Source organism: Callospermophilus lateralis, chromosome 7 (genome assembly GCF_048772815.1).
Source record: "Callospermophilus lateralis isolate mCalLat2 chromosome 7, mCalLat2.hap1, whole genome shotgun sequence".
Classification (NCBI taxonomy): Eukaryota; Metazoa; Chordata; class Mammalia; order Rodentia; family Sciuridae; genus Callospermophilus; species Callospermophilus lateralis.
The window spans coordinates 141,770,230-142,002,711 of NC_135311.1; the positions used below are offsets into that span (position 1 = coordinate 141,770,230).

The window sequence follows — 232,482 nt, forward strand, 5'->3', positions numbered from 1 at the left end:
CGGTGACGGCGGCCAGGTGCTCGCAGGGGTGCCTGCTGGAGGCAGGTGCCACCGTCCTCTCCAGTTCCAGCCAGCTCTGATTTGGGCAGGAAAGACACAGTCACTGCGAGGGTGTGCAGGGGACAGAGCCATCCTCAGGTCCTGCAGAGGGGTCCCCAGCCCCACCTTGGGCACCACAGTTTGGACTCAACCTGCCGGTGACCGTGTTTCAGGGCAGTCACCCGCTGCTCATCGCTACCCAGAACAAAGACACCGAAATACTTTTTGGCAGAACATCAGCAGAGGAGTCCTTGCTTGGCTGGGAGAGGGCAGAGTCCCCAAAGAACAGACGCTGGTGTGCCTCCTGCCAGGGACAGCTGCCCAGCACCAGCCCACGCCCAACCTGGCCAGCCTGCGGGTAGGCAGCTCCAGGGTTTCCCACAGGGATTCAGGCGCGACGGGCATCTCCAGTGGCCGGAGAAGGCCAGTGATGTCCCCTTGGAAGCGGTGCACACTGGGAGGACCCTGCCTTTTCTCCGGGCACAGCCCGAAGGTCTTGCCACTGAGGCCAAGCGCGACCGTGGCAGGCGCCGGGGAGGCCGGGCCCTCAGTGGCTCTCGCTGTCCGTGAACTCCTCCTTGATGGGCTGCTTGCGGGACCTGCAGTCAGGCAGGTCGAAGCCGAAGTCCGCCCACTCGTCGGGGCCAGCCACTCCGGGGCCGCTGCGGTTGGGGATGGTGATGGTGTGGCGCACGCGGAAATGCACGGCCTCCATGACCCGCTGCCGCTGCAGCTCCCCCGAGCCACCAATGGAGATGGTGGCGGTGTTGCCGCTGGAGCGCAGCAGCTGCTGGCCACAGTCATGGCCCTGCTTCAAGTCCTGCAGCCCCCTCCAGATGGTCATGCGGTACTGGTCAGGGATCTTCAGGGCCCCGAGGTCCTGCAAGAGTGGCGCCCCCAGGGGCAGGAGAAGAGCTGCAGGATCACATGACCAGCGGGTGGCCTTCTCCTAGAGACGCCCCACCCGCAAGGAAGCCCCTGCCCAGGGGTACTGTCATCTGGAGGGGCCCAGAAGAGGGCAGCACAGGACCCCGTGTTTGGTGTTGGGCCACACCACATCTTGGAAGGGTTGCTGAGAAGTGCATGGAGGTCCTCCTGGGGCCGTGTCCAGCGGGGCCCTGGCCACAGTCAGAGTAGAGATGGGGCCAGGTGGATGACCTGCCTGCCAGCCTTGGGGCACCCTCGGTGCTATTAGCTGGCCGCTAATCCCGGATCAGGCCTGGGCTTCTGCCGCCCGCCACCCCTGCTCCCCACACAGGCTCACGGACAGTGCTGGTGAGGCTCAGTTGACCTGGGCCCTCTGAGCTGGCCAGGAGGGCCATGGGGATAGCCTGGGGAGAGTGGTAGGTGGACACAGCCAGGACCACCCTCAGCGAGTGGCCGGGCTCTCACCCCAGCTCCCTCTGACAAATCTGCCCTGGAAGGCAGTTCCCCTCCGGGACAGCCCTGCCCCCTCTCTGGGGGAGGCCCGGGCCTCACCTCGATGGTCAGGTTCTGTAGGTGATACATGTTCTGCAGCCCTTGGGAGGTGAAGTACTCGATGCAGTTTGGGCACCCCAATCCTGTTAGAAAGCTGCGGGGGGCGGGGGACGACGGCAGCATGAGCCTCAGCACCTCGTGGTGAGGCCTGGCGGGTGGGACCAGCCTCTCACAGGGAGGCTCAGCCCGGTGGCCAGGGCCTCAGACAGAGCTGTGGCTCCCTCGGGACACCCATGGACCCAACCCCTGGGGGCATCAGCCGAGAGCCCTGTTCCTGGCGCTCTCCCTTCTAAGGACCGTTTGCAGTCACGCTGTGGAGTAACACAGGAGGGGGCGGGCAGCGGCCAGCGTGCAGAGACCACCCCCTGCTGACAGGGTGACAGTCGGAGCCCCGGTCAGGCAGACACTCCGTACCTGACAAGGCTGGGGTCGGCGTGGTAGGGCGGTGGTGGGGAGCAGTGGGGTCCCGAGACCATGGACTGCGAACTGTGGCCGCCGTTCATCTCCCCGTTGGCCGGCACCGTGTGGCTGTGGCTGTTGAGCACCCCAGGGCCTGGGCAGGAGGGCAGGTGGGCCTCAGTGTCCCTGAGCGGGGAGGCTCCCGAGGCAGCATCAAGGCTGGCAGCGTGACGCTCAGTGACCACGGCCACCCGAGGCTTAAGCAAGGACTGAGCCCTGGGCCCTGGCTCCTGTCCCTAGGAGGTATGGACCTATGCACCAGCTGCTCAGCCCATGGGAGGGCAGAGGGACAGCAGCGGGCACCAGAGCACCACAGGTCTCAGGGTCTCTAATGCTGGGGTCTGGATGTCTCAGGACACCCCTTGGGGGCACCCACAGCTTCAGACACATGGCTGGCTGTGCCCACGTGAGGACCTTCCAGGACAGGTCCAAAATCCTCCCTGCTGAGCCTCCTGCAAGTGCTGGGCCCCCCTTTCATCATTTAACCCTCAAAACAAGTGAGGCTGGCACTTCTAATGCCGTTTCCCTCGTGGGGAAACTGAGGCTCTGTGAGGCCAAGAGCCCCTTCAGCTGCTGAGAGGTGGTGCAGGGCTGTGAGCCGCATGCCCCTAACCATGCCGTCTCTGCCCTCCTGGGATTGCCAGTGGACCCTGCTGCCCACCAGAGCCACTGGGGGAGGAGCGGCCTGTGCCCTCCCACCAGCTTGGCCACAGTGACTCTAGCCAGACCCAGTGTTGGGTCTCCCCAACCCACTTGGGGCCTCCAGTGCACGAGGGACTCACCCATGGGCCCCAGGTTGGGCCCAGCCGCTGAGCTGTGCGAGGGAGGCTGACCCACCAGCTGGTTGACCGAGGGCAGCTTACTGACTCCGGCGTGCACCTTGCTCATGGGGGAGAGGACGGGCCCATAGGGTGGAGGCTGCAGGGGGCTCCTGCTTGGAAAGCAACGAACCCCGTTTAAGGAGGCCAGGGCAGCTCGCCCGGCCCAGGCATGTCCATGAGTGCCACTGCACACAGGCAGAGGGGACCTGACCCCCTGAGCCTCAAGAGCGGCTGCCTCCTCACTGGCCTCCTGCCCACTGCAGCCAGGCCCAGCCCCCAGCCTCCTCCCCTGCCGTCCAGCAGGACCTCTGTCGTGGGTGGAGCTGACTCATGCCACTGATGTCACTCCCTGCCTTTCCACTCAGCAAACTTCACAAGGCCCCTTGGAGGGAGAGCAGTGTGAAGGCCATGACGTAGGGTCCCAGGGTGGCCACAGGACCACCCTGAGCTGAGCCCTGAGCCACCGGGCCCCACTGCTGGTCCCCAGTGGCCAGGAAAACCTCAGTGCTCCTGCCTTTCCCTGCTGGGCAGAGCCATCCCCTTCCCAGCCAGGTGGCCGGCACCGAGCGGGGGCAGCCGGGGGCGACCAGCTCACTCACGGCCTCTGCAGGAGCTGCTGCTGCTGCTGCCGGTAGGAGTCCACGAGCGGCTGCGGCACCAGCTCCATCAGCTCCAGGCTCTCCTTCACCTTCATCAGGATCTCGAAGTTCTCCCGGCCGCGCACCTGAGCACAGAGAGGCAGACGCTCTGCCAGGGGCACGCAGCACCCCGCCCGCCCAGGCCCCCGGGGGGCAGCGCAGCCGTAGGAGGACACCGGCTGGCAGCAGGGTCTTCTTCCTTGGGGTTCCCTGGCCTTTCCCCTTCCTCTGCAGCAGATCTGACCAGTGACCATGACCTGAGAGGCAGGCCAGGCCTCCTGTCCAGGGGAACCATGGCCACTCCTGCCTGCTCAGGGGAAGGGGGATTTCCACAAAGGCTCCCTGTGAAGAATTAAACCCCTCAGCTCCATTGTGGAGGAGGGAGACCATCGAGGCATGAGGCGCCTCAATTCATCAGCCAAGTGGCCCCACGCCAACTGTCCTAGACACACAAGCCACATAACCTGCCAGAATTGAGGATTATGGGATGCCTGCGGAATCTCCACTGGATGGGACGGGCGTGCCCGGGGTCGGCCTGGCTCCGAGCCACTGAACTGGAGGACCCGCCTCACTCGCTGTGGCCTGTCAGGTTGGCTCCCTGGGAGCCTCCTCTCTTTTGAGGCCCTGCCTTCTACAGAGGCTCATCTAAGGTGTGGGGGCCCCCCCTGGTGGCCTCTGGGATGCGCCGGCCTGGGCTGCCCAGGCGACAGAGCTAGGCAGGTCCCCCCGCGGCCCTGGGGTGCCCACTCACGTGCATGTAGTATACGTCCTCGTCCCCGTGCCGCCTCTTCTTCACGCTGCTGCCCAGGGTGGGGATGGCAGGGGGACTCTGCTTGAACGCTAGAGGGAGGCCGGGAGGGCAGGTGAGCCAGGCCACAGGTGGAGGCACAGGGCAGAGGCCCGGGTTTCGAGACACCCCACTCCCATGCATGCTGGCTCTCCCATGGACGCAGCATGTGATCGGAGCAAACCTGGACAGATGCCAGGCCAGACGAGCTGAGCCCAGGGTGCCACGTGGGCCTGGACCTATGAGGTGCCTTGGCCAAGGGCTCAGGGACCAGGGAGGCCTCCGGGCCCCAGGACCCTTCAGGGCCTGGATCTACCTAAGAGATGCTAGTGTGTCCCCCCAAGTTCCCCGCATGTCCAGCTCCATCCTTTAATGTGGCCGCCCGCCACTGCGGGGCCCACTCACCCCGCTTGCCAGCAGCCACGCTCTTGGTGGTGCTCTCGTTCAGGGCTTGCTGCTCACGGTAGTGGTCCTCATCGGCTTTGCGGTCACGGCCAGGACAGGCACAGATGCGTCCCTCAAAGGACCGGCGGCCCAGCACCTGTCCACTGTCAGGAGGGCACAGCCAGAGCCATGAGCTGCAGCAACCCAGCCCAGCCCTGCCTCTCCCCGCCCACTCTGGGCCCCGCAGGACTGGCCTCCTGGGCCGAGCACCAAGGCAGGGCGGCCAGAGTGTTCCCACAGGAAGAACCACAGCCCCGAGCTGCGGGCTGCTCTGAGGTCAGCCTGCCCCATCTCCCTCCCAAGGCCCAGCTCCTGCCCTGGAGGCAGTGGAGGTCCCTCCCTCCCAGCAGCCTGTCCTGCGGACCCTTCTCCCAGCTGGCCCCCAGGGGTTGGCCCCGCTCAGCTGGCCTTGCATCCTGGCTCCACGCCAAGCCCCTCGGTGCTGGCCTGAGCCCTGCTCCACCTCCACCACCATGTCATGGCAGACTCACTCCCGGGTCTCCAGGGTGATGATGATGAGGATGGGCCGGCGATTCATGCCCCCCACGCAGCTGCTGTTGCACATGAAGTTGTACAGGATGGTGGTGAACTCTGTCCCCACCTGTACGCGGGGAGGCAGGAGGAGGGCAGGCATCAACCACATCTGGCCCTGGCTCTGGATAGGCACAGGGTAAGGGGGCTTCTCTGTTGTTCTCATGTCATCATCCATCCATCCAATCATCCACCGTCCATCTGTCAATCTATCTATCCACTTACCCCTTCCACCCACCCACTCACCCATCCATCCACCATCCATCCATCCACCTATTTACCCATCATCTATTCATCTATCCACTTATCCACCTACCCACTCATCCATCCACCATCCATCCATTCATCCACCTATCCACCCACCATCCATCCACATATCCACCCACCCACCATCCATCCATCCATCCACCCACATATCCACCCATGCACCCACCCATCCATCCATCCACCTATCCAACCACCCACCCATCCATCCACCTATGCACCCACCCACCATCCATCCACATATCCACCCACCCATCCATCCATCCACCTATTCACCTACCCATCCATCCACCATCCACCCACCCATCTACCCCCCTTCTCATGCATCTACGCACCCACCCATTACCCATCCCTGCATCTATCCAACCATCCAGTGTACTGAGCACTGAGTGCTGTGTGCTGCTTCTGTGTTCTGAGAGGGCTCAGGCCTGGTCTCTGGTCTCTGTTCTCAGGAAGCAAGGGTCTGTGCTCCCTTTGCCTGGGCCATCAGTGGCACAGGCTGAGGTCAAGCCCTGAGGCTGTGTGAGAGTGGGTGTGTGTGTTGCATGCGGTGGACTCACTGGGGCAGGATGTGAGGCACTGTTAAGGATGAGGGGACCACAGTCATCCTGGGTAGACATCCCTGAACACCTCTATCTCTTGAGGAGTTTGGGGCAGGCCCAAGACATGAACCCAGGATTTGACGCGTGGGCATCCTGGGACCACAAAATGGGCAGTTTTCATGAACGCCTTGGGTCAGGGACCCAAAACTGTCATTGGTTTGGGAAAACTCAGGCTTTCACAGAGCTGCTGGCACATGCTAGCCAGCAGGGGGCGAGAGAGCCCACTTCCTGGGCAGGTGGAGGGGGAGAGGGAGGAGAGAGTGCTGCAGCTGGGTCACACCCCTGGGGACTGTCCCACTCACAGAAAGGGCTGCCCTCAGAGGACCACGGGTGGGGCCCTGGAGGGCTGGTCTCAGAACCAGTTACAGGGATGGGGCCTGGCAGTCACATCAGACCCAGAATGGCGTCCCCATCCCCAGGACCTTCTGCTACTTTCAGGGTAAAGGTCAGGCCCTACCTCAGCCTCTCCTCCTCCGGCCGCCTGCCCCTGATGCCCCTGTCTGGCCTTAGGGCCACGTCCAGCCCCAGCCTGGATGCCTGCACCCCACCAGTGCTTGCTGGTTTGGTTCTCTCGGCCAATCCATAGTCGGAGGTGCCTGGGAACGTCCACTGTGCTCCTCTGGTGTCCAGCCCAGGCCCAGACCAATGTTGGGACCAACAGGCAGGAAGAGGAGACTCCAGGAGGGCAGGCTGAGAGATCACCTACCCACCCATGACAGAGCGCCTGTCAGACCTGGCCTGGAGCGCCAGTGTGCACAGCAGGTGGTCAGAACCAGTGCTAGGTGCCAGGCAGAGAAGGGCCTCGTGACCCAACTGCACTCCGTGGGGGCCACTTAGCCCTGAAGCCAGCCAGAATCTCCACCTGGGGGACCCCATCTGGCCCCTGGCCTACCTGCGGGGGCTCGTAGGGCACCACGACACTCTGCCTGCCGGTGACGGGGTCGTCCACATACTGTGAGAGGCTGTTGCCCTCCACGCGGATGAGGTGGCTGGCCGGGGCAGACTGTCCTGCCGGGAGGGCACACCACTTCAGAGAGGGGTCCCGTGCCTTGTGGCCTGGCCCCCTGGGCATCCCAGGCAGGACTCAGGCCTGCTGCCAGCCCTGTGTCTGGCCCAGAAGCTCTGTCCTCAGCAATCCTGCTGAGCCCTGGGTGGCCCCGAGGCCTGGTCAGCACACTGGAGGGCACCCCATGTGGACTCCAAAAGCCACTGGACCCGCAGACCCTCCCGGACCACCTGCTCCCGCTCTGGAGCCCCAGCCAGAGCTGGGAGAAATGGGGCCCCGGGAGGAATGGCTGCATCCACACGGTCAGCCCCCACACCCTGGACTCTGCATCTTTCAGCTGGTCATCCGGCCGCTGGCCCTGGTGCTGCAGTGGTCTGGGAGCTGGCGGGGACTCACCTTCGTTGAAATCCCTCCCAAGCTCATGGTTGGGGCAGCGCTTCACGATGTCAGTCACGTGCTCTGCCTTCTTGTAAACCGGCATGGCCCTCACGGCAGTGCCCGGGGGCGGAGGCGTGGACACCTTGATCTGGATGGGACACGTCTTGGCGATTTGGCAGTAGAGCTTCTTCAACAGTGGGGAGTACTGGAGGGGGCGGGCAACGGGTTGAGGTCCGCAGCCCGGCTCCAGGAGGCCTGGCTCTGGCTGTGTCCCCTACCTGGCCTGCCCTCCTCCCCGGAGCCCCGTCCTCCTGCACTCCGGCGCAGACCACCCGCCTTTCCTTCAAAGTGTGGAGAGGGGCATGTGTGAGCCAGCAACCAGTGGGCAATCTGCACCTGGGTCTTGCTGGTTGGAGAGGCAGGCGCCCTTCCACTCATTAGTGAAGGTGGATGGTGGAGACCAGAGGGGGGAGCAGCGAGGGGGGAGCAGCGGGGCGGGGCAGGGAGGGGCTGGGAGCTGCGTCCTCCGAGCCTCACCCAGCGCCTGGCTTTTCCCAGCATGAACCTTAGGGCCTGGCTGCAGAGGCCTGAGGAGGTGGGTTTGTGGTACTGAGTCCTTCGTTCAAAACCCAGAAGACAACAGCGCTCATGGCGTTGGCAGATGGCCATGCGCCCCTGATGCTCTGGAGCCTGGACAGCGAACTCCCTGGATCGTGGCGGTCTCGCTGCCCAGTGACCCTGGCCCCTCTCTGGCTGGAGTCGTTGCTTCTGAGCTGAGCCTGGTCTCTGCCCCCATGGGGCTCCTCGAACCGCAAAGCCCCAGTTTCCCCAGCCTAGAACCTGAGGAGGCCAGATGTCCATCCAGGGCCGGCCTGGATGCTGCCCCAGGGACGACGCCCTCTACCCTTCCTGACCCAGCCGCCTGAGGAGGCCTCCAGGATCCCTGCTCTAGGGCCCAAGCTGCCCATCTGACCGGCCAGCCCTGCTGAGGCCACCTGAGGGTGTCCACTGGTTTCCAGGCTGACTGACCCCCACTCCTGGATCCTGGCACTACTCGAGACTCCACACACCCTCCTACCCCAGGGTCAGCAGAAATGGCGCCAGGCTCAGAGGCCATTTCTTCCCCATCCCATACCCTCTGCATGACTCCCAGTGACTTGGAATCTTGAGTTACACCACCCACAGTGTCCCCCAGCCCCCATCACACTCCACGTGGCACAGCTGGAGAAACTGAGCCGAAACAGGTGTTTGCTGGAGAAGCAGGCGGAGCCCACACACCCAGGGCCTCTCCTCTGCCGAGCAAGGGGGACCTCAGGCTCCTTCAGACTTGAGGTCCCCGGACAGTGGACTGGCTGGACCCGCATGTACCCTTAGCTAGGCAAGCCCAGCACAGGGAGAGTGGGGAGGGAAAGGAGGGTGTGACTGAGGTTGCTGGTGACCCCCATCTCGGCAAGGCACCGCAGGCAGAGGCCGCACCCCAGTCCTGCCTTAGGTGCCCACCCCCTGCAGGTGGGGCAAGACCAGGTCAGAAAGCCCCCGGCAGGGCAAGTGGATTCCGACTCCACTTGGGCATCAACTGGCACTCAGAGGGGCCAGCTCTGGTCATGCTGGGGAGCGCAGCCTCCCTGTTTCCCTGGGGAGGGCTTCCCCAGAGGGGACACTGACATGAGGCCCCATCACTACAAATGCCGCCCCTTCACTCCCAAAACATCCCTTTGGAGGGAAACTGGTTGCCCTGCCCCAGGACATGTGGGAACTGTCCACAGCTTGGTCCTCTGAGACTTGGACCCAGGGTGATTCAGACAGGGCTCATCCCAGCTCTGGGAGACTGTGCCAGAGCTCTGGTTTCTTGGACAAAGGTCACGCCTCAAGCTGGCACACTGTAGCACGATGTCCATCTGTGCTGGTTGGAGACCCCTCACGGTGCCAGTGCCCTGGGCAGGTAAGAGGGTCACAGGCTGACAGGTGGAGGAGAGGCTACCAGACTTCTCTGAAGCCCAAGGCAGCCTGTGGGGTGAGCTGCTCACTGCTGAGCACTTAGAGAGTGCCTGCTGTATGCACAGTGCATGTCCCCAGAATGCAGGCACTGGAAGAAGGTTGAGAGGCAGCTCTGTCCCCCTGGCCCGCACCAGCAACCTGGAATAGAAGGAGATGAGCAACCTGTACTCGATAAATGGCCTCTTTCTTCCTGTGGTCCCTCCCTGGAGAGGCGTGTGAGATGTGGAGCAATGATCACAGAGCACACAGGATCCCCCAGCCCAGCAGGGACTCTCCCCACCCTCCAGCTGCTCACAAGTGAGACTTCAGAACAAGCCCTCGATTCAGACAACTGCACAGTTTGCCTCATGCAGGGAATCCCCAGTGAGAACCCAGAGAGGCTCTGAGAGGCCAACCAAGGGGGCTTCCTGGTGGAGGAGGCCCCCAGAGAAAGGCACAAGGATCTGAGCATAGCTAGGGCCCAGCCTGGGGCTGGAGAGCCTCCCATTCAGCAAGCATCCATTCCAGGCTCCCCTTAGGAAAATGGGTTGTGGGGTCCAGGTGGCAGACACCCTGTGAGACAGGCCTGGCCTGGGGGCAGGGCTCAGGTCAAAGTCACCAGCCACAGCAAAAGGAGAACAGCCCCAAAGTCTGGCCACCTAAGCCCCCGTCTAGTGCTGGCATTTGCAGCCTGGGTTGCCTTGAATCCTGGACAGACTTCTCTGTCCTCTACTACACAACACCTGCTCTGGGTGGCCGGTGCAGCAGGTCCATGGGCCTAACACTGCTGGGTTCTTCACAGTACCAGGCTGGACCTGCGGGGGTCCCACTCCTTGTAAGCAGGCCCAGCCATCCAGAGATGGAGTTGGCTTGGGAGGGGCTGGGACCACATGGACCCGCCCAGGGGCTCTAGGCCTGGGCTCCCAGGCATTACCTCTCCAGGGCTGACCGTCCAGAGTCGCCCTCCTCCCAACCTTGACCTGAGATGGAGCATTAGGCCCACCAAGGCCCTGGGCCGGGGTAGGCTGGAGCGAGGCCGGGCGAGGTGTGACGGGGCCCTGCCGCCGCATTCCTGGGCAGCCCCGACACGCCCGGCCGTGGGGGCGCGCCGGGCTCCCGCCGTGTTCCGACAGGGACGAGCGGGCTCGCGCGGCCCCGCGGCTCCGACAGCCGTGGAGTCTGAAAAGCGCGCGCGGCTTCAAAGCCCCTGTCCTTCCCCAGGGTCCTGCCCCAGCCCCACCAGCCGTTTCCTCCGGAGCCCGGGCGCGCACTTGCCGGGCCGCAGCCCCAGCTGCGCACTTCGGGCGCGGCCAGCGGGAGCCGGAGAGGAGCGCGCGGTGAACGCCCCGCCCCGGGGAGGAGCTGGGGCGCCGGGAGCTGTCCCTGGTACTCGGGCGGCGGCGGGAGCGGGGCTCCAGCTGGAGTGCCCAGTGGCCTCCGGAGGGTAGTTCCTGACCCAATCCAGTTGTGGAGGGCAGAGAGTGAGGGGGCCGCTTCCCTCAGCCAAGGCCCTCCCTTCCTCTTCTAAGGGCCCCTGGTCAGCCTGGCCCCCCACAGAGGCGCCCCAACACAGCGCCCATGTGAACTTTGGCACCCGCACACCTGCCACTGCGCATGGCCGGCTGGACGCAGAGGTGCCCATCCTGGCCCTCCCTGGCAACCTCAGGGAGGGATGCCTGCGGCCTCCCCACTCCTGGGAGCATCAGGTGGGGAACAGGTGGCCACGGGAAGGAAGGACCCCTGGAATACCCATGTCTTGAGCCCGGAGAGGCCTGAGAACTCCCCCAGGTCCCCAGACAGAACTTGAGGGTCAGCGCTCAGGGTGGAAGTCTGAGGAAAGTGGGCAGGAGAGGCCGCTGGTGGTGGCCCTGCTCTGGGAGGTCGAGGAGATGCTTCCTCCCTGCCTCCCCTGCCCCTGCTGGCTTCTCCTTCCCTAGAACCGCTAGATGGATGTGTTTCAACAGATTCTGAGCTGATAAAATCTTATTTATCTTCGACTGTTGACACGGAGCCGCCTAGACTTGCCTGCTCGGATGCGTGTATTCTGTCTGGCTTGCAGGAAATGGTTTGCCCAAACACCAGTGCGGCCTGTCCCTCCCAGCACCCCTCCCTCCTCTCCTCTCCTCCCCCACCCCAGTCCAAGGTGGGCCCGGCCTGGCTGGGAGCCCTGGGCCTGGCAGGGCTGGTGTGGGGGTGGCGGGTGAGAGGGCAGGTGGGGGGTGGGCGGGCGCGGGGCTGTTAATTTCCTCGCACCCGCTCCCGGCAGCTGGGTGCCTGGCATGGGCAGGTTTAGGCAAGAGGACAGTGGAGAGGTGATAATAACTTGTCTGTCATTTTCCCAGGACATGTACCATCTTGCAAACCGCAAATACCGTTAACCAGCTTGGGTGAATCTGTTACAACAGATTCTGGAAGACGGGGCCTACAGTGGGGGCTTCTATTTTTTTAAATGATTTTTTTTTTACAGCCCACTTTTATCTACTTCCTTGTGTGTATGTGTGTGTGTTTACAGGCTCATCTTTCTCCTCTCTTGGACCCCTTCAAAGATCACCCTACCAAGGCCACTGGCCCTCGCTCTCTCCCTGGAACAGCTCTGGGGGCTGACCCACAGAGCATCACTTGAAGTCTGGAGGGCTCAGGCCGATCCCCTGGACCTAGAGAACCCTTTCTCCTGGGTGATCGCAGCCCCGTGGGTGCCTCTTGGGCTCCTCTGGATACACCTGCCATGGCACGTCTGCGTCCCACAGAGAGTGACCTGACCAAGAGCGTGGCAGGGGGCGCCAACACAGGTCAGGGAGCCCTGGCAGAACAGGAGAGCTAGCCCTGCCCTGGGAGCGACCAGCCTGGCGGGTACATGATCTCCACTTCTTGTTTTAGAACACCTGGGGCCAGGCTGTCGCTTCCAGGTGGGACGCAGTGAAGGTACTCACAGCTGGGGCTCCAGGGAGGGTGCAGGCCACACCCCACTGGGCAAAGTGCACAATGGAAGAGGCTGCCGAGCTGTTGGCTGGGGAGGGTGGGAAGGACACCTGGAAGCAGGCACATGCAGCCCTGATCACTGTCCAGTCGAGTCCCTGAGGCTGGGGCAAGAAACTATCCCCTGGGGAGGGGCAGGCCTGTGGCGAGCTGGATACCCCTTAGGATCTGGGCAACCTGCCTCACCTGATGACCTGGTGGCAGGTCCCAAAGAGCAAGCAGGAGCCACATGGAGGACTCTCATGGCCTGGGAGAGATTGAGGGTGCCTCCTGCAGGGATATACCTGTCATGGCACGTCTGCGTCCAACAGAGAGTGACCAGGAGGCTGCGGAGTCTTGGGTGCTGCAGAGACAGAAGACGTGGCTTCTGTCCTGAGTTAGCACCAGCAGGGAGGGAAGCAGGCGTGTGCTGAGCTAGGGCAGGCCTGGTGCTCGGTCCCCTGTCAGAGTAAAGGCCTGATGGGCACCTGGCCAGGACTTGAGGCCAATACCAGAAGCCTGGCCACAGGCAGCCCAGGAGCAGCCCAGAGGAGAGCAGAGGGTTTGTGGTTGGGAGAGCCAGGGGCAGTGCTCACAGAGGCCTGCACAGAGCCTTGGCAAGGGAGACACTGAACAGCTCTGCTGCCCCTTCACAGGGCTCCTGGGTCCACTGTACCCCTCACGGCCTCTAGATGGTTTTAGCAACCAGTTTTGCCTCTAAAAGCCGCCAGCTCAGACCAGGTGGTCAGCACCCAGGCCAGGGCTGTGTGGCCTCACAATACTATGAAATGCTTATCTGGTCTTCATCGGCTCTGAAGGGACGGGGTCTTTTCATATGATGGTGAATTGACTGATAGCTGGTGGCCACCACGTAGCTGCATGGGGGCTGGTCAAAGGAAGACCAAGGAAGGATCCTGCATTGGAACTTGAAGCCCAGCCAACCTCCCAGGAGGTGAAGGAGGGTCAGCCAATCATGCCTACGTAATGGAACTTCGTAAGACCCCAAAGGGCAGGGTTTAGACCACTTCTGGGAAGCACATGGAGGTCCAGGAGGGCAGTGCCCAGGCAGGACAGGGAAGCTCCATATCCATTCCCCACGCCTGGCCTGGGCATCTCTTCACCTGCGTCCTTCGCAGCACACCAGGATGGGCTACCATGCTTCCCTGAGTCCTGTGAGCCTTGAGCAAACACTGGACCCTGAGGCCTGGGGGTGACAGTTGTGCTTATGGCTGGCAGCTGAAGGGGTGGCAGCCCTGGGGACTGAGCCCTTGCCCTGTGGCCCCTGGTGTGACCTCCAGGTGCAGAACTGGCTGTGAGTGGAGGCTGCCCTGCCGGTGTCTGCTGCCACAGCCCTGGTGGCTTCCTGGAAGGCGGGGGAGGGGAAATCACACACCTTTTGGGGTCCCGGGAGCCCTAGAAGCTGAGTTTGGTTCTTTTCTCCATTGTAAGATCTCCAGGCTCCAGCCCCTGCCCCTGGTCACTGCCAGGCTTGACGGGTCCTGGGAACTGATGTCCGGATACCACAAGACTGGCCTCAAGCAGTCTGTGGTCTGGGGAGAGCCCCAGTGCTCACAGAGGGCCTGCCCAGAGCCTTGTGGGACTGTGACCCCCAGAACACTGACCGGCTATGCTGCCCTCGACAGGGGTGGGGTTCTGTGTCTCATAGAAGGGGACAAAGCAGGATGTGGCTCCAGGTGTGACACACGCTCTGAGCTGCCTTACATCCCTGAAGAGTGGGGACTTGGCCTGCCCTGGTCCTGCTACGGAGGGCGTCTCTCTTAACATCTGTGGGGTGGGGGGGTCCCATCAGCTGATTGGCAGGGACAGCTGGCCTCTACTTTGCTAGAGTCCTTGCCGTGGAGGGTGTCGGTAGATTTGCTGAGACCATCCCACAGGTGTGGCTGAGTACTACCACCCTAGCTCTGCCTTCACCTGGCTGTGGGGACTCCAACTGGTCCTACGCTGTGACCCAGAGTCCCATCTGGAGACCTTGGGTGGAGGGGGTAGCGGGGCAGTGTTCTGAGGACATAGACAGGGGCTATGTTCAAAATGCCACACCCACCTCTGTCTCCCAGCTGGGTCCAAACTCGGGTGTTCCTGCCCACCCACTTGGCTTCTGACTTGGCCAGCAGAGAGCCCATACCCACCTGCCCTGGGTGCCCTGGAGTTAGCAGCCCCTGGCCGGCTGACCTGTGGCCTCCAGCTTTATGGAGAAAACATACTGGCGAGAGTCCAGCGAGCAGGGCTGTGGTCCAGGCCACGGCACTACCCAGCAGAGGCTCAGCTGGGAGGTGGTCAGCAGTCTGTCCCGCTCAACACAGGGAAGACCACACTACTTAGCCCCCACCCTGACCTGGGAGGCAGGAGCTGTCCCAGTCTTCTGAGCTGGCCTGGCCCTGCCCACTGGAAGTAGAAGGGAACCCTGGGGTCAGCTGGCTTCCTTCTACTTCCAATTCCTCACAGGAAATCCAAGAGCCTCCAGCCGCCACCTTTCTGGGCAGTGGCTTGGTCTGGTATAGGGGTCATGGGTGGACAGCTCCTTCCCTTAGGGCCCTGCAGCTTCCTGGGACACTAGCTGGAGGCAGCCGGAGACCGGGGAGGGCAGGAGGCAAGCTGGGCCCATGGGAGTGCCTGTTTCTGTTTTTAACACTGTAGTTGGTTGAAATCTAAGTTTTCATTGAACCTCATACATATGGAGTGTAGCCCTTGGGGACAGAGTTCTGGCGTCTAACTCTGATGCCAAAGCCAGGTCCCAGCAGTGGAGGTGGCCTCCTTCATCCCCCTCAAGGCCCAAGAGTCTCCAGCTGGACCCATCCTGCACAGGACTGGGATACAGGCATGGCCCAGGCCATGGGCAGCACAGCTGGGCAGGTGACCAGGCATGACTCTGGGCTGTAGGCCTGAGGGGCCTCCCCAGGGGCCTCTGAGCTCGTGCTTTACCCCCAGCTCTGGCAACTTTTCCCCGGGGACTTCTCTGCCCTCAAACGCACCGTCCTGCTCTCGGCTTCCGTGGTCCATCAAACCCTGACCACCATCCTCGGCCTGCCACACCATCTGCAGTGGAGGTGACTCCCCCATGCAGACTGGCTACAGGTCCCCTGCCATTGACTCCTGGGGAAAGGGCCAGAATGCCCTCTACCAGGGCAGGGGCTGGGCCTCCAGGACCAGGGCCAGTGGACTCTGGTGTTGCCCATCCACACACTTGAACTTAGCCACCAAGTGGGACCTGAGGAAATCCCAAAGCCCTCCCTGGCCCAGAAGGGGCAGGAATGCAGCAGACTGGGAGAGAGACCCCAGCTCCTGCTCAGCACGGCCTCCACGTCCCGAGCCCCACACGGTCCAGGCCCGGGCCAGCCAGGCCCCATCCCAGCTTTAGCACCAGGTCCAGGAGAACCCTGTGGCGGGCCCTCCCCACCTGTAAAACAGGCTGGTGGAATTGGGGTGAGGTGGGCAGGGCCAGGCCCACGGGAAAGCACCAGGAGAGGTAAGGAGGGACTGTCCGCAGGCCCGCTGGCCTGTCTCCTCACCTTGGAGTCTGGTCAGCCCCAGAGCATCCCAGTGATAAAGATTCTAGAGGACCTTCCATTGGCTGATTTAAAACTTGGCTCCTTGGGCTTCGGGTAGGCTCTACCTCCACAGTAACAGGAGCTCATGGGGGCAAGGTCTGGGGGCAAGGTCTGGGCTCCCCCAGGGCCAAGCAGGCAGACCTCTGAAGGTCAGCTCCTCTGTACCCTTGGTCACAGGGGTCTGACACATCCCAGACTCACCCCCATGGAGTTGGAGCCATGGTGAGGCTGCGGGACAGGACCCTGGCTGGGGTGTGCCCAGTGAGGTGGGAAGCCCACGCAACCCATGAACAGGCTCTCAGGGTTGGGCTGCTGGGGTCAAGGTGACCTGCCCTGACCTGACCTCTGGGAGGCCGAGTTCTTCCTTTGTGAAGTGAGAGAGAAGCGCCTGCCTCCTGCAGCGGTGGGACCAGCACACAGGGGCCCTGCAGTGGTGTGGTCAGCACCATGAGTCAGAACTCGGGTCCACGCAGTGAGCACAACTTTGGAAACAAGTCTTTGAAAATGGACCATTATTCCCAACAAATAATTGGGTCCCGTTTCTCCACATCCCCGAGCCCACGGGGCAGGAGCCTGTCTTCCCAGGGCCCTACAAGAGCCCCAGTGGTGTGAGGTGGGGCCCCTCTGGCTGGGGATTGCTCTCCGCTGCCAGGACCAGCCTGCTGGTGTCCGGGCTGCAGCCAGTCCAGGGCCTCCGAGCCTGACTTTTCCAGCCTGGCTCATGGCCTTCAGACCAAGTTCTGTGACCAGGGCCAGGGATCCTCTGGCTGTCAAGAGGACAGAGAGAGAATAGATGAGCCAGGAGACCGGGCACTGACCCTGGCCAGAGCCGACTGCTGGGTGCTCCCTGGGCAGAGCCCTGCTGTACAATAGGAGCAATCACAGCGATCTCCCCTAAGTGCTCTCGTTTCCCCCAATAATCCACGTTTCATCTCCACAATAAACACTGTTAGAACTCTTCCCTTGGCTTTAAATACACATAATTGCTCCTGGTGCCAGTAAAAGTATTAATTCCACTTATGCATTCCATAAACTTTTAGGATAACGCAATTGATACCACAATCGTGTTGGGACACCTCTGCTATTCTTCTCTGGCTTGCAAACCTCCGAGGGGCTGGAAAGTTTTCTCCAAATCCATTAGTGTTGACTCAGCCTTGTCCTCCCCAGAAATCCCTCCTAGGGCTCTGCGCTTCCCGCCCGCCCTCCACAGCTCCCCCAGGGCCAGGGGCCCTCACGCCACATGGATCCGCAGGCCCCCACCCGACCACACAGACACACACTGAATCTGAGGACAGCTGGGGTTACTCAGGGCCGTGTCCAGGCCATGTCCCTCCCAGGGCTCCCACCTATGGCCTCCTTCCTGTGCATGCCCTCACCACCAGCCTCCCACAGCTGCCTCTAAGCTATATCAGTCGGCTATTCCATGAAGCCTGGCCTCCCGGTGCTCACAGATGCCTTGGGGGGCCAGGGCTTCCACCCACATGGGCCTTCTTGACTGACCACAGAGGCCATCTCTAACCCTCCCAAATACCAATCTTGTCTTCGTCCCTGGCAAGGCAGGAAGGGGCCGAGCTGGGTGGCATTCAGGGACCCTTGTGTCAGGCTTCTCTAGTGGGTAGAGGAGATCACACCTCTCCTCCTCTGCTCAGGAGACCCCGGGGCCAGCTGTCCACAACACTGCCAGCTAATAGGGGTAGTTCCTAGAACAGGAGTGTCCACAGGGCCAAGAACACTGCCCATGTCCCAGGAAGGTCACAAAATGGGCAAGAGGGACTGCTACTCTCATCCTTGGCCCAGCCCCAAGTCCAACTGTCCACTGAGCATCAGTGCCCACTGGCTCACAACTGTGGCCTTTCCCAGTGTCTCTCTCCCCAGATCCCAGATCCCAGATGGGTCCTGAAATGGAACAAGCACTGGCCAGGACGGCTAGAACAGCAGACCTTGCAGGGTGCTCCCCGACGCCAGCCCCTGTTCTGAGAAGCCCCGAGAGCCAGCCTATCTGTTCCTCCTGTGGCAGAGGACGGGGGGCAGGGAGGTGACACAGCAGTAGGTTACAAGCAGACCTGGGAGGGGACCCGGACACCAGCAGGTGTCCCAGCTCTACCCATCCCACTTACAGAGATTGCCAGCCAAGCTTCCTCCCCTGTCACTGGTCCCTGTCACTGGCCGCAGCCTTGTAGCCAAACATTAAGCCTTCTCCAGCTGCTCGACCTGCCTGCTGGTGTGGGGCAAGGGGTCGTCCGAATCCTGGACGGCAACCTGAGGCCTGCCTGTGCGTGCCATGGATGTATGCACACATGTGGGCTCCCGAGTACCTGTGTGCATCAGTGTGGCCAGCATGTAGGGTTGCCCGCGTCTGTGTGTGCACATGCATGCACATGGGCACAGACATGCAAGCCCCTGAGCTGAGGGCTCCAGACCCCTGGGTGCGGTAGCAGAGCCGAGGTCTGAGGGAAGCCGATGGGGCAGTGGACCCCAGAGCTGGGGAGGCCCATCGCAGCTCCAGCACAATAGAGGCCAAGGACGACATTAACAGCTGTGGTCACCTGGGGGCTAGCGAGGGTGTTTTTGCTGATCTGGGAGAAGAACGAGGGCAGCAGTCAACGCGGAATTGTACTTGAGAAAAATATGAATTATCTATCAGTTACCAGCCAGCAGCGTGGCAGGGGCCGAGCACCGCGTGGTGCTGAGTCCAGGGCGGCAAGTCTGGGCAGCGCCCACACAGCTGGACCTCCAAGAACTGACAGCAGTGGCTGCCTGCCCCTCCCTGGGCAAGGGAAAAAGCTCTCAGGGGTCTGCTCCCAGAGAGCCAAGGTGCCAAAAATCTCATTATCAATGTTGGTCCCACCTCCACCAGCTGCATGGGGAGGAGGAGGGCCCTGCGCAGGCAGCAGCACCCTGGTGCTGCGCGGCTCTGATGCTGGGCACCAAGTGGGGGCCAGTTTGGAGGCTGCACCTTGCCCAACCCCTGTGGCTGGTCAGCCAGGGCCGCCTCAGTGGCCATCAGACCACCCTATGGGGATACTTAGGGCAGGACAGTAGGACCAAACCGTATGTCCCTTGAGCCCTGGCAGGGGTGGCAGAGCCTCATGTAGGGGAGACAGCCAGCAGGAGGGAAGCTCCACTTCCTCCCTGAGGACCAGCTCAGACCATGGGAGGTGCTCCGAGCCCCGGGGCACTGCAAAGACCCCACCGGCATCCTCAAACAAAGGGAAGGAAGGGGCAGAGCCTCTACCCAGCCAGGACTCCAGGGGATCTGATGACAGTGTCACCGAGGAGAACGGCACCCCCACCCCCAGAAGGGAGAGAATGACCTGGGCAAGGAGGCTGGACACGAAGCAGGTGGTAGTGGGCTTCCTGGGCTAGAGGTGGGCGGGTGGGTGTCTTGGGTGTCCTCACCTGGCTTCAGGCCACCTGGCTGGACTGCCAAGCCCCGCTGAAGGGGCCTTTTGGGCCTCCCTCCCACTAGAGCAGTAGAGAACAGAGAGACCTTGGGCAGGCACAGCCTCATCCAGGGGCCCCAGGTAGGAGGGACTCTGTCACCACAGGGCTGGCTTGGTGACGGAGACCAGCGGTGGAACCTGCTCGGCTCTCGGTCCATTCCACCTCAGAGCTCACGGTCAGGTTGGAGAAATAACTTACAGATGGGGAAACAGGCATGAGGCTGGGCTCTGCAGTAACCGCCTGGACGGGGCTGGGGGGCCCTGGACAGGTGTCACAATGGCCCAGCCCATCAGAGCCCCAGGATTGGGGTGGAACCTCCACTCACTGATGGCCAGCAGCTGGGGAGCCAATGGCCAGCAACAACCAGAAGCAACTGTGGGAGGTCCTGGCTGGAGCCCAGTCCCCAGACCAGTGTCTCCAGCCACCTGCAGAGCCTGACGGGGCCACCTGGGCTCTGCCCTGCCCTCCAGCTCCAGTGGCTGGAGACACTGGCACGGGTGTCGCGGGGCTCTCACCAGGGCCTCGCTCGCTATCTGAACAGCTCCGGTGCCTTGGCTTCCTTGGCTGTAAAATGGGAATGAGAACGGATTCCATCCTGTGGTCACTGAACTCGGAGCACTCAGCGCAGGCCAGCTAGCAGCACGGTAAATGGAGGAGGCTCCTGGGGTTGGCACAAGCCAGATTCTCCCCAGGGGCACGGCCGCGGCCCCAGCCCTCAGCACCATGTTCCTGCCCCAACCTCCCCGTCCCGTGCCAGTGCTCGGAGATGACATTCCAGAGAAGACAGGGCAGAGCCCTCAGCCACAAGGGAGGTGGCCTCAGTGGACTCGGATGACCCTCGCAGCAGGGTCCCCACCTGAGCACAGGCAAGCTGGCCAGCTGGCCTTGGTGAGAACAGTCTGCCCCTGCCCCTGGCCCTCCTGGACGGGTCACATCCTACCCCTCTGGGGCCCTGGGGGAAGCTGGCTGGCTCTGGCCAGCGTCCTAGGGGTGGGCACACATGGACTGCCCAGCCCAGAGACCCGCCTCCTGCCCGATGCTCCTCCCGGCTTGGGCCAGGTGGGAACCCGTGTGGACAGCGGCTGCTCAACCCTCCTGAAGTGCCCCGACAGGGCCTTCCCATCCCCAGGCCGCTGGGCGCAGGGGCCACTCACCGTCCAGGTGGCTGACTTGGCTGTGCTTGACTGCTGGAAGGTGACCTCGAAGTGGTGGGGGCCAGGGTAGTCGGTGTTAGAGGGGATGACGGGCGCCGGGGACATGGTGTCAAAGGTGGAGCTGGGCTGCGCGTAGGGCGAGTGGGTGGGCACGCTGGCCGCGTGCTCCGGGGTGTAGGGGCTGGCTGGGGCCGGGCGGCTGCTCATCTGGTCCATGGTGCTGCTGAGCAAATTGAACTGGGCCTGGCGGGAAGGGGGAGGAGGGAGGGAGAAACTCTGTCGGCTGGGCTGCTGGGCTCGGGTGGAAGCCCCAGCCCTCCTCCTGTCCCACCAGGGAGGTGTCTTGTTACAGGAGCCTTAAAGGGCCAGCCGGCTCCAGTCATCCCAAATATTTCCTCAGGCCCCCACCCCACCCCAACAGGCCACTACTTGTGTTGGGATAAACTGACATATTCACCTTGCCCGCCCCTCTCCATCGCCTCCCTGAGTGCCAGGGATTCTGGGGATCCGCCCAGCCGCCCGGAGGAATCGGGGCTTTGCAGCCTGGAGCGGAGCTGATGGGGTGCGGGGCTCCCCCCTCCTGATGCTCCGCTGTTCTCCCCAGGGGCAGCCCTGTGAGCCAGGCCATGGCGGGCAGGACTGGAGCACCCCCTCTGGAGCAAGGGGTGCCACAAGGTTCTAGGGGACCAGATGTGGCCCCTGAATCCAGCCACCCAGGTGGGGGCTGCATGTCGGTGGCTGAGCCCAATCTTCCCTTGTGTCCCCAGAGTCCCCAACAGCCACTTTCACCGGTTTCCTCAAGTAGGTGGCCTCATCCCCATCAAAATGGCCAAGAAGCCTCCAGGCAGGGTGGACAGCCCCACCCCCAGAGCCTCCTGGCAGCCCAGCTCCTCCCAGGTCCACTCTCCCGGGAACAGGGACTGTGCCTGGTGGGGCCCTGGGACCCCAGGATGGGTCAGCTTTCCCAGCAGCTTCAGAGTCCCCAGTGTCTGGGTCCAGAGCGAGCCTCGCCTGGAGGCCCGGCCCAGGAAGGCCCTTTCCCAATCCAGAGGCTTCCCGCAGGAGGCAGGTTGGGGAGGGTGACACTGAAGGGCTCTTTCCCTGGCCCAGGGTTGTCGGTACTGTCCTCTCCACAGGCCCTGTGGGCACTGCTTTGTCCCCATTTTACAGAGCAGGAGCCTGAGGCCTGGAGGGCAGAAGTGACGGGGCATCCAGCGGCCCAGGCAGGGAGCCTGAGAACACAGGACAGGAGACAGTGAAGGGGGACCCAGCAGGCGACCCCTTACTCGGCACTCCCCTCCTAGAGCCCTTGGAACCCACCAAAGTCCTCCCTCCCACCACCCTGCCTCCTCCAAACTGGAAAACAAACAGGTTCCTGGACAATGGGGTGGGTGCGGGCCTGTCCTGTGCTCCCCTGGGAGTCCCTAGCAGGGCTGGGGAGGGTGGGGGCCTGCTCAGCTCTTCCTACACCTCAGCCCACCCTTCTCCCAAGGGGGGCTGGGCTTGATGACCCTAAGTCCCTCCAGCACAGCCTGCGCAGAGGCCACAAGTCCTGTGAGTCCAGGACCCCTGCCACTCCTGGGTTTTGTCCAGAGTCCTGAACACAGGGGCAGGCTGGGCAGCTGAGGGCAGTCTGGAGAAGGAGGGCTCAGTGGAAGATTGTCCAGGAGGATGAGAGAGGGGCTGGGAGGGCAGGGGCAGGTCATGGCTCTCAGCAACACCAAGAGCAAGGTAGGGGCTTTCCTTGGGTACTCTAGCTCCAGGATGGCCAGCTGCCATCCAACCATTGGGTCGAATCCACACCCTGTCCACCGGGGCGGCCACACAGGGCTCTCCTGGGAAAGTCGTGGTACAGGCCAAACCTGCCACCATATGGAAACAGCCTGCGGGCCTTGGGCCATAGACTTGGGGGACCCTCTATTAATGGGACAGCGTCCCCTGTGGGACAGACCCTGGCCACCTCGCCAGCACCACTGAGGCTGACTGACCCCATCCTCAGCTCAGAGGCCATGGCTCAGAGGCAACACCAGCTGGAAAGACCCTCACTTCCTGGGGTCCTCTCCCATCTCACTCTGGTTCTCTGGAAGGTGTTGCTTGAGCGTCCCCTACTGAACTGGGAGCCAAGAGGACCCATGCTGTCCAGAAGGTCCTTCTGACACAGCCTGAGGAATGGCAGGATGAGTCGTGCTGAGCTGCAGGTGCAAGCCCGCCCTGATGCCCAGGCCTGGGCCACAGAAAGCAGCGGCCTCGTCTGCCATTCCACATTCACACCCTGAACCATCCTAGTTTGGGTAAATAAATTATTAAATCGCATCCACCTTTTGAGTGTGGCTACTAGTAACTGCAGAGTTGCACCCATGGCTCATGTTTAGTGGTTATCCTTCCCATGTGGGGACGGGGCCCAGGACTCCATGGACACCAAATGCCACCTGTGCATGCTCAAGCCCCTTACCCAGGTGGCCAGTATTGCTCAGAACCTGTGCCCGCCCTCTACGCTTTCCACCATCTCTAGACAAGTGATGCTAACAGCGTAATTGCTGTGCAAATAGATATTACGCTGTACTCCTCAGGGATCAGAGACGGGGAAAGTGTGTGCACGCCCAGAACAGAGCCGCTGTCTCTACCGGATGGCGCTGGAAGATTGCACCCTCTGTCTGCACTCTCAGGTTTGCTGGTGGAGTGAAGAATGAGTGAGTGACTGGTGCTGGCTGCACACCTCCACCTGGTGGGCGAAGGTCAGCTCACCCTGGTGCAGCAGGAGCTGGCCTCTTCCACCCCAGCGTGGCGCTCTGGGAAGGGTCTTCCCTGCTGGCAGGGTGCTGGGCCAGGTGAGGGCACAGGGAGGCTTCCTCCCTCCTGCATGTGGGAGCTCCTGGAGCAAGGGGCACCCAGCCCAGCCTCCCTGCGGGTCTAGATGCGGGTGTGGGTGGGCTCCCATGCCCCGTCCCTGCTCCATCCCTGATGGCAGGACACCCCAGGCCAGCCGGGCCAGGAGCCCGTGCAGACCCATGACAACGAGGTTCATATTTTAACTTGCCCACATTCTTTCATGATCTGAGGACAGCGCCAGGGAATTAGTCATTGAACCAAGAGGAGAGGACTGATAGGATCTCCGCCTGAGCAGTTTGCAGGAGGAACCAGAGCCCTTCCAGCAGGAGGCCCGCCAGCGCGGGAGCGCTGCGAGATGTGAGGAAATGTCCTCTGGCCTTGAGCAAGCCCGGACCATCAGCATCGCCGCCCACTGCAGTCCAGACAGCCTCAGCAGAGGAACCAGAGGCTGGCTCCCTCGTCACTCCGGCCTCCTCTGACCTGCGGCCCATAGGCTCAATGACATTTCATGGTCAGAGGCCACTCCCAGGAGCACTGGGCTGGCCTGTCTTACGTCGAGTGGATCCAGTCTCCAGCATGCCTCCTCCAGTTCTAGGGACACCCTGGCACACTCATCCTGCCTGGCCACCGTGCCTACTGTGTCCCAGTGGGAGGTAGAGAGCCCACTAACTAGGAAATGTAGGTGGCTTTCTGCAGGGGCCTCCTCCTGGCCCTTCCTTCTCTGTCCCAGGTGTCCCCAGAGGCTCTTGGTGTCCCGCCTGCAGGTCCTGCTTACTCGGGGCTCTGCCTGGGACCCCTCCTGACTCCAGGCAAACTTGGAAACAGGGAAGTCTCAGCGAGGCCCACACAGAAGCCCAAGGTCCCCCAGAACCAAAGGCCCCAGAAACCCAGGTGAGACACTCTTGGCAGTGGGGAGAAACCTGGGCAAAACCAGGACTTTTTTGGTTTGTTTTGCTTTCAATAAGAACTCCCAAGATAGTGGGCTAATTAGGACATGCCCGGCCCGCGGCAGCCCACATGTGCCTACATGTGCTCACCGGGCTCCTGGGCGTGACCCAGGCAGGCCGCGAGGAGCCAGCAGGAGCAGGGAGCAGCGGGTGGCCTTCCCTCCAGCGTGCAGGCCACCATGGACGAGGCCTGGCTGGGGACCCCAGTGCCTGAGATAGGGGACAGAACTCTGTGAGGGCTTAGGGAGAGCAGGGCCCTTCCCAGATCCCCCTATCTTTTACCTGACCCCGACACCCCATCTAGAGAAGAGGGGCCATGCAGGGCCTCTTTGGCCTCTGAGGGACCGGCAGCACCCCATAGAGCTCCTCAATGCTCCTCATCTGTGTGCTCCACCAACAGGCAGTCTGAGCTCTCTGCTTCCTGGAGGAGGGGGCAGGTGGGCCCCTCAGGACACAGGCAGGGTGGGGTAGCCCTGGGAGCCGGCCTTCTGTCAAGCAGGCCAGACTTTCTCCAGCAAATCCATCAGCCCCGGCCTAGGGGTCTCCCCCTGCACTGGGATGGAGGCAGCTGTCAAAAATGGGTGAAGTTGTCTTCCCTTGGCCAATCTCAGGTCTCAACTCGGTTCCCAGACCTTACCTCCTTGGAACCCCCTGCCTCTGAGGTCCCCCTGCAGAGGAAAGCTGGGAAGCAGAGGACACACAGGACGGGGGAACTGTCTGCCAGCTCCCAGGGCACTTCTAGGAGAGCAGCCAAGGGTCCCCCTGCACCCTGGCCTGGCCTGGCCTGCCTGGGAGCAGAGGGGAGCTCTGGGGAGACCGCAACTCTGTGCTGTCCCACTGGCTGGACACAGATCCTTCCTCCATTTGTCAGTTAAACTGGGCAGCTCTGCAGAGAGGCAGGCCTGGGAGGCCTCCTCACTGGGGACAGGAGCCGTGCAGGCCACCTCGAGAACCGACCCTGGGTGGTACTGCTCAGGCAGGTGGGGGTCTCCATTCCCCAATGCAACCTGGCACGCTGGCCCCTGGTAAGAAGCTAGGTGCTCACAACACTTATGGAATTAAACAGACCCTGAGGCTCCCACACAGACCTGGGGACTCACGCAGCAGTGCCAGCTGCCTGGCCTTCAGGAGCCTTTGGTGGAAGTGGCCACAGTGGGTGCTGAAGTTGTCCCTGTGGCCATAGCCCCAAGCTTCGATAGTGCCCATGGCCAGGGCCTTCTGCAGAACACTGCAAGCCAGGGCAGGGGCATCCCCCTCAATTCCCTTTGGCCTCCCCCAGGTGTACCCATTTGGACCAGTCTCTGCTGTGGACCAAGCCTGACCCACAGTCCCAAGGTTCCAGTGCTCTGCGGTCTTCCCAGGGCTCCTGGGCCTCCTGTCCTGCTTCTCTGGGTAACACACACCCAGGCAGGGTCACCTGACCTGGGTCTTCCCTTGACCTCTCTGCCTTGGTTGCCGCGAGCTAAGATGGGACAAATCTCATCATCTAGGGCCCCTGAGCCAGTGGCATAAATCAATATAAGTAAGGGTCTGAGAGCAGCCAGGTGCCGTGGTGCACACCTGTGATCCCAGCTACTAGGAGGCGGAGGCAGAAGGATCCTGAGTTCCAGGCCAGCCTCAGCAACTTAGCAAGACTCTGTCTGTCTCCAAATAAAAAGGGCTATGGGTGTGGCTCAGTGGGACAGTGCTTGCCTAGCATGTGCAGGGACCTGGGTCCACGGCCTGGCACACGGCAGGCCTCCTTTGCCCTCCCTGCCCATCCCAGGAGGCAGAGGCCCTGGGCAGAGCAGGTGCAATTCTGGGAGGGGTTCTCGCTGCAGAAGCATTAAGGTCTCTGCAGACAGAAGGAACCAAAATCACTCCTGGATTCCAAACCTCCAGCAGAGGGCCCTGGACAGCTTGGCTGGTGCAGCCCGCATCTCACACCCTTGACTTGGGTCCTCTCCCACGATGCAGGCTGCACTCCCAGCCACATCTCGAGCCGATGGACGCTCCCAGACAGCCCACCTGGTCCCCGCCAGCCCTTCTCCATCACAAACTCTGCCAAACCCACGGGGACCACACCAGGGAACACCTAGAAGGGAGGCCTGTGCAGCGACATTGATCAGTTTTCCTCCTGTCCCCCAGGCTCCCTTGCAAGGACAACAGAGAGTCCCAAAGGCCCCTCCACCAAGCCCACCTGTGACCTCCACAGGAAGGCGGTGAGCTGCCCCAGGCTGCCCTCCCTCCCTCCTGAGAGGTCCCTGATGCAGGGTCCCAGCCTGGCTCCCCGACAACCCCAGGCTCCCCAGCTCCCTCTGCCCTCCCCGGGCTCTGCCTCCTGGCAGGTGGCTGGGAGCTGACACCAGAGGAAGAGGTGCCCGGGTCTGCCCTTCTGTCACCTCCAGCAGGCACCTTCCCTCTCCTGGGCAGCGCCCCAGGGTGGACATCATGTGTGTCCCCTTCTGTGTGGAAAACAGGGTGACCAAGGTCCACTGGGGTTTCTTCACAGGAGCAGTTAGGACCTGAGTTGGAGTGAGGAGGGGCCTGCAGTAGACCTGGACACTCTGCTGGTCCTTCAGGGACCAGCATGGGCTCCAGCGCCATGTCCTCACACAAGCCCCCAGCCCTGGCTCTGTCCAGTCCCCACTAGCATTTAGCTGGCAGTTCCCTGCCGATTCTGCCCCACACCTGGGACAGCAGCCCAGCAGGGCCGCGGTGTACGGGGCCTCATCCACCACTGTGGGCCACGGCCCGGGGCGGGGGCGCCCAGAGTGCTGGCAGAGGCAGTAGCTTGACAGGGCTTGGCCTCAGGGGTCTGCCTGGAGCCTGCCCTCCCCGGGCCTCCTCACCCCAGGCCGGATGTCCAGCTGGCTCCGCTCTGACCCCAGCACAGGAGGGACAGGGAGCCAGCGCCCTGTGCTCGGGAACACCAGGCCCGGGCTGCGGAGGAATCTTTAAGGAGTCGCACACTCCTCAGGCTCCCTGCTCTCCTCCCGTGGGCATGTCTGAACCTGGGCCCAGCCTCACCCCGGGGTTAGTGACTGACACCAGCCTGGCCCCGCAGGAGACAAGCCATCCCTCTCAGAGAGACCTCCATCCCGCCAGTGTTTCCCACAGTCTCTCCCGAGCCTGTGATTAAACGGATGGAAATGCCAACAAGACGCGACTTGTGCTGGGGGGAGGTTGCTCCCTGAGACAGGCACACGGCACCCCCTCCCCTGCCCTCCCTGCCAAGCAAGGCTGTGCCCAGCACCACGCGGGCCATGTGGAACTTTCCACACCTCGCTCCCGGATCGTGCCCCCAGAAGTCCCGCTCGGCCACGGGGTGTCTGTCTGTGGGACCCACCACGAGGCCCAGGCCACCTGCCCCTGACTCCACCCACATGGCCAGCCTGGACCCAGAGCACCACACAAAGTCCCCATGGGGCCTCCAGGCTGCCCCCCTGCTGGCTCTACAGGGCAGGTCTGTCTGGCCCCCGAGAGCCTGGGTGAAGGTGGGCTTCCAGGAAGACGGGCTGCGGGAGGCATGGCTACTGCCGGCCCTTCTCCCCTGTGTCCCCTGCTCCCTGGGTCCATGCACGCCCCCTGCCCTGCCTGCCCATCCATTCCTTTAGGCCCTGCTTGCACCAGCTGAGCCCTCCAGGTGGCCAGCCAGGCTCCCCAGGGCTCCAGAGCTCAGGTCAGTGGAGATCCAGAAGGAGCAGCCAAACAAGAAACTGAAAGGTGGCCTGTGTGAGGCAGGGCACAGCAAGGGTGGGCATCATGTGTGTGCCACCAGCGATGGCCGGCAGCCGGTCGGTGACATCTGGGCCAGGAACCCAAGATGAGGAGGAACAGGCAGCCCAGGAGCCGGGACAGGCCATGGAGGCCGAGACAAAGGCCCGAGCCAGACACGGGTCCTCCCAGCCCAGCTTGGCTCACATGCCCTGCAGTTAATGAGCTCTGGAGTAGAGGGGCTCCTACCCGCCACTGGGGCCTGAGCCACCTCCCTCCCAGGCCCTTCTTGTCACCAACCCGCCTCCCCCGAACCTTCCCACATGCAGGAAGCAGAGGCAGCTGCAGCTTCTGCCCTCCTGGGTGGAGGTAGGGAGCAAGCCGGCAGGCCAGTGGGGGGTGCAGGGGCTCCAAGCGCTGAGGGGCAGCACGTGTCTCTCATCCCAGCGACCCAGGAGCCTGGGGCAGGAGGATCATGAGAGTGAGACCAGCCTTGGCAACTTAGCAAGCCCCTGACTCAAAATAAAAAATAAGGGCTGGGGTGTAGCTCAGCAGTAAAGTGCCCCTGGGTTCAATCCATTAAAAAATAAAAAAGTGGAGAAATACCTCCAGGCAAGAGGGCAGGAGCAGGTGTCTAGCAGAGCAGGGCTCTGGGACACGGAGGCTGTGGCAGAGCCCAGCCTTCAGGGAGTAATCTGCCTCAGGAACTGGAGACCTCCCGTGGTCCCAGGCAGGAATGTCAGGTCAAGGGCCTGTGGCCAGGGGAAGGACCATGGGAAAGCACAGCTGGACTGCTGGGGCCAGAGAGGTGCTTAGGCAGAGCCTCTGGGTTCTGTGAACGGACGTGGACCAGGGTCTCAGGGGGCTCTCGGCTCTGGAGTTGAGGACAGATGGCGACGGCTATCGCCCCTCCTCTGGGTGTGTCTGAACAGTGGGCAGGCAGCATGGAGCCTGGGAATATCTGGAGGCTGCTCAAGTGGGGTACAGGGTCAGGGTTGCTCTGGGGCTGAGCAGAGCATAGGTGGAGGAGCCGGCGTCCTGCTGGCTGAGACACGGCCAGGCTCCATGCCCACCTCCCCTGTCCCTTCTGCAGCCTTTCTAGCCACCACAGCAGGTGAAATCTCGACCTTCTCCCACAGTCCTCTCCTGCCCTCCCTCAGCAAGTCCCTTCAAACAGTCCCCTGTCACTCCCTGCTCAGCCCCTGCTGGTCACTTCCCAGGCGGCACTTGGAGTTTCCCTGCTCCCTTCCTCACGTGGCTTCAGAAGCTCCGCAGGCCTCCTCCTCTCCTGCCTGTCCGCCTCGGTGGCAGTCCTGGCAGTGCCCAGGTCCCCAGGCCCCCTGCTTTACCATCTCAGGCCAAGTCCTCGGGGTCACCCACACACTCTCCAGTGGGCCAGCACATGCTGCCCAGCCCTGCCTCTGTCCCACACCTGGTCTGGGTGCCGGCATCCCCCACCTGCACCCTTCCAGCCAGGGCGCCCAGCCTCGGCCCTGCCCTCCTGTGGTCTGTTCTCGCAGTGCACCCTGTCCTTCTGGAACCCAGGTCAGCCCCGTTCCTGCTCTGCTCCACTGCCCCTTGCACACAACAGGTGCCTAGTAACTCTTTTGCTGCTCTGGTGAGCTTGCCCCACTGGGGCGTCCCTGGGCCCCGCCTGCCCACAGGCTGTGCTTTCTGCAGGAGCCCAGGGACACCTGCTCTCAGCACACACCGCAGACCCATGCTCTGCTCGTCACACGAGGGAGCCTGACACTCACACTCTCGGCTCCCTCTGCAGGAGGGAGGCAGAGGACAGCCAGGCCCCACGGCAGTTATTCTGCTGCAGACACAGAAGGTGTAGAAGAGCCTGGTGCCTTGAGTCGCCCCATCTCTCTCTCTCAGGATGCTGAAGCCCAGAGTGGAGCCAGCGATGGTGGCTGGGGACCAGGAGATCTGGGAAGAAGTGGGGAGTCCCGGGTGTTGGGGACAGAGCCTGTTATGGAGTCTCCACAAGCACAGCCCTCAGTTCTGCTCTGCACTGTGAGCGGGGCTCAGAGCCCACCCAACAAGGCAGGACCCAGCCCTGCCCCCATGCCCCTCGGGCCAGGTGAGCGAGGTCGGCAGTCAGGAGCTGCAGACCCAAGAGGAGGTACCACTTGGCCAAAGCCACAGGGACTCTCCAGTCCTCCTGCCAGACAGGAAGATGGCGAGCAAACAAAGAGCAGCAGAGACGCCTGAGGAAGGCTCTCGAACCGGGCTTTTCTGTACCTGCACCTACAGACACGTGCAGCCGACAGGGGCAACAGTCAGTGGCCGCCACGGTGACCCCAGAGCTCAGGACCAACCTAGCAGACATCAGGGTTGTGCTGTTCCACTTATGGCAAAGGAAACACTCAGCAAGGGCACCGCTCCCCAGACACCCAGCCAATGGGCTCCACAGACAGAGCTCCCAGTCGGAACCCCAGACAATGCTGGGGTGCCCCGGACAGGCCATCCAGCTGTGGCTCCAACAGCATCCTGCAAGGCAGAGCTGGCAGCAGGCTCCTGTGTGGCCATTGTACATGGACCGTGATGACAAAAGCCAACAGCGGGGTAAAGCCCCCACTCCAGTTCTGCTGGTCCACCTGGGTTTAACACATTCGGGGCAGAACTGCGTTTGCCTCTGGTACTCTCAGACAGTGGAACAAAGTCATAAATACTCTCTTTGACACAGAAGCAGGGAAACTGAGTCTCCCCCCAGATTAGGATGCCCCCACTCAGCCCCGCTCCCCCAGGGGTGGGGAGGTTAGGACCATGGTGGCCTCTGGGCTCGGTCACTCCCTGCCCTTGTCACTTGACCCAGTGCAGAAGAGGTGCGCAGCGTGATGGGCCCTGGCTACAGGAAGGGCGCACACATGGAGGACAAGCTGTCTACCTCCCACCACCTCCCAGGACAGACACCCGAGCAGCAGCCACTCAGCCTTGGTGCCGTCCTTCCCGCAGGACAATGCCTGCTCCATCAAAGAGAAAAGGTGGCACCAGAGTCCCTGTGGCCCCAGGCTTCTCAGCTGGCCAGACAGGGGGCAGGGGGAGGCCTTGGCTACACCTGCAGGTCCTGTCCTCTGGCCAGGGGTCTGCCAGGCATGACAGCCTATGCCCTGGCAGCCAGGAGCCCACTGTCTGTGGTCGGAGTGATGCCACCCTCAGGGGCTGTTTCCCCCACAAGGTGCTGGTGGTGATGCATCAAGGAACGAGCAGGTGGCAGACGGCTAGGGGACACCCCTTCCTCACTGGGTGAAGATTCAAAGCAGGGGCCAGGTGTGCAGAAACCAGGGGCCTCTAGACTCAAGTGCATGGAGCCAGTGCCCAGGTCAGGCCGTGACATTCACTCTCTGAGCCACACTGTGCCACACACACACTGCCATTCTGTGGGGGGGAGCACTCACACAGGCACAACACACAATGTACACACACCATCACAATGCACGTGTAACCCATATGTCCATAGCACACAAGCACACCTGCACACAGGTACACACACCTGGACACACCTAGAACACAGGAACACACACACCTGTGTTCTCACCTGCATATGCACCATGTCCACACGTGGTGCACACACTCACGCACAGCCACACACACTGCCACGCCACGCCACGCCTTTCATGCACACACATCTTGACGCGTGTGAGTACTGTGGCATGCACACTTACAGACACACATGGACTCGCCTCTCTCGTGCACACATCAGCCCTGGCCACACTGCCTGGAGCGGCCGCACCACGGCCCTGTCCTGGGAGGGCAGACTTGGGGACACACGCAGTCTGTCCACCCACCCACCATCTCTCTGCCTGATGCTGTCCCCCGCTTGGAGCTTGTACCCGCAGCCCTGTTCTCTAAGCTCCCCTGAGGGAAGGCCCTGCACAGAGCAGCTGCGGGGCCCTCTGCCTGCTCAATTAGCAGCCTGGAGCCTGCCTGAGCCTAGGGACTTGGCAGGTCTGGAAATGAGCCCAGGTCCCCAGGGCGCAGCCCGGGGATCAGGCCTGGGGGCCAAGCACAGGCTGCAGTCCCTTCTTTCCTGCCACCAGGCCAGTACCCCTGCCTGAGGGGGCAGGGGGAGGCCTTGGCTACACCTGCAGGTCCTGTCCTCTGAGCCCACACCCACCTCAAGAGCAGCCCACGCCCGGGAGAACACCCGCTGCTGTCAAATAAACACCTCATCCCAGGGGAGGATGCTCTTGGCCCTGGGGGGAGGCTGGGGGCAAAGGTGACCCCCAGGTGTGCTGAGCTCCTGGCAGCGGGGGCAGCAGAGAGCAGAGACACCAGCCTCCGAGCTGAGGAGGCTCACCCAGCCTTGACAGACTGGCCCAGCCTCCCGGTCTCTGCCCAGCCAGTGGCCACTGGCTCTCAGAGCTACCCCAGGATTGACAGGTTCCCAAATCTGTCCACCTCCAGCCCAAATCTGTCCACCTCCAGCCTAGGTCCCGCCTCCAGCCCCCTCAATGCCTCCCTTCCTGCTTCTGGTCACCCCAGAAGGCAGCAGGCACCCGACCAGGAAGACAAGCAAAAACAGACCCCTCTGAGCCTCCACCATGGCAAGACCCGCACACACCCACCCCCAGAAGGACGGAGCCCGGTTCCCAGATGCCCCGTGCCAGCACGTCACACCTACCGTGGCGAGGTGCCTCATGGGGTCACCGACGTACAGCATGGTAGGCACTCGGGGGTCTGCACACGCCGGGGAGCCGGTGTGCCACGGGACGAGGCATGGGTCTGGGTGGCTGGGGAGGGAAGGGGCAGAGCAGCGGCCGCTGGGCGGGGTGGCCCGAGGGGCGAGGCTCCGTGGCTAGGGAGGCAGGAGCCAGGGATGCTCCGGAACCTGTGGGCCGCTTGTTGGCATTTTCGCTTTTCCCATCTCCCTTAGTTCTGTCAACTGGCCGCATCCAACAACAAACCCACAGCCCACCCCTTTATTCCTCATGACTATGCATCAACGCCGGGGCAGGTCTCAGCTTGCCCAGTGATGTTGGACTGCACCAAGGAGGCCGCGCGGGGGGAGCGGGCAGGCTCACAGGTCAGTGGCCGGCTCCACCAGTGCACCCCACCTGCTCCTTCCGAGCCCTGCCCAGGGAAGGCTCTGGGGGCCACAGCCCTCACCCGGAAAGCAGTCTCTGTCCCCGAGCACAAGGGGCGAGTCCTGGCCCTTGAGGCCTGGTAGCCACAGCTGGGCCACCCCAAGGAGAGAGATGTTGCCTGCCGCCAGCCGTGGCGCCCCAGGCAAGCAAATCTCCCTCCCGCCCTAGGAACTGGGTGTCCATGGGCATCACCCTAAGGGCTATACAGAGCGGAGGCACACACGGGGAGATTTGTGTCTCTGGACCTCTAGGGAATCAGGGGACATAATGGCACCCTCGCATGGTAAAAGGTGACATCAGAGAACCCAGAGCCCCACCTGGAAGGTGCCATCTTGTCATTTGCCCAGCCCCAGGAAGCAGAGATATGGCCACTACCACCAAAGAAGAGCCAGAGGGCCTCTGGGGCCCCCAGCACAGCCACATGGCCCTTGGCACAGCCAGGGGCTTGCATCAGCAGCGCAAGGGCAGGGGGTGGGGGGACGGGAGCAGTGTGGCTCTCTTTCTCCAACACCAGATTTCCATTCTATTTTAACCATCTCTGGTGCAAAGTGTCCTCCACAGAGGGGCCTGGACCTGCCCAGCAGAGTGTCCACAACACAAAGCCTCAAGTGACACTGAGCCTTCCCTGGAGCACAGCAGCTTCCGGCCCACGGGAGAGAGCGCTCCACATCTGCGGGGAGACCCTTCTCTTGCCAACCACCTTCAGCCTCCGCAGAGCTGGCAACAGCTGGGCTTGGGCAGAGAGGGGCTGGGCCTGCAGCTGGGCCTGCGAGGGCCTGGAGGACTTGTCCAGCCTTCTGGTCCACTGGGCTGGAGGAAGAAGGAGGGCACCCAGGAGCAGGCCCCACCGGGAGGCTGGGGCTGAGACCCCCACTCAGTGCTCTAGGCTCCATGAAGGGCAGAGAAAGGCACGGCTCTACACCGTCAGCCCAGGCTGGCCTGGACCCTTGACTCCAGCCACCACGGCTGTGAGCTCCTGGCGGGCAGGTCTAGATCACTGGGGAAAGCAAAGCTCCCTTTGTGGGACAAGTGTTCGGGGAGGACATCTCTGGGTGACCACGCGGGACCCTCCAGGGGGGCCCAGTGGGAAGTCAGTGCAAGCAGCAGGCCCCTCCTGTGGGGTGGGGGTCGGGCTTGAGCCCCCACACTGCCCTGGGCAGGGCCTGTCCTTCAGTGAGGTTCCTGCTGGTGGCCACTGGCCCTGCTCCAGAGCAGTCCTAGGGATAGGAGTCCTTTCCACTTCCAAAGGTGGACAGCTCTGGGGAGGCAGGAGGACCCTGATTCGAATCCCACCCCCCATGGGGCACCGCAGGGTGAGGGCAGGTTCCCCAGCCTCTGCACAGGTGAGTCCTCAGAGGCTCAGAGTCCTGAGCTCCAGCCGGTCCTCCCGCCTGGCTGTTCTTACAAACTCCCCAGGGGGAGAGCAAAGGAAGCACCTGGCGGGAGGCGGGAACAGCCTTCTGGTCCACTGGGCTGGAGGAAGAAGGGCCCCAAGGGCGGGCGGTGGGCAGGAGGAGCTGCGACCCAGAGACTGCGCAGTGGGCTGGCGCCCCAAGCAAGGCTGCTGGCTCTGCCCACAGACCACTCGCTTCCCATGGCGTCCCCCAAGGCCCGGGAGGACGGAGTCAGGGGCTGGAGTCCCCATCCCTGGAAACAGGACACTTCCTAACCAGGCCCCCGGGGGGTCCCAGGGGGCTGCAGCACCTGCTTTTCTGTGTCTGACGCAGCAGACTCCATCCCACTGACACCTCCACAGCTCCCCACTGTACAGGAGGGTCCCTCCTACCCACCACCATTCCCCACAGCACCACATGCACGGGAGCGGCTGTGCTGGAGGGACGCACACACCTCCCTGCTGGACAGGTGGCTGGGCCCCTACCCCCACCCCTGGGGAGAGGCCTGGGGCTCTGTGATGCTGAGGGCTGGAGGCAGGGATTAGCTGGAGTTCATTCCCTAAGGTCCCTTGCCACTAAAGCTGGCGGAGGGCTCACAGGTGGCGGTGGTGGGCTGGGTGGGGCTTAGAGCTGACCAGGTGGGGCCCTGTCCCTTTCTCAGGCTGTAGACACTCTGGGGAGAAAGGGGGACCCTTCCCCACCCATTCCCAGGGCTGTGCACTCAGGGAACCTGCTCGCCCTTCTCTGGGGCCTGGGGAAACGTGCCCACTCCCCAAGCTGGGAAGTCCTACCCTGGGTGACCCCAGGGGTGTCCATAGGCTCTAGCTTGGGTGTCCGTCACTGTGGGCCCCGGCAGATCCCCGCCTACCGCAGCACCTCCTCCCACAGTGCCCCTCCTCCCCGGTGGCCCACCTGCCCACAGCAGCTGTCACCACAGACAGGCGCCAAGAGAGGCGGGAAGGGGCACTGTGGGGCAGGCACAGCCTCAGGGCCTGGAGGGCTCTGGTCAGCACCTGCCTCCCTCCCTTTGCGCCGGGGCCTTCAGCATCCTCCCTGGGGCTGGTTGGGCTTCGGGTTCTCAGTGCCCCCCTTCATGTGGTCCAGGGGGTGCTAGGGAACGGATTTGTTCCAAGGCCAGGCCTGGCTATGCTGAGCACCGGAGAAAATCATGATTCCTGTCCCCACAGCAGCCCTCTGCCTGCTTGGCACCCACTGGTGCTTACCGTGCGGGGCTCTGTCCTCCCAGAAAGTGTGGCCAGGGGTGACCCTCATCCTGACGGAAGCCTTCCCTCTTGCAGGGCACAAGGGGGCTGTCGGGGCAGGGCTGAGCCGGTCTTGGACACGCTCACCTGAGCCCTTGGCCCCTACTCCCGGCCTTGCCCCCTGCCCTGGGAGGCTTGTCTCTGGCAGGACACGGCTCTGTTTTAGTGAGGGCCACCACTGAGGGCAAGGAGCTCCACCGGCAGGAACCGAGGTGGACAAGGGGGTCAGAAGCTCTGGGGCCCAGGCCCTCCTCTGTAAAACTGTTCTGAGGCTCCGAGGGATCGGCTTCGCAACGCGGGCCTCCTCCCGCCATGAGCCTGGTGTTTGTCACATCCTCCTCACAGGCCACACACCACCTGCTGCCCTCAGCCCCAGAGGACTTAGAACCCCTTAGTGGCCCTGTTTACAGACAGGGACACCAAGGCCCAGAAAGGTTAGAAAGCCCCAAGAGCTGCCCAGCCTGGAATTCTGGCCTCAGAGCCCCCACAGCCGCCACAGCCCGAGACCCTGGGCTGTCTGAGTCCTGTGGCCACAGAGACCTTCTGGCCTGCCACAAGACCCATGGCCTCCTCCAAGGCCCACCGGGGGCCCAGCTGCTCCTGTCCACCCTGTTCCCTTTGATTGCCTGACCCAGCTTCCTCAGCTGGCCAGCGTGGCGGGAGGTGACCAGAGGCGGAGGTGTGGCCCTCCCCCAATGTAAAAGGCTCATGTATCCCCACGCCCTCCTGCTCTGGCCTGTGACCCATCAGCCAACCTCACAATCAAGACACGGGGGCACGTGGGGACTTGGACCCACCTGCTCAGCCACTCTCTGCCAGCCGCTAAGGGCACCCCTGGCTCCAATGGTTTGACTCCGATGGGTTGGCAGATCTCATTCAGGAAATTTTCGTCCATCAGGGAGCCAATCTGCCTGCTCCAGATCCCCCAAAGGTGGAAGGGGACACCCCAGAAAGTGGATGTCCCACATGCTCAAGGACCGTGCTGGTTTAAGCCTTACCCCCTTTGCTGCAAGATCCCCCCACTGGGTTCAGCCCAGCACCAAGGGCAGGGTACTGAGGCTCGTTCTGAGTACAGAGTCGGGGGTGCTGAGAGCCCTGGGCCCCTCAGATGCCCGAAGTGCCCACTGACCCAAGGCTGAGCCTGGTGGCGCCTCTTCTGGGTGGAGCTGGAGGTGGGACTAGGACAGAAACCCACGGCAGCACAGTCCCCAGGGTGGAGGACTGCACTCAAGAGACCCCCTCCCCAGCCTCAGCAGAGTGGGCCCATGTGCCCCAGCCCTCAGCAGCCCAGCACCCTCCCCAGTGGACTCCAAAAACGAGCCCCTGTCCTGGGGTTTTAAAATGACCCCGCCACTCCCAAGGCCAGCCAGCGACAGGACTCTTGGATTCCGACGGAGCCTGTTTGCTCTGCGTGGTTGTTTGAGTGACATCGAATCCCCACAGGAGCCAAGCATGAGCTCCCTCCACCCTGGGCAGTGAGAGTGACCCCTCAGGGTGTTTTCACACCTTCCCAGAGCCCCCTTAGAGAGCCACTGGCCTCAGCCACTGGACTTCAGCCCTACTGGACAGATCAACTCAAGAGTCCCACTGACACTTGGAGAACGTGGCCCGAGGCAGGGCCGCCCTCGGCCAGCAGTGGCTCTGGAGCTGGTGCCTGTGCCCCTCAGGCTGCACCCTGCCTGGCGCTTCCCACAGACCAGGCCGCAGCCCAGAGCACCACCTGGCAGCATCCAGGGACCTCGCGTGGCTGGAAAGCGCTCCTACAAAGACGCACTTCAGACTTCCATTAGACCCTGCTTTGCGCAGGCTGTTCCCAGTGGCCGCGGTGTTGGATGACCGCGAGTGTGCACACTCTGCTGGAGTGCCTGTCCCCGACTGCTCCCCGCAAGGTCTCTGTGTCCTTCTCCCCTCTAGCAGTGGGAGGCTGGGAAAAGTCAACCGTGGGTTTCATGAGATTTAACTCTGATCACCTCACTTCCACTGCCCAGGCTGTCCGCCCATCCAGCTTTAGTGCCCACTGCCCAGCCTCTGCCCCCCTGTGGCAGGGAAGCCGCCCTCCAGCAGCTGAGTTCTGGGTCCCTGCAGCCAGACGCCCCAGCGGGTCGGCCGCAGTCTGTGCCTCCTCTTTTGCAGTTGGGGCTGCAGGAGGGTTGGGGGAGTGGGGGGCTGTGTTGGCTGCTCTTGGGGAACAGGCAGGGAATAGGCAGCGAGCTCAGGGTGAGGCCTGCACAGTGGGGGCCCGGCCTGGCCAGCCTTGGTTCCAGGGAATCCCCACCTCCGGGAACTGAGCTGCACCCAGGAATTTCATACATGGCTTTACCAAGAGCGTGTCCCTACCTGACAGAGTGGGCCCCTTGTTTGCGGAGGTGCAGGGCCCCACCCTCGTTACCCCACGGCTGGGAGCAGCGTGCCCCAGCAGGCGAGGGCTCGTGAGCATCCAGCCCAACACGCTCAGCACCAGGCATCCGGGCCAGGGCTGGGTAGCACATCCCACCCACAGGGGCCTGGAACTGCCCCTTGACCTCCCTGAGGAGGTGGCAGTGACCAGGGGCAGGTCTGAGGGTTCTCAAAGGCCCTCTGCCTACTTGGGGGAGATCTGAGCGGCTGGGGGTCGGGGTGGAAGCTTGAAACTCCTGCGACAAACATCTTTGGAGCCTGGTGGACAGCTCCTGACTCTCCAGACTAGAGGACACCAGTGTCCAGGTGGGGCACTGGCCAGGGAGGAATTAGGACCCTGATCTCCAAGGAGCAGCCGGCAGGCAAGGGAGAGGCAGAGGTCAGAGCTTCCCTGTCACCCTGGGCAGGGGCAGCGCTACGGGGCCGAGCCCCAGGCTCCCTGCCCTGCCTCTGCCTCAGGGTCCTCACCTGTACGTGGGCACAGGTGCTGGCCAGCTGCTGGCTCCGGGGCAGTCTCCTGAGCAGGGGCAAAGGCCAGAGCCCGGCATCAGCTCCTCAGAGGAATGGAGCTGGGCTTGCCGCCTGCCCCAGGCTGGGCCGCTCAGGGGAGCCTTCCCTGCTCCCTGGGATGCCCCCTGCCTCCCACCCTGCTCCCTGGAGCAGTGGAGGTGGACTGGGCCATCGCCCCTGGGTGCTGGGCAGGGATGCCCTGTGCTGAGGAGGGCTCCAAGTTCTCGAAGGGGCTTTAGGGCAAAGGGGGCCAGGCCTGCACCCTCCTGGCCTCCAGAGTCCTCAGCTGCCCCCTCCTGCACATAGGTCCTCCGGTGCTGGGCACATAGGAGGCCAGGCCCTGCCCAGGGCTCTTGTTGTCCGGTCTCTGCCTCCAGCATGTGCCTGCTCAGCTGGGCTCCGCTTCCCTCCTCACTTGGCAGAGTTCCGCCACGAGTCCCGCAGAGACACATCCCGCGTCTGTCCTCTGGCCTTGTGGGAACCCAGCACCCCCGGGTCCAGTGGGGGAGGTGTGAGAACAATAGGCTTCAAGGGTCTCCCCAGGGCCAGGCGCCATGAATGCCCTGTGCCTCCCATCCACCTCGCAGCCCAGCTAGGGCTGGACCCACAGGGAGGAGCAGACCCAATCTGCTACCACCGTGGCCTGCCTCTTGCCCGAAAGAGCTCCTGTTGCAGAGTCCCAAGGTCCTGGGGCCACCTGCTCCCCCACTCCCTATGAGCAGGGAGGCCCCTGAGATGGCAAGTGTGGCCACTGCCCTGCCAGCCCCATCCAGCCCCTTCTATGGAAATGACCTCTTGGTCTTGCTCTGGGCCCCTCCCCCTAGGGAGCCCACCTCACCCTTCTCTGTCCTTATGTGGTCCAGAGGACAGGGATGGGGACAGGGGACCAAGCCAGTTAGAGGCACAGGGATGGCTCAGAGTCATGCAATGACATGTTTAGACAAACAAGAGGAATCCTGCTGGCCTATGGGCAGAGGACTTCCCTCCTCACAGGGACAGGAGGAGACGGGCAACCCCCACTATGGTGAGAGGCCACTGAAGGATGAAGTCCCCCGGGAGAAAGCAGGGCAAGACAGAGGGAGGCGGAGGTGGTACATCTGGACCCAGCCATGCCTGAAGCCCTTCCTACCGCTGGATCCAGCCGGCACCGAACCCATTCCTACCTCTGCACTGGCAGCTACATCAGCCAATGTATTTCCTGCTTTGTAATTTGAAGGGTCTGGACCACAGGGTTTGTCGCCTGAGGGCCTGCTTCCTGCTTCTTCCAGACCCCCTCAACAGGCCAGCCACATTTACTGCCCGACATCCAGGCCTCTGCAGAGGACGGCCCCACTCACCATGACGGAGGTGGTCATGCCCGGCAGCTGGAAGACGTCCATGCTGGGCTCGGCACCGATGGCAGCCTCGTTACTCCCCCGGCTCGATTGTGGAAGGTCAAAGTAGGTGCTGTCTGGCTCCCTGGGCCGGGGAGAGGGGGACAGGCCATCAGCGTCCTGCCCAGCAGGGCCCCCAGGTACAAGGCTAGCCCATCTCTCCTCCTGGAGATGCTCACTGTCTCCTGCCCCAGGGCCCCTGAGTCCCTAGTGTCCTCAGTGCCTTCCCGCTGGTCCCCCTCCTGCCTGCCCTCGAGGTGGTGAGTGCCCTGTCCCCTTGCAGCCAGCTGACGAGTGAGGCTGCGGCTGGCCCCAGGCCAGCGCAGGGCCCCAAGACATACTCACAGAGAGCTCCAGAGGTGCTCGAAGGTGGCTCCCTCATCAGGGGACGTGGAGGTGGACTGGGCCATGGCCCCCTATGCTGTCTTCCAAGGGCAGCTCACTCTGGAGGGAGGAAAGGACATGTGAACACTCTGGAAACGCCACCCTCCTCTGGCAACGATGTCACAAGGACCAGCCTGGCACAGTGGCCAGGTGCCCTCCTGCCCCGTGCTCGGCCTCTACCTGCCTCTTCAGTCATCCAGCCCATTGCCCCGAGCGGGAAACAGAGGCCACGGTAGGCAGCAGGGGCTGGACAGGTCTGGATCCACACCTGGCTGGGGTGCCCTGGGCAGGCAGCAGCTCCTCAGAGCCACCACCCAGGAGGTGGTGGTGCAATAGCCCCCCAGGGCTGCTGGGCACCCTCTGGGAGATGAATCTAGCCCTTGCCAGGACCTGCGGCGCAGTCAGGCTGTGCATGAGCAACAGGGGTCAGCACTATGAACGCTGCTTCAGGACCAGCCAGGGTTGGGGGTCCAGCCACACAGGCTCCCTGATGCCCAGGATCGAGACAGCTCAGACCACTCCTCTCTTGGTTAAGAGAATGTGTGGGGACACCCCTGAGGCTGGACACCCCTTCAGGTCTGTGCGTCTCGGTACCCAGGTTTCTGTGGGTCTCAGATGGCCACTCAGCTCTGAGCTGGTGTCCTGCCCTGGGACCTGGAGGCCAACACTGCACCCCACGTGGGAGCCCACCAAAGCCAGGACTGAGGCAAGCACTGTGTGGGTGGTCTCAACGGAGAAGCCCAGAAATTGGGGTGCCCTGACCACCATCCTCTGGCCTTTGTCCTCACAGTGGCCACTCCAGAAAGTGTCTGTGACCAGCTCTCCTACCCCTGCAGTGGCCCTGGCCGCCCAGGAGGAGGTGGCAGTGACCAGGCCAGGCACAGCCAGGCACACTGTCTTGCAGTGGAAAAGAAGGGACAGAGAGACCCAAGTCTACCCTGCCCACTGCCCCCCACCCAGGCCAGGGCTCCGTCCCCCCTGGGCCAGCCTCCTGGGTCCGTGGGAATCAACTTGGCCACGCCCTGCAGTGCCCACACCGACAGGCCCAGACCTGCCCATGGCTGGCAGGGCGGCAGGGCAGGGCCTGCAATCTGTCGCTTTGGTCAGTCCCCAGGCAGGCGGGTGCGGACAGAGGCCTGCGGCTTGCTTCTGGGGCTGACACGTGCCAGGCCTCCAGTGCTCAGAGGAGTGGCACGGGACAGGAGGCCACCACGGGGGACTGGCTTGGCAGTAGCCAAGGGAGGCCTGAGGGCTGAGTTAGTCAGGGAGCAGCGACGCTAAGACAGCCAGCTCGAGGACAGCTGGCCACAGACGGCCTGAGGACGCTAAGACAGCCAGCCCTCCCACAGACCTGAAGCACCTGTGTCTGTGACCAGGGACCCAGTGGGTCCCTTTGGCTCATCCTTTCTGGTGAACAGCACCTGTCAGGGAAGCCGCTTTGGGGCAGGAGGTGGCCTGCAGGCTGCACCCAGCTGTGAGTGGGGGAGGATGGCTGGGCTGCTCACACCCCAGAGGGCAGCCCAGGAGGCCTCGCCCCAGCAGCCGCCTGGTCCTGCCCCTCAGATTCGTGGACAGACCATCCGGCTTGCAGAGGTAACTCCGCTAACGTCACATGGACGTCACATGAGCAAAAGCTCACGAGCTTCCAGAGCAGCGTCGTCCACCTTGGCCAGATGGGATGGACAGCCCAAAAGCCGCCGCAGAGGAGCGATGGACCAAGGTCTCCAGCGAGGGGACGGACCTTGAGAAACAGATGCTCAGAGGAAGAGGCTGGTCACAAAGGGAGATGTGGCCAGTGCTGGAGGCTGACCGGGTGCCAGGGTGGGGAGAAGAGTTGGCAGGGAGGGAGGAACGGGCATGGGCTTTCTTCTGCGGTGACGACAGCACTCTGGGACCACAGAGGAGACGGCTGTGGATCGCGGAGAGCGTGCGGAACACGCTGAAGTGTCCGCGGGAATATCAGGTGAATTTTGTCTCAATACAAAACTCCATCTTTTTTTTTAAAGAAGCTGGGCAGCGTGTGGGAGGAGCGGCATCGCAAGCACGTTCTGAATGCACTCCCCAGGCCAGCTGGAGGAGAGGGCCACCTCCCAGAGCCCTGTCCAAGTTCTCACCACTGCTGATGGGGACAGGAACGAGGGCTGGCAGACCCCTGTCCGGGCTGTGCACCCACTTCCCCTTCACCGCCTCCCAGGGAGCTGCCTGGGGAGGTGAGCAAGAGCCTGGGAGTAGATCCGGGTCTGTGGACTTGACCTGCACCTCCACCTCCTGAGCGCCACCCCAACCCGGCTCCCCCCACGCTCACCGCTTCTCCAGTGAGCATGGGGGGCACCTGCACTGACCTTAGGCTGGCTCCCTTTCGGGGACAGACCTGCAGGGCTGGTCCTCTGGGGAAGCGTCAGGGGCCCTAACCCCACCCCTGGAGCCGCGTACCTGGAGGGGCAGCTGGAGCTGCGCTGTCCACCTGGAAGGCAGCGGTGCCCACACCCAGAAAGTAAGCCACACTGGAGTCCCCGGGGCCTGCTGAGGAGGAGGCCAAGGAGGGTCTCTCCCGGGTCACTGTGCTCCAGGCGGCTCAGGAGACCCTGTCCTGCAGATCCCACAGCCCACTCCCCAACCTACCCCCAAAGCCAAGACTCCCGACAGGCGCTGCTTCGGCAGCTCCAGCACCCCCTGACCCTCAGGACACTGGAGCACGTCCCTCCTTGACTAACCCCCACTGGGCAGCTCTCATGCTGGGCATCACACCCCAGGCTCCTCACCATGGCCACTGGGCCCACCTCCCAGGCTGGCCCTCCCTGGCTCCTGCAGCCCATCTGGAGAGTGTGCACCTCGCCACCACCAGCACCCAGGCCCGGGCACCGCCACGCCCTCGGGCCCTGGGCGCTCTCAGGTCCCTGGTCAGCACCCAGGTCTGGGCTTGGAGGCCACAACTGCCTCGGGAGGCCGTCCCCAGCACCCAGCCCGACAGCTGTCCCCCTGCCTTCCTCACCCTGCTCTGCCCAGCGTCCTCCTGCTTCCTGACGTGTCTGCCTCCCCCAGCACTGAGGCCAGAGGGACACTGCGTCAGAGCCTGTGCCTGGCTGCTGGCCCTCACACCTGCCCAGGGCCTGGGTTGTGAGGGGTGTGGCCCCTTCCTCCAGGCCCCGGGCACTGCACAGGGGACACCACCTGCCAGCGGGGGCCTGATGGGGGACGCTGTCTGCATCTTCAGATGGATCGTCTTAACTCCTCCCACCGCACTTAGGCCACACCCCTTCCCACCCTGCCCCCGTGGGCACCGGGCTCCCCTCGCTCCCCAGCACCACCAGCAGGAGGCTGGTCTCCTTCCCTTCCCTGCCAGGCCCAGATCCCACCACCGCCCTCCGGGCCTTCAGCATGGGCCTCTGCTGCCACCACCAGGAGCATCTGTAGGCACCACAGGAGCCAGACCCACCCGGGGCTGGACAGGGGCTTTCTACAGGCAGGGGACTGGACAGGGGCGTCTGGCTTCCGGAGTGTGTGACTTCAGGGGTCAGGGTGCAGGTCATGATGCACACTCTAGGACGTCCTGCCTGCTGTGGGGTCTATGGCAGGGCCCACGAACCTGCATTGAGCAAGCCACCCCCTGCCACAAAGGGCCTGCCTCTGTCCACCCTGCAGGTAGCCAGCAGCCTCCACTGGGGGAATCCACTCAGATCCTTCACTGGCACGTGAGGGTCCACAGACCTGCTCCGAATGACCCCAAGGACACTGAGGACCTGCTGCCCCTCCCGTGATGCCCTGGCCCTCCCTGGCCAGCAGGTCAGGGCCCTGGACAGAGAAGGGCAGATGTGGTGTGTGCCTGTCCGTGCGGTGTCCAGGTCACACACTGTAGACACACACAGGGAACGGGGCCCTCTGACCCTGCCCAGGCCTGCCTCAGGGTCCCTCAAGGCCACAGCGAAGTCGCCTGCTGGCGGCAAGGTGACCTGCTTGGATCCTGTGGGACTGGAACCCAGAGGAACCCTGAGGACTCTCCGAGCCACACCCAGACCTCAGCCACGGAGCCCTCTGCTGCAGGTCCCCAACCTGCGGCACCCAGGGGATCCTGGCAGCATTTGTGACTCGGGGGTCACAAGAAGAAGGGGCTGGTGACCCACAGCTGGGCCCCCAGTGCCTCTGGACACCAGTCCGGTGCAGTGCTGGAGAGAAGACCGCAGCCCCGAGGGCTGGCCCAGGCTCGAGGGCTGAGAGCAAGCCTGGCCACTTTCGTTTTGGCTCACCGTGTCCCCTGGGGTCTCATCCAGGTGGTTCTCAGCTTAGCAATCAGCCCCTGGGGGCGCTTGCCTCTTCTGGGGTGTTTCCCTGGTCACGGTGGGTAAGGGCACGTGCTCACAGCCTCTGGGTGGGAAGGGGGTGCTGCCCAACCCTACAGGCCCCGGTGGCTGCTGTAGCAGAATTTCCAGGGTCACTGTGGAGACAGGGGCTGTGGCCACAGCTTCTACAGAGCTGGCGAGAGCTCTGCTCATGGGCTCTCACTCAGCCCCGAGAGGCTGCCCAGGTCAGGGACGAGCAAGCAGCCACCAGAGAACCCCCCCAGGACTGGAGAGGCACCCAGGTCTGCCAAGGGCCTCACCCGCCCCACTGTGGCCTCTCTGCACCTGGAAGGAAGAGCTGGCTGCCCTGGTGGACCCCTGGCTCTCCACCTTCTTACCCTGCCCATCTCACCTGGTCTCCTCTCCAGAGCCTCCCCTACAGCCACCACTCCTGGACCTCCTTCCCTGTCCCTAACATCCCCTCCTCAGGCTCCTGACCTGTTCCCACACATCTCCTCCCTGTCCCTTGCCTCCGGGTACCGGGCTGTGTGGTCTCCCTGTATCTGGGTCCCCCAGGCCACGCCAGGTCAGGGCCCAGCCTCTGCAGGAAGCTCTCTTTGCTGACTGAATCTCAGTGCCCAGCCTGTCCCTCATCCATTGGCACATGGGTGCTACCTGCATGTGGCCCACACGGAAGCCTGAGTTAGACAAAATTGGGGACTTCCTGCCACCTCTCTGCCCCGGCGAAGGACAGACAGGCTCCTAAAGCACCTCTGATACACTAGACCCCATCGACCCCCAGCTGAGCCCAGCCATGGGACGTCCCCTCCAGCCCGCCAGGCTTGGCCCCAGGGCTCTGGGTGCCCACCCTCCCTCAGCAGATCCGAGGCAGGGCTGCCCACGTTCACTCCAGCACAGGAGAGGCGGAGCCCCAGTCGCACCCCTCCTGCCCCTCGAATCCCAAGTACCAGCCTTTCCAGGGTGAGGGCAGGAGGCCAAGGCCTCCTCTGTGCAGGCCCGTAAAGTAGGGAGGCTCGGGAGGGCTCTGCCCTGCTGTGCCGTCCCTCAAGTACCCCGCCTGTGGTCAGCTCTTAGTTAAGGGGTGGTCACTCTCCCAGCTCCCTTCCCACGACGAATTCCACCCTTTATCTCAGTCACCAAGACAAAGTGAGATCAGAAATGGCAGATAGGCCTGAGGCCGTCCCAGGGAGACCCCTCCCGGGCCACTTCAATTCCTCTGAGGCCTTTTCTCCAGGGGACGTACAAAGGGCCTCAGTGCCCATAAGAGCCCCGGCCTGTGCAGAGGGTCCAGGCGGCCATCATGGGGGGGGGGGGGAGGAAGCCAGGCAGCCGGCTCTCCCAGGAAATGGCGGCGCCTCCTGTGGCCACACAGCACACTGCAGCAGGGGCCAGAGCGGCTCACCGTGGTCTGTGCTGAAGCTGGCTCCCCGGCCCCTGGGGAGGGGCTGCTCTCACCTGGTGGGCCAGGGCCGGGTCCCCCTCCTGGAACGATGTCGCCTTCCTCAGGGCCTGGGCAGCGGCCACCTTTGCCTGCCCTCCTGTCCACGGTCCCAGAGCATGTGGCAGACTCCGTCCCTGTCCCCTGAGTGGGGTGGGAGGGGGCCGGCACCCTCAGCAGGGCTGCCAAACAGCCTCCCCCCTCAGGTGAGCCCGCCCCTCGCGCTGTCCACGGCGGCCGCTGTGCCCTCTCCCCTGGTCCAGGGAGCCAAGCACAGAGATGGAAGACAAATTTAGCCACCCGCCCCGCGCAGGGCGCAGTGTGTGAAACCCGAAAACAGCTGGGGCGCCCGATTAAGCTCCCTCTCTGCTCCTGGGCCACGGCCCATGGGAAGGGGGATGGGAGTGGAGGCTGAAGGGATCCCACGCCCTCACCATGGCCTCCCTCTGGTAGAGGCGGGCCTGCAGTCCACCTGAACCCAACAGTTGGGAGGCCGGGCCCTGACCACCAGGGCTTCCTGCACTTCTGGAGGGAGACTGTGGTTGACAAGCTTCCCGGACCAAACCAAGTCCTGAGGCCGCACAGGAGGGCGCTGCCTCAGACCAGCCACCATGGCAGAGGCCCAGTGACATAAAGATAAAGCATCGCTGATCCCCAGAAGGCTGGTGACCCCACGACCGTGAGTCTCCTTTTACCAAGCGTGAATGGTGCAGAGTGGCACCCAGCGGGTCCAGGGGCACAGTCGAGTCCAGGAGCTGGGCTCTCAACCCCGGTGTCTGCCCCGGCTGGCCTCACTGAGCCGTGGTGACAAGGCCGGCCTGGGCCTCGGGCCCCTCCCCACCTGCCCAGCCACCTGCGCAGCCCACCTCACACCCTGCCTGGGAAGTCCCTTCCCACTTCTCTTTTCTCACCAGCACCGGGAGGCCCTACCTGCGTCCAGACATCCTGGGACGCCCCTGCCCTCTGCTGGCCTGCCTGGGACTTCTCCCCCCCACTCCCCCCCCATATGCTGGGGTCATGCTGGGACACATGACACCTGCCCCACCCTTCCGTGCCCTGCAGCTCAGTCCTGCCTGTCCCATGAACCAGGTCCCTCTTCCCTCTGTCCACACAGCCCACCTCTGCTGCTCTCCAGCTGTGTGACCTGGGGCAGCTGCCAGGCCCATTCTGAGCCTCTACTCCTCTCCTGTGAAGTGGGGTGGTTGTGGAGCCCGTCCCGGATGCGCCTGGGGCATTCAATGCTTAGAAAAGGCAAAAGCACCAGGCAGGCTTTGGATCGAGGGCACGCCCAAGTGCAGACACACAGACTCTGCAGCTGACCAAGGCTTCCTCAGCATCAGGAGCCACAGAGGAGGGAGGAAGCCGGGTCGGCCGCAGCCACCCCCATCAGCACCTCGCTCCCGACTCTCAGAAAGCGGCCGCGAGCACCCTGTTGCGGAGCCCAGCCCTCGGTCGTCTCTGGAGGAGGAGCCCCCTCTAACAGTGGGGCCAACATCGGTCCCAACAGAGGCTGAAGCTGGTGTGAGGGAGAAGGGGTCCCCAGCCCCGTGTCTTAAGGACAGTGGGAGGTGAGCACAGAGGGTGAGTCAGAGGCAGGAGGCCCATGGTGTGGACTTCCAAGAAGGGGCCAAGTCAAGTGTGGCTTGGAGAAGTGGCCTGCCGAGCTGCACGGGCAGCCAAGCGCAGCCTCCCAGCAGCACCAGCCACCTGTCAGAGTGGCCCCGGGCAGGGCTGTGGGAGTGGAGTGCGGGCAGCGATTAGCTCAGGCCAGCCTGGCGGGCGCAGATAGAGGTGCAGGATGGTTGACTGCCACGGACAGAAGAGGGGCAGGTGAAGGGCTGGGAGGAAGAGGAACCTACAATCAGAGTGGACATTTGAGTGGACAAGGGCCCCGGCAGGACAGGGGACTGGTGAGGGCAGGCAGGTTTTCATGGCAGTGGTCACAGCCCCACCCACAGCCTTTCTCTCCTGTGCCACCCCACGCCCACAGGCTGCCAGGCCCCCAGGCCTCTCTACTTGAATCCTCCCGTCCTGGCCCCCTTTCTGCCCCAAGGGCTCCCTATGGGGCAGAAAATGGCGTTGCCAGTCGGAGGGGCCTGCACTGTCCTTTCGAACACTCCCCAGAGGCAAGCTCTCCAGTGCTTCCGCCCACCCTGGTCGGCACCCCCAAGCTGACATCCCCGCTGGCCACGCCCTCTGGTCACCCCCACATTCTTCTCTGCTGTGCCCCAGTCCTGCCCGCGTCCCTTCCTCCCTGCCTCTGGGCTCCACCCATGGCTGACGAGCACCCGCCCAGGTCGGAGTGCTCACGCCCTCTCAGGCACCTGTCGGTCTCTAGGAGCCCTGCGCAGTCTCTGGCTCCTGTTCCGAGGCTTGGCCCTGCCCCTGAACGCCACCTTCCTGCCAAGTCGCACGCTGGATGTCCCCAAGTTGCCATGAGTATTGACCATCTGTCCCCCCTCCAGCAACTCTGCTTCCCCTTGCCACTCCTGGGCCCTGGACCACCAGGACTTTCTGGACACTCAGCAGTGCCAGCCTTCACCCGGAGTGAAGGTTGTATTTGGGAATTCCTGCAACCCACACAGTAACCCAGGAGTGAGTTTCCAGGAGTACTTACATGGCACAGAGAGAGCAAGCAGTTCGCCTAGGGCCACACAGCTTGAAAGTGCCAAGGCTGGGGTGAGTTTAACTCCAGTGAGGTCCGCCTGACCCCTCCCACCAGGCAGTGGCACCCTCTGGGAGAGCCTTCTAGCGAGATACAGGGAGAAACAGCTTTGCCCCCTAGCATGCGGGGTGAAGAGGAAGGCTGGCTCAGCCTGAAAGCAGGCCAACGTCCACAGCGGGTTGCAGTTTTGAGGGTCTTATAGCTGACTGAGAGCTAGGGGCTGGGCTGGGGACCCAACAGCCCTCCAGATGGCAGAGAGGCAGGCGTGGGCTCTGTGTGGAGGTCTCGCTGGACCCTGGCTGGTTCTGAACCTGTGTCCATGCGCTTCAGGACAAGGAGGGGATTCCAGCCTCAGGAAGGGAGTGGGGTTGGTTGGGGAAGCTCACCTGTGGGCACATTGTGGGTCAGGGGCTGGTGGGCAATGAAACAGGCCCTGGTGAGAGTCAGGTGAAGGCAGGGGGGCATGGACACACAGTGACGGGGACACAGGTGGAAGCGGGGAGCCACCAGCACGTGTCCCGCCTCTGGGCCCAGGCTCTCTCTGACCTTCCTGCCCTTTCAGTCCATCCTTCCACCCAGCAGAGTCAGCTGCCTGCAGCCCCCACCACCTGTTTTCCAGTCCCCAAAATAGGCTGCCTTGCTTGCCCTCCTGGCAGGACAAATCTATGCAAAACTTCCGGCAGATTCCTGGACGAGGTGGTATGAGGGGTGCAAGGTGACTGCCGTGACAACCTGCCACCTGAGCTTTAGCTGCCTCTGGTCGGCATGGCTCTCCCCCATTCTGCCCCACCTGGAGAGTGGCCTGCTCTGGGCATTCCCTGCTTCTGCCCCCACCCCTCTTAAGGGTCTCACCCACTCCTGCCCCCCAGGCAAATTCCAGTTGACCCTGCCTGGTGGGACCTGGAGGGGGCCAAGGGCCCCTGCACTCCCCACCAGCCCCCAGGCCAAGTCCAGCAGAGTCCCTGACCAGGACCAGAAGGGGCAGCTACAGAGGCCTTGCTCCTTAGGCCCTGGACAGCCCCCTCGGTCCCCTCGGTCCCCACGGGTCCCTCAGCTCCTCGTCCTGCATGCGGAGACGCCAACGTGCGTTTCCGGATCTGATGCTAGTCCAGTGTGTGTTGCTCATTATCAGCCCAGGTCCGAGGGGTGCTTAGTGCAGTCAGACCTCAGACAGAGTGACCGGGCAGTCTGAGCGGGCAGGGGCTGCAGGTCAGGGAAGGTTAGCATGAGTCCTGGGGAAGAGCCACGTGGGGGAACCTCTCCCCTCCCGTGGGCTTCATCTGCTGAGAGTTCAAGGAGAAGGTGCTGAGGATCCAGAACGTTCCCTCGGCCCTCACTGGCCCTGCTAGCACCTGCTCTAGGGATGAGACTCTCAGAGCCTGAAGGGACAGAGCAAGTCAGAAAGGCCCCAGCCCTGGCCCCAGACCAGGTCCACCCAGCAGGCCTGCAGAGGCCAGGACTGAGCAGAGGCCCAGGAGAGGACAAGACAGAAGGGGCAGCTGGTTTCCCCACCCACCTCTCACCACCGGCACTTGGACGGGGCCCACAGCACACAGCCCTCCTCACCCCACAGGACCCCTGTCTCAGGTGGGACTGCGTGACTCCCTGGCCGGGGCGTCCATCCTGGTGCAGGACGGCAGTGCTGGGTGGACGCAGGCAGAGGGAGCAGGCTGGCCGAGCGCACACACTGGTCTGGCTGGAGGCAGTGGGTGAGCGCCTGAGAGACCAGGGCCTGGCAGTGCCCCAGGACAGGAGGGAGCTGGGGAGAGCTGGGGGACTCTGGGCTGGCCACGAGACTGAGCTGTGGTGGCCTCCAGGAGGGTCAGCGCCCGGATGTACTCATGTTGGGCAGCTGCTCAGTGCCCCCTTGGCAGGGGGTCGGAGTTTCCAGCAGGTCTCAGGGGGAAGTGTCACCAGAGCTACTCTGCTCCTGGCCCTGTCACCCAGCTCAGGGTCACATGAGAAATCCTGCCACCCGACTGCAGACCGATGGCTCTCGAAAGCACCATGCCACAGTAGCTTGTCCCCTCAGGGGAGCTACAGGCAGGTCTCCACCAGCCCTGCCTGACACCCTTGCCCACACCACACCTTGTTCTGGCCACGGGTGGGAGGCAGTGAGGAGGGGGCTCCACAACCCAGGGCACCTGTGGAGCTGCCACTGGGGCAGGAGGAGGCAGCAGAGCCCACGCCTACCTTGGCTGAGCCGGGGCCCCGGGAGAGTCGGTGGGGCCAGGCAGAGGTGGCCGGGAGGCCTTGGGCTCCTGGCTCCGCAGACGGGCAGTGGCAGCAGCGTCCGGTCGCCTAGGTGATGACATTGGATTCGCGGAAGCTGGGCAGCAGTGTGGCCAGCCTCAGCCAGGGCCAGGGGGCGGAGCATGGCTCAGAGCCCTGGGGCTGGGGACCTGCCACCAGGAGAGCACAAGGCACACTGTGATCCCCCAGCCCCTCCCTTGTCCCAGGGACCTGGGGGACAGGCTCCCGCTGCACCAGAAAGCCAGCTCAAGAGGTGGGGCATTCTGGGGGAGGGGGATAGTCTCAACCCAAGTTTCTGCTCCTTGTAGAAATGTTTAAGTTGTGTTTACTCGTGCATCATAATTGTACATAACAGTGGGATTCACGGTGCGCGGTGCGCGCACACAACACGGTCTGGTGAGTCTCAGTCCCCAGAACCTCTCTTGCCCTCCACTCCTCCCTCCCCACCCCCTCCTCTACTCTATGGGTCTCCCTTCTGTTTTCATGAGATTCCATTTTTATTCTTTTTTTTTTCCTCTATAGTTTCCACAAATGAGAGAGAAAATCTGACCCGTGGCTTCCTGAATCTGGCGTATTTCACATTTCATGACGCCTCCAGCTCCATCCCTGCAGACGTCTTCAGGCACATGCAACCACAGAGAATAGCTGAGGAGCTAGGATCCCTCTCCCCCTCAGCTCCTGCCTGTCTCCCAGATTCTCTTTTGCCCCTGGAGCATTTAAAGACAAATTCCGTATCCCCTCATTTCACCTGCAATGTGCCGGTGCGTTCTTCCAACAGCCAGGGGTCCATCTTTTTAAAAATTAGGTCAAGCCATGAAGTTGCTGATGCTCCACTGTCTGTCCCGCACACACAGCGCGTGCCACAATACAGAATTCCGAATGTCCAGGCCCACCTTTTTACCGCTAGACAGAGGACCTCCAGGGTCCCCACCCGAGCTTGGGGGAACTAATCTGTGGTGGCCCACTGTCCCACCTTCCTGCCCCACCACAGGCAACAGGACCGGAAGCTCAGTCCAGTTCTGAGTGGACTTGCCTGAGGAGGTCTTGCAGATGGCATGAAGCTAGGACTCTGAGAAGGGGAAGCTTCCGGTCACCTGGTGGCACCCAAGGAAGCACAGGCTCCCAAAGGGAGGGCAGATCACCCCACCCTGCCCAGGGTCCCACTGCCCCCACCTGACCCTGAGCAGCCGGAGTCCAGGCTGCTTGGCCGCTGGCTGCTCACACTGGTGAGGGTGCACCCTGTGGTCACAGCTGACACCACTGAAGGGCAGGGGCTGAGCCTGAGCGGCTCTGGTTCTCTGAACTCAAACACTCAGAAAGTCCGAGGTGCACTCGGGTTCTGGCCCTGCCTTTGGGAGCTGCCAGCCCTCGGGGTCCCCGGGTGTCATGGGCTGTGAGCTGTGAACACTCTAGTGTGCTCTGTAGGAATGAGCTTGACGGGGGGGGGGGGGGGGGGGGGGGGGGGGGTTTACCAGCCCCTTGCTGATACTGTCTCACTTATCTAATTTTTTTAATGTGAATTCTTTTTCCTTTCTCTTTCAAGTACTGGGGTGGAGCGCAGGGGTGTTTAACCACTGAGCTACATCCCAGTCCTTTTTATTTTTTACTTTAAGACAGGATTTCACTAAGTTGCTGAGGCTGACCTTGAACTTGAGATCCTTCTGCTTCAGGCTCTGAGTTGCTGGGATCACAGGTGTGCGCCCCCAGGCTTGGCCAAGAAATCATGAACTCTGACAAAGCCAGGGATTCAGGATGGTGGGCCTGGAGTTAGTTTGAACCATAGGATAGAGCTGGGGCCAGGGATAGAGGGCAGGGCACATCCAGTTTGCAAAACCTTATTGGTCCTTAGAGGAACCCTAGAGTCGTGCTGTGGAGCTGTGAGGAGAGGCACCAAGGGCCCTGCCCACAACTAGCTTCCCAATAAGACTACCCAGAGCTGCCCCTTAGGGGAGCTGTTCTCCCCTCACCTCATGGAAGCAAAACTCAGGCAGACCACGTGGGAGGGTGGCACTTGAACCGGCTTCTGCTGGTCCGGGAGCTGGCCACTCTCACGCAGATTGTCTCGACTCCTGACACTGGTTTTTTGTCAGTGAACTCCCAGGGAGCGGCTCAGACAAGGGCAGGGCAATTCAAAGAGAGATTACAGACGGGCTGAGTGGTTACTTAGCCTCCTACCGCACCACCAGGCCCAGGCGCCTTCTCAGAGTCACCAGCTGCCACCAGTGCCATCGAGAGTGGGTTGGACTGGAGAATAGAAACTGGAGGGGTCTTCATCACAACCAAGCAAAGAAAGATACAGTTGGCAAGTTAAGGTTCTTAAAAGAACTCAGGGGTCAGACAATCGCAATACCCAAGATTCACACGCGTCCCCGTGATCCGCACATGAGTCTTCCTGGGATCATGCATGTTTGGGGTGGTGGCTGCCATTTCACCATCCAGCACAGACCCTTCCTGTGGGTCTAGTCCTTTGAAACCCCACCAACTGACGAGGGGCAGTGTTCCTAGAATTACGTTGACCTCAATCTTCCAGTGGCCCGTCTTGCTATTTTTACCAGAGCTCATCATTTTCCCATTAATCCAATTAGCGTCCTGTTTACCCAAGCCGCCTTTCAAATTTGCAGCTTCCTTCTGGAAGCTCAGGGACACTTTCACAACCTCGTCTCTCCTCCCTCATTATTGCCAAATAATTAGTCAAGGAGCCATCCCTGATCAAAAATTAAGGACCCAGAAGCAAGCCGGAGCATGCCTTACTCAGAAGAGAGAAATGACAGGAGGCTCTTCTAATTACTAGGGTTTGTTGACAGTCATTGACAGCAGGAGGCAAAGGAGGTGTCCGCAGGAGGGAGGACCCATGTCTCAGGCGAGTGTCTTGCAGAAGGCTGAGTTGCCTGCAGTTTGCTCCTCTGGTTTCCATGACCAATAGGGCCCTCTGCAATTTGGGAGTGAGCTGGAACCTGCATTGTGCAGGGCACAAATTCCCAGGACCCCAAAGAGGCTGGTGGAGGGTTGGCTTGCTTATTGAATCATGGCTTGGGTTGGGTAGTCATGTTTAGCCAGAAGTGCCCTCTTCCAAACAAGGAATGCACCTCCTCTTCACGGCCTACACATCCAGAAGGGCGGCTGGGTTTTCTGCAGAAGTGAGACCCCTTTTTGCTGTGAGACCCTCTTAGCTGCTGCCTGAGGCCTCTCTGGATTCTACAAGCCCACCCCCCCACCATGTCACAGGTGGGCAGGACCTATAGGACCCAGGTTGCTCTCCCCGTTTTCTCACGATGGCCAGAAACCCTCACAGGCTGGCTGAGCCTGGAACACCAGGAACACCAGGAACACCAGGCCTGTGCCCTGGCAGAGCAGCCTCTGCCTCACAGGTGGGCATCACGCAGGTGAGCAGGCAGGCTGTAGTCCTCCAGGGCTTGCTGAACCCAGTGGAGGAAACACAGCCAGGAAGTCACCTCCATAGTCCCAGGAAGTGGTGCAGGGGGAGAGGGGCACTTCCCTGCCCACTGTTAAGGACCCGTGAACTGCATGCTACCCCTCTGGAGGAGCAGCCTGCTCAATTAGCAGAGCTTCCCCAGACAGCCCCAGGGCTGGCACCTCAGAGCAGCAGGTGAGCAATTATAGCCCCTGCCCCTTCCCAGGGGCACTTAGAGCCACAGGGTGCGATCTGCCAGCTGCCACTGGGCGGGGACCCTGCAGGAGCTGAGTCCTTCCTACATGCAGTGACTCTGGGAAGGTGACCGAGCCTGGGCTGTATGGGGTGCCCTGCCCAGGCCCTGCCTCCTGGCTGGCAGGAGCGGGGTGGGGATGCCCAGATGTCTGGGCTAGTCTGGTGGGGGAGGAATGGGCTGGGCCAGCCTTTCCTGGGCGCCTGGTGTCCGCTACACTGCCCTCCCTCAGGGGCTCTCAGGTGAGCCACAGCAGCTCCAAGTGCACAGCTCACGGGAGGGACACAGCTCAGGCCTCCCCAGAGATCCCGCATCATGCAGTCAGGTGGGTGGACCCACAACTCGAAGGCTATGGGTGGGGCGCAGGACACACTGCCCCAAAACATGGCACAAAGACTGCAGAAGGCAGAAGGTCACTGTCTCACTGTCACATCCACCCCTGAAGCAGACCACACAGGAACGCTGGAGCTCTCAGTACCCCATGCTGGAGGAAGGGGAGGTCCCCAGGGCCCCATAGAGCTTGATGGGAACCAACCGGCTGCGTTCCACCCTTTCCCTGCGACCCCCTGTGCCCCGTCACAATCATGCTGCTCGCTTGGGGTGTGATGGCGGGGTTCCCTGGTTCTCTGGGACTTCCTGTCCCTCACCTGGGCTGTTTTCTCTTGCCGACCTGCCTTTTGTTACTGGGGCCCCACCTGCCTCACTCTGGGTGGCCTGACACCCGCTTCTGGTCTCTGTCCCTTCACTGAGCTCCTGAACTTCTAATTCCCCACCTGTAAATGGGGGAAATGGACACCAAATACAAAAGAGGGTCCCCAACCCGCATTACTCACAGCAGGGGAAGCACCGAAAACCGACCCGTTCCCTATTGTGGCTGTGACTCACCCTTGTATTGGCACCTGCAATGCAGGTGGGGACACAGAGGCAGGTTTCTTATACACTGGAGGGTTTTTCCTCTGACAACTGCCAGCAGGGCAGGAAGCCTCCCCTCACCCAGGGGCCGCTCGAGGGCCCTCATCTCCTCCCGCAGCCCTGGGGACCTTGTCACCTAGCCCATGGACTGTCCCTCTAGTGCCCCCCACTGTCTCCTCCACAGCCCTGGTATCTATATTGGGGTTCAGGACACATCATCCCAAAATGTGCTCATAGGAGGTTGGGACACACCACCCCAATCCACCCCTCTCGGGCACAGTGGCTGGCTGGCTGGCTGTCCTGCCTGCAGAGCGGCCCTTTGCAGGAGGACAGCTCATCAGCTCATGCTCCGGGCTGTGAGCGGGAGCAGAGCTGGGGAGAGACTCCCATCAGGACCGGGACTAGGACACCCGTGGGCGGAGCAAGGCAGTTACTTGCTCTTCACTTCCCCTCGCCCTCTGCCCTCCACCACCCAGCAGCCCCAAGCCCCTGCTGCCTTCTGTAGCCAAGGCTGCCTCCAAGCTGCGTCAACACAGTCTCTGAGGGCCCCTGCGTGCAGCTCCATGTCCACCAGAGCTTCTCCTGCTCATATGTCTGCCGTTCTCCCTCTTGGTGACCACGAGAGGTCCACGGTGGCTGGGACTATCAGAGCTGCACGATCCGGGACCCCAAACAGAAAGCCCGGGAAGGTGAGAGGGAGGTTCTCATACATGGGCCCGTCCTGCCTGTGGAGTCTGGTGGAGCCCTGGGGCTGGGGTCTTCCCCTCCCAGCTGGGACCAGAGGAGGAGCCTGTGAAATAGCTCCAGACCGGCGACCTGGGCTGCTTCTCCCTCTCTGCCTTTTCTCTCCCTCTCCTTCTCCTGTGCTGGGGAGGCCTCATGCACGCCAGGCGAAGGCTGACCCCTGGGCTGTGCCCAGCCCCGTGGGCTTCGCCTGGTACCATGCTTTCTGACCCCCTTCCTTCCTCACTGAGATAGCTGTTGTCTCCTTCATCTCTGCCCTCCTGAACAGCTGGTGACCATGCCAGCCTCGCAGACTGGTGAGTTCAGGATTCCCATAGACCTGATGTCCATGCAGACGGACTTTGCTGTGGGTCCCCAGGACAGAAACCCGTGATGGATGGTGGTCTGTCTCCCTTCACCTGTGGCATGTCCTGAGCGCCTGGCTGTGACCAGCAGGGATGCTTTTTGGTCTTGGCCAGCGGGGGCACAGTCGGGCTTGCATCAGGCAGGAAGCTGGATGGGTCATCCCACAGAACTAGGTCTCCAGGGAGTCTGTCTAAACAAGAGGTCCTGGTCCATAAGGGCTCTGTCCTCCCCGGCTGCATGGTTGGGACTGGCAAAGTGCCTGTCCCGTAGCACCTGCCCAGTGCCCGTCACACATCAGCAGGTCCATGACCACCCCACATTCGCATTCCCTAGGAGATGGGGACAGCTCGCACAAACCTTGTCCCCACCCACCTGGGCCACAAGGAGGATGGTCATGGCCCCCTCTTTTGAGAACACCTCTTTAGTACGAGGTGGTCACAAAAGTCTTGTTGGTTTTGGTGTTGCGTCACCTATTGGGCACATTCAATAAGGACGAGAAGAGGAACCCAATTCAGTACCACCAGGAACATTCACTGTTTGTCTAGCAAAATGTGATAAAAGACATCCAAAGGAATTTTTTTTTAAGAGCCCAGTGATCAGAAGTTAGCTGAACAGGGGCTGGGTTGTGGCTATCATCGCATATAAATAAATAAACAACCAAATAAAAAAAAGAAAGTTCATTGACAACTAAAAATTTTTTTAAAAAGAAGTTAGTCGAACAGGAAACTGAAGATCAGAGCCCAGAAGGAGCTATTTCTGTAAGTCCTTCTCTCCCAAGTTGAAGTAAAAGTGTACACTCTGGGAGTAGGAAATCTCCCTGGAATTCCAGAGACACAGATCCAAACCAGAACTGGGACCTTCGGATTCCCATCCTAGCTCCCGGAGCTGCAGCAGCTGAGGAGGGGTCAGCCCCAAGGGCACTTCTCTGAGGAATTAAAAACAATCTCCTTGTCTTGCAAATTGAGTCCTCGAAAAAAAAAAAAAAAAAAAAAAAACGTGGGCTCCAGAAGCCCGGCGTCCTCCCAGTCCACAGCCTCCCTCCCTCGCTCAGCTCCAGGTGCTGCCCACCCAGTAAGGGATTAGGATGCTGGACACGGAGGCGGGGGTCAGGTGGGCACTGAGTAGCACTTGGAAAAAGAAGGAAAAGCTTAAACCGGAATCGTTCTGAACCCCTACACTAGGCAAAGGCGCCCCCAAACTCCTCAGGAAAACCTCCGTTCTTCCTCTGTGTCTCTGAAATGTGAACTTCCTTCCCCACCGGCCAGAGGGCCGTCCCTTTGAAATGCAAACTTCAGGGTGATGATTCTCACCCGAGTCAGAAAACTATTTAAAAACCTGCAAATGAAAGATCTCTACTCCTGTACACAAATATCAGTAGAAAGCTTTAGCCTTATTATTATTATTCCATCTTCCAGATGTCGTCATCTGGACCCACTGGTACACTGTGAGATTCGAAGCTTGGAGGGAGGCTATGCCGCATCGCCCTCCGCGTGTTTACGCAGAAGTGTGGGTGACATTTCTGTGGGGCTTCTCTTCCTCCAGATAGAACTGTAAGCATTGATTTATAGGAGAGTGCTATTTAATTGGCTTGGACAGAAAGAAGCCCTTGCATACGTTATTCCTAAAATTCTCAAAGAAAAACAGAAACCAACGCACAGGCTTTCCCAGTTCTCCTGAGCCGGGATAATGTCGGTGAAGGAAAGCTGGCTCACGATTGCTACACTGCAAAGCCGCAGCTGTATTCTCCCTGGGTTTACTGGCCTCAGAAGCATAATCTCTTCTGGGTGCCTAATCGTGCACTCAACCTGGGGACAAACTGCAGGGGAAGTGCAGGGACCAGGGACCGTGACGCCTGTCATCAGCACCACAGCAAAACTCACTGAAACGTGTGTGGCTTTCAGGGTTCTGCTTTCCTGAACCTTGCTTCACAGATAAAAAAAGACCCTGAACAGGAAAGTGACCGGTGACACCGCTGCTTTGTTTGAAAACATAACATTTTCATAAAAGTGACATTTTTGCAAGTCATCCGAACGTAATGGTTAAAAACAAGAAAATTAAATGGACGTTAGTAGGACAAAATTTCAGAAAAGAACTTTTCAACAATGATCACGCTTTGTAGTACGTCTGCTTCAAAGACAGGTTAGGTTCCCAGATCCCTTGGTAACTTGCTCCCTGAAGGTTACACCCAGCTAAACCAAGTGGTGGCTGTCCATTGCCCACCTCATTTTGAAATCAGATACAATCTAGAAACTTCGTGTCTACTTTTGGTTTCTGACTACTGGAGAACAGAGCTATTTGGGTCTGTTTGGAACTCCATCTGTGGGCACTGGAAACTGTATCGGGAGCCACTCTGCAGGAACCAAGCCGCTGCCGGTGGATCTGCCCGTGCAGACAGCCCGGTGTGCCCGACTCTCCCACTTGCCAGGAAATTCGTTAGCATTCTAATTAGCATATGCAATAAAAACAGTGGAGGTAATAAAGGAAACAAGTCTGAAAAGAGTAAGATGTGTTTGGGTAAGAAAGCCTAGGATTGGCTTTGTTTTGTTTTGTTTTTGTTCAGCAAAAAGAGTGTGACTAGTTTGGAGGTTATTTAAAGGTTGTTTCAGAAGGAAGGGAGGAAAAATGAAAATTGCCTGGATATAGAGAGTTGGGAAGAGACAGGGGAAAGGGAGAATCTTGTGTGGTCCAGGTGGCTAAAATTGGATGCACTATGAGAATTTTAAAGTGAGTCTTAACACCAAAGGTATACTGATGCGGGCTGGCTGCGGCTCAGTGGCAGGACCTGCCAGAAGAAAGGGGTGGGGGAGGGAGGGAGGAGGAAGGAGGGAGGGAGGAGGTGGTGAGAGGGAGGAGGGAGGGGAAACTGATGAAAAGCTAGAATTTGGTCTTCTCTTTTAAAACAGCCAAGTTTTCCAGAAGGATTGGTTTGCTCTTAGCCAAAGGCTATGAAGTTTTTCTTCACCTTTTAAGTCACCTGCCAAGAAAACCAAGATTTTGTTTTATCAAAATAATTTCCTGTGCTTCATGTTGTTCTTATTGGGTCTTTGATTACTCAAGAAAACTGCCTTTTCTCTATAAAAACATCCAAGGTTTTAAAGAACTATATAGCTTTCCATATTTGCCTGAAATATTTAACTGCTACTTTGGTTAAGTGATACTTAAGTATTTCATAATGTTCTGAGATCCTATTTAACCAAGTGTTTTAATGTTTTGATATTTGATAACTTTCCAAAATTTAATTCCAAATTAAGTCATTAAATTTTTTGTTTCTTTGTTGTGTTTTTGGTGCTGGATATCGAACCCAGGGCTTAACCACTGCACTACATTCCCAGGACCCCCTCCCCGCTTTTTTGAAAAAGGGTCCCACTAAGTTGCTTAAGGCCTTGTTAAGCTGTTGAGACTGGCCTCAAACTTGGGATCCTCTTGCCTCAGCCTCCAGAGCTGTTGAGATAACAGGTGGGTACTACCACATCTGGCTCCAAATTAAGTCTTTTTTGCCCTCTAATTAACTTTGGGATTTTCCAGATGGGTCCCTGGAATCTCAAAAGAATTTTGCCAGATGCAGTGGTGCACACCTATCATCCTAGCAACTCGGAAGGCTGAGGCAAAAGCAAGGCAAGTTTGAGAACAGTCTGGGCAACTTAAGGAGACCCTGTCTCAAAATTAAAAATAAAAAGGACCGGGGATGTACCTCAGGGGTAAAGCACCCCTGGGTCCAATATTCAATCAATAATTAACTGACTAATTAAAAAATAAAAAAGAATGGGGATGTAGCTCAGGGTGTGAAGCCCTGGGTTCAGTATCAAAATATATCAGTATTGGGCTGAATAAAAATTTCCAGAACTCTAATGAAGAAACTATTTATAGCTCACAGCAACACAGAAATTTGTCAAATTAGACTTTTGCAAACAGAATTGAGCCTGCCCTCCAAAACTCGGAAGCTGTGAGTGGTCTTACTTTCATGGCAACATGGTTGTTTGCACAAGGTCCTCAGAATCTTCTCCCACGTCACAGTGCGTGGTTGGCTCTGGCTGGAATTTCCTACTTGCCCTGATGTACAATAGAATCAGAAAACCCCATGCACTTTTAAGGAGCTAAGTTTGGCTTAACAGAGCCAACAAAGCCTTGGGGAGGAAGTGGAACGCCTGGTTCAGCACCCCATGTAGAGGGGTTCTATGCCTTGAGTAAGAACTGTCACTTATGGAAGGCCGGGAACCTTGAGAATATTCTGGGGACCTCCAGGAAGAGGAATTCACCCAAATATAGAGGAGCAGAAGGTGCATCCTGAGAGGAAGTCCTTGACTTCTAGCCTGTCTCTGAAGTCGAACTGAGACCTCTCTCACCCCACCCTGCTTGTTAAACCAAGGTACTTGCTAAATTGCCCAGGCTAGCCTTGAGTCTTCGACCTCCTGCCTTGGCCTCCAGAGTCTCTGGGATCACAGATGTGTGCCACTGTGCCTGGCTCTGAGATTCCTTATTACAAGTTCAGCAAAGCAGACATGAAGGAGCTATGGCCACTCACTGCCCCTGCCTGCTGCTCTCTCGCAAACAGAGCAAGTTCAATGAGGCTAGACTTTTTTTTTTTTTCCCCCAACAAATTAAACTACTGCAATTATTTTTGGTAGAAATGGGGTTGATTATAGAAAAATTAAGTATTTGTTATTAGTCTCCTGCTAATTGTCTGTGTGGTTTTGTTTTCTACCTATAGAATGGACTGGATCCTGAATTCTAGTCGCCTCTGTGCCTGGCTACCCGTCTCCACACTCACATGCCTGCCCCACCCTCTGGTTTACAGTCAGTGAGAACAGCAGCTAACAGGTCCTGGAGCTGCAGCTGGGTGAGGTGAATCAGCCAGACCACCTCAAGGTGCCATGCAGGGCAGCTCCTGAGCTCCCTGGAGACCCCATGCAGACGCTGCAAGCCCAGCATCCAGAAATCCCCTCCACTGCTGACCTCTAGAGCAGACACCAGTCTCCAGCTGCTCCAACCCTGAACTTGTGTTTTTGTCTTTTTCTTTTCTATTCTTTTTTCCTCCTTTTCCTCCCCCTCCCCCCAGTACTAGGAATCAAACCCAGGGGTGCTCTACCACTGAGCAACATTCCTAGCTGTTCTTATTTTACATTTTGGGGGACAGGTTCACACTCCGTTGCCCAGGCAGCCCTTGAACTTGTGGCCCTCCTGCCTCCCGAGTTGCTGAGCTAGTCTTATCACTTATTTGTTGTCTGGCCAGGAGTGCTGCTCCCCTGTCAATCTGTGCTCTGTCAGTCTGATTCCCAGAGCAGCTGAGAGAGAGCCTACGCTAGAAAGAGCCGCTTTCCTTCTCTTGCAGTCTGCTCTTTGGGGAAACTGACCCCAAGGTCCTCTGGTGCCTCAAGTCCTCTCTACTCCCCGAGACCTGCCCTCAGTGCCCTTGCACCACCCCAGCATGTCCCTCCTACTCCATGTCCTCTCCAGGGTCACTGCATCTATACTGCATGCCTTCTCCCCTGCCCCTCCAGCCATGGTGACCCTCACTGACCTCCCCAGCGGCCTCTCTAACACTGACAGCCAGAGTAGGCCTAGGGCACGCACGTGTGTCACCTCTCTGGGACACCTGGGACACGTGTATCCCCCTTCTGGGGCTGTTTCTTGTCCAACGTGTCTGCCTGTCTCCCCAACTCTGGGGGATGTGGGACCCCTTATCGGAAGAATGTTGCCAATGCATCAAGGAAAGTGCAGAGGATCACGAATTGTTGAACTGTAGTTATTCTAATGGAGTCAAGGGCAGTCTCTTCAAAAATATGGTCCTAGGACCTCAGAATCTGACCTCATGTCTCATTTGAATTTAGGGTCTCTGCAGACATGACAGAGTCTCAAGATGAGATCATCCTGGATTACTCAGAGAGGCCCCACACCTGGAGAGGAGAGGCCCACAGAAGACCTCATGCTGTGGAGGCAAGCAGTGCAGGGACCCCACAGCACCAGCATGGAGGAGAGGCCAGGACTGAATTCTCCCCAAACCCCATAGGAAGCCACCTTGCACCTTGGTTTCAGACTCTGGCCTGCAGAACTGTGCAACAATGACTCTCTGCTGTTTGAAGCCACCCAGTTTGTGGTTACTTGGGACAGCAGCCTGAGAAAACTAACCAGGTCACAATATGCAAAGAGCCATTTTGTGGTCTTATCTGGGATGCTCTTGCTTATCGGCATGTTCAGTGATAAGGCTCGGCAGCAGGTGTAATGATTCATGATTTAAACTTGGCTAACAAGTACAAATGAGATTTTGAGCTTTCTGCAGCAACCCTCAGGCACAACCAAAATGCCAGCGCTGCAGCTGGGAGCAGGTTGTGGGCACTGCTGCAGCCTGTGGCCTGCTGCTGCATTCTTCCTTGGAGACAAGCTGCAGTTGCTCCAGCATCCAGGTGAGTCAAGTGGCCCTTCCCCCCTCAGTTGCCTCGAATTTCTCAGTCCTAGTTTAGATGGCTTCAAAGGGCCTTCCAGTGTGAATGTTCCCCCACAGTATGCTCCGGGGACCACGTCTTGTATCCACCCAGGTCCTAGAGAGTGCCAGGCCCAGGACTATTCGCACAGCTCCCATCTGGCTTGGTTGTCACAGCTGGTGCACTTGGCAGCCCTGTGGCTTGGGCCAGTGGAATAACCCACTGAAGCCTCAGTTTCCTCATCTGTAAATGGGCTCAACCAGCTGTTTTGAGGATTGGGGCCGGGGGAGTTAATTATTTAGCAAGTCCCAGCTCCCAGCCACAGGCAGACAAGAGTCACTAGTTGTTACATGTACTTCATGTTTTCTGATATTTTTTCAAACCCCAGCACAGGTACACAGCATCGTTCCTGTGACTTTGCAGATGATAAGTCACCCTTGAACTTGGCGGTGGAAAGCAGTCTCCCACCGAGATGGATAGGAAGCTCTTCATGCACCCACAGAAGTGACTTCACTTTGGGGCACTCAGAGTCTCACGGTTTGTGGGTCCCTGGGAGCCCGCAGGGCCTCCTTCTGGTTCTGGAACCTTTGTCTCTATCTCGGTCCTTGGTCTCCCCTGTGCATCTCTATTTTTGCTGTGCTCATTTCCATGTGCTCAACCTTAGAAATCCATTCCTGGGCCTGGGTGGGACGTGCTCTATAAATAAACAGACTGAGGCACCCATGCCATAGGACATACCCCTGACAGATGCCACCAGCCTCCGCCCAGGCCCATGCAGATTCCAGCCTCCCTGCCACCCCCTGGGGAAAGGCCTGGGCTCCCGGTGAACTGGCTCTTCCTTTAAGGTTCCTGGCCCTCCCAGTCCTGAAGCAGCACCTTGGACCAAGAAACGTCACAGCTGAGGCCACTTACTGGATGTCAGGCACCATCCAAGCATTTCTGGTGTGACATCTTGTTCAGTTCTCCCAGTCCACTAAGGCGGAGACTGTTATGACCTTACTTTGCAAAGGGGTAAATTGAGCCTTCAAGAAGTTAAGTCACTTGTCTGAGGTCCAAGGGCCAGAAGAGGATGTGAACCCCACGTTCTGACTTCTACACCAGACAGACTTTTGAACAGGGCTGCTCATCAGAATTAGGAGACAGCTACCTGTCCCCCCCTAGCCTTCATGATTACCCCCTCAACAGGCTCAGCCCCACATGCCCCCTGGAGTGCAGCTCAGGCAGCCAGACTAACTGGAACAGCGCTTTTGCAGCTTTTGGTGCCTGACTTTTTAATCTTAATTTAAAATTATATATATATATATTTCACAAATTTGCATACTATATAATTTCAAACACTTCTCTTTTGTTCTCCATCGCTCCCCCACCCTCTTTTATTGAATAGATCAAAGGATGGAGGTGCTCAGATCTCAGTGCAGAAAGGGATGGTTTATTTTGTTTCTGCTTACTTGCCCTCACCCCAAAACTAACTATCAAGACAAAACAAATAAGCAGCGATGATGGTAACAAACAACAACCAACCCAAATACTGTGTTAATGAGACCCAGGTCCAAGGCATTCACTTAGTTAATGAACAGCACAAGCAGGGAGAAAGGTGGCCCCCTCAAAGTCCCCAGCACTGCTTCCCGGGCCCTGGCCAGTTGAAGACGTCTACCTCTCACCCCTCTATTTACCACGACTTGTGCGAACGTGTGAGCTCATTCCTGAAGGGCTGAGCAGCAAGGTAATAATAGCTGCCCTGCCCAGAAGGACCACGGCTGCTGGAAGAGGCCAGGAAATCAGCTCGGGGCCTTATTTCCCTGCTTGGGTTCTCTACCTGGAACAGACTCAGAAGGCAGGTCAGGACCCCTTCTTCCCAAACTCAGAAACGCCAGCCCATCTAGCAACCCATTCCATTGGGCCAGCCTACCGGTCCAGGCTCGCGCGCGTGGATCCCCCAGGTCCAGTGAAGGACCTGGGTCGCCCTCGGCCTTGCGGGGAGTCGGGGGCGCTATCGTCTCTGGATTGGTACGCACTTCGCGGGTGCCCAGGGAGTGGACGCCGGCGGGGAGGAGCTTGTCGGCTCTCGGTGTCTCCTGATTCCACCCGCAACCGACCCGAGACTTAGCGTCTTCCCGGGATCGCCTTCCGAGCCGCACCTCGCCAGCTGGTGTGCCCGAGAGGGGCAAGAACAGCAAGGCCCTCCCCAAACCCGCGGGCCAGCCCTGGCGCCCAAGGCTGCCGGCGCTGCTGGCAAAACCCCGCATCTCCTTGAAGACTCGACTCCCGCTGCCTCCCGCCCCTCAAGCCGAGTCCCCAAGCCGAAAGAACTCCGAGGGACCCTCGTGTCACAGTTCCAGCTCCTGCCCAGGCTCCCTCTCATCCCTGATTTCTAGCTTCAGAGACGCGAGCCCGGGCGCCTGCCGCCCAGGGATCCCTCCTAGAAAGCGGAGCGGGGAGGAACCGCACAGCGGACCCCTGGAGCCGGTCCCAGCGCTGCCTACCTGGTGCGGCAGGAGCCCGAGACATCCGCGTCGGAGCAGGCCTGGAGCTGGCCCGGGCTTCGCCGTGCACCCTTGGTTGGCGCAGGGCGGGCGCGAGAGACTCGCGGGCCTCTAGGCGGCTGCGAACCGGCGGCCGCGGGCCAGGAGGCAGGGCGGGCGGCCGGGCCCGGAGGCGAGTTATATGGGCGCGGGGAGGGGAGGCGCCGCGGGGAGGGGGGCGGCCGCCAGCCTTAGCGCCTTTCGCAGCCCGGCGGCGGGAAGGCAGCGCGGGCACTCAGCCGTGGCGCGAGGAGGGCCGGGCGGCGGGGCCCGGCTGGGGCCTTGATCTTCTACCCGTGCTCCGCCTCCCCAGCTGGCCGGGTCCGAGTCGGGGTCCCGGTGCGCACTCCGCCCCGCCTCTTTCCCGCCGCTGTTTGGCGCGCCGTGGTCCCTGCTGAGCCCCGCGGGGTTGCTGGAGCAGGGCTGCACACAGGTCGGCGCCGGGGCCCTAGGGCTAAGGAGACTGGACTGCGACCTTCGGCAGGTCTGAGGGCGTCAGCCAGGGCGCGCGCGAGCCGCGGTGGGGACAAGGCCATGGGGCAGACTCCACTCTTCTGCGCGCTGGATTACCTCCGACGGTCTTCTCTCTCCAAGGCCCCGACACTCCATCTCCCCACGCTGCTCCCGCTGCCGTGCGTGTGGTCTCCAAGGGGAGAGAAAAGTGCACCACGCTGGGTAGGGACGCCCCACCTTGTCTGCACTGGTTGTGGCAGACTGGGGACAGGGTTGAGGGCTGCGTGCGGCCCCAGGCCGGGGAAGAAGGGAATGCCACCTTCGGTTCGCGTATCCTAGCCACAGCGGCTGCGGCTCGACTCCGCAGGCAAACAGGATCCCACAGAGATACTTTGGATATGACCATTCTCTCCCAGAGGGAGTTGTGTCCCACCGACCACAGGGAATGACTCCACTGCACCCTGCTTGGTCCCTGGACGATCGCCACCTCCAGATCCTGGGCAAAACCCCGCATCTCCTTGAAGACTCGACTCCCGCAGAATCCTCGGATTCTGTGATTCCGAAATCGTGTAGTGGGTTTACTCGGCAACGCTGGTGCTCATGAGCTTGAAATTGCTCTGGGTTCGCACACAGCTTTGGGTTAGTGGGCGACTCCGATCTGGTCTGAGACAGCTGCCGAGTCGCAGCCGGCTTTTCCTGGGCAAATGAGAGCCTCGAAGGCCCTGATTCGGCTTCTTAGGGACTAGGCTGCAGGACCAGATAGAGGGCGAGTTTGCCTTGCACTGCCCCCGATGCTCATGGGACCCGTTTCCTAGCTCCGCACTGATGCCCCTTTCCCATGGTGACCTCCATCCCTTGGGAGGTTCCCGCAGTGTGGCCCCTGGCATTGCCAGTGAGCTGGGCTGGTGCAAACCGGTTTCTCCTGCTGCACGGGGACCCCACTTGCCCTGGCCCTGCTGACTTCCATATATAGTTATTGCTCACTTACTGTTTGCAGGGCTTGGTTTGGGAGCTCAAAAACCAATTCTACTCAGGGAGTTGGGTCTGGCTGGGGACCAAAAAGGTCAGGACGAGAGCAGGAGGCGTTTAGGCACCCCTAGGCGGTCCTTCAAGAGAAGTTGGATACAAGGGGGGGGGGCGCCAAGAGGTGCGAGCTGGACGCAGGCCGTGGCTCCTCTCTCAGAACACAGAGGATGTCAGGATTTGCACGACCCAGAAGGCTGCTGAGGCACAGCCTCTGTTGGGACCGGCGGGGACGACTAACGACTTGAGTGAAGAGTTGGGAAGGTTTTGTCCCGGAAAGAGGCTCTGGGGTTGCGAGAGGACGAGAAGACGAGACATGGCACTCGGAGCGAGCGTCGGTATAAGCGAGTGCCCGCGCAGGGCCATCTCCGTGCCAAGACAGACTGTGGACTCTGGGTGCGGGCCCCGAAGCATCCTAGTTCCCGCGCATCTAAGCCCAAGTGCGCTTGGAATGAAGGGCGCGCGATCCACACATTCGTTCGGCGGGGTAAGCCTCGAATTCGTTCTGTCCTCGATCTGAAAAGCCCCTGAGCATGAGAAGAAAGTCACGCTGCAGGTAGTCGCTCGACTTATCAAAAGAAAACGGAGAAGATACTTATTTATACGTTATCAATAAAATAATTGTGGCAGACACTGTTACACATTGAATATATGTGCTAATATATAAATATATGTTTACAGAGAGATAGCCCAGTTAACGTATTGAATTAAATTTGAATTTAGATAAGCCAGTAATTTGTCCCGCGATATTTGGGAACGTGCTTATATTACAAATGATTCGTTGTTTATCTGAAATTTGAATTTAGCCGTGCGTCTTGCATCTTGTCTGCAGCCCCAGCTGTCTGTGATACGAGGTCTCCCAGACCCGACGTCGATCTCTGGGACCGCGAAGGGAAGAGCTGCCGGCGGCGCCTTTAAGCGCCGGGCGGGGCGCGGACTCCCGGCCCCACAATGCCGCGCGGCCTCCCGCAGCGCCGATAGGCTGCAGCCTCCTTCCACCGCCCCACTTCCGGCCGCCTTCCCCGCCTTACTTCCGGCCGCGGCCGGGCGGTTGCGGGCGGCGGGCTCCCCGCGGGCTGTAGGGCGCGGGTCGGGCCCGCGGCGGACGGCGGCCATGAACTTCTCCGAGGCGTTCAAGCTCTCCAGCCTGCTCTGCAGGTTCTCCCCGGACGGCAAGTACCTGGTGAGCGGCGGCGCGCGGCCTGCGCCCGCGGCGGGAGCCCGGGCGGACGCTGCTCTGGACCCCGGCACCGCGGGCTGAGCGGGGCGGGAACCGGCAGGAGCTCAGGGTGGGTGCCCCGGATCGGAGGGGTCCTGCACAGGCGCGCAGCCCCGGGCGGGAGGGGTCCTGGGCAAGTGCTCCAGATAGGAGGGGTCCTGCACAGGCGCGCAGCCCCGGGCGGGAGGGGTCCTGGGCAGGTGCACAGCCCCGGGGCGGGAGGGGTCCTGGGCAGGTGCGCAGCCCCGGGCGGGAGGGAGACCTGGGCAGGTGCTTCGCATAGGAGGGGTCCTGCACAGGCGCGCAGCCCCGGGCGGGAGGGAGACCTGGGCAGGTGCACAGCCCCGGGGCGGGAGGGGTCCTGGGCAGGTGCACAGCCCCGGGGCGGGAGGGGTCCTGGGCAGGTGCGCAGCCCCGGGCGGGAGGGAGACCTGGGCAGGTGCTCCAGATAGGAGGGGTCCTGGGCAGGTGCACAGCCCCGGGGCGGGAGGGGTCCTGGGCAGGTGCACAGCCCCGGGGCGGGAGGGGTCCTGGGTAGGTGCTCCAGATAGGAGGGGTCCTGGGCAGGTGCGCAGCCCCGGGCGGGAGGCGTCCTGGGCAGGTGCTCCAGATAGGAGGGGTCCTGCACAGGCGCGCAGCCCCGGGCGGGAGGGGTCCTGGGCTGGTGCACAGCCCTGGGCGGGAGGGGTCCTGGGCTGGTGCTCCAGATAGGAGGGGTCCTGCACAGTCGCGCAGCCCCGGGCGGGAGGGAGACCTGGGCAGGTGCACAGCCCCGGGGCGGGAGGGGTCCTGGGCAGGTGCACAGCCCCGGGGCGGGAGGGGTCCTGGGCAGGTGCGCAGCCCCGGGCGGGAGGGAGACCTGGGCAGGGGCTTCGCATAGGAGGGGTACTCGACGGTGCACAGTCCCAGGCAGGAAGGGTCCTGAGCTGGGTGCGCAGCCCGGAGCGCGAGGGGTTCATGACGGTGCGCAGCCCTGGTCAGAGGGCCATCTGGGCAAGTGCTTCAGTCTGGAGGTGAACCTGGGCAAGTGTGCAGTTCCAGGCGCGGGGGAGGGGAGGGGAGCTGAGCAGGTGTGCTGGACCCCGGGCTGCAGCTCGGTGTGCAGGTGTGCAACTCCAGGCAGAAGGGGTCCTGGGCTGGTTCTCCAGACTAGAAAGGGATCTGGGCAGGTGACTCCATATAGCTGTTTTTGGCTGTCAAAGGCGGATTAGGGATAAAGCTGTGTCTCTTTCACTCACTTGAGAGTCCAGAAGATGTTAGCTGATTGTTACTTTGTCACAAAAGTTGCCTGTTAACTGGTAAATAATATGGATACTTTGTTGTCAACTCTCCTCCCTGTCCTCACCACATTCAAGTAATGTCTTCAAGGCTAGACTTGAACATCTCATTCCATGGGTGACAATGCTTAAATTGCAGAGCTAAAACTTCAAATTTTGAAATAAAGCAATATGACCAGTGTATATCCCAAGAAGTGGGGAGAATAATTGATATTGGGAAACGATTGAAGAAAAAACATCAGGCCTTAAAGAAAATGTGCTTCATTTTTTTGTTCATTGCCCTGTATTAACCAACTGATGCTTTCTGATTCTTTTTCAGCTTGCACCTTTGTTAACATTCCTGTTATCTTGCATCTTTATTAACATTTCTGTTGTCTTTGTCTAGACTTTTGAGAATATAACTCCCAAAATGCATGTTTACTTTCTTTATAGAGGTATTATTCTAAATCACATAAAATAGTATTCAGCTACAAAGTACAAAATTTCATTAGCTTAAAGTGGCATCCAGAAACCTTGGTATGTTTTTCAAAGTGCCCCCTCCACAAATTAGTTTTTTTTTTTTTTTAAATCCATTTATGAAAGTTTCATTGATTTATAAGAAGAATGATTATATTTGCTTTTTGGTTTGTGTGCCCTCATCAGAATATTGTGGAACACTTTGTAATAATTTGTTACTGGAATCCTGTTCTTGAAAGCCCAGTTTTAGTATCATGCTATAGATATCAAATGATATCTACTTGTGAGTGCCAAAGTTTCCATTTCTTAAGGAATTCATTGTAACTAATCAGAGCTGTGGAAGCTACAGCGTGAGAAAATAAGTTCTGGGATGCTGTCTCTTCAAATCTGCAGTCACCACCTTCCCTTTTTCTTTTTTTTTTCCCACCAATGAGGCTTTCTTTGTGGAAGTTAATAAAAGCTAATAAGTCTAGTTTGACCTTGATAAGTACAGAAATGAAGCAATTAACATTTAAAAATCCAGTCTTGATTTTTAGTCTATAATATAATGTATAGTCAGCAGGTGGTTACTCAGAAATTATTTCCATAAATATGGACATGAAGAAATATTTAAGAAACATTTAAGAAACTACATTTAAAACAGACTTTTTGATGTTCAGTGACAGGGACAAGTCACATGTGTTCACTTTTGGTTTGTTCTGGGTTGGCTAGTGGTGCCATATAAAGGGCTTTGCTGCTTCTCACCAACAGCCCCGAGCCCTGGGGTTTTAACTCTTCATAAATTTGAGGAAACTGACTAGAAGTGACAGTAGGAAAGGCTCTGGTTATTAAGTCACAGAAGAGCTTTTCCCAGTATTCTGTCCCACTTGGGCTTAGTTTTTAGTATTAACTTAAGAAAGGAGTAGAAGTGCTTTAAGTAGAGTCTTAATAGTCTCACACTTTATACTAGAGCATAGTTTATTTCTTTAAATTTATTTTAATTGCAGATTTATCAGGTGCAGTGATAATTTGACATGTGTAGCATCTAGTGATAAAGTCAGTAGTGGAGCCTAACAACTTAAAACCTTTGTGGGCTGGGATCGTGGCTCAGTGGTAGAACACTCGCCTAGCACATGTGAGGCCCTGGGTTCAATCCTCAGCACCACATAAAGATAAATAAATAAAATAAAGATATTGTGTCCAACCATAACTAAAAAATAAATATTAAAAAAAATAAAATAAAATAAATCCTACTTTGTATATTTCAGCTTCAGTCTCTGTATTACCTCCTCTTGTTTTGGGAATGAGCTCTGTGATTGCTGTGCGGCATGAAGCTGTGTAGACATGAGGCTGTGTAGCAAAGCTGTGTAGACATGAAGCTGTGTAACATAAAGCTCATGAGGCAGGGGAAGGAGATGGTGCTGAATGCAGGGCCACGCCGATGCCCCATGCCCCTCCTGTAGAGCAGAAGAGTCCAGTGCTTGCTCACTTATGTCTTTTAGGCCTCCTGTGTCCAGTACCGGTTAGTTGTCCGGGACGTGAGCACCTTGCAGATCCGTCAGCTGTACACCTGCCTGGACCAGATCCAGCACATAGAGTGGTCAGCAGACTCCCTCTTCATCCTCTGTGCCATGTACAGACGGGGGCTTGTGCAGGTGTGTGTTCTCGTGTTGGGGTCAGAGTTAGGAAACCTCCCTGGGAGTGTCGTGTCACCAGTGTTATGTCTTCCAGTTTGGAAAACAGTGGCAGTGCAGCTCAAAGTCAGTTTTCTTTTAAAATGATAATGTTCCTCTAATAGTTTAATACTTTAATTTATTTTTTATTTTTCAAATTTTATTTATTTAGTTAGTTATAATTGGACACAATACCTTTATTCCATTCATTAATTTTTTTGTGGTGCTGAGGATCGAGCCCAGGGCCCCGCGCATGCTAGGCAAGCGCTTTACTGCTGAGCCATAATCCTAGCCCCCTTAATACTTTAAAAATGAGTAAACCCTAGAATATTCTTGGTCTCTAAGCAAATATAATTCCAGAAATGGAGGTATTTGCCACTGCAATCTAATGCTGGGGTGCTGTGTGTTTCAGGCAGTGCTAGATAAGGCATTGCTTTGTCACATTCCCACAGCAGTTCAGTGAGGGCCTGGGAGGGCAACCTGGATGCATTGTTTTACAGGATAGCGAGAGAAGATCGCCCAGAAGCGAGCTTAAGTTGCCATGGGCCTAGCGCCAGTGCTTCCTGAGGGCAGACTCCAGAGCTGTCCTATCTTGATCCAGCGCAGTGGACGGTCCCTGGGAGAAGGCATGCTGGGTGTGCCAGTTGGTCCCTGATGGTGCATCTCTCTCTTTGCAAATCCAGGTCTGGTCTCTGGAGCAGCCAGAGTGGCACTGCAAGATTGACGAGGGCTCTGCAGGGCTGGTGGCCTCGTGCTGGAGCCCAGACGGGCGCCACATTCTGAACACAACAGAATTCCACGTGAGTGTCAGGCCTTGTGAGCCTTGTCAGCCAGTGGGAGCCCACATTCTGCTCCCAAGGGGCTTGGGACTGTCACTGTTGGGCTCTGGAGCAGCATGTCTATCAAAAGTCCAACCCAGAAGCACTGGGTAACCTTTTAGGCCAATTTTGAAGAAAACACCTTTTTTTTCCCCCTTTTTTTGTGACACTAGGTTTTTAACTTAAAATTTTCAAAAGGAAAAGTTATCATCTACAGAGTTTTTAAACCTTAAAGAAATGGCTTTATTGTGTATCCCACATTACACATATATTAATTCTGAAACATAATTTATACAGAATCAATTACTTGCCTAGAGTGCATTTGGATGACACTGTTCAACCTAAGACCAAGGTTGTGGCCACTTTGCAGGTGACATTAGAGTAAATGTCAAGATGAGGGGTGGAGGAACACCAGGGACCTCATGGCAGGGGGCACCCTGGGACAATACTGAAATGACCCCGATACTCAAGCAGACTTCCACTGCCCCAGTGAAGAACAACACAGGGATGCAGAGGTCCCTGGCCAGGAATTGACCCTGTGGTCACCTGTGCCTCAGTCTAGTTGACAAGGGAGGATCGAACACTCTCAGACCTGTGCCACTGGACCCTTCCAGATGCACAACCCTGTGGGAGGGTGTTGCAGAGGGTGAGAGGAGGCTCTGCCTCCTGCGTGTCAGTAAGAAGGCTGTGTGGTTCCGCAGGCCGCAGAGGACAGCAGATTGCTGTCAAGCCTGGAGTCCTACTCTCCTCTCCAGGGCCACTCCTCAGCCGGCACTTGGCATTAATCATTTCCTTGCTCTTCTGGGGGACATCATAGGTGTTGCACAGATGTTTGGTTTGCAGTGGCTGCAGCTCATTTAAATGGCCCTGTGCTTGCTTCACAGATCGCCAGCGTTGTTTTTAGATTCACCTACGCAGACAGGTGTAGCTGGTTCATTCATTCTTTGTAAGAAAAACCATGCCACAGTCTATTAGCCATTCTGTTTCTGGGCATTTTGGGTTGTCAGAGGCACAGGGCTGTCATGCTGTGGTTCATACCCCCTGTAACATATCCAGAAACCATGGGAGGGTCCTGCCTGGTCAGCACCAATGTGTTCATCTCTCCAGACGGAGCTTTGCGATCCAGCGGAACTGTGCTGGCCTTCACTCTGGTTTAATTTCATGTCCTTAATTATTGATGAGGTTGAGTCCTTTCATATCTTGTTTTACACACGTTAAATTAGACAAGTAGAGTATATAGCTGTGTGTGGTATGAGGTATGGACCCATTGTTATCTCTTCCCTGAGTTATTTACTCTAAATAATTACTTCATCCGTCTTCACCATGGTCTAAGTACTGAATTCCTTTATGCCCTCAGGTTCATTTCTGATTTTCAGACTCTTCCATTGTTGGTCCACTTAAGTGCCTGTGTCCCACTGTTACGTGGTTGAGGTTTCACATTATGTATTTATTTACTTTCATTTTTATTGTGCTGGGGATGGAACACACGGTCTCACATGTGCCAGGCCAGTGCTTTACCTCTGAGCCCCACTCCCAACCCCTCGTGCCCTTATATGTTAGTGTGGATGTAGTAAGTAGCCTGTAGTGGACTAGGAGAAAAACGAGGGCTAGAGGCGTGAGTAAGCTGCAGAGCCTTGCCTAGCAGAGCGAGGCCCTGTGAGAAGACAATGTATTTCACAGGCAGTAAAACCCACTCACTTGATGCTTGCAGTTTGGAGGTTGTTTTGCAGGTGGTCCTGGGTGAGCAGGGCTGAGGACTTTGGCCCCATAGTATGGGACCCCTCATCGATATCCCTGTCCTGCCCGTCACCTGCAGCCTCCATCTCTGCGGCTTTGCCTGGTGGAGCCGTCTGCTGCCCAGAGCTCTGGCTCCCCCTTGCACCATGCTGTCCCGTCATGGTGTCCTGTGGCCACCCTCCTGCTGCCGAGTGCTTCTGAACCCTTCTGCATGGCCCCTGTGCCATTGTGGGCTGTCTTCTGATGGAAGTGGCCGTAAAGAGGCCTGTGCCCAGGGCCAGCATGCTTCTTCAGCTGTCAGTGGAGCGGGTAGGGTTGACAGAGGTGTATTCTTTCCTTTTCTTTTTTGAGGAACCCGGTGGCTCTCTACCCTTGAGCCACATCCCAAACACTTTTTATTTTGAAACAGGGTCTTTCTAAGTTGCTGAGGCTGGCCTTGAACTATGATCCTTGAGCTTCATCCTCCCAAGTTGCCAGGGTTACAGGCCAGCACCACTGTGCCTGGCCCCCTAAGTTTTTTTCTTACTGGATTTTTTTTTCTTTTTTTTTTTTTTTTTTGTGTGTGTGTGTGTGTTTACTGGGGATAGAACCCAGGGCCTCGTGAGTGCTGCTAAGCTATATCCCCAGCCCTCCTCCTGGAGGTTTCTAAACGTCTTTGTTCCTGGTGGGGTGAAGGCAGAAGCCAGGCTAAGTGCGTTTCCTGCTGGGGCCTCCGTAAGGTGCAGGTGGCAGATGCTGTCTCTGACCCCTGCCTGTGCTCCGGGCTGTAGAAGTTTCTCGTTGAGTTGTCCAGCTCCGGGCCTGGGGCGCCTGGCCTGCCACTGGGCAGTCTGCCTTTGGTGAAGGCGGTCCCCTGCTCTCCTCATGGGAGTCCTGCTCTGCTCCACACCAGCCTCCCCAGGCCCAGCGTGGCAGAGGCTCTGGAGGGCGAGCCCTGTCCTCAGTGCTCAAGTTCACAGGAGGGCAGGCCTGCTGTCCTCCTCCACACTGTGTGCAGGTGTCCACGTGCCCGTGGCTCCCAGACACAGTGGCCTCGGTCTGGTTTCCTTTCTTATTTTTTAGGAGGGATGATGTGGAGAGATTGAGTTGTTGAGTCTTTAACCTGATGAACTGAAAGCAGGCAGCATTTTCTGGAGTCGCGCTGGCACAGAAACGGGCACACTGCAACCTCAAGTGGCACTTACCCGACTGAGTGCCCTTGGGGCCACATCCTTCCTAGGGCCACATCCTTCCTAGGGCCACATCCTTCCTAGGAGGGCTGTGGAGTGCCACCGGCTCCTTGTGCCCGGCATTTGCTGCACTTTATGCTGCGACAGCCCTCCTTATGCAGCAGAGCAGCTTGGGACCTGAGGATCAGTGGCCTGTCGCGCTGCCCAGTGGGAAGGGCGTGGAGAACCTTTACAGAATCAAGTTATTCTTGTCTGCTCCACAGGGGTGGGGTTATAGAGGTCAGCATATAATCAGGCGTGGCCAGGCACACACGTGGAATCTGATGTCACATCCCAGAAGGTCAGATTCCCATCCAGGGGCGTTCCCCTTGGTGCAGGTGTCCTCAGTCCCTTGCTGGGACCTTGTCTTCTCTTGGCCTTTTTACCAGCCTGATCACCTCCAGGGGAGGGAGAGGGGTGTTGGAAACAGCAACAGTGGTCACCTCCTGGCTACCACGTAAGGGGAGAGGAGAGGTGGAGAGCAGCGACAGCAGTGGCCTCCCAGCTACCGGGGGAGGGAGAGGAGAGGTGGGGAGTAGTGACAGTGGTGGCCCCAGAGCTCTCCTGCAGAAGGCACGGCCCTTAACGTCCTCTTGGTAACCAGGGCCCTTAGTGTCCTCCTCTTGGTAACCCCCCAATAGGCTGCAGCTGTCCCGGGGACTTAAGCCAGAGCCACCTGACTCCACACAGTGCTCTAGAGGCTGAAAGAGGCTCTTCTGGGTCAAGACTTTTCTCCATCCAGACATTTCTGTGCCTGTTGTGATATGCAAGCCGGGAGAGCTAGCATTTAGAAACACACCCACTTGACTTGGCTCACTCAGACAATATCATTCCAGAACACAATTCTAAGAACATTAGTAGGAGGACAGTAAACTTTGCATTTGGACACAGTTGTAGAGAAGAGTCCCTGGAAGGATCAGTAGCCTTGTGTCAGTAAATCTTTTCCTGGGACTGGTGATCTGGTTTATGATTCGGGACAGTCTTTCTGAAGATGCTAAGTACGTGCCAATTCCTTTCTCTCTCCCATTTCCCCAATAGCTGCGGATAACTGTCTGGTCCCTGTGTACAAAGTCCGTGTCTTACATCAAGTATCCCAAAGCCTGTCAGCAGGGTGAGTCTGCCACAGCCGCTCCAGCTTACTTGTTTGCATCTGTTTGGGGATTTGGGGACTTTCTTCCATGGAATATTTCCAACTTAGAAACTTAGCAGCTCACCAGCTCCTGGTGGACCCTCTTCCTGTCCCCACTCAGCCCTTGTACACTTGAAGTGTCTCCCAGGCATGTTCCCATCTTTCTCTGTAAAAGTCAAGGCCCTTTCGCCACCATTGGGTGACAAGAGGAACCAGGCAGACTTCAGATAAAAGTGGAATTCACAGGAGACCTGGCCTTTGAGAGAGCGGGTGGTCAGACCCTCCAGCTGGTGCCTGGCAAGGACACGGCTCAGCATCCACATGAATTCGAGTCACTGGCTCTTCTGGGGACTTCTCTGAGCTGGTCACACCCAGGGGCAGGCTAAGGCATGGGGCCCTCTCCCCATTAAGGCCTCTGGGAGGAGGTGGACTGCTGGGGCAGACGCACCCAGCATGCCAGGCAGGACTAGTGACTGCTGCATCTGTAGAGACAGAGGGAAGTAGTGTTACCCGACCAGGCGGTTTGATGGCGTTACTGGTTTTCAGTTGCCATCCTATCAGCAATCTGGGAATTGCATTGGCATGAAAGTGTAATTGTGTGATTAGTTTTGATGTGTAGAGTTTGAATGTTAGCAGCTCTGCTGAGGAGGTGCGCACTGCCCGAGTGGAAGTCATAAATTATTGGAGGTGGTTTCTTTTCTTTTTTTCTTTTTTTATTTAGTTGTAGATGGACAAAATACCTCTATTTTATTTATATTTATGTGGAGCTAAGGGTGGAGCCCAGAGCCTCACACAGGCCAGGAAAGCGCTCCACCACTCAGCCCAGCCCCGGCCCTGAAGGTGACCTTTTTATTCACAAAGCCTGAAAACTTGGCCTGGGTTTTGTGAGGCGATATAGAACTGGAAAATACAATTTTACATTTTCAACCAAAGTTTTTTTCTAAGTAGTCATCTTTTTTTTTTTTTTTTAAAGAGAGAGAGAGAATTTTAATATTTATTTTTTATCTTTGGCAGACACAACATCTTTGTTTGTATGTGGTGCTGAGGATCGAACTGGGCCGCACGCAGGCTAGGCGAGCGCGCCACCGCTTGAGCCACATCCCCAGCCCTCTAAGTAGTCCTGTTAAATTTACTTCTTCTAAACTATGAAGTTCAAAAGTAAAAAAAAGAAATGTACTAAGAACTGACTCTTGACCTGCTGAAGAGGAGCCTGGGCTTCTGTGGGCTGCCCAGCAGCTCTCAGGCCCCGAGTTCTGCCAGTGGTGCTCTCGCTGGTGGGCACCAGGTGCGGGATGTGTCCCGGAGGGCTCCCCACTGGGCACCCCCTTTGCCCTCCGCTTGCTTTTGTCGTCCTCCCTTGGAAACCACTGCTGTCCTTTCTCTTGCTTGGCTACTTCCTAATTGGGTGCTCTCCCCTTCCCGACAGGGGTCACTTTCACCAGGGACGGCCGCTACATGGCCTTGGCAGAGAGGCGGGACTGCAAGGACTACGTGAGCATCTTTGTGTGCAGCGACTGGCAGCTCCTGAGGGTACGGCGCTTCCTCGCCCTGGGGAGCAAGGCGCCCGGAGGTGGGCCCCCCAGCACTGCTGCTGGCACTTGGGCTGTGTGGAGGGATTTTAACCACAGGGACAGAATGTAGATATTTCATTCATTTGTGCGTAAGAAAATTAAATGCATGAGTGTTAAAAACATTAAGTATACAGAGAAGGCGGCTGGCCTGAAGCATGCGCTGCCTCACTTAGGAGCTCTGCATTTGCTCAGGCATTCGAGACCCGCCTGGGCAACATGATGGGGCTCCCATCTCAAGAAAATACATGAATAAAAGAAACACTTATTTTAGGAAAAGATTGGCAGATTTTCATGTTTTTCCTCTCCCCCTTGGAAGCATTTCGATACAGATACCCAGGACCTGGCAGGGATCGAGTGGGCCCCCAACGGTTGTGTGCTGGCAGTGTGGGATACCTGCTTGGAGGTACGGAGTGTGCCCAGTGACACGTCCTCTTCTAAGGGCGCCCACCTGCTCCTCGCCCGGTGCTCTCTGCAGACAGTGAGACAGTGGGCTTGGCCTCGTTGCCGTTGACTGTCGTCAGGTGTCTCCCACAGTCTCCCCTTTCCCTGTGCCACTGCGAGATGTAATCCCACTTCACAGGCGGGTGGAGGACACTTCCTCCTGTGCTGCTCCCCATGGGCTGCAGGAGTCTGCAGCGCCACTGCTGTGTGTTCCCGGGGAAGTGACGCCTGCATGTCTTCTCTGCAGTACAAGATCCTGCTGTATTCCCTGGATGGCCGCCTGCTGTCTGCCTACTGTGCCTACGAGTGGTCCCTGGGCATCAAGTCGGTGGCTTGGAGCCCCAGCAGTCAGTTCCTGGCAGTGGGGAGCTACGACGGAAAGGTGGAGACGGGTGGGGTGGGAACACGGTGAGCAGCCCTGCTTAGCCCCTCGGCTCACCTCAGTTGTGCTTCTTTCTCCAGGTGCGCCTCCTTAATCATGTGACTTGGAAAATGATCACCGAGTTTGGGCATCCTGCAGCCATCAACAACCCCAAGATAGTAAGTCCCAGTCCTGAGCTGGGGTCTGAGCAGTGTTTGGGAAGGGGGAAGGGCTGCAGTCGCATTCTGACCCTGCTAATGTTATTGTCCCCACACCTGCATCTTTCTGTGCCCTGCTGGTTCTGTCAGTGACGGCTTATATTTCGAGCTGTGCTGCCCACAGGCTCTTCCAGCTACTGCACTTGCACTTCAGGCCTCTTTCCAAGAGGACCTGAGTCTGCCCCTGCCCCTGCATAGTGGGCTGGGAGAGCTGGGCACCTCCACAGGGCCTGAGGAGGTCACCTTCCAGGCCCAGGGAGCAGGAAGCACAAAGTCCTCTGATGGAGAGGACTTTTGGTATCCATTTGTACAGCAGCAGCAACAAGTGCCCACTGCCTCCTGGCCTCTGGTCTGTGTGGGTGATGGTAGAAGATGAGATAAAAATGCTGGCCTCCCTGGTAGGGCTGCACTAGCCCTGAGGAGGAGAATACGAGTGGCATGGCCAGCAGGCACAAGGCCAGGCCAGCCAGCCAGGGACCTTCCTGGAGGTGACATCAAGGTGAATACTGGGAGGAGGCGCAGAGAGGAGCTGCAGGTGCCAGGAATGGGTGATCTCAGGTGAAGGTGCCTCTTGGAGGGAGCGGTGAGGGAGGCTCTGTGAGGGAAGGCCGAGGGAAGGCTCACCATAAGGGCCCAAAGATGTGCCTGTGGCCTCTGCATCTCTCCAGGGCCTCTCACCATGTATGCCTTAAAAACTAAACCAGGTGAACCCTGCACCAGGACCCCCTGAGTGTTGGTCAGCTTTCCCTGCTGTGACAGAATGCCTGCAGAAATAGCTTGCAGGTGGGAAGTCACGGCCTCAGGGATCAGTCCATGTCACCTAGCCCTCTTGCTTTGAGCCTGTGGCTAGGCAAAGCAGAGCTGCTTACCTCTTGGTGGCCAAGAAGCAGAGCAAGAGGGGAAGGCCTGGGTCCCAGGTCCCCTTTAAGGCCACGCCCCCAGTGACCTAACTTCCTCTTCTAGGTGCGACCTCCCCTTGTTGCCACAGGCTGGGGACCATCAGCAAATGGGCCTTTGGGGGACTTTAAGATCCAGACTGTAGGCCCCAGCCTGCCACACCCACCACCTCCTCTGGGAGGTTCCTCTGGCATGCTGCTTGCTGGCATCTGGTGGTGCCCACTCTCCTTCGCCGTCACCAGGGAAGTGGACGCCCTGCTCACTCCTGCACAGTTGGCTGCAGGAGTGACCAGGTGCTGTCTGAACACAGCTGCACACTGGCTCCTCGCTTCTCAAGGGGCACTTGCCAGCAGGCTCAGGTGGCCCTGGGGAGCCTCCCCTCCACAGGTGGTACCGTTACGCCACAGCTGCTTGCCCAGCACCCTCGGGCATCCCCATAGCAGCTCCCGGGTCTCAGCCCTGTCCCTCCTACCTGGTGGCTGGGTTGTCTTTCAGGTTGTCTATAAGGAAGCGGAGAAGGGCCCACCGCTGGGGCTGGGCCGTCTGTCCTTCCCACCACCCCTACCACTGGCGGCCCCCCTCTCAGCCTCAGAGAGCAAATGTAAGTAGCAGAGGGCTACTGTCCTCTGCATGGGACACTTTGCTTGTTTTTGTTTTTCTTTTAAAATGAAAAAGATTCCTTTTTGTCGAAATACATTTCAGGTGCTCTTTATTTTTTTAAAAGTCCATTTCCCTTCCCTGTGCTGCCTCCAGCCAGCGATGGAGTAAGTGCTGGAGTCTAGTTTGACAGCTGACTCACTGAGGGCAGGACTTGACATCAAGAGTGAGATGCCCCAGGGGGATCAGAGAGCCTGCAGGGATGCAGTGAGCGGGACTAGCTGGACCCAGCAGGGTGTGGTGACACCTCGGCCGTGCTGGTCCTGGCCATGCACTGGGGGCAAGGAGCCTGTGCTCCAGAGGACACAGGGACCTTAGGGACATGTGGGAATAGCACCTGGCCCTTTGCAGGCGTGGAGGGTAGGAGGGCAGCCTGGCCCCAGGAAGCAGCTCACCGCCACTTGTCCTGCAGCCTCCTGCTGCTGGTTTTATAAAGCTCTCTGCATCTTAAAGCCACAGAAACAACGAAGTTGAGCTTGACTGAACCAGGACGCTGACCGCTGACTGGGGGGGACACAACTGCTGAGATGTGAGAGCAGTGAGGGCAGCAAGGCTGGGCAGATCCGGAACAAGCCGGATGACATGATGCCCTGTCATGTCTTCCTTACCAGACAGTGTCCCCAACACTGTATGGGTCTGGGACATCCAGGCCTGGCAGGCAGTGGTGCTACTGTCCCTGGGGGGAGTTCCCCGGCCTCCGTGCTCCCTTCTTGCACAGCCCCTCCCGTGCTGTAGCCGACTCAGGCGAGCTCAGCATCTCTCCCTTGTGACGTTCCAGATGAGATCGCCTCTGTGCCAGTTTCCCTGCAGACCCTGAAGCCGGCCACTGACAGAGCGAACCCTAGGATGGGCGTGGGGATGCTGGCATTCAGTGCTGACAGCTACTTCCTGGCCACAAGGAATGGTCAGTATGTGCTGGTGTCCACCTGCTGTGCCCCCGCTCCAGGGGTAGAAACCGTGGGAAAGGCAAAGCAAGTGAGGGGCCGTGCGGGGTTCCGACTGCCTGGCGAGGTGCAGTGTCCTGCTGCAGAGGCCCCTCAGGAGTCCAACTCTTATTTGCGGAGGCCGCAGGCCAGTGAGTCAACAGCAGTACCTTGGCCTCTGCACACTCCTTCCTCCTTAAGAAAGAACAGGAGCCAGGTGCCGTGGCACACGCCTTTGATCCCAGCAGCTGACAAGGCTGAAACAGGATCGAGTTCAAAGCCAGCCTCAGCAATCGCTGGGGAGGCTGAGACAGGAGGAGATGAGTTCAATGCCAGCAATGGCGAGGCGCTAAGCAACTCAGTGAGACCCTGTCTCAGGATGTGCCCCCGAGTTCAATCCCTGGTATCCCATCCCCCCAAAAAACAAAAAGAAAGAATAGGGCGTAGGGCAGGCAGTCTGCCCTGTAGGCCTGGTTCTTTTTTTTTTTTTTAATTAATGACGGCAGCTCTTACAACAAAGCCAAAGAAGAACATCGGTGGAGGGTCTTTGAAGCCTGCGCTTTGCTCTGGAACCCTGGTCCACTGAAGCAGGCTCGGGAACACTGATCTCTCCAGGGCTTGCTTGCAGAGGGGCCAGGCTGCCTAGGGTCAGCAGAGCACGGATGACATGATGCCCTGTCATTTCTTCCTTCCCAGACAATGTCCCCAACACCGTTTGGGTCTGGGACATCCAGAAGCTCAGGCTCTTCGTGGTGCTGGAGCAACTGGCCCCTGTGCGCTCTTTCCTGTGGGACCCACAGCAGCCTCGGCTGGCCATCTGCACAGGAGGCAGCAAGGTGTACCTGTGGTCCCCGGCGGGCTGCGTGTCGGTGCAGGTGCCTGGGGAGGGTGAGTGCATCCGGTGGGCATGGAGCTGCAGCCTCTGGGGCAGCTGCCAGGCCCTCTGCTGCGTGGGGGAGCTCCTCCACGTCTTTCAGGAAACTTCAAGGCCTGTGCCCAGTGTGCACACCTGACAGGACCCACCACCCTAAGCTTCATAGGGTGGATGGTGGCTTTGAGCTCTACCTGGCTTCACCCATGTGGGTCACCCAGGTCCCTTCTGTTTGCCCGTGGGGTACAGGCTGCCTTCCCCAGGGATCCTCATCTCTCTGCTCTAATCCTTTGGCTACCCTTTTCTGTCTCTAGGTGACTTTCCGGTGCTTTCTCTGTGCTGGCATTCAAGTGGGGACTCCTTGGCCCTCCTCAGTAAGGATCACTTCTGTCTTTGTTTCCTGGACACCGAAGAGGGGGTCCACACAGCTTTGGAACAACGGGACAGCCATGCGTAGGCCCTGGTGGAACCCTCAGCAGGGACTCCGTGTCCCTGGTCTGGGAAGGACGAGGTTCCCCTGGGAGCTCTCCGGCTGTCATGTGCCGGCTCAGTGACTTGACTCTGATTTTCTGTAGCAAGGGGGTTTTGTAAATATGTGTGGTATAGAGCTGTAATTTTCATTATTTAAAATAAATATTTGCTAATTGATAAAACATTGATGCTTGTTTCCTTGAAGTGCCATCACAGCAGGTTTCCCAGGTTAGGCTGAGTTGCTAGTCTATCTCAGGACGTGAAGGACACTGTGCTGCAGAGCCCACCCCACTGCCATGGCTGCTCTGGGTTCTTTTCAGTCACTGGTGGTTTCAGGAGGGCATGGGTGTGCCTGCCCTCTGTGGTAGGGTGTACTCTGGAGTGAGGGGGACAAGCACCTGAGGGCAGGGCTCTCCTGGGTCCCCCTCAAGGGCATGATAGCTGGCAGGCAGCGGCTGGAGCACCAGGGGCACTGAGAGGGCTGCCCGGCTGCCCGCACTGTGTCTCTTCACGGAGGACGTGCCAGGCAGGATCCTGTTCCTGCTCCTGCAGAGTCCGCAGACAGACCTTCAAAGCTCTGAGACTTGAGACTCGCTCACTGGGGAGCTGCTCCCTGGCTGGGCACTAATTCTAATGACAATAACCTCAAAAAACAGCAACATCCATTTGGTTTTAAACATCTTTACTACAAGACTGCAAGAGCAGGCTGAAGACCTGGGTGCTTTGAGACAGCCTTCCACTGGACAGGCCACGTGTCCCGGCCGCATCCGTGCCAGCAAGCGTAAAGCCACGACAGAGCTGTAAGTGAGGAGGAGGAGACTGAGGGGCCAGCGCTCAAGTCGCGGGTGCTGCAGCCCCGCTAGGCGTGGGCTGGGAGACTGAAGGCACCTGGAACCTACGGCTGCAGGAGCCAGGGTGGCAGCGCGTCTCTGGGGATCTAACACGTCCTTGCTTTGAAGTGCATCCTTTAAAGAGCAAACTACCTATTCCCCTTTTAAACATGAACAAAATAACAAAAGCTTAGGATACGTATAGTTGTCAAAATTATGTGCAATTCCTCAACAAATTGTGTTAAATGATTCTCTGTAAACTTTTTTGGGCCTGGGGAAAAAGTATTAACAACTTGGATTAATTTTAGAAAACATACAACTGTAGGTCAACCATATTTACAAAAAACAACTGTCCGCTAGGCTCTGACAAGGCAGACTGCTGTGACCAGTCTGTAGGCTGCTTTTGTATTTTGCTTAAAAAAACGGATAAAATTTCAAAAATACAAAATTTGACATGAGTGTGAACACATGTACAAGTGCAGGCACTGGAGATGCCAGGCTCCTCCCCGTACTGAGGTCTACACAGCGAGGCGCGCAGATGCGCCCACAGACTCGAAGCATGCTGCAGGGGCTGGGCAGGAAACCACAAGAAGCTGATGGGCACTCGAGGGGACACGGACGGCTGCAGCTCGAGGTCAGCTATCTCTCTGCCCCTCTCTGTAGCTCACTAAGTAATTCACTGGACCATGCTAATAACACTCAGATCCCCAAAGGTGGCCACCCCAGTCCTCCCTCCAGTAGCAGCAGGCTGGCTTGAGGTCTCCCGCGTTCCCCGAGTTCCACTCAACAAGGCTTTCCTTGGGGACGGCTTCCACGCTGCAGCTGTCTAAAAGCCAATCTTGCCTCTGGTCATGGAATAACCCAGTTTGGCCTCGTTGTTGATGAAGGACATCAATCCCACGTAGGTCTCGATGAGCAGGGGGCGCTCCAAGACCAGCACACCATTTGCTTGTCCTGGCAGAGGACTTTCTTTTTGGGCTTTTTTGACAGCTTGGATTAACAGAGCCTTGAAGCTTTCCAACTTTAAAGAGAAAAAACAAGGAGCTTCAAGCAACAAAAGAGTAATCTGATAAATGGAAAAATTTGCATTTTGAGACATTTAACTCTCTCAAAACACACACACACAAGCATGTGTCACTTAATGGCAATGAGATGTTCTAAAAAACGTCTTTAAGTGACTTAATTTTGAGAAATCACAGTACTCATACAACCAGTACGCAGGTCACTCGGGTGCCGGTGTGGCCGGTGTGGCCCACTGCTTCACTGCACCCTCTAAATGCTGATCAGAGAAAAACAGGCACGTAAGCCAGTCCTGGGTACTGCTGCCCGGCACCACGTCCTGGACCGCGGGCGCGCAGGCGATGATGCCATGTTCGCAGCTATCTGCCCCAGTGCCCACCTCTGCTGTGTGAGCAGCCTGCTGTGGCACAACTGTGACTCTGCGGTGTGTGCCTTTTTCTTTCTTGAGCCCCTCAGGGCCCTCACTTGACAAGACACCTCTCGGCCACTTCTTGGGAGTCCCTCCACAGCCCTCAGCAAGGCTCTCTGATTGGCGTGACACCTGCCATTGTGCTCGTCGGTTTAGACATCAGCCTTTCCTCCCGACAGGACTGTGGAGGGCGGCAAGTGTTTTGCCACAGAGGCCTGCTTCATCCTAGGCAGGCTCCCAGGTGCAAGGCACCCCAACCCATCTGCTCCAAACCTGGCCTGAGGCCCAGGGAGCACCCAGACTAGGTGTCTTCACTGCTACTCCCAGTGCCGGCTGCTACTCCCTACCGTGTGTCCAGGCATTCTCCAAGAGAATCAGCAGCAGCAAGGGGCCGTGTTACAGACCAGCAGTCACACAGGGCTCCTCACACACAAATGAAAGAGTTTTTTTTCCCAGTAACGGGAAAGGAACCCAGGGCGTTCTGCCACTGAGCTCCATTCTTGGGCCTTTTCGTTTTATTTTGAGACAGAGTCCTGCTAAGTAGCCCAGGCTGGCATTAAACTTGTAATCTTCCTGCCTCAGCTTCCAGAATCACTAGGATTACAAGTGGGCACCAAAGTGCATAGCTTAACCAGAATAAAATTTTTAAAATATTTTTTTTTAGTTGCAGTTGGACACAATACCTTTATTTATTTATTTTTATGTGGTACTAAGGATCGAACCCAGTGCCACGCACGTGCTAGGTGAGCGCTCCACTGCTGAGCCCCAGCCCCAGCCCTAACCAAAAAATTTAAAAGCTACCATTATATTTCCTCATGGTCAGCAGTCATTCTTCAAGCTCTCATCCCTGGATGTGGCCACAAGACTGGGTGACACAGACCTCTCACCACTGCTGGACATGACAGCTGCAGTGGCTGCTGACCATCTGCTTACCTGGCACAGAGAAGCCGTCTTTTCATCCACACCAGCCATTGGGTGCTCTATGAAAGTGGCGTAGGGCACATTCGTGGACCAGGGGTTCCATCTGTTTATGAAAGAAGGACGACTCTGCTTGTCCCACTGGATGCGAATCCCAAAGCCTTCTCGCCTGACACATGAGAACAAACAGCCATCTTCAACACCACAGACAGGAGGCTCTCACACCCGTCAGAGACGAAAAGCAGCAGTTAATGTAGTTCTGTATCCCCAGGAAGACCCGAGACACTTCCCAACCAAAAGTGGCTTTCAGTATCACTGTTACCAGGGCTGGCCTTGAACTCATGATCCTCCCTCCTCAGACTCCCAAGTAGCTGGGGATTATAGATGTACACCACCATGCCCAGCTTTTTGGCTTAAGGACTTTTAAATATGACAAGTTAAATATATTGTCTTGTTTATCTAAACTTTATCTTTACTTATGCATTAAAGATTAATAGAAATACATCATAGATAGCCTAGCCCGTGATTAATGTGTTCATCACTTTGCTGTTTCTTTACTATATTATTAAATGCTGGTTAAAATTTTTAATCATGTTGGCTCACTGAATTCTCCATTCAAATCTCTACATCAAACTCTAAATTGTAGCTGGGTGCAAAATAAAACCTCTGAATTTTATAGTTTAGTTTTTTTCCTATTAAAGATGATAATTCTTTTTTAAAAATATTTTTTAGTTGTAGTTGACACAATATCTTTATTTTATTTATTTATTTTTATGTGGTGCTGAGGATCGAACTCAGGGTCTCACACATGCTAGGCGAGTGCTCTACCGCTGAGCCAGCACCCCTGCCCCAAGATGATCAGTTCTTGAAAGTTGAGCAATAGATATTTTTTTTCCACTCTTCTTTTTCTTTTTTGGTGGTATTGGGGACTAAACCCAGGGGTGGTCTACCACTGACCTACATCCCTGGCCCTTTTTTTGTTTTTAACTTTTTACTTTGAGATAGGGTCTCACTAAGTTGCCTAAGCTGTCCTCAAACTCACAATCCTCCTGTCTCAGCCTCCAAAGTGGCTGGGATAATAGGTGTGTGCCTCTGTGCTTGGCTACCCCCAGATATCTGCAAATATATCCACCCTTAGTAATATCTATAAATTAAATTGGCACTCTTAAAAAATCAACCAACAAAATCACTGGGCTTGAACATGTAATCTTTCCTTGGATGGAGATAAAATGCCCTGAGGAACATCCAGTTCACTTTTGACAGTGGCTCGCTGGGATGTATCTGAAACCCAGTTAAACCACTTCCACTGCAAGCCTAAAAGCTGTCTTTCATGCCAAAATCCCTCTCAGTAGCACTCAACTCCCAGAAAGTCACTTGCTTCTATTTTAAGGATCTTTCTATCCACCCTTCAGGCTGAGATCATTAGCTTACACAGAACAGCAGACACAGAACTACCACCTAGGGGTTTAAAAGAGCTGAGTTCTAAGGTCACAATGGTCCCAACAGCAAGAGAAGGGCTTCTTTGAATGCACTCACTTGTTGAGAGATTTGGGGGGAAACTGGAACTCTCCGTGGGAGATGGTGTCCACTGCACTGAGTGCCACCCTGACCACCTGCTGGCACTGAAGGCTGATGAAGTCGTACTTACAGATGAGCAACGACTGGTCAGTGACCAACACCAGACGCTCTTTTTCGTTGTTCCAGTGGTCCACCCTAGAGGCGAAGACAAGTCACCTGTTCCCACCCTCTTGAGCAAACACGGCCCTGGTCTTCTCAGGGGGGTGTTCCAGTGGTTCGCAGGGCCTGGTCCCGGGAAGTTCCCCCCCAACACCGGCGGCTCGCTTACTCGGTCAGCAGCCACACCCCCTGGATCTCGCCGTCCTCCACGGGCCGGACAACGGCGCGGATCTCTTCCACGGCCTGCTCGATGGTGCCGGGCTGGACGCGGCCAGGGCAGAGGTCACTCTGGGCGGGCGCTCTCCTCTCCTCCTGTCCCTCTGCTCCGCCCTGCCGGGCCTCCCCTGCTTCCCAGGGCCTGGTCCTCCTCCCCAGCCTCCCAGACCCTCCCGCGGTCCCAGCCTCCTCCTCTGCCCTCCCCGTCCGTGCCCGACCCTCCTCCCCAGCCCTCCCGCTGCCCTCCCCGTGCCCGACCCTCCTCCCCAGCCCTCCCGCTGCCCTCCCCGTGCCCGACCCTCCTCCCCTGCCCTCCCGCGGCCTGGCCCGGCCAGGCCCTCACCCGGAACACGAAGTACTCCTTGACGCGGGCGCGGCGCGTGGGGTCGTGGACGCTGAGCGGCCACAGCGTCTGGCGCAGTGGCGTGCCCACCCCTGCCCGGGCCCCGCCCGCGCTGCCCGGCCCCACATCCTCGCCGGCCGCCAGCAGGGCCGTGGGGCTCGTGCCCGCGGAGTCCACCGAGTCCCGCAGCTGCAGCATCGCCACTCCGGGCCGGGACCCTACCCCGAAGCCGCCGCCTTGGAGCCACCGCCCGCAGACATCAGCGCTGCCTCACCCTTTAGTCGCGATTGGCCGAGAGCCGCCGGACCCGCCCCAGTCTCCGCCCCTAAAGCGCCCGCCTCCCCCTCGGGATTGGCTCTTTCCCAGCCGTCCTCCGCGATTGGCTCCGACCCTCCGCGGTTCACATTCCCTCCCACCCCTAGCCGCACCGGAAGCAGCTGTGGCTTGCAGACCCACTTCCTGTTTACGGAACTGAAAACGGACCACACCGAGCGTGTTGCCAGGGAGACGCGGGCGTCGGGGGAGGAGGAAGGGGAGGGCCGCGGGAAGGAGGAGCCAGGAGCTCTCGGAACCGGGACCTCCTAGAGCTGGTGCTCTACGAGCGGGGAGTGCGCACTCGCCCATTTGAGTACGCCCCTTCCGCCTGGGCGGGAGTGGCTGCTGTACGTACGCGCCTGTGCGCTTGGGCCGTGTGAGTACGTTGGGCGTGTGCGTAGCCAAGTGCGTGTGAACGTTAGGTGTGTGCACGTCAGGTGTCCGCACCTGGCGGAAGGCTGCGCAGTGGTGAAGGGTTTGCCTGGATCCAGCGGTCCTCGGGGCGGGACCGCAGATCCCCTGCAGAGCTCTGCCTGGGCCTGAAACTGGAACTCCCCAGGAACAGTGGGGCCCAGCGCGGTGCTGAATTCAGGCGTCCTTCGCGTCCTCATAGGGACCTTGGGAAGCAGGCAGAAGAGGATACTTGAGGCACAGGATCAGCCACCTGCCAGTGTCACACCACCAAGGGTCAGGATGGGCATTCCTCTGACCTGCTCTTGTCCCGAGGGGCACTATACGGTTGTCTGTCCTCCCCCAGCCCAGCGATCTGCTCAGGAGTTGCACACTGCCCTGGATTCTGCTATCCCTTCGGGAGACTCAGCCCATCCCAGTGCCACCCTCCTTGGCCCTGTCTTCACAGGCTCCAAGGCTGTGTATCAGTACACCCCGCTGGTCCCTCTGACCACTGCCCTTTCATGTCCCCGTTGCCCCCCCCCCCATACACACACACACACACACACACACACACACACACACACGAGACTCCGTGTGCTCACCTCCCCGGGAGATGTTCCGCCATTCACCAGGACTTGCTTTGTATATGTTCTTGGCTCATGTAGGTCACTCGCTGTGCCCTGGGTCATCGTGCTGTGTGTGCTGCCATGTTGGGAGTCTCTGTGAGCCCATGCCTGCTGCAGACCTGAAAATAGGTCTAGGTCTGGAGAGTTTCCGGAACTGTCTGAGGTTGCACAACCAGCACAACTGTGCCAACCAGCACAACTGTGCCGACCAGCAGCGACCTTCCTGGCTTGTGTAAAATGCAAGGGCTGGTGAGACCTTCATCCCCAAGATCTCCCAGAGCAGGGGTTCGCAGGGGACCACACAGCAGTTCCTTAAGAGCTGCTCACAAGAGGTCAGCATTGATAGAAGCAGGAGATACCAGAATAATACTTTGCTTCCCGAAAAACAAGATTTTGAAGTGGGCAAAGTGAGTGTGCAAATATATGATGGCATGTTGCTAGCACCATGGGCCTGTGGAGTTGGGGCTGAAGTTCCGCTAGCTGCTACACCTTCAGTGCACCAGGGCGGTCATACCCCCACCCCTGCTGTGGGCCCTACCCTTTGGAGGAGGAAGCCCCTCTCCTCTGACAGTGGAGCCCCTGCCCAGCCCTTGTTGGGGAGCAGCCTGAGCCTTTGGGCTGGAAGAGCGGTGTCCCTTTCATCCTAGAGGTGGTGGAGCAGAGCTAGCCCTCGGTGGCAGCTGGCAGGTGGACTTGGAGCCAGAGCTTCTGGGTTTGAATCCTAGCTCCCTGGCTTCTGTCCACATGGACTTGGCCATGTGAGCTCTCTGTGCTTGGTTTCTGTGTCAAGTGGAATATCCTACGATGTTTCCGGTGGCCTGTTGAGCCCTGGCCTGGCTCAGCAGCGGTGGTCCACTGACCTCAAAGCATCTGGGGAGATTGCGAAACTGCTTCTGCTCTCTCCACCTGTGTATGGGGTTGGGGACACATTACCAAGAACACTAGTCCCAGAGGTTGTCACTGTCATATCAACAAAGGACTAAGCTAGGACTTTCCCCTGGGCCTGTGAGAACCCGAGCCTGAGCAGCAGCAGAGCCCCCACCACTTGTCTCTGTGCCAGTGGCTCCCAGGAGGGGTGGCAGGGAGGGTGTTCCTGCCTCACCTGACCCACGTGCCACCAACTTCCAGAGCCACCATCAAACATGGTGAGCAGGAGGGGCAGTCCCCTCCTTGGACAGCAGGACTGGTTATGATCCTGGTGAGGGTCTCCTGGCAGAGAATGGCAGCTGGGGCTCCTAGGAGGAGCACTGAAGGAGGGAGGTTGACAGTGAACACATTAGCCAGTCCCCAACACCAATGCAGAATGTTGTCCCTGATAATGAGGAGGCTGGCTCATACTGGGGTTGGGGGATGGGAGGATTAGACGAACTCTAGATAGGGCAGAGGGGTGGGAGGGGGCCGGGGGTAGGAAAGACAGTGGGATGAGATGGACATCATTACCCTAACTAAGTACATGTATGAAGACACGAATGGTGTGAATAAACTTTGTATACAACCAGAGACATGAAAAATTGTGCTCTATGTGTGTAATGTGAGTTGTAATGCATTCTGCTGTCATATATAACAAATTAGAATTTTTTTAAAAAGTGAACAGCAGTTACCATGGGTGCTCTGGGGGACTTGGGAAATGTTTGGATGGAGACCAAGCAGTAGAAAGAGGGGCAGCCAGTACCCGGTGGAGCCACGGTGGGAGGGGTACAGTGGAGCCTGGCAGAGCCTGTGGTCTGAACGCCACCTCATTCCACACCCATGCTGCCCTCGAACCTGTTACTTACCCTTCCTGATTCCCTGTCCTCACCGGGCAAGGTAGGCAAAGCCTGGGTGGGTGCCATTGCTGCCGTGAGGCCTGGGTCAGCAGTGTGCATGGAAGGCGCAGCCAGCTCAGAGAGCGCGGCAGCATCTGTGGAATGACAATGACAGCTTGGAGATGGAGAACGGAGATCCTGGGGTCAGGACTGGCTTAGGGTAGGAGGACAGTCTCCACCGCTGGGGACCTGCAGGTGAGCAGGCTACCTAGAATAGTGCACAGGCACTGGCAGCAGACACCAGGTGCTCAGGCCAGAGGGGAAAGATGACTCCAGGGAGAGCCAGGCGAGTGTCTCCAAGCCTGCGTCCCCACAGGGTGCACCAGTGTGCCCACACCATGTTATCCAGAGCAGGATCCCAGAGCCAGTGAGCGAGGGAGGGAGACACTGCCTCTCCCCAAAAGGCTTCCTTGGGACATGACCCTGGGAAATGGCTTGGGTTGGGCAGCAGGATGAACAGGAGACCCCCTCAGAGAAGTATTGCCCCGGGGGAGCTGAGTTCAGGGAGAGGGCAAGGGAGAGCACTGAGGGATGAAGAGCGAGCCTGGAGGGAGCTGAGCTGGGGGGCATGACAGCCCTGATGGCCGGATGGCCGGGACACAGTGGTCTGGAACTGGTTCTGCAGAGAGGGACAGTTCTGGGTGGTGGCAGATATCTAGGTTTGGACGTGGGGCTGGTGCCCCAGTGAGTGGGATACAGATCTGTGGGCAGCCTGAGCCCAGGACAGTGCAGAGGCCCGCTGCCGGCAGGAGCAGTCAAGGTGATGGGGGTGCCTAGCCTTCTGTAGCCATGGGGCGTGACCTGGACATACATCAACTTGAAAAACGCATGCAGACCATAAAGAGTAGCGTTCCACGATGTACAGTAGCCACCGACAAAGCCACAAGCCGCTTGTTTAAGACAGCAGAAATTTACTCTCTCGTAGCTCCTGAGACGGCAAGTCCCATGTTGAGGTGTGGGCAGGGCCGCTCTCCCTCTGAAGCCCCCGGGAGGCGCTTTCCTTGCTCTTCCAGCCTCTGGCATTGCTGGTGATCCTCCGTGCTCCCTGGCTTGTGGCCACCTCCCGGCCTCTGTTTTCACGGCCATCTTCTCCCAGGTGACCCTTCTTCACGTGCACCACTCATGCTAGATCAGGGCCCGCCCTAGTGACCTCATCTTAGCTGGATCATCCACAAAAACCCTGCTCCCCAGTAAGTCCACATGCGCTGCTGGCAGCAGGTGGATGGTTCCTGTGTGTGAGGAAGGTCGCTTTACCTGCACCTGTCAGAGTGGGAGGGAGATAGCTGTGACTGGCCTCCAGGTGGGGGGCCTTGAGAGGCCATTCCCATATCCACCAGGAGGTGGCAGCGCGGGCATGCTCAGCCCCAAACAGAGGCAGAGTTCCACAGCTGGGGTGGATCTGCATCCAAGACAAAGTCATTATTTATCTTACTTCCTGAAGAAGACTCAAAACCTCAGCTTGGAAGAGGAGATTCTTATCTTAATGTCCAGATGTTGTGATTCACCATTTCACAAAATCAAGGAGTCCCACTTTTTTGGTGTGTGTGTGGCGGAGGGGGACAGTGCTGGGGATTGAACCCAGGCCTCAAGACTCAAGCATGCTAGGCAAGTACCCTACCACTGAGCTATATCCCCAGCTTAGCTCCACCTTTGACACTTGTCTGAGGGACGTGGGAGCCCAGGGTGGGCCCTCAGAGCTGCTGGGATTCTGCAGGTGTTGGCAACAGCTCCTCTGGCACGGGGGTCCGAATGCAACTTAGAGAGAGTGGCATGCAGGGCCCATGGCCAGCCCCCTTCCAGTGACAACTGCACATTAAGCCAGTTCTCTAGTATCTCTCAGCCTTTCCCCACTCTGTGGAACCAGGGCTCTGACTTGGCTGTTGTTGTGAGCTCTGGTGCCACACTGCCCTTAATAGGTGCCTCTGGTGACCATGACAGGAGGAGGCTGAGGATGGGATGCACATGGCTGTGGCCCCAAGAAATGCGTGGCCTTCATGTGCAAAGTGCATTCAGCAAGAGAGCTGTGCCCAGAAGTGGCCCCAGAGAAGCCTCTGCCTGCCCCATATGTGGTGATGCTGAGACTGCCCAGCCCAGGGGCCCAGGGCAGGTGGCCCTCTGGGGCCATCTCCTGTCCAGGACAGGGCTCCCTGAGGACAGATGCTCTTTGCTTCCTCTGCAGCTTCTGCTGGTTTCCTGTGGATGACCTCAAGCTGGGGGCTGAACCCACAGACCTGGTTCTAGAGGCCGGAAGCCCCAGACCAGGGTGTGGGCAGGGCTGGTTCCTGCTGAGGGTTGTGAGGACAGCCTGCTTCTGGCCTCTCTCCAGCTCCTCCTGGCTCCTGTATCCTTCTCGACTCACCACACCAGAGCAGCTCCCACCTTCACATGGCCTCTTTGGGGTTCCCTCCCTTCTCTTGTGAGGACACTTGTCACTGGATGTAGGCCCTCTGATACAATCTAGGGTGATCTCATCCTGAGATGCAAAGACCCCTTTCCCAGACAGGTCAGACTTGCAGATCTGGAGGTAAGGCTGTGGCTGGTCTTCTGTGGGGCTCAACTCAAGCCCTACACACTGTCTTCCCAATGCCTGGCCCTGCTGCATGAATGCGCAGGTTGGCAGGCAATCCAAACACCCACTGTGCCCGGACCTCACTCCATCTGTGGTAAAGGGGTGAGGGCCAGGCCTGTGTGGTCAGGTGCCATGTAGCCACTGGACAGCAGCTGTGCTCCCTGCAAAACCCCACAGGCAAAGTGATCTCAAAACGGGGCTGGAGCCAGCTTCCAAAGTGGCTCTGTGTTCCCACTTCCCACCAAGCGTGCTGAGGCACGGAAACGGCCAGGTGGGCCCCAGCAGAGGGACCCAGATCCAGGCCCAGTGCTGCAGAGTCCCATTCCCTGCCCCCATGCTAGGGCCACGTCCCATGACCCCTGTGAGCTCAACAGGGACGCGCCCTTCCATTTTAATTTCTCTTTTGCAGCAGATCAGAGGGTCAGAAGTCTCTTGAGCCTCAGACTGTGGGCCTCCACGGAATTGCTCAGCACTGGGCACAGGACTTCAGGTGTGAAGCTTTGCTCTCTAGAGAATTTCCTCATCTGGCTTTTGACGTCACTAGTGGGGGGTCTTCGCAGCACGGGGGGATGCATGGTCACTGGTACTGGGCTGGAAGGCAGATGGTCACGTTGCATCCGAGGACCTGGAGGCCTTTGGCAGGTGCTTCTCCCTGTCAAGAGGAGCTTGGCAAGGTTCAGACAGGGCGCCAGGTTGTTTTCTTGGGTTGGCGGAGACATCAGTTCCGGCAGCTGTGGAGGATGTTTTGAGTTTCTCTGTGGGATTCTCTTTCAACTCCTGAAGGATCCTGTCAGACTCGGGATGGGGCGGCTGGCGGGTCCAGCTCTGGGAAAGTAGGGGGGCAGTTTGCTTTGGAATTTCGCTCCAAGAATCATCAGCCAAGGGGTGGTTTGATGCTTCTCCCTCCCCACAGTATTTTTCCTTGGGCCAAATGCTATTTTTATTATTTCCAACAGAAAAACACATCACCCAGAAGTGACGTTAACAGCGTCTCCAGGAAGGCTGCAGTGACACTTCTCCAGCTGATGAGACAGGGGGTTGTCCCCACCTTGTGCCTGTTGCAGTGGGTCTCCAAACCAGACCCACTCTGTGGGCAACCAGTGAGCAGCCCCAGGTATGGTGACCAGGATTGAACCCAGGTGGATGAAGAAGGGGAGGGCTGAGGCCTCTGGCCAGGGAGGTGTGTGCTGCTGAGTCCTATTCTGAGCCTGGGCATGTGTGCCATACATTTGGGATCAGATACTCCACAAACCTTCAGGATTATAAGGAGCGAATCCCACTGGTACCTTGTAAATGGAGTGAGCAAATTCTAAGGTGGAATCCAGACATTTGGCTGCAGTTTTGCTAAAGACTTTCGGGATGCGGTTTGTCTGGGAATCCAGACTTGAGCTGAGCCACCAGCCAGATCTTGAGCTGCAGGGGTGACCCTGTGGGATTCTGGGGCATGGGGACAGGTGGGTTTCAATACCCCTGCTCTCCGCAGGGGCAGTGCCCACGGTTCCGGCATTGCCCTCCCTGCTTCCTTTGATCACGCTGCCTTTCCCGAAGTGTGGGTGTGGTGCACACGTCCGTCCTTCCTAGAGTGCACAGGAAGGCAATTGCAATTCAGTCTCGAGGCAGCCGGAAAGACCTGGATAAAGAGATTCCAAAATCCATGTGGAAGTGTGACGGACAAGAATCACCAGTATAACTTGGGAAAAACCACAGCAAGGGGGCCGTTCTCACCAGGCAGTCACGTAAAGCCAGTATCCATAAGCTGTCACGAAAATCACAACAGTCTCTCACTCTGGTGACACGAGGTACACCCTTAAGACTTTGAGATTGGAATAAGGATCAGTGGGAATGCCCAGAAGTAGATTCTATTTGTGGATAGACAGGAGAGAAGATGCTGACCTGCAATGGTGCCTGGCCTGGTCAGAGTCTCTTGAGAGCTGACAGCAGGGTGAATTCCATGAGATAAACACGGGCAAAAATTCAGCAAGTAAAAAAGAATAAATATCAGTGAACTTTCTGAGTTAAGTGCCTATTTCTGAGCAACAGAGGCAACATTTGAGCACATACAGTTAGAAACTATGGTCAGACAGCACCATTAACTATGTGAAAACCGTCCCTTCAAGAGGCCAAAGCAGGAGAGTCAAAAGTTAGAGGACAGCTTAGGCAACTTAGCAAGTCCTGTCTCAAAAAAATAAAGGGGGACTGGGGATGTAGCTCAGCGGTAGAGCACTTGCCTAGCCCTTGTGGGGACCTGGGTTCCATCCCCAGAACCACACATGCACATGTGCGCGCGCGCACACACACACACACACGTGCACCAAAAAAAAAAGGAAAAAAGTCACTCCAGGCTGGGAAAGTGTTTGAAATGATCATGTGTCCCATGAACTGTCACTTTATTGTGAAGAAGAGCCAAGTCTTGAGACTGTTTTCTGCGTTTTGTTAGTTTGATTGCTATGAACTTTATTGTGAGTTAAATCTGTTTAAAAGTGTCTCATAGCCAGGTATGGTTGGGCATACCCGTAATCTCAGCAGCTCGGGAGGCTGAGACAGGAGAATCAGCAACTCACCGAGGACCTTAGCAACTTACCAAGACCCTATCTTAAAAAATGAAAAGGGCTAGGGATGTGGCTCAGTGGTTGAGAGCCCCTGGGTTCAAACCCTGGTACCCAAATATAAATAAATAATAAAAAATAAGTGTCTTAGACACCTGTGTGCAGTCTGACTTTTAAGATATGAACTCCAGGTACCTTCGTTAGTCTGTTGTCATGTCAGGCATTTGTGAGGAAAGACGCACCTGAGAATTTTGGCTGCTGGATGTTTGATGGTTGCCGATGCCCTCTGTGCCAGGCTGGGCAGAGGAGCCAGGATCTGGGTAAAGGGCATGAGACTTGGGGAAAGAACAGCACTGGGCCTTCCTTCTGCACCAGTCTTGTTTGGAGAAGTGAGCTCTAGGCTGGGGGTTCACCAGTCCACCTCTGTGCCTGAGGAGGGCTCCGCCTGGGGACAGTGGGCAGACCCCAGCCATGGGTGCCTTAGGAGCAGGTGACAGCAGGTGTCCTGAACCAGAGACTCCCAACAGGAAGCACCTGTCCTTTCTGTCCTGACGCCTGCTGGGGACTGTCCACCTGACAGCTGATGAGAGTGGACAGAGGCAGAATCACAGTGAGGTCAAGAAAGCTTCACTGCAGTAGCTCCCTCACCCTGGGAGGGGAGGGCTAGGAATTCATGCAGGGGGTGGCTGTGGCTTTGTAAAATTGACAAAATAACTTTTTTTTAATGACTCTGCTTCAAGAGAGTCTCTAAATTTTATGTTGTAAGCCCCATAAAACCTGGATCCTGCCCTGCCCAGAGATCTTCTAACCCAGAATCTGTCCACATTCTTTCCTTCTTCCTCAGATAAGCTGGAGACACGTCTAAGGCTGTGAGTCATCTCTGCCCTGAGGGCAGGGTGCAATTCAGAGAGCATCCCTGAACTTTTCCAAGGTGCTAATCTGTCCACTTACACACCCTTACTGGCCATCCCTTTGTGCCAAGCCAGCTCCAGAGAGAGGATGAGATGCAAAGTTGGGAAAAATAGCTGGGTGTGGTGGCACATGTCTGTAATCTCAGTGACTCTATGAGGCTGAGGCAAGAGAATCCTAAGTTCGAGGCCAGCCTTGGCCATTTAGCAAGACCCTTTCTTACAATGAAAAGGCCTGGGGATGCAGCTCAGTTGAAGAGTGGCCCTGGGTTCAATCCCTAGTACCCCTCCCCTCAAACAAGGTGGAAAAAAATGGATGGTCCTATTGCACTGTTCCAAAGTTAGAGAGACACCCAACTAACTTGTGTCTATACCCACAGGATGGGGCGGGGTGCTGAGGTGGGCACTGGGGAGGTTTTCCTGAAGGCAGACCCTGGTCTATGTGAGGGTAGATCGGGAGGAAACGGTTCCTGAGCTGGGGCATGGGCCAACCAGGCTTGGGACAGCTGCTACTACCAAGATCCCAGGGAGGGGTGGGTGGAGGGGTGAGATGGAGGGCAGGATGGGGTAGAATGGGTCCTGTTTGGAGGATCAGCAAGCAGAGCTGCCAACCCGTATTTGAGATCCAGAGTCCAGTGAACTGCCTGCCATCTATTCTGTGCCTTCAGTATTTTTTTTCTGACTTTCAGGCAGCAGAGCATGGGGCTGGCAAATGTCCTGGGAGCCAGACCCCCATGTTCCCAGCGTTCAGTTCCCAGACCGGCAAGGGCTCAGATTCTGTGTGTGTGAATGTCTCGGGTACTTGTGTCTCCATTGCTTCTGGACAGCTGTGATTCTCCATCTCCCAAGCCCCTCCACGGCTCTCTTCAAAGCTGGCTGTTAGGGGAGGGGGATTCTGGAGCCTTAAGGGCTCATCTTACTCAGACCACCAGGGGTGTGGGAGGAGGAAGGTCCCAGGAAGAGGGTCTGCCAGCAGGGTGCCTCAGATGCACCTGGGCCCTCACACACCTGGGTGTGACACTCACTCTTGGCTCCACCAGATCCTGTCCAGACTGGACCTCCCCAGGCTATTCAAAACCGCTGGGAGAGGCTGGCCCTCACTAACCCCAGGGCCTCCAATTTCAACCCTTGGGACAGCTGGTCCTTGCACTGGAGTCGGTCACTTCCAAACCAAAACCGGGGGGTAAAAGAAGAAAAGCAAATCATGGAAGGCTTTGTCCTAGGCAGTGCCTCCTTGCCCTAGGCTGCCTCCTCCAAGAGCACTCTGCACAGAAACACGAATAAAGATGCGTGGAAGTGGTTGACCAACAATGTAGGAGGTACCCGGGGGGCTGCAGAGGCTGCCCACCCAATCCCCAAGTTCTTCCCCAATCAGGACCAGCATGGATGAGATGCCGGGGCTGGATGGAGGGTCCACGAGGAGGACAAACTGAGCTGCTTTCCCTGGGAATCTTGAGAAGGAAGGGGAGGCTGAGGGCTGTCCCCGGAGTCCGGGGTCTGGGGCCAGGGGTCCGTAGAGACCTGTCTCTGCAGGGGTGGAGGCGTGCCTCTCTTGTTCTCTGCGGGGCGCGGGGGTTGGCTCTAGGTGGGACCAGGCCTGGGACTTTCAGCCTGAGAGAAGCAGGAAGCGCGAAGGGGCTCTGCTTGCGGGGTGGGAGTCTGGGGGACGCGGGGAAGGGCGGACTGCCGGCGGGCCAGGGGTAGGGGAGCCGGCTGGAAGTGGAGCCCTGGGCGGGGCCGAGGGCGTGTGGGGCGGGGCCTAGGTCGGGGGCGCGTCCTGGGCGGGTGGGGGCAGGGCTGTGGGCGGGGCCGGGGCTGGGGTCGGCCGGGCCCGGGGCGTGTCGCGGGCGGGGCGGGCCTCTCCCGCGCCCGACTGGGCGCAGTCTGCCCACCGCTCACAGGGAGCGAGTGGCCGGCTGGACCTGGGTGAACTGGTCTCCGCACGGCCCTTCGGGCGCGGGCGGGAAGCCGGCTCCTGGGCACCTGTGCTGCGCCCCGCGCACTCTCCCCGGCATGGCGCACGCGGAGACGGCGGCTCCGGGCCGCAGGGCTGGTCTTTGAGCCTCGGACCCGAGAGGCATCGGGGTCTTGGCCGCGCGCACGATGCCTTTCCCAGCGGAGGTGAGGGCGACCCCGAGGGCGACGGGGCGCGCGGTGGCCCCGGCGCTGCTGCTGCTGCTGCTCTCCGCGGTGCGTGCGACTGCCCCGCCGCGACCCCTGCTCCCGCTGCAGCCCAGCATGTGAGTCGCGGGAGCGGGAGAGGCTCCTTGGAGCGTCGGAAACCGGGACCGAGCTCCTGGGCTTTGTCCCGGGGCCCCAGAACAATGGGCTCTTTGCCTTAACTGGGGAGAGGTTCCAGCCCCTGTGACAGGCCTGTGCCTCCTCCCTCACGGCCTCTGTGATGTGGGTCCTGCCTGCTCAGGCAGATGCTGAGCTGGGGAGGGAGGTGAGGAATCCGGGCCCCCTGCCCGGCAGGGTCTAGCCTGGGAGCCGGCTTGGACGGCAGAGGAAGCGGCCTGCTCCCACTTCCTCCAAAGCCTGTCTCCTGGGGTCTGGGGGCCTTCGCAGGGGCGGGGTGTACCCAGACGGGGCTGCAGAGCTGGTTTGTGTGTTAAACACGTGTGCTTTGGAGCTGCAGGGAGAAGGAATTCAGTACCAGAATGGGCAGGAAGAGAGGGTCAGGGAGCCAGCCGAGATGAATTTAATTTTGAAAGATGATTCCCCAACGGGCCATTTAGCGGTCTCTCTTAAACAGCAAAGCAATCCCTGTGTTGGCCTCAAAGGAAAGTGGAGGAGGAGGAGGTGGGGAGAGCCTGTTGGCTGCCCCCCACTCCAGCACTCCCTGCAGGGTGCCTGGGCTTGGGGCCGGCCAACCTGGCAAGGCCTTTGCCAGCTGCAGAGGGGCTGGCCACGGCCCTGGGCTCAGCTCACGTTGGGGCCTCCCAGCGGCAACCCTGAAGCCTCCTTCAGGGGCCACAAAGGGGCTTCTCAGGCTCCTCCTATCCAGCATTCTGGAAGAGGGCCTGGCGCTGGGCCACTCTATGTACCTGGCTGTGGAGGATAGAGATGCGGCCCCCTGGGGATGGAGTGGACAGGGTTCCACACTCGGGGGAGGCAGGCAGATTCGTTCCCCCAGGGCCTCCACTCTGGGTCTTGCTTTATTCCAAGAAGGAAGATTTCCTGTGGTCTCTTCAACAGAGAGCCTCCTCTGTGTTGGGGACCTTTCATCCAGACACTGAAAGGCCTGCGCCTCGACTCCAGGGGACTTCTGCTGGACACTTCTGCTTCCTGTGGTCCCAGTGCCTTTGTCCAAGGGGAGCTGCAGCCCCACAAGGGGTTAGCACACAGGCTTTGGGCCACTTGACTGCCTGCTTCTCATACGGCTGCCAGAAGATGTGGGGCTCTGATCCTGGGGAGGGGGGCCAGCAGCTCAATGGTGGACGTTTCTGCTCTTGAGAGAGGCTTCTGCCCCTGCTGCACTCACGAAAACTGCTGGCTGCCTGCCTTTCTGGGTCCCCATCCAACTTGCCCAAACTTGCTGTTCTCTCCAGGAGTGGAGCGGGGGTCTTTCCTGTGTCCTACTAGCTCACCTGGCCTCTGGGAAACCTGGAGCCAGGCTGGGAAGAGCTGTTGGATTAGGTAACGGGAGAGTCTGGCTGTCGCTCCTTCCAGATCCTCCCCTCCCATTGCTTCTCCCTGCTCTTCAATCCTGTGGCTGCTACCCTGGGGGCCTTTGTCCACTGTTTCCTGGCCCTGTCTCCATAAGATAAGGCCTTTGTTCGCAAATTGCCCCTTGCAGGTGGGTCTGAGTTCCAGGTTGGCTGAGGTGGCTGTGTGTCTTCCACAGGCCTTCTGTCACCTGGCCACCTGCATGTGCCTGGAGGCACAGTAGGGCTGCAGTGGGCCCTGGCTGGCTGGGGGAGCTCCGATTAGAACAGAGGAGGTTTCTCTCTTGGCTGGGAGAGGAGCTGTTTGATCTGCTGAGCAGAAGGAAGTGAAAACCTGTAGACTGCAGGCACTTTGCTCTCTCCCTTAGAGGAGCAGGGGAGGCGCTGGGCAAGCAAGAAAGTGCTGGTCCTGTGTCCCCTGTCATCCTTCTCCTCGGAGAGCTCCTGGGAGCTGGGAGGCTCTGGCCCAGGTAGCTGTGCTCTCTGCCTGGCTTTCCTGGTCTGTCAGCTCCTCCATTTAACCAGTCCTGTGACCTGCTGCCCAGGGCTCCCAGGGTTGGTGCTACAAGTCATGGGCTGCTCCACTGACCAGCCCCAGATGCCCCTGGACATTTGTGAATCTGCTGGGGCCACGTGGATGGTTCTCTTTCTCTGGCTCCCCCTGTCCAGGTGGTCCTATTTGGAGCCATCCCAGGAGTGGGCAGAACTTACCAGTCTGCTTGTTTTTGCCTCTGAGTGAGTTTCTGTGGCCCGGGGAGAATGGCTGGCCTTTCTTTCCTGGGCCCTGGAGCGATTGCTGACTACACGAGGGGTTGGTGATGCTGCCACCGGCAGCAGGGTATCCGGTGGGGAGGCCAATGACCCACATGCTGCAGCACTGGCCAGACTTGAGGTCTGAGCTCCGTCCCAGGAAAAGCAGCTGCTCCAGGGCACAAGGCTTCCCCAGGACTAGAGTCCCCTCTGGGCAGCTTTGCTAAGATCAGCTAATGATGCTGACCCCTCTCTCTGTCCTGCAGCAGTTTTGTGCCTTCAAGCTGGAGTCCCCTCTGCATGTAGTTTTTTGGACCTGGCCCGCATTCTCCCAGGCTGGTTCCACTAGCTTGGCTCTCAGGAAGCTGTGCCCAGCCACCTGTGGGTGTCAGAAAGCTGAACTGTGCTTTGAGCGGCTGTGGTGGCCGTGTTTTTTTAAAACTATTATTATTATCTAGTTGTAGTTGGGCACAATACCTTTATTTTATTTATTTTTATGTGGGCTGAAGATTGAAGCCAGGGCCCTGCACGTGCTAGGTGAGCACTCCACGCTGAGCCGCGACCCCAGCCCTGTGGTGGCTGTTTTGAGACTCAACTGTCCCAGCAGGTGAGGGTGCTTCCGAGTCCAGGTTGAGCTCTGCAGCCTGATGCTCAGAGGTCCTGTGCCTTAGCCAGCCCCACCTCCTCTTCCTGCCCTTCCACCCTAGGGTGAGGATGGGGGGCCAGGGACATGCAGGTGAGCAGAGCCGAGGGCAGAGTGGCCAGCATCAGTTGGCGGATGATGCTTTTTCCTGCATCAGTGGCCCTCTCACATGGGGTCCCCAGTGTGCGGGGACACCAGCTAACTCCTGGGGCCAGCAGGGGTCTCCTCCATCCTGGCTCATTTCACTCCCCCCCAGTGGGCAGAGCCAGAGCTGTGAGTCCTCATTTACAGGCGGGGAAACTGGGCAGAGGCTCAGGAACCTGCACATCTTGGAGAAGGTGGGTGGGGAGCCGGGAATCCGACGGCACCTTCGGCACAGCCTGTTCTGCTGGCTCCGGTGCGAGGCCAGAGCTCACACTGGGCGAGCGACAGTCTTCCCTGGGCTCCTCACAGCACCAGCCGCTGCTGAGTCCTGGAGGAACGCCAGGCTCCATGCCCAGAGTCCCCACTTTAGTGGCTCTGGGGGAGCTGTGGGGAGGCTTGAGAGTGGGGGGGTGTGTTGCTGGGTTTGAACCCAGGCCTCACACTTGCTAGGCAAATGCTCTACCAGTGAGCCACATCCCCAGCCCTTTTTAAATTCTTATTTTGAGACAGGGTCTTGCTAAGTAGCTGAGGCTGGCCTTGAACTTGCCATCCTCCTGCCTCAGCCTGCTGAATCACTGGGATCACAGATGTGTACCATCGTGACCTTCTGAGCTGTGCATTTCTGACAAGTTCCCTGGAGGTTGGGTTCCTGCCTGGGGACCCTGCTTTGAGAACCGCTGAGTGAAGCTGCACCACTTTAGCCCAATGCCAGGGTGAATGGGTGGACCGGTTCTGTCCTCCAAAATGAGAAAGTCCTTTAAGATGTCTGACTTATAACCTTGGGTCAGTCACAGGACAGCCTGTGTTTTGTTTTTGACATCTGGGGACACAATGCCTCTATCAGAGGGAGGGAGGTGGGGAGCAGCCCCCCACGAAGGAGTCAGTGAGAGGGGCCCAGTGATGGGGGGGAGAGAAGCGTCCCAGGTGTGAGGTGGGGCCGAGGGCCAGAGGGCAGAGCTGTGGCCTGGGGTGGGGAGGCAGCCCCTGGCGGCGGCCTGCCTAGGCTGCCCTGCCCAGGGGAGGGACAGCACCCCAGCCACCTTGTGCTGGTCCTGTAAGCAGCCAGACCCACCACCAGCCAGAGGCCGTGTGCTCATGTCGGGGGTGTGCAGTTGGTGAGGTCGCCTCCTGGGGCACAGAGTAAAGCGGGGAGAGGGTGGTCCTGGTAGGCCGTGAGGTCCTCTGGCATTGGTGGGATCAGGCATGAGACTGGGGGCACTCAGGGCCCTTCCCTAACGAGGGGACCCTCCGTTCCTGACTCATTGCCCTGCCTGGCCCTCTCCCCATAAACTCAGGCTGGGATCCTTGGCCTGCCACAGCCCCTGGGAAGCTGGGGCCCGCGTCCTGTGCAGTCATCTGAGAGGCATGGAACCCCAGAGCAGGCCTGGCTCCACATCTTATTAGTGACCTGGAGCAGGTAATGCAGGGAGCCACCGTTACCTCCTTCCAGGAGTGTTGGGGACATCCGTCCCACCTGGCCCATTAGTCCTGGCTGGGGGAGCCGGGGGGTGTGGGGACTTGAGAGGCCGGAGCAGCAGGTTCCACTGGGAGCTCACAGGAGAGCCTGGATCCTGATCCTGGGCTGCCCTGTCCTGCGCTTTGAGGATCCTCACCCTGCAGTCCCCCCAGACGTGGGCTGGCTGGCCTCTGCCACGGAAGACTGCAGGAGGGGTGTGAATGGGACGTCTTGGGCAGCCTGGTCCTGCGGACTTGACTGGGGATTTGGGGTTGGCTCTGCCCTGGCCACCAGTCTTTGATGGTCAGCTGGGGGCGGAGGACCTCGGCCTTGGTGCTGTGGCCAGGCCAGGCTGGGGACCCAGCTTCATTGGTGCTCTCATCCTGGCTGCAAAGCAGAGCCGCTGTGAGACTCGCTGAGAGGCGGGCTTCCCACCCAGCGAGAGCAAGAGGAGGAGGAATAAAGTCCTCGGTTGCAAGAGCATCTGTCTGGGGGTGGCTGGCCTAGGGCCAGGTCCTGGGACAGGGCAGCCAGGGTCTTCCAGGGCTGAGCCTGGGGACCCCCAGCAGACCAGACAAACGTCGGGGCCGTATGGGAAGCAGGAACTTCTGCCCAGGTGGACGGTTTGAAAACAGAGGCCGGGGATGTGCTGTGTCCCCATGCAGAGCAGGGAGCTCAGCCAGGAGGTTGGGAGAGAAGTGGCCTCCTGCCTGCTCTGATACCCCAAAACGGTGGTGGGGCCCAGGTGCTGGATTTGCCAGGCTCACTGCAGTGTACCCCCAGGTAGCATGCAGTGTGGTCCACTCAGAGCACAGGCTCTGCCCCTCGTGTTGGGGATCAAGCCCAGAACCTGGCCCTGCTGGGCGAGCCTGGTCTCCTCTTCCTTAAGGTCACACAGAATCCTGCTGGCTTCTGACTTGGTCCGACTTAATTGTCAGCACTTAAGTCTGTCCTCTTTTACTGAAACTTGTCTTTGGAGGCCACCTGACCTGGGTGAGCCCAAGCTCTGGGCATCCACCACCTCCTGAGGGCGTGGATTATGTGCAGGGGGGGCTGGGTTTGAACCCGGGCCTCACATATGCAAGCAAATGCTCTACCACTGAGCCACCTCCTCAGCCCTTTTTATTTTTTATCTTGAGACAGGGCCTTGCTAATTTGCATGGGGTCGTCCCTCCACTGACCTTTCCCCACCCCGGAGCCTGATGGGCATGGGGGTTTGTCTTACGCTGACCGCCCCCAGCGCTGGCTTTTCCCTGGCCTGGTTGGTGCAGTCCCTGGGGTGGGGACCTGCAGAAGGGGAGTCCTGTGGGTCTTGGCAGGGGTGGGGACCTGTAGAAGGGGAGTCCTGTGGGTCTTGGCAGGGGTGGGGACCTGAAGAAGGGGAGTCCTGTGGGTCTTGGCAGGGGTGGGGACCTGCAGAAGGGGAGTCCTGTGGGTCTTGGCAGGGGTGGGGACCTGCAGAAAGGGGAGTCCTGTGGGTCTTGGCAGGGGTGGGGACGTGGCTCGACTTTTCCATTTCCGGCTCTTGGGAGGGGATGCCCTTCTCACTGTGCCAACAACCCGCGTGGCGCAGAGGGTGCTGGGAGTCACTGAGACCACAGGGATGGGGCAGGGAGGGCCGGTGGACAGAACAGAAGCCCTGAGCGGGAGGACTGAGCCATCCTGAGGGCTGGGCGAGGCCCTGCGTCCTCCCCCACCCCCCATCTGGAAGGTGGTGTGGGGTCTTCCTGGCCTGGCTCCTGGGGGATCAGGCAGCACCTTGGGCAGTGTGTGGTCCCTGTGTGGGGGTGCTGTGGTCCTGGTTCCTCTTCGAAGCCCCCTCACCCTGGAGCCTGGGTGGGCACTGGGAGGGCTGTGTTCTGGAGGCCTGGCTCCCAGCGCCATGTGCCGGAGGGGCCTGTGCCGACCAGTGGTGGGTGGTGAGATGCTGACTGTCCCTGTTCTCTGTCCCAGGCCCCATGTGTGTGCCCAGCAGGAGCTGACCCTGGTGGGCCATCGCCAGCCCTGTGTGAAGGCCCTCAGTCGCGTGGTGTCCGTGTGGAAGTCGGGCTGTGGGCGGCAGGCATGGTGCATTGGCCACGAGCGCAGGTAGGTGCTGGGCACCTGGGGCTGTGGGCAGGAGCTGGGCAGTGGGGGCTGGGGCTGCGCCCATCCTGGCCTCAGGGCCACCGGATGCCCCCTCTGAGGACCGAGTGCCAGGGAGGCTCCAAGTCACAGCTCTGTGGAGAGGTGTGGGGCCCCACCAGGGAGGGGAGCTGGGCACACCCAGCAGAGAGCCCGAGCTCACCTGCTGAGTTCCGGTTGGAGGCCATTGCTGCCTGACCCCTGGGCCTCTTCCCAAGCCCACGTGAAACCTTTCATTGCTCAATATTTTATTTCAAAACCAAGCTCAAGGAGTTCTTTTTATGCCTCTCCTGTTTACAGACTCAGCACCATGGAACCTGCCTGGGTGCAGACTGGGGGGGCATGGCTGTGGCCCCCAGTGGGTGGAGGAAGGAGGGGTCCTGGGAGGAGGGGTGCTCAGCCAGGGCTCCGGGGGTCCTGGCCCTGCCCTGGGCTGCCCTCCTGGGGGCTCCATGTCTGCTCGGCCTGCTCGGGGGCTTGGGGGCAGCGGGTGAATGTCTGTTGGCTGGACAGTTCATCATATGCCGAGTGAAGGAGGAGGAGTGTGGTTGAGTGTGGCCGCTTCTCACCTGGGGCCATTTTGTCGTCCCCTACCCCGCAGTGCCTGGAGACAGGTTTGGTGCTGGGAGGTGGGCTGGGGGACAGGAGCTGTGCATCTATCAGGAATGGCCTGGGCAGGAAGGACAGATTCCTCATTGCTCTCCAGGGGCTGCTCCCCGCAGCTTCCAGGGTGTGCAGTAGAAACATGGATTTGGTAGCCTAGACGTGGGTCCCCGACCTCACCTTGGGGGAAGGTGGTTTCTGTGGTGGGTGGCCAGTTGGAGGAGCCTCCATGACTTCCCCGCTGTGGCCTGTTGTGGCTGGACGCAGGGTGCAGTGTTTCCAAGGTGGCTGGGTGAGCAAGGTGTCCAGGAAGCCCCAGCCTCTGGAGGACCTTACCATCTGGGTCGCTGCTGATGCGTCCACAGCCTCCCTGCGGGGGTTGTGCTTGGGCCATGCTGTCAGGGTTTCCCCGACGGCTGGGGCCTGTGCAGGTCTGGCTCCAGGACACCGGCCCTGGCACGGTTCAGCTCAAGGTGTCCGGACCCTTCTCCAACCCTCCCTCCCAGGAATGTGGCAGTTCTGCCATGGGGGGCAGGGCAGCCCATGGAGGGCAGCTGTCCAGTCTGGTTGGCTCTGGAATGTGGCTGAGGTCTGCCTGACCTACAGGCACTGTCACCCCGTGGCTGTGGTGGCCAGGCTTGCCCCAGTTCAGTGTGCGTGGAATGTGCAGTCTCTCTTCTCCTCTGGTGTCTCTTCCCAACCTCTGGGAACTGGGCACAGCTGGGCCGAGTTGCAGGCCATGTCTCCACATGCCTGTCCACGCCTGTCCACGCCTGTCCATGCCTGTCCAGCTCAGGTGGTGGAGCTGAGAGGTCTGTCTGCTGCACCTTCCTGCTTACCCTTCCCCAGGAGCTGGCCTGACCCCATCCTCTTCTCCCCATCTGCCCAGTCCAGTCCAGTGAGTCGCCTCCGTGGACGCCACTCCTCCTTGCAACGGTACTGGAGTTCCCGTCCCTGACTGGAGCCCTCAGGCCTTGTCTGGTGCCCCTGAGTCCTGGGCCTAAGGACAGTCACGTGACAAGGGGCTGGTCATGGCTGCAGTGTCCCCGGTGGCAGTAGGCCGTCCCTCCTGCTTCTGTGGGGACAGTACATGCTGCATGTGGAGAGCCACAGCTGGTCCTGGGGAGGGCGGGAAGGTCCCCGGCTTGGGGGAGGGCTCGGAGGCAGCCCGGGCTGGGGGGCCCCTGGGTGGGTCCCTGAGCAGCGTGGGCACTGAGTGGGCTGACAGGAGCCAGTGCCAGGCTGTGGGCTTTGTCACCCTCCCGCCCTACTTGCTGTTTCAGCTCTTGAGCTGACCCACATGTGTGGGGACAGCACCTCATGCCACAGGCGCGTATCGGCGGTGCCCTGGAGTGGCCTTCCCAGCTGCTGGGCACAGAGCAGGGCAGGGAAGCCGAGTGTCTGCGGCAGGGAGAGGGCAGGAGCTGTCCCCACAGCCGGCTGGGGGACCCCCTGTGTCATCTGGCTCCCTGGCAGCTGTGTGGGCATCTAGGACAGCCAGGCTGTGTTTCTTCAGTCCCTAAAAGGCAGGCAGTGAGCGCTTTGATCTGGGGAAACCAGGGCCCTGGGTTTGGGCCCTGGGCCGTGGCTTCCCGGAGTCAGTGGCAGGGCTGAAGCCTTAGCCTGGGGCCTGGCTCCGCGCCCGAGCTCTGGCAGCGAGGCCTACAGTCTGCCCACTCAGAGGTGCCTCTGTGAAGCCCTCCTCCACCTCTAGGAGACCAGCGGACGTCCTCATGTCCCCGCATCTCTCTTGGGGGTCACTAAGGCTTGGAGGCTGCCGGGGGCCGGGAGCAGCAGGGTGGGGAGTATGGTGAAAGCCCAGCAGGGAGGCCTGGCCATGGTGGGCAGCAGAGCTGGCCTCAGTCCGGCCCCAGCTCTAGGAGCACCTCTGGGCCTGGGTTTGGCCTGGCCTGGCAGGCGCTTCCCTCAGCTGGGACCAGGTGATGGGGACCTTGCCTGGCCTTGGTGTTGGCAGGCAAGCGCCACGCACGTCCCTCAGCCTGGGGACCTGGCTCTGCTGCCCCATGGCCTCATGCCTGGGCCAGGGATGATTGTCAGGCCACTGGATGAGCCAGTGACAGGTGACAGTGCTACAGACACTGTGAGGCCAACGGGCCCCAGGTGTGGGCTCTGCCTGCGGGCGACGGCCACCACCTGTTGGGCCCCAGGGCCCTGCCCCTGCGGCCTGGCCTCTAGCCCTTGTCGCTCTGACAGTTCTGTGCAGAGAATTCCCTGGTTTGTTGAGCAGGTTGCAAAGGGGCTGGGTGGATGTGAGGGCCAGCAGTGTCCCCCCCACACCAGCTGCACCCCAGCTTCCCTGGACAGACAAGGGCACCTCCTCTCCAACTCTTTGGGGGTGGCCACCAGGGCCAGGGGTCACAGGACAGACTCTGTGTCCACATGCTTAGGCCAGGTTCAGGGCCGTGGGGGCCTCAGTTTCCCCGTCTGGTTGAGCTGGGGTAAGGATCATCGGCCACACACAGGCTCCCCTAGTGACTGTTACCTGGTGGCTCCTGCACCCTCTGGGCAGGAGTTGGCTCTGTGTCTGGGTCTGGGCTGTCGAGTCTGTGCCTGGCCGCGGGCAGGACCATGTGGGTGACAGGGCGCCTGGCCTGGCCCAGAACAGGTAAGGCTGCGCTGGCACCTGGCATCCCGCCAGCGTACAGGGCCTTCCCCAGCAAACCCGAGAGCCAGTGCAGGCCGCTCAGGCTGCATGAAGCCGCGAGAGAGGAGCGAGGTCCTCCAGAGGAAGGAGGGCGACCCGTGGCCCTCAGCACGGAGCTGGCCCTGCTCCTGCCAGGCCCAGACCCTGCAGCTGTGGCTCCACTGGGCCTCCCTCCCAGCAGCCTTGTCCCCTGACCCCAGCCTTGTGGGAATCAGCTCCCGGTGGCACTGGCTGCAGGGGAACGGGGATCAGTCCTCAGGGGCTGACTGTTCCTCTCCCAGGGTCCTTCCTTTAGGGGCCATGGGATTGGATGACCCGTGGCCGGGAAGAGCAGCTTGTACCCTGGCCCTGCGGCAGCCATGCTGTTTATACTGCAAGGCGTGCGCTCAGGCTCTGCTCCATGTCGTTTGCCGCTGGTGGGTTTGTGCGCAGGCGAGTGGTTTCATGTCGGGCCAAGGTGTTGTGCAAGGCGCTCCCAGCACCCCCGAGTGCAGTGCCTGGCGTGGACGTGTGCATCCAGGAAGTGGCCCCCGCCCTGTTTGTTTGTTGGGCCTGGGGCCTGGGCCAACTCTGCTTCCCATGCGCCAGCCCCAGTAAGGAGGTGGTCTGTCACTTGGAGGCGACAACTCAGGCTGCCTGGCCGCTCCCCGAGGCTCGAGGGCCCCAGCACAGTAGCTGTTGGCTGTCCTGGATGCCGTCCCTGTGGACCATGGGGGACTGGAGTGGGTGCTGTGCTGGGGCTGGGCCTCCCATCGTCCTTCCTTGGCTGCTCTTTCCTGTCTCTCAGTCTCTCTGTACCTGTCTCTCTGTCTGTCTCTCCGGCCCGGTTCCGTCACTGTGAGCACAAAGGCCTCTCAGCCACAGGATCTGGGGTGTGTGCCAAGCTCTGAGCCCCTGTGTTTCCTGGGGCTCCTACACCAAGCCATGACAAACCAGGTGGCTTAAAGCACCAGGAATTTGTCCTCTCGCTGTTCAGGAGGCCTGGAGTCCCCGGCCAGGTGTGGGCAGGGCTGGTTGCCCCTGGAGAGATGGAGGGGCCCCTGTCCTAGCCTCTTGCGGTTCTCGGGCTGCGGCTGCTGGATCACACCCTCTACTTCACACGGCTGCTCCCTGTGTGTTCGTAAGGACACCAGGAGGTTAGGGTCCATTCCAATCTAGTACGGCCTCATCTTAACTAAGTAAGGGTTAAGCAAAGACCTTATTTCTGAATCAAGCCCTGTTCCAGGTGGACGTGAGTTTGGGGAACACTGTTCAACCCAGTACCAGCAGCAAGAGGCGGCATTGGAGTGGACGGGGCAGATGGCCTGGGAGGGGCCTTGCTGACTGCAGCTCTAGGCTGTTTGGGTGGGGGAGGGCCAAGAGCAGGGTCACCCCTCAGGAAGGACGCCTGGTACCACCTTGGACCAGCCATCCAGCCCTGGGCCCCTTAGGCATGAAGCTTACTCCAAAAGCCATCCCCGCTAGGCTGGGCGCATCCACTCTGAATCGCCGTCCTCCCAGCCTGGCTCAGAGCTGAGACCGGGCCGTGGGCCAGGTGGGAACCTGACCCCAGCTTGGAGCAGGCCCACCGTGGGAGTTGGGGGGCCGGGCAGAGGGAGTGGGGTAGCCCGGGACAGGAAGAGTGCAGCCTGAGACTGCTGCTGGCTCCGCACGGCTCCTCCTGCACGCTGCACCCTGACCCGGCCGCAGGGGCACATGGGTGTAGGCAGCAGCCACCCCACCTGGGCCACGTGGGAGCCAGTCTCCGGGGTGTGGAGGGAGCCACGGTGTGCTGCTCTGCAGTGGCCAATGTGTCCTTCCTTCTGTTCCAGAACCGTCTACTACACAGGCTACAGGCAGGTGTATGCTGCGGAGGCCCGCACAGTGTTCCGGTGCTGCCCGGGATGGAGCCAGCAGCCGGGTCAGGAGGGCTGCCTCTCAGGTGAGTGCGCTTGTCCCTCTGCTCCTGCCGCCCAGCAGACACTGCAGAGGCCTGTCTGGCGGGTGCCCTCCCGGCTTTGGCCCTGGGGCTGCAGGCCGGGGTCTTCTGCACTGGGTACAACTCCCCACAGCACCAGGGTCACTGGTCCAGCAGCTCGACTTGCCAGGGGCTGTTAAAGGGAGGTGACAGAGAAAATCGGAGCAGCGACTCTCAGCACTGCAGCTGGCAGGAGCATGGCCAGGGAGGGCTGTGGCTGTGGCACAGGTGTGGGCAGCCCCGTGCGTCCAGCGTGGCTCAGGTGCTGTGCAGCCTCGGACATCAGGACGGGTGGCTGGGGCTGAGAGCAGGCTGGGCCCAGGATCGCGTCCTCTGAGACCCGCGGCTCTGAAGCCTGGTTTGTGAAAGGATGCGGCTTGTGGCTGTAGGACTGACCACAGGGACCATGTGGGAAGGGTTCCCGGCCTGCTGGCATGGGGTCAGGGGACAGGCAGGTGGGTGTGGGGCAGGTGCCCTGGCAGGTGAAGCTGACTGGGTGAGGAGTCAGCCACCCTCCTCTGGGAGGTTGTGGGGTGGCTGGGAGGTGAAGGTTCGCGGGCCGTGGCTCCTGGGTTTCTTGAGTCCCCTCCTGGGGACACAGCCACTGGTCCTGAGCCCAGCGCCAGCAGGATAAAGGGAAGGGAAGGGACGGGGTGTTTTCCAGGAGGGAAGTGAGTCACTGTCCAGGACATGAGCAAAGGAAGGAGGGAGCAGTGGCTGACTCCAGGGGACGGGACAGGGTGGGACACTGGCCAGCTCCCCCGAGCCAGGGGGCGGGGTCCCAGCCTGGGGGATAGTCGCGGGCACTTCTCTCTGGCTCTCTGATCACGCCGGACCGTCTCTGCCTGGAGGAACACAGGGGTCTGTTTAGAGGGGACAGACCTCAAAGCTGAAGGCCCCCGCTCTGCTCTGAGCCGGGCTCTTAGGCCAGAGGGGCACTGATGACGGCCCTGGGGCAGAGGCAGGGGTGGCAGAGGAAGCGGGGTGTGCAGGGCAGTGCTAGCCACTGGTGTCCCCTGGGCCCCCTGCTGGGTCAGGGGAAGGTTGCTTTTCACCTGTCTGGAGTGACCAACCAAGGTCAGGGGTGGAGGCAGAAGGGGCCAGGGCCAACCCCTACTGCAGGCCGGGCAGGTGCTGGCTTTCTGGGAAAGTGAGGCCATCCTGGGGTTGGTGTGGCAGGTCCTACTGACTGTGTCCCTCTCTCCTGTCCCTTTGTCTGGCATGAGCTCTGGGTGTGTCCCCAGGGTCCTGCTGGCCTGTCTGCACCAGCTGTGGAGCACTCTCCCCCACATGGGACCCTCAGGCTCCAGTGGGCGTGGTGCTGGCAGTGGCCACTGCTCAGGGACATCACCCCGTGCCCTCAGGGGAGGGGTCTCTGCAGATCCTCCCAGGCAGCTTGGCCGCAGCAGTGGAGGAGCTGGGCTGGGCAGTGGGGCAGCAGGTGGGTCTTGGCTGCTGGGCTGCGCTGCTGTCTCTTGTCACGTGGGACGTGACGCCGCGGGGTACCCACCTGGAGCTGGGCTCTCTAGTTGTTTGTTTTGAAGTTCATTTTTAGTGCAGGGTTGACTTATTTACGTGTTTCATTTTGTTTGTTTGAGTAATCCCAGGCCAGCCACGTGATCCAGCTTCTCCAACCTCTCCCCACTCACCCAGGGGTTGGGCCCCAGAGTGAGAGGCTGGGGAAGGGGAGCAGGAGGGTTCAGACGGCAGGGGGCTCGCTGGGCTAGTCCCCGCCCAGAGTTGGGGGGCTCCAGCACGTTCTGTGGTGACCTGTGTCCATTCCTTGTTTGTTCAATCACCTATTTACACGCTCACTCACTCACTCACCATCCACTCACTCACTCTCTCACTACACCCATTCACTCACTCACTAACTCATCTACTCACTCACTCACTCACTCACCCATTCACTCTCACCCACCCACTCACCCACTCACCCACTCACCCACTCATCCACCCACTCACTCACCCACCCACTCACCCGCTCACCCACTCGCTCACCTGCTCACCCGCTCACCCGCTCACTCGCCCCCTCACCCACTCACCCACCCACCCACCCACCCACTCACTCACTCACCCACCCACCCACCCACTCACTCACCCACTCACCCACCCACTCGCCCACTCACTCACCCACTCACCCACTCACTCACCCACTCACCCACTCACCCACTCACCCACTCACTCACTCATCCACCCACTCACTCACCCACCCACTCACCCACTCACCCACTCACTCACCCACCCACTCACCCACTCACCCACCCACTCGCCCACTCACTCACCCACTCACTCACCCACTCACCCACTCACCCACTCACCCACTCACTCACTCATCCACCCACTCACTCACCCACCCACTCACCCACTCACCCACCCACACACCCACCCAGTCACCCTCTCACTCACCCACCCACCCACTCACCCACTCACCCACTCACTCACCCACTCACCCACCCAGTCACCCTCTCACCCACCCACCCACTCACTCACTCACTCACCCACTCACCCACTCACCCACTCACTCACCCATCCACCCACTCACCCACTCACCCACCCACTCACCCACTCACCCACCCGCCCACTCGCCCACTTACCCACTCGCCCACTCTCCCACTCACTCGCCCACCCACCCACCCACTCGCCCACCCACCCACTCACCCACTCACTCACTCACCCTCTCACCCACTCACCCACTCACTCACCCACCCACTCACTCACTCACCCACTCACTCACCCACTCACCCACTCACTCACTCACCCACTCACTCACTCATCCACCCACTCACTCACCCACCCACTCACCCACTCACTCACCCTCTCACCCACTCACCCACTCACTCACCCACCCACTCACTCACTCACCCACCACACTCACCCACTCACCCACCCACTCACCCACCCACTCACCCACTCACCCACCCACTCACCCACCCACTCACCCACTCACCCACCCACTCACCCACTCACCCACTCACCCACTCACTCACTCATCCACCCACTCACTCACCCACCCACTCACCCACTCACCCACCCACACACCCACCCAGTCACCCTCTCACTCACCCACCCACCCACTCACCCACTCACCCACTCACTCACCCACTCACCCACCCAGTCACCCTCTCACCCACCCACCCACCCACTCACCCACTCACTCACTCACCCACTCACCCACTCACCCACTCACTCACCCATCCACCCACTCACCCACTCACCCACCCACTCACCCACTCACCCACCCGCCCACTCGCCCACTCACCCACTCACTCACCCACCCAGCCACTCACCCACTCACCCACCCACACACCCACCCAGTCACCCTCTCACTCACCCACCCACCCACTCACCCACTCACCCACTCACTCACCCACTCACCCACCCAGTCACCCTCTCACCCACCCACCCACTCACTCACTCACCCTCTCACCCACTCACTCACTCACTCACCCATCCACCCACTCACCCACTCACCCACCCACTCACCCACTCACCCACCCGCCCACTCGCCCACTTACCCACCCACCCAGTCACCCTCTCACTCGCCCACCCACCCACTCACCCACTCGCCCACCCACCCACTCACTCACCCACTCACCCACCCAGTCACCCTCTCACCCACCCACCCACCCACCCACCCACTCGCCCACTCACCCCTCACTCACCCACCCACCCACTCACCCATCCGCCCACTCACTCACTTACCCACTCACCCACTCACCCACCCACTCACCCACTCACCCACTCACCCACCCGCCCACTCGCCCACTTACCCACTCACTCACTCTCCCACCCACTCGCCCACTCACCCACTTGCCCACCCACCCACTCACCCACTCGCCCACTTACCCACTTGCCCACTCTCCCACTCACTCGCCCACCCACCCACCCACTCGCCCACCCACCCACTCTCTGGTTCCCTCGGTTTCCCCTGCTTCCCTCACGTGTTGTGGAGTCATGAGGACCTGGCAGGGCAGCACCTGCCCATGGTGAGTCCACAGTCTGGTGGGTGGCAGACCCAAGCAGGTGCCTATCCTGTGGCCAGGGAGTGACCCAGGCTGATGAGGCCAGTTGGGCTGGGGGAGTATCTGGGGATGGCACAAATGTCCAGATGCCAGCTGGGAGCCCCAGACAGTCAGAGAGGTGAGTGCTGAGTTGGGTCAGCAGATGGACCTGTGGGAGGCTGGTTGGACGGCTGGGGTTTCGGAGCTCTGTGAGCTGTGGGGCCTCCAGTGCAGCTGTCAAAAAGACTGCAAAGGGCCTTTCAAACTGCCCCTGCCTGGGCAGTGGGCTTCCTGCCATGAACTGCAGGCCTGTGGTCACTGCTCTGCCCTCTCTCCAGGTCCTGCTTGTGAAGTGTCTGGGCCAGGCAGGGCTGGGGGCTTCTCTGGGTCCCACAGGAGAGCCATGGCAGGGCTATGACCCTGGCCTGGCCCAGGCAAGAGCACGGGGCAAGCGTCCATTGCTGAGCTGGGCACCCCCCTATGTGAGGAAAGCAGTGCAGAGAGGAGACCACAGCTGGGTCCTGGGCTTGGCACTGAGATTGGGCTTGTGACATGGGTGTGACAACACCCAACTCAGGCACGGGCTGAATGGCAGCCACGTGGAGCTTTCCTGTGGTGCTGGTGCCTGGTACCCACTGAAGCAGCTCTGCACAAGGAGGTCTGGCCCCCGCCAGCAGGGCTGCAGGACAACTGTTAGGGGTGGGGGACCCCTGGCTGCAGGGTCCCTTGGCTGAGGGCTCTGTGGGCAGGATTTGTGAGGAGCTGTGCCCTCCACGGCCAGGTGTGGGGTTGCCACCATGCCGCTCACTGCTGGGTGGCTTGGGGGTATTTCCTCGCTCTGGCCCCGAGGGCTTGGCCAAGCTCAGAGCCCGCGGGGTCTCCCCAGCAGCTCTGGGGGAACTGCTAGGTGGGCGGAGCCTCTGAGGGGCCAGAGCCCCTGGGAAGCCCTGCTCCAGCTCTGGAGTGTCCCCCCTGAGGGCCTCGTGCACGGAGGACGGGGCAGGTGGGGCTCAGACCAAGGGACTCCGTCTTGGGGGGAAGTCTTGGGGTCCCAGCAGTGCTTGGAGCCCGTGGTCCTGTGGGGGCTCGAGTTCCCTGGCGTCAGGTGACAGTGTAAGTGACTGCCCCTGGTCCCCTCCCGGTTCCCATGCCACGGAGCTCCCCAGCACCCTCGGCCTGCAGGAGAGGCACCTGGGCCTCTCCTCATTTCTGTCACCCCTGCAGACCCTGCCAGCAGGGGAAGGGCAGGGTACCCCGAGCTGCTGACACCCCGCCTCACAGCCATTGTGAAATTTCCTTGCCGGTGTGACCTGGAAACTGGCTGGAGGACGCGTCAGGCCAGAGGGTGGGCGTGGGAGCCACGTGTTGTGTAGGAGAGCAAGGAGAGTATGACGGGACCCTAGCCCGGAGAGAATGGCAGGAAGCCGCTAATCGCCAGCAGTTTCTCCCAGACCAGTTCCAGCACTGGTGTCGGAGGTGACCAGAGAGAGAAGTGGGGGGTGGGGTATTGGGTGTGGGCTCCACGTTGGGGCTTCCTGAGAGCCCCGTGGCAGCAGGCGTGTGCCACCGCGGGGGCGAGTCCTTTCTGCTCAGAGGTCCTCTGGCCCCCACCCTCATCCAGTCGGGTGACATGGTTTGCATAGCCCCCCCCCCCCCATGTTCCAGCTGTTGCCACCTGGGTCCTGGCAGGACCCTCCACCTGGGCGGCCTCCCTGAAGACGGGGAATGGGCAGCGTGGCCGCCCAGGTGCCTGGCAGGGAGCAGCCGATTCCCCAGTCCCTCTGCGCCGCCGACCCTGAGCTGGACACACAGGGATGGGGAACCGGAAAGACCTACGGCCCCTCTACCTCCCTTCCTGGGCTGGACTCAGCCCTGCAGCGAGGTCCACTGAGGAGGCCCGGAGGTGGAGCCTGCGGAGGGCTTCAGGACTGGTGTGGAGAGGCCGTGAGGGGAGTCCTGTCCTGTGCGCTGTTCAAGGAGCAGAGTTAAGTCATTTTGCAGGACTTCTCAGGTCCTTGATGTGCCAACACTCACTGTGGCGTCCTGAGACAGACTAGCTAGTGTATCCCCCAAACCCCGGGGCCTTCTCAAAAAGGAAGACGCGGAAGCAACCAATCAAAGCAGGGGAGCGCGCCCCTCACGTGTGGTGAGAAACACGGGGAGGCGAGGCCCTGGGCCGAGGTCGGGCGGTGCCAGGCCTGGGGGGGTAGTTCCCTGCCGCAGGTAAGAGCCCCAGGAAAGCCCTGAGGAGGCGAGCATGGGCGCGAGCTGGGGAGGAGGTCCTGGCAGGGAACGGAAGGTGAGAGACAGGAGTTGGGCAGAGGCAGCCGGGCAGGAGGGTGTGGTAAGGCCAGGGTGGAGGACGGTTCCCTGTGGCCACCTCAGCAGTGACCACAAGCTGGGCCCTTGCAGTGCTGGCCGCAGAAGCCTGAAGTCAAGGCCTGCAGGCCGTGCTCCCGCAGAGGCTGTAGGGGACCGTCTTCCTGTGTCCCCAGCTCCCAGGCTCTCTGGCCCTCCTGGCTCCCTCTGCCCCTGCCTTTGGTGGCCTTCTACTCTGGGTGTCCTCTTTTTGTTTATGTAAGGACACTTATTGGATTCAGGGTCCACCCTAACCTGACATGTCCTCTTCTCCATCTTGATGTCAATCTCATCTACAAAAGCCCCATTTTCAAGCGAGGTCCTAGCCTAGTGTCCCAGGCAGGTAGGCATCTCTGCAGGACACAACCCACCGGGGCGCAGTGCCCGAGTCCTCATGAGAACTGTCCAGAGCTTGGGTGGAGGGACCTGCTGAGAGGGGATGGCTTGACCCAGTTGGCTGGGAGTGGGGGAGGGCGTGTTCCTGGATCTGCCGACGGAGTGGCATGGACTCTGGGAGTGTCTCTACCTCTGAGAAGGCTGCGTCTTGGTGCCCGGTCCCCTGTATGTGCTCAGCATGGTGACTTGGGCCAGCCTGGCCTTCAGCTCTGTGGTCAGGAGACCATAGCTGGGAAGGACACTGTAGTGTCACTGCCCCGATCTCCTCATGGCTGGTCCTGGTCTTGGTGCTTGAGGGCTGCTGGGCTGTCCAGGAAGAGGCCACACCTTCTTTGAAAAATTTGTCACCTGCAAGGCCTTCTCATCCACAGAGCAGAATAGGAAGGCCGTCATTGAGGGACCCAGGAGGGGACCTTGCCCACAGGTGCCTGGGACCTTGCCCACAGGTGGGTTGACAAGAGGGATGAGAGCCATGGTTGCTGGATGCTGACCTGGAAGGGGCCCAGCACCCAGCAGCCTGTAGTGCAGCTGTCAGTCCACCAGGCAGGTGGGCCCTGCAGGTCTTCCTCCTCTCCTGGGACACCCAGGGCCTGGCAGCCGCACCCTCCACTGTGTCCCGTTGGGCCTGGTTGGCCGGCTGCTGGAGGGGCTGCAGGAAGGCCCAGGAGGGCCCGGCTGCCCTCTGCTTTCCTGCCCCTGTCCTTGGCTTTTCCTCTTCCGATCTGGCCACACGTCCGTCAGCCCGATCCCAGGTCCTGGGCCTCCCTTCCTCCATGCGGACACAGTGCAGGGTCCACAAGCCCAGAGGGCCCTGTGTTGCACGGTGACCTCTGCTCTCGTCACTGTCCCCAGCAGCCCCCGCGTCTCCCAGCTGCAGGTTTTAGCCTGGCTCTGCGGGCCTGAGCCTGGCAGCTTGCTCTCTCCTGTCCCTGACCCTGCCATCCACCTGCGAGCTCGTGCCACACACTGCCTCGCACTGACCTGTGCACACTGTACTCACACACGTATGCACACGTTTAAGCTAAGATGCTCCTGCCATTGCACGCCCACTCAAACGTGCTCACGGTTCTGCACAGACGCGCTCAGCCACAGGCTCACACTCCTGTGTTCACTCATCCGTAGAGGCACAGGGTCTGCACACTCACAGTCACACTCAGCCCACGCGTTCCCACACCCACAGACAGTCCTGTGCGCTCACCCACCCAGAGCTTCTCCTTTCCAACCCCAGCCCTGCAGCTGGGACCTGTCCAGAGCCATCTGTCCAGGGCACGCTCGGGGCAGTGGCCTTATCACCTCCTTAGCACTTCCTGGTGCTTGGGGTCTACCCAGAATTCTGTGCTGTTGCCATCTCAGGTACAGTCCTGGGGACTTACTTGGTGGCCTCAGTGGGCATGGGGGGCTGTCACTTGTCTGTCTAGCCAGGCGGCTTGTCTTTGCAGGCTGGTGGCACCCAGGGCCAGTGCTCGAAGGCCAGTGCTCTCCTCTGAGCTCACCTCCAGCCCTGACCAGGTGTTGATTATGTTGGGTTTTGGTCACCGGAGGCTCTGGGGTCGCAGTGACAGGGACAGCTTGCCCGGGGCTGCAGTGGGGAGCACAGGATATGGGAGAGAAGATGACAGTGGCCTTGGATGCAGGGTGATCCTGAGTGCCACAGGGGCCTTCTTTCTGGAAGGTTCTGGGTGTGCAGTCTCTGCTTTCTAAACTGGCTGTGAGGAGCCCAGAGGCATGGGGACTCGGGGCGTCTTCCTCGGCTCCCAGGAAGGTGTGCGAGGCCTCCTGAGCTGCGTTGCCCTGAGCCCGCCAGGTCCGCGCCCCTGGTGGAGCCTGGTTCTCACCTCCCAGGCTGGTCTCGGCCTTCACGCCCCAGTGTTGTGCCGCCATCCCTGTGCCTTCCCTGTGTGGCTGGCGGGCGGGGTCTGGGCAGGTGGAGCCTGGTCAGTCTAGCTCTAACCTCTGCTGGTGGTTGGAGGGACCCTGGAGGAAGATGCACCTGCTGGGCTCTTGCCCTGCTCAGAACGCCCTGGGGCACAGCGAGACCCCCCCCCAGCTCCTCCTTGGCTGGCGCGGGCAGCGCCCCTCAAGCTGGTGGGAGCAGCAGGCGGGAGCTGGGGCCGGTCGTCGTCACTGCCTGCTGAAGTGGGCCCTCTGTGTCCACAGGACACAGATCCAGTCCTGGGGCTGGCAGCGGTGTCCCTGGGTCCTGCCTCGCTCTGGCCCCTTCTCCCAGCCCCTGTGAAGTGGGCCTTCCTGTCCCACCAAGGGGCCCTTGGAAAGCTGGCTTTGGTGTGGGCATCAGAGCTCACTCCTGACACAGGCCGTGCTGGGCAATGGGTCCCTCCTGGTTCAGCCGGGTCTGTAAGTCACCCTGCATCAGTGCCACCTGTTGCCATCCAGGACCCCACACCTCTGTCTACCCATAGGTGACTCCGCTTTCATCAGAGCCGCCTGTGGGGTCCCCGGTGGTCACCCTAGCCAAAGTGTGGGCTCACCAGACGCATGTGGGCCAGGCCTGGCTGGAGCAATACCGGGCCATCTCCTTTACATTGTCATTTTTCAGAAGGGTAAACTGAGGCTTGCAGAGGTGAAAACACGGGTGACAGAGTATCAGGGCTGGGACCTGAGCAGGTCTTGGACCCTAAGCTGACCTGGACCGCCCAGGCACTGGCCCAGGTTCAGGGACCGTGGGGAATTGAGGGAGGCGCTGGAGATGAGTGGACAGTTGGTCACTGGAGGAAGTCCCCCTGCCGTGCATGTCCTCCCCCCGGCCTTAGCCTTCCCTCCACCTGCCCGGCCCTCAGGGGACAGGGCCCCTTGGTAGCTGCAGGACCCGTGGTGCTGTGGGCCCAGGTCCCCTCTGCCTGGCCTTGCATTTCAGACAGCTTCTCCCGGGGCCCCTGAGGTCCAGTGGGAGCAGCTCCTCCAAGCCAGCAGTCACAAGGGAAGGTCCCCAGCCACCACCTGGCATTCACGGGATTCATGGGTGTTCCAGAAACCGGCACGTCAGGAGTGAAGCAGGTCCTCGCTCCGCAGCCTCTGGGGCTGGGCCTCCTGGTCCAGGGTTCCTTTGCTGCTGCGGTGCCTATTCTCTGCCCCGCGTGTTCCACCCCGAGCTCACGGAGCAGGCCACACTTCCCGCCTGCACTGAGGTCCGAGGCCGGAGCAGTCCCTCGGGTGTGCTCCAGGCATCACGTTCCTCCTGAGGGGCAGCTGCTGTCCCTGTGCTGTCCAGTGTGATGGGAACTTTGAGGACACAGAGCGGGCACAGACCCCCTTAGGGGGGCCTGAGAAGAGGGAGGTGCGACCCAGCCTGCGGGGACAGGATGCCCCACCTTGGAAGTGAATGCCCAGCCTGGGAGGGAAAGGGGCCTGATGGCCAGTTGACCTCTTTGCCCCCACCTCTGTCCCTTGGTCAGAACTGGACACAGGCAGGGCACTGAGCCCAGGATGAGCATAGACAGGGCAGAGCCCCAGGGTTGGGCCCCGGAACTGCACCTGCTTCCTGCCAAGGGTGGCCATCTTGGCTGCTGGGCTCTGTGGTCTCTGGGCAGTGGAGGCCCTCCTGGGGAAGAGCAGGCATGGATGGCCTTTCTCCAGGTCACAGAGCCTTGGGCACTGATGCTTTCCTGCCACATGGGCCCTGGCGCCCCAGCACCCTGTCCCCATGTGTGTTGGGGTCACTGTGGGCTTCTTCCCATGTCCCAGTTCCCCTGTGGGCCCCCCTGTCCCCCTTGGACACGGCCTTAGGCTGCAGGCCTTGGACTGGAGGGAGGAGGAGGCCAGGTGGGTGTGGAAGGCTGGGCCTTGAGGGGCCTGGGGAGGGAGGGTCCTTTGGGACCTTTCTGTGGTGGAGGGTGGTTATGGACTGGGGGAGGGGTCTCCACCCAGTGGCAACCCAGGTGGTCCTCCTGACCCAGCACTTCAGTTGAAGAGGCTTGGGTCTGGGCATTGGCCTGGGCCCTGCTCACACCTTGCTGTGTGTCCTGGGGCCACATACTGAATGGCTCTGAGCCTCTGTCTCCTCATTAGACAGTGCCTGGTCCCGAGGGCTGCCTGGACCGTGTGCCTGACCTGCTGGGGTGGGAGCAAGGGGATGGGGCAGGGGAGACGTGTGGACAGCTGCTCATTTCCCTGGCCGGCTCTGCTGTGCTCCGGGTGTGCTGGGGTGCTCCCCTGGCTGCAGGAGGGCCCTCCTCTGTAGAGTGCGTCCCTCCTCACTCCCGGCAGGAGGCCCCAGGGGTGAGGGTGTTCACTCACCATTTGGAGTGTCCACTTGCCCAGCGAGCATCCCATGGGGGTGGGGGCACAGCCTTTCCACCCCACCCTGCACTCTGGAGTGTGGGGATATCCAAAGAGGGTCCCTCCTTGGGATGGGGCCAGCTCTGGGGTAGCGGCTATGTGTGACCCAAGACAGTGGGCTGGGGCTAGTGACCCTAGGCTGGGCCAGGGCTGCAGCCTGTGGCCGTCGCAGGCTCAGGGGGGTGTGGAGGAGGCTTTCCTCTCTGTCCGGGCTCCAGGCCTTGCCCCCTCCCCATCTCCCTGCAGGGCAGGGCGGGAATGGAGCCCAGTCTCTCGGAAGCAGAGGACAGAATTGGAGCCGGAGGGGGACTTCCCGGGGAGGGGTCCTCTGGGACTGTGTGCTGGCCGGTCCCTGGGGCTGCCCCACCCTCATGGTCTCTTGTCCTCTCTGCAGCTGAATGCACTTCTGGGCTCTGTTTTAATGGTGGCCGCTGTGTGCCAGGCTCAGCTCAACTATGCCACTGTCCCCGAGGCTTCCAGGGTCCCCGCTGTCAGTACGGTGAGTGGAGTGCCTTCTCGCACCTGCGGCCAGCTGGTGGGTGGAGGGGTGGGAAGTTGGGGACTGGACAGGTGGGCATTCTCCTGGGGTCCTCTGCTGATCCCCTCTCCTGGCTCTCTGCAGCCTGACTGGGGAAGGTGGGAGGAGGAGCGGCCCCCAGCAGATACCTCTGCACCACCTGGTCTCGGAGCCCACCCTGTCCAGCCACGTGACAAGAATGCAGGGCCCAGAGAAGGGTGGCGAGTAGTGGGGACGGGGCCCGGCCTGGGTGGCACCGCCCCCCACCAGAGCCCTCACTGTCGTACTGTTGAAAGATGGGGATGCCTGTTCCCAGCCAAGGTGAGATGACGGGTGAATGGACCGCGGCATGCCACTGACCGCAAGCCCAGACAGACCATGAAAACCGGGCTGCAGCACAGGTGCCCGTGGTCAGGGAGTGCTGGTGGTGAAAGCAGGGGCAAGGGCTGCAAGCAGGCCGCAGGGCGACGGACCTTCTAAAGAGAAGTCCTGCAGGGCCTGGTCGGAAAGTGTCAGAAGAGCCTCCGCCAACAGGCGTCCCAGGCCCCTTGGGCCACTGAAGCGTGGCTCTGCTCTGCCTCAGCCTCCTGCTCTGCCAACTCTCTGCCCCCCAGCTCCGCAGGCCTGGAGCCTGGACCTGCCGGCTCCCGTGTGCTGGGCTGCTTTCTGGGTGGGCACGCGGGTCCTTCCCGCTGCATGCCAGGGCACAGTGTGAGGAGGCTCAACTGCTCGCCCCAGGATTCCCCTCTGGAGGAAAGTCCTGGGAAGCTGGAAGGAAATCAGAGGTCCCCATGTTGGTGAAGGTGACCTCACTCACTCCCTTTGTGTGACACTCCTGATGACCTCCTCTGAGTATCTGGCCCAGGACAGGGTTCTGGAGAGGTCCTGGGGCACTTAGCACTGTGGGAAGCCTGGGGTCTGGGGCCTCTGCTGCTGCTCCTGGGCTCTGGGCAGCAGGTGGCTCTTCTCTGTGGTTGAAAGGCTCTAAGTGCTGCGGGGGGGGGGGGGTCCCCTGGCTCGTTGCTGCCGGAGGCCTCAGCTTCCTGGCCTTGGCCAGTCCCTCTGTGGGCAGGTCCCAGGTGCCACCCCTGCCCAGTGGCAGGCAGGGTGCAGCAGGACCAGGGACTCGGAGCCCACCTCACTCCTGGGAGTCCTGCCTGTGGCCCGGGTGGTGCAGGCCCCTCGGGCCTTTCTGCTCCTCTGTCCAGTTGTCTCTTTGGGGTGCGTGCTCTTGCCTCCAGCTTTGGGGAAACACCAGGGCTGTCGGGCTGGAGAGGGGTGGGGCTGGGGGTTGGCGGGGGCTACCCCTGGGAGCTGCCTTGGGGGTGCAGGGCAGGGTTGTGGGCAGAAGGCGAGGTGGTGACCTGGCGGTTTGATCTGCCCTGGTCATGTCCTCTGGGAGGGGTGAGGGCCCCTGACCTTTCCCTCAGGGCTGCTTTCCACCATCCCCAGCCCCCTCCTCTCCTCTGCCCAGCTCTGAGCCCTGCTGGCCAGGGCTTCCTTCACCCTGAGCAGCCTCCCCGTCCCAGAGACGCTGACATGTGGCCTCCTGGGTACCAGAGGGTACCAGGGCTCGCAGCGGCTCTTTGTTTAGGCACCTGGTGGGGGGACTTGGCGTCTACTGAGGGCTCAGCGTCCTGTGGGGAGCGGCCTGGGCGTCCAGCAGGAGGATCTGTGTGGCCTGGGGTCAGGACAGCCCCTCTGAGCGGGCACAGAGGTCGCATTCGGGGGTGGGGCTGAGTGTCGCAGACTCAGGGTCCCTGAACTTGGTGCCTGCTCCTGGTCGCAGGGTGGTTGCTGCTGGGGAGGGAAGCCCTGTGGCTCTGACGCCTGCCTGGCTCTCTCCAGCTCTGTCACCTGGCTTCGTCCATTTCCTGGGAGAACACACTGAGGTAAGGGAGGCCACTCTTCCTGAGCAGAGAGCCGGGGCCCAAGAGAGGCCTGCTTGGAACCTTCCAGCGGGGGCTGAGCCTTGGTCAGGGTGGGGCCCCTGAGATCTGGAGATTTGGAGGTGAGAGGGGCAGGGCATCTGCACCAGGAGGACCCATGACCACTGTGGCCCTCTGAGGTGGGCTTCCCAGGAGAGTGGCCACAGAGGGGGCAGAGCAGTGGGAGAGTGGCCGCCCTCTCTCTTAGGAAAAGGGGTGGGGTATGCAGGGCTGGGCTTGTGGGGCTGATCCAGGGGCGCCGGGGCACCCAAACCTCCCACCCAAACCTCCCACCGTTCCCGCCACGCTCCCCAGCGGGGGCTTGGGCACCGCAGACCTGGGCTCAGGCCCAGTTGGGAGTATTTAACTAACCCCACAATTATAATTGGTTCCAGTTTTGAAAGTAAAAGCCATGTTTTTCTGGTTCCCCCAAATTCTTTCATTTGGACCAAAGAGTGGGGGAGGGAGGAGGGGTCTCAGTTGGTGACTGTGGGGAGTAGGCAGGGAGGGAGCCCCGGCGCGCCCCCCCCCCCCCAGCTCAGGGCCCTCCTTCTCCCCACCCAAGTCAGGACCCACCCACTGCCCGGAGGCCTCTGGAGCACAAAGCAGAGCCTGTGCCGGGTGGTCAGATGCCGGGCACGGCCTGCAGCAGAGCTCCCCCCAGGAGGAGGTGGAGGGACCGCCCCGGGCATGGCCTGCAGCTCAATTGTCCAGGACTAGCTCTGGTGCCTTGGTGACAGGGTGGCCTACTCAGCCTCTGGGGCCCTGGGCCCCCTGTTTTGCGGCAGGAGGTGCGCCGGTGGAGATGAGCCCAGTGCTGGCCTGTTGGAAGGGTCAGGAAGGGGTCTGTGGTTCTGACCGTGATGAGGAAGTTCTAGATGGGCCACCGAGGTGGACACAGGGCTGAGCTGGTTCTTGGGATGACCACACACGGGACCCTGCACCTGGGTGAGGCACAGCTCCCTGTGGCCTCTCTGCAGGACAGCCAGCCTGTACTCCGCAGGTTAGCATCTTGAGTGTCAAACTGGGCACCCTGCCCCTCATAGGCCTCCAGGATCCCCTCCAAACCCCCGTTCCTCCGACCCGCCAGGAGGGTCTTCGCCAGCCAGAAATCTGGCTTTGTCCTGCCTGCACACTGGAGCCCTGCTGTGTGCCACTCCTGAGAGCAGGCAGGTGCCCCAGCCCCACCCCAGAACCTGCAGGTGAGCTGTGCTCTGCAGGGCCGGCTGCGTTGAGTCTTCAAGGACAGGACAGGCCGGACGAACTTCAGGTCACAGTCCCGCTGTCATGGTGGTCTTTTGGCTACAAGTTGTGACCGTGACGACGGGTCATCTCCCATGTCTATCTCAGCCGACCTTGTGGGATGTGAGCAGGCTGTGCCTCAGTGTCCTCCCCTGTAAATCGGGCAGGCAGTGTGGGGCTCTGAGGCGGTTCCACACAGAAGTGCCGGGCCCTCATTCCCGGGCCCAGGAGGCTGGTCAGTGTGGGGGTCCTGAGGACTTCCTGGAGGAGTAGGCCTGTGGAAGGGAAGGGAAGGCGGTGGGTGGGGATCAGGCCAAGTTCCAGATGGGGGCAGGAGCAGGGGGATGGGAGAGAGAAGGGGTTTGGACTTGCAGGGCTGGGCTGGAGGGGCAGGTTCAGCCAGGGATTCGGGGTCCCAGCCACTCTGGGTGGGATGTGGCGGGGGCCACCTCTGCTGGCCTGGCAAGTGCCCTGGGTGCTGCTTCTCTGTCCCACCGCACCCCACCTAACAGGAGTGGTCCTGCCTGCAGCCTCTGCTCCCACTCTGTCCTGGGGCCTTGATCCTCCCCCCTTGGGGAGCTGGTTTCCCTGCCCGAGCAGGAAGCGGGTGGTGGGCATCCCCGTGGCAGGGGCTAGACTAGGCGACTGTGGCAGCTGGTGGGGCCCTGCAGCCAGGCCAGGGAGCAGAGCCCCGGGGGTGAGGGCTGGAGCCCCTGGCCGTGACTCGAGGGCGGCTGTTTCTGGGCTGGAATAATGGCTCCGTGGAGAGAAAGCCTCCTGCCAGCTCCCTCAGTGCTGTGCTGTGTCTGAGGGTGAGTCCGACCTCGCCCGCCACCAGCCTCCACCAGGCCTGGAGCAGACCCTGCCACCCCGGGACTGTGGCCCTCGGCGAGGGTGGGAGGCTTTGTGTTTGGTTGGGGAGGGGTCCCAGCATGCGCGGGGAGGGCTGGTGCACCTGGGGAGGACTCGGCCTGGGGTCTTGCTCCCTGGCTCCCAGGCAGGGGGCCCAGGCCTGGGCGATTCCTGCCCCCAGTCTGTTGAAGGCTAGGTTCCCCGAGCAGAGTACCCAGAGCATTTGCAGTGGCCATTTGGGCACTTGGAGGGGCTGACAGTGGTCCTGGGCCCACCTCCTGTCAGGGCTCCGAGCTGGTGTGGAGGTTTTGTGCTGGGGAGGGTGGGCCAGGCCACAGTGTGCAGTCGTGGGCTGCTGGGAAATGGGTGACGGGCATCTCGAGGACAGGGGCGTCGTGTGGTGCAGGACCCTGAGAGTGGGGTGGCCGTGGGCAGAGGAGACCGGCTCTGGACTCAGGTGTTGGGCTCTGCTCCTCGGAGGACCTGGCCCCTGGCCCTGACCCTTCCTGGCTTCAGCCTCAGTCTGGCGGCCCTCAGGTCAGGGCCTTTCTGGGTGATGTAAACCCCCACCGAGCCACAGCCCGCTGTGTCCCCCTCTGCCACAGAGGAGCTAGAGCTGTCCCTCGCTCTGCCTGCCTGCCCGGGGGGACAGTGTGGCCATGGCCCCTGCGTATCTACACATGGCTGTCCTCTAGTCTCCGCACCCTGGAGGAGCCTCCGTGGCCCCTGCTGCCTGGGACGGCAGCCGTGTGTGCCTGAGATGGAGTGGCATGGAGGGGACGGTGGCTTTGACTCTGGCCTTGGTCCCTCCTGGCGGGAGGTGGGTTAGGCAGGTGTGGCTGCTGCAGGTCCCCCTGGCTGGGCCCAGGTGGCTAGCAGGCAGCCTGGGAGAATGCAGCCCCCCCCAGAGCCCCCAGCCCTCTCCAGGGGCTGGCTGTGGGAGGATATCCATGTTGGTCCAGTGAGTCGTTTAATCACCAGGTTTGTCCCCGTCGCCTGCCACCCACAGAGCGCCTCTGTCTCTCTCCAGAATGGCTAGTCCAGCCTGGCCTGGCTCTGTGCACAGTGGGCTGTGGCCTCTCCCGGGGCCGGCTTCAGGGATGGGTGGTCTTTTAATGACATAATCACAGCAGGGTCACTGAGAAGCGGTCTCCCAGGCCTGGCGGGTAGGGGTGTCGTGAGCTCATCCCACTTCCTGGCATTGGTGAGTGGGCGGCTCAGGTGGCGGGACAGTGGTCCAGCAGCGACCGAGGCTCGGGAGTCTTCAGAGGAGGTTGAGGCCCCCTTGGCCCTGGGGCTGCCCCAGGCTCAGGTCCCCCTGGGCCTCAGCCTCTTCTCCAGGTGATCTGACTGGACAGTTCCCCCCCAGCTGTGCCTTGGCCTCGGCCACAGCATCCTGTCCATGGCCCTTGGGGCCAGCAACACTCCCTGGATGACAGGGCAGCCTGGGTGTGTGCCACTGGGACAGGCTCTTGTTCCATCTCACAGCTGGGCACACTGAGCCCCCTGCTGCCTGGGTGTCATGGTGCTGGGCTGGGGCTCGTGGGGGGGCGGAGGAGCCTGGAGAGTTGGGAGCACTGCGTGGCCAGGTCCTCGTGCTGGGTCCCGGCCCGTCCTGCCCTAACAGGTGACGTGGCTGCAGGGGCACTCTCTGGGAGTGTTTGGGGCAGAGGGGCCACACCCAGGCCTCTGGCCTCTGGCAGACCTTTTCCATGAAGCCCAGCCTCTGCCCACCCGCCAAGAAGCCGTGCTGCCGGATTTAGCAGCTCCCGCTGGCCAGGCTGAGGGAGAGCACTCTATTCTGAGCAGAGGAAAGGCTGGGCACGGCCTAGGGGCCCGGAGGCGGCCGGGCGCCGTGTGGAGATGCCTCGGCTACTCTCCCTGCCAGCTCTCAGACCCTCGAGGCTCAGGCTTCCTCTGTGGCAGAGTCCAGCCCCAGCCCCGGGCTTTAGAAGGCACAGTGGAGGACAGTGTCTGTCCCTGAGGTGCTGGTCAACACGGGGAAGCCTGCTGTCCCGGGGGGCCGAAGGACACTGACGTCACAGGGCACAGGCAGGCGGGCACCCAGGTCAGGGCAGGGTGGCTGGAAGGGCTAGGGAGGGGACGGAGGTGTGTGTCCTCCTCACCTGGAGTCGGCCCCTCAGGTGTGGCAATGGGCCCCTGCCCTCGGGAAGTCAGGAGTGTCCACGGCTCCTCCGAGGACCCCCAGCCACGTGTGAGCCCACCTGCTGGTCTGAGCCAGCGCTCTTTGGGCTCCACTGTGCGGCTCCAGCCAGAGGGGTGGCCTCTTCAGGCCCCCTGAGGTGCCTGGGCCGGCTGCTGAACCCCAGCAAGAGTGCCTCTGCAGGTTTGAGCCCCTGGAGGCCTGGGTCACCCCTTCACAGTGGGTGCTCACTGTAGAGGCCAGTGTCCTGGACAGCGGGGTCACTTCCCGCCCCTCACACTGGCTGTGCCAGGCAGGCAGCTTAGGGCTCAGCAGGGTGCAGCCCATGGCAGAGTGAGCGTGGAGGGGGCTGCCTGGTCCCAGGCCTGGGGATCCTCATCTGAGTGGACCCTGTCCTGCATCATGGCGGTGCCGTGAGGGGGCCTCGGGCAGCAGCCCCAGGCGAGATGAGCCCAGGCTGGTCTGCTGGAGGGTCTCAGCTGCCAGTAGAATTGGCCCCAGCCAGGGAAGACCAGGGGCTTCATCACCCGAACCCTGCTGTGTGCACCACAGAGGCCCCGAGTCCAGCTGTAGCAGACCCCAGAGGGCAGTCGCTGGGGGTGTCACCGAGGTCCCTGTAGTCCCAGCCCTTCGCCTTCCTTGAGTCCACCTTGGTGCCAGTCCTGGGCAGGGGACTCAGAGGGGTCCTGTGAAGGGACCAGTTCTGGGGCTGGGTGAGTCCTGTAGATGGGGATGGCTCTGCCCTGTGTGCCGTCCAGAGAGACTGGGCTTCAAGATGCGTTGTGGCAGGTCCTGCTCATATCTCTGACCCTCGGCCCTGGTGGGATGCTAGGTGTGAGGTTGGCACCAGCTTGCCAGCTGTCACAGGACAGCAACAGGTCCCAGGTGCCCCAGCTGCTGGTGTGGCATCCCTGGGTGATATGACACTAAATCCTGCCCAGGACCTGGGTGTGGGGGACGGCCTTTGCCATGTCTCTGTTTCCTCCCTGGGAAACAGGAGGCCATTGTGAGCATCAGAGGGGACGTAGTATGGAGCACGCTCAGTGAGCACTGAGTAGTGACTGAGCCCCAGCTGCTTCCCAGCTCTGCAGGCCCCGCCCTGAAGCTGAGGCCCCCACCCAGGTCTCTGGGCCTGCCTGCACCTGCTTGTGGCTGACCCTCAGGCAGGGCTGCCACCTCCAGCCACTATGGTTGGCCGGGGCTCACAGCCGCAGGATCCTTCCAGAAAGAAGATGCCAGTGATTTCCAGAATGGCCTGTGAGCTGCTCCTGTTGTTGGCCTTGGCCCGAGTTTGGCTGGCATCTCCTGTCCACTCTACCCAAGTAATGGCCACCCAGAGCTGTAGCTGTTCAGGGAGGCAAATTCCAGGCAGCCTGCTGACCGCTGGCTTTTAGGATTCTGGGGGCGCGTGCTGTGCTCTGGCCTCCAGCAGGATAATTAACGAGGAGCGGCGGGGAGGGAGCTGGCGTGCACGTCCCACTCTGCTCCTGGTCCTGGCTCCAGGCATTCCAGAGCAGGGCCTGGCCTTCGGTGCCCGGCTGCGCCCGGGTCTGTGCAACATCACGAGGAGAGGCCAGCTGATAACAACCTGGTACGGTGAGGGGTGGAGGTGGCAGCCAGGGGCCCGTGGCCTCCCAGATGGCCTCCAGCTGTTGCCAGCTGCAGGGGAGCTGCTGCCCAGGGGCGTCTCGTGGGAGCCAGGAGTAGCAGGGGAAGCTTGCCCCTCCACGGTATCCATAGAAGGGTCATTCGGCAGCCAACCTTCTGGCCAGAGGCCTCAGGAGGGAGGCCCGGTCTCCACGGAGTCTTCTGAAGACTCCCTGCCGGGTGTCAGGTTTCCATAATGCTGGCCCTGAGGCCAGGATGGAGTGACTGGACATTAGTGGGGCAGAGGGGATACAGCTTAGCATCCCTGTCCCCTCAATGGACGTGGCCATCTTGGTTTGGGGATCCTCAGGAGACCACAGTGCTTAGGCCTAGAGCAGAGAGACCTGGGCAGGTCACTCGGTTTAACCGGGCAGTTCAGAAGGCTCTCGGGCACTAGGTGCCTTGTGCTGAGCCCAAGAGAACTGTCCAGCGTGGGGTTCCATCCCAGGCCTGCCTGCTGACCTCTCCACTCCCTGGCGATGGCGGACTCGGCTGCAGAGGGCTGTTGTGAGCTTTCTGCTCACAACAGAAAGGGAAAGGGAAGGGCGAGGCCTGGCTGCAGACCTGCAGAGGACGATAGGACTGGACCTCAGTCCTTTCCACTGCGCTCAGCGGTGTGTCCCACGGACAGTCGCTTTCTTCACACAGGAGGAACCAGAAGCTTCCCTTTGTGCGCTGGCTCACAGCCTGGGGAGGTGAGCTCAGGGCAGGCAGGTCCCCTGACGCTGGCTGGGCCAAGAGGCCTGTTCCCAGCCCGATGCCAGCCAGTGGTGCCCAGGATCTCTAGCTCACGGTGGCCTTCTGCCTTTCTGGGGGAACCCTGGGTGCAAGACTGGGGTCAGTTGTGTCCATCTGGAGGTCTGGGCTGCTAATGCTCTGAGAACCTCCAAACGGGCAGCAGCTATGTGTGCCTCTGTCCCCAATCACACTGTCAAGGGGACAGGCAGGGGTGGCCTCTGCATCCCATTCTTGAGGGTTTTCACACCTGTGCCCTGTGCTGGCCTGCCCACCCCAGCCCTCTCCAGCTGCATGGCCCCTGGGTGGGGTCTCTGAGTACCCCTGGTGATGAGGGAACAGGATCTATAGCTCACGAGGCGGCAGGATGCAGGGTGAGACCCAGCCTGAGGGTGGAAGGACAGGCCAGCAAGGGCAGGTCTGGGCTGTGTCCCTCTGTCCTATGATGTGCACTGGCCACAGTCAGGGTTATGTTAGGATGAGTGTGGTGACATCCCCAAGGGCTAGAAGGGCTGTCCTGGGAGGGAGGGGAGACAGGCCGTGATGGAGCCAGACTGAGCACAGGGGGAGGGAGGTGTTCTGGTCCCTGTGTCCAGTGGGCAGCCTCTGAGCACCATCTTCAGGAGAGGGCTTGGGCGTGTGGTCCCTGTGGCCTGAGGGGCCAGGGCTGTTAGAGAGTTGGGGATAGCATCAGGGTGGCTGGGGACTGAGCCTGGACAGTGCTGTCCCCAGCAGCAGCAGGTGCCTGCCGAGCGCCACGTGAACACTGTCTTGGCACCTATTGGGGAGCCGTGGCCAGCCTGGCAGGCAGACAGAACGGAGCCACTCAGCTCCAGGCAGGTGAGAGAGGGGCCATCATCTGAGTGCCTGTGAAGTGGGGCTGCAGCCTCCTGGCCAGGCCTGGCCATCCCAGGGCAGTGTCCTCTCCCCACAGGTGGGCACTTCTGTCAAGGGGGCTGCCTAGACACGCAGCCACCACCGTCAGAGGGGCTCAGGGGGCTGTCTGGCCAAAGCCCCTCCTGGACTGTTGCCTACAGGGGCACATTTGCCTGAGGACCCTTGGAAGGCGAGGCCGCAGGGGACTGGGAAGATGCCCTGGGGCACAGGCCTGCAGAGCAGGAGGCACTGCCCATCTACTAAACCCAGTCCAACTGGGCTGTGTCCCAGGTGAGGCAGGTGTGGTCCACCATGGCTCTGTGCGCCATTGCCTCTCCATGTGGGGCGGCCCAGGCTGGTGCTCTTGGTGCCCTGCAGGGGCGGGGTGGGCAAGGCCAGGGGCTGCCCAGAACCTGAAAGCCACACAGCTTCCCCTCCTTGGGGCAGCCCAAGGTCGGGGCGCCCGGTGTCCCCGCAATTCCAAACCTTTCCCTTGGTGGCAGGGAGGGTTGAGAAGGGCCCCCTAGCAGCCGGGCCCAGCACAGGGCAGGTTTAGGGGCTCAGACCCCCTCCTGGGAGGGGCGCTTGCCCCTTGCCTTTGCCGCTTGCTGCGCCTGGTCCTCAGGGGCATTCCAGCCTCAGGTCCAGGGCAGGGTGTCGGCGCCCCCTGGTGGCAGTGAAATGCCACTGCAGGTGCTGAGTGTGTTCTTAGCTTGGGGACAGGGGACAGGGGTCTCCCTGCCAGCCTCCATTCCTGCATTTGTCACTCACTCCTGACACCATCTCTGTGACAGTTTGACATATGAGCACTGTGGGGACGCCTGACTTCCCATGCCCTAGGGGCGGCTGCAGAGGGGACCCCCAGGCAGAGGGTCCTGGATAAGAAGAGGGTGAGGTGGCCCTGGTGTTTATTTGTTCATCCATGTATCCATCCAGCCAGCCGTCCATTGCTGGACCCCACTGTGTGCCAGGCTCCATGCCGGGGATTGGCCACCAAGGCCAACGACCCCTGTCCTGTGGATCTGCACCTGGGGGGCTGCAGGAGACAGGTCAGGATCACAGCTGCGTGCTGGGAGGTACGCAGACCAGAACAGGTGGGGTGGTGTGGCAGGAGGAGCTGACGTTGGTCTGACTTTTGAAGGACCTGGGGCAGGTCCAGGTGGAGACACTGCAGCCTGGAGGGAGTGGCTGGCATGGTGGGAGGGCCAGTCACAAAGGACTGTGACCCACGAGGGCTGCAGAGTTCACTCTGCTGGATTGCTGGGAGCTGAGCTGGGGACACAGGGTCCAACATCTGCTTTAGGGGCTCCCTCTGGCTGCTGGAGGCCGAGGTGGAGGCAGGAGGCCCAGGGAAGAGGCCGTGGGCTGCCTGTGGGATAGTGGCTGGTAGCCAGAGAGACATTAGACTGGGACAGAGATGGAGCCTGGTGACGTGGAGGGGAAAGCTGGTGTCCATCGCTGAGCAGCTCTGCAGGGTGTGAGGAAGAGAGGGCTCTGGGGTGCTGGGGGCTCACGTGTCTGTCAGGCAGAAACATGCTGCCAGGAGCTCCCGAGTCCTATCTAGGAAGGGTCGGGCAAGGTCACAGCCTTCCCTTCCCAGAGGCAGATGGCTGGGCACAGAGCCTGCAGGGCCAACCTCACACCCTGTCTCAGTGTTCCCATCTGTAGAACGGGTGGGACCCGCTGACCCGCATGGTCCCTTGTTCTTACAACCTGAGCGTCAGCCTCACAGATCCTCTGTGGGGGGGCTCTTGGCATAAAGCAGAGAGGTTACACTCACACCCCAGTCACACTCAGAGTAGCCCCAGGTCTGCTGTCCATCCCTGCAGCCAGCATTCTCCCAGCGGATATTCGCTGGCCTTTCCTGGGCACCAGTCACAGCCGGGGACTTGACTCTGAGATGTGGCCTATTCTCAGGGACCTGCAGCTCAGTGGGGAGGCAGATGGGACCGGCCACCTGCAGAGGTGACACATAAGCAAGGCTAGGGGCAGCAGGGAGCTGAGCTGGTCAGAGAGGAAGATTTAAGAAGGGTTGCAGATGGGCGTCAGGCCAGGGGAGGGCAGAAGCCTTGGGGGGCCTGGGACTGCCTTTGGAGAGCTCCTCAGCCAGGACCTGGGCTGCAGGGACAGCCAGGACAATGTGCCAGCTCCTCACCCCCACTCTCACCATGGTCCTGCCCCTGAGTGGCCAGAAGGAGGCGATGCCACCTGGCTGTGTTCTGGACAGGGTGGGGAAGGTGCTTGGCTGGCCGGGGACTTAAGCACGCCCAACCCTTGATTCAAACCAGGGAGCCGTGAGCAGCGGCTGGCCAAGCCTGGGCAAGTGCTCTCCCCGCAGGGCGAGCTTCCAGCAGGGGCCCAGACCCTCCCTGTAGGGTTCCAGCGCAGCTGGAAAGGTGGTGGGGAAGTGCCTGTTGTCAGCTGGAGGGTGACACCTGTGTCGGACCCTCCTAAGCCTGGGGGACCCAAGCCAGTGCAGAAGTCAGTCCTGCAGCTGCAACCGAGAGGGACAGACAGGCAGGAGAGGCACAGAGGCAGCCGTGCACACTCAGGGGAGGGGCCCAGCGCCCGCCTGGCCGGGCCACCCAGCCCTGCTGGCGCTTGCTTGGCGCTGGCCCCCTGCGGCCGGGCCAGCTCTGCCAGGGAACTGGAAGGTCCCAGGACCTCGGCCACGTGGGGGAGTGAGACCTGGACATTTGGGGGAGCAGAGGAATGTTCTTGGCGTCCTCTGGGCCTTTTACATCTTGTCTTGTTTTCTGGGAAACAAACGGAAAAAAAAATCCCATTCCCACATTTTTGGAGGCTGTGTATAAACAGGCGGACCTGGGCCTGGGAGTGAGCAGAGAACAGGTCAGGAGAGCCCAGGCCGCCCTGGCCCCGCACACACTGCTCTGCGCCACGTCCCAAAGGTTCTGCTGCTGCCCAGGGCTCGAGGGTCTCATTTCCTGGGTGGCCACAGGGTGCGAGAGGGAGCGGGCTGTCCCCCGGAGTACCTGACTGAATGCAGGTGACCCCCGGCTCCTGGAGCCCCGTGCCTCCTCTCTAAGGGGCGTCGGTCTCTGCATGAACGAAACCTCCCTGTCCTCGGCACTTGGTGGCCTTTGCCCAGGACAGCAGCTGTCACTGCCTCATGCTGGGAATGGGGTGCTGGCTCCTGGGTGATCCCTCTGTCCATCGGATACCTTCAGTGACGTCTTTGCTCTGACAGCCCCGGGCCCGGCTGGGGACACTTTGTTTCCTGTCCTGACCCCATTGCCCATGGGCCCACTTCTGGGGTGTCTGGCCCCACCTGTCTTGGGTCCCACTCAGCTCTTGGCTGGACTGGAGGCCCCGGGTCTCCCTTGACCCCTGTGCCTGTGCAGAGTGTGACGGGCCCCGCCCTCCGCTGCCCCCCAAGGCCTGGATCAGAGCCTGTTTCCTCCTTCCACATCTTTTGGCCACAGCCAGTGGCGGCCTCCACCCGGCAGGACCACGCTGTCCTCTTGAGATGTCTTTCCCACCAGGCAGGGCCTTCCCTATGTAGCCACCCCTGCTGCAAACAGTGGACGCTGTAGGTGCCCAGAGCCGTCTCTGCTAGGGGCTGACTCCTGCCCTGCAGAATCCCTGGAGCACTGAGACTTTCAGGTGGACAGCTGGACAATCCTGGGAGTCCCGAGCAGCTGAGGCCTGTCTGACTGTCTCTGGAGCACACAGGTGCAGGCTGTCCCATTGTGAGGTTGGTTGCATACGCAGGGCGGTAGGGTCCAGGGGAAGGCCATGGTTTTGGAAGGACTTCTCTGCTGGTCGCAAGCACTGCCCTTGCAGGGCCACCCAGACCTCTCTGATGCAGAAGGGGTGGGAGGGGCCCTGGGTGCCCTGCACATGCCTCTGGGACAAGAGTAGGAGACTGTGAGGTTGTTCCTGCAGCTGCCACCAGGCGGCGATGGTGGGCTAGGACAGCCGGGGCACTGTGGGTAGGCCCCAGGTGCCCGAGTCTCTCCACAGTGCCAGAGGTCTGAAGGACATTGCGTCCCTTAGCAGACCCAGACCGCAGGACCCACCTCAGCTGCTCGCCAGCAGGAGGGTGAGCCAGTCGCTCTGCAGAGGGTCTTGGTGCTGCTTGTAGAGACCAGCGGTCTGCAGGTGTCCAAGCCCACGCGTCTGCTGTACCTACCTATGGAGCTGTTTCCTCCGAGTGCTCGCGAGGGACCCCCTCAGGAATCCTTCCCCGAGCTTCGCCCCGGTTCCCACCCAGTGGCCCTACTTCCTGGCTTCTTGTCCCCTCTGGAATTCTTCTTGTCCCTGCCGGGCATTCCTTGTGTGGGGCTGGGCATGTCATCGGCTCCGTGATGCTTGCTGTGGGAGTGAGTGTTGAGTGGCCCTGGTGGGTCCCGGTGGGCAGGGTCCGATGGGAATGAGGCTGGAATGTTCTGGATGCCTCCTGCTGACCCGGGGATCTAGGGCAAGCTGCGACTGGGGCAGCTTATACCCACGTGCTGGGTCATTTTTCCATTTTGAAGGTGACCCCTGGTTTTCTTTGGCTGTTGTAAGAAATCACCACAGACAATGGTTTGAAACAGCAGACTTCCAGAACTCCTACAGGTCTCCCTGGTCTCCTTGGCTTTAGAGGCGTGGTCCTCAGGGCCGGTTCCTCTGGGGGCCCCGGGGCAGGACTTTCCTGGCCTTCCCCAGCAGCCACACGTGTGGCGCATGCCCTGGCTAGTGGCCTTTCCTCCATCCCTGAAGCCTGCAGTCAGCAGCCGGTGAGCGTCTCTCTCGTGTCCTTGCCTCTTTCTGCCACTGACTTTCCCCCTGCGTGTGTCCACCATCCTTCTGTCGCTGCTAGAGACAGGGTCAGGAGGGGCAGTCACTGCACCTCGGCCCACACCGGGTTTCTGGGAGCAGCCTGTGGTCCCGGGTGCTCTTCACTGGGGGCTGCTCGCTGCTCTGCCGGTTTTGGATCACTAAACCCTGCTCCCTTGGTGTGGTCCAGTCAAGGTCAGGTTGTGTGGTCTGAGGGTTTCCCTACCTGGGGCCGTGGGCTGAGCTGCAGGGTGCTGGGTGCAGGTGCTGCACCTGCTGGACCTGCCCCTGAGCTCCACAGCAGGGCGCCGGGGGTGGATTTTCCCACCTCTCAAGCCCCCGCCCTGCAGGGAGGTAACTGCACTCTTAATCCTGACTGACCAACAGCCTGCACATGGCAGTCACCATAGGATGAGAGTGGCTTCTCTGCCCTAGGTGGCTCACAGGGGTCCTTGGGCCAAGATTGTGGGTTTCACCTAGGGCTCCAGGTTATCCAGCGCCACCCGGCTCCCTCACATCCAGAGGAGTCCACTGGGGGCTGTAGAAGCATCATGCGGACTCTTGGATGTCCCGTGGCCATGGCTGAAGTCTTCTGTGCCTGGGTCGTGGTGGCTGCGCCTGTGACAAGCAGAGCCCGGCCCCGGGGGCCTGCAGTCTGTCTGGCCACAGACCTGCTAGGCCACTCTGGTTCTGGGCTGGCTGGTGTCCTATCAATCCTGGGGGGAGGGTGAGACATAGCCAGTCATGGGGGGGCACTCAGAGTCCCCAAAGACCAGGCTGCCTGTGCCCAGGCCCTTCACTAGGTGGTGGAGGGACAGCTTTTGAATTGGGGCTTGATTTGGGTGATTTTTGCCCCAAGTTGGGAGGGCTCTACCTGGGTCATCCCTCACAGCTCAGTTCCTGGCCAGGGGCAGGGGTGGGTCTGCCTTGGGCTGTGGATTGGGTCCCTGCCTCACCTGGGAACCACAAAACTCAACCTTGGCCTGAAACCCCGGGAAGACGTCTGGCACAGGTGAGGCGGGGTCCTGGTCCCACTCTGCCCTGTGGGAGCCAGCGCGGTCCCGTAGGCCCAGCTCCCTGGGGTCTCCTGCAGGTACAGACAAGGACTAGGGGCCTTGGTTCCAGAAGCTGTCCCAGGCTGGCCCCGGGGCTGTGCTGCCCTGGGCTCTTGTTTTGATCTAGACAGATTAAACAGCCTGCTGAATGCGGTGCCTGGGGTTCCGCGTGGCCATTCTTATCTCCTCCCGAGGTGAGGAAATGAAGGCACAGAGGATGGGGAGCACCGTGCTCCTGGCAGCCTGGAGGCCCAGCCAGGGCAGAACCCATGCTGGCAGGACCCTACTCTGCGTGTGGGCACCTGGCTTCCAGCGGAGGTGGGGCACAGGTGAAGAGCGGGGGGGGGGGGTCCCTCAGCCTCAGGGGAATCAGCGCCAACTCTGGTGGGAGATGGCAGGCCACAGGAGGACGCGGGTCTCCTCTCCTCTAGGTGAGGCCTGGAGGGCGTGTTCAGAGACCAAGGGTCCAGGCTCTGTGCTCAACTCAGGGCACCGCCGCGTGGCGCCTCACCTGGAAGGCTGCTTCCTGCAGGCCGGCCACCGGTCCTGGGCCTTTTCAGTTGGGCCCTGGTGGCTTTGCCTTGGAAGGAGTTGGGAAAATGGGTGACCTCTGCCCTCTGCTGCCGCTTCCCTGGCCTCCTTGGTGAGGCCACCGGTGGGTCTTGGTCGACGTCTCTGCAGCCCCTAGAACCCGTGCCTGGAAAGAACTGGGCCTGAGTCCCTTCTGCCTCTCCCCTCCCAGGACAGGGGAGGGTGGGCGGAACGGACACTTTCTCTGCTCTGAAGAGGCTGGTAAAGGCCGAGATGCGGGGACCTGCAGCTTCTGAGCCAGTGGCCTAGGCTGCCACCACCCGGGCCATCAGCAAAGCATCTGTGTCCTGATCTTGCGACCATGACTCCCAGCTGTGTGGCGAAAACAGAGGATGGCCAGCCTGAGGGGCTTGAGATGGGGAGACGGTGTTGTCCAGAGGTCCTAAGAGCCATCATGGACATCCTCCTCAGAGAGGGAGATGTGACCCAGAGGAAAGGTGGTGGGACCCTGGAGGGAAAAGTTGGAGGGACTTCTCTACCGCAAAAGCAGGTCGGCTGTGGGGGAGGCCCGGAGGACCCTGCCCTGGGGCCTCTGGGGGAGCAGGGCCCCTGAGCGCGTCTTGATTTGTGCCCACTGATGTGAGTCTGGGCTTCCGGCTTCCAGAGCCCAGACAGATGATCCTGCTGCGTGAGCCTCCCGGGCGGCAGTGTTTTGTTACGGCAGCTGCAGGATGAGCCCCGCTGCAGCTCTGTCCCCAGCTCTCCCCTGGCACCCTGAGCTCACTGCTGCCCTGCAGCCTGGCCTGGGCAGGGTCCTCACCCTACCATTTCAGTGCCCTGCTGGCACTGTGCCAGGCAGCAGTGCTCCCCGCCCGGCCCACCCTGTGCTCCCGAGGCTGGCTGAGCCTCAGCGTCCCCCAAAGAGGCCTATGCACCCTTGGAGCCAAACACCTGCCCCCTAGCATGCAGGGTGCAGGGGAAGGGGTGACGGGCTTCCTGGGGTGGGGACGGGCCCTGAGCCTGTTCTGCCCGGGGTGCTGACCGGGCACGCCGGCCTGCAAAGCAAGCTCACACAGGGAGCCCCAATTGTCCCGTTGCCCCCGGAGGGAAGGAGGGGCCCACCCAGGCTGAGGCGGAACATTCCTGGGGAGGAACATTCCTGGGGAGGTAGACCAGGAGGCCCCAGTCACGCGTCCTGCGGGAGCCTCTGGAGGGTTGGCTGAGCGACGCTCGCGGGCACCTCGGCTCCTTTTCACAGCAGGTGAGGGGCTGCCCGCCGCTCCGGGGGTGGTTTTCCAGGCCCCCGTCCCAGGCTCTTGGTGAGCCCCTGTCGCCTGCAGCTCCTGGCCTGTCCTCGCTGGAGCCCTGTGCCGACTCTGGCCTGGCTGGTTTCTGCCAGCCTCCCTCCTGGCTGAGATCTAGGGAGCAGCCCTGGCCTGTCTGGGTGACACCTGGTTAGGAAGGGGGATTCTTGGCCTCGCGGGCAGGCAGGGCTTCATAAATCCTGGCTCCTGACAGGTAGCCTGAGGCCTCAGGTGGGCGGATGGATCAGGGACAGCATTTCCCAGACGCAGCAAGTCGAGGCTTGGCCGTGGCCCTTGCCTGGTGGGCTTGGTCAGCCCTCCTTGGGTGCTCCGCCTTGGTTCTGCTGCATGAACACCCCCCCCGACCCTGGGCTGCTCTTCTTTGTCACCAGATAGGGTGGTGGGCCGGCCGGGTGCCTCCTGACAACTCCCAGGAAGGGAGTCCCCACGTGCTCAGGGGTCCATCAGGGGCCCCAGGTCATCAGGTCACCCACAGTGGCCTGGTGAGAGGAGCCAGGGGCCAGCCTAGGCCCCAGGCAGGAAAGTCCAGCCAGCTGTGGGTCCTCTTGCTCAGGCCGGGAGGAGGGCCGAGGGAAGAGGTCAGGGAAGCGGGCAGCCTGGGAGGGCGGCCTGGGTCGGTGATGGGAAGCCTGGTCTGGGGCGGAGGGCTGGGCCTTCCCCGGTACCGTTGGCATGGGGCTGTGCTCTGAGGTCCGCAGCCCCCTGGCCCTGCGTGGCATTTGGGTTGGTCTGAGGGTGGCTGGGGTGGGGGCCTGCAGGTTTCCCTCGGGCCTGGCTGGCACCCATCCTTGGGCTGAGCCTGAGTGTGGAGGGCAGCTGGGCCTCTGCCTCTGCTCTGTTCCCCTCTGGGCCTGGGGAAGGGGCATCCCTGCCTGGTGGGGACTGCAGAGCCCACAGGCCTTGGGGGTGCCAAGCTCCTGGGGGGGAAGAGCTGCCGGGGGAGTGGCCCCTGTGGGTGGAGAAGGCTGCCTGGTCCCCTGGGCCACTTCGCAGGCCATGGCCACCCTGCCCAAGGGAGTCTCCAGGGTTTCTTTACGGGATTCCTCTGCCCTTTGGGGCTCAGTCCTAGCCTGCGGTCCCACTGCCCTCCTGGTGTCAGACTCAGCACCAGGAGCCTCGGTGCTCTGGCCCTCTGTGGGGCCTGGGTGTCTGCCCTCGTCCCCAGCGCCTGGAAAGCACAGAACATCTGCTGGCAGCCCAGGTGGCCCCGTGCTCAGGCTGAGTGGCCAGGCTTGGAGTCACAGAAGTAGGGGTCCCACGGAAGGAGCTGCAGACCCGTCCAGAGAAGGGTCCCTGACGGTGGCTGGCTCTCGGGACCCTGCCTTACAGGGAGTGGGAGGTGAGGCTGAGTCCCCAGCTCCCCGGCCTGGCCTCAGGAGAAGGCTTGTCTCCTGGTGGGAGCTGCAGCCTTTGGGGCTCTGGCCACGGCCCCTTCTAGTTCCCCGAGTGGCTCTCAGCCTGGCCTGCTGGACCCTGTGCCTGGGAGGGCTGCCTCCTGCCCTGAGGGAGGGGGGTACCAGGGGAGGGTGGGAGCCACTGTCCCCTATCCTGGGTGGGCCATGGTGATGCAGGTCCCTTGGAATTGGGGTGTCAAGTCAGCCAGCTGTGACACCTGATTCCCTGCCGGGGCACAGGGAAGGGGGGACTCTAGCTGGTCCCCTGATCCTTGCTGGCCTCTGTCCTGAGGGAACACTGCTCAGGGCAGAGACCCATGCAGAGTGCCCCACCCAGGGCCTGATCCCGCCTCTTGACTCCTGGGGACTCCCATGTCACACCTCTTCCAGGCCTGCCACTCCTGGTATCCTTCCCCTGGCGGTTCACCATGGCTGAGGGGGCCAGCCTCTTTCCTGTCCCCAGGGTCTGGACTGGCCCTGGCTGGCCCTGGCTGTTCATCCTGGCTGTTTGCCTTAGAGACGTCTCTGTCACCAGCACAGGGTGAGGGGTGTACCCCCAACAGGAGCCTTGTGGCATCTAACTGTGTGGAGGGGCTTGCAGGGCATGGCGGGCTTGAGTCTGGGGTCACTGCCAGGGGGGGTACTCCTGGTGGGGCTCCAGCCCTGCGACTGGGCAGTGGCTCTTTGAGGTGGGTCCTGCGGGCTCTTCCTCATCTGCCTCACCCCTGGGGGCTCCGAGGCTCACAAGTGCCTGCCAAGGCCATGGCGGGCCCCTCAAATCCCGGCCCCTTTTCATACCAGGTAGCTGACCTGAGGACCCTATCGTGGCACCTGCTTTGAGCGGACACCCTGACCTTGGGTAATGGGCTCCCCCTGCCCCCTCAGGATGCCCGTGGCTGCCGGGTTAGCTGAGGGCATGGTCTTGGGGGCCCTCTCCCAGGCTGCTGGCTGCTGGGTACTAATGACATTTGTGGAGTTGCTGCCTCTAAGCAAGGATCCCTGTGATGGGGCCAGAGCGGGCCTGGAGGGGTCTGGGCACCCCTCCCTCTGGACCAAGGCCCCTGGAGACGTGGAGTGTGGCTCTGTCTGAGGGCTGCTTTTGGTGGACACGGAGGTGAAAGTCACGGTGGCACGTGTGCTTTGGTGGTGTTTGGCACATCCTCTGGGCAGTGTCACTGTCCCCTCTGTCTACTCCCAGAGTGTTTGCATCATGCAGACCCCGCCCATCACCCTCACTCCCAGCCTGGGCCAGTGCTCACCGGGGACTCGTTCCTTCTGGACATTCGCTGAAGAGTCGTGCGGTGTGTGATCTTCCAGGCTTCGGGCACTTGGCGTGGTCTGAGGGATTCTCCGGGGAACATGCTGTGTGCTGGGGACAGGGGGCTCTGCCGGGGGCTGAGTGTGCCTTCAGGGAGGCGGAGGTGAGGGAGCGCCTAGAGGCAGCTGGCGAGGGCAGCTCCAGGGTCTTTGGGCAGGAACCCTTGGCCACAGGATGAACAAGGCCAGACCAGCCTGAGGTCTGGGAGGGTCGTCACTGGGCAGCGGGCCTGTGCGGGCCTCTGCTGTGCTTGTTATCCGGTCCTCTCCATCACCACCCCTAGCTGTGTGTTTTAGGGCTTGACACAAGCAACTCCATTTTGTTGGAGTTAAGCCAAAGAAGATGGAAATCTTGCCCTCAGGGGGCTCATGTTCTGGGGGGATCAGGCGATGGACAGACCGCGTGCATAGGTGCTCCGGGGGGAAGGATGGGTCTCCACAGGTGTGTGGGGTTGGGGTGCAGGTGGCAAACCCCACTGAGCAGGGAACTCTGAACCTGAAGTGCAGTGTGGGTCCTTCCGTGACCGAGCCCCGCGCATGCCCGCTCTCCCTCTCTGTCCCTTCCCCGTGCCCTGATGGCAGCTTGGCTTCCTTCTGTGTCCCCACCCTACCAGCCCAGTGCTGGCTCTGCCTGCTCCCTGGCCCCCAGCGTGGGCTGAGGACTGCCACTTCCTGGGGTGGGGCTCCGGGAAGACTGTTCTGGCTCCTGTCCTGGAGGATTTCCTGTGGCCCCACGGCACCAGCCCATCCCTGCCCTGGGGCTTGCATGCACATCTGGGCACATCACCCAGAGCAGAGTCACAGGGCTGCGGGCTCTCAGAGCAGGGCTTAGCCCATCCCAGGAGTGGGGTGCCCAGCCTGGATACGCCCAGGCAGGGGAAGAGGGGGACCCCAGCAGCTCTGACGGTGACAGGGCAGAAGGTTTCATCCTGAGTACCAGGCCTGTGGCCCCAACGGTGCTGTGCCAGGCTGAGGACTTCTCCTGTGGGTGAGGGGAACCCTGAGGCTGTGGCCTGCAGCCTCTCACCCTGGTGCCCCCCAGGATCGTGGCAGGGCCCCGTGAGGTTGTCCTGCCTGATGGAGTTGCCTAGTGCTCCTGTGGCCTGCAGGAGCCCAGCCGTGCCAGCACTGTGAGATGACTTTCGTGGTCCCTGACCTCGCCCACCTGGCCACTTGCCTTCTGTGGCTGCCTGAATGTCAGGACAGGCCCCTCCCGGGCTGCTGGGCTGGCCTCTGGGCTGCCTCCCCAGGCGGGGCCCTAGAGCCCTCCCTGAGCTTCCGGCTCTGACCTCTGTGCAGCAGCTCTGACCTCTGTCTCGCCCTGCGGAACTCTCTAGGAATTCCCACTGTTAACCTCTGAGGCTGGGCTGACGGCTTGTCTCAGCCACCAGAGTCTGCTGCCTGCTGTCTGGGCCACAGCTTTTCTCGCGGGATTGTGACCATCCCTGAGACCCTTAGCCCAGCCAGGGGGCTGCCAGGGACCCTTTTGAGGAGGTGCAGAGAGAGATGCCAGGCCCAGAGGGGAGCCTGGGGCTGGGTCAGGCCTGGGACCCAGCTGGTACCCAGCTCCGTGAGCTTCTCGTGTGTGTCCAGGAGGGGTCTGGCTCACCCCCCAGCAGCAGCACATGCCTGGCCATCTGGTCATCTGGCCATCTGTGCTTGGGGCGAGTCAGGATCCCCACTTGCTCTGAGCCCCGCTCCAGGTTGTTTCCCATATAGCCAGGGGGAACCGGGGACTCTGGCATCTAGAGGTGGGCGGGCAGGAGTACCTGGACCTTGTGTTGGGCAGGTCTACACAGGTGTGAGGTCTACACAGGTGTGAAGTGTCCTAGGGACACCTGACTTTCCCTGAGAGCAGCCTTGGTCCCCCGGCCCCTGACTGGCTGAGTCAGAGGTGTGGGGAGGCAGTGGTGCTGCCCCTGCCCAGGACTGAGTCCCTGGCTCCCTGCGGCCAGGTGCCTGCTGCGGAGGCTCTGCCCACCTCTGCACCTGCACGGGCAGGAAGAGTGGGGCTTCTGCCGCAGGCGGCCGGGCTGTGTGTCACGGCTTTTGGCCTGCCCCAGGTCTGACCCAAGGCCCTGTGAGTCTAACTGACCCATGAGGGGAGTCTGGGCCTGGAGCTCTCATGATGGGTCCCAGGCAGCTGTGAGGGTGACTGTGGGGGACCCCTCCTGGCCTCCGAGATGAGGGCAGCTTGGTTGCCCTGGAGAACCTGAAGCTGCAGCCGACAGCTTGAGCAGACCCCCAGGCTGCTTTCTGGGTTCAGACCCCGTGTGGCTGCTCTTATGGGACAGACCTCCTCTGCCCAGCTGCCCAGATGGCATCTGCAAACACGTTGCATCCGAGTATGTTCCCTGTTGGGCAGCGTGGCTCAGGCTGCACCGTCGGTGCCCCATGAGGCCTGCCTCGCTGGACAACGTGCTCCGAGGCCCGGGGACCCTGAGCTTCTTTGGCTTCTCTCCTTGCAGATGTGGACGAGTGTACCAGTGCCAACGGGGGCTGTGAGGGCCTGTGCTGCAACACGGTGGGCGGCTTCTACTGCCGCTGCCCCCCTGGCCACCAGCTGCGGGGTGACGGCAAGACTTGCCAAGGTAGGGAGGACTCGTCCCACCGCCACCCCAGCTACCACGTTCCTGCCCCACCTCACCCGCGAGGCTCCGCCTTCCCAGCCCCAGACTGTTCTGGTGGGGGGGACTTGAGGTCCTTGGGGTACCCAGACTCTCAGGGTGTTCCTTACCCCCATGTGCACCTCACAGTCTAATCTCCACCCCCAAACTGCCTCAGGGGACTCAGAACCTGATGTTGGCGGGAGGCACCCTGGGGCTGTGCAGGGGGAGGGAGGGGCTGCACAGGGAGCCACAGGCCCAGCTGTGTTGGGAGGCACGGTGGGCGCCTTGCCGGGCAAGGATCTCAGAGGCCCAGGGCGGAAGTGCTCGCCAGCACTGGGCGGCCCCTGCAACCCCACCCCACCAGCGCTGGCAATCTGTCAGTAAGATCAAGACCAGACAGAAAGATCCCTGAGAGACAGCGGCCCTTGAGGATGGAGGCAGGGAGAGGGGCCCCAAGCTCCCGCTCCCCGCCTGCCGCTCCCTCCGTGGCCTGCTCTAGCTAGACCCTGGGATGCATGGGGCAGCTTGGCCCTCGCAGAGGGTCTCTGAGCACAGGTCAGCGGGCCCCAGCCCTGCTCTCCCCGGCAGGCTGGTCTCGAGAACATCCTCAGCTGAGCTCCACACTGTCTCCAGCTGTGCTCCCGCAAGCTGCCTGTCCAAGGGTGGAGGCCAGGCTGATGGACTGGGGGTCGGGGGAGACAGGAGAGGAGGAGGGGAGACAGGAGAGGCTGCCTTCTGGGATGTTCTGGGAACGTGGACTTCTGGGTGCTCCCAGGGCTGGGGAAGGGGAGAAGCTGCTGTGACCTCCCTGCTCACACTCCAGCCCTGGGGACCCGCTGGGCCTTGGGGGAACCCAGGGTTCTGGACTCAGTGAGGAAAGGAGATGGCCTCAGCCATGCATTCTTCACCAGCTCCCAGAAACCCACCTGCCCCGGCCTGTGTCTTGGTTTCCCCTTCTTGAAATGGACTCCATTGGGGTGACATTAAAGCCCCCAAGGTCCAAACCTCAGGATAGGGGAGTGCTGGTGGAGTTGTCAAGGAGCATCTGCCCCCAAATCCAGTGTGAGGAGGGGTTGCCTGGCTGCCGTGCCCCAAGTTTGGCTTGTCCACCTGGCGCCCCTGCATGTAGCAGGTCTGAAGGGAGCTACAGCCCTGGGTGGGAGGTTCTGGGACAGGTGGGAGGCGGGAGGGGGGTGGGGCTCAGGATGGTGCTTGTGTTTCTCCACCTGGACTGACCAGGCAGCCCGCCCCTCCGGGATGACGTCCTCCTGGGGAGACTGCCTGTCCCCGAATCTCCCAGAGTTTCTCCCCCTCTCTGGGCTTAGGGCGAAACCCTTGCCTGGCCTCTGGCATTGTGGGTGTCTCATGATTTGAGCGGATTTCACACCCACCCTGGGAGCAGCCCTCCCCTCCTCGCCTGGTGTTGCCTGGCAGGCCTGGGCCAGGGGCTGGGAGTCACTGTTGGGCAGCACCCAGGACCCCAGTGGGCATGGACTCCTCTGGTGTGACTGACGGACACTTTGTGGGGTCAGGGATAACCAGTTCCCATCGGCCAGGGGGCTGGGCAATTTCCTACACCTGCCAGGGGCCTCAAATACTCCCTTTGATGTGGTAAGAGCCTGGCCCTGGGTGGGCTCCTCCCGGCTCTGCAGTGAACTGGGAAGTGTCAGTCCTGCTCCACTGCCGCCTCCCAGCTGGGGGTGGATCGGGCCCTGGCCCTGCAGCCTCCCAGGTCCTGCTGGCCTGGTTCCCCTAGGGCCTGCTCACTGCACCTGGGCCGAGGGGCTCTGACACCTGGATTCTTGATGGTGCCCAGAAAGCTAGACTGGGGCTGAGCCAGGCTGGGGCAGGGGTTGCCCAAGGTGTCCTCATACCCTTGGTGAGAAGCCAGGCAGAGCATGAGACGGAGGCCCTGCGGGAGAGTGAGAGGGCCTGGACCCTGGGAAGCTCCACTCTGCAGGTCAGGTTCCTGGCTGGCTCCAGAGCTGGGGGCATGCCAGTCCCTGGGTGTCCAGCCAGCTTCTGGCCTGGCCCACCGATCCTTCCCTGCAGTCGGTGCCTGTCACAGGCAGATGCTTGGGCTCTTGCTGTCTCCCAGGTGTGGCAGTTACTGGGCTGCTGTCTAGGGTCCCTCCTGGGAAGAGCTCCTGGCCTGGCCTCAGCTGGCCCATCACAGTGGGTGGAGGGGCCTCAGACCCTACACAGGGACCTCGCTCTGGGCTTGAGAGTCCATGTCAAGGATGAAGATGGTTCCCAGGGGCCAGGGCCTGCCTGTCCCGAGCTGGGCTCCAGGCTCCAGGAGGCTGTTCTGCAGGGCTGAGGTGGTGAACCTGTGCCTCTGCCTTCCCTGATTCTCTGGGTGGGTTCCTGGGCAGGTGTGTTGAGGCCTGGGAAAGGGGGTCCCGAGGGCCTGTGTCTGTTTCCTGATTCTGCGAGGCGGGTGGAGATGAGGCTGTCCTAGAACAGAGCTGTTCCTGTGGTGGGTAGGCTTCCCCAGACCCTACTCTCAGAAGCTGGGGGATTGTGACCTGCTCTGGGGCTGCTGTCAGATGTGGTTGGCTATGGCTTTAGCTCCACCAGGGCTGAGCGCAGTGTCAGCAAGCAGATCCACCCTGGCTTCTGCCTGAGCTGCTCAGGAGGTCTCCGTGTCTCTGTTGGGGGTCCCTAAGGATAGGCCGGGTTCTCGCCAACCCGCAGAGTTCGCTGGAGGCCGGGTCGTGGACCAGGTGGTCAGGGGCCCAGGTGGGAGGCTGCTTGGTGTCTCAGCCAGGGATCTGGCCTCAGACCCCACACTGGCCTCCCACCCCCACAGCTGCCCCTTGCCTGGCCCCAGTCCCCCGAGAGTCTGCTGCCCCAGCTCTGCGTGTTTGGGATGGCTGTGGCTCCGAGTCACCATGTGGCTGAGGGGGCCCTGCTGAGAGCCAAGAGCCTGCTGTTTTCTCTGTCCCCCTGCCAGCCTCCCTCCCCTGAAATTGCAGCTCTGGAGAGCAAGTGCGAAAGAGGCTCGGGGACGGCCGCTGCATGTGTGAGGGCAGGCCCTGGGAAACCAAGACGTCTCCAGAGGGGCTCAGCTCTGCCTGCTCACACGTAGGGCGGTGTGCACGAGTTGATGGCGGGGCCCAGAAACTGCTCAGCGTGATGAATTGACTCTGTAAACCCCGAGTGCTGGCACGGCAGCCTGGGTGTCTGGGTCCTCGCCCGGAACCCTCTCCAGGCCATGTGTCATGTTCTAGGAGACCATCCTGGAGCCAGAGTGAGTTCACTTGGCTGGACTGGGTGACCTGAGTGGGCGCATCTCCCAGCTAGGTGGACGCCAGCTGTGGCTTCCGCTTCCTGGGCAGGGTGTGGCCTCTGACACGTGCCAGCCCTTATGAGCAGATGGACTCTGGCTGGCACCTGAGAGGACAGGCAGGCTCTGGGGAGAAACGTAGGCTCTGCTGTGAAGGTCCTTTCTGGATTGTCCCAGGGCCAGAGTGGCTTTGGCTTCCTGTTTAAGTCCCTCTAGAAAGACCACCCCAGGGGTAGGCTGAGTTTGAGGCTCTACATCGGTCCTCACCATGTGGCCTTGGGTGAATAACTCCACTGCTCTGAACCTCAGTCTCCGTCTGTAAAGTAGGACAAACGATGCTGTCACCTCTTGGTGCTCCAGAGGATTTGGAGGAACTTCCCTGAGGCCTGTGGTCCTGCGCCTGCTGGTGGCGATACTCCCTGGAGTGGGCAGTAGGTGGACAGAAGAGCTGCCCCTCCTGAGTCAGGCCCCCCACCAGCCTTGGCATTCCCTTGGCTGAGACTCTTGGGAGCAGGATCCTCCAGGGACCTTGATCCCACACAGGGGTGGTCAGCACCCTCCCTGGGGTGCAGGGGACCCCAGCAGGTCTCTGGGCAAGCCCCAGGCCCTCGGGCTCCCTCAGGTCACTCCCTCCCCCGTCTGCCTCTGGTCTGTAGTCCTGTCCGTCTGAGAAATCCGCGTTTCCAGGTGGGAGAAACCAGGGTTGGCCCGTGGAGGGAACAGGAGTCTCAGGGGCCCTTGGTCTCCATGGCTGGGTGGGCTTCCCCCGTCCAGGCCGGCAGGCCAGCCTTCCCACGCTGGGGTGGGATTCTGCCCTGAGACTGCCCTGCTGTTCCAGCCCCAGCTGACCTTGCTCCTGCCTGGAGATAAGGAGGCCTGGGAGGGGACAGCCAGTGGCTGTGGTATGGGGGCTGGGCAGGGGCTTTCTCACGGGAAATTGCCGGCTCTTCTGGGGGAGTCCAGGTCTGCTGACCCCTGCCCCTCTACAGCTCAGCTGCAAGGGCTTCCTGGGTAAAGTTGTGGTCCTCACTGGAGTGAAGAGCCCAGAGGACACTGTGAAGTCTCCTGGAGGAGACTTGGCCTTGCAGGGTTCCCAGGGAGTCAGGCCCTGGGCTGTCGCTGGGCTCCACCCCGGCTCCCTCACACCCGCCAGGCCTCACTGTCCCCAGGGAGGGAAAAGAATGTGGGAAGGGACCTGAGCCTCTGATTAGGAAGCCCCAGGGCTGGCCAGCAGCTGACCCAGGCCAGCTGTGTTGTCCTCCGCCATGCCTGGGTAGGAGAGAGGCAAGAGAAGCCAATTCAAACCCTCGTCCTGCCACCAGGACAGGTGTCTGGCACCTCGGGTGGCCAGGTGTCTGCAGCTCGGGGCCCTGGGAGGGGGAGCTCTCTCTGCCTGCCTGCTGGGAAGAGCCCCATCTCCTGGCACCGCAGCTCTCCTGCAGGAGTCTCCAAGGCCTCGGTGCTGGGAGGACTTTCACCCTCCCTGGGGTACGCTGGCCTTGATGGACCCAAAGGGCCGTCTTCATGACCAAGAGAGAGCCCGCTGTGCCGAGCTCCTGGCTGCTGTGTGCTCCCATGTTTTCAAGTGGCCCAGAGAAGGGCGGCAGTGGATACAGAGGTCCAGGCAGGGGACGGGGGAAGGACAGCACCCACAGCCCGTGGGGAAGTCCAGAGCAGCTTCCAGGGCTCCGCCAGCTCCAAGCCCCACTGGGCTCCTGCTCAGCGGCTTGCGTTTGGCCCCAGCCCCCATCTGGGGAGCATCTCCCGCCCCTCTGCACTCTGGGGCTTCTGGTCCACTCTTACCCCTCCTGCTGGCTGTGCCTGGACGTCGGGGGCCTTCAGCTTCACCTTTGACATGGTCTGAATGTTGGGCCCTAAATTCTTGGGTTCCACTGAATGCCCAGAGTGGTACTAGTAAGAGGTAGGGCCTTTAGGAGAGACTGAGGGACAGCGTCATCTTCAGATGCTGAATCTGCTGGACCCGGATCTTGGGCGTCCAACATCTAGAACTCTGAGAAATAAACTCTGCTGTTTCTAAGTTACACGGATGAAGGGATTTTGTTACAGTAGTTAGACAGACGTCAGATACGTGGCCTGTCCCTACAGAGACTGAAGTTGCAGACCAGGCTCGGTGAGCCTCGGAGCCACACACCTGCAGGTCCTGGGACCCAGGCGTGAACCTGGTCTTCCCATAGCAAAGCTCCTTCCTCTGGGGCCAAGCCTGGCCTTCCTGGGCCAGCGTTCTCTGGCTGGCTGTCCTCTGGATGGCAGCGAGGAAGCCGGACTGCTTCCAGGCAGGATGGCAGTGTTTCCGCCGAGGCCTCCTCCATCACAGGTGCTGAGACTTGAAAGCCCCTGTTCCTCTGCTGGCTCCCCTGCGTGCCTGTGGTGGCAAACTCTGGCAGGTGTGGTCTGGTTGAGGCCAGCACAAGAAAATGACAGCTTTTAATGTCAGCAGTTAGAGCCAGCCCAGTGACAGGACAGGAGGCCTGCACCAACCTCCCAAGGTCCAGGACACTGGCTCAGTGTCTGGAGGACCCCAAGTGCATAGCTGCTGCCTCTGGGTGTTCACCCCTGGACACCCGCGGCTGGCAGAGGGAGCTGCAGGTAGGTGTAGGTGGGAAGTGCTGGATGTTGGGGCCCGGAAGGCCCAGGTTTGAATCCCTGAGCACTGACTAGGACAGGGGTGACCTGGGACACATCCTCAGACTCAGGGTCCAGGGAGTGCAGGTAGACACCCAAATGCAAGCCCAGCACATCCTGGTGGGCCAGTCTCCCTGGAGAGGATATGCCCTGGGACAGCAGATGACCTGGGGGGATCTTGCTCAGGGCCTGGAAGCTCCCACCACTGAACCAGCAGCCTCGTGGACTGGGAAAGGGGAGGGAGGTCCAGGCCCCCGTCCCTCCTGTCCTCCTGGGACCTGGACTGGTCCTTTTGCTGCCTAGTGGTTTAGGATCTCCTTCTTGGAAGGCAGGGTGACTGGGGGGCAGGGGGCAGTGACTGAGCTGGCAGGAGTCCCCAGGAGGCCTTGAGGCTGGGTGCATCATGCCGGACCTGGAGCAACTCACGTCCATCTGTGTGCCCCCTGAGAGTGGACGCCACAGGCCCCTGTTGGGAGGGCCGAGGCCCAGGGCTGCCCCTCATGGCCAGTCCCCAGGGCGGGCCTCGGCTCAGCCAGCCTGTGTCTTCCCCTCCTCGTTTGTCATCTGCCTCTGGTCTGCTTCCCTTCCCTGGCCTCTTCTCGTCCAGCCTGGCCTCTGTCTGGAGTTCTGACCTCTGTCTGGGTCCTCGTGTGGCCTGAGTCTTGGCTGCCGCTCTTCTCTGTGCCTCTGGTTTGTAATGACGATGCTCAGCAGCCCTGTGGGCCGCCTTCCCTGCCATACCCTGTCTCTTTCCCAGGGCATCCTGAGAACTGGCCTGGGCCCAGACCCCCACCCTCGATCCTCTTACCCCCTTTCTCTGGGCCCTGGGCTGTGGCTGGGCTTCTGACTGCACCCAGCCCTCAGCCAAATCCCAGAATCCTCACCCTCCCATCCCCCTCCTCACTTCTGGATGGAGGCGGCTCCAGGGGCAGGAGGTGGGGAGCTGGAATGAGAGGGGCAGCGTCCTTCCTCCTGGAGAGCGTTGTTGGAAGGGTCCATGTGATGTCACCTGTGGCCCCGACTTTGAGGGCAGGGTGTGGATGCTCAGAGCCCAGGGGAAGCCCCTGCAGTTTGGTGGTGGTTGCTGTGAGTCTTACGTGGACAAGAGCTGTTCTCCAGCTCAGCCTGTGCAGCGGGTGGCCTGGGGACTCCCGGGTGGAGCAGGAGCTGGCAGACTGCAGCAAATCCCATGTGTGGGGCAGGCAGGGTGGCGTCTGGGGTCTCAGAGGTGAGAGGGGTGCCTCAGAAGGCAGTAGGTGCTAGCTGGGCCTCAGGCAGTGGGCAGGAGCTGGGGGCCAACCCTCTGGCCCTGATGTCCCCAGGTACAGCGGAGGGCAGCCAGAGGAGTGAAGGACAGGTCCCCGGGCTGTATGAATTGCTGGTGAAGTCCTGGTGATGCTCTCAGGCCACCAACTTTCTAGTCCACTCTGGCCAGCTGGTGCCTGTTGTGACCCAGGGGCTCGGCTCCATGTGGTGGTGTGCCCAGGTGGGCCAGACTGCCCTCCACAGCCAGTCCTCCCTTGAGTCTGCCTCTTGGCCCTTACTGCCTCTTTGCCCAGCAACCCTGAGCCTGCCCCACATCCTCATCAGTCTCCTCCTGTCCCTGAAAATGCCCAAAGGCCAGGTCAGGCCTGCCTCCCCAGGAAGCCTCCCTGGTCACTGTCCCTAACCTGTCTCCTTATCTGAGTGTAGTTTGAGACCCGGTGTCCATGGGCACATCCTGTGGTCACTACTCCCTGGCAGCTCTCATATGCCTATGAGTTGGCACCGGGGGGTGGCTGGCCTCCCCTGCGGAGGGACCACGTTCCTGAGGAGCTTGTCCGCACTCATGGCTCCCGTGTCGGGCCTTGCACCACAGGGAGAGTCCGGCTGCACAGGGAGGCTGGCCCCTGCCCACTGTGCACACGAGCAGAGGCCCTTGGCATCGCTCTGCGGTGGCCTGGGTGCTGCCTCCCTGGGGCAGTTGGGGTTGGGCCCTCAGGTGCTGTGCCAGGTCGGATGCCCCCTGAGCTGTGGGGTCTCTGGAGGAGGCCGTGGGTCACAGCGGCGGGGTCTGGGCTCTCCCAGTCGGCCCACATCCGTAATGGGAAGCAGCTCCTGGTTTCTGCCGGCCCCCAGGCACGGCTGCCATCAGGAATGGCGTCTGGCCGGCAGGGACTGGGTTTCACTCTGCTTCCAGGGCCCTGGGCAAGGGACGAGGTGGGCGACCGTCTACCAGGAGGTGGGGCCAGGCTCCTGCGCTCGGGCCTGGTGGGGGCCCCGGTGCCCTCTGCTCCTGAAATAGACTACACTGCAGTGGACGAGGCCTTGGAGCCTGGAGGCGGGTCTCTGGGGAGGGGCAGGTGGGACTGAGTTTGACCCCGTACTGCAGATTGACCCAGGGTGGCGTGGGGTGGCGAGGGAGGGCTCCTGGGCAGAGAGGCCCTGGGCTCCCCTTCCTTGGGCAGGTGTGGAGGAGTCTCCCCCAGCCCCTTCCGGGCCCTTCTCCCGGCAGGTGGGGGCCCAGCGGGTGCTGCCGGTCCTGTCCTGTCCTGTCCTGCTGGGGCTCTATTTTCTCTCCTCCACTGTCCTCCAGCCTGGGGCTCGTCTCCTCCCAGCCTGGCCAGGCTGGGGCACACCCTTGCCTTCTTGTGTCCCTGGCCCTCCATCTCATCCAGACCTCAGACCACGGGGAGCCATGGGGGTCAGGGTGAGGTCAGGCCCAGGGTCTCGTGCCTGCTAGAAGCCACAGCACGGCCTGCTCACGCTTCGCAGCTGACACCAGTCACGTGACCGATGGTGCCTCCTGGGTGGGTGGAGAGAGGAGAAGCTGCAGGGTAGCGCCCTGGGCCCAGTGCCCCCCACCTACTCACCAGAGGTCCTCCTGTCCTCCTGTCAGTGCATGGGCTGCCCAGCACAGAGGGCACAGGCAGATACTGGTGGACACTCATGGATTGCTGCTTCCTGGGGAGCTGTGCTGAGCCTCACCCTCAACGTGAGGCACCTGGGGATCTTGAGTGGTGGTCTCTGGAGGCCTCTCTCACTGCTGTCTTGCATACCTCCATCCCACCCGCTGCCAGCCAGGGGCTTAGCTCCCTCCCTTGTCCCTCTCCAGGTGTGAAGTAGGAGGTTCCACCCTGGGAAGGCGCAAGGCCAGTACATGGACATGTGGACAGGGAGCCTGTGCTTTGGCCTCCTGCCGTCTCCCTATGGGCCCCCACCCCAGGCCTTAACTCCTAGTAGTCTGGGGGAGGGGGTGGGGCAGAACCCAATGACCAGGGGTGTCCAGACCTCCCAGCCCAGCCACCTTTGCCCTCGCTGCTCTGTGCCCAGTAGCCGGGGTAGCCTGGACCACCTGGGCCCTGCTGCCTTCTTGGGGAATTAGCAGCATGTGCTCAGGTGCCTGAACTGCGGGTTGGAGTTGGCGTGAGGTCTCAGGGAGGACTTTACAGAGGGGGTGTCAGAAGAGGACGCTGAGGGACAGACACCACACAGCAGCAGCTGGCTGGGCCCTATCCCGCCTTCCCAGCTCCCACTGGCCCAGCAAATGGGAGTTCTGCCCCACAATCCTGGAACTGGGCCTCCTGTGGGACTGGCCCAGCCCTGAGGGGAAACTGTGGCATTTGGGAGGTGGCATTGGGCCCTTGTCCCCCCACGCCAGCTCTCCCACCCTGGCAAAGGGGCCTGGTGGCCGCCCAGCCCTGGGAGGAAGCCGGAGCTGGCCGGGCCTGGGGAGCAGGCCCCTTCTGCTGACACAGACATTCCGGCGGGCAGAGACGCCCAGCTGCGCTTCCGCATCGGGAAAGCATTTCCCAGACGGCAGCCAGACCCACGGCCCTGGCCTGAGTGTGCCTGGCGGCACCGAGCAGGGACGTGGGGGCCAGTAACCACTGGGGCTCTGGGTACTGCGAGGCTGTGGCAGCATTCTGCACTGGCTGGCAGCGGCTCCCAAGTTCCTGACCAGGCCAAGTGGACGCAGGGCCCAGGGCCCTCCACTCCCCTGGACCCTTACCGAGGTGCTGCGGGGCTTACAAACCACGAGTTGCCCTGGGCTGTGGACTGGGGTGTATATCTCCGTAGTGGGGACTATCAGGCCCCCCAGAACCATGTCCTGCTCATGGTGGGCACAGGCATCACTGTAGAAGGGCAAGATGAGGGAGTGAGAGGGAATGAGGGACGAGGAGGAAGGAGGGCCAGGGGCAGCCGAGCAGCGTGGGGTGGGTGTGGGCCAGCTCTCTGAAGGGTGCACTGGAAGTCATGGCCCCTCAGGCAGGAGGCAGGGGGCCGTGTAGAGCCCTGCAGGAGCCGAGGCCCAGGGAGAGCGGGTCAGCAGAGGCAGGACCGAAGCCAGAGCCAGCCTCTCTGGGTGCTGCCCTGTGGCTACCACCCTGAGCTCTGGTGGCAGTGTGTGGGGCACCTGTGTGGACGGTGGCTGGAGGGTGAAAGCACACCTCTTCCGGGTGGCACGGGAGGCATCTGCTGCCTCCTCTTCTGAGGGAGGAGGCCAAAGGTGGTGGCTTGGTGAGGACAGGAGTGGCACTGGGGTTAGACCGGCCCCTCTGGGTAGCACCTCTCCCCCATGTGACCTTGAGCATCTCACTTTGCCTCCGGGAGCCGTCCTGGGAGCTCATGTTCAGAGCACAGCATTCGGGGCCACTGGAGCCCGGCCTCCTGCTCCGGGGCCCTCCTGGGCAGAATGGAGGGCAGAGGGGAGGGGTGAGGGTGCTGGGCAGGGTGAGGGGGGACAGGAAGCACGGGGGTCCAGGGCTGTGGGGCTGCAGAGCCTGGTGTGGGGCTGGCAGGGCAGACACGGAGGTGTTGTGTGGGCAGAGAGTGGGCAGCGTGGGGGCGTCCCTCTGCAGAGTGACCAGGTCCAGCCTGAGGGAGGGTGGGGTGTGAGCCCTGGGGCCTCACAGAGCTCTTACAGGTATCCAGGGCAGGGCTCTGTTCAGTGGGCTCTGCCCAGATGTTGTCACCGAGTTCACCAGGCCTCGCTGGGCTTGAGCAGTGACCCCTGGAGCTGGGCTTGGTTGGGGGGCTGCCCACTGCTCCCTGGACCTGGGCACACGGCTGTGCCTACTTGGCCTTGCTTCTCATTCCTGAACCACTCGTCCAGGAGCCTCAGGCCTCCGCGTCCTCTGTAGCGATGAGGAGACAGTCCTGGGGGTCCACAGCCCATCACCTGTTGGTGAGGTGACCTGATTGGCAGTTCCCATGTCTCTCCGCACTTCTCTGTGACACACCTATTGTCTCCCTGGGGTCCTGGACCCCCTGGACCCTGGCCTCTCAGCCCCAGCATCCTGTGGCCAGAGGGCGGGCCCTGTCTCTGAGAGCCTTCACAAAGGAGGTGCACACTGTGACGCTGAGCTGTGCTGCCCTTGGAGGGCTCTGCGCACAGTGGCCTGTCCACCTGGGAGTTTGTGGGGGCTCCCCAAGGCCAGGGGTGTGTCTCTCAGGGAAGGGGGCCTCGCCCAGGAGAACAGGCAGGACCATATCCACACTGCTGGGTACTAGTGGGCAGTACCTGGCAGGCTGCGCCCTGGATTGCAGACAGGACTGGACAAGGTGGGAAGCCTTAAGCCCATGGGGGAGGCTGTCTCTCTCCCATGGGCTTAAGGTTGCTGGGTGAGACCGCTGGCCAGTAGAGAATGCCCTCAGCCATATCTCGGCAGGGTGTTGGGCTCCCGAGATGGGGGTCCTCCTAGGGAGGGCAGAGGTTTTTGGGGGCTCTTTAGGGATGGGCTCATTCTCAGCTGAATCCGGGCTGGGGTTCTGCTCGAATCGTGTCATGAGGACAGTCTCTCAAGTTGTCCTGGCCTCGATTTCCCCATCTCTAAAGTGGGGACAGTGGTCCTCACCTCCAGGGACGTGGTGAGAGGGTGGGTGTGTCCTTAGAGCCCAGTTGTTTCTCATTCTTCACCACCAGCCCAGTGCCTGTGGGTCCTGCACGATTCTAGGCTCTAAATAACCCAGTGACTATGCGGCTGTCCCCACTCTCCAATCCACAGTCTGGGGGGCCCAGGGAACATGAATCTTCTTCCTTTCCTGGTGGATGGGTGGTGTCCCCAAGCTTTACGCCGCTGAATTACCCCAGTCATGGGCCTTGTGCCCACTCACCACTTGTGGTCTTCAGGGGGGAGACGTCCATCCTGTCTAAGGGGCTGGCTGCTCCGGAGATGCCGCAGGGAGAAGAGCAGGATCTTTCTGGAGGGGTCTGGGGCAGGTGTGGGCTGGCGGGTCACCCCCCCACACACACACCTAGTGCAGGAGCTCAGCCTGATGCTGGAGCCTTCCAGTCAGCACGGGTCGGTCCCAGACAATGGTCACTGCTGATGGTCACCAGACATGGAGCTCCCCACCTGGCTGGGTACAGTTGTTCCATCCTCACGGAGCCTGGGCAGAGGGCAAATCTGGTAACCCCCAAGTGTAAGTGAGAGAGGGGTTTTGGAGAGGGTAGGGGTTTCAGGAGTCTCCCATCTCATTGCAAAGGTGAGATGCGTGGAGGCAGGTCCAGTGCCCACAAGGCCTGATTGTAGAGTTCCTCAGATGACAGCTACTGCCCACCCTGGGAGGGCTATTTCCCACACAGCTGGGGGCTAAGGCTGTGTCCCTGAGCAGAGAGGCTTCTGCCTGGACACCTGTGTGTGTGTGGGGGGGTGTTGCAATACCCTTTCCTCTGGGGGGATTCTTTCCCAGGCTCCCTCTGTACGGTCCCTGGTCCAGTGGAGAGTGATATACTGCTGGACACTGGGCCCTGTGCTGGAGGGCAGGGGAGTCTTCGCCTCAGGATCCACATTTTCCGCCTTCCCTTTCTCCCCACCGAGCCTCCTCCGCAGGGCCTCCGCCTTGCAGAATGTCTTCCTTTTCGCTTTGGTTTCTCTTCTGTTGTTGGCGCCGGCCCCTGTTGGTGCGTGTGTCTGTGCATGTTTGTATGTGCCAGTGTGTGTGCGCCTCTCTGTGTCTGAGTTTGCGCGTCTGGGTACCGTGCGTGCGTGTTCGCACCCGTACTGTTTGTGCACGTGGGTCCGTGTGCGTGTGGGTGCCTGCGTTGGTGCGTGGATCTGGGTCCGGGTCCGGGTCCGGTCTGGTCTGTGAGCGCGCGCGAAGGAATGCACGGGGCGGGCGTTGGCCGACCGACGCGGCCCCCTGGGGGAGCGGGGGGCGGGGCCGGGGGCGGGGGCGACTCCCTCGGGCGTCTGAGGATTTGGCCTTTACCTGCAGGGGGCGGAGGGAAAACTGAGAACATAAAGACGCGGGGCGGGGCGCCCCGGATCCCGAGCCGCTCCCTGGAGGCGCCGGGCACTGGGAGCGGGCAGCGGGGCTGTGAGTCGCTCCTGGAGCACGGAGCCTCAACCCTGAGCCTGGTCTGAGCCCCAGCCGCCTGCCCCGCTCCCGGCGCACGCTGGTCAGCGGACCAGGCATGGAGGCGTCCCGGGGCTGCGGCGGCCTGGCAGCGCTCTGGTGCCTGGGGCTCCTGGGGGGCTTGGCGCGCGTCGCTGGCACGCACTACCGCTACCTCTGGAGGAACTGCTACCCGTGCCACCTGGGCCAGGCCGGCTACCCCGTAAGCGCTGGTGACCAGAGGCCAGGTGGGCGCCGGGCGAGCTGCGGCAGGGGCGGGCGGGACCAGGGTGCCCGCTCTGGCGCGTGCTCCTTTTGTCTCCTCTGATTTTCAAAGTTTGCGCCAGGCCGCTGACAGCGCAGAGGCTGAAGGGAGCAGGATGGGGCAGTGCCGGGCAGGCAGCCCCTGCCTTCGGGACAGGGCCCTCTGTCCTGAGGACGCATACATTCCCATCCCTCTGGTCGTTCCACACCCTCCCTTTGCTTGGGTCGCAGGAGTTCCCCTCCATGCCCCAGCACCTCTGAGAGTCAAGTGAGAAGGCAGAGAGAGATCCTCAGGGACTCTGAGCTGTCTCCTGTCCAGGGTCCCAAGTGGCCGGGGCCCTCCTGGCCGGGTGTGGGTGTGTGGCAGGTGCCATCCTTTCTGCCCTCACCCTCGGAGGCCTCACCGGCCAGCAGAGGGGGGCGGCACTCTCCCTGGGAGGCCCTGGGTTTGCAGTCCCAGCAGCTTGTGAGGCAGGAAGCACCCTGTCCAAGCCATCCTGCCTCTCTGCAGCTGGGATCTGCCACACTGGACCGGCCTCCTTCCCTGTGGCTCCACAGAGCCTGGAGGTGGGCACCCTGAGGACTGTGAGGTGGAAGATGTGGCGTGTGGCTCCCAGTGAGGCAGCACCTGCAGAGGCAGGGGCCACCAGCGCTGCCTACCAAGCCCTCACAGTCTCCTGAGTATGGCTCCTTAGAGGACTCCCTGGGGGCAGGTCTTACCTCTCATGCCTAAAGTACCTGAGCACTGAGCAGAGCCGGCCCATCTCCCTTGAGGTGGCCTCTTGGCCCAGCTGGGACCCAGATCCCCCACTCCCCACCCCTCAGGAAGCCCCCTCCTGCTTGGTGGCACAGACCAGACTAGGCTGGCATGTCAGTGCACCCCCAGGGGCACAGGTGCCTTGGCCTCAAGGTCTTGAGCTGAGTGTGGCTGAGCTCTGGGAGCTGGGACTCCTGCCCTGCTCCATGGCCTTCAGAGGGGCAGGGAGAGAAGAAGGGCCTGTGGGCAGTGGTGGGCCTGTGAGAACCCATGGCATGCGCGGGGCAAAGCTTGCGGGCAGGGCCCCAGGGGCTCGTTTTCCCTGGAGGCTCTGAGAAAGCTTTGGAAGGGTCTTGGGGTGGTCTCCGCAGAGGCAGCTCTCTGCCTGGTGTGTGCTGTGGGGTCTGGAGCTGGCAGCACCTGGGTGAGGGCTGGTGGGCGCCCCACAGGCTCCCAACAGCACCACCATGGGCTTGCTGTGGTGCTCCCAGCCCCGACTTGGCAGGCACTGCAGTTCTCACCCAGCCAGCCTGGCTTGTCACAGTGATGTCACCATGTGCCAGTGGGTGCTACTGATCCTGTCATGAGGCTGCCAAGTCCTCAGTCACTTATAGCCACTGAGGGCTGCAGCAAGACCACAGGACATCTCTGTGGCGCCCTGGCCTGGCTGTGCCGAGACCCCACCAGTTCGCCCCTCCACATGGTGCTTCCTGGGTTTTCCCTGGGCTGCTCTGAGGGAGATGGGGCAGAGTGGGTTTGCCCCTGGGCCAGCCTGGCGTCCCTGGAGTGAGCAGCTCCATCCGACCTGAAGGTAAACATGGGAACATCTGTGTCCTTGCTCCTTCCAGCCCTCACCCTCCTTTCAGCTTGGGCCCCTTGTGCTGCAGGAGGATGTTCCCGCTAGAGTCACAGAGCTTGAGGTGCCCACGCTCTGCCGGCCCTGCTGGGGCATCTCAGAGTTGGTCCCTCTGCATGACCCCATCTGCCCTGCGTGTGTGTAGGCAGAGTGGCAGGTACCTAGGGTGCTGGCCTGTGGGACCAGAGAGTCGAGGGAGCCAAGCTTCAGGAGGTGCTGGCGACAGACAGCTCCTGTGGGCCTGGCCACATGGATGGTGCTTGAAAGGACACAGTGGGCCTCCGTGTGGGAGCTGGTGCGTCCGCCCAGAGCCGACCTTTGGGAACTGTGGGTCGCCAGCTTGCGTGGCCTGAATCTGCAGAGGCCCTGAGCTAACAGTCTGTGGCCACGTCAGGTTTCCCCACACGGGGATTTAAAACAACAGATGTTACCTGACAGCTCTGAGGTCAGAGTCCAAAATGGACTAAAATCAAGGCAGGCAGGACTGTCCCTTTGGAGGCTACAGGGAAGGGTAGCCCCTCCTGCACCCTCAGAGCCGCAGCGAAGGGCCTTCTGGTCTGTCTGGCCTCTGCTCCTGTTGCCGCAGGCCCTCCTCTGGCTCAGCCTTCCTTCCTCCCTCTCATCTTTGGGTTGCTTTGTCCCACCTGGGTAACCCAGGATGCTCTATCAACTGAGACCCTTCACTGGGTCCCAACTGCCAGGTCTCTCTAAGGTTCTGGGGATGAGGCTCTTTGTTTTTTCTTTCTTTGGTGCTGGGGATTGAACCCGGGGTGCTCTACTACTGAGCCACCTCCCCAGCCCTTTTAACTTTTTAAACCTCAGACTTTTGGTCTTCCTGCCCAGCCCCAGAGTCTGTGGGACTGCAGGTCTGTGCTACGTGCAGCACACACTGCACGAAGGCCCTGTGCCTGTGGCTGCCCAGGTACGGCCAGAGCCGCGGCAGGCTCAGCAATCTGGGGTGGCACTGCTCTGCCACAGTGTCGGCCCACCTTGGAAGTTCAGGGTAGGGGGACTCGCAGGGGCCCATGGAGTGGAGACCCCTGCCTGGCTGACCCAATGCCCACTTCCTGTAAGGGGGATTGTCTCCGTTCACAGGGGCCTGGTTCTCAGAGCTGGGGGACCCCAGCAAATCACCTGGCCACATGCCATCCCCTGGGGAGACCCCAAACCCTCTAGCCTTGGACTGACTTTCTGGGTCTAGATGCTGACTCTGGGGCCAGAGGCCTTGTGCTATTTCAGGGTGCCCTGTGTGCGCCCTGTCATGGACTCTGTCTCCTGGCATGGCAGTTCCGAATCCCCACGCAAAAGTTTCATGACCAGGAAGGGCTTGGGGCTGGGTCCATGAGCCAGGCAGGCGTGGGTCTGTGTACTTCAGGAGGGAGCCGGGGCTAGGAGAGGGGAGTGCCGGGGTGGGGGACTGGGAGCTGAGTGTTCCTGTCTGCACTGCAGGAGGCTGCGGCTAGCCATCACGTGCAGGTGGGTGTGAGCAGGGAGGCACTGGCTGTGCAGGGTCAGTGCAGCCCAGGAGTGGGGAGCCAGCCAACGGCCCTGCTGACCTTACCTTTGCAGCCAGCAGGGCCTAGTTCTGGGCCAGCCCCGGGGCTCCAGGGAACCCTGTGGCTGAGTGCAGGCTGACTGCCTCCCTCACCGTCCTGATAACTGGGTGAGAATACAGCCTCCAGGGCTGGCCAGCTCTTAATAAGCACCTACTGTTTGCCTGGCCATGCGCTGCTGTGTGATTCACCATCACCTTTTAGGGATCTGGGCTGGGGGAGCCCTGAGCCCTCTGGGTGGGGTGGGTGCTGTTGCCCACCCCCACAACTGACTCTCCCATCGTGGGGGACCCCACTGTGCCCTGGGTCCCTCTGTCTCTTTGGGGTCCTGCTGGGGGCCACTCTGTTTTTAAGCTTCCCGAGAGTCCTCCTGGCCTCCCTCTGACTTCCTGGTAGGCAGCCTCAGGGCCTAGGAGGGACCCTGGAGTCTGTCCAGAGCAACTGCGTGGCCTGTGCGGGGAGCAGATGGTCCTGGAGGCCCAGGCAGAGACGCAGGCCTGCGGGGGTTCTTCTGCGTTGTCTGGTGGCCAGGCAAGTTCTGAAGGGGTGGGCAGCAGCCTCTCTGCAGCCTGCTGAGTGGCCAGGCCTGGGGCAAGCTTGGGGACGCTCTTGCTCTGGCCATGCTTTAGGCTCTCAGCACCTTCGTGCTCAGGTGGCTGGGGTTGGGGTGGGAGACTCCGAGGCTGGCGTTTGAATAGGGAGGGCAGCAGATGGGAGGCAGAAGGTGGGGAAGGCCTGGGTGGTCACAGTGGGGAAGGGGACCTGCTCGAGTGTTGGTGGAATTAGAGCCCTCGCTTCCCGGCAGCCCTCGGGCCAGTCCCCTGCCAGCCAGCCGCCCGCTTGCCCCTGGATGTCACACTCTCTCCTGGTGTGACCTCCATGAGGAAATCCTGCAGCACTCAGCCACGCTGAGCTCCTCTTTCCCCCAGAGACTCGCCAGAGGTTGGGGTCGCTGTCATGCCTGGCCTGGGGCCCCCCGCCACCGGGCTGTGGCTCACAGACAGGGGTATGGCCCCTGCTCCAGCAGTCCACACTGCCCTTTCTTTCTGATCGGGGACACTGGTCTGGGTTGGTGAGGCTGGCAGATGAAGGGTCCCCTTGCCTGAACAATAAGGTGTGGACTTAGTGCTGTGTCCGCTGCTCCGGGAGCCGTTTCTGTCCCTACCCAGGGGCAGCTGCTCTCCGTCACTTGGCAGTCAGGCCTTACATGGCCTTTCTCTCAGGTTTCCTTAGCCTCTCTGCCAGAAGGCTGCCCCTCAGCTGTGCCAGGGCGTGGCTGGCACTTCAAAGCCTCTGCCATGTCCAGAGGCCCAGGACCTCCAGGAGAGCGCTCCTGGATTATTTTTTTTTTTCCTTTTTGGTTCTGGGACTGAACCCAGGTGTGCTCTACCACTGACCCACATCCTCAGCCCTTTTTTATTTTTATTTTGAGACAGGGTCTCACTAAGTTGCTGAGGCTGGCCTCAAACTTGGAATTTTCCTGCCTCAGCCTCCTGAGTCCCTGGGATCACAGTCATGCCCCACTTCACAAGCCTCCCCTGGAGTTCTTCTGGATTTCTTAGCATTAAAGGGGTCACTGGAGTGCTCTGGGCAGTGCTGGGCAGGGGGTCCACCAGGAGGTGTGCACACTGGTGTTGGGGACGACCCCACTTCTGTGCTCTGTTTCACCTGCCTCCCTCTCTGGCTGGAAGTTCGTCCATCTTGACAGAAGGAAGGCCGGAGGGCAGGGCAGGAGGCCGGCACCCTGAGCCTTCTGCACACGCGTGCTTTCCTGGTGCAGTCCTGACAGGGTGACGAGGCCTGGGGTGCAGCGTCCTGGCCTCCAGCCCCGGAGAAGGGCCCCAGGAAAGGCTCTTTCCCAAGCCTCCAGTTCACATCCTGTCCTGTCTGCTTCCCCTTTGGCCTGAGCCATGGTGCTGGGGTGCTGGGGTGCGGCGGCCATTGGGCAGCAGGTGGGTGGCACAGGGGGTGTGTGTGCTGGGCTGCCGTCTGCTGCCCTTGTTCTCTGTGGCTAGCAGAGACCCCACCCGCCAGCCCCCAGGCGTGGAAGTCAAGGCTGCCTCTTCCTCCTTCCCCGCCTCCCTTCCTGTCCCCTTGGCCCAGGATCTCTAGATCTGAGCCCTGCTGCAGGTGCTGCCCCGAGGCGGTAGGAGGGCCTGAGAGGGCCAGGTTACTCAGGTGGCTCAAGACCCCTGGAGTCAGGAGGCCAGGATTCCCAGGGCCTCTCGGAGTGTGTGGGGTCCTTCCTGCCTTGTCCTTCCCACCCCTGGCGGCGGCCGCGCATGCCCAGGTTGTGGCCTCCGCACTGTGTTCTGCTGGGTGTCCACTCGCCCTTTCCCAGAATGACCCCCACCCTCCCCTTAGTGCACCTGCAAAGCACAGGCCGTGTTCTGAGGTTCCAGAGGGACGTGTACTGGGCGTGCTTAGCCCAGGTCACCACCCCCACCCTGCTGTGGCTTCACCTCAGCCTGGGCGGGGGTTGGGGGGCATCTCGAGGGCCATCAGTTTCTGGGCTCGTGGGCCACGGTGGAGTGGACCTGGGCTCGAGGGGACAGGCTGTGCTCCCTGCTCCCCTCTGCTGCATCCCATCTCCCATCGGGCCGGAGGTGGCAGCTCTTCCTGCCCACACATGCCAGCCGTGGGGAGGATGGGCCCTGCCTCTGAATTCTGGCTCTGCAAGCACGGGCTGGGGCTGGGAGGCTGTTCTGGCCTGGTGGGTACCTGGCTGGTAATCCTGCCCCTCCCTGCCCAGATGTGGACGAGTGCCGTGTGCACAACGGAGGCTGCCAGCACAGGTGTGTCAACACGCCCGGGTCCTACCTCTGTGAGTGCAAGCCCGGTTTCCGGCTCCACGCCGACGGCAGGACCTGCCTGGGTAAGTGCTACCTGGGGACCCTGTCCGCCTCTGACCTCGGCGGCCCTGTGCTCCTGGGTGGTTCCCAGTCTGTGCTTCCCAGTCTGGGGAAGGCCCGGTCCCTGCCCCCGAGGGGCTGAGGCCTGACTGGGCTCTCACTGGGCCTGGCCTCGGTGGCCTCAGCTGTCACTGTAGAGGGAGTGTGGCTGCCACTGAATGTGGCCCTGTCCTGCTGTGGGGCGTGACGGCTCCACCCCGGTGAGGTGAGGCCAGGCGGCAGCAGGTGAAGAGTGTGTCCCGAGGCGCTGACTGAGGTCCCTGAGACCCCAGGCTGCCCTCCCTCTGCAGCCTGCCCAGTTCCATTGGAAAGCCGCAGCTGACTGTGGTGGTCACTCAGCAGGACGCAGGCCAGGCTGTGCTGCCCTCGAGACTCGGAGCCTCGGGCTGCTCTGCAGCGGTTGGGGAGGCTGCCTGGGTCCCGCGGAAGGCGGGCGCGTGAGCCGTGCCTGGCCTGCAGAGCTGGCTTCTGGGGGACTCGGAGTGTGCGCTGCGGGAGGTGGGGAGTCCTCTCAGGGTCCCCAGGGTCCTCTCAGCATCTACTGTGCGCTCAGTGGCGCCTGAGGACACAGACTTGGCCTCCAGCACTAGGGGAGGCACAGGGAGGTCCAGGAGCAGCTGAGCAGGGGGCTGCCCAGGAATCTGGGGAAGAGCAGTGCTGCCCTGCACTCTGCCCCCGCTCTGGACGCAGTGCTCTGGGGATGGGCCTGACCCTCCCGCTGGCCTCGAGGGGGCACGTGGAGTTGTCCTCTAGGGGACTGAATGAGACGCCCCTTCTTTCCACCCTGGGGATCCAGAGTGGAGCCCAGGCTCCCTCCTGGTCCTGGCTGCTGTGTGGCTGGCAGCCTGCCAGCCCCAGGGGGCCGCTCCCCCACATGCAGCGCATGTCCTTCGCTGCTCCGGGAGCCAGGCAGCTGCCCTGGGCGGGAGAGCAGAAGCAGCTGCAGGAATGTTGTGACGCGCTTCAGGGCAGATGAGCCGGGGCTGAACCCAGCCGGCCGCCTGCTGCCACTCCTGGGAGCCCTGGCAGGGCTCCTGCCCCTGCTCAGTGGCCTTGGGTCCCCTGGTCCCCTGCGGCCTCCTAGAAGAGTGGCTTTGGGAGGGACATGTTCTCCCACTCCCTTTAGATAGGGTCATCTTTGGGGTCTGAGGTGGGGTTCCCTGCTGCTGGCTCCCTGCTGTCGTGGGGTGGGACACTCACTCCCATCCCGGTTCCCACTGCCTGATGGTCGCCTTCCCTGAGATGCTCCCACAGGGACCAGGACCAGGATGGGAGGGGTCATTAACCTGCAGAAATGAGGGATGCTCCTTAGGTCTGGAGTGAGCTGCTGGCCTCAGGCAGCCCAGGAAGCATGCCCCTCAGCCTGGCCTGTCCCCTGCCCCTCTGCCCACTGCTGTCTGGGCCATTCCTGGAGCTAGGCCATCTGGGATCTGCGCACTTAGGCCAGAAGTCTTCCCAGGCACAGGTGCGTTTTAAAGGGTCTCTGCAGGGTCGGATGCCAGGGCTCCTGGCTGCGGGGAGCCTCCGGGACCCTCAGCCCTCCTGGCTGTCCCAACACTACGCCTGTTTGAGTGGTTGGGCTCTCTGCAGAGCTTCAACACCTTCCAGGTACGGGTGCCCACCTCCAGGCCTCTCCCAGCTGAAGGTCCAGCTGGGACTCAGGCACTTTGTTGGGCTGCAGGGTAGTGACCTCAGATTCTCCTTGAACTGCAACTCTCAGCAAGGGGTTTGGCCGAAGCTTCATGCAGTGGAATGTCCCTGTGTGATATATCTGAGGCTGTAGAGCGAGGACTGTCCTCGTGCTGAGGGACGCTGGTGGGCACTTACCACGCCAGCTCCCCCGGCACCACCCTGTGACTTGGGGCTGATGGCCTCGGCCGAGTTGAGCTGGGAAACACCTTCGTCTCCTGGCAAGACTCCGGTAGTGACCTGGGGACACATGAGATCGGCCCTGTTCTCAAGCCACCTTTGCCGGCGCACACCCAGACCCCTTTCCCAGGGCTTTTCGGGTCACTGGAACTTGTCCCCGTCTGGTGGCCTCCCTTTCCGCAGTCCATGCGTCTGGCTGTTGGTGGGTCCCTGAATCTGGAATTCCTGAGAGTCTGGGCTTCCCATGGGCTTGCTGGCCTGGGTCCACAGGAGCTGTCTTCCCTGTGGCAACTGCGAGGCTGTAAGACTGAACATGGGGTCTTCTGGGGACTCCTGGGAATTTCAGGTGTCTCTGAGTCCCTTCTTGTTGATGAGGGACTTGTTCCTGGCTGCCATTTTCCCGAGATGCTGGCCTGGGGGTGGGGGTAGCCGCACAGTCAGGTCATGGGTGAGGGACTTCCCTTCAGAAATGAGGGGGTCTCCCCATCAATTGTCCTGGGTCCTAGAGGGCACTGCCCAGGCCATGCCAGGCTCGAGGGGGATGGGTTAGACTTCCAGCCCTTCTACAGCCCTCCCTTCCCCCAGGGCGCCCAGGGTGGGGCGGAGCTGTGGGCCTCCGTCTGGTTCACAGTGGCACCCTCTGCCTGAACTGCAGTAGGTCCTCGGTGGACGTGGACAGGAAGAATTAACACAGGCGCCGCGCTCTCCCCACGGGGCCAGCTGCCGGCAGGCTACACAGCTGGAGCTCAGCTGCGGCCGCGGCTCCTCCTGGCAGGAGGGTGCGGCGAGCTCCCCTGGGGCTGGGCAGGAGGCAGGGGCTCACCCTCAGCCCGGGCCCCCCTGGCTTCGGCTCCCCTCTCCCCAGCAGCTCCGAGTGAGGACTTGAGGCTGGGGGCGGAAGGTGCCAGAGGGATGGGCCCTCTTCCTGCAGTGCGAGTGGGGGAGTCCCAGGTGGGCCCCCTCGAGGGCGAGGGACCTGGGAAGACCTCAGAGGAGGCGGCTTTTGAGAGGGTCCTAGAAACACCTCCAGGGAGGGGAGAGGACGGGGAGTGCATGAGCCGCGTAGCCCTGATTCCAGATGATCTTACGGGAAGAAAATGCAGGAGGTTCCGTTTCCGTTCTGAACAACAGAAGCCTGCGAGGCCCTTGCTAGTCAGCCCCTGGCGTGGGGGACTGCGCTGCCCAGGATGCCTCCTGGGGTGCCCCATTTCTGGGACGGGGAGAGCAGGGCCCCCCCGAGCCCAAGGGCTGGTCCAGGCCTTCCAACCACAGGGGCCTGAGCCAGCGCCTGCTCTCCCCGGTGACGGGAAGGGGGCAGGCGGCGGTTTGGCTGATGGTCTGGGACTGTCATTCTTGTTTTCCGTGACATCTTGCAGAGCACCAGTGTGCAAAACAGCCCCAGATCGTTAACACTTTGCTCAGGGGAACCTTCTGCCTCTGTGGGGCCGGGGTGCTCTGAGCCGGCACGCCCCCTGCCTGGTGGCCCAGGGGCCAGCCTCTCTGACCTTCTGGACTCTGGCCTAGACCTGTCTGTCTCCTCATGTCCCCTGGGTTGAGCACTGGGGCCAGTCTGAGGACCCACAGATGTCACTGGCTCAACCCACAGAGGTCCCCTTCAGGAGCAGTGCCCTGGCCAGGCCCACGACTTTGTCCTCCTCCTCTGGAATGGACGCCCCTGAGGAGGGCTCTGCTGTCAGCTTGCAGGCCCCTGGTGGCCCGGCTGCCCCTGCCCGTGTGCCCCACCCAAGAGTCAGATGCAGCCAGTGTGTGCATGGCTGGACGGGATTCGCCATCCGCCTGGCTCTGCACCTCCCGCAGACCTTGGGGCAGACCCCTCCGTCCCCAGGGTCATCTGTGAGGACAGCGAGGGACTGCACAGGCCCTGCTTCCCCTTTGGCTCCTTCTGGGGGGCAGACTCCTCAGCCCAGGCCCCGGGCTGGGTGCAGAACCAGTGGGGAAGGCCGGGCAGCAGAGCTGGGGGTGCAAATGGGGGAGCTCCCAGGGTTAGAGTCAGCGAGCCCAGTGAGGACCGGAGTGCAGTGGGGAGGCCGAGGAATGACTGGGGCCTGCAGTGTCCCTCACAGATTTCAGGCACTGCTTGGGCCGTGGGCACAGTCCTGCTCCCTGGACATGGCCTGCCCCCTGGAACTTCATATCTGCTGGATGAGACCAAGATTGATTTAAACGACAAACCAGACATTTTCACAAATGAAAGAAGAAAAGAAAAAGAAAAAGGGATGTTGCTCGCAGGACTTCCCGCAGGATCAGGGAGTGGAGGAGGGCGCTGGGCAGGGCAGTGGCTGGCACAGCTGGGTTGGCGGAGGGCGGAGGGGAGCGTGTTGCTCTCCCTGTTGCCTCTCCAGGCCACACTGAAGGGTCCTGGTGCTGTCTGTGGCCAGGACAGAGGAGGGCGGCACGACTGGTGGGCTCACGGGGGCCGTCCCTGCTGATCTCCACGGTGCCTTGGGAGGGCAGCAGTGGGCCGCCTGCGGGTGCCCCACCGTGTGTTCAGTGCGCTCTGGCAGCCAGGAGGCCCCCTTTAGAGAGAGCTGGGGTGGGGGCAGGATGCCCAAGGCAGGGGCTGCCCATGGGCAGAAGGGGTTGAATGCCTGTCCTCTCCTGCCTCCCTGGCTCTGCCCAGTGGTGGGCTTCCTAGAAGGAAGGGTGCGGTGGCTGGGTGGGGGGCCTTCTCTGGACCCCGAGACCACACTCATCAGAGGGTAGTGACTACAGAACCTCTTGACATCAGGAGGACCAGAGCTGCCCTGGGTCAGTGCTGGGCCGGAGCTCTGGCAGAGTGAGCTGGCGGGCACGGCATGCTGTAGGCAGAGGCCTCCTGTGGTGTGGCCCCTGGTGACCAGCTCCCGGTGGCCTGGAGGCCAAGACCTTGCCAGCAGAGCTGCCCCCAGTCCACCATGGACAGCCCCACCTCCTGAGCCTCCTGATGCTGGAACGGTGCCCTCTGTCCAGCAAGCTGGAGCAGGTCCTGGGCCTATAGGAAGCAAGTTTTCCAGGGTGTCCAGTTTTCTCCTCCTTTTGCAGGGGTGGGTGCCCACGTGTCCCCCAGTGGTGCCTGCTGGCCGAGGCGGATTTGCAGCTTGACTCTCGGATCCTGCAGGCAGCCTGGCCGGAGGGCAGTGCCTCCAGTCTGCAAGCCAGGAGTCAGGGAGCGCGGGTCAGTGTGGGCTTCCGTGCCAGGATGCCAGGGACTGGGTGGCTTACACAGCGGAAGTTCATGTTCTCGCTGTCACAGCAGCTGGAGGTCAGAGATGAAGGTGCTGGCAAATCTGGGTCCTGGAGGGATCAGGGCCCCACCTGCCTGACCTCACTCTACCTTCATCCCCTCCAGAAGGACCCTGGCTCCAAATGTGGTTGCATTGGGGTTAGGGCTTCAACAAAGGTGTTTTTGAGGGAGAAACATCAAGTTCCTAAGACCCTGTGTCCCCAGCTGTATTCACTTGGGTCTTCTCTGGACAAGGACCTAAGGCACGCCCTGGTGGGGAAGGCCCCAAGAAGAGGGCCGAAGACGGGCAGGACTGGCTCCGCTCCCCAGGACTGCGCACACAACGGCAAACCCCGCCGCCTGTAGCTTTCCCTTTGAGATAAACCACTTCTGTGGTGTAGAGGTGGAAGGGAATCGGCGGCCATGGAGGCAGCTCGGTGAGCACGTGCCTATGCACAGGGAGGCAGGGAGGGCCTGTCCCGCTGAGGCCAGTCCCCAGGCCCTGCCTTCTGATGAACGCACCTAGCTTTGCTTCAGGTCTGAGCTTGACTGAGGCTTTGGTGTGGCTGGTGTAGGATCCCTGGGCTGTCTGTCCCACAGCTGGGGCTCAGTGGCCAGACTGCCTGGGAGCAGCCCCAGAGGCTGGCCTCCGGCACTGGAGAATCTGCCTCTCGGCCTTCTGGGAATCCCCCACGCAGGATGAGCAGAGGACTCTGGCTCGGCTCCCTGGTGTGCACAGCTTGACAGCATCTGGGATGTCCCGATTCTGTGAAGCAGAGGACCAGAGGACAAGCTCTGTCCTGGGACTCTAGGCTGCACAGGGACCCCAGCCTCTCCCTGCGTCTGCCCCTGGTGGGGAGCCTGCATGAGGACCCCGGCCCTCCCCTGTGTCTGCTCCTGCTGGGCTCACCCTTGGGCCCACCTCAGGGGCGACGCCCCCCTGGGGTACTGAGGAGAAGTCCCTTCCAGTCTCGCACAGCCCTTGAGTCCTTGTTGTCCGTGGTCCGTGCTCCCTGCTCGCCTGCAGGCTCTGCCCCGCTGTGCCTGCTGGTCTGCCTGCCGGTCTGCCTGCCGGTCTGCCAGACACGTCTGGTTCCCATTAGGCTCCTGAGGAGGGTGCCGTTGGTGTGGTGAGCACAGATGAACAGAGTCCCCAGGAATGTGGGGCCAGCTCAGGTCATGTGTGCTCGGGAGCCCTGAAGGGAGGGCCAGGGGCTGAGCAGAGCTGGAGAGGAGAGGTTGACCGGGTGGGGGGCAGAGTTGGGGAGGGGGCTCTGGCTGACAGGCTTGCCTCGGTTCTGCCCTGCTTGAGTGTGCCACAGCCACAGAGTGACCACTGCCTCCCCTGCAGTGGCTTTGCTCGGGTACTCGTGGTGGGGGGCCCTGGGCAGTGCTCTCCAGCATGGCCGTGGGGAGGCAGGCGCTTTGGCCAATGCTGTGGTGTCTGAGCCAGCTTGCTCCAGGGAAGCCCTGCTCTGGCCGACAGCTCCCCGGCTTCACGGAGCCCCAGCAGCTCACGTGCTCCACACGGCACCAGCCCCTTGGCCTCCAGCGCCTGCTCCTCCATGGTGCAGCCCTGGCCCCCAATCCTATATGCAATGACGGTCACTGTTTCCCAAACTCGGGCCAGGCCGACTGCCCCCGGGGTTGGCAGCATCTCCACCCCAGGCAGCATCTTGGGGTGACACCTGGCCCCCACGCTCAGCGCTTTGGTAACGGGGGCTCAGGTTGGCTCGGACAGCACAGCTCTGGCACAGGCCGGCGGCAGACGGTCTCACGCGCCTGGCCGGGGAGTAGCACATATCTGTGGTCTCCCTGCTGAGCTTGGGGCCAATTCCTCTCTAACCACAAGGCAATTGCCAGAGCTTGATTGTAACCAAATCTGTACCAAGGAGCTGGCTGCTGCTTCTGGTGGAGGCACAGGGCCACCTGGGCCAGCCAAGGCCATGCCTGCTATCCGTCTGTGGGGTACACAGCTCCCCACTGGGCCACTGTCACCACGGGGCCAGTGCCTGAGGGGCTCAAGCATGAAGGATGAGGATGCGGCCTCTGCTTGTGGCCTCATCTGGTACCATCCTGGTGACCTCTGAGGGGACTGGGCACTGGGATCCGGTTCCAGTGGCCCTTCTAGGGTGGGAGGGGGCGGCTCTGGTCTCCCAGGAGCTGGTGGCCAGGCCTGCACCCCACAGTGGCCACCCACAGTGGCGCCACACCCGCCCCTCTGCCCCGTCCTCCAGGGAGCATGCTGGCTGTTCCTGGCCACTGTCCCTCTTGGGCATCTCAGAGGCCTGGGGTCTGCGTCCTCTGGTGGGGAGAGCAGGGCTCTGTTGAGGCAGGACAGTCCGCAGTGCCTTTGTGGTCCTGAGCTCGGCCAGCGACCTCCAGACCTGAAGGTGGCTGAGAGCTCAGTCAGCCTGAGGGCCGCCAGCGCCTGCTCCCAAGGCCCCAGGTCCAGGACAGCGACACAGCGGCAGAGGGCCCGGAGGCTGCAGGAGGTGGCCGCCTCGTCCTGTCCTGCCAGCCTGGGGTGAGGTCTGGGAGCAGGCTGTCCCCTCAGCTGACTTGGGCTCCTTTCTGTGTCCCCAGCCGTCAACTCCTGTGCCTTGGGCAATGGCGGCTGCCAGCACCAGTGCGTCCAGCTCACGGTGACGCGGCACCGCTGCCAGTGCCGGCCGGGCTTCCAGCTGCAGGAGGACGGCAGGCGCTGTGTCCGTGAGTGCCACCCTCCTGGGAGGGGCGGGGACTCTGCAGACACCCTGCCCCTCACAGACCTGCCCAGGACCCGAAGCCTGGGCTGGAGAGCTGGGCGGAGGCTGGAGGTGACCCTGTGGGACCTGGTCGAGGAGGGAGGGAGGGCCTGGGCGGGGCCTGTGGGCTGGGCTCTGGGGTTGACATCGGGGCAGGAAGCCAGCATGGAGGTGGCAGGCCAAACGCCCACCCGGAGCCCAGGCCTTGTGCAGAAGAGGCAGCCAGGCCCCCTCAGTCTGTGCCCGTGGGACCTCGAGCTGCCTGCGTGGGGGCTGTGCTGAGAGGGTGGGGCAGAGCAGGAGTGGGACAGGTGCTGAGAGCCCTCTCCTGGCCCCCGGGGCCTTCCCAGCAGTGAGTGAGCGTGGCTCCAGGTCCACGCCAGCCGTGGGGACAGATGGAATGGGTCATGGGGCTGAGAGTCATGGTACCAGGGGGTTAGAGCACCATGGACGTCACAGGGATGAGGAGGTCACAGGGCTGGGGGTGACACAGGGCTGGGGGTGACACAGGGTTAGGGTTGTCACAGGGCTAAGGCTGTCACAGGGCTGGGGGTCACATGGCTGGGGGTCACAGCGGGGGTGTCACAGGGTTGGGGGTCATAGGACTAGGGGTCATAGGACTGATCAATCGTCACAGGGCTGAGGTGTGTCACAGGGTGGGGGTCACAGTGCTGAGGATGTCACAGGGAGGAGGGGGTTACAGGGTCAGTGTAGCAGGACTGTGGGGGTCACAGCTGGGGTGTCACAGGGTTAGTGGTCACAGGGCAGAGGGTCACGGGGCTGAGGGTATCATAGCCAGGGTCCACAGCCCTGGTGTCCACTCTGGCACCTCAGTGCTAAGACAGGACTTTGAAGGGGCTGCTGACCACTGCTGGGCAGGCTGGGGCTGGCTGACCGCTGCTGAAGGCCCTTGTCTGGTTGGGCCCCCCTTCCTGGTGTCCCCCTGGCCTCCTGGGAAGCCCACGACCGAGTGCTGGGGGTTCATGGGATGCAGGCAGCTGGTGTCCCAGTGGATGCTCGGGGAGCCCTGGCCTTTCCTGAGGCCCTGGGGCTTCCCCCATCTGGGAGGAATCCTCGGCCCAGGCTGGAGCAGGAAGCGGCGGGAGGTCCCAGGACTGGTGTCACCAATCTCCTGGTCCCACCCTGATCCCTCCCCTTCCCCATTCCTCTGCCCACACTGCAGGGAGAAGCCCGTGTGCAGATGGGAATGGCGGCTGCATGCACACGTGCCAGGTGCTGCGGGGCCTTGCCCACTGTGGGTGCCGAGCGGGCTACCAGCTGGCTGCAGACCACAAGGCCTGTGAAGGTGGGACCCCCGCTCCACCTGCCCGTGTCACTGCAGTGTCCGCTGGACACCTTGCCACCCTTGGGTGACCAGGATGGAGTGGGTGGGAGGCCGGGTGAGGAGCACCCCGGGAGCTGCCTCCAGCAAGGCTCGTTTTGACGGGCAGCTGAGGTTTCATTCCGAGGTCTCTTGCAGTAGGCAGCCATAGCTGCTGTTGGGAACCGGGGAGAGGGCAGCAGAGTGGGGCTGCCCGAGGAGCCTGGCAGAAATCTGCCGCCATCCCTGGTGCTGTGCTCTCGGGCTCCTTGTTAAATGGTGCTTAGTGTCAGGTCACGGTCGGGAGATATTGGCTGATGGCCTTTCTGCTTCCCTGCTGCTGTCCAGCTGCAGGGCCCTGCTGTGCCTGGCTCGACCACAGGCCTGGGTGTCCAGTATCCCTGGCTCTCGCCCGTGGCCAGCACGGCTGGGAAGAGCAGCCCTGTGGTGTGTGGCGGCTGTCCTTGGCCCGCGACCTTTGGGCCAGTGATAAGCCAAGGGGTGTCCAGAGAGGGAGTGGTCAGTTTCCAAGGTGTCCCACCAGACGGCCAGCTGCCCACAGGGTCTGGAAGTTCATGTTTCCCCTCCCCATGAGGACCAGGAAGTTGCCGCTGGTGTGGAGGTTGAGCTTGTCACTCTGGGTGCAGGTGGCCGCCGCAGGCTCTGTGTGAGCCCAGCTCCGGGTCAGCCTCATCCTGAGGAATCTGCTGGGGTGCGGCTGTTGCAGTTGCCGGGACAGCGGAGTTTGGTCCTGACCGCCAGTGTGTGTGGCCCCAGGCCAGCATTACTGTGCCCGGGGTGCCCGTGGTCATGAGCTTCCTCCACTGTCCCTGAGGAGTGAAAAGACATCTCCCGCGCCCTTAGACCTGCCTTTGGTCTCTCCGCTCCAGACGTGGATGAATGTGCCTCGGGGCTGGCCCAGTGTGCCCACGGCTGCCTCAACACTCGGGGGTCCTTCAAATGCATGTGCCACGCAGGCTACGAGCTGGGTGCTGACGGCCGGCAGTGCTACCGTGAGTGGGCAGCGAGCGGCCGCTGGGGTGCTGAGGGTGGCCGCGTGGCCCTCAGCCCTCAGCCCTCAGCCACTTAGCCGCCCTCAGCACCCCTGGGGTAGCTTCTGGGTCCGTGGGGAGGCCCTGGATTCCAGTCCCCGTCCCCCACCTGCTGGCCTGTCCCGTCACAGGGATCGAGATGGAGATTGTGAACAGCTGCGAGGCTGGCCGGGGCGGCTGCTCCCACGGCTGCAGCCACACCAGCGCAGGGCCCCTCTGTACCTGTCCCCATGGCTACGAGCTGGACGAGGACCAGAAGACCTGTGTTGGTAGGAGCGGGTTCCGTCCAGTGCAAGCTGCCTGCCCACTGGACACAGGCTGCCACCCGGGCCTGGGTCTGGGGTGACACCAGGACTCGGAGGCCTCCCCCGCCTCCCATCCCTGCCCTGGCTACTTGGGCTGGCCAGGGGGTGCTGACCGGGAGAGGGGCAGTGTCACAGTCCAGGAGGACCTGGCTGCCTGCAGGGCACCACCTGCACACACCTGGCCCCACCTTGGCCCTGGCTGTGAAGTGTGCTCTGTGTGTGGTTGTGTGCAGTGTGTGGTAGTGTGCAGTGTGTGGTAGTGTGCAGTGTGTGGTTTTGTGTGGTTGTGTGCAGTGTGTGGTTGTGTGTGGTTGTGTGCAGTGTGTGGTAGTGTGCAGGTGTGTGTGGTGGTGGGTGGTGTGTGGTCATGTGCAGTGTATGCGGTTGTGTGCGGTGTTTGGTTGAGTGCAGGTGCGTGGTTGTGTGTGGTGTGTGTGGTTGTGTGTGGAGCATGGTAGTGTGCAGGTGTGTGTGGCTGTGTGCGGTTGTGTGCAGGTGTGTGGTAGTGTGCAGGTGTGTGTGGTTGTATGCGGTGTGTGGTTGTGTGCGGTGTGTGGTCGTGTGTGGTCGTGTGTGGTGTGTGGTCATATGCGGGTGTGTGGTAGTGTGCAGCTGTGTGTGATTTTGTGTGGTGTGTGGTCGTGTGCGGTGTATGGTTGTGTGCAGGTGTGTGTGGTTTTATATGGTATGTGATCGTGTGCAGTGTGTGGTTGTTTGTGGTCGTGTGCAGGTATGTGGTAGTGTGCAGGTGTATGTGGTTGTGTTTGGTGTGTGATATGTGGTTGTGTGCAGGTGTGTGTGGTCATGCAGGTGTATGGTCATGTGCGGTGTGTGGTAGTGTGCAGGTGTGTGTGGTTGTGTGCGGTGTGTGGTGCAGGTGTGTGTGGTTGTGTGTGGTGTGTGGTCCTGTGAAGGTATGTGGTAGTGTGCAGATGTCTGTGGTTGTGTGTGGTGTGTGGTCATATGCAGTGTGTGTGGTTGTGTGCAGGTGTGTGTGGTTGTGTGTGGTGTGTGGTTGTGTGTGGTGTGTGGTAGTGTGCAGGTGTGTGGTCGTGTGCAGTGTGTGGTAGTGTGCAGGTGTGTGTGGTTGTGTGTGGTGTGTGGTTGTGTGTGGTGTGTGGTAGTGTGCAGGTGTGTGGTCGTGTGCAGTGTGTGGTAGTGTGCAGGTGTATGTAGTTGTGTGCCGGGTGTGGCTTTGTGTAGGTGTGTGACTGTGATTGTGTGTGTGTGTGCAGGTGTGTGCCCCTGGGTGTAGGCGTGAGGCAGTGTGGCTGTCGCAGGTGTGTGTGGAGGTGACGTGGCCATGTGCACAGCGGTTGGAGGGCAGGAGGCTGAAGGCGTGTGAGGCTGTGTGGGCGTGTGGCGAGCGCGTGCAGGGGGTTCTGCGGGGCTGTGGGGCGGATGTGGAGGCGCCGGGTGCCAGTGGCCTGCCGTGTGCCTGCAGACGTTGACGACTGTGCCGACTCCCCGTGCTGCCAGCAGGTCTGCGCCAACAGCCCCGGCGGGTACGAGTGTGGCTGCTACGCCGGCTACCGGCTCAGCACCGATGGCTGCAGCTGTGAGGGTGAGCGCCTGCCGGCCCGCGGGCAGCTGGGCGACTAGGGCAAGGACAGGCCAGCACAGCCCTCCCCTGGTGCTCGTGGAATCTGCCCGTCTTGTGCCCCCTGGCATTCATGGAGTGCCTGCCGACTGCAGCGTGCTGACCCGCCCGCCCTCCCTCCGGCCTGGGGTCCCTGGCCACTCTCCGGGGGCTGGACCTGCAGTCCTGGCTGCTCCCTGAGTTTCTCTCCCAGCGTGGCCGCCCTCAGGCAGGTGTCTGGTGTCACTCTGCCCCTGGGGGTGAGGACAGCGGGAGAGGCCGCAGTGGTGTTACCAGCCAGCTTAGGGAGACAGGCTGCTCGGCTCCGTCCAGCAAGCAGGGCCAGGACTGGCGTGGCCCCTGAGGTGCTGACCCAGGCGCACAGCCCAAGGGGTCCCATTTTCCCGCAGACGTTGACGAGTGCGCCTCCGGCCACGGAGGCTGTGAGCACCACTGCACCAACATGGCCGGCTCCTTCCAGTGCTCTTGCGAGGCTGGCTACCGGCTGGACGAGGACCGCAGGGGATGCACCCGTGAGTCTCCCCTCCCGGCACCCCTGCGCCACTGTGGCTGGCCCCACACCCTTGCCTCCTGGGCCTGAGTGGCCCCGCGTGGTCCTGCCCCCTACTGTGGGGGTGGGGAAGGGAACTGGCCACACAGGCATCTCCTAGGGCCAAGTGTATGGGGGTCTAGCTGGGCCCTGACCAGGTGAGGGAAGAGCCACAGCCCAACACAATGTAATCCCTGGGGACATCAGGGGGCAGCCGGGACTCTGGGCCTCTGTGTCCTCCCCAGCTCTGGAGGAGCCCACGGTGGACCTGGATGGCCAGCTGCCCTTTGTGCGGCCTCTGCCCCACATCGCCGTGCTACGGGACGGGCTGCCGCAGTTCTTCCAGGATGACTCTGGGGCCGAGGAGGAGGAGGAGGCGGAGCTGCGGGGAGAGCACACGCTCACTGAGAAGTTTGGTGAGGGTGGCCCGGCTTGGAGCTCCTGTCCTCAGGGACAGCCAACCAGGCTCCTTCACCCTGTGGCCTTGGGCATAAGGAGGGAGCTGCCGGGGCCCAGAGAAGTGCAGCTCCTTGCCTAGTTTGCACAGCCCGACGGGGGCTAGAGCGGGTCCCGGCTCATCCCACCTCACGCTTGTGGATCCTCCCGGCTAAGGGTGTGCCTTGGTCCTCTTCCTGACCCAAGGGCCCGGGTCCAGCCCCTGTGCCTGCCAAGCCCAGGCCAGGGAACGAGGCTGGGGCCAGGCTCTGAGTCCCTCTCTGTCCACCCCAGTCTGCCTGGGTGACACTTTCGGCCAGGACTGCAGCTTGACCTGCGACGACTGCGTGAACGGAGGGACCTGCCTCCCAGGCCTGGATGGCTGCGACTGCCCCGAGGGCTGGACCGGGCTCGTCTGCAATGAGAGTGAGGCCATGGGCAGGGGCTGGGCGCCGGGCAGGGGGCCTCTGGGCCCAGACCTGTGGGCAGCCCACTCGGTGTTGCTCCTCCTGGGAGCCCTGGGCAGGGGGCTTGAGCGGGTCCTTCCATCCGTGCATTCCTCGTTTCTTGATAAGTTCTGCTGCCTGCGTCTGTGCCGGGCACTGCTTGGTGCTGCCCAGGGATAAGCCCTTGGTGTATGAGGCTCCGCCTCAGTCTCCAGGGGCTCAGCTACAGCCATACCCCAAGGCACCCGGGGCAGGGGCGTCTGGGAAGGGAGCTGGTGGGGGGCTTCTCTGGAGTAGGTAGCCAGGATGTCCTGCGTCCCCCGGGAGCAGGGACCCCGGGGCCGCACGGCAAGCTCGTAGCTAAAGCACTTTGCAACTCCTCTCGGTCCAGAGCCGTCCACTCCCTGCCCAGCACCCCAGAGCAGGGTGGCCCTGGAGGTCAGGGCTCTTCTCCAGGGCCATGGGCAATGCCTGGTTTGAAAGGGCTGGTTCAGAAGGACCCGAGTCTTGGCGTTGGAGGGAGAGGTTGGCGGTCGTAGGGTCTCTGCCGCAGTGTGGTGGAGGCCTAGCACAAATTGCTCCAGCCTCGGAGTTGCAGCGGTCAGGTCTGCTGAGTATCCAGGGTGGGGCGGACTCTGGGTCCAGGGTCCCACTGGCCACTGACCCTGGTGCTTCCCTCTCCCCCCTGTAGCTTGTCCTCCAGACACCTTTGGAAAGAACTGCAGCTCCCCCTGTGGCTGCCAGAATGGAGGGACCTGCGATCCTGTGACGGGTGCCTGCCGCTGTCCCCCAGGTGTCAGTGGGACTCACTGTGAGGACGGTGCGTGCAGCCCCTGGGGCAAGGGGGCAGGGGCAGGGGCATGTGCCACCACCCTCCCCGCCTGCATCCTCCTAGGCACTGCTGTGCTCAGGAGCCGTGAGTGCAGTCCTTGCTCAGACCCCTGCCCCTGCCTCCAGGGCTGAGGCTGGGCGGGAAGGAGGCCATTCAGTGGGACAGCCTTCATTTTTCAGTGTTGCTCCTCTTCCAGGGCTTGACTCTAGATGGTATAGGCTTGAGGGATGATGTCTTTGCAGTGGGCGCCGTGGGTAGGTAGTGAGCCTCCTGTTCCTGGAAGCATTCAAGTAGAGCTGGGTGTTGGCTGGCTGGGGTGTGCAAGAGGCTGTTCTGCCTGGGCTGGAGGCCGTGGGGGTGATCCTGCGTGAGGTGATCTCGGCTATCTCAGTTTATGGAGAAATCAGGGTCCGTGTAAATAAGTTTCCTAGGTGCTAACGCTTGTCTCTGGGCCTTCAGACCTTCCGGGCCTGCCCTTTTGGCTGGAGAGGAGGGGATGCCAGTTCAGCTTCCTGCCCGAGCGAGAGGAGGCACAGTTGACAGGCACTGACCCCCACGCTCTTTGTGGCTGGGCTCTGCAGGCTGGTGGTTCAGGGGCAACAGAGTCCCCAGGCGGCCAGGCGGCTTACTGACCCTTCCCCGTGGTCAGCGTCCCTGCTGTCCTTTCCCCTCCTCTGCTGTCACTGTCACGCGGAGGCTGACGATCCCGTGACTCGGGGGACGGAGTGCACAGGTGTGTGTAGGCGGGGCACGCCTGGCAGGTGAGGGTCTGAACCTCAGCGCTTCTGCTTTGCGTTATCCACCTGGCCTCCCGAGACGGGTCTTGGGGTGTCCTGTGGAAGGGCCGCCAGAGGCCCTGCTGGTGAATGCTGCTGTGCAGGTCAGCAGAGGGAGGGCTGTCCCCGGAGACAGGCAGGTGAGTTTTCAGGGTGCCCTTGGTTTCCCAGGTCACAGGCCCCCCTTGGCTGTGGTCTCTGCTCGAGACTTCACATGGCCCTGCCTCTGCCCCATGCCTTCCTCTTCCTGTCTCAAACCCCGCCTGCCTGGACACTGACGCTGGTCATTGGATCGAGGTCCACCTGGGCAGTGCAGGGCAGTCTCATCCTGAGAGCCTGGGGACTAGGACGTGGACCAAGCTGTCCCTCATAGTGGGTTAAAGGTGGACCCCACTATAGCCACTTGAATGGGAGGAAGGACAGGGCAGGGCAGAGCCAGAGGGAAGTGCTTTGGGAAGGACAGTGCTGGCCCGGGGCCTCCTGAGGTTTGGGCTGGGCCTTGGCCTGGTGGGGCCTTGTGTCCTTCCTGCTTTGAGGCAGGGAGGTCGGGTTTGGTGCTCCAGGTGTGGTCAGGTGCTGGAGCACTGGACAGGAGCTCCGGTCCCTCAGGGGTGTGCTGGGGATGGACTTGGCCACCCATTCTTGTCACGGACCCTGGGGGTCCCGGCTGACCCAGCTGGTGGCCTCATCTAGGAGATCCATCTCATGCCCCTGGCAGATGCTGCTCCTGACTCTTATGCTGGACTAGGCCTGCATGTCCCTTAGATAGGGGTCACTCTCTGAGTCTCACTGGGCCCCCACCCTCAGGCTGCCCCAAGGGCTTCTATGGCAAACACTGTCGCAAGAAATGCCACTGCGCCAACCGGGGCCGATGTCACCGCCTCTACGGGGCCTGCCTCTGTGACCCGGGGCTCTATGGCCGCTTCTGCCACCTTGGTGAGTCCTGCTGCCCCTGCGATGTCTGAGCTGACTGCTACGTGGGGGGCGGGCAGTCCTTGTCCTGTGCCAGCCACACACTGCCAGCCGGGGTCCAGGGTCTGTTCCTGATCTGTGGATGCCAATCCATGTCCTCCACTGCAACTGGGCTGTCCTCAGCCTGTGGCACCCCCAGCCCCAGCCCAGAGAGGTGGGAGGGCAGAGGCCCGAGCAGTCCTCCCAGGCCTGGTGGGTCACACAGCCCCAGGGGCCACAGGCAGGCAGGAGAGGGACAGAGGCTTGGCAGGAGGGACAGAAGCTCCCTCCTTCATCTGCAAAGGAGTGTGTCCCCTGCCTAGGGGAAGTGGTGGGACCTGGGCAAGTCCCTAAACTGCAGAGACCCTGGGGCTCATCTGTAAAGTGGACACACTGGCTTCAGCCCCCTGGACATGAGAAGAGGTGCTCTGGGAGGTGCCCCGATTCCCAGAACATGTCCCCCAAGGGGCACAGCCACAGAGGCCCATCACCTTCACCCTGTGTTGGGGACAGGGGGTGCCGTGGGCAGTCCTCTCATGGCTATGTGGTGCAGCCTGCCCGCCCTGGGCCTTTGGGCCGGGCTGCTCCGAGGAGTGCCTCTGCGAACAGTCCCACACGCAGTCCTGTGACCGGAGAGATGGCACCTGCTCCTGCAAGGCTGGCTTCCGGGGCAAGCGGTGTCAGGCAGGTGAGCATGGCGGGGGGCGGCGGGTTCCTGGGGCAGGCGGTGTCAGGCAGGTGAGCATGGTATGTGGGGGCGCCCACTGAGAGGGCGGCCGAACCCATCCACCCCTCTGGTGCCCCCCACCCTGCAGAGTGCGAGCCAGGCTTCTTCGGGCCAGGATGCCAGCATACGTGCACCTGTCCCCCAGGCGTGGCCTGTGATCCTGTGAGCGGCGAGTGTCGGGAGCAGTGTCCTGCTGGCTACCGGGGGCAGGACTGTGGTCAAGGTGAGGCTGACCCAGGGGGAGCCAGTGCTGGAGGCCCTCTGGCCCGTTGCAGAGGCTGACTCCCAGAAGTGCTGCTCAGCTGGAGGATGGCAGGCTGCGGCACCTTTACCTACGGTGTCACCTCCCTCATCAGGCAGTAGCAGGCCACTGGGCTGTGTCTGAGGAGCTGCTCGGGGCAGAGCTGCCTGTCTGCCCAGGTCTGGCTCAGAGAAAGGGTCAGTGCCTCTGAGGAAGCACCCGGGCACTCCTCCCTTCCACCGGGACGGGGAGCACCGTGCACAGGAGCCCGGGGCAGCAGGCTCGAGTGTGAGCAGCCACCGGGAGCAGAGGTGGCAGCTGCCCTTGGGGTCTCCAAGGGCCTTCTCCCAGAGGGGCCACGGAGGCAGTGATGGAGGCCCTCCCTGTGGACCTTGTGGCCCAGGCATGTGAGCAACACAGAGCCTGGGGCCCCACATTATGTGGCAGTAGAAGAGGAGGTCACAATGGCCACCTGGGATATGGATCATGACGCCGACTCTCAGGTGTCCCTGGGGGTCTGGCTGTCCAGCACCCTGACCTGTTGGCAGCCTGGCCTGGACAGCGTGCCTTGAGAGGGCACCTTGTTGGCTTAAGGACCCTCAGCCACCTGGGCCAGTGACCTGAGGCTCAGTGTCTCCGTCTGACCCAGGCCAGTTCCTCTGAGACAGAGACGCTGTCAAGGCTCTTTGGTCCTGTTGGTACAGGAGGGACAGGCACAGGGCTCAGAGCCCAGCCTGGAGTCCCCAGACCTGAGAGGACTCACAGGAACTCTGTGGTCTCAGGCCACAGTCAGCAGCTGAGTGTCCATTTCCCCACCTGTGCATTGCCACGGGAGCTTGGTCATGCTGAAGGACTGAGGTCCTCCAGACAACCTGACATGCCTGCACACACACACGCACACACACGCACACACACACGCACACACACACACACGCACACGCACACACACACACACGCACACGCACGCACACAAACACACACACATGCACACACACGCACACGCACACAAACACACACACACACACGCCGGACGGGCAGGCATGTGCATGGGCACACAGGCACATGAGCACACTCCCTTGTGGCCTGCCTTCCCTTGTACCCACCCCGTCTAGACTCACTGCCTGCCAGGGCCCAGTGAGGAGGCCTGTCCACCCACCCTGCTGGCCCATCTGCTAAGAGGCCCTTCTGGCCCCTCCCATTCTCCCACCGCTTTTTTTTTAAAACTTTTTAAATTTAAAAGCCTGCAGTGGCCTCAGGATGGCCACGGGAATGGACACACACTTTTGTAGAGTTGGCGCTCCCTCTGTGGGCCTGGAAACTTGCCGTCCACCACGTCCGCCCGTAGGAGCTGGGGAGGCTACTTCCCCGTAGCGCTGGGCCCTCTCCTCTGGTCCAGGTGTGTGTTATCCTGGGGCTTGCCTTGGGCACCTGGTCCTCTAGAGGGTGCCCAAATGCTGGGTGCACACCTGTGCCTTGGCCTGCAGTCCACCTCATCGGGGCCGCTGGCTCTCCAGGGCAGTGGGATGCCTCCCCCGCCCGGACTTCCCACCCCAGACTCAGGCACTGTCCTCCTGGGCCAGGAGGCTGAACTTGGGCCCTGAGGGCAGGGCAGGTGTGGGGAGCGGCCACTGCAGGCCTCCCAGGGCAGAGTTGGGCTCCAGGGTACCACGCATCTCCTGAGACCCTGCTGGGGGCTTGCAGGGTCCTGTGCGGGGTATAGGGCTCTGTGCTGCTGCTCTCTGCTCCTCCTGAGTGGTGGGGTGGGGGACCTGAGGCTTCGGGCCCACTCTCATGTGCAGAGCAGTCTGGCCACTATTCTTTCCCACCCCGGGTCACCAGGTGGATGCAAACCCTCCCCCAGCCCCTGGGGCTGAGGCCGTGGGGGTGTCCCCAGCTGGCTGGGGGTGGGGAGACGGGACTGGCACACCCTGGGCAGCTCTCCGTTGGGGAGGAGGAATACAAGGTTGCCACCCTTCCCGGGGCACTGTCTGGGGCACTGTCTGGGTCTGGATGGCTGTGGCTTCCACCTGACAGGCACCTTGCCCTCCTGCTGCCCTCCACCTGACCTGCCCCAGTCCTTTACCCACAAGGTGAAGGACTGCTCCTGGGCCCGGCTCCCAGTGTCCAGCAGCCTCTGCTGGAGCTGGAGCAGGTATCTGGGCCCCGGCGGGGGGTATTGTTGCCAGGAGCCTCAGAGGGCAGGGAAGACTGCCTGGCTGGGCAGCCTCTCATGGGGTGGCTGAGGCCCCTACTGTCCCTCCTGCAGAGTGCCCAGAGGGGACATTTGGTGTGAACTGCTCAGGCTCCTGCTCCTGTGGGGGTGCCTCTTGCCACCGGATCACAGGGCAGTGCCTGTGCCCACCAGGCAGGACCGGAGAGGACTGTGGGGCAGGTGAGTGGCGGCAGCATCCTCAGACCACTCTTTCCTGGGCTGCAGGAGTTCAGGTGGGGTCAGCTCGGGCTGTGTTCAAAGATCCCTGCTGGACCATACTTGAAGACCCCTGGGCCATCTTTGGGGACCCTGGCACAGGCCATGCAGATCCCAAGCCCTCCACAGAAGCTTCAGGAACTGTGCTGGACTGAACCTGGTGTGGGCAGGGAACCTGGGGCCTGCAGTGTCCCCCTGGACAGGCAGGGCACTGCCTGGAGATCTGGCCTCTCCCTCTGGCTGCCCTCTTTGTCTGTTGAGCCGTCCCTGGAACTGGGGCTTCACCGCTGTGGGTGGTGCCCTGCAGCCCAGGAGGTGCCCAGGGCCCTGAGGACGCAGCCCCCCTCTCCTGGCAGCCTCAGATGGGAAGCCTGCTTCCCCTCCTGGCCTGCTCCAGGGGTCAGTATTGTGCCAGGCACACACTGACCTGTCAGCTAGGGCAGGGGAGGGAGACTGACTGGTGCTGGGGGCACTAGATTGTCCTGAGGGCCACTGGGGGCTCGGCTGCCAGGAGATCTGCCCTGTGTGTGAGCACGGTGCCCGCTGTGACCCTGCGACCGGAGCCTGCCTGTGCCTCCCCGGCTTCGTGGGCAGCCGCTGTCAGGACGGTGAGTGGCTCACACCTGACCTCAGCCTCGGGCGGTGGCCTGGTGGGTGTGCTGGCCACTGCCCTCACCCTCCTTCACTGCCTACAGCTTGCCCAGCAGGCTGGTTTGGACCCGGCTGTCAGACGAGGTGCTCTTGTGGCAACGATGGGCACTGCCACCCGGCCACTGGGCGCTGCAGCTGTGCCCCTGGCTGGACTGGCCTGAATTGTCAGAGAGGTACGGAGACCACGCCTGTGCTCCCAGTTGTCCCTCCGCTTCCTGCTCCTGGGTCCCCACCTGGCTGCAGAGCCTGTGGACTCCACCGGGCCTGCGCAGGGCAATCTTGGGCTCTGTTGCAGCCTGTGACAGTGGACACTGGGGGCCCGACTGCGGCTACCCCTGCAACTGCACCGCAGGCCACGGGAGCTGTGATGCCATCAGTGGCTTGTGCCTGTGTGAGGCTGGCTACGTGGGCCCACGGTGCGAGCAGCGTGAGTCCTGGGGGTCCTGGCCCTGCCCCGGTGTGTGCACGGGTGTGCGGTGCACGGGCACGCTGTGGAGGGGCACACATTTGCATGTGCACAAGTGCCTGCCTGCCTGCCCCCACCGAGCATGCCCCGCCCCACCTGCCCAGGTCAGGCCCCAAGCGGGGCCTATCCCACCTGCACAGGACACCTGGCACCTGGGCGGTGGCGCTTGGCGCTGTGTGTGTGGGAAGGTGGGAAGGCCCAGGGAGCTGGTGGGTTGTCCTAGGGGTGGCCCAGGTCTGAGGTGACGTCTGGGTATCTCACCACCCCTGGGGGGGGCGGGGAAGGAACCACGTGAGGGAGACTGTCAGGAGGGCTTCCCTGGGCAACCGGGCCTGGTCAGGCCCTTGGCCCCTGGGCTGACAGTGGGCTGGGTGTCTCAGGGTGTCCCCAAGGATACTTTGGACCAGGCTGTGGGCACCAGTGCCAGTGTGAGCATGGGGCAGCCTGTGACCACGTCAGCGGGGCCTGCACCTGCCCAGCAGGCTGGAGGGGAAGCTTCTGTGAGCGAGGTGAGCTGGGCTCTGGCTGCTGGCCCAAGGAGTCTCCAGGGCAGGGCAGGGCAGGGCGTGTCCCCTGACCTCTGGGCCCGCACCACCCTGCCTCTGTCTGCAGCCTGCCCAGCTGGCTTCTTTGGGTTGGACTGCCATGGCGCCTGCAACTGCTCCGCGGGAGCCACCTGCGACAACGTGAACGGCTCCTGCCTCTGCCCGCCAGGCCGCCAGGGACCCCGCTGCACCCAGAGTGCGTGAGGCCCTGCACAGCCTGCAGGGGGGCCCGGGACCTCCACAGAAGGCTCCCCACCCTGGGGGTTCCCTGCAGGCAGGCAGTCACTCACTCAGGAGGACCCAGTCTGAGAGGGTGTCCCAGGCCACGGGGGGGGGGGGGGGTACCAGACCTGCCCAGTGCCCGAGCCTCCTGCTGACGCCCTCTGGTGGCCCTCCTCAGCCCTGACCGCCCCTCTCCCTGGCAGCTTGCCCAGCCCTCACCTATGGCCTTAACTGCAGCCAGGCCTGCACCTGCTTTAATGGGGCCTCCTGTGACCCCGTCCACGGGCAGTGCCACTGTGCCCCCGGCTGGATGGGGCCCACCTGCCTGCAGGGTAAGCCCTGCCCAGGAGTCCAGTCTCTGGTCAAGCCCTGAGGGCTCACAGTGTGGGGTGTTGGCATCCAGGGAGGGGTGGGCCTGTTCACTCCCAGAAGCCCCTGGCCCCCGTGGGAGAGAATAAGGGGGTTGCTTCAGTGTTGTGTCCCCAAGACTGGGGGGTCCTGACTGGGCCTGGGGTCAGTCGAGGTCCCCACACCCGGTCTGCTTTGGGCTTGTGAGGGTGCCAGGAGCCTGTAGAGCCGGGGTGCTGCTAGCTGGACGGTAGACTGCTCCCTCTCCCCCACACCAGCCTGTCCCGCTGGCCAGTATGGCCAGGGCTGCCGACAAGCCTGCCTTTGCCAGAACGGAGGGAGCTGTGACCCTGTCTCAGGCCGCTGCACGTGCGCAGAGGGCTGGTCCGGCCTGGCCTGTGAGAATGGTAAGCTGGGGTGGCCAGGAGGACTCCCAGGCCAGAGGGCAGCATCCTGGGGGTGGTCTTGGGTGCCTCTCCTGAGGTCGGTCCCCAAGGAGGTAGGAGCCTGGTCTTGGACATACCCCTGCCCCAGGGGCCAGGACCCTCATCCTCGCCCCACTGCTGCAGAATGCCTCCCCGGACACTACGGAGCTGGCTGTCAGCTCAGCTGCGGCTGCCTCAACGGAGGCCTCTGTGACAGGCACACGGGCCGCTGCCTCTGCCCTGCTGGCTGGACTGGGGACAAGTGCCAGAGATGTGAGTGGGGCAGGAAGGGGGAGCCCTGTGGGCTGCCAAGGGTCCTCTCAGCCTCGCCCAGACGAGGACGCAGAGTGGCCCTCACCATGGAGGTGGGGGCTGCTGTCTGAGCCACAAGGCCCTGGGGCGGGTCTGGACCCGGGCCCAGGCTGACTGGGCTGGGAGCCTCACTTTTCCCTGGGCTGGGGTGGGCCTGCTTGGCCTGCGCTCTCAGCTGCTCCAATAGCCTCTCCCCCTGCCTTGGGCCCTGTGGCCGAGCCTGGGCTCCTGGGTCCCTGTCCACCCTTCTCTCATGGGGCAGGGGCACACAGGGCTCCGCCTGCCACCTGTCTCCTTGCCCACAGCCTGTGCTGAGGGCACCTTCGGGGCTCACTGTGAGGAGCGCTGCACCTGTCGTCGGGGAGCCTGCCACCATGTCACGGGGGCCTGCCGCTGTCCCCCAGGATGGAGGGGCTTACGGTGTGAGGATGGTGAGTGCAGCCCCCAGTGTGGCCGGCTCACGGGGCCCCTGGCTAAGGAGGGACAGTCCTGCCCAGGGTGGCTGCCTGCAGCCCGGTCTGGCCCCAGGGCTCCCCGCCGTGCCCTTGACAGGAGCCTTCCCGCAGCCTGCCCACCCGGCTGGTTCGGAGAGGCCTGTGTCCAGAGCTGCCGCTGCCCACCTGGGGCCTCCTGCCACCACGTCACTGGGGAGTGTCACTGTCCTCCTGGCTTCACTGGGCCTGGCTGTGAGCAGGGTAGGTGCTACCCGGCTTGGGGCACCCCTGGACAGGCTGCCCATTCCTGAGGCTGGCCAGGACTGACCCCACCCCACCCCACTCACCCAGCCTGCTGGCCCGGCACTTTTGGAGAGGACTGTAGGCACCTGTGCCAGTGTCCTGGCAAGACCCAGGCCTGCCACCCTGCTACAGGGGCCTGCGTGTGCATGGCTGGCTACCACGGCACTGGCTGCCAGAAACGTGAGTGCGCTCATGTCCCCTGAGGCCTGGTGGCCTGCCCGCCCTGGAAGGCCTCTGCCTGAGGGGGTTGGAGGTGGCACGTGGGGGCTGCCATGCTCAGCTCAGGGCTGCTGGGGGTCAGCCTCCGGCTCCCAGCCCCTGGCAATGGCTCCTGTTCCTACAGGATGCCCGCCTGGGCGCTATGGTCCAGGCTGTGGACAGGTGTGTGGGTGTCGGAACGGGGGCTCCTGTGACGCAGCCACAGGGGCCTGCCACTGTCCTGCCGGGTTCCTCGGAGCTGACTGCAGTCTGAGTGAGTGGCCAGCTACAGGCCTGGGGCTCTTCCTGCATCTCTAGGGAGCAAGGCCCTGCCCGCCGGCCGGCAGGAGGACCGCCTCCCAGGCACCACCCTGACCACCTCTCTGACCCGCTCTTGCTGGTCCAGGCTGAGCTAACCTGTGTGGCAGAGAGGCCAGCAACCCTCTCTGTAGGACATCAGTGGGATCCTACTGTCCCCAGCTGCAGCTGTGGTCACTGCTGCCAAGGAGGGGCCTTTCTCCTGAGTCATGGAGACGCTCCCTGTCTGGGGCCGGGGGAGCTGGGGTGGGAGGCTCTAATGGGAAGAGAAGGGCAGTCCCCGGGCAGGGCCCGGCTGGGGTCTGCCAGCTCACCTGCCCCCTCCCTGGCAGCCTGTCCACCAGGCCACTTTGGCCTCAGCTGTGCCCATGTGTGTGCCTGCGGGCAGGGGGCCACCTGTGACCCTGTGACTGGCACTTGCATCTGCCCACCGGGGAGGACTGGCACCCACTGTGAGCATGGTGAGTGTCCATGGGGGTGGCAGAGGGGCACTACACAGATGTCCCTCCATTAGCCATGGGAGGTCAGCGTGGTGAACTCAGACTACTGTGCCTGAGGGACTGTCCTCCTGCCCTCTCCCAGCCTGTCCCCAAAGCCACCATGGGCTCCCAAAAGGACCCTGTGGGTGGAGGGCAGCACCCTTACTGTATGGCCAGTGCTGCCCTGCTGGGTGGACAGGGCCCCGTCCCACCCCAGCCCCTGCCTCCCCCTACTGGCTAGAGGGCTCAGGCTACCTAGTGATTTGGCAGTGTCCCTGTGGCCAGTGGGGGCTTCAGGTCTGGCCAGAGCCCCTCCTGGAAGGAGAGTGGTGGCTGCTTTCTGTCTGAGGGGGAGCCGGCCCCCGGCCATCTCTAGGCCCAGGCGCAGGACTCCCAGGGGGAGGCAGCCGAGCACAGGCCAGTGAGACAGGGAAAAGAGGGACAGTGCGGTGGCTTGTGTTCTCCGCTATGTGCCCAGTCCCCAGGCCTGGCTCCCCTTAGTCCTCATTGAGGGCGTCTCCCCACCCCAACTCAGCCTCAGGGCTCCCTGGGATCCTGTGCAGCCGGAGGTCAGAACCCAGGGACCAGCTCCCGCCAGGAGGTGGCCTGGCCCTGCTTCTCCTCCAGGCCGGGCACCAGCTCCCCTGGGCTGCATTCTGCTCTGAACAGGAGGGCCACAGGGAGCGTCCCTTCCCAGGCCTGGAGGGTGTACCTGGCTCCCAGGCTGGCCGCGGCTGTGTGGAGAGGCCACCACCTCCAGGAAGCCTTCCTGACCCGCCCACTGCCTGGGAGGTGCTCCCAGCCTCTGGAGGGCATGGCCCCTTGCTTACTGGTCCCTTCAGCCCTCAGCCAGGCCTGGTGTCTGCTGTCCCCCTGGTACCACGTGCCTGGCGAGTGAGGCTGGCACAGGACATCCCAGGAAGCCTCCGTTGAAGGAATGGGAGCCTGTGCAGGGCGTGGCCTGAGCAGCCTAGCCTGGCCAGCGCTCTGGGCAGCACCTGTCTTCTGCCCCCAGGCTGCCCCCAGAACCGGTTTGGCGCGGGCTGTGAGCTCCAGTGTGACTGCAGACACGGAGCCCTGTGCCACAGCACCCACGGCAGCTGCTCCTGCCGCCCGGGCTGGATGGGGCCACAGTGCGAGCAGGGTGAGTGAGGGGGCCAGAGGTGTCCCCAAGAGCAGTGGGCAGGAGGAAGGATCAGCTGTGGGCAGGGGAGTGGCCCTGTGTGCCCCTGAGGGAGCAGGGCTTGAGGGCCCTTGTTGGGGGGCCTGGGCTGACAGAGGGCTGGCTGAGGTGCTGGTCCCCTGAGTCTGTGCCTGAGGGGCTGTCCTCCTGCCTCTCCCAGCCTGTCCTCCTGGGCGCTACGGTGCCGCCTGCCTCTTGGAGTGCGCCTGTCAGAACAACGGCACCTGTGAGCCCGCCTCGGGCGCCTGCCGCTGTGGCCCTGGCTTCTATGGCCAGGCCTGCGAGCACTGTGAGTCATGGGCTGGGGCCTCTGCCGGCTGGGCTGTGGCCGGTGGCTGTCCTCGGCCCCGAGTGGGCCATCGGGCTGGCCTTTGCTTGATGACAGCGAGATGTCATTGCTCGTAGGGCCCCGGAGTCGAGCCTGACCTGACTCGTGACTGAGGCTCTCATGTCAGAGGTGGCTCCTTGGGGTCACTCAGGGAGCAGGGTCTGGGCTGCCACCCAGTTGGGCACCCCAACTGTCCTGGGCGAGCCCTGCCAGGCTGTTAGACCGGGATGGGGTCCTAGGGCGTGGGGCGTGAGGACGCAGGGGCGGGACTTCTCTCTGGCCCGAGTCCTCGGTCCCTTGCTTTCTCTGGGCCACTGGGAGCTTTCTGCTGCCCCTGCCTCTGGCTCCCTGTAACCGGGGTCCCCCCTCAGCCTGTCCCCCCGGATTCCATGGAGCTGGGTGCCAGGAGGCCTGTGAGTGTCAACAGGGAGCCTCCTGTGACCCCGTCAGTGGCCAGTGCTTCTGCCCAGCCGGCTTCCATGGCCAGTTCTGTGAGAGGGGTGAGTGGTCATGTGCCCCACAGGCTCCCCATGCAGCCCCTCAACCCTGTCCCTGTCTAGTCTGGGTGCAGGACAAGAGGGGACGCTGAGCCCACTGTCCCCTCCAGGGTGTGAGCCAGGCTTCTTTGGAGAAGGCTGCCACCAACGGTGTGGCTGCAGTGGTGGGGCGCCCTGTGACCCCGTCAGCGGCCTCTGCCTGTGCCCACCAGGGCGCTCGGGAGCCACGTGTGACCTGGGTGAGTGGGGGTCTTGCTGGAGGGTTGTGGAGTGGGTCTCCATATTGATTGTGGATTGAGCGCCACCTGTGCCACCTGACTGACGTGCCCTCCTGCGACCTCTGTGCCCCAGCCTGTGCCCTCGTGGGGGCAGGCACCAGGGTGTGCTCACCAGAGCTGGAGCTGTAGAGGTCCTGCCCTGCCCCGCGGCTGCCAGAGTCCCAGGCCCCTCTACTGGGGCCGGGACATTTGATCATGGGAGGAAGCCCCTGATAGGTGGAAGGTGGTCCCTATCTGCTGGCTGGGGGTGGGGGCATTGAGAGGGTGGAAGGGCCACCCAAGGGTGGGGGCTGCCCTACTGGGGCTGCACAGTGGACTGACTGGGGGGTTCCTGGGCCTGATGAGCCTTGGGGGAGCCGCCTCGGCCACAGGTCCCCCTTTGCCCACCCGGAGCCTGGGCGGGAACATGGGTAGTGATTCTGGGAAGGCACCCATCCCATGCAGGAGCCCTCAGATGCAGCACACTGTTGGGAAAGCAGGGCAGGGGCTGTCCTGCTCCCAGGGGACGCTGAGGCCCCCCGCTTGCCGAGCTCTCTGCCCACAGCCCAGCAGACAGGGACCTGCTCAGGCCTCTCCCCTCCCCCCTCGCATTTAGATTGCAAACAAGGCCGCTTTGGGCCCGGCTGTGCCCTGCGCTGTGAGTGTTCCGCGGGGGCTGACTGTGACCCGGTCAGTGGGCAGTGCCACTGCGTGGATGGCTACATGGGGCCCACGTGCCGGGAAGGTGAGTTGTGCTCCTGGGGGGGGGGGGAGACACTGGGCCCCCACCCGGGCTGAGGACCTGTCCTTGCCTTTATCACTGAGTGGGTGCCAGAGAGACCACAGCCCTCCCTGCCCAGTACCCACAGTGTCCACGCGGCTCCTGACAGACCAGGTGTGAGCCTCCTAGCCACTTAGCCATGGGGCAGGGTGGGCACTGCCAGCCAGCAGCCCCACCTTCCCCAGCCCAGCAGCTGCGAGGGCCAGTGCAAACCCAGTGGGAGCCCAGAGAGCCCACCCTACAGGCCGGGCTGGGCGGGGCAGTGCAGGGGGGCAGAGCTTGGGGTGCCCACACCCCCTGGCTGGCCCAGGTTGGCTCCCCGGGCCTGGGATGCTGCAGGTGTTGGGCAGGGCCTCTGCAGAGGGCATGAGGACAGGCGAGCGCCCACCCCAGGGCTCTGGTATGGCTGAGCAGGGACCCCAGGTGGAGACCCCTGACATGAGTGCTTCTCAAACTCCCCAAGATGGTCCTGGCCTCAGATCCTAAGAGCTGTGAAGGGAGGGAGGCATGGAGGAGGGAGCCCGGCTCCACAGTGGGGTGGCTCCTGGGGACCAGGCAGCCACTTGCCGGCTGGTGCTTGCACACAACGCTGTCCACAGCGGCACCCAGTGGCCAGGTGTGGCGGTGCACCCTGGGGCATCCTAGCCCAGACATTGAGCCTGAGGTCTCTGAAGCTGGGCCCCTCTGGGCAGGGCCTCTTTGGCCTGTGGAGTCCTGGGCCCTGTTCACTGTTCTGGAGTGGGCTTGGCTTAGCTCTGGGGGAAGTCCCTCCCCATCCAGCCCGGCCTCTCATGCCTTCTGGAAAGGAGAGGCTGGGAGCGTGCGTTGGGAGGAGTCGGGCTTGGGCAGGAGTGAGACGGAGCAGGAGGCCGGGCCTGGGGAGGGGGTCCCTGCAGGCAGGGGTGGGTGAGGCCTCACAGCCCCAGTACAGTGACATCCAAGAATGAGGGCACCCATGTGAACTGCTGTGTGTTCCCTCACAGGTGGGCCCTCCCAGTTCCTCGAGAGCCTGTCCCCAGCACAGGGCGCAGGTAAGGGGTGGGGAATGCCCCGGGCTTTCCAGGAGGGTGTGTTGTGGCTAGGTCCAAAGGGCCAGGCCTGGCAGTAGACATGTCTGCTGCCTGAACCTCAAAATCTAGACCTGACGTGGAGCTGGGGAGGAGGGTGGGCCGCTCTCCTCCAAGGGTGGGACGGGCCAGCCAGGACCTGGCTGTTTCAAGAGCTGCCACCCCCAGGACTGACCCTCCTTTCTTCTCATGCCCCAGCGGCCACACGGCCAGTCTCCAGCAGACAGGTACCCAGCTCTGCAGGCACTAGCTGAGGCAGCCCCTGCCATGGAGGCTCTGCCACAAAGCTCCAGCTGAGGGAGCCAGGCCTTGGTGATACAAGAGAACTCATGTGGACCTAGGACTCCTGCCTCTCTCCAGAGGGCTGTGGACAGCTGTGGGTCTCAGGGGAGGGCTGTAAACAGCTGCCCAGCCTCTCCATCAGCCAGGGCCCTGTGGCTGTGAGGAGGGAGGCCTCATGTGGCCACAAGTAGCCCAGGGGAGTGGACCGGACCTCAGGCTGCATTGTCCACATCAGGCACCTGGCTAGCTGTGCTGAGGACACCCTGACCCTCCCTGCAGCCTGGGTTGGGACCAAGGCAGCTGTGGGTGTGGGCCTCTGCCCTCCGAGCAGGCCCTCCTGGTGCTAGGCCCTGGACTGCTGCAGCCTGGCCGACTGACTCTTTACTTGCAGATGTGGTCTGGCCGGTTTATGTATAGGTATTTATGGGCAGTGCCACATGCCCCGCTGCCCGTCCCAGGAAGCCTGGACTCAGGCTGGCAGGGCCCTGGGGTCGGGTTCCATGTAAAGCCCAGCGAGTTAAATTAATGTGGGCTTCTGCGGCCTGTGTTTTCGCTGCTTTCCATCGGCTCTGATGGGCTCTCATGGGCTCTGATGGACTCTCGTGGGCTCTGATGGGAGTGTTCATTGACATCCCTCTAATGGTGCTCCTGGGAAAAGGGGGAAGCTGTCAGCATAAAGCCACCCACAGGAAGTTCTCAGCCGGAAGGGTGAATGATCCCAAAGGGAAGGCAAAAAGAAATCCCCGAGTCTAACAAATCCAAGACCACCAGGGGCAAAGAGAAACTCTAAGATGCCTGGAGAAGAAAGGCCAGTGGGAACCAGGCCCGCGGTGGACTCTGTAAGAGAAACACCAAAGGCTGCAAACAGCGTTGTTCTGTAACTTCAAGAGGCGAGGAATTCTGAAACCTGAATTTTTATGTCCAGCTAAACTATCAAGATCCATGAAGTCACCCATACAAGCCTGATTTGAAAACGCTCACTGGAAAATGTCAACAAGAGGGCAAGGATCCCAGGAGGGGGTTATTATTCACGTTCCCATGTGCCCTAGTGATTAAGAGAACCAGAATAGTCCTGTTAATCCACAAGGACCCCTGGACTCTGTCACCATGGTGTGAGAGTGTAGACAGGGACAGATGGAGGGGAATGTCACCCGTCCTGGCTGGTGAAACCCAGTGATCAGCCACAGGAAGTGAGGGCAGAGCCTGGGGTCAGCTGGCCTGAGGATGCTGTGGAACGCCTCACCTCACACCCCCCAGAGGGAGCAGGACCATCCAGTGGGAGGAAGGAAGGGGCAGCAGAGCCTAGGAAGGAAACACAGGGTGCACGTGGTGATAAGGGAGGGCCCAAACAGGTCCCCTGAACTGTCAACAGATCCTGAGTAATGGGCCAGGTGTCGTGGTGCAGGCCTGTAATCCCAGCGACTCAGGAGGCCGAGGCAGGAGGATAGCAAGCTCAAAGCCAATCTCAGCAATTTAGTGAGACCCTAAGCAACTTAGTGAGGCTCTGTCTCAAAAAATAAAAAGGGGCTGGGGATGTGGCTCAGGGAGTAAGCACCCCTGGGTTCAATCTTCAGTACCTGCCCCCCACCAAAAAAAAAAAAAAAGACCCTACTAATTGACAAATGAGGAGAGGAGAAAAAGGACCCAACTAATCCACTAATCATGCCGAGGAAGGCTGGGTAAGAGTTTTAGTATTTCAAGGTGACAAGACTGTCCACACACACACACACACACACACACACACACACACACACAAGCACGCACGAGAGGTTCAGAATTCACAGAGCAATGGTGGGTAAAACAGGAAGAAAAAAAATCATCTTACCTGGTGGTTTTACTATGCTCTTTACAAAAACCAATAGTTTATGCAAATAAGATGGCGAGCGTCGAACCTGAGTAAGCTAAATGCGTCCCCACGTGCGTTTTATTCATGTGTCACACACACACACATTCACACTCACTCCTGTGAACCGTATATTCAGCATGGAGAGAAGTGGTACATTTAATAAAACCAGACTTTCCTCCTTTGAAGACTAATAAGAAAAAAAAAAGCGTAGAAGACTGATGATTTTGAATATGAAACAAGAAAAACAATACAGAAGAAGGAGGGAGAATGAACCCACCTGCGGTAGAGAGCGAAACATAAAAAAAGATCAAGAGTCTTTGAAACAGGAAAGGGCTAAACAGGAGAACCAGCCAGGAGCACTCCAGCCCCAGGGTGAACGCAAGTGGCCAGGAAGGTCCACACCCTCCCTCTGGCCCGGCGGTGCCTGATGCCGATGCTGGCACGGGGGGGTGGGGGGTGGGGGGGGGCAGGCTCTGAAGACACCGTGGACTTGTTTAATGTGACTTGTTCTGGGGACTTTAAATAGAGGAAAAGTGGCTTCCCTGGCCTGGGGCGGATATTGATGGCTAAAACCAGGCCAGCATGAAATAGGGAAGCAAACTCCCAAGTGAGCATGAGCTACCCAAATAACAGGGTTCAGAACCAACGTCTGGGCTGGCAGGCGTGGCTCGGTGCAGGGCGCTGGCCCAGGCTGCGTGAGGCCCAGGGCTCCATTCTCAGCACCATCAAACAAACAAAAACAGCTAATGTCCTCCTGGTCTAATGGAAGAGCGCCGGCAAGGGGAGAAGTCAGGCCGGAGGCGTTCGGATGCCAGCTCTGGGGAAACCGGGTGCAGAAGGGGCACTAACAGTGGTGGCCAAGTACCAGGGTCATGGTTGGTGGAGCCACAAATGAATCTGGGTCTGTCCACTCCCTGCCATCCAAGGGCCTCCCACACTACCGCGTGACCACCACGGCTTCTGCTCAGCTCCCACCTCCCCCCTTCCCCACTAGAACGCGGGATCTGGGGAGGCAGGGGCTTGCCAGCTCCCTGCTGGACACCCTGGAGCTGGACCAAGAGTTGGAAAACAGTGCCTGCAGCCCCCAGAGCTCAGAGGCCCCGACAGTGCTGTCCCGTGAGCACTAGGTGCCAGGGTCTGCTGTGAGATGAACTTGCTGTGGGGGTTGGATTATCTCTAGAAAAGCACCAGTCGAGGGCTGCAGTTAATAAGATTCACCAAGGTTGGCAATCAAGCCATGTGTCATATAAATTATAAAGCCTACAGAAGTCACCAGCCCTTCAGCATCAGCCATAGCCAAATAGGAAACAGTTTGAGACACTATCACCAGGGCAGCAAACCCACACGTAGGTGGGCACGAGTCTGGCACAAGGATTTCTACTCTGAGTTTTTAAAGACCTAAACAGAAGCATATATATATATATATACACATAAACAAGGGACAGCTGTGATGTGACAGAGGGGACCTCCCAGCCCTTGCACCTGACATGATTCCAATCTGTTGAATCAAGGCCCGACAATGGAGTGCACATGGCGTCTGGGGAAGCCTCTGCCATGTCTAAAGTGGTCCAGGTCTGATGTCGAGTGGGTTGGCAGGCAGAGAAGAGGCCATGAGCAGGGTTCACGGACATGCCAGCAGTGTGTGGGGTGGGACAGTCTTGCTACCACCTGACCTCTGCTGGGGCTGTGGGATCCTGAGGCCGGTGTCCCAGGGTCCGGCAGCAATACCTCTGTTAGCCAGCAGGGGCGCCCAAGGGTACACTGTGTGGCTGGCAAGAGAGGGAGGGGCTGGAACCAGTGAGCCAGAGGTGCAGAGCAGCACCAGGGGTCCCACAATGGGGCCGAGACGGGCAGGCCTCCTCCGCGGGAGCCATGCCCACAAGGGCACACAGGGCGGGGCGCCCCGGGGCCTGGGAGGGGTCCTCACTGGCTGGGCTGGACACTGATGTTTGCTGAGATGGACCACAGCCCTTGTCCCCACTCCCTGCAGACGCAGGGCCCATGTGGCCCCAGGCTGGCACTCCAGGCACTGCCTGGTCCCACTCCGCCCGTCCTGAGCACAGGTCTTGCTGGGGATGGCTGGTGTCGTTAAAAGCCTTGAGGTCCTCTGTGAGCCCAGTGACCCCAGGAGTGGGTGGAGAGATCTGGGGTCTCCGTTTCCCTGAGCGCAGTGGGGATTCCATGCAGGCAAGGGCCTCCCTGCATCACGCATCTGGACAGGAGGAAGGGTGGCTAGGCAGCCTGCCCTGGGTGCCAGCTGCCCCCCCAGCCAGGTGGTGTGGCAGGGTCCTCCACAGGCCCCCCATTATCGGGAGGGGAGTGCCCGACACAGTGGGTGGGCTGAGGCCGAGGGTTCTCAGCGGGGACCATGCTCCGTCAGGCTGTCTCGGCTGTGGACTGGGACTGGCGGGGCCCGGCTGGGCCTGCCTTGCTGACAGCCCAGACCCTGTCCTTCCTCACTGCTAGGGAGGGTTGCCTATCCTGAGCAGACCTGGCTTGGGCTGGACCGAGGTGGCCCCAGCCACCCTCCAGCCCAGGGCTGTCCTTCCCCCTGCTGATGAAGCCGTACTGCTCTAACCACAAGCAAGGACAGGCTTCAGAGGCAGAGCCCCAGCCTGTGGCCACTTGGCTCTGCTGGCTGAACTGTGGTTGGGGGAGTCAAGTGCTAGGCCCGCCTGCCCCTCCTGGACCCTGATCCTTGGGGCCCAGTGGTGAGGACTGGCAGGAGGACTGCGGGGCAGTTGGGTTGCCATGAAGAAGAGGCCCGTGCTCCTGAGTAGGGCAGGCCACGGCCCGTGAGCACTCCACACACACACCCCTGGTCAGCCGCCTGTCCCACAGTAGCTGCAGGACAGAGAAGAGGCCACCCGGCTCGAGCCTCAGGCAGGGACTGGAGGCTTGATGTGCCCACATGTGCAGGGGCAGCGGGGCCTCTCTCCAGTGGGTCACCCCCAGACCCAGCCTCTCTCTCCAAGACCTGCCACCTCCTCGTGCAGTGCAACCACTGACCGCAGTCCCTGCCCAGGATGGTCCTACTTGGGTTGAACCTGGACTCAGCCCTTCCGGCTGCCAGAGGCCAGGAAGACCACAGGGAGGAGCGGCTCTCCTCCTGGTGCGGCAGCTGCCTGACCAGTGCCCTCCCACAGGCCTGCCCACCCCTCCTGGGCTGCCCTGGGGTCTGAAGGACCCGCGCGGCTCCATCACTGTTGCTGGTTCGCACCCAGAGAAGGTGCACCCGACCTGCATGCGGGCGGGCCTCCGCAGGTGCAGGGTCAGGGAAGACTCCAGCGTGTGGGGCCCCCACCCCACAGCAGCAGCACCCAGGCCCACAAAGGCAAGGCGTCAGCCCAGGATGCAGGAGGGCCAGTGCGGGCTTCCCACAGAGCTGGACCGTCCTCCCACCTGGCCAGCCCGGGTCCGCTCTGGGGACTCTCCTACCTCTGTCCCAGAGGGCTCCCAGCAGCTGGGGGATGTGTGAGGAAGGGGGCTGCCTTCACTGCAGGACCCCAGAGGGGATCCCGTGGAATCTGGGTGCTCACACCACCCCCCAGTGGCCAGGATGGGCCCTCCAAGGCCTTGTTGTCACCCCCCCCTGGGCCCTCGCCACAGGCCTTACCCAGGTCACTCCAGCTGGTGGACAATGGCCAGAGCCAAGGATGAGCGCGGGGGACCTCCCTCGGGGGCCAGCCCAACCCACAGCACTTTCAGAATTTCACCAGGACAAAGGTGACCTTCGCCTGGACTCAGATTCACTGCGGAAATCCAAGATCTGAAGAAATGCTTTATTGTCATCTTAAACCTCAAAGTCACAGTATTCCTGCTGCCCCTAGGTCTCCTCCTGCTGGCAGCCCGCCTCTCAGGACAGGGCCCTTCAGCACTCAGCCCTGTCTCACCAGGGACAGGAGGGGCGTGGGCAGGTGGTGGCCCTCAGTCATCTCTATCACTGAGCCTGGGCGTGGCTACCCGGTGGATGCCCAGCAGGTGGGTGGCAGGTGGCCAGGGGCTGGCGGGCGTGATGCTGCCTCCAGGCTCTTCCTTGGAGGGTGGGATCCTCAGGCAGGGTCTCAGCCGGGAGCATGTGGGGCCTTGGAGTGTCCCACCAGGCTCCCTGGAGCCAGGGCCACGTTCTGGCTGGGACTAGAAGCCACAGCTGGCTCTGGGCCACAGGGGGCTGCCTACACGTCGGTCTCCACCCGCAGCCGCTCCATCCTGCGCACGTTGTCCTCCACGGCCACACGGCTGGTGATGCAGCGGGCAAAGTCCTCGGGGAACCAGCCCGTCTCTCCGTCCCGCAGCCTCTCTCCAAAGAGCCACCCTGACAGAGAGAGTGGGCACTGAGAGGCGGGCTGCGGGCATTCCCCGAGCCTGGGCAGTGCTGGGCACTGACCACCCCCAGGCCGCCCATGAAGAGGGACGTCAGGGCTGTGCTTGTCCCACTCTGCAGGCACACTCGGGCCCAGCTGAGTGAGGACCCCTAGGAGAGCAGAGCCTCTCCCCACCCAGGCCACAGAGTGCGCAAGAGCTTGCTTTTGATGCCGTGACTTGGGGACGAACAGTCCTCCAGTTGGCGAGATGCTCGAGGGAGGAGGCAGCAGGCCCTGAGCACACGTCAGCCTGCCACCCGGCATGCTCCACGCCTGCCTGGCCCCCGCCCACCCGTGCTCACCGGCCTCCTCCTCCATGACCAGGACCACATCTGCCTGCTGCAGTGTGATTTCGTCCGCCTCCTTCGCGAAGTAGGCCTTGGTGACCTCCACCTGGGGCAGCTCTGGTGGAGAGGGGCATTGGCCATCAGAAGTCCAGGCGAGGTCAGCCAGGAGCTCTGTGCAGCCTGAGGCAGCAGGGTCCCTCCACCCTGCCGACCGCCTCCACAGACCCCGTCTACAGGGCACAGGGGGTCCCAGCACACGGACAGGGCAGTGTCCCTCAGGCCACAGGGGGTCCCAGCGCATGGACAGGGCAGTGTCCCTCAGGCCACAGGGGGTCCCAGCACACGGACAGGGCAGTGTCCCTCAGGCCACAGGGGGTCCCAGCGCATGGACAGGGCAGTGTCCCTCAGGCCAACACAGAACAGGACCCTGCCGTCAAGGTCAAAGTACCCAGCATGGGCAGAAGGCACTCTTTCCCCTCGGGGACAGGGCAGGGCCAGAGCTGGGTGCTGCCTGCTGTGTGGCCTGTGCTCCCAGCTACGGGGCAGGCCAAGGCCTCTGAAGGGGTGAAGCAAAGACAGCGGGGCCTGTGTGCTCAGGTACGCGCACACGCATGTGCACATGCCGACACGCCTGGGCACGCTGCCGGGCGGGTGTCGTGTGCACCCCGGGCTGGACAGTGTCTCTCCTGTAGGCCGCTCCCACCCGGGGGCTGCGTCTCCGAGCCTCCGCTCACCTCCTTTGTTGGCCAGGCCCTTCCACTGCTTCTCCTTGTAGCTAAGCGCTGTGATCCACCGGGCCCGGTCACTCCTGGGGGTCACAGAACGAGTGAGGCCCTGCTTCCTCCCTTCCGGGGGATGCCATGAGCCCCCAGGTGGCACCAGCACCCCTGCGGCTGACCTGCCCCACTGTCCCCAGCTCACTGGGCTCCAGCCTCCGGCCATCCACCTCACTGCTCCATGGCCCCTACTGAGCACTCCCTGCTCCTCTCCGGGGGTCACTGTGTCAGTAGTGAGGCCTCCTCACCAACCCCACCCACACCCCACCCTGCCTGCTTTTCCCCTCATACACTCCTCCTCCTGGTCACTGGACACTTCAGTCCTCTATCTGCTGATGTGCCCTCGGGCTGTGAGTTTGTCCAGGGTTCTGCACCCGTGGCAACGCCCACAGGTGTGGACCTCAGGCCGCCCCTCCCCAGGACGCCCCCCAGTCTTACGCGGAGTCCGAGGACAGCAGGATCTGCTCCTGGCGGCCCTCACTGTTGCGCAGCAGGGTCACCTGGAAGGGGTGCGGCACGGAGGAGCTGCGGTTGCCACCCCCCGGCAGAGAGGCCTCGGAGGGCTCCAGCTTCCTGACCTGGATGTGGTCCATCTGGGCGTAATCCTGGACCACGTAGCTGTCCTCGCTGTGGGACACGGGCAGTCAGAGCTGCCCTGCAACAGACACTCCTGGGGGCTCCCTCCCTCCCCTGAGCTGAGAGGCCGCAGCCTTGGAGCCCTGCCCGGGGCAGCCACCCAGGCTAGAGGAGCCAAGGGCCACCCCACCTCGCGTGCAGCAGTGCTGAGCCTCGAGCCTGGGGGCTCGGCTGCTCCCGTCCTTCCTGGCCCCCGCCATTCCCCACCCCACCTCTTCTTGGTCCTCTCACCCCTGCCGTTCCCGACACCCAAGGCTCATGGCCAGGCCCACCTCTTCTTCTTGGTGACCACCAGGACGTCGCTGAACAGGAACAGGTAGCACGTTGGCCGGCTGGCGAGCTTCCTGAAAAGTCCCGTTTCCTCCACCAGGAACAGCTCCCCGCGCTTCAGCAGCCAGCGGGAGGCGGAGATCAGGGGGAGGGACTAGGGACAGAGAGGACAGATGAACAGGCTCCTGGGGGGACCGACGGGTAGTGTGGGGTGGGGGGCAATCCGGCTGTCCAGCTGGCTGCCCCGTGGAGGCTGGGCAGGCTGGGCGAGAGGTCCCTGGGCCTCGGATAAGGGCTGCCCAGTTGACTGACAGGTGCTGCGCTGGGCCCTGGGCTCTGACCCTGCCCACAGCCCAGGACAGCCCCATGCAACCTTCGGTCATGCCCACTGGGCACTGGCTCAACGTTCAGCCTGCACTGGGGACAGAGACCAGTCCCAGGGAGGGCGCACACCACCTCAGCTGGGAGTGGCAAAGCTGATGGCATTTACACAGATGCTGTGCCCCTGGAGTGAGGCCTGGTCGGGGGCCAGCTTGGGATGGCCACATGCTAGTATCTGGTGCTGACCTTGACTCAGCAACAGAGCTCCCTCCCACCCTGGGGGCCTGGGGCAAGTTGGTGGAGAGGGATGGGGACCAAAGGACCCAAATAAGAGTGGGCAGGAAGACGGGGCTCTGCTGGGCTGGGGGCCCTGCTCCTGGGCTGGCTCCCACCCCCTATCCAAATGTTCTCCCCCTGGACACCCAGAGAACCCCCAGTGACTCCCACCTCTGGGCCTTGGCCATGCGTCCCCACTGGACCAACCTGCCCCCCAACCCAGGCCCATGGCAGTGCTGGTCAAGACCAGGCTGGGGTAGCGGCCCACTCGGGGCCAGCCAGGCCTGGGACCAGGACCTTGCTGAGGCTGGGTGTGCCGTGGCCCAAACGTGACAGGATCAGGAGCTGAGCACATGAAGGGCAGCGTCACCGGACGCCTCCTCCACAAAGACCACCCCGACCACCCCAGGAGCCTGCTGCCCTGGTCAGGACCTCTGAGGCTCCACTGCCTGGTCCTGACCTGGGGGCTGTGACTTATCACCCAAACTAGGGCACCTCTGAAAGGACAAAGGGGTGCCAAGTGGACAGAACCCCAGGACCAGAGGCCCACACAGGTCCGCTCTGGGGGGTGGCTGCTGAGCCTGGGCAATACAGGGGTGAGGCCAGCTGTGGGTGCTCAGGGGTGGTCTGTGGAGGCCTGGATCTGAGTCCTGCCTCCTGGGGAGGCTGTCCAGGCCCGGGATGGTGATATCTGCCCCTCCCCAGAATTCAAGCCCCATGGGAAACAGGTCTGGGCTGGCCTCTGGCCACTCCTGCCCCTTTGTCCTCAGTGTGGCCAGCAAGGAGCCCTGGCCCAGGAACAGCCACAGGCCAGGCCTGCTGCCCACTGCCTAGGTTAGTTCCCTGAGGGCTGGGCCTGCCCTCTGCCCACTCGGCCTCGGAGGAGTGCTGCGAGCTGAGGGGTGGTAACAAGCTCCCACAGGGAAACTGCCCCAGGGACAGGCACAGGCCCCCAAGGCTTCTCTCCAGCTCAGGCCCCACAGGTTGGACCCCTGACCCCGGGTGGACGGCAGCAGGGAGAGGGGCCTGGGGTGCACAGGGGTCTGAGGGCGTCTGGGGCAGCCCCTACCTTGACCTTGCTGAAGTCCAGCTGCGTATGCAGCGTGTACATCTGCTCCGTGCGCTGCATGGTGTGGGCCCCCTCGTTGCACTGCCTCACCAGCTGCAGGCGAGGCTGGCGGTCAGCAGGTGGAGCCAGGCTGCCCACCACGCCTGGCTCTGCAGCTCTCGAGGCCCGCCCTCCCCTTCTGGTGGCGCTGGGTGGGCCTGGTTCGTCTTGGGGTCTCACTGACTGGGCAAGTCCCCTGGCCCCAGGCCTCAGTGTCTCTACAGTACTATGAAGAGCTCGGGACGGAGGACCCCCCAACCCTGCGCCAGGGTCTGTGCCACCAGGTGGGATGGGGGCAGTCCCTGCCCTGACCTCTCACCTTGCTGATGGCCTTCAGTGCCCGGCTGGCGGCCTTGTATCTTTCAGGGTGGCCTTGGGTCTTGAGGCACAGCGTCTGAGGAAGACACCAGATGCTAGGGCCCTTCTGGGGGTCTGCAAGAAGGGAGGGCTCCCCTATTCCAGAGCCTGGGTGGGCTGCAGGGAGGTCGAGGGCTCCCGAGGGTCCCTACTGATGTACGCAGCCCCCAACTGACCTCCAGCCCCTGGGGCTCAGCAAGCCAGGCTGATGGGACAGGAGTGGAACCCCGCACCACCCCTTCCCACCCGAGGCCATCCCCCCTAGCCTGGGCAGCAGCCCCCAGAGGCCCTGTTTTACACGTCCAGGGGCCCAAGAGTCTGAGGTTCCACGCCTCAGTGAGGACACCTCACTGAGCACTCCGTGTGCAGCCGGTGAGGCCCAGCTGGTCCTCATGCAGCCGGTGGCACATGTGTGCTCTGGGTGGTAGAGATCAGGGTGCCGACCGCACGTGACCCTGATGGTTCACACCACCTGGTGACCGCTGTCGTAACTGACCAATGAATGCAGACCAGCAAGTGTGGAGGAGGGGTGTTGGGTGGGTTCCCACGGGCGAGGGGACGGCTGTGCCCAGGCCATCTCCCCGCCAGCTGGCCTGGCTGCATACTCACGTCCGTCAGGAGTGGCAGCCGGGTCACCCTCTGCATGGGGAGGATGAGGAAGGAGATCATGGGCAGGCCCCCACACGCAGGCTTCTTCTCGATCTCCCGCAGGACCTCGCGGAAGGAGCTGTTGCTGCTTCTGCAACAGAGGACACAGCTGTCCCTCCAGGGGCTGGCGGGAGCCTGGCGGTCTGTAGAGATGGGGCGGCCACTCACGTCAGCCTCTGCAGGGTGCGCTGCTGGTAGACCTCGTTGGAGCAGTAGGCAACGTAGGGGTGGAAGTGCTGCTCGGCGTGCTCCTCCAGGATGTCACTGATGTCCTCCACACACACCTGTGCCTTATGTCGCTGCTCCAGGGCCTCGAAGAACCTTCACAGGGAGGCAGGGCCAAGGGCCCATCTTGGTCGGCCGCCCCATGAACACATGTAACACGGACGAGCACAGGCACACAGAGGTGCACACACACGCGTGTGCACACGCAGGCTGCTCGGCAGGCCAGACCCCACGCCTGACGGGCCAAGGTGGGAGGGCCGGGTGTCCTGCGGCGAGGCTTTCGGCCACGCCCAGGGAGCCCAGGACACACCAGCTCCGCACAGGCCTCCCTGGGCGCTCCCTGAGCACCTGCAGCCCTGGGCCTGCCCCTGGGAATAAGCGACAGAGACACAGCGTCCAGCCCCCTGGGCACACAGAGGGGCTGCACCCGGAGCCTGGAGGGACAAGGCAGGCCACCTCCCCTCAGGGACAGGTCCTACATCAGGGCAGCTCCGCCAGCCAAGCTCCCCAACCTGGCTGGAGGCCGCTTGGGGGTGTGTGCATCAGGCTTCCAAAACGGTCCACCTTCCTGGACACCTTGTTCTAAGTGGGCAGCCCAGGGCATAGCAGGGGGCACACGGGCTCTTGAAAGATTCCTTGGAAGTGACCACCAGCCCCTGACCTCCTCCATGAGGCAGACCCTGGCCCAGGGTAATGACAGCTGAGCTAATCTGCTGTCAGTAGGCCCCTGTCCCACCCTGGGTTCGGCTGGACCTGTGATGGCTGCCTGGCATGTGGGGCCTTTAGTCCATCCTTTGGATGCTCACAGTGCCAGACCCCGAGCCCTGTCCACCGCCCCATGCCCTGGCCAAGGAGGTGGGGTGTCTTCTCCCCACCAGACCTCTGTTCATCTGAGAAGCCCCCTCCTGGCTTGAATGTGGCCAGCCAGACCCTGCACTCACACAGGGACCTCACTTCCCATGAGCAGGAACCCTCAGGAGGCATTGCCCAGGGAGGCCGGGCAGACAGGACAGTGGGTCAGGAGCAGGTGGCCCCAGGTGAGCGGATGGTGAACCTGAGGAGCCCTGCGCCTGGGTGAGGTGGGATGCTTCAGCGAGGTCTGGGAGATATGGCCACCAGACCCTGACCCCAAATAGTGCTGAATTCCAGGGGAGGCTACTGTGAGTGGCCGGGGGAGGTGGCCAGGGAGTTCCATCCCAGCAATGGCCAGTCCAAAGCCCTTCAGAGGCCAGAAGTAAACACGACGCTGCCTCACAGAGAGGGCTGCCCTGGGGGACAGGAGTCTGCGTGGGGGTGGGGGGGGTCAGCCTGAGGGGCAGCTGCCACCCAGAGAGCCTCCTGCCCCCTCAGTCGAGTTGGGGTCGGGAGGTTCCCACAGCAGTAACGGGCGCTCTACGGGAAGTCCCTGTCTCCAGGGACAGGCCAGTTGCCTGCTCTCTGACCCCCTGAAACTTCTTGTGGGGGAGGGTGGCCCCAGGCAGCAGGCTCTGCGTGGGGCTCAGGAAGTCCAGGCTGACTCTGACTTGAAGGAGCCAGCAGCCATTTCCTAGGGCCCAGCTGGAACCACACAACCCGTCGGCTCACCTGACCACCCACCCACCAGGTCAACCAGCCTGAGGGCAGAGAGTGGGAGGAGGCCCAGGGTCTCCTGGGCACAGGGCCGGCCGGCCTCTGAGGGTTCCATGTGGTTACACACACCCCCTCATGGACCTGAGCCTGCACGGCTGGCCCTCCCTGTCCAGGCCTTGCAACCAGAGCCCAGCCTGGCCACCAGACACTCCTGGGCAGAACCCGACCTGGGGCTGCAACTGGAGGCTGCCGGAGGCCGGGCACCACGGGCACACGCCTTCCGTGCCCAGCTGGTGTGAGTCTAGGGGAACCAGCACGGCATGGGCCCGGGCTGTGCCCTAGGGGTGCCCCAGCTGGTGTGAGTCTAGGACTCCCACCACCCTGCTGTCCCCATGGTCAGCTCTCAGGGGCCTCACGGGCCCACGGAGCTTGTCACTACCAGCCAGTGGCTGCTCAAACAGCCCCAGGGTCACGGGCCAGGTTTCAACCGCCTCAGCCGGCCTCACAGTGATGACGGCTAGGGCAAGGTGGCCTTCCCAGGGACCTGGGCGTGTGGGCGGCGCAAGCCCCGGCCCCCCGTGGGAGGCTGAGCGAGGTCTCACTTCTGGCTGGCGGCCAGCACGTCCAGGATGTTGGAGAAGAGGTGGTGGTGCTCTGTCTGGGTCATGGTTGCCCGCAGCTCTCTGGACTGCAGGAACTCGGCCACCAGGATGCCCAGGCTGTGCAGGTAGGAGAACTCGGACGTGAGGATCTCGAAGATGGCCTGTGGGGAGAGTGGACAGTGAGCTGCCCGCCTGGAGGAGTGTGCCACTGAGGACAGGGTGGACGAGGGGCAGGTGGGGCGGGGCCCCTGGGTGACACGCTGGACAGGGCAGTAGGACAGCCTTCCCAAGCTGCGAGGGACTTCCCCGGGTCTGCCTTCTGGCGCAGCCACTTGTGAGCTACGTGAAACGGGCCAGGGCTCCCATCCTCATCCAAGAGCTGACCTGGGGGGCTGATCGTGTCTGGCCTGGAGGTGGCCCATGGGGGTGAACATCTCCGTGGCTCTCCCCAGGGTGTTGGGTGGCCCACAGGGAGTGGGCAGAACCCTCTGCCTTACCTCCTGCCTTTTGCGCTCCTCCGTGGACAGGCTGTCCAGCAGGCCCGACTCCACCACCTGGGGGGGCACAGCTGGGGAGCAAGGCTGCACCTCCTGGAGGCTGGAGCCAAAGTCCCCACTCTGTCCTCGCCCTGGACCACAGCCCGGGGAGGATGGGCACTGGGACAGTCACCCCACCGAAACACCCGCAGCCACCTGTGCCCAGCTCAGAGCCTAGCAAGCCCCTCATCCCCTCTTCCTTTCTGGACACCGTCCTGGGGCAGGCACAGCCCCTGAGAGCAACTGGGGTCACCAGGGGCATGGCCAAGCGGGCAGGCTCCTCCTAAGCACCTGAGCTGGGGAGAGGGGCAGAGCCCAGGGGAGGGGCCGGCCAGGGGAAGGTGGGGACACTGAGGTGGGGCCACAGGAGCGCTCCACCCTCAGGGCCATGGCTGGAGTGTGGCTCCCTCAAGTCACAGCACACCCTGTCCCAGAGCATGCCAGGACAGGTGGCCTGCCACACGGCCTGAGGTGCTGCCCTGATTGGACTCTCCTCCCACGGGGCTGGGCAGAGGCTGTTGACAGTGCCCGGGCCCCATGCCACCTCCTGCCCAGCCTGGTCTGGGTATCTGGTCGTGTTGCTGGGTGCAGCGTGCGGGCCCCACCCAGGGGGGCCCAAGCTCAACTCCCAGCAGGCAGTAAACAGGCACTTTGGGACCCTTCCGTCTGTGGGGGTGGGGAGGGCCCTGCCTTGCCCCTCTGCCGGCCCCCCAGGGGGTCCCACAGCAGGCGTGGAAGGTCCCCCACAGGGACGCAAACAGAGAGCCCACTGTTCTGGAGGAAGGGAAGCCAGGCCCACCCTCCCACAGCCACCACACCCATAGCCCTGGGGGACAAGGCTCATGAGCCTGTCCATAGCGGCCAGCTGTGCCCCCAGCACCCCTCATGCATCAAGACCACTTCCTGGACCTGCTCTCCAATGAGCCCAGGGCCCCGCGGAGCAGGGACGTCGGACGTGGGAGGGGATGGCCTGGCCTGCTCCTGGCCCTGGCAGCCCCGTCCCTAGCCACTTCCTCACTCAGCCCTGGAGGGCTCTCCCAGCAGGACGGGCCTGTACCACAGTGCTCTGCAGGTCAGCCCCAGCAGGATGCGCCCCCCCACGCATGACGCTCTCCTCCCCCAGTGACCACCCCAAGGTGCCCTCATGGGAAGGACAGCTCAAGGCTCCAGAGCCCCCGGTGGGCCTGGCACAGCAGGGGACCTGCCCCACCTCCCCGTGAAGACCTGGGACCTCCTGCAGCCACCCGGCTGGCCTCGGCCCGCCCTGGCCCTACCTCTGGGAGCTGGCTCCAGGTGACCTGGGCAGGCCGGTAACTCTTGACCACGATGGTGGTGTCCACCTTCTGGGCTCCCCCAGGGCTGGAGGGTTCATCCAGGAGGTCATCATCAGACTCGTGGGTGGTGTTCAGACCCCGCTCCCGGATCTCCTGGTAAAACCCGGGGTCTGGAGAGGGGAGCAGAGTCACCCCCATGCCTGGGGGCTGGGAGCAGGCCAAACCCTCCCCAGGACCCCCCCGCTCCCCTGAGAGCATCAGGCAGTGGGGGCTCTCAAGACAGGCCTCCCTCTGGCCAGCTGGCTCCCATGCCAAGCGGGACGGCCCTGGAGGCAGGTGGCAGCCTGGTGTGGAATGTGGCACCTCTGGGCCAGGGGCCAGCAGACAAATGGGAGCTCGGCAGGGTCCGGCCTGGCTTGGGGGCAGGCTGGGCCTGGGGTGCTAGGTGCTGTTCCAAGCGCAGGCCCACATGGCCAGCCCACATGGCCAGGTGTTTCCCAGCTCAGGCTGCTGCCATCAACTTGCCCTGAGGCCCGGGCACTGCTGCTGCTCTCTTGGGGACAATCTTTCCCAAGGGGATCACACAGAGGCCCGGGTCCTTGCTCCCAGGCTACGGCCATCCACAAAGCTTCCAGGGGGCCACTGGGCCTTGGGACCTCTCAGCAGAGGCTGGGCCTGGGGCTCCGAGGCCCCTATCTTTGCTGGGCCTCACTCTCTCAGCAGAGCAGGCAAAGCACCAGCCATCACCCCCCTCCTTAGTCCTGACACCCACCAGGGCCGCCCTCAGACCTCACAGATCCCAGCGGGCAGAGTCTGTGCCTGGCCGGGCTGGTGCCCTCTGATTTGGCTGGGTGGGGTGCTTGGGTGAGTGTGGGGCTGTCTGTCCTGTCCTTGGGACTTTGTGGATCCATCAGGTGGCCCAGTCACATCAGCCCTGGGACCTCCGTCCCTGGCCTGGTGCCCCCTCTGAGCCATCAAACCAGAGCCACCCCAACCCCGCCCAGGAAAGCCCCAGTGAGTCTGGCTCCAGCTGGCAGGGCCCAGCCCCCAGCTGCCTCCGGGCCACTTACCATCTTTGAAGGAGCCCTTGTGCACTCGCTTCCGACCCAGAGTCCTCTGGCAAGAGAGGGGACACCCCAGTCAGCAGGGAAGGGGAGGGCAGGTCACAGGGACCCTGCTCTGGGTACCCAGAGACCCGGGCGAGACCTGCAAGGCCAAGCAACCAAGCCCAGGCCTGGACGGGCAGGTCCAGGAGGACCGCCTGGGGGAAGGGCTGAGGTAGCCCCATGCTAGAGAAAGAGGACATGGAGAGCTGGGAGCCAGGGGACGGAGGGAGCCGAGGTGGGCAGGGCTGGACGCTGGGGGGGACGGAGGGGAGCCGAGGTGGGCAGGGCTGGACGCCCGGGGGGGACGGAGGGGAGCCGAGGTGAGCAGGGCTGGACGCCCGGGGGGGACGGAGGGGAGCTGTGGTGGGCAGGGCTGGACGCCCGGGGGGGAAGGAGGGGAGCCGAGGTGAGCAGGGCTGGGGGGGGGGTGGATGGGAGCCGAGGTGGGCAGGGCTGGATGCCCGGGGGGGACGGAGGGGAGCTGAGGTGAGCAGGGCTGGACGCCCGGGGGGACGGAGGGGAGCTGTGGTGGGCAGGGCTGGGAGCCTGGTGTGACCGTGGGAAGCCGAGGTGGACAGGGGTGGCTGGCAGAGGGCAGAGCAGGGGCAGAGGGTGGGGTGGGACCTGGGGCTGCCCATGCCTTGGAGAAGAGGACCTGGTGTGGCAGGAAGAGCAGGACTGGAATTGGCCAGGACCCCAGGAACCAAAGGAGGGATGGCAGAGGTGACCAGGGGACAAGGCTCTTAGGGAGTGCCCGCCCAGCTGACCCTCAGAAACCACGCTCTGCTGGGACCCAGGGCTTCACAGGTGCAGGGTTCCAGGGAAGCCAGCTGGTCTCTGGGTCCTCAGAAACCCCCACACTGCAGGGTGTGGTGCTCCGGCCTGCTCCTCCCGCCCGGGCCTCCCCTGTCCCTCCTCCTGTCCCCCCAGGCCCTCCTAACTGCTGTAGCCCTCCTGTGCTCCCGCAGCCCCTACCAGCCCTGGGGGTCTCACTGAGCCCCCTCTGTCCTAGAAACTGTGCCGGGACAGGGACGGAGCTTGCTGTGCTCGGCTGGGAGCCCCAACAGTGGTGGGTCCTCAGGGGGTGGGTCTGGGGGTGGGCCACGGAGAGCAGATGAGGAGCTCACTGGGGACAGCGTAGGGACATGTGGGGGACAGAGGGTAAGGGGCAGTGAGTGGGGGGCACAGAGTGTGGGTCTGGGGACTGTGTGGAGGCACACAGCATGCCCAGGAGCACCGACTGTGGCCAGAGCAACCCCTGCAGAGGTCCCGCAGGGTCTGGGGTCTGCCACCTGGGAGGCCCAGCAGGGGCGGCTGTGATGGAGGACAGTGGCTGGCTATGGGAGGACGAGGGCCTGCCTGGGCCACCACTGGCCCACAGTGGAGGCTGGTGGCCCAGCGTGCCGTGTACTGGTGGTGGCCACTGCTCTGACAGGTGGTCTTGGCTTCTGGGGCTGCAGCCGGGGAACAGATGCCCCCAAGCGCACGCAGCCTTCCCATGGACACGGAGCCTGCTCCTCGCGCCCACATGCTGCATGCTGCTCTCTGGAGCACGCCACAGAGGAGGGCCGTCCCCTCCACTGACACACGGGTGCCGAGGCCCAGGAGGCCCAGGAACTTGCTCTACTTGCTTGAGGCCACACAGCAGCAGAGCCCCACCCCGGGACATTCACAAAGGCCTGCCTGCCCCTGAGCCTGGGTTCGCTTCTGGACAAGTCGGAGCGAAGCACCGGCCCGGACAGACCCCTGTTCTGCACAGGGGAGAGCTCTGAGTCGCAATCTCGAGAACGGAGAAGGCCCCTCCTGACCCCGCCCCGGGTGAGCAGACCCTCAGACGGGCAGCAGGCTCGGGAGGCCCTCAGAGCCGGGTCAGGGCCAGGGCAGCTCGGCCAGAGCACGCGTCCTGCTCCGTGGCTGCCTGCAGCCGAGGCCTGGTCCTCCAGCCACAGGGAACAATGACACAAAGAGCAAGGGATATGGGTCCAGGAGCCCCTCAGGTCCCTCTGTCCCCCGGGGCCACAGTGACCCGAGCAGCCTGGCCACACCACTGTCCAGGGAAGTGTGTGCTGCTGGCCCAGGGCCACTGAGGCAGGCAGGGGGTGGGGGAGCAGGAGCAGGGCTCAGGCTGCTTCCAGGCCACAGGCAGCTGGGCACCTGCCCACTGGCCCTCCTGAAGCTGTCGGGGCCCCAGGCGGCCTGCGCCAGGGTGGTCACTGTCACAAAGCCATTAGACAGGCAGCTACTGCCAGGTTCAGAGCGGGTGGGTCCCTCGGGGCCTCTGCTGCCCACCCTGGGGGGGAGGAGGGATGCTACAGCCTGAGACCTGGCAAAACCGTCAGCCTTCGCGGCTCCGCTGCCTGACAGGACAGGACGTTCACACTGAGGGTCTGACCACAAGTCTCAGCTCAGTGAGCTTGTCCAGAGCTGGCACACAGTAGGCTCACAGTGACGCAGATGTGGGTGCAGGCCAGTGGGGGCCTAGAGGGTCAGGCCACCTTCCTGTCTGCGGACACCTGAGCCCTGAGGGCCTGGGAGGCAGGCCCCTACCTTATTTTTGGCCTGGGTCCGGGCAGGAGGCTGGCTGGACTCCTCGGACAGAGCCTGGAGCTTGGGGCTGAGATGGGGGGCGTCCCCTTTGCTGCAGGGCGCCTCCAGGCCCTTCATGGCCGCCCGGTAGGATTGGTTCCGCAGGTTTCGCTTCAGCAACCTCACGGGGCCCACGTCCACGTCCATGTCGTCCATGGAGAAGCTGGGGACCGAGAGGAGCTGGGGGTCCCTCCGTGCGGCCTCCTTGCTAAGCATAGCTGCCCCAAAGCTCTGGTGACGGGCTGGGGCCTTGACCCTGCTGGCCACGGCCAAGTTTCTGGGGATCATCTGCTGGGTGCCCTTCTTGAGGGCTGCGGGGCTCTGTGTGCTTAGGACGATGTGCGGGGGCTCCTTGTCCCCCGAGGGTGACGAGGCCTCGGGCTCGAAGGCAGCATTGGTCCTGGACCTCAGAGAGCCCCGGACTATAGGGAGCTGGGACGCGGGGTTCCCGTGGGCGTCCAGCCGCAGCTCAGAGTGGAAGCGGTGTTCCAGCAGTTTCTCCTCCAGAGCGCTGTCTGAGTGTCGCTGGGACATGCTGGGCGGCCACGGGTCCTGGGGTGGAGGGCAGAGAAGGGTCAGCAGGGCCTCCCTCTCAAGGCCTCTTAGGGGTCAGCCCTCCCACGCCTGAGCATCTGCCCGATGCGCCAGAGCCCTGGTGCAGCCCCAGCGGGCAGCCTGGGCAGGGTGGGGGCCAGAGGGGGCAGTGGCGCAGGTTAGAGCAGAGCAGGGCAGGTCCAGTCCCCAGGATCCCTGGGGGCCTGCACGGAGGTGGAGACAACCTCACACCTGCTCCTGTTCAGGGGCTCATCGGGATGGAGGCTGGGCCAGGCTCCGTGGTGGAGGGAAGGCCCTGGAGGCCATCCTGCGTCCTCTGACCACAGCACAGACCAAGTCCCGAGCTGGTGCGTTTTGGGTACACGGGCCCTGGGGACCCACAGACCAGGATTAGAACCTGGCTCAGCCCTTGCTGCTGCTTGGGACACCTGGTGGCGTGGGCACTGGGCCTCCCGGGGCCACTTCCACATGGTGGACATCAGACAGCTCATCCTGGGAGCTGTCCCGAGGCTGCGTGGCAGTGGCACGGCCCCACCTGGCTCAGTGCCCCCAGGACCTGCCTGGGACACACACTGCTGCACAGAACCAGCACCAGGCCAGGCCTGTGACAGCCCGCCTCCCGCCCTGCAGCCAGGCTGGCCGTCCACGAGCCCTGCTGTCCCACGTTTCTGATGGCAGAGGGGCGGGTGACCCCAGGCACAGGAGATGGGCACGAGCCCGAGAGCCGGGGACACAGCCCAGGACTCACTCCTCCTGACCCAGGGCAGAAGCCCCAGGAGCCGAGGGCCTGAGGCTGGATGGCATGTCCCTCCCCGGGACGCGCTGGCCTGTCCCTCCTGGCAGCTCACGTCCTCCCAGCCCCTCCTTCCCTCTGTCCTCTCTCGTCCCCGACCTGCCTGTCATCCTCCAGCCCTGTCCAGCAGCTCCGGCGGCAATGGGCAGCACAGGCTCGATGCTGCCACGGGTGCTGGTCCCTGGCCCGGCCCTCGTCCTTCTCTGGGCACAAGGCAGGGCCACCTTCCTGCCCACTTGGGAACAACACAGTCCCAAGACTGGCTTTGACCAGTGAGGAGGGACGTGATTAGAAGGGACACACACCACTCGGGGGCAAACTCACAGCCCTGGACCCAGGAGCATGGAGCATGTCCAGGTGGAGCCCCCATGGCCTGAGACCCTGGTGGCCAAGATGTGTGGTGCTGACTGACCCAGGAGCAGGAGGAGCCGGAAGGCCCATGTGGACGCTGTGTGAGGGTCGGTGCACAGGCAGCCAGGTGGGCCCTCATGCCCGGGCAGGTCGGGCCATGCCAGGCCGCCTCGGGCCACTGACCATGCACTCTGAGGGCCTGCTCTCCACCGCTTTCCCCCTGCACAGGGCCCACCCTGCAGAGGCCTGGAAACCCCATGTCCTCAGGGCCAAGGACACTGCCTCTGCCTCAGCTCCTAAGGCTGCACACGGGCACCGCAGGGCTGCTCCCACCTGCGGGCACCGAGGTGGACGGGGCTGTTTAACAGGCTGCATGGAGCGTGGACGTGCCAGCTCCCCACAAGACACCAACAGTAGGAGGCCCCCGCCCGGGAGGCCTGAGGATCCAACGCCATGTGGAGACGTCGCGGCTCTAACCAGCGTCCCTTTAATTAAAAACAAACAAAAAACCCCAAGAAGCCTCCACCCAGGGGACCCCCTGTCCAGAGCCTTGAGTGTTAAAATTAATTCCCAGAGTCACTGAGGGCAGCTGCCTGGAGTCCAGATGGGAAGACGAGGCTCAGTCCTCTGCCCACGTTGCAGGTGGAACTCTGGGTTCAGAGCAGGGCTGGGACGTCCCCTGCCATCTCCCCATGCATCTGGAGGGGAGGGCTGCCCTTGGAGGCCAAGCAGCTCTCCTGCCCCAGGGGGAGGTCACAGCCAGAGGTGCAGACCGTGGTGAGCTCCCTGGGCTCCAGGAAGACGGCGCGGCCCAGAGCCACATCCCACACTGCCACCGTCTGCTGTGGCCCAGGCTGTTCAGCCTCTGCGGGGACCCCTCCCTGATGGGCGGCAGGGCAGAGCTGGCCACAGGCTGACGCAACTGCAGGACACCAGGAAGCTGGCTGTCCCCACAGCTCCAGAAGCCACCACACCTCCCAGGACACAATTCTCTACCTAAACCACCCAGGAAGCCAGTGCTGGGAGCACCCTGGGCCCCAGCGAGGGGAGGGGTGGCCCTGGGAGCCCTGGCTGCTCTGGAGGGCGGGCACATTCCTCAGGGCATTCCGGGCCTCCCTGCAGCCTGGCCTGCAGGACAGCAGCAGCAGGCCTCCCCGAGAGCTGGTGACTTCCCTGATGGTGAGGAGGGGCAGACCTGGGCAGGGCTGTCCCAGGATCACGCGCCCATGTGGACTTTCATCAGTGCCCCAGGGTATGCGGCCGAGGCACTAAGGCCCTGTGTGGTCCTTTGCCATAAACAGGACTGGGGCCTTCCTCATGGCCACAAGGGGCAGGAGGCACCAAAGAGTCTTCACTGGCCCCGTCTCCCACCACACAAATGTCTGTCAGCTTTCTGAGCCAGTGCCCAGATCTGGCAGACGGTGGCCTCTAGCAGGTGGCACCATCCCTGGAGAGTGGCAGCCTCTCCCAAGAGAGGGTAAAGTCCGCTCCAGGTCCAGAAGCTGCCCCCAGGGAGCCTGTCAGGTGAGCCACTGCCAGCCGTGACCTCCGTTCTCAGCAAGGCGGCCACACCCACAGGCCTGGGGCGCTGCCTGCCTGGGACCCAGGGTAAAAGCACAGCAGTGCCCCCAAGGGATGGGCACCTGTCCCTGCCCGCAGGAGTCCTTGGGAGTGGAGGCTGCCTCGGGCACTGCTGTGGCTTCTGTGCCCAGTCTCAGCTACACACACCTGTCTCCAAACCAGATGGACCAAATGCCTTCTGAGCCCGTCCAGTGTCCCCCTGCTGCCCATCTCCAGAGGCCACCACTGTGGGCCCTTCAGCTGGTCCCCAGCCCCAGCCCTGCCCAGATGTAGACTTGGCCCGCTCAGCTGCACAGCGCCTTGTCAACGACCCCTCCCGGCCCTGTCCCTGCTCCTGTTGGTGAGTGCCAGGGTCACTGCCGGTGCTTCCTGACAGCACAGTCCCTACGGCAGCAACCCCTCCTGGTTCTCCCACGGACGCTCGGGGCTGGGTACCCTGCAGGCCTCCAGGTGACCCCGGGCCTCCCCTGACCTCTTCCCAGCACGGGACACTTGGCCTGGCAGCTTAGGCAGATTTCTGGTGGCCTGAAGACGTGCAGGTCTTCCTTCTGCCTTCCCTTGGCTGCATGAGCCCAGAGACTCCCGTCGGAGGTTATTTTCTTCCAGAATCATGAAGCTCCCTTCCCTTGTCTCTGCTGCTGGTGGAGCATCCCAACCCCCTTCTAATTTCTCTTGTTGAACTGTGGCCTGTGCTTCTCTCCACCCCAGCCCTGTGCAGGGTTTGGGACCCCCATTCATTCACTGAGTTAGGTGCCTGGTGGAGCTTCCAGTCGGCGTCCCCTGTTTGGGGCTGCATGTGATTTCTCATATTATTTCTCGATCATTTCTTCCACTCTGCTCTCTCAGGGCCCCAGGAAGACCAGCACACACCCGAGAGCCGCGGGGCAGCTCCCAGCCCCAGCCTGCTCTACTCCGCCTGCCCCTGGCTTCTGGTGCTGAGCCTCTGCGGGGACCCCTCCCTAAAGGTGAGCAGGCAGGGGTGGCCACCTGTGATTAACAGTACTGAAACCTCTGAAATGTCCTCCCTATTTCTTGTCTCTTTTACTTTTTTCATCTCTTTGTTCTCCTTCTGGGAAAATCCCTCTATTTAATCGTCCATATTGTTTCCATGTCCTCCAGAGATCTCTCTTCTGCCCTCTCGTTACTCTTTATTCATAGCATCCTGTTCTTGTTTTATGGATATAATGTCTTCTATTTACGTAGAGGACAGGATCACTTTTTCGTTTGAACAGATTTTCTTCTGTTAGCTGGTGGCTAGAGCTCAGTTCTTGTACATATGCTCTCCTCCTGTGTCTCAGATACTCATGCACGAGGCTCTCCTCAGACATCTGCGGCAGCTTCTGCTTCCTTTTAGGGAAGAGGCTGGCGGGAGGTGATGTGCTGAGTGCACACACCTGAGAGCTCATGTTCTGCAGGGCTCTCTGGCACCCAGTCCTGTCCCCAGGTCTGCGTCCAGCAGACCCCTTCAGGATGTCCGACTCAGGAGCCAAGAGCTCAGACCCTCCTTCCAGCTGCCTTCCAAGCAGAAGCGGCCACACAGTCTGCAAGGCTTACTTCCCAGAGAGGCCATACGCTGTGCAGAGGCCACATGGGGGTCAGAGGCAGACTGCTCCCCAGCAAGGCAGCCTGGACTCTGAGCGGGGAGCCTTGTGAAGCCCTTACAAAGACACACTGCCCAGAGCTTCAGGTGGTCTGGCTGCCTGTCCCCGACTGCCTACAAGTCTACGAGTCCTTGCGGGGTAGGAACAACCTCCCGTTCAAGCCGGCCCCCAAAGGGAGGGGTCAAATCCTGAATTGATGGGTGAATGTGTGACACCCTGTCCTTCTATCCCAGCCTCTGAGTCCAGCTGCCCTCACCCTATCCGGCGGGGCTTGGCCTCTCTCCATGTCATCCCGACCCTGGTCAGCCCACAATGATGCCCTTGTGCTTGGTAATTCTGCCCAGCCAAGCTTGGGACGTGGAGTCCCACATGATTGAGGGACAGAAGTCGGCTTGGTAAACCACAGCACACACCAGCGGGTTCCACTGGCTCAGCGGCTCTCAGCGGGAAGCGGCTCTGCCCACCAGGAGAGACCTGGCAATGCCTGGAGACGCTGTGCAGGTAGTCACCAGCCTGGGACTTGTGGGCTGAGGCCAGGGATGCTGCTGGCACCTGCTGAACAGGGGACAGCCCCACACCCTTAGCTGGCACAGGTGCTGAGGTGGAGAGAGCCCTCATGGCCGCGTAGAGGGGCACCCTTCACAGTGGGAGTGCCCAGCTCTGCACATAGCCTGGCTCAGCCCGTGGCCACCCCGCTGTGGCTCTGTGGTTCCCCTCTTTAACTCCACCCCCCCCATAAACCCAGGCCCCGGCCCAGGCTTGACTGGTACCCGAGGGAACCCCAAAGGTACAGGATGGACCCGAGCCCTGACCCTGACTGCGATCAGTCACCAGCTGTAAAACAGCTAGCCCGACGGAGCCTCCAGTGGTCCTCTCGCCCACTCTGTTGGCCCGCCCTCAGCTTCTGAAAGGTGGGTGTCTCCCTCCCTGGCAGGTGAGGAGCCAGTGCAGAGGGAACGTGAGCTCCTGGGTCAGGCCTCCTGTCAGCGAGAGCCAGGCGAGGAGCCAGGCCCCATGCTGACCTAGATGGTGTCTCTAACCTGGGACCTGGTCAGCAGGGATGCTGGATCCCTCCTCCATGCTGCAGAGGGACGGTCACCCGAGCAAGGCAGGGCCAGGCTGAGCAGACAGAAAGAAACCGAAACCAAAACCCCCAGACTGGGTGGCCGCTCCAGTCCAAGCATGAAGGCAGGCTGCGGTCCCACGGGTGGCAGGCCCTGCAAGCGGCCGGGACCCCAACAGGCTGCTTCACGTCGGTGCCTGGTTTCACCACAAGGGTGGAGAGGGACTGCCCTTAGGTGCTCAGGTGGGCCGGGGCGACCCCTGTGGAATCAGAGCCCTGGGGACGCCCTGGCAGCAAAGGTCTCCCCAGATATGCCCAGAGGGCGAGGAGCAGGTAGACGTGACCACGCTCACCTGGTTCTCCGGGTGGCACCTCCAGGTGACTTAGACCACATTCCTTCCAGGAAGCCCCCAAGACTCTGGCCTCCCCGTAGGATTGGGGTGCCTGCTTGCAGCTCTCCCGTGCACGTCCTTCTCCAGGCTGTGGGCATCACTGGAGCTGGGGCCAGGACTGTCTGGTGCATGTGTCCCCAGAACAGGACCTCTGCAGCTGCTGCCCTCGAAGGGGACTTGCCTATCACCCCATGTCACAGAGGAGGGAACTGAGGCTCAGAGGCTTATTAACTTGCCTTAGTTCACACCCAGCAAGGACCCTAACCCCGAGGACACACGCTGGGCACCACACCAGAGGCGTCAGGGCAGAGAGACGGTGCTGCCTGGGACCCTCCGGCTTGTCCCAGCCAGGTCCTGCTGCAGGGACCACTCAAGGCCTGGCCTGTCTGTCCTCAAGGCATCCCTAACCTCCACCTTGGGTAGTGCCTGGATTGTTTACAAGGACACAAGGAAGAGACCTGCCTGGGCTCCAGGTGGGACTCGGCAGCCACCAGCTGATTCCAGTTCCCCTGGTCAGGTGCCACGCAGAGGCCAGCGCTCACTCAACCTCACAAGGGACCTCTGTGCCCATTTCACAGACGAGGAAAGGAGGCAGGGCCGCTAAGACGGGTGCCCGCGGTTCCCATAGTTTGGGAAGCTACCCTCCCCACCTTCCCGGGGGAGCAGAGCTGACCGTCGGTGGCCGCCGAGGTGGGTCCTCCCCTCTGAACTGGGAGACAGCAGGGCTCCTGGAGGGTCGCCTCCCGCCTCCCCTGCGGCTCCCTGGCCTCCGGCGTTTCCTTCCGCCCGGGCAGCAGCGCGGCGGGGCGCGGCGGGGCCGGAGGGCGCTGCGCCGGGTCGTCGCGGGCCGGGCGCGCGGAGGGCGCAGGGTCGCGGGCGGCCCGGGCGCGACCTCCCGACTCACCTGCCGGCGGGCTCACCTGCGCCGCGGGGCGGAGGCCGGCGGGCGGCTGGCGGCCGGGCGCGCAGGGCGGCGGGCGGAGGGGCGGCTCCTCCCGGCGACCCTCCCACTTCCTGTGCGGCCGGGCGGGGCGGGCTCGGCGGGCGGGGCGCCCGGGCACCTGCCGCGCGCCGGCCGCGTCGCCGTCCCTCCTGGGCCGTCTACGTGACGCGCTGCGCCCCCGCCCCGCGCTCCGCTGGGTCGCAGGCTTCCTTCCGCGTCGCTCCTGCGGCCGCCTCCTCCGGGAAGCCTCCCGGGAGGGAGACCGGGCCGCGGGAACAGTTGGCCGCAGGAAGGGCGCGCCTGGCTGTCAGCGGCACGCGGGGCCCTCTGGCCACCTTCGTGGTGTGGTCGCACTTCCGAGTCCCCGCGTGCACCACGCGGCCTTAGCTGGCCCCGGGTCCCGCTGTCCAGGAGGAGCCTGCAGCACCGGGTGTCCAGGCTGCCCCCCGGGGCGGACGGACTGCACACTCTCCTGGGGAGGGCCACCCAGAGCCCTGGAGGTGGGGTGGGGAAGGTGTGTTGAGGTCACAGGGTCACAGCAAGAGCAAAGCCCTCGGGTGGAGGAAACCGGGCCCGATAAGAGGCTGGGGGCAGGTGGCGGTCAGACTGGACCAAGGACAGGGGCTAGGCCCACCCTGAGAGCCGCAGGAGCCTCGGGTCCAGCACTGGTCTGCAGCAGGGCCAGCTGGGGAGCGGTCTTGAGATGCAGCCTGGCCATCCTGCCTCTGCTCACACCATCCAAGTCGGATTGTTACCTTGTCCCCTGTCATCACTCTTTTAGTCACTCTGGATATGACACTGAATCCAGATTCTTTGTCATCTCCAAGACACTTCAGTCTGCCCAAATCCCCCTCAAAATACGGCCATCAGAGCAGACCCAGTGCCCACCAGGTGGAGGGAGAACACTCCCCTCTTTTGGAGTCTATACCTCTGTTAATGCAGCGTCTTCCTGCTGTGGCTCTTACCTGTGCCTGCCCACGGCACAGAGCCCAGGGCCCTGTGAATGGCAGGGGCACAGCAAGGGCCTGGTGACACCCAGATGGGACCTGCAGTCCCAGGGCAGCCCAGGAGTGCCAGTGCCCTTTCGGACCTGTTCTTCAGGAGAGGCTGTTGCCAAGGATTCAATTTGAATCCCTTGGGTGGGCTTCCACACGCTCCTGCGCTGTCCCCAGGCCTTGGTGCAGTCAGTCAGCGGGCACTGCCCGGCCAGAGCTGGCCAGAGCTTGACCTGCCCACTCATCAGTGCTGGCACGTGTGCCTGCTGCCCCAGGCTGGGCGAGGGGAAGCAAGGCCCTTGGGCTCAGGCTTGGTGTTTGGTTAGGTGTCATGGCTTGAGGGACAGCCCTGCCTCTCACTCCACTGTCCTACCCAGTCCCTGGCCCTGTACTGGCCCTCCCAACCCCCAGTTCCCCGAGAGCTTCCCCGAAGCTGGAGTTACCTGGGTGTCAGTAGTTCCCCTGTGTGTGGTGTCCCCTGAGCAGGACAAAGGCTGGCACCAGCCCTGCTGGAGGGACAGGAGGGCCAAGAGCTCACCACCTGGGTGGCCCTTCACCTCCAGGCAGCTCCTGGGAAAGGCTGGTGGCTGCTGCCCCCAAGTGGTCATCTTGGGCACTGCACCCACAAGGCCCAGCCTCCAGGAGGGAATGGGGTTGGGTGGTCTCAGAGCTTCCTGACCAGAGGGGAACAAGGCCACCCGGGGACTGGAGCCAGATGGAGCAACATAGCCTGCTGGGGGTGCTGAGGCCCAGAGGGGAGGCCACGGCCTGGCAGGAGCCCAGACGGAGCCTGGCCCCAGCCACTGGTACTGTCCTGTGGAGCCCTCCTTGAGAACCTGACTCAGCCCCTGAGGGTTGTCCACATTTGAGCCACTGACCGGTTGTGCCCACTGGCCATTCATGCCCACATGGGTGTCTCAGCCACCTGAGCTGGCTCTGTCTCCAGATGGGAGGCTTGGGGACCCATTACCTGGTCCCCGCTGGCACCCACGGGCCCAGAGACAGCTGTCCGTGGTCGAATCACACTCCTGCTAGTTACAGGTCCAGGAAGGCGGCTGCCCCTCCCTGTGCCTCTGTTCTCAGCTGCCCAGTGGGTCCCAAGAGGATGCTGGGGACCTGCCCACGAGGCTGAACCCAGGGCTGGGCTGGGTGCCGAGGTGGGAAGGCACCAGCCGAGAGCTGCGAGGGACCCTCAGGGAGAGAAGGACCCGGGAGGGCGGCCAGCAGGCCTGGTCCGTGCACTTTGCACTCATGGTAGGGCCAGGGGCATGGGGTCCAGGGAGTGGGCACTGGGTGGCACGGAGCCGTGGCCCTGGAGGATGGCAGTAAGTTCCCTTCCTAGCCTCTGGCCCTGGCCTGGGAGCCAAACGCTCCTCCTCTGTGAGACCCCAGGGAGACCTCGCGGGTCTCACTTCCCTCTTAATAAACAGGGATCCTGCAAAAGAGTGTTCAACCCCAAAGCTCCCTGCCTGCCTTCCCGATACCCAGGGACAGCTGCCCCAGTCCTTCGCATCTCTGCCCCGAGGGCACTTCTCAGAAGGCCTTCCTGGATAATCCTGTGAAGCCAGGACACTGTACCCCACCCACCCAGCCCGAGAAGCTCTCCAGGTGGGTGGACAGTGCTGTCCCCGCAAATATGTGCAAGTCCTACCCCTGACCTGTGAGTGAGACCTCCTCGTGTGGAAATAGTGTCTTTACCAGTGCAGCCAGCCGTGGTGAGGCTGATCCGCCCCACAGTGGGCCCTGACCCCACCGACCTGCAGACCAACCCTGGGAGATGGGTGCAGGGCTGCTTGTGGGAGGCGGCCACAAGCCAAGGAAGGCCAGGAGCTCTGGAGCCCGGGAGCTGGTGGGGCCGGGGAGGACCTCCGTGGGCCTTTGCAGGGAGCATGGCTCCACAGACGCCTGCATTCTTGGCTCTGGACAAGTGACGGCAGGAACGTCCCCTCTCTGTGCTGGGCAGCCCTGTTTCTGGCCTTGTAGGCCACAAGCCCCCGGGGTCATAGTGCCCCCGAGGGCTGGGAAGAGGGCCGAGGCTGCCCAGCCGAGGTGGGGCTGTGCACTGGGCATGCTCACCCTGCAGGGCTCAGGCCTCCCTCCGTCCAGCAGGGTGAAGGGATCCAGCCTCTGTGATTTGAAAAGCAGGAGCCCAAAGGAGTGGCTTCTGCCACTGGGTCCTCCCCCCAGCCCCATTCCCATGCAACTTGGAGGTGATGCCACCGTCCCCTCATTCAGCTCCAAGGCCTATTGGAGGTGGGGAGGCTGTGGTCATCTCAGCCCCTGGTGCCAGAGCCTGCCCACCATCACCACCGTGTGGCCTGGCAGGGGACCTGTCACCCAGGGGTCCCCTGCAGAGGAGAGGAGCTGGGTCCTGGACCTCAGAGCTGTTGGATGACCTAAGCCGTGAAGTCCCTGGCCTGCAGCAGCCACACCCCCCTTGCACCTGAGTCCCACGCACTGGGGACCTGTCAGGACTCCTAGCTTTTGCTTGGGTGTGGGTGAGGAGTAGCACAGAGAGGCAGTGCCCTAAGGTGGCCCCCAGGAGACCCCTTGCCTTGTCTTCCCAGGTGCCCAGGACCAAGGGCCAAGAGCCCCCACTTCCTGCGGCCACGAGGTCATAGGCCTGCATTCTAACCCAGGCCAGGCCACCTATTGGCTGGGTGACAATGGGCTAGACATTCCTCCTGGTTAAATAGAGCAAGGATGACCTCTGCTGGGGGGGCGGTTCTGGGAACACTCAGCAAGGACCCCCTGCAGAGCCCCCCCCTCCACCAGGCCTGGGACCCTGTGGGTGCTGAGCAGGAGGCTGTGGTCATTTGCTGTTAGGGCACCAGGAGTGACTGTGTTCCCTGATCCCAGGACCCCTGGGAATGATTAGGGACTCCTCCAGGCTGACAGAGAAGTGCACGTGATTAAAAACAAGCAAATCAAAACCCCACACGTCTCCCTCGAATTGAGAATTGAAGCTTTTTGGGTACTGTGGCCACGGTGGGCACAAGACTCCCCTCCCACCAGGGGCAACTAGGAAACTGAACCAAAAGCACAAGAAGCAGCTGTTGTGGTGTGGACAGCAGGGTGCTGCCCGACCCTGCAGGAGGAGACGCAGAGCCAGGGGAGGCCAGGGGCCTGGGACTTGTGGGCAGAGCCCTGGAGAGCTGAAATCCCAATTGCATCTGTGACCAAATGCTGGCCGAGCACCACAGAGTGAGGCCTCGGGAGGGGGGCAGCAGCTACCCCAGGAGCTCTGTGGGCCAAGACACGCCTACGTCCATGGGGCAGGAGCCACTCAACCCAGCCAACCGGAATGAGGAGGCCGACTGCTCACCAGCACACTCACCACCACAGCCAGGTCTCAGGGGCCGGCTGAACCAGTCCTGGAGCAGGGGCTCCTCCAGATGTGACCAGAAAAGCTTCAGAACAAGTCCAGGAGGGGCCAAGTCCAGGAGGGGCCAAGTCCAGGAGGGGCCAAGTCCAGGAGGGACCGAGTCCAGGAGGGGCTGGTCTGATTGGCAAGTACGCGAGACACCCGTCAGCACAAAACTCAAGTTGTGAAAGGAGAGAGAACGAGGCCCAGAAACTAGCAGTGTCTGCAGCCTCCAGCACCCAGCACCCAGTCCCGGAGGTGGGAGCAGGAAGCAAGGCCATAACCCAGAGGGAGATGGAGAGTGTGGTGACGAGCCGAAGGGACAGGGACACTCTAAAGACGGAAACAGCAACATGGAATAAGAAGCCAGTGGGTGGCATCAGCAGCAGCCCAGGTACCGCAGAAAGCAAAGATCAAGGCCAAAGCCATCCACCCTGACACCCAGAAGCAAGGCCGGGGAGGCTAAGCAGAGCCCGATGGCCGGGAGACAGTGTGGAACCGTCCAGGAATGGGCGAGGGGAGAAATGATGGCCGAAAGATTTCCAAATGGGATGGAAGTCAGACCTGCAGAGCCAAGAGCCTCACGGCACCTTATGTGCAGAAGAAGCTGCCCCAAGGTGCCTCACCCTCCAGTGGCTGGGAACCAGCTGGGCGGGGGACTTAAGGGCACAGAGACAAGAAGGACTTCTGGCTTATCAGAAGTGCCACAAGCTGAGAGCAGAACAGGTCTTCAGAGGACTGAAAGAAAACAAGGTCCTCAAGCACCAGGATCATCTCAGGGAGAGCATCCTTCAAAACGAAAATGAAATGAAGACAGAAGCTGAGAGAATCCATGACCAACAGAACTGCTCAACGAAAAGATGTCACAGTGACTTTTTCAGGTTAGAAGAAAATAAAACCAAGTGTCAATTCAGACAAGGAATATAAACCTTGGAAATTGTAAGCATATGGATAAATGAGAGAAAGTTTTTTTCCTGTGCTCTAAAATTACTTAAAGATAATATATTTTTAAAGGCAAGGTAACAACTGCATTTTGAAATTCATGACATCTGTAAAGTGAAACATATTACATTAAAAACATATTACATTAAAAGCACAAAGGACAGGAGAAGAGAATAGAGATAGACAGTTATAAAACTCATATTTTTACATGCAGTGGTTCAATATCACTTAAAGACAGAAAATAATAAACTAAAGAACAATGCTGAAAGTTAAGTCAAAGAATTATAGCTAATAAGCCAAGGGAAAAGGTAAAATAGAATACTGGAGAATATTAATCCAAAAGAAAACAGGATTAATATCTTCTAATATTAGGACAGAGAAGAAAGACAACAGATATTACCATTAGAAAACAAAAAGCAAGATGGTAGCTTATATCCAACCCAGTCAATAATTATGTTAAGTGTAAATGGATTAAAAACACTAGTTAAAAGATACAGATTATCAGACTAGAAAAAAAAGACCTAATATATGATGACTCTTAGATATGGTGATTCAAATATAAAGAAACAGTGAAATAAGGATATAAAATATTCATGTAAACACTTGTCATAAGAAAACAGGAATAGCTTCTAGGTTAAGAAAAAGTAGACTTCAGGACAGGAATACTGCCGCGGGGAAAGAGGGACATGTTATAATGATGAGGAGTTCCACTGACCGAGGAGACAGAGATCCTGCACATTTACACACACAACAACAGGGGCCAGCAGGCTTGCGAGGACAAATGACCACTGACCAGAGTGAGAGAGGAAACAGACCCACAACTGTAGTTGGAGATTTCAATACTCTCTCAACACTGGATGGAGCTAGTAGATGGGACACTCAAGACGGCTGTGAAAGACTCAAACAGCATAGTTAACCAACCCAACCTGACCCACTCACACAGTCACCACGTGACAGCGCAGTTAACCAACCCAACCTGACCTACTCACACTATGTAACAGCATAGTTAACCAACCCGACCTGACCCACTCACACAGTCACCACGTGAAAGCGCAGTTAACCAACCCAACCTGACCTACTCACACTATGTAACAGCATAGTTAACCAACCTGACCTGACCCACTCACACAGTCACTATGCAGGGATGGCAATACATGGACTTTCACCAAGATGAACATAAGTCAGGCCATAAAACAAGCCTCGACACATTTTATTTTTTAATTTTTATTAATATTTATTTTTTAGTTTTTGGTGGCCACAACATCTTTATTTGTACATGGTGCTGAGGATTGAACCCAGAGCTGTGTGCATGCCAGGCGAGCACGCTACCGCTTGAGCCACATCCCCAGCCCCTCGACACATTTTAAATGACAAGAGTTATGCAGACCATGTTCTCTGATCACAGCACAATTAAGTAGGAACCAATAAAAAGACAATACCTGCAAAACTCCCAACTATTTGAGAATTAATGAATATACTTTAAAGGAACCTAAATGTCAAGGAAGAAATCACGGGAAATGTTAGAAAATATTTTAAACTGAATAATAATAAAAAAAACCCCAAAATATATGGGATGCATCTATAGCAGGGCCTTGAGGGAAATTTATAGCTTCGAATGCTTATATTACAAAAGAAAGTATGTTCAAAATCATTGACCTATGCGTCCATCTGTAAATGTTGGAAAAAAAATCAGTGGAAATTAAAGCCAAAGTAAATAGAAGGAATGAAATAATAAATCAATAAAAATCTGTGCAATAAGAAACCCCTATCATAGCAAATCAATAAAACAACTGTTGCTTGATAGTCTGCCAGAGAAAGGGAGAGACAAAGACTCCAACAACCAGCATCAGGGCCAAGGGAGCCATCACTACAGACCTGACAGCACTCGCATGGCAGAGAATTTTGTCAGTAGGTTCAACAAGTTAGGTGACATGACCAAGTTTCTTGAAAAACATGTCATCAAAACTGGCACAAGAACAAAGAGAAAATCCAAATAGCACTGTATCTATTGAAGAAATAGAATTCTTAAAAAAGAAAAAACCCAAACCTCCACTTTTCTGCAAAGAAAACTCCAGACCCTGATGATGTCATGTTGAGGTTAGTGAAACATCATGTTGAAAGAAAGAAATAGTACCAGCCTGGTCCAGTCGTTTAGAAAACCCAGGAAGAGAGGGCAGGGCTCATCTTGTTTTATGTGGCCAGTGTTATCCTAATACCAATATCAAACACATTTCAAGAAAAAATAAAATTGCAAATCAATATTCCTTGTAGACAAAAGTGCAGAAATATTTTGCTAAACATTAATAAATCAAATCCAGGTGTGTATGTAATAGATCATATCATAATCAAGTGGGGTTTGTTTTAGGAATGCAAAGTTGGTTTAATGTTTGAAAACCAGTGTAATTTACCCCTTTAACAGAATGCAGGAGAAAAATCATACATTCTTTTCAGAAGGTGGAGAAAAGCATTTGACACTATCCCACACGTGTTAATAATGGGACTCTTAGCAGTGCAGAAACAGCCCCACAGAGGTTGTTCCACAGCTGACATCAGGCCTGGTGGTGACCGCTCGAGCGGCCTTCTTGGGCTCTGACCACATCTACTCAGAGCCAGTCCAAGTACGTGCATGAGATGAGAAAGAGCCATAGAACACATACAGGTGGTGAAGAAGTGTGCGACCCTGAAGGCATAGCCGGGTGGCCGGAGGCGGGGGCAGTGCACAGGTGGGGCACAGAGCCGTGCTGATACTTCAGTACACACGTCTCATCCACTCGTCAAAATCCACGGATGTCACACCAGTGCAGCCCCCGAAAAAAGACAGCAGGAAAAAGCCAAAAACCCCAGTTAGACCAAACAAGATTAATCCAAACAGGCCCAAAGGTGAGTTCACTCGAAAAAAACCATGAGCTCAGAAAAAGACAGGTTTAACTAAAAACAATAAAAAGAAGGAGAAGTGGCCGCGGCTGCTCCAGTGAAGGAGCCCGGGAGCCGTACCAGGGGGCCGTATGAGGCCCCAGTGCCCTTTGGGACTGCAGCGGTCAGCCCAGACCCCCGTGCAGTCTGGGTGATAGTGTCCCCATTGCAGGTTCGTCGACTGTGCCAAACGTGTGGCTCCCGTGGGGGACACTCGTAGAGGTCCACGCCAAACCTCTAACTTCTGTTCAATTTTGTCATGAACTAAAACTGCCCCAAAAATAAAGTCTTTTAAAGAATATTTTAAATAGTTTATTTAAATATGTTTAATTTAAATATAACATTTTTCTAATAAATATCATATTTATTTAAATATGATATTTATTTAAATATAATATTTTAAAAAGCTCTGTGGCCCGCGTTATCTGCAGCAATCAGCCAGCAAGCCAAACAGGAACTCCGCCGCTAAAGGCCTCAAGTGGCCAGGACTGGACCACTCACGTCCTGTGTTTTGTTTCTGCTTCTGCCTCAGAACTAAATAGAAGAAGCCCAAATGCTGCTGTCCAGCCTACAGGATGTCCCCATGGACCCCAGGGGCCAGGCCTCCCCGGGGGCCTCCCGTGTCCGGCTCCCCATGCCCTGGCCTGTCCAAGGTGCTGTGTCGACCCTGCTGCAGCGCTCTCCAAGTGAGCTAGTGAGTGGCCTCCGCGTGTCCCCACCCGAGGCCTTCCTTCATCTGCTGCTCACCGTAGGATGGACACTCGGGGTCTTTCCAGCTGGGGCTCTACGCATTGCCCGCGGCACATAGGTCTCGCAGTTTAGAGACTGGATCGTGCTCCGGCCTGCCTTTCTGGCTTCCTGGACCCTCCCAGTGTCCCTGTGGGCTCAGGAATTCAGCGGCCACAAGGCCCACCCTGGGCAGAGGATGGGCCCAGGCCTTCCCTGGGTCTTCAGGGCCCCACGGCACAGCCTCAGGCCACCACTGGAAGTTGTCACCACAGAGTCCATCCTCTAACGCCCTGAGATGGAGGGCGAGCTCCATCCAGCTTCCCTTTCCTGAGTCGGTCTCCTCGTGTGGGGACGTTGCCTGGCCTATGGGCAGGGGCCACCCCACCTGCAGTGCCGCCCGGGACCCGGTGCCCCTGGAGCATCCGTGCCGAGGGGGCTCTCCCCGTCCTCTCAGCGCAAGGAAGCCGCCCTGGCCGGGCCTGCGCCCTCCTCTGGGTCCGTGGACACCTGCTGCCCTGAGAGGTAAGGTCACGTTCCCTCTGGAGCTTCCTGGCGACCCGCCTGGCCCCGGGGGGTCCAGGGGAAAGAGACGCACTTCTCTTCCCGGAAAACAGATTCTTCATCGACACTTTTTACCCTTCCTGTCCATTTCTTTCCCCCTGTTCCCCAATCGGGGCCTTCCCTCAGTCCTTTATGTGAGGAGGGCCGTGGGGACACAGAGTCCTCTTGTCAGCGATGTTCTGTCCACCCCTGTTCTGCCTTCCTGCGGGTCCCAACAATGGGGCCATTATCAGCCGCTTCCCTCCAGGGCTAACAGGCAGCTCGCTGCCAGGCGGCACACGAGGGGGAGTGTCACTTGCCAGAGCCCCAGTGTGGCGAGCTCCTGGAGGGGCCCCTGGGGGCTGTCGGACTGTCATTCCATCTCTGAGAATGACTTTCGGGAGCACAGCCATCTGCTGGTTTGAGATTCACACCATTTATCCTCCGAGAACGGAAGCCTCTTTTCCAGAGAGGGGCCGGTCCAGCCGCCTCTGGGCCTTGAGCTCTGGGCCAACCCACATCTGACCGCCAGGGCTCCAGGCCACACCAGGCTCGGCCAGTCCCGTCAGGAAGGTGGACAGCCTAGAATGCTAGGACTCGCCCCGAGCGCTGCGCTGGGGAAATGAACTTGGTGACGGTCTGGGAGGCAGAGCGGCTCGGAGCCCGACTGGGTCTGGGGATCTTGCACCGAGATCGACTCCCACCCCTTCCTTTTGTCAGTTGCTGGGGCTCACTGTTCAGGGGACTCCAGGTCCCCCAGTCCTGGTGACTGTCACCAGCGCATGTTCTGGCCCCTCAGTGGACGCTGGAGGCCCTAGTGTTTCCAGAATCCATGCTGAGAGATGGCTCTCAGCAAACATCCCTCCGCTGGTCCACCCGTCTGACTGTCCCTGGGGGCTGAGGGCTGTGTCAGTGGTGCTATGGGCAGCAGTGGACAGAGGCAAAGGGGTCCCTGCATATCCTGGGGTCTGGACATCCCCAGGACTTCCAGAGCTGCTGGAGGTGGAGAGCCAACCTTCACCTGCAGCCGCAAGGCCCTGGACACCCCTGAGGGCCCACCTTGGGTGGGTGGGGGAGGTTCTGTGGGACAGGAGCCTCACTGGGCGAGGGCCTCAGGAGGGAAGCTCTGATGCCCACCCACCCCAGCTAGGTCTGGTGGAAGGGCAGAGGCCACGAGACTTGGAGGCTGGTGTGAGTCCTGGGAATTTGGGAGCTGCCACTTGGAGGTGCAAATGGTGGAGGGAGGGTGGCAGGTGCAGGTGGGGAGCCAGGCAGAGGGCTTGGAGGAGGCCCAGGCCAGGCTGCACCTGCAGGTGAGAAGTTCCCTGTGGGAGCCGGGTCTGGTGGCCAGGCGATGGCTGAGGAAGGGCAGGCGTCAGGACCCCAAGGCTAGGCCTAGGCCACTAAGAATGGGGTCTGTCCAGGAGGTGAGGCACCAGAGGGTCAGCCCTCAGCCTCGCCTACAGAGCACCGTCACTCATGGCCGTCTGCCACCAAACCCTGGCCAGGCCCACCTTGGAGCAGGTGGAGGGGTGGGAAGAAGGGGCTTTGCCCGGAGGCTGGGGTCTGTGGAGCAGCTGGCAGGGAGGAGCCGAGGAGAAATGCAGTGACCAGGGCAGGGGTGGACGTCCAGAAGCAAAGCTTGGCTGCCAGGAACATGAGCTGACCTGGGAGCCAGCGGGAAGTTGAGGTGGTGAGGGCCCTGGGAGGGCTCTGGTTCCACGGGAGGCCCATCTTGGTACAGCAGGGCTCTGAAGGGCTGGGCCCTGGCCTTTTGAGGTGTCTGCACCACAGTCCTCTTGGTCAGAGCAGAATCGGGTTGGGCCTGAAGGAAGGTGGACATCAGGAAGGGGTCCCCAGGGGAGGGGCAGCCAGGCCAGAAAGGCCCCTGGAGGAGGCTGGATCTGCTCCTCCACAGCCCCAGGGCCTTTGCTCATCCCTGTTCATCTGTCTGGCATAGGGACGATGGCTTTGGGGACCAGATTCCTCTGTCATGGCTGGGGACCTCGGCTTGGGCCAAGCCCCACCCTCCCCAGAGGTCTGGGTCCCTCCCCCAGTGAAGATCCAGGCAGCGAGGCTTAGAAAACCACACAGATTTATTGCATATCAATCTCATGTATAAATTCATTGTGGCATTGGAAAGATTACATTTGGTATACAGTCCTATTCTACAGCATTAACCTCAAAATCAGCTTCTGCTAGGCTTTACCTTAAAGAAATCTCTCTACACAAGTACATCTGTCTTCATCACGAGCATCAAAATGAAATCTGCAAGATGGCTCTGGATTCTCTACTACACGCCATGTCTTCTCATTTCACCGCCCTCCTGCAGCGACTTCCGGGACGGGGAGGGCCGGCCCTCTGCGTGGGTGGCTTAGGGCTCCCAGTCTGGACGTGGACCCTACTCACATATCCATAAGTGCATCTACGGAATTTTCCTTGTAATAAAATTTCACAAACAGACACAATAATGACCGCTAAACACGAGTCATGCACAGTTTGCTTATAAACAACAGAAGCAATTTACAACCACGGAGGTGTGCAGCGAGCACCGCCCTCCTTCTCGATGGTTTTTTTTTTTTTTTTTTAAAAAAAAAAAACAATATATGAAAACCAGACATTTACATTTGATTTCTTTTTCAACACTATACAGTTCTAAAAGAAACAAAACAAAACAAAACAAAAAAAAACCCCAAAACAGAACTCAACCCAATCTGCCATGTAACAATGGCGTGGACGCACAGGTCTGTGGTCCTCATGTGGCCGGGGCAATGCATATGCAGAAATGCAGACAGACCCTCAGTTACAAAGTATATCTATATACACGCTTTAAATTACAGATTCTGACACCAGGGCTCCGCTTCCCTTGTGCTGAACAAGCGGCGAGACCGGAGGCGCTGAAGGACATCTCTAGAGTTACCTTGTTCACAGGTGAATTGCGCATTTGGGAACTCAAGCTGCCTGTATGTATTGGGATTTCTTTCTTTTCTTTTTTTTTTTTCCAAAAGTGGTAACTATGAATCCGTGACAGAAAAGAATGAATAAACAAACAAATGAAAAATGGAATGAAAGAGAA

The 232,482-nt window shown here is 61.3% G+C and overlaps 5 protein-coding genes across 12 annotated transcripts; 2 read left to right on the top strand and 3 right to left on the bottom strand.

Moving 5' to 3' along the window:
- Window positions 1–586: 586 nt before the first annotated feature.
- On the bottom strand, window positions 587–40,455 carry Tp73 (tumor protein p73). Of its 4 annotated transcripts, none has more exons than XM_076863428.2 (13): window positions 40,391–40,455; window positions 40,016–40,130; window positions 20,545–20,787; window positions 7,467–7,653; window positions 6,957–7,072; window positions 5,159–5,268; window positions 4,629–4,771; window positions 4,188–4,276; window positions 3,398–3,522; window positions 2,760–2,908; window positions 1,933–2,071; window positions 1,519–1,612; window positions 587–919 (listed from the first exon to the last, which is right to left on the bottom strand). In XM_076863428.2, the coding sequence occupies exons 1-13, from the start codon at window positions 40,453–40,455 to the stop codon at window positions 587–589; spliced, it is 1,908 nt and encodes a 635-aa protein (XP_076719543.2). The 4 variants fall into 4 exon arrangements, with proteins under 4 accessions (XP_076719543.2, XP_076719542.2, XP_076719545.2 ...); XM_076863427.2 differs by having other exon boundaries at window positions 40,010–40,130; XM_076863430.2 differs by lacking the exons at window positions 1,933–2,071; window positions 2,760–2,908 and having other exon boundaries at window positions 40,010–40,130.
- Window positions 40,456–68,195: 27,740 nt separating this feature from the next.
- On the top strand, window positions 68,196–83,254 carry Wrap73 (WD repeat containing, antisense to TP73). 5 transcript variants are annotated; one of them, XM_076861453.2, is made up of 12 exons: window positions 68,196–68,349; window positions 71,600–71,752; window positions 72,454–72,570; window positions 76,572–76,644; window positions 78,089–78,192; window positions 78,550–78,636; window positions 78,922–79,056; window positions 79,119–79,214; window positions 80,646–80,751; window positions 81,586–81,711; window positions 82,427–82,618; window positions 82,916–83,254. In XM_076861453.2, the coding sequence occupies exons 1-12, from the start codon at window positions 68,281–68,283 to the stop codon at window positions 83,056–83,058; spliced, it is 1,401 nt and encodes a 466-aa protein (XP_076717568.2). In that variant the 5' UTR covers window positions 68,196–68,280; the 3' UTR covers window positions 83,059–83,254. The 5 variants fall into 5 exon arrangements, with proteins under 5 accessions (XP_076717568.2, XP_076717566.2, XP_076717569.2 ...); XM_076861451.2 differs by having other exon boundaries at window positions 82,427–82,566; XM_076861454.2 differs by having other exon boundaries at window positions 79,137–79,214.
- Window positions 83,255–83,778: 524 nt separating this feature from the next.
- Window positions 83,779–88,765, bottom strand: Tprg1l (tumor protein p63 regulated 1 like). Its single transcript, XM_076861458.2, has 5 exons — window positions 88,486–88,765; window positions 88,096–88,187; window positions 87,786–87,962; window positions 86,265–86,418; window positions 83,779–84,923 (listed from the first exon to the last, which is right to left on the bottom strand). Exons 1-5 carry the CDS (start codon window positions 88,681–88,683, stop codon window positions 84,729–84,731), a joined length of 816 nt encoding a protein of 271 aa, XP_076717573.1. The 5' UTR covers window positions 88,684–88,765; the 3' UTR covers window positions 83,779–84,728.
- A 10,985-nt stretch (window positions 88,766–99,750) lies between these two features.
- On the top strand, window positions 99,751–196,830 carry Megf6 (multiple EGF like domains 6). Its single transcript, XM_076862675.2, has 38 exons — window positions 99,751–99,887; window positions 106,262–106,396; window positions 111,512–111,621; window positions 145,545–145,667; window positions 165,120–165,242; window positions 172,958–173,083; window positions 174,302–174,424; window positions 175,330–175,452; window positions 175,623–175,760; window positions 177,241–177,360; window positions 177,786–177,908; window positions 178,171–178,341; window positions 178,655–178,786; window positions 179,498–179,626; window positions 181,222–181,350; window positions 181,919–182,053; window positions 182,181–182,315; window positions 184,600–184,725; window positions 185,238–185,369; window positions 185,457–185,585; window positions 185,708–185,839; window positions 186,259–186,387; window positions 186,491–186,619; window positions 186,849–186,977; window positions 187,272–187,400; window positions 187,563–187,691; window positions 188,036–188,161; window positions 188,297–188,425; window positions 188,516–188,647; window positions 188,811–188,939; window positions 189,316–189,444; window positions 190,478–190,606; window positions 190,806–190,934; window positions 191,345–191,473; window positions 191,581–191,709; window positions 192,344–192,472; window positions 193,492–193,546; window positions 196,698–196,830. Exons 1-38 carry the CDS (start codon window positions 99,751–99,753, stop codon window positions 196,828–196,830), a joined length of 4,854 nt encoding a protein of 1,617 aa, XP_076718790.2.
- Window positions 196,831–199,878: 3,048 nt separating this feature from the next.
- Arhgef16 (Rho guanine nucleotide exchange factor 16) lies at window positions 199,879–213,178 on the bottom strand. Its single transcript, XM_076863432.2, has 14 exons — window positions 212,606–213,178; window positions 210,023–210,068; window positions 208,953–209,122; window positions 207,640–207,696; window positions 207,143–207,303; window positions 204,915–205,067; window positions 204,708–204,837; window positions 204,061–204,135; window positions 203,703–203,795; window positions 202,039–202,190; window positions 201,569–201,757; window positions 201,089–201,162; window positions 200,370–200,471; window positions 199,879–200,018 (listed from the first exon to the last, which is right to left on the bottom strand). Exons 1-14 carry the CDS (start codon window positions 213,176–213,178, stop codon window positions 199,879–199,881), a joined length of 2,115 nt encoding a protein of 704 aa, XP_076719547.2.
- Window positions 213,179–232,482: the final 19,304 nt, after the last annotated feature.

What these genes read in the sequence shown, in the direction of transcription:
- Tp73 (XM_076863427.2), bottom strand. Translation starts at nt 40,455, where the DNA reads ATGGCCCAGTCCACCTCCACGTCCCCTGATGAGGGAGCCACCTTCGAG. An exon ending in ATCACCCTGGAGACCCGGGA is followed by an intron (nt 4,772 to 5,158) that starts GTGAGTCTGCCA and finishes CCCTCCTGACAG; the next exon opens with TGGACAGGTGCTGGGCCGCC. An exon ending in CAGCAGCTCCTGCAGAGGCC is followed by an intron (nt 2,909 to 3,397) that starts GTGAGTGAGCTG and finishes CTTTCCAAGCAG; the next exon opens with GAGCCCCCTGCAGCCTCCAC.
- Wrap73 (XM_076861451.2), top strand. Translation starts at nt 68,281, where the DNA reads ATGAACTTCTCCGAGGCGTTCAAGCTCTCCAGCCTGCTCTGCAGGTTC. An exon ending in TGAACACAACAGAATTCCAC is followed by an intron (nt 72,571 to 76,571) that starts GTGAGTGTCAGG and finishes TTTCCCCAATAG; the next exon opens with CTGCGGATAACTGTCTGGTC. An exon ending in GCGACTGGCAGCTCCTGAGG is followed by an intron (nt 78,193 to 78,549) that starts GTACGGCGCTTC and finishes CCCCCTTGGAAG; the next exon opens with CATTTCGATACAGATACCCA.
- Tprg1l (XM_076861458.2), bottom strand. Translation starts at nt 88,683, where the DNA reads ATGCTGCAGCTGCGGGACTCGGTGGACTCCGCGGGCACGAGCCCCACG. An exon ending in AGGAGTACTTCGTGTTCCGG is followed by an intron (nt 88,188 to 88,485) that starts GTGAGGGCCTGG and finishes GGCCGCGTCCAG; the next exon opens with CCCGGCACCATCGAGCAGGC. An exon ending in AGACGGCTTCTCTGTGCCAG is followed by an intron (nt 84,924 to 86,264) that starts GTAAGCAGATGG and finishes TTCTCTTTAAAG; the next exon opens with TTGGAAAGCTTCAAGGCTCT.
- Megf6 (XM_076862675.2), top strand. Translation starts at nt 99,751, where the DNA reads ATGCCTTTCCCAGCGGAGGTGAGGGCGACCCCGAGGGCGACGGGGCGC. An exon ending in GGGCAAGCGGTGTCAGGCAG is followed by an intron (nt 182,054 to 182,180) that starts GTGAGCATGGCG and finishes CCCACCCTGCAG; the next exon opens with AGTGCGAGCCAGGCTTCTTC. An exon ending in GGGCTTACGGTGTGAGGATG is followed by an intron (nt 188,162 to 188,296) that starts GTGAGTGCAGCC and finishes GCCTTCCCGCAG; the next exon opens with CCTGCCCACCCGGCTGGTTC.
- Arhgef16 (XM_076863432.2), bottom strand. Translation starts at nt 213,178, where the DNA reads ATGTCCCAGCGACACTCAGACAGCGCTCTGGAGGAGAAACTGCTGGAA. An exon ending in GTGCTGGCCGCCAGCCAGAA is followed by an intron (nt 205,068 to 207,142) that starts GTGAGACCTCGC and finishes CTCCCTGTGAAG; the next exon opens with GTTCTTCGAGGCCCTGGAGC. An exon ending in TGGACTTCAGCAAGGTCAAG is followed by an intron (nt 202,191 to 203,702) that starts GTAGGGGCTGCC and finishes CTCTGTCCCTAG; the next exon opens with TCCCTCCCCCTGATCTCCGC.